The sequence below is a fragment of the Dermochelys coriacea genome, chromosome 5 (genome assembly GCF_009764565.3).
Source record: "Dermochelys coriacea isolate rDerCor1 chromosome 5, rDerCor1.pri.v4, whole genome shotgun sequence".
Classification (NCBI taxonomy): domain Eukaryota; kingdom Metazoa; phylum Chordata; order Testudines; family Dermochelyidae; genus Dermochelys; species Dermochelys coriacea.
Genome location: NC_050072.1, coordinates 56,723,567 through 57,011,924, shown reverse-complemented (window position 1 = coordinate 57,011,924; position 288,358 = coordinate 56,723,567). Strand labels below are relative to the sequence as shown.

General features: G+C 41.3%; 2 protein-coding genes and 3 long non-coding RNA genes across 8 annotated transcripts; 2 read left to right on the top strand and 3 right to left on the bottom strand.

Moving 5' to 3' along the window:
- Positions 1-105,689: 105,689 nt before the first annotated feature.
- On the top strand, positions 105,690-125,281 carry CCNH (cyclin H). Of its 3 annotated transcripts, XM_038402874.2 has the most exons (10): positions 105,694-105,937; positions 106,313-106,435; positions 109,586-109,659; positions 109,956-110,166; positions 111,130-111,293; positions 113,989-114,059; positions 116,474-116,585; positions 117,250-117,310; positions 121,931-122,007; positions 125,045-125,281. In XM_038402874.2, the coding sequence occupies exons 1-9, from the start codon at positions 105,821-105,823 to the stop codon at positions 121,982-121,984; spliced, it is 987 nt and encodes a 328-aa protein (XP_038258802.1). In that variant the 5' UTR covers positions 105,694-105,820; the 3' UTR covers positions 121,985-122,007; positions 125,045-125,281. The 3 variants fall into 3 exon arrangements, with proteins under 3 accessions (XP_038258803.1, XP_043371422.1, XP_038258802.1); XM_038402875.2 differs by lacking the exon at positions 121,931-122,007 and having other exon boundaries at positions 105,690-105,937; XM_043515487.1 differs by lacking the exon at positions 125,045-125,281 and having other exon boundaries at positions 105,690-105,937; positions 120,883-122,007.
- Positions 125,282-141,386: 16,105 nt separating this feature from the next.
- RASA1 (RAS p21 protein activator 1) lies at positions 141,387-267,919 on the bottom strand. 2 transcript variants are annotated; one of them, XM_038401509.2, is made up of 25 exons: positions 267,169-267,917; positions 233,284-233,436; positions 227,292-227,427; positions 224,115-224,185; positions 219,185-219,302; positions 213,606-213,637; positions 211,142-211,194; positions 210,024-210,174; positions 198,117-198,195; positions 197,069-197,189; positions 194,481-194,637; positions 192,521-192,608; positions 185,736-185,813; positions 179,551-179,708; positions 179,137-179,213; positions 163,448-163,620; positions 162,980-163,139; positions 162,620-162,762; positions 161,665-161,780; positions 160,236-160,322; positions 158,243-158,310; positions 155,093-155,181; positions 149,657-149,734; positions 148,466-148,600; positions 141,387-142,256 (listed from the first exon to the last, which is right to left on the bottom strand). In XM_038401509.2, the coding sequence occupies exons 1-25, from the start codon at positions 267,591-267,593 to the stop codon at positions 142,173-142,175; spliced, it is 3,030 nt and encodes a 1,009-aa protein (XP_038257437.1). In that variant the 5' UTR covers positions 267,594-267,917; the 3' UTR covers positions 141,387-142,172. The 2 variants fall into 2 exon arrangements, 1 of the variants encoding a protein (XP_038257437.1); XR_006281782.1 differs by lacking the exon at positions 141,387-142,256 and adding an exon at positions 154,245-154,430 and having other exon boundaries at positions 148,550-148,600; positions 267,169-267,919.
- LOC122460473 lies at positions 228,469-251,783 on the top strand. Its single transcript, XR_006281784.1, has 3 exons — positions 228,469-228,483; positions 238,781-238,791; positions 251,662-251,783. It is a non-coding gene; the product is annotated as an uncharacterized LOC122460473 (long non-coding RNA).
- On the bottom strand, positions 247,001-252,197 carry LOC122460474. The gene is made up of 2 exons (XR_006281785.1): positions 249,638-252,197; positions 247,001-247,710 (listed from the first exon to the last, which is right to left on the bottom strand). It is a non-coding gene; the product is annotated as an uncharacterized LOC122460474 (long non-coding RNA).
- On the bottom strand, positions 261,036-266,539 carry LOC122460472. Its single transcript, XR_006281783.1, has 2 exons — positions 261,558-266,539; positions 261,036-261,476 (listed from the first exon to the last, which is right to left on the bottom strand). It is a non-coding gene; the product is annotated as an uncharacterized LOC122460472 (long non-coding RNA).
- Positions 267,920-288,358: the final 20,439 nt, after the last annotated feature.

Here is a 288,358-nt window from a genome sequence, read left to right as displayed (position 1 = left end):
AGTCATTCTGCATGAGAGCAATAGTTGTAATGACTTTGGAGTTAAGCCATCTATTCAGAAATTGATTGAGAACTTATATAAATTGTTTTCCCCAACTTTTACCCCTCCATTCCTAGATAAACATCTTATTGTAACACACAGTTCTTAATATTATAGCACTGACATGTATAGGTCTCCATTTTTAATCACAGTGGATAGGTCTGTGTGCTAGCTTCAAAAAGTGTGAAATGGATCAGACCAAGTATTTATATAATAAAGTTAGGATCATTTCAAAGGGAAAGCATGTGTTCCTCTGAGCAAATTAAGATAGTCCCACTCTGGACTTTGAAGTTGGATCTTCAAAAATAAGTTCTGTTTTACAACACAGTGGGCACTCTGTGGTATAGTAATCACTGTCAACCTGTACATAAGTAAGGTTCAAACACAGGTGCAAAACATCTCTGGGAATGTATAAAAACCTCAAATATACTTTAAAAAACAGAGGTTTCGCAACAGTTAAGACAAAAGTTTTAGAACAACTTGGTAAACCACTGTGCACAAATAAATTTGTGCACTTGAATAAACATGCATTGCACCTCCCAAGTACCCAGTATTTTATTGTTCCACATTAACAAATTTATAAGTTTCACTCCTGGAATCCCAAATATTAGGCTACTTTACTCTTAATTTAGTTTGGAGGGTTTTAGGGCTGATCCAAAGCCTCTTGAACTACTTTAGTTAATTTAAAAAAAAATTGGGATCTGATCCTGTAAATGTACTGGGTCTATTCCCATGAATAAGTTATGCATGTGTGTTAGCAATGTAAGATCATGATTTTCCTCTTAGAAAGTTACAAACACTTGGATATTTCATCACCAAATTTGAACACAGTTAAACTTGTTTTTTCTTTGCAACTAAAAAAGCCCAACACAATTACAGTTAGATATACATTAACTGGAATATTACAGACAAATATAAATTATATTTTATGACAGAAATTAACAAATTAAATTGGAGTAAGACCGCGGGAACTCACCTGCATAAACGAAGATTCAGGCCTAAGTGAAAAAACTCTCCTCAAATTTCCTTTGGAATAGATACAGACGAATCTGGTCTTAAACATGCAGTTCCCCCTTTTTCCTTCCCCAGGTAGAAACAAGCAGTTTGGATGCCTGCAATACAATCTATTTTGGGGATAAAAATAATAAATAGAGTTGTTTCATTAAAAAAAAGGGGGCAAGGCATTTAAAAAATTTTTTCATTTAAAATTTTGAAATCTCACAGCTCTTGAGGTGGTTGAAAAAAAATGGGGCAAACTTTTTATGAAAACTGTCACAAAATTTCCTATTTTTTTCTAATTTCAAAATTCACTTTTTTAAAATTAGCTTTAGTGATTAACATTTGGGGGGTGGGGGTTTAGGCTTACACCTTTAATATTAAACAATTCAATCACCTTCCTAAGGGTTAGAAGCAGAGAAAAATAAGGTCTAATTTCATTCCTAATGGGACTATGAGTTACAGCAGAAATAAATCTGGATCATTATGTTTACTTTTCATTGCATGTCTTATATCTCAAGTTATGGAACACCTCCTGAAGAAAAATACATGAAATGCAACTTAGGGAAGGACAAACCTGTTTTAGTTATTCTGAACCAACTTCAACTTTTTCAGTTTGGAATTCACATTTAGAAAGTTGAATAGTATCAGATTCATGTTATCCATAAGAGAGTACTCAAGTTGTACAGCTAGGTGAGCTGAACAAAATATTTATCAAAAACATGAACACAAAAAATGCATCCTTTTGAATTCATGATGCTTCTATAAAAAAATGTAAAGTTTTGTGGGGAAAAAATTTCAGGCAAGCAAAGTTATTGTTGAACGTGAAAGTTATTGTTGAATTGTTACCATCTGGATACTTGCAGAAATCTTGTGGCAGCTTTTCAGGTACTATTGAGCTTATTTGGTTGTGACTGATCACATCATTACTGTCATGTGGCATGGCTCTGGTTGTCTGAACATGTGCTCAATAGGGATGGTAGAAGATATTTTGATTCTCTCTGATGGAAAGATCGCAGTTGAGTTGCTTATTGTGAGCTAGTCAGAAAAATCATCATTACTCTGCTCTTTTCCCTAGTCACAGTAATACATGCTAGAAAATATTAGTAATAGTATACCTGGGAAATGATTCAAGTTGGAGAAGCCAGAAGACTCCCACTGATATTAATTATTTACAGTTTGATAAAGGGAACACAGGCAGTCAAGCCAGAGGAATGTCGGAGACCTGAACTCAAGGCTATTTTGCATTTTTAAACCCCTCCAGTCTATATACCCAGAGCAATTGTTGCATTTTCCTCTAATTAATACTATTTGAAATTTTATATTTGTTTATCCTATAATAGCAGATTGTCATGTTGTACAGGCAGCCAGCCTCTAAAAATCAGTTCTGTTGTACCTGTGCCACTATAATAGGCTTAGGGGCTTGATTCTCATCCCATTCCTGCTGGTATGAATCAGGAGTAACTCTTCTGAAATTAAGGGAACTGGTGTAAAACCAGCTTAAATAAAAGGAGAATCTAGTTTCTGTGTTGCATGTAGAGTCATGTGAAGAAGTACATACCTTTTTAATGACTTTCTATGTAGCCATTCATACAAACAGGTGAATAAAAAGTTTTTAACATGAAATTTTACGGAATGGGTATCACATTTTCTTCTCTCTGGATGACTGGCATAGCAGATATTCAAACTGAGCTGGTTTGGTTGGCTGTGATTGGTCACATTATTCATATGGAATTGATCCTTGTTCCTTGACTGCCTCAGCTAGATTCTGTCTTGTCTTTCTGTGTGTTCACAAAGGGGTGGGATGGAGGAAGGAGAATAAGGTGTCTTCTTACTTTGATGGTCTGTGGAAAAGTCAAATTGCAGTCACTGTGTTCAAAGAGCACAGGGACTGCTCCCTAAGCACTTGCCAGGAATCCAAAGGGAGAGAGAGGAGAACAGGAAAGTAGTTGGTGCCCTTGTCTATCACCACTGGCCTCACACTTCCTAAACACCAACCAGCAGAGCTGGTAAGCTGCACTGAGGGAAACATGCTTAAAGAGATATTGCAGGGAGCTACAGGAGGCACAGGCAGTGTGATGCCTACAAAACACAATCTAGCTCATAGTGAGAAGGGTTATATAATCCACTGTAACTGGGTTTCTCTGAGGGAGATACTGTAGTTCATGGGCCCTCTGTGAAACAGACAGGAAAGTGATTTTCTGTGCTCTTTATTTGCTCTCTTTCTGAAAGCAGAAGTAGTATCAGATTTTTATTTTGAGGCCACATCTAGACTACGGGGACTGCAGCGACATAGCTATAGGGCAGATGCAGCCTCCAGCAATGGAAGGAATTTTTCTGTCACTGTAGGAACACCACCTCCCAAGCAATGGTAGCTAGGTTGACTGAAACATTCTTCCATTGATCTAGCTGCATCTATACTAGGGGTTAGGTCAGCATAGCTAAAGTGCTCGTGATGAAGTTTTTTCACCCCTGAACACTGTAGCGATGTCAAACTAAAATTTTGAGTGAAGACAAGGCCTGAGGCACAAGGCCTCCTGGTTCAGTATGTCTATGCACTGCCATTACTATGGGCAGCATGCAAACAGCATGAACTCATCTGACCCTATATATCAATGGTAAGCTCATTTTGAAGTGTCTTAATTTCTGCTCATTTCCCCCAAGAAAGGAATGGCAGAAATAAAAGGGGTTCAAAGATGGGCAACAAAAATGATTAGTGGCAGAAGGACAGATTGCTTAGTTTAGAGAGAAGATATGATACAGGGACATACAATAATGAATGGTATAGAGAAAGTAAATGAGAGCACTCCTATGTACTCTCTCATTACACAATAACGAGACATTGGGTGAAATTAAAAGACAAATTTAAGTGTGATAAAGGGAAATATAATTTTACACATTGCATAATTAGCTGGTGAGTTTATTGCCACAAAACATAATTAAAACCAAAAACTTAGTAGCTTCAAAGGCAGATGAGACAATTATAGGTATGGATCTTCTCAATATCCATATAAAGCTTTATAAGGGATATAAACCCTCAGGTTTCATGGCCTAAGCAAATAACTATCTCGTAAGGTTTGGAAGAAACTTCCTATGTGGAAGTAATTACATAATTGTCCATAATTGCATTCCTTGCACATTCCTTCAAAGCATCTGGTACTGACTACTATTCAAACACCACTCCATCATTCTTGGTAACATTGTAGGAGGCCCATGTCCACCTTCTTTTAAAAGGTTCTTGGGATGTAAATCATAGGCCAGTGGTCTGACCTTAACACAAGACTACCTTGCTCTACTGTCCAAGGGTCACCTTCCCACACAACCTTTTCCCAAGCAGCCCTTCCCTGGCTCCCTCTCTGCAGGGTGTAGCAACCTATATGGAACTTGGAGTGAAGAGTACAAGTTCCAGGAGGGAAGAGTTTAGAAAAGGCACCAGGAAGTCAGTCTGTAAGCACATGGCTAGAATACTAGTTTCAGCATTTTTGTAAATGATTCTCTTAATAAAGAGCCCATTTAGTTTTACAGGCATGGAGCCCTTTCATCTTATTATCCAGCATGAGGTATATGAAACATGGTGGCAGTAATCTATCTAGTGATACCCACAGCAAGGAAGAAAGTGTGACTAAATAGCAAACAAAGCAGCACCTTAATAATAATAATAATAATTAATAATTAATAAAAAGCAGGCAGGTAGTATAGCGGGATATGTTCCACAAGGAATGCTGGATTTCCAGACAAAAAACCTTGCACAAACATGGAACCAGTGGGAGGAAAAAAATCAATTCTCAATACGGAAATGATCATGAGGGATAAAGATGAAAATATGAAGTTAAAGCTTTTATACTATCTCATTGGGGGGTAAGGATGAGAAGTGAGTGAGACACTCTTGCCAGGAATAATGACCAATACCTTTATCAGCTGTTTGAGTATATTTGACAAGTACTGTGACCCCAAACAAAATGAGACTGTAGAGGGATACTGTTTTATTTTACTTGAAACAAAGAAGCAGAATAGGGAATAGATACCAACATCACAGAGCTGAGAATTCTGGCATTATATATAACTTTGGGGATATTAAAATTCTCTAATTCAGACCCGAGTGTTTGTGGGCCATATGAATCCATTGTATGGGGGAGATTGTTGAGAAAAACAGATCTAATCCTAAGGAAATGCCTCTAAATAGCAAGGACAGCTGAACTGTCCAGGAGAAGGATCAAAACAATGCCAGAGACTAGTGCAAAACAAGGGTACAGGCTCAAGCTAAAGGAACACAGGAAGCAGGACAGAGACAGATTGTAAATGCAGGCACACATGTGGAAGGCAACACGTAGGACAAAAAGAAAAAAAAATCCAGCTTATGGGAAACAATATAAGGCTGTGAAAAACAGAACCATTTTATATCCCAATGTCACTGCTACCCAGGAAGAAAAAAAGCAGAAGTACATGCAGTGACTGAGGATTTAACCTCTTCTTCATTGAAAGTCTCTATCCGCACTGTGATTTTAGCAGATCCAAAAATCTCAATATACACACATTGAAGAAGGCTGCCAGCCATTCAACTGCCATATTTGCAACTATGCTATTAGATCAATGACCAATTTAATTCCAGATGGACTGCAGAGCCACCAGCAATGTAATCCCAGTAATGCTGATAAATAGCTCTATTAGACTGGAGAAAGGTGACCAAGTGCTAGTGATGTACAATGAAACCATTCTGAGGCCAGAGGACACATGCAGGCTATTGATAAGAAACCCACAAAACAAGAGACATTAATGCTTGGAGTTTATAGCAGTTGACACAGCAGTACCATCCATTGCTAGGTATCAGGGCAACGCAAGCCATGGATTTGGTTGCAGTACACACCAGAATGCCTCAGCATGAGAGAGGAGGTAGAACAGTTACGGTCCAGCATTCTAACAGAATAGAAGGGCATTCTTCAAGGAGATGGATATCTGGAGGGCAAACTGAAGTTAGACATAGACCCCTACACACACACACACACACACACACACACACACACACACGTGCAGCCCAGGAGACTACTGAATGCAGAGTACTATTAGCCCTGGTGGAACCACTGAAGAAGGAACTGGGAAACCTGCAAAGAAGAGTTGTCACTACACCTATTGAAACTAGCACAGAGTAGATCAGCAGCCTATTGAGGTGAGAAACTTAGGCTCTGCATTGATCCAAAGCCACTTAACGGGGCATTGAAAAGTCGTCACTACCCATTACCAATGACTGAGGACAAACTGCCTGATTTATCCAGGGAAAAAGTGTTCACTGTTAATGATGTCAAGGATGAGTTCCAGCATATTCTGTTAGGGTAAACCATCAAGCTGTTGCCGGCACAGAGTGCCCGAGGCAAGCAACAGCTGGATTCGTTGCCCGGTGTGTGTCACCCAATAATCACAACGGGGTGGAGAAGTAGAAAAGTTTATTTGAAGCTTCAAGCGGTACAGGGAGACAACAATCTCAAATCCTGCACACCAGTGCAAGCAGTTACACCTATTTTTATACATTCATTCTTTAGCATACCTTTCCAATAGCAAGCTGCCCTGAGTATCCATATAGCCAATCCGGTATACCAGCCAGTTCCCCTTTTTCCTCTTATCATCTATTCCACCATATATGGAGTTGTTTGTTCAGCACTATCTAACGTTCCTGTCCTGCTTGGCCTAATCTTGCTTCAGCCAGTCTGTGCCTGCAATAAACTGTTGCAAACTCCTCAGCGTGACTGCTGTGAGTAGTTCTGGGCAGAAAAGGGAAGGGGGGGCCATCTGGGCCTACAGCGAGGGGGCTACATCGACATTCGTGGTCTTCCATCCTCTTGAGTTACCTAGTGGCCATGCCTGGTGTCCCCAACAAAGCTACCTGACCACCATTGCAACACTTTTTGGCTTGCACCACTGGGTACCAGTGCTTCTGGGCATCATCCTAGCCCTAGAGGTGTTCAGTGTAAACTGAATCAGGTATTAGAGGAACTCCCAGGCATCAAGACTGTAGATGATGACATTTTTATTGTAAAAAAGACAGAGGTCAGGGAAGAGGGAATCCAGGACTATGATACCAAACTATGACAACTCCGACAGGTGCTGGGAGTGGAATATTAGGCTGAATACAGAAAAGCCGAAGCTGGGGAGAGCTGCTGCCTTCTGAAGGACTCTGGCTGGATCCTGAGAAACTGAGAGCCATTAGAGAAATCCTCTAGGATTTCACAGACCACTAGGATGTGAAGGGAATTAAGTGATTTAAAGATATTGCTGGCTATCTTTCCAGATTCTGCGCACTCTCGGAAGCCTGTTATGGTTCTGTCAGCTACCTAACAGGAGACTGCTAACAGATGATAATGCAGTTTGGTCAGAGACCCAAGAGCACAAATTTGAAATAGTAACCCCCCCCACAAACCCATAAGCAAGGCACCAGTCCTAAAGTACTACAATCCTGCAGAGCAGCTAGAGCTACAGTGTGATGTGTTAGAAGGAAGCCTGTGAATAGCACTGATGCAAAGCCAGCAGCCCATAGCATTTATATAGCACAGTAGAGCCCTGACAGACTCAGAAAGGGGATAGACTCAGATAGAAAAAGATGCTACCAGCTGTGCTGTTTGGCATGGAACAATTCCATCAGTTTACCTTCAGGCATAGGATATTGGGTTGACCTCATATGGCAGTTCTTATGTTCTGATATGTCTGTAGAAAAGGAAATCGCTACCGACATGTTACAACATCTTCACATTTCTGATGGAGGCTCTAGGCTATTCAACAGACCATCAAACGGAGTTGGGTACTACAAGCAGTAAAACAACTCATAATCCAAGGCTGGCTAGATGGCAAGGAGCACACACCACTGGAAGTTACCCCTATTACCAAGTGAGGGATAAGTTCTGCGTGAAACACTAGATTTTGTTTATAGGGGACCAAGCGGTATTCCCAGCAGATCTAATAGCTGATATCCTGAGATGGATAAATGCTTCACACTTGTGCATACAGGCATGCCTGAGATGAACCAAAGAGTGTACCTACTGGCCAGCTGAGGAAGCCCATCCCGAGCTTCAGAGACTTCCCAGTTGAAATCCCAGACGAGCCCCGACATGTAACACCGACAGACCCCAGTCATCAGTGGGATCGAACCTGGAACCTCTGGAGCTTAAAGCATGAGCTAAAAGCCAACTGGCTGTTAGCTAAGGCTGTAGATCAGACTCATTTAACTCTTTGTCTAGAGAGGTGGTCTCGGTATCACTAGATAGGACAGAACAACACACCAGAAAGTGTGTGGGTTACACTCAGACAAAGGGACACAATAAACTGCAGCAGAATCCAAACAATTAGTGGGAAATGGGAATTTAAGCACCACATGTCTTCCCCTCAATACCCACAAAGCAGTAATGCAGAACTCACCATAATGGCAGCAAAGAGACAGATAATTAAGACAAAATAGACTGGAAGGAATTTTCTACCTGGCAATATTGGACCATTGCAATACACGCTCCCAGAACCTAGATAGTAGCCCAGCATAGAGACTGGTGGGTCAGAGAACCAAGATTCTGCTTCCCATGAGGGCTAGTCTACTGAAGCCCAATAAAGGAACAATGGACAGAGTGCAGAAGCAGTTGAGAGAACAGGAACCTAAGCAGGCAGCTTGCTACAACAAAGGAGCCTTAAGATTAGAGGCCACTACTCCCAAGGGAACAGGTCTGGGTCCAACCATCAAATAGCCACAAAAAGCAATGGCAAATGGCAACAGTCTAGGTTGCAGTGAGACACAGGTTTATGAGATAGCTACAGGCTCAGGACAGTGGGGGAAGATGAAACTGAAGAACTGTGGAGTAGTGACACCCACAGAGGGCCAAAGCCAGGACTTAGAAAGAGCCTCAGCCATCAGCTGGCCTGACATCGAAGAGTTGGAAGAAACAAGGTATATGAGCAAGACAGAGGACTGACAGGATGTTACTCAACAGACAACAGTTAACCCTAATCTTCTGATTCTGTGATGGGCTTTGCACTCGCAACCTCCACCTAACCCTCCCCCCACCTCAGATCAACAAATGTCTGCACCAAAGCCACAACAGTGCCAAGCAATTGTTAAAAGGAAAGATATACCAACCTGCATGGAACTTGGAAGAAGGAGCACAGGTTGCAGAAGGGAGTAGTTTGGAGAAAGAACCAGGAAGTCAGTCTGAGACTGCACATGGTTTGAATGCTATCACTATGAATAGCTCTTACTCAAGAGCAGAGTTAGTTTTACAGGCAGAGAGTCCTTTCATGTTGTTACCCAGCTCATGAAATATGAAACAAAGGAATTCACTGCTGATCACTCAGGAACATCCTCAGCAAGCTGCTATTCTCTACCAGCTTCTTCTCAGCAGAGAACTATCACCAGTCCTTCCTCAGTTAGCAGAGAGCCTCCCAGCAGACTGCTTCTACTGCCAGCTACCACTTTTACCAAGCATCAGGGCCTACCTTTTATCCTACTCCCTCCTTCCCAGCAGGCCTAGCTGTAGCCTATAGTCACCTGATCTGGGAGGAAAACCAAGCATAGGTAGGGGTTGGGCCTGAACTTTTCAATAAGGCCCAAGTCACCCCATTAAAACTCCTTTCCTGAAGACTGCTCTTGGTGAGTAAATTGGAGACTGTGTAAGAAAGAGAGCAAGGTACGAGGTGGGCAAATGCAGGGTGCACAAGGTAATGTATGAGCAAACCCTAAAAACTTGAATCCAACCCCACATATTTGGAATCTGAGTTAGATTCAAAACCTAGAAGATGCATCTGAATCTAGAGATCTGGATCAAAACACTTTCCAAATTTGCGGTGTTCAGATTTTAAATTTAGAGTCTTTTTCTAGTGCTGATAGCAAATAGCCTTTACAATACTGGACCAAAATCTATTCTCAGAATTGGACCTCAGTGATAATACATAGGTAGGAGACAGTTTAGTTCATGGTCTACTAGTTCAAAGCTGAAAATGTGCCCCTGTTAACAGATGCTGATGACAGGATTTTCAGTAGAAGAAAAGTCAATAGACCTTTGCTGTTATTTATAATTTAAGTGGTTTTCTGATTGTCTCTCAGACAACTTTAAAAATAGTGTTTGTAATTCTCTCTTATCTCACCCTTCCCCTAGATCTGTATAATTCAGGGCCTAAAGGACTGGGTTCCCACCATAATTCATTCAAATTCTTTTAACATCTTCCCAGTCCGGCAAAATGGTTAATGTTTTTCAGGCAACCATTGAAAAGTTTCTACAGAGAATTAGATACTATATTATTCATCTAACATATTAGTTTATTAACTTGAATGGAGACAGATGCCTATAATGCCTTCATGTTGACCCTGGCCAAATTGAGAACATTTTCCTTTGTGGCAACTTACAACTGATGAAAATTTCAAAGGCATTATATGGCTTGATCAAAAGCCCACTGAAGGCAACAGGAAGACAATCAATGACATCAGTGTGCTCTGGATCAGGCCCATATACAACATGGCAAACTTGTTACATAGAAATAGGCACACTGGGTATAATTTATCTTAATTTCATTAAAAGGAGATTTGCTTAAAAGGATTGGCTATTTTTCTCTCTATTTCAACAGGTAATTTATTTAATCATGAGTCTTGTAATAGTAAACAATAGTAATCTTTTGGAACATTTCCCTATATTAACTGAACTCTTCTGGATTTTTAAGAGCATGGGAACACTCAGTTATCGAATAAAAGCAACAAGATACAAAATAGATAAATGCTATGGGGCTAGCAAAAGCACAATAACATGGACTGAAATAAAATTTTAATAAACATGGGTGAAATGTACTGTAGCTTCTGGGCAGGAGGTTTTATTCTTATACTGTTAATCAGAAATTCTGAAATCCAGAAAAGCAATAGTATTCCTTTAAAGTCCATTACACAAGGTTTGAAATGGAATTTGTTTCATTTATTGCAATTGTAAATATACAGGGCCTGATTCTCTACTGCCCTGCATCCTGTGTAATATTTTCCAGTGTATAAAATATTAACAAATCAGAAGGACAGAGTTTTATATGTACTTTGCACAGCTGGAAATAATTGTATAAAATCCCAGAAGAATTAAGCTGACCATTTCTTAGACCTCTTTTCTTTCTCCTACTTTATCTCCCGTTCATTATTTTGGTGTTCATGATTATTGCAGCATGGACAGTATTATCTACCACATGGCTTGAACTTGTAAGGTGCTGAGCACCATTAATTCCCACTGCCCTTGATGGGAGCTGAGGGCATGCAGTACCTCACACAGGAGTGCTCAGCACTTTGAATATCTGAGACCCTACTGAACAATAGATAACGTTAGGTGTCTTCAATAAAGAGCTGGCAAATCATAAACTCTTAGGGTCAGATTCAAAAATTTTTTTACTCGGTTTTTAATCAGATAAATTCTCATTGACAAAAACTGAGTAAAGACCTCAAGACTTGGCCCACATAAATGAGAGGTGTAGCTCTCTCACAATGCAGAGATCACCAGCAGTATATATTCTTATGTTCTGTCCAGACTTATTGTAAAGATCTTAAGTAATGTCTCAAGACTACTCCACAGCCTAATGAATCTCACTATCAAAAATTTCTCCCCCTATATTTTCCCTTACATACTTTCATTCCATTCAAAAATACCACCCTAAACAATTTCCCGCTGTCCTTGGTGGTTTCATCCTTCTAACATCTGTCAGCTTCTCTCTAGCCAAGCTAGTCATACTTAGTTATTTTCGTCTTTACTCAGGCCTCGTCTACACTTTAATGCTTTGTTTGTCATAGCTATGTTGGTTAGAAGTTGTTTTTTTTTTAAAAAAAGTCACATTCTAACCAATGTAGCCATTCCAACAAAACCCATAGAGTAGATGCAGTTATACCAGCAAAAAAAGTTTTTATTTTTTTTTAGAAAGTGGTATAAGCTAAACCAGTGAAAGAACACTTGTGCCAGTATAAGCTGCATGTCCACTATGAGGGCTTGCCAGTATAGCTATACAGGTAGGGCTGTACTGGCAAGCCCTTTCTCGAGTAGGCAAGGCCTCTGAAATCAATCCCACGAGCAGCCTTCCAAGCAAGTTTGTTTCTTCCTTCCTCTCTCTCTCTGAAATTTTGTCCTACTTTTGCTCACAACTGAAAGCAATAGCATAGATGCACTTGCATTTCTCTGAGAGACCTTGGACAGCTACACAATGGAAGTAGTGTTTAGGATGGTGGAGCCGGCAACCAACCTATGGTACATCTGGTGCTCTCAGACAATAGAGCTATCTTTCTCATCTAGTTATTTATGCCACACACACACAGTCACCTTGGGAGTATGCTGTTAAATATATACTATTGCACAAGTTTCACCTGTTCACACCCAAAACCCTAACCTTTAGTCTCAGAGTAAATCTTTAATACAGAATGAGCAGAATTCACCAGTGAATCTGGTATGTCATCCAGAAATGGAGGAGAGCTTAAAAGTATATTTGTTTCACTCCAAATCTTCCTTCTCATTTATCCAGACACTATTAATGGGGAGAGGAAAAAGCAAAGGAAGAAGGGACATTACCGTGGAGAGAGGGGGAAAGTTTCCTTTCATACAGTGAAAGATGGAGGCTACATTAGTGAGCAGGATCCTGAGATTTAAGGGGAAGTAATGGCTTTTGAATAAAAAGTTAAATGTATGACTCCAGTAGGACAGGCCTTAGTGAGGGGAGAGCTCATTGGTCTTGCATGGTGAACAGGAAGAGCAGTTATTCGATGTCTAGGACACCTGCTACAAAAAGATAAAATGAAAAGAAAACACATTCTCCTTCCCATTCCTATACAAAGTGTGGGAAAATAAGATACAAATATTGGAAAGTGCAGTACAGGCCAATATAGAGACTTGATTTAACATATAATCTTTTGGTTTTCTGCTTGGATGATGCTATTAAAGGTCTTCATAATCAACAAATTTCACTTTTGCGAAGAAAAACAGGGAGCCTGAACACATCAGCAGTTTCTTAAGAAACTGCAACCGGCAAACAAATTAATGATTCATTAACTAGATGGTTCTGATATTTTCTAGGGGCTCTTTCTAAAGTTTGCCACCTTCTGCTTAGGAAAGCAGGACTGCAGTAGCGCTCATGATGAGAGTCTGTTTTGCATTTAACAGGATCAGACGTAGTTTGTTTATATCCCAAAGTTCTGGTATTATATTGGACATAACCTGCAGCAACACAGCAGGTGACAAACTTTGCACATCTTAATCCCACTTCATGCTCTTTGCTAATCTCTGGCTGGAGACTCTGTCAGATTTATCTGCTGAGATTTCCAGTGGCCCAGAGCAACTGTAAAACTTCATTTGAAAAAAACTCTTTTTGCCTTTTGCTACAAATTAGTTGCTTGGTTTTTTTTAAATATGTAAAATCTTCACTCTCTTCTTTGTAACTAGGCTCCTTCTCCCACAGCACTTCCAGTCAACAAGCGCACTGTCTGAAAACTAATAGGCTAAATAATAACCAAAGTGGCTGCAGCTTTCAGTTTATCATATGAATAGAAGCAGCATTGGTCAGAGTAGGCAGAGCCTCAAAAAGGGGGACAATGAGAATATCAGTTCACACACAGCATTATGTCAATGTGCTACAAGCCATGCAGAAACAGAATGTGAATAATTATATCTGCCTTGGCCAAAACAAGAGCTAGCAGGTAATGATGAGGATTACTCAAAGGTTCCCAGCCACAGCTGCAGGGGAAACGTAGAGGGGATACATAAACACCCATGTTTGCAAGGAAATGTTATTCCAGAGATGTGTCGATTTTAAAGCAGAAGGGCCTTTTATGATCATTTCTTCTTTGTGGTAGGCCATGTTTAGACATAGATGTAGCAGTTACATACAACTGCACAACCTCACCCTAAAATACACCATCATCTTCAGAGGGAAACACTCCTATGGCTACCTGAATAAAAATCCTTAGCACTCATAACATACTTCACATCTTCAGTGTGTTTTCAGAATATCAACAAAAGGCCAGATCATGGCTTCTCCTGTGCAGGGGAATAAGATGCTCAGTGAGCTGATGGGGGGAACATTCTGCCCACAGCTGCCCCCTCCTGTGTAGGTGGGTTGGGTTGGGACATGGTAAGAGCCATGGCTCTGCCCTCCAATGTGATGGACAGCGCAGCTGCACTGGTGTGCTGAGGGACATGTTGCACTGAGTACAGGGCTGACAAAGTGCATGTTCCCCTATAGCGGGGAGAATCAAGAAGACAGATTGTGACTCTCTCAGTCACAGTCTGCTTCCTGGGCTGGTTCTGGAGCACTGCAACAATGTGCTGCTCTATGCATAGCGCCTGTGGCAATGAAGAAAGCTTGTAAATAACCTGGAGCCACTATAAATTCCATACATACTCAGGAAAGAAGCACAATTTAATTTATAATGCAAAAGAGTTTGTAGACTGGGGAGCTGTTTTGATCTTAAACTGTTTTTCAGTAGTGTTTTGTCACCCATTGCCCCCCAGATAAACTACAACAATATTAACATTTAGACTTATAGACTTTATGGCCAGAAGGTACCATCATGATCTAGTTTGACCTCCTGCATATCGCAGGCCACAGAAGCTCAGCCACTCCTCTTGTAATAGGCCCACAAACTCTGAGTACTGAAGTCCTCAAATCTTGATTTAAAACTTCAAGTTACAGACAATCTGCCATTTACTCTAGTTCAAACCAGCAAGTAACCCATGTACCACACTGCAGAGGAAGGTGAAAAACCCCTAGGATCTCTGCCAAAGTGACGGGGGAAAATTCCTTCTCTATCCCAAATATGGCAATTAGTTAGACCCTGAGCTATGGCATGTTTAGAGTCTGTTTTCTTCATACATATATTTTTATTTGAATTAATCATAACTAAAAACATAAAGACATTTTGTGTTTACTGAATGTAAAATCATGTTAGTATAGTAACATTTTTTAATTTTTATAGTAAAAATTTTTAAAAACGGAAATAAAATAACTAAACTAAGTGAAATCGTAAGAGAAAAAACAAGGAGAGAAAAAGGTCCCAGGAAGGAAATGAAAATGGATTGCCTAATGTGAACAGCCTGTATTTCTTTATATATGGTTACAAGTTGACAGGTAGGCATGTGCAAAAGAAATAGGAAGGACCTTGTTATTTTGATTCAGGTCTTAAGTTGTCCTTCCCTTTGCAATGAAAATTTTGTGGCCAAAAATAAATACAGCCCCAGTTTTGCACCTTGTGTTATGGTTATATCCAGATGCCTGATGTACAGATGCAATTTAATGCTTAGACATCCCACATGGCATTAACCATTCCTTTAAAAATTAAAAATAATTGAGGGGACAAAATTGCACTTGCAAATTGTAAGTACATGTGATGAGGTGTTCACCCCACACTGGCAAGGAAGGGGGTTAAAAGCAGCCTTGGGATGCTATATAGGGGGCAGCCAATTGGAAAGAGGTTGCACAGAACAACCAATCAGAACCCAGCGGGCTCACATAAAAGGCAACTGCAGAGCAGAAAAGGGTCAGTTGTTGCTGGGAGTCCAAGGAGAGAAAACTGTGTTCCTAATGGGCTGCAGGGAGGTAATACATTGGTCAGAGCAGTAGCTGACAGGGAATGGGAGTGAAAGAGGGAGTTCATGGCTGGCTGCTGGGACTTGCTGGCTGGAGGCCCTAAGAGGAGGATAAAGAAAGTGCTCAAGTTGCAGGGAACTGGTCCAGGGAACTTAAGCAGCACTGGTGGAGAAGTTAAGGAGAGGCAGCAAGAGGCTGCTATCTACAGGGTCCCTGGACTGGGACCCAGATTAGTGGGTGGGCCCAGGTCCCCTCCCTCCCCCACCCATATGCACTTGCCACTGGGGAAGTGGCTGGACTGTAGGAAGGGGGAAAACACAGATGGTGGCACAGTCGAAGGGCTGAGTCATAAAGAGGATGCTGCAGGACTCGGACTGAGGTGGGTCTGCAGGTGGAGATACCAATGGGAAAAGCACCACCAGGAAAGGGTGCACTGGCTGAGAGAGCTAATGCCTGAGATGGCCATCAGCAGGAGGAGTGAAGCCCATCACAGTACAAAAAGGCAGGTCATGTTTTAAAAGTTTGGCCCTATATTTTTTGAATGGCACAAGTTTTGGCATATTTTGTGGATCTGAACACTAATCAGAAAAATGAGCTCAGAGTATTTAGGTTGCATATCTGACACTTTCTTCTTTGACTCTGGGACACCCCTCTATATTTCATGTCTCCTGGAAATGGGGTTCTTAAACCTTCACTCCCTTCCTATGCAGTCTATTCTGCTAGGTGGCCTCTTCCTGGACCCTTGAGAGGTTTTGTTACTTTCTTCAGTGAGCAGCTTTTCAAGGCCATGTGTATTCCTTAAATCTTAAGGAAAGTCTTCAGGGACATGGGGAGTTCATTCACACCGCCATTCTGCAGCATCTCTTGCAGGAAACAGTATAGCTTCTGGAATGACCTCACCTCCTTCTTGGACTGAGAGATAACTCATGATCCATCATTAGGGCTAAATATCACAGTGACGGTGTAGCTAGGGAAATACTGTCTCTTTGTTGGGATGATAGGATTCATGAGGTATGTCTTATCCTCAGAGCCAGTGAGGTTGTACTAGTAACACGAGCAAGACTTATTTGCTCTCTCTGCTGCAGGCTATTGGACAATTCCCCAGTAAGTTATCAAATGGACAATGGAGGGAGTCCCAGGGCTTATGGGAGAGAAAGCTGCTGTAGTCCAGAGAGGCAGTCCCTAAGAGGACCTAGGTATAAACAGTAATATTTGCACTTGTATTTGGATATTGAACAGATAGCCCTTAACAATAAAGCGTCTTCTGGAGGCAAATATAGCTTTGTATGAAGTAAGAGTTTAGTCAGCTGAAACATGCCTATGTATTTTACCTAAAACTATACCTGTGCAAGACATCATAAACCATATAAAACCATATACAACAATATGTTTGTCCACAGTTTTAGTATGAAAAACTCAAGCACCTGTTTTCAAGACTCCTTTTCAGCCACCTATGTTCTCTGAGGAGTTCTCATCTGATGTTAGGCCTCATTTGTCTGCAGGAGTCACCAAAGCAGAACTTTAGGATACCCCCTCTTTCCAACAGAATGCATCAGTATATCAGCAGAAATGTTTTCTACCCTCCTGATAAATTTAGGGCCAGATCCTTAGCTAGTGGAAGACAGTGTAGCTACATAGAAGTCATACCAGAAGAGGATGTGACCCAAGAGTTTGAAATGAAATGAGGTTCTTCAGCATTTCAGTAAAATACAATATACAGAGTAATCAAGTACATAAAAACTGAGTCTTTCCCTATAGTGTAAGAATACAGCTATCCTACTCCATATTGAAAATTATGATAACCATTCCTGCAGTCCCTAATCTGGCAAATCTCCACATGACTTCAATGAGCATTTTGAGTCACTAAGGATTGAGTAAGGATTTAGGGATGTGTCCCTAGAAGACTAGTAATAGGAATCATTTTCAAAACATGAAAGATTTGCTTCACTTCTAGTAAAGAAGTGAACTGATAAAGATTATAATAAGCAAGAGGTCAGCACTTTCAAAGTTGCAAGAGTGGGAAAGACTGAGATGACTTGAGATGACTGCTCTGTACATAAAGTTGTGCTCCCTTTAAACCTTAATTCAGAAATAAAAATGAAGTAGAAGAGGAGATGGGAAAATAGATTGAGAACATCAAGGTGGCCAAATAGCTTGATTTACTCAGACATCTCAGAATCTTTCATTAAGATTTACATTGTGATGCTGACCCAAGTGGCAAAGCAATTTTTTCATAGCAGAAGAAAGAAGCTAATGCTCTCTAGTTGGATCAGGTAACCTTTCTCTTGCTCACAGCAAGTAATGGAGTCTTCCTCATGCGGATAAGACTGACCAACTGACATATTCTTGTGTTGCTCTGGAGTGTTTTTTCCATTTAATAAATGTCTCTGCTTATTAAAGTAAACAAACATTTTTTCAATGCTCCTTAAGAGCAAAACAAGGACTAAAACACTAATTACAACAAAGTTTAAAAGCTGGGTTCATGATGAAATTAATGCTTTCAGTGTGAACTTCAAAGGCACCTAGAAAAGTGATAGCACAATATCTCAGTAGCTGAGCTCCTACTTAAAATATTTATTTTAAAACAAAAAATATTCAACAGTGGCTGATCCATGACATCAAACTACAGTTTCTAATTAGCGGCCTGAGAGAAACTGTCCCATACTCGTATATAGTTTGATTCTAAAGGTGTGAATGAACATGTGTGTGCATGCATTATAATGTGATCAGGATCAGTACTGTTGAAACTGGAATTTTTAATGAACACTGGATGCAGCAATGAATCATATTAACTAGAGTTTGGACTGTGGCAAACCTGGATCTTAAGAAATCCAAACTTTGGGCACAGGTGTGGGTTTACAAATTTTAACCTGAATCAAAATTTGAAATTGTCTTCTGTCTGTTGTGACAAAGCTCTGTCCTTGCCTCCGTGGGTCCCGCATTTCCTGGCGGATTTCGCTAACCTCAGAGGATCACTGTGACCCTCCACGTAATCCTTCTTTCTCTAGAGAAAAGGGTTACAGTCTACTGAGCCATTTTCATCATAAGCCAGTGAGGGAGGTGAGGAGAAGTTATCCTTCCTTGTACAGTCTTTGTTATCTCCCGGTCTCAGTGATTAAACGGGGCAAAGGTGGGAGGGGGAAGCCCGGGCCCACCCTCTACTCCAGGCTCCAGTCCAGGGACCCTAATAGTATCAGCTATGGTAGCTGACCTTTTAGAAACATGACATGTACAATTTCCTGGGCTACTTCCCCCACAGCAGCTCTCACTTCCTCAAGCTCCACTTCACCCTTACCTCAGAGCCTCCTTTCTTGTGCCTGATATTGTGTGTACTACTCAGCCTCTCCAACAGCGCAACTTCTTCCCACAGCTCCTGACATGCACCCCCACCTTACTAACTGGGAGGCTTTTAACTAGTTTCAGCCAGCCCCTGATTGGCTTTAGGTGTCCCAATCAACCTAGCGTTCTCCCTGCCTTCTGGAAAGTTTTTAATTGGCCTCAGGTGTCTTAATTGACCTGGAGCAGCTTCCATTTCACTTAACCTGGTACCAGGGATTTGTTTAGCCTGGAGCTAATTTATCTATCTCCCACTACTTTTCTATAGCCATCCGGACTTGCCCTGTCACACTGTATAATGGGTTGAACTGTCTCATCCATCTATCTAAATTAGGGTTTTATACTGCTATCTATCACCATTGTATCTTAATGCTTTCCATGTAAAATTGATAGCAATAGCAAAGTCCTGGTGGACTTGCTAGAGTCTCTGGCACTTCTCTCTCTTCAGGGTAAAAACTCTCCTTGGGGTAGGGTTTTTGGTTTTAACCTTTTTGGATTCTGTTACCTTCCTTTTTTGTTGTTGGTAGGGGCTTATTGGGTAGAAGGGGGTGCCATTCTAATCGTGGAAAGACCTTATCGAAGAGGAAGGTTTTGCAGCATTTCCTAAAGATGATCAGACTCTGTGTTTGCCTGATCCTTTGTCTCCAGCTTTAATACACTTTATCCACACCCCTGACTCCAAACTCTATGGAAATTGGAGATGCTCAAAATTCAGATCTGGATCCAGATCCAAGTTTTGTGACCCAGGCCCATCTTTAAAACTAATGATGCCACAACACCTTTGACATCGGAGCAATACACCATCAATGGAAATAACTGCACATCTGCTAAACATCTGGAGGGAAATTGGCTTCAGGATAGAGTATTATTGATCATTTTAAAAGGTTTATTTTAGGTATCAAACATCAAAATGAAATATTTTCTGTTTCCATTGAGTAACTGATTTCATCTTGAATGGATGAAACACAGACACAACAGATCAGTATCATACATCGTATAACTCAATGTGATTGTGATGTAATTAAGACCTGATCCTAAGGAAAGCTGTCCCTTCTTTCCAAGGTGCTGAGCACCATGTAAATCAATGGGAACTGAAAGCAGTCCGCACTTACTGATAATTTGGACCTCCCAAGATTGGGCTCTTCACAAGAAAATCTGCCTAACTAGGTTGTTTGCAGATACTACAGTGATTGGTACACTAAAAACACAGAGACAGATTAGATAGATAAGATAGGGCATTTAAATTTAAATTCAGTACTGACTATCAATGATCACTTCTCAGTAGGGACAATTCCTCTTACTGAAAACACCTTCTTTGGCATGTAGGACCTTTTTCTGTTTCAATGCTATGATAGTTCTATTTGCTCTTCTGATAAAAGCTTTCATTCCTTCCCTGGTTGTGATACTTGCAGAAAAAGTATGAAGTCCATTTCTGGATTTTAGTTGTTCCTTTCATGCCAGCTCACACCATAGAGAGATAAGGCAGGTAAGGTAATATCTTTTTTTGGACCAATTTCTGTTGGTAAGAGAGACAAGATTTTGAGCCACACTGAGCTCTTCAAGCTTGTCTCTCTCACTAACAGATGTTGGACCAATAAAAGATATCACCTCACCCACGTTTTCTCTCTAATATCCTGGGACTGCTACAACTACATTGCATACAGCTCACATTGTAGTCTGTCATGATGGGTGTTTCACAACTATCCTTGCTGCATTTGGTAAGTAGCAAATTCAGTCATTATCCCAGTGCAGATAAACCTTTTCCCCAAATTCATGGCTCAGCTACTCCTCTGGTGTAAATCTGTGCAACTCTACTGGCTTCAGTGCAGCTATTCCAATTTACACCAGCTGAGGAACTGGTAACATGATTCTGTCCAGTAGCATGATGCCCACCATATCTTCCTGAAGAACATCATTATTGTTATTATTCAAGCAGTGTTTTAGTTGATCAAATATTCCTCTTAATGGAGATAAAAGGGCATCTGCCATGGCATCCGGGTGAGGAGGTTTCACTTTATTACATTTATAGTAGTTGTGGGAAGATTAAAGCTTAGCAAACTAAAACAGTTTTTTGTTGGTTCCCTGCACATGCAGTCGCACCTATAACTGAAAGCTATTAAAATTCAACCAAACTTTCCACATTTCACCTAAGTTAATAGCAAAACCATACAAAAAAACAAAGTCATCAGTTTCTCAGCAAAATTATATTTTCTTCCATGTTCACTAGGAAGTGGGCCCATGTTTGTGAATCTTAGAGAATATGTTCTGAATTTTGAGTTTATAATGAACCATGCAACCTGGCATCTTTCACAGCACTTAGGGTTTCATTCCAGACATTTGCACTGCTCTGTCAAAATGTTTCTGTTTTATGATGATTTGCAATCTGAAAAGTATTTGTATTTTGGTGCCCAGGCAAATCATATTAAACCAATTGTCATGAACAGTGGTGCTTGTTTGTGAAAGAACTGTTGCATATTGTGGACAATTTGGACACAATGTGAGGAGGGCTAGATTTTATTACGTGGAGTTCAAGTGAATGCCTCAAGGATGAATGGCAACCTATATGAAATACTGAGGAGCTGAGAAAGAAATGGAAAAGAAAAATGTAATTAAAGGATACAATAAAAATAAAGATTAAAGTTCAAATATTGGAACCAAATACCTTTTTGAACTTTAAAATAATATATTTTAAATAGGGCTGTCAAGCAATTAAAAAAATTAACCGCAATTAATTGCATGATTTAATATTTAAATATTTTAAATATTTTGGATGTTTTCTACATTTTCAAATATTTTGATTTCAATTACAATACAGAATACAAAATATACAGTGCTCAGTTCATATTTATTTTTATTACAAATATTTGCACTGTAAAAAAGCAAAAGAAATAGTATTTTTCAATTCCCCTATTGCAAGTACCATAATACAATCTCTTTATCATGAAAGTTGAATTTACAAATGTAAAATTATGTAAAAAAACCCCTGTACTCAAAAACAAAACAATGTAAAACTTTAGAGCCTACAAGTCGATTCAGTCCTACTTCTTGTTCAGCCAATTTCTCAAACAAGTTTGAAAATGTACAAAAACATCCCAAAATATTTAATACATTTCAATTGGTATTCTATTGTTTAACAGTTTGATTAAAACTGCAGTTAATCATGATTAATTTTTTGAGTTAATCACATAAATTAACTGCGATTAATCAACAGCCCTAATTTTAAAATATATTAAAAAATCAGTTTCTCATTTGCCTAACTGCTAAAACTTCTGTTACAGATCTTGCATTTGTCCAACCGTCATACATGAACCATTCTAAGTGGCTGTGATGTCATTCTCCGTGGCAGAGGGAACACAGATAAAATTCTGTACTCGGAGTTTGGCAGATAAGTGAAATGAGAACTTCATTTTAAATATTTTTAGTGTAAGTGTTTTAGCATTGTTTTGGGATTGTTTTTCAAAATAGCCTAGGCCATGCATAAAAAATGTACACACAGTTGCTCACCTAATTTACATGCGATGACCAAAACCTACACACACCACTGTAATCAACTTGGAAAAAAAAACGCCTTATGAAGTATCATTTGAAAACTAATAATTCCCTGGTCAATAATATCATGGTGAAATGTATTTAGCACCATTACATGTAAAGCTATAAATTCCCCCGTATGATGTTTTAGCACATGTTCAAAATGAAGTAGCCCTGCCTAGGCAAAAGTTGTTAAACATACCTATCTTAAACAAAGGAAGGTGTGTTTACCTCAATTTATGTACGAGTACCAAACAGGGTCCTCAAAACAGCAGAGAGAAAAGACGAAAGGAAACAAAACAATTTGCATATTAGCAAACACAAGTGGAGGAAGAGAGCCTGGACCCTCCTTCACTACCAGACTGTGTCGCATTCTTACTGTTTTGAATAAAACCTTTACTTTGGAGGTAACCCACAGAAGAATGCACTTCAAAGGTTCACTGGACTATAAAAGAAAGGGGCAGAGAACCCCAAGTATCTCTTTCATCTAAGAAGACAAAGGCAGCAACACCTTTGGGCCTGTGGGAGAGATCTTGGCCAAGGAAAGGGTCAGTCACCACCATGCTGGAAGACTGGGTGAGAAAGGCTATCTTCAACAAAGCCGTCAACCAAAACTTGCTAGATTAAATTTTAGACTCTTAGATGTGTTTTTCACTTTTATTTGCTTGTAACCATTTCTAACTTCTCTTATAATTTAATTCATTTAAAATCCTACCTTCTTTTGTTTTATTTTATTTTTAATCTAAACTAATCCAGTGCTGTGTTTAAACTGAACTGTTTGGCGACTCCAGTTAAATTATCAAACTGTTGAATAGTAACTCTTTACAGAGGCATCAAACATTAATATCTGAACTGTCCAAGAGAGGGCTGAACATCCAGAACACATAGGCCCATAAAAGGCTATTAGCCAAAATAGTCAGGGATGCAACTCCATGCTCTGGGTGTCCCTAAGCCTCTGACTGCCAGATGCTAAGACTGAATGACAGGGGATGGATCATTGACAGTTACTCTATTCTCTTCATTCCCTTCAAAGCCTCTGGCATTGGTCACTATAAGAAGACAGGATGCTGGGCTAGACTGACCATTGGTCTGTCCCAGTATGGCTGTTCTTATGTTCTTGCGTTCTCAAGAACTTGAAAAAACAAATAATATATTATTGCAAATTACTAGTCAAATCAAAACCACAAGTAGCATTTATTTAGAAGCACAACAACCTAGATAAAAAAATGACAGCTTTTTTTTTTGAGTGGGGAAAGGAGGGATAAGTATATCATTGTTGTGTTTTCAGTGTATTTTTCATAATTACAGTGACACAAATGCTACCTCTAAGATAAAGACAATACCACTGTGCATGTCTAATTAAGACACTGTTCCTTTGTTTGTTATTATTATACATACCTGTGACATAATTTCATACAAGAATACACATGTGCTGAATTAATATCAAAATGACCCAGATGCACAAGACACACATGTATTTAGAAACTATTTGATTCTCTATGGGAAAAAATACATTAAAACTCTAAAAACTTGCTTGTTTATTTTCTAGATGTCATGATAGCTCATCATTTCTTCTGCTTTTCTCTGCAATTGCCTTGTTACTTAAGTTTAATTGAACGACCTTAAGAAATCTGATGGTTCTTTATTTATTTATAGCTTGTGCTCACGTTTATGCAAATAGGGAACAAATCCAGCACTATCCTTACAAAAAATAACAAAACAAAAAAACCCTCCACTGATGTGACTGAATCCAAAAAAGAGCAAGCACGGACCTTTTAAAACATTCTTTCCAGGGGGTAGGGTAGGAAAAATGAGGAACAATCACAAGCAAAACTTTGCAACACAATTGCCTTCAAAAAAGCAACAAATATTTCTCACAAAATAAATACTGTCCATCCCTGTCAGCCTTTTCAACCTCTTTTGTGTTCCAAGAAATTGCCAGTAATGAAAACAGAGCAGAGCCAATCAAATTGTTGTGTATACGACTGCACTGTGGGAGCTGGAAGCCCTGCATTTAAAATAAGTCTTATACATTATTCATGGACCATGTATGTTTATGTAAATTGCCAAAAGGCGGAAGTATATACTAAGGCAGAATCTGAGGGAAAATGGGGTTGTTATAAATATCCTGCTGCAACTGTTTCTTAACAGTTGATGGATATGCCCTTTTTACACCTTCTTTTTAAAACAAGATACGTCATATGTTACAGTCCATATGGAAATTGAATATAGTTTCAGCTTGTAGGATAGACATATTTTCAGCTTCTCTCTCCGAGGAAGTATGTAAATATTAAACAAAGCCCTACAATACATGGGTCAGTCAGTCACAGAAGAACCAGAGAGACATAGTAATGTTACTGTTAAGGGAGTTCTACAGCTATATCTGGAAGAGGCTAGATCTGCTGGAATAACAGCCTGAAAACATAATAAAATAAAGGAAGGGTGTGAAGCTTTCAGAGGAGAAGGGAAGTAACTCCTCACCCATTGGCAGGAAAACCCGTTGGCACTTGGAAGACTATTTGCCTCTTTCCATGCTACCAGGGATGTAAACCAACTTTGGCAGGAGGAACTTTGGGAGAGGTAAAATTCACTGTGCAGACACAGACAAGGGTTAAAAAAATCTGTTCAGTCAGGCATTGTGAGTGACAGGAGGAGGAGGAGAGCTCATGTAAATGAGCTCTCCACCTCCTGGTTGACTCTGCAGCCCTCTGCAGCTTATTGCTGTATATAGCACAATGACATTATTGTTTTTAAAAGGCTTCCATGTATACCACATAAAAATGTAGTGATTAGATCCCAGTGAGTTTCAAAATTGTTATATTATTTTAAATTTGTTATAAATATTATTTGGATTCATTCTTGTTTTCATTCTCCAAATTAAATACATGACCTGATTTTCAAAAAAAGTCAGAAGCTCAACTGACTGCATGAAAATGGGTGCACAGTTGCACATCTAATTTACATACATAAATTCCCATGACTGCTTTGTACTAACTGAAGATTTATTTTAAGTTCTGTGTGCTCATATCTAAGTAAAATGAGTTGCCATAGTGCATCTTGGAGATCACAAAAGCAGAGATCATGGTGGCCAAGTTATTGTCTGACAGGATAGGGTACAGTCTTCTGGCCTACCTCAGGTGGAAGAAAGATTTCTTCTGAGCTGTAGCTATTTGAGCATCCATTAGCAGCCGGGAATCCATGAGGACCCTGTGTCTTTAGATCATGGGGTTGCTACTGATGGTGTGGGCAGAGTTCACCAGCACCGGGACTTAATTCCAGTTTATATCTTATGTTACTAAAGCTCATGCTTCAGGGTTTCAGCCAGCCACCATCAGGGGGCAGGAAGGGATTCTTCCCTCTACCTCACTCCCAGTGTACTCTGAGAGTTTTTTTATCCCCTTCCTCTGAAGCATCAGGGATGGCCAGCGCTGGAGATATGACATTGGGCAGGGTGAGCTGGGCACTGAGGTGGCATTGAGCATTCTCTTTCTGGGTTACTTGGCTGGCTGGTTCTTGCACACATGCTAGGGGTCTAACTGATCATGATATGTGGAGTTGGGAAGGAATTTTCCCTCTGGTCAGATTGGCAGAGACCTTGGAGGGTTTTGTCCTTCCTCTGTAGCATGTGGGTGCAGGTCACTTGCCAGTATTAACTGAGTATATCTCATTTAATCATTTTCCTGCTGATGCAGGGACCTTGGAGACTGGTGCACCTCGGTTCCTCCTATTCCCTGCCTGTGACACATAATAGTCTAGTCTCCTGTGGTCTCATTTTGATTGTTGTTTAGTATGCTTATGCTGGTGGGTTGGTTGTGATATACAGAAGGTCAGACTAGATGAACTGGTGGTCCCTTCTGACCTTAAACTCTATGACTCATGGCAATGTGGAGACAGTTGAATTAAGTGGAGATTGCTAGTTCTTCAAAGAGGTTTCCTCTTTTCAGCAACACCAACTGTGTCTTTCTAGAGTTCAGCTTCAGCCAGCTGTCCTTTGTCCAGGTGCTGACCAATGTAGTCTTGGGTATTGTCTGGCATTTGGGACCATATCATCTCACAATTTCCCCCAACTGTTTCATGCAGATATTAAAAAGTCTGGGGGAGGGCACTGAGTCTTGCAAGATAAGTGTTCTGAAGGGAGCAGAACAAGAATATTTTGAGGTGAGGGGGAAGGACTGGAACCATCTCAGTGCTTTCCTGTTGACCCTTGCAGCAATTCTGAGGAGAGACAGTAGTATTCCATGGTCAGCTGCATAAAATACTAAATATAGATCCAGGAATGCAAGTATGAACTTCCTCCCGCTACCTACAATGAACAAGAGTTTAGCATTCATAGCACTATCTCATTCTATGACCTGGCCAGAAACCTGACTGGGAAGGGTCCACGACATTGGCTATGGTTAGTTGTGTTAGAAGATGTCTCATAGCTAATTTCTTACTTATCTGATTCAGGAGTGGGTGGCTGGACATTTGAAAGGTCCTGTAGGTCCAAAGCTGGTTTCTTGAGAATGGACCAGACTAAGGCTTGCTTTGTCAAAGATGGTGTTACTGCCTCTGTCAGCAGGGACCCATGGTGATCCCTGGGTATCTTTTAACAATTGCTTCACGACCGCTGAATCACAGATGGCCACACTAATATTTTTCAGTGCTTCTGGAGATTCTAGTTCTGCGCATGGGCCAAATTCTTTCAGCATCGGAAGTGTGTATTCTATCTTGGGCTCAGTGTATGGTTGCTGCTGCCTGGGTGTGTGTGAGTGTGACACAGTGCTAGTCCTTGGTCAATTCACACATCCAAGCAGGGGCTTCTCAAAACAATCAAACAAAACCCTAGGCAGAACATCAGCATGCTGCCCTCTCCTACTACACAACATGCACTTTGCACACATTAAGAGTTCCTTAAGATGGGTGCCAGGTTTGTAAAAATTTTGGTGGAGCTCAGAGTCAGGGGCTGAAGCCCCCAACAGAGGCGTAAGGGGAAGCACCCCCTATACTTAGGGGCCTGTTGGATGAATCATCCCCAAAGTAGGAGGTAGGAGAAAACTTTGAAAATAAGGACACAAGGGAAGTCTGGTCCACACTGAGTGGATCAAACTGTGATGCTAAAACTGGCTACAACCCTGTCCTGGGTGTATAAATTACCCCACCCTCCCCCAGGGTGTGGTATAAAGGTGTATGGAACCTAAGTGACTCCTTTAAAACATAACAGAAGATGCCCCGTGCAAACAGAAGTGATCTCTGTGGCTTCCTGACCCCACTTCCGCAAGGCCAAGTTTCCCTTTGGGGTGACAGAGAAGCAAATACAACAGCATCCTCCTCCATAAGCAGGCTTCCATGGAAGGACAACACTGGGGTCCCTCACCCTGAGGATCCAGCAGCCTTGCCCAGCCCTGCATTAAGAGCGCCATGTGCTGGGACTTGCAACATGGATCCATCTACACACCCCTGTGTTGGGCTGTGGCATCCTAGCACGTAGAGGGAGCTCTATCAGGCCAGGGGAAGGGTTCCCCAAAATGAGGGTGGGCGGACCCAGACAATACCTGGGTGGAACAATGGGGGAATAATATAGGACTGGAGCCTAGTAACAGGGTGGGGACAGAGCCCAGGGGAGACCAGGACATGGATGGGATGGGGTTCAGGATGCAGAGGTGGACAAATGGGGTGGAGGCTAGAAAAATGGGGCATATCATGGGACTGATAGGATGGGGGGATAGGAGACGAGGTGCTAATGAGGCAGGCTGCTAGAAAAGAGGTCCCATGGCATGACAGGCAGGACAAAGTGGGGCAAGATCCTGGGGGTAGGAGGATTAGGGAGGGAGAGGTGAAGTGGAATAAATGGGGGGCAGGATCCCAGATGGCAGATGGGCTAGGAAATGGGGGCAGATGGGTGACAGGAAGGCTAGGTGGGGGACAGGTGTAGAAGGACTAGGAGGGGTTAAGGTAGGAAATGGGGGTGAAGAGGGGCAGATGAACCAGAGCGAGGGACAAATGGGGAGCAGGGGTGCCACTTACCTGGTCACACTGGCACCAGGAGGCCCCTCATTCTCTGACTCGTTCAGTGCGAGGCCTCTGGGGGCTGGGCTGGGTTGTGAGCTCCTCCAAGAATGCCCCGCTGGACGCTCTAGCCACACAGTTCTGCCAAGGCCTCTGCACATGTGTTAATGAGGACACTCTGCTGACACACATTAAAAGTTTGGTAATGTGCTTTGATCTTGTCCTATTTCAAGGAGGACTAGATCAAAGATAATTAAGGAACTGTTAAGGAATTAGATAATTAAGGAACTGTTAAGGACAGTTAGTCCATGCTGTGGCAGGCTAGATCACACCCCAGCTTTCTGTGAATCTGCCTAACATGCCTATGCTTAGAGTGATCTCTGCATCCCAGCACACTGTCCCAGGTCTCAGCCCTTTGCAACTGAGGGGTCAGTGACTACAACTGGTAAGAGGTGCCTGCTATAAATAAAGGCAGCCTATCCTCATGTAGAGAAGGAGCTATGTTGATTTGAACATGGTGCTGTCATAGATAAATTGTGGGAGTTGCATCGAGTCTTCACTGACAGAGACAGCTAAGTGACAAAACAGTGTGGTACAGCTATGCTTCTGCAGGGTGTAGCTGAGCTTCTGCTACAATAAATGTGACCTGTAACCGGAGACTCCCATCTCCATGTGTTCCTGTGAGTGTGTTGGTTGCGCCTGAAATACATAAGGGACTCCCCAACATAAATGTTAAGTAAAATTGTGTTATGGGGCATGCAATGGGATTAAGATCAAAAAGAACACATGCTGCTGTGTGCACAAAGACACAAAGGCTTGAACTTCTGAATGGAAGCTCCACCCAGACAGCTAATTTGACTCACTGTGGGGTCTGAATTGAAGGATCATCAGTTGACTTCTGGAGAGAAAGGAAGAAGGTTAGTCATTGGGCTCCTGTGAGGAGAGGAAGCCCTGGTGGGCACTTATAAGCTTATGCTGTCCCTATTAAAGTAAGAGTAGAAAGGTTACTGAACTTTATTGTTTTGTGTTATGGATACACGAATTAAATAAAAATTTAGTGTTTCATCAAACCGAGTAGTTGGAGGTGTAGTCAGTTGGTGGGTTTTGAAGAGATCTACTAGTCTCTCAAAACAGATGTAAGAAAAGCAGCCAATCACTCAATATTTACAGGCAAGTGTTTTGAGAAGAAGAGTAAAGGAATAAAAAGGCTGTACTGGCAACTCAGTGACACCCATGTTGAATAAGATGTGTGCCCAGGAAGGAGCAGGTCAGGCACCTCAGTAAACAGAGACCCAGGGTCAGAGAAGGACCTGGGAGAGCTCTTTCTACTCCTTTCAGCTGTAGGATCTGAGAGGTAGATACCGATAGGGAAAAAGAAGTCTCAGCTGGGATTACTGCAAAGCTCTGGAGACATGGACTAAGACAGAATCCTGAGGGAGAGTAATGAAAACTGATTTAAGTTTCTTTGTTTTGAATCTTCGTGTCCTACGTTAATAAAGAAAAGTCCTGAGCAAAGGAACTGGTCTGGAACTGTGCAGTTATCTGGAGTATGATTTCACCTTCCTCAGCTGGTGGTTTGACCCATCAGCTTACAGTGAACTTTTCAGACAAATAACTTGACAAGTGCTCACATCATGAAGAACTGACTTCTGGAGTGGCGTGGAGGGAGCCTGGTGGTTCACAAAGTGATTCACAATCTGGAAAAATTCTTCGGAATGAGATTTAGCTTCTGCAGTGACAAAAGGGACAAAGATTTCTTTGCCTCTCTGATGGCCATGACACAGGATTTTAGGAAATCCTTTTGTTGGAGATTTCTTGTGTCTGATCATGTTTTCCATGCCTCCTGCTTCATGCAGCACAGGTCATCAGATACCCATGACAATCTGTGAGAGCAATGAGGGTAAAGGGTAAGTAGATGTATCAATGGCAGTGGCCAGTGTGTGATCACAGATTCTTAATAGATACTCTATCTCTGCAACGTCTTGAGGTCCGAGGATTAATGGAATATTGTAGTTACATTAGTTTGTTATGTTGACTCATAGATGAGGAGAATAGATTTGAAGGATTCTGTTTTCCAAGGGAAGCTCTTCTGCATTTGAGTCTCGTTGGAAGTAGAATGACTACTCAGTACCTGACTATACATTCAGGGAGCGTGGTATACGGAGTAGGCTGATGGGGACAAGTTGAACCAGCATTAGGCCTGCAGTGTCATCTTACTAGGTAATATAGTCATCATTATTAGGACCTTGATTTTTGTCACAGAGGTCACGATCATCACATAAATTGTGAATCTGAATAATGTCTATGAAATCCTGGAAATCGTTGTAAAAACACAGTTGATCTGCACCAGGTTTGGCCTATGCACCCCTCTGGAGATAGACTTATTATCAATAAAATGTTTTTACACTCTCTAAAAATTGTAAAATACTTTAGTAACTCGTGTGGTATATAACTGGATACACAGCATGATGTACTGTAAAGTTTTAATTAGCACTCACATAAGATCATAAGTGAGTAATGTGGCTGGCACAAATTGATACTGATAAAATTGTTATACCATTCCACACCATCACAAACTCTACATTTGCCAGGTTTTCAAACAACCCTAGGTTTAGAGGTGTTCAGAAATGGAGTTCTCATTTGGCCCATTTGAGAGTATGTCTTCACTGCAGAGCTAACCTGAGCTATCTGCACTCAAGTTAACTCCTCTCAAGTTAGCCTAGCTTGAGTGTGAATGCCAGTACTGTGATATAACACTGGATCTACACAGAGAGATTGAGTTAGCACTGACAAATGGTACTAACTCAAGTTGTAGCCTACACCAGTGGTTCTCAACTAGGGGTCTGGGGGCCCGTGGGCAGGTTTCAGGGTGTCAGCCCAACATGGTTGGCATTAGACTCGCTAGGGCCTTGGGCAGAAAACCAAAGCCCCTGTGCAGGACTGCAACCTGGGGCCCCAAGCCCGACCACCCAGGGCTGACGCTGAATCCAGAACAACTTAGCTTCGTGGTGCACCTTGTGGTGTGGGGCACCAGGCAATTGCCCTGCTTGCTACCCCTAATGCCAGCCCTGGCTTTTATATGCAGGAAAATAGGTGTGGCACAGCTTTTTTTTTATAGCATGTTGTTTTTATAGCATGTTGACGGGCTTCAGAAAGAAAAAGGTGGAGAACCCCTGGCCACATCACCCAACAGGCCAGCCAACTCAAGTTAAAAGCACCAACTTTAGTTAATGGTTTTTGTGTGTGCATGGGACTCGAGATAGGGACAACACATATACCTTGAGTTACTTCTATAGCGAAGATGAGCTCACAGAGAAAGGAGCCAGCCACCAAATTTGGAACTGGGGCTCAAACTCCAAACCCTTCAACAGAGCTGAGATATTTGGATCCAGACTTTGGTATGTGCCCAAAACTAGAGGATGTGCCCCAAATCACATTAAATAGTGATACAATATATAATATAATATACTTAAGATATAGACAATACATTTTAAAATGTATTTCTACTATACACTGAAGGTCTGATGACCTGATTAAAATGTATTTCTAAACATGTAAAAAAATGTTATAGAACATCTTCATTGTGATTACAATATATTTGCAGGATTTATTGATAACAGTTCTTCCACAAATGTTTATTACCTAAGCTCCATGTGTAAAAATGGAATAGTTGTGAAATGTCAGCAACTATTTTGCAAACTGTGCTTTTCATTGGCATGAAGCAATAGCTAATTTACATACAATACAGTTGAAAATGAAGTTCTGTGACACACAAGACTTCACACACATCAGGGATTCATGCTGCAAACTGCAGAAGCTCAAACAAATAAACACTGCCACTTATAGATCAAAGACAGTGTTGCAACTGTTATATATCCACTGTAATGTTCTAAAAACACTACCAGCTTTTAAAAACTCGGACTAGAAGAGGAAATTTCATGATCACCAGACAGTACTTTCTTAGATAAGCTAAAGGAACCTCCTTTAAGTTTATTACAGAGAAAAGGGTGTATGTTTAATCACATTACCAAATTTTTGTGAAAGTGAGAAATGTACTGCAAAAAGATGAAAGTCTTTTGGGACCTGATGACCTGTGTAAAAACATGTATATTGAATTTATTTTGTTATTTAAGCAATATTCATTAACACAGTAGCAACCTTTGACTGGAAAGAAAAGCTGGGAAGAAATTGTTTTCGTAGTTTAATATAGGTGTGCCTGAACATATGATTTCTGATGCTCTAAAAGTAGATGCCTTTACATGCAGTGCTGCTTATTCTAATGCATTCACTAAGAAAGTTGGCCAAGCATAAGGCTATACAGCATCACCAAATGCAAAATGAGGTAAAATTAATTCCACTTTCTAAAAGATAATACTAATGGCATAGAAGATGCAGCAATTGCTCTATGCTCTGTCGTGGGAATAATTTACAAAAATTCATACACTGGGGACATGAGTTTGAATTCCCCTAGGCACACTAACTAGGGATGTGACAAATCCACTTTTTCAATCACTAGATGTCAGATGTTAGCTATTATGTTCCACTGGATGCCAAATACAAAGCCAGATTTCCAGTGGAGTCATGATCTCATGTTATAATTAACTTGTAATAATGTGATGACCATAGCGATCATGAATTTTGCGTCTATCAATAAAGAAGGATGAAGGGACAGCAGTAATTTAAAAGAAAAAAAAAGTGATGCCCAGCTCTTGTCAGTTGCCAAACTCTCCGACCTTCCCCTCCATATAATAATTCCTCAGCTGCTAAATTACATTCCATTCAGGTTCTTATACCATGCCTATCACCATGACAAGTAAACACTCCTCCTCCTCTAATAATAAGTCCACCGTCCTGCCCTGGTTAAAGATGCCCTCCTGCATCAACTTCCTTCAATGGCCAATCTAGAATTGTAGAACACAGAGATGGAAAAGAACTATTAGGTAATCTAGTCCATTTCCCCATCAATGAATGGCTGTTTCCTACCCTATACAAAATTTCCTGAACCCCCAAATTTGATCAATACACATTTGCTTTCTGAATGGACAGTCAGTAAAACTTATAAGTTATATTTTTCCACGCCCAAAAAGCAATCATGTATTTTCAGTCAAAGAACTTTTATCTTAAAGGATAATAAATAAAATATTTTTAAAGAACAGATGTGAAGTTTGCACACAGACTGCAGAATGCGTGTATGCATGTGTGTATGGATGGCTGCTACAGCAGCAACTTTGAGAATAAAATGGCTGCTGTTTCTACACACAAGAAGAGCTCTTAAAGATTTAGCACCAAAAACAAAGGCATCAATTGTCATAACTATATATACTGCCTTTATAGCTGGTCAAATATTTTTGAAATTTTCTATTTCAAATTTTGACAAAAAAAAAGAGTTGAAATGTTCATGAAAAATATCCATAGCAATTACATCCCATTTTTCAACCCAGTCTAACCCCCTTTATTAACTGTAAAGAGTGGCCGTATATTGAAAGGATTATTATATTGCATATTCATATGAAATTGTGGGTGCACAAGGAGTGCATGCAACAGAATTGAGTGTTCCCTCTACCGTATGCCAAATTTTGAAATCGATGGGCAGGAAGAAGAGGACAGACAGCCAGTAAAAAAGGCCACAGGACTTGCTGGGCTTCTTCTGATACCATCTGAAAATTAGGTAAGGAGGAAGATTGGAAGGTGTACAGTAGGTCTGATACCCTTTCTTTTGAGTCCTGGTGCCTGCAAATTCAAATTCTGCATACTGTGTAGCAGTTTGCGTTCTGTCTATAGATTCCTAATGATCTGGTGCCATATATACAATTCAGAATAGCATAATTTCTGTCCAAAAGGGGACCAAATGCTTCACATCTTTCTTGTTTTATGGTGATTTCTTAAGTGGTGTAACAACAGAGATGGAACAGTCCCCAACAACTGCAGTATTGCCAACCCCAAGCTTTCAAAAGTCATGAGTCAGCCCGCTCCCACCCCCTACCACCACCACCACCACCATGAAATTGGCTTCAAAATAATGAAATTTTTAAAAAATACATTTGGGGGTTTTTTTAATTGCCTTTTTGGTTTCTGAGCTTTTAGGGCATGCTCTGTTCACATACTCAGGCTTTTCTCTGCAAATATGAGGGCCAGAAACTTAACTTCCCTTTTTTGTAGATATGGAAGATTAGATTCTTAGTTCTAGTATCTGAGGCTTTAAGAAAAATATTTCAAGCCTTGCGATAAAACTGCAAGAGTTGACAAGCTGACTGTTTTTAGGGTATTCCTCTGCAAATAAATGAGCCTTTTAAAGCATCCTACAGGTGACAACATTTGGGATCATCCTAATCTCCAGGATAAAGAGCAAAATAATTGGCTAGAAGATTGTCAGTCTAAAGAACCTAGAGATCCTGGCTAGATCTGCAGGTCTGTGTTTAAAGGTCTCTTGACATGGAAGCTAAAGCATGGTAGCACCTTGAATTGCCAAGGACACAGAAGTATCAGGGCTTGGAATGCTCTTCCAGAGTTGGGTTTCTCTGTTTTAAGGCTTGGTGGCTCAGAATCTGAAGGCACTGTGGTGTTGCAGTATGTCTTTGCATCTGCAGGTTGTGGGGGAGGAGGGAAAGAGTGTAACAATCCAAAGCATATTAAATTCAGGTGCAGCAAAAGGTCCTGCTAACAGCACCTCAATAACGGACTCTCTCTATGTGTGGCAGGAGATGAGTGCAGTGGGACTATTCCACTGAGCAAACCAAATACATGTACTAGCTGCTGGGGTATGTCCTGGGAAGAGCCCTACCACCATCTTGCCTCTTCTGGGAGAAAGATTGGACCTCTGTCACCCCCTCTTCAAATTGGAGACAAGATTACAGCATGGGAATGGAGGATCCAGTGTTACAGTAGGTGTAGGGTCCAGGATGCTTCAGTCAATCGAGTTCCATGAATGTTCATGGAAAGCAGAGAAAAGGGCAAATAATGACTAAACTGAGTTCATTTAAAACTTTTAGCATATATTGAGGGAAAATGTTTTGTAATATATTTTTCTACCATAAAGCAGTAGCATTGAAACCAGTCATTCAAAAAAACACATGTAGGGTAGTAGGCACTAGATTTTTTGTTACTTTTTCTTCCACAGAATTTCACTTGATTATGTTCAGTTTCACATTACACAAATCAGCATCTCCAATAAATTAAACTTTATTCTCATTGTCAACAAAATTTTCACTGCAAATACATGCCAACAAATGTAGATTTCTGCATGTCTTTAATGTGAAAGCCTTCTTTACTCACAAATCAGGCTAATTCTTTTCTATTTTTGTTCAGAGATTGGACTAAAAAGTTGGCATTTAAAAAAGATTGAGAGAAATAGGTCCTTTTTTGAATCCACAATTAAATGTGAAAAATTGGAATAGTTTTTAATTTCTTGAGTAAGATTTAACACACTTCTGATTTTAGTTGATCCCAACATATTTTGTAACTATCAGAGATATAAGCTGTTTCTGATTATTCCCCCCCCCCCCATACACAGCAGTTGGAATCTCTTCTGTGCCACAACAGCTCAGTTTTCTGCAGCAAGTACACTATAGAAATTCAATTCCTCTCTTAACAAAATCTTATCTTGCTGTTCTGTGCATGCACCAAAAAGCTTTGCAGGCAGGGCAGAAGATGGTGAGAATGTTCATAAGTCCTTCATCAGTTTAGAGATAAAGTGCTTTTCATGGCCAATAAAAAAAGGAGCACACAATTTACAAAATTCCAGTTAATGACAAACTCACTCAGGCACCAATTTACCAGTAACCCATACCCTTAACCTCAGACATCTTCCTGTTAGAAGAGAAACAAAACTCTGGTTTTGTAAAATAATATCACCTGGACAGCTGCGAAATAATGTAAATGTATACAATTGGTCAGAAAATATTGGTTCTGATTCTCATTTACACTAGGGCCCCTTTACACCACTTCAGCAGTGCAAAGAGGCCTTAAAAGCTAGTGTAAATGTAGTTTATGCCCAATTTAAGGTCAGTTTACACTGCCAGAGAGGTGTAAAGCTGTCTTAATGTCAACAAGAATTAGGCCCATTGTGTGCAGCATGATTCTGCAGAGAAGGGAGGACATGAAGATCATTTTATACACTTTTTAAATAAAAAGTTTACATTTGGGTTAAGAATAATCTCATATAACCCTCCCCAAAAGCCTCGGGTCCACTCTATGGTTAATGGTGTAAACACAGTGGATATGAGTAGATTATCTTCAGGAGGAAGACAAATGTTTTTTTCACCCCTACTCTAAAATGCTTAAAGTTGACACATCAAGCAACATAATGTGGTATACAGTATGTAGTAGAGGAGGGGACCAGAAGAATCTGACAGATCACTGTCTGAGACTTAGGTGACATTTTTATAAATTTCACAGCTGTTAAAGAAAAGCCAGATACAGTAAGGAGAAGAGTTATTTTCTCAGCAGATATTGCATGCCATCTTGTGCTGGTTGGTTTAAGAGGAAATCATAGTTTCTAGTGGAAATAGTTAGAATCAAAGAAGTCTAGAGAAAATTGTGCCAGTATTTAGCCTTAGATGGAGTTTACCACCAGCTTTGGGCTGCATTCCCAAGCAACCCGACTCCAAGAAGACCCGGTCCCGGCGCGCCGGGGGCCGCTACCGGCCTCACACCGTCCACAGGCTGTGCCTCGATCAGGTCTTCTTGGAGTCGGGTTGCTTGGGAATGCAGCCCAAAGCTGGTGGTAAACTCCATCTAAGGCTAAATACTGGCACGAGACCGATAGTCAACAAGTACCGTAAGGGAAAGTTGAAAAGAACTTTGAAGAGAGAGTTCAAGCCTTCTGATCGAGGCACAGCCTGTGGACGGTGTGAGGCCGGTAGCGGCCCCCGGCGCGCCGGGACCGGGTCTTCTTGGAGTCGGGTTGCTTGGGAATGCAGCCCAAAGCTGGTGGTAAACTCCATCTAAGGCTAAATACTGGCACGAGACCGATAGTCAACAAGTACCGTAAGGGAAAGTTGAAAAGAACTTTGAAGAGAGAAAATTGTGAAAGAAGTGACTGAATACTGACTCAGAGGTAAGGTTTAATGTAGGAACCTTAACTTTGAATATCCTTTGTTTTCTTGTGTGACAGGGTCAGCCAAATGGCAATAGGAGAGTAATAGAAGGCAGATATATTAGCCCCAGGCTAAATAGGTCCCTTTCCCTGGGTAAGGTTCCAGAACAATCAGGAACCTTCTGGAGACAATTAAGACAGGCTGATTAGAACACCTGCAGCCAATCAAGAAGCTGCTAGAATCAATTAAGGCAGGCTAATCAGGGCACCTGGGTTTTAAAAAGGAGCTCACTTCAGTTTGTGGTGTGCGTGTGAGGAGCTGGGAACAAGAGGCACTAGGAGCTGAGAGTGAGAACGTGGATTGTTTGAGGACTGAGGAGTACAAGCATTATCAGACACCAGGAGGAAGGTCCTATGGTGAGGATAAAGAAGGTGTTGGGAGGCGGCCATGGGGAAGTAGCCCAGGGAGTTGTAGATGTCGCACAGCTGTTCCAGGAGGCACTCTAGACAGCTGCATTCCACAGAGCCCTGGGCTGGAATCCGGAGTAGAGGGCGGGCCCAGGTTCCCCCCAAATCCTCCCAACCCCTGGTCAGAACAGCCAAGCTGAGGGCTGCCGTGAAGCTCCAAGACGAGCAAATCCGCCAATAAGCGCAAGAACCACCAAGATAGAGCAGGAACTTTGTCACACTTGTTTAAAACTGTAACCATCTTGCTAATTTTCTTTTCTTCAGACCTTAACTCTGTCTTGAACAAAGGTTTCTGTGTGGAAATTTTAACATGCCGAGGGAAGTGACTGAGAATGAGTGGCTAGTGCCACCCATCTATATATATGGGAGGGATAGTTCAGTGGTTTGAGCATTGGTCTGCTTAAACCCAGGGTTATGAGTTCAATCCTTGAGGGGGGCCATTTAGGGATCTGGGGCCAAAAAACAAATTGGTGATTGGTCCTGCTTTAGGAGGGATAGCTCAGTGGTTTGAGCATTGGCCTGCTAAACCCAGGGTTGTGAGTTCAATCCTTGAGGGGGCTATTTAGGGATCTAGGGCAAAAATTGGGGATTGGTCCTGCTTTTAGCAGGAGGTTAAACTAGATGACCTCCTGAGGTCCCTTCCAACCCTGATATTTTATGATTCTATGATATATAGTACATCACCTTTCTCTCTATTCAAAGGTAAAACCCACAAGCTGCTGCTTTTCTCCCTGCTGAGATGCAGACTGTATAATAAAGAACAGTTGTAGGACATACAATAAAATGAAAAGGAGTGAAATACCCATGGAAGTTCCAAGGTTGCATAGAGTTTTATATTGCATATTGGTATTAATCTCTGTATAGTAAAACTGTCTCATGGATTTTCAAGGGGAAAAATCTATATTTCAGATGCCATAATCTGTGCAATCTGCACATAAGAAAACTGGGTTCTTTTTTCAAATATCCATGAGCAGAAGAGATATTCCATCTTGGGGAGGGAGTGGAGCCACACCAACAAGGTGGAGTTCTGGCAGTGATTTGTGCCTAAAGTGCTTTCTTGCAGGAAAGGGGACTGCACATGAAGACCGATTCAGTGCCCTGAGTGTCCTATATGCCAGTCAGATGAGTAGTAATAGACACTATTTCTGAGGAGAAAATAGTCAACTCTGTAAGGCTCTGACCTTGCACCACTGAAGTCAATAAAAGTTTTGCCATTTAATTCAGTGTGAACAGAATCAGGGCCAAAATGCAAGCAGTGACTGAGTAGGGTGACCATATTTTCCAAAGAGAAAATGGAACACCCCCAGCTGCTCACCCGAGGGTACGCTGCCCCATGCTGTTGCCTGTTGGTGGAACACTGCACCCTCTCTTTCCCACGTTAGGCTGTTGTCTGGTCACTGGAACCCTGAGGGGACCCATATGCGGGAACGCTGCTTTCCCCTCCCCCCTGCCCTGCCTCAAGTGAACACTAAAAAAAGTTCATTCTGTCCCCCTAAAAAAAAATCAGTTTCCCTGTTTACCCAAATGATGACAACAGAATGATTTACTGTCACTTAGAGACTCCAACTAATTAGAGGGATATAAACAATTATTTTAACAGGGTTACTTTATTTTTCACTCTGTTTATTGCAATACCTTCTTAGAATCTTGAGAATATAATTTCTTTCACAGCTATGTCAATTATGTCTTCTTTCATTTGCAAGTGACATTTCTCTCTTTCTTATGGAATAAGTATTATCATGTGGTTAAGAGACTGGACTGGAGATATGGGTTTGATTTCTGGTCCTGCCATAGACTTCCTCTGTGACCATTGGCAAATAACTTAATTTCTGTGCCTCAGTTTCCCACTTGCAAAACAGAAAAATTTAATACTTTCCTTGCTCACAGCAGTATTGTGAGGATAAACCCATAAATACTTGGGGGATTCTCAGATATTGTAACTGGAGCCATATAAGTGCCTAGATAGAAAGTAACTGCAGGAGACCGAATGAATTGTCTGGCAATTTCCTTCTTGTCATTAGCATTGGTGGTGATGTCAACATATTTCTGAAAATTGTGCTTGTTGTTGTTGTTGTGCTCGGTGCTCATGAATCAGTAAATGGCACTCTGAGTAAGTTTCAGACCAATACCCACATAGTCTTAGAACCACACTGTTCTGCTAGAGAGGTTGTCTTGGATAAGAGGTAAAACTTAAGTCCTGACAGCCTATGGTCATTAATGATTTCATGACACTTTTCATGAGCATAATATAAGCCCTAGGATGCTATCCTGGCCCAACTGATATCAATGACAAAATTCTCATTGACTTCAGTAGGGCCTGTGTTCAGACTCCTACACAGGTAATTACACTCTTTCTCTCTAAACTCGTAGAGCAGTTTCTGTGGGGTATGGCCCTTTTCTTCACTTTCTGACCCAAACTCTTTGTGCAATGCACTGATAAACAGCTGCCATGTTTCATCCCTGACATTCTTAAGAATGAAAGGCATTATGTAAATATGTTGTTGTCATTATTAACATTAACTTGTGTTCCATCCATAACTGCTATACAGATAGCCAGTTTTCTATCTTTATAGCAGTTAAAAATATTGGATAGTCAATAAGGAAGTTAGCTGAAAAATAATATTTTGCATTGGATTAAATTCCCTGCTCCTGACATTAAGATTCCAAAGGACATAAGAACAGCCATGCTGGGTCAGACCAAAGGTCCATCCAGCCCAGTATCCTGTCTGCCGACAGTGGCCAATGCCGGGTGACCCAGAGGGAGTGAACCTAACAGGCAATGACTTTTCCTTATTCGCTTTTCCTTATTCACTTTCTCCACACCACTAGTGATTTTGTATACCTCTATCATTTCCCTCCTTAGTCAATTCTTTTCCAAGCTGAAAAGTTCTAGCCTCTTTAATCTCTCCTCATATGGGACCCGTTCCAAACCCCTAACCATTTTAGTTGCCCTTCTCTGAACCTTCAAATGCCAGTATCTCTTTTTTGAGATGAGCAGACCACATCTGTACGCAGTATTCAAGATGTGGGCATACCATGGATTTATATAAGTACACTAAGATACTCTCCATCCCTTTTTTTTAATGATTCCTAACATCCTGTTTGCTTTGTTGACTGCCTTTGCACACTGTGTGGACGTCTTCAGAGAACTATCCACGATGACTCCAAGATCTCTTTCCTGATTAGTTGTAGCTAAATTAGCCCCCATAATATTGTATGTATAAATGTGGTTATTTTTTCCTATGTGCATTATTTTACATTTATCCACATTACATTTCATTTGCCATTTTGTTGCCCAATCACTTAGTTTTGTGAAATCTTTTTGAAGTTCTTCACTGTCTGCTTTGGTCTTAACTATCTTGAGCAGTTTAGTATTGTCTGCAAACTTTGCTACCTCACTGTTTACCCCTTTCTCCAGATCATTTATGAATAAGTTGAATAGGATTGGTCCTAGAACTGACCTTTGGGGAACACCACTAGTTACCCCTCTCCATTCTGAAAATTTATCATTTATTCCTACCCTTTATTCCCTGTCTTTTAACCAGTTATCAGTCCATGAAAGGATCTTCCCTCTTATCCCATGACAACTTAATTTACTTAAGAGCCTTTTGTGAGGGACCTTGTCAGAGGCTTGTTGGAAATCTAAGTACACTATGTCCACTGGATCCCCCTTGTCCACATGTTTGTTGACCCCTTCAAAGAACTCTAATAGATTAGTAATACATGAGTTCCCCTTACAGAAACCATGTTGACTTTTGCCCAACAATTTATGTTCTTTTATGTGTTTGACAATTTTGTTCTTTACTATTGTTTCAACTAATTTACCTTGTACTGACGTTAGACTTACTGGTCTGTAATTGCTGGGATCACCTCTAGAGCCCTTTTTAAATATTGGCGTTACATTAGCTATCTTCCAGTCATTGGGTACAGAATCTGATTTAAAGGACAGGTTACAAACCATAGTTAATAGTTCTGCAATTTCACATTTGAGTTCTTTCAGAACTCTTGGGTGAATGCCATTTTCTGCAAGATCTTGCTATTTTAAAATAAGCTAAAATTCAGCCCTTAACTAACTGACAGTCAGTTTAATCAAAAATGTAGGGTGCAGTGACTTAGGGCCAAATCTTGGCTCATGGTTATGTGGGAGAGAGAGGTCTGTAATCTTAGTCTTCTACAAGCATAAGCTGCACTGGCCCAACAGGTCAGGCCTGGTATAGAATGTTTCTGTGACTGATTCTTGAAAACAGATGGCATGGAGATGCCTCCTGCCCACCTCCTCCCCCTAATGCTTCAACCAGTCTTCTGCAAAGCTATTCCTACTCTCTCCCCAAGAGGGGGTCACGGTCTTTGCTATAGCCCTAATGTGGTAGTAACCCCCATGGAGCTCCCTGAGGCACCATCAAACACGTTACCTCTTGTGGTGGTGACTGAGAGTTTCTCATATACTTACTTTCCCTCACTCCTAATCTGCCCCCCGAGATACACACACACACACTCTTGAATGACCTGGAGGAAATGTTTGTACCAATGGCCCCTAGCTCACAACTGGAGCTTTCCTCTAGGAGTGCAGTTTAAGAAGGGTGTAGCTCTTTTAGCAATTCCCATGGCTGATACCCAACTCCTGACCCCTTTAGAATTGGGGAGCCACTACTATGCTAATATCATCCCTAGAGGTCTGGAGAGGGTAAAATAACAGACTTTTGCCTTGTGAGCAGGACACAGGATTTTTCAAATCATGAAGAAGCCACCTCAGGATAGCTGCGGGCCTCAGAGCATGGCTGGGGCACACAGTTCAGGCTAGGTCCTTGAGAACAGAAGGGACAGGGCTGGAGATTAAGCTTCATGTATTAGTGCTTTTCTGATTTTAATTTATCCAGTTCCACAGTTCGGTAGAATTGCCAAACAAAATCATCAAATTATTATGAAAAGCAATGGCCCTGAGACTCAAAACAAGTGATGGGGTGAGTTTCTACCTGTAATTCCAATCCACAGAGCTGCAGGGCTATGAGCTAATCTGTACACCTGCTCCCTGGCTATGTGTGTTGGGGAAATTTCATCAATACCATACACTTCATATACATACAATTCAATTACTTGGGCTTTATGTGGGTGAAGTGAACTTCTCCTTTAACTCAAGTGGTTGAGGCCTATGCTCCTGAAGCAGGAGATCTGGTTCTACACAAATGGCTGGGGAATGTATTGTAGTGTAATGACCATGAAGTTCCTGGATGGCCATGAACTTCTTCCACTCTGATCATAGTTACCTGTCTCCCCATGGTCATGTGAGGCTTATATAATTAATCTTTAAAAAGCATTTTAATATCCTTTCATGAAAAAGAGCTGTATAAAGTACTTTGATTAATAAATATACCCCTCTTCTCTCCTATTTTAAAAAAGGATCTGTGATATAGATGAATATATTGAGCAGAGTGTTGAATCTGTTTCTGTGAATTTGCACTTTTAGCTCTTTAAGCAGTAGCCTATGTTGAATCTGTTGTTACATAGTAGTTACTGTGTTTCTTTTTCTTCTGTAAGGGACAGTGAGCCATCATGGCTCCCGCGTTATGTATAGATCTATGTTTCCAGTCAGGATTTTGTGCTATATCCACCATACACAGCAAATGGCAATGAGGAGTTCAAGAATCTTCTATGTATCACAGTAGCGAGCCAATCCATAACATTGCGTGCAACCCTGAAAGGTGGGAAAACGGGGAGGGGAATCTGATACAACTGAGAGTACTCTGAACTACTGACCTAACAGCAGGGAGGTGAAATGATAGGTTATACTAGAAAAATTGAAGCCTCTGATGGTGCCATGGAGGACTGTCCTGCAAGAGGCTGAAGCAGTATGTTGAAATAAATAAGATTCCCCTGGAAAAATATGTCGCAGCTTTACTGGGTGTGATGGAAGGAAAAACATACAGTTTAGTACGCAGTCTGATCATCCCAGAGAAGCCAGCAAGCAAAACCTATAAAGAGACAGTACAGATTGTTCAAGGACCCAAGCCTCTGATTATAGCAGAAAGGTTCAGGTTTCATTAAGCGGAATCAACGTGAAGGTTAATCCATTTCCTCCTTTGCAACAAATTTAAAAAGACTGTCAGAACACTGTACTTTAAAGAATTGGCTTAAAAGGCCCTGAGAGACAGATTTGTGTGTAGATTGACTAGCAAAAGTATACAGAAGAGACTCTTAACTAAGGAAAAATCTTACCTGTAAATGCACAGTAGAAATTGTAGTAGTGATGGAAACTGTGGCAAGGGATTCAATAGAATTGCATACCGGAGATAAAACAGAGGTAGGAATGCACAAACTATCCATGATCCAACACAAGAGCCAGTCCGTTCAACAAACACATGCTACTGATGTGGAAAGGGGTTCCATGTGGAAAAGGGTTCCTTTTGAGTACCAATTTAAATATGCATATTGTAGAAACTGGAATAAAAAAGGATATATCCAAGCAGTTTACTGTGCTAAGAGAAATAAGGAAGAGACCGAATGAGGGTATAGAAAAAGAAATATCATTGTACATTCTGTAGACAGAGGCAGTAGTGACATAGACTGCAAGAGTGGAGTAGCTAGGCTGGATATATATTTTAAAAGCAAAAATGACACATCAGCATTTTGGGTGACAACTTGAGTGATGGGAAAAATGCTCAGAATGAAATTAGATACAGGGTCCATGAGGTCCATTATCTCATGTTCAAAATATGAGAAAACATTTAAAAATACCAAACTGAGGCAGACACCAAAGTTACCAAAACATATATGGGAGAAAAGATAGTGACAATTGGAGTAATGCACATGAATGTGGAGTATAACAATAAGCAATGTTTATTAGATTTATTTGTTGTTGACTGGTTCTGTGGGGTCATGAATGGTTACAGAAGGTTCCACTGGAATGAAAAGCTGTAAAGATGCTGCAGTCACTTTCAGCAGACACCACTAAAACAGTTGACCAGCAGCTGGAAGGGATACTAAGTAAGGTATCCGCAAAAAGAAAAGGAGTACTTGTGGCACCTTAGAGACTAACAAATTTATTTGAGCATAAGCTTTCGTGAGCTACAGCTCACTCACGGAGGTCACAGGAACTCATACCACACATGAAGGCTAAAATAATCCTAGCCGAGAAGGCGCAGCCCAAGTTTCACAAAGTTGTATCTGTTCTTCATGGTATTCGCTCAAAAGTAGATTCTGAATTGGAACATCTGGAAAGAGACAGCATAATTTCAAAAGTGGCCTGAAGTGAGTGGGGCACTCCAGTTGTTCCAAATGTAAAAAGAAGTGGTGGAATAAGGGTGTGTGGAGATTTTAAGTCACTATAAACTCTGTACTGAAAGTTGAAAAATACCCCCTGCCTTGAATTGAAGACATTTTTGTTACACTGGATGGGGAACAATGATTCAGCACAATTGATTTGTCACAGGCCTACCTACAGATGGAAGCTGAGGAAGAGTCGAAGGCATACCTCTCAATCAACACATAAAAGGGTCTGTACCAGTACAACAGACTAGTGATTGGTATTGCTTCAGCTCCTGCTATTTGGCAATGGGCAATGGGCCATGTTTTGCGAGGTATCTTGAGAACACAGTGTTATTTGGATGACATTACTGTGATCAGTGGAAGTGAAGAACATCTGTAACCCTGAAAAGGGTATTAAAATGTCTAGAAAAATATGGGTTTCAAGCCAATTGCATAAAATGTAAATATTTCAAGGACTTGATAGCTTATTGTTGGCACATTATTGATGCATAAGGCCTATATAAATTTAGAAGATTAAAGCAGTCTTGGAAACTCCACTGCCAAAGGATGTGTCACAACTTGAAGATCATTTCTAGGATTTACTATATATTGCTATAGCTGATTTGTACCAAACCTAGCAACTTTCATTGCTCCGCAGAACTGTTTGCTGCAGACTGGTCAAAAGTGGGTATAGTCATGTGAGTGTAAAAAAACAAACAATCAGATAGTGTGCTTACACACTTTAACCCATCCTAGCCTATCAAGTTAGCATGTGATGGTTCCTCACATGCAATTGGAGTGGTTATATTGCACACCATGCCAGATGGGAGTGAGAGACCCATAGCATTTGCCTCCAGACTTCTCACCGCAGCAGAACATAACTATACACAAATAGACACGGAGGCTTTAGGTCTGGTGCTGGATGTGAAGAAATTCAACCAGTAAGTGTTTGGGAGGAAATTCATCCCTGTCACAGACCAGCAATCCTTCATCCAAGAAAGGGAATTTCTGTGAGGAATGCAGCATGTATGCAGTGCTAGACTCTCTTCTTAGCTGGCTAGATCTATGACATTGAATTAAAAAGAACAGAAGTATACGCAAATGTAGATGGACTGTCCTGAATGCCCATGCTAGTTGAAGGGCAACCTGTAATAGGGAAAGAATCTATCAAATTTGTTTCAGACTGAATGTTCCCAGGGACTTGTAGTTTGAGCAAGAAACCAAAAGGCATCCTGCACTAGCTCAGGTTTATGAAGCCACTCTGAAGGGCTGGAAATATACTGACAGCCCTTAACTGGCAACCGTTTATGCATGCAAAAGTGAGCTTACCATACATCAATGATGCGTTGTGGGAATTTGTGTTGTTATACCTAGTAAATTGTGCATAAGAGTACCATGTAGATCACCAAAGGATCAAAAAAATGAAGACACTTGCCAGAAGTTTTGTATGGTGGCCAGGCATTGACCAACAAATAGAGCAATTTGCTAAGGAATATTTGGGATGCCAAAGGTACCGCACATCCCTAAACCAGAGCCATTGCACCCTTGGGAATAGCCATCAGCTCCCTCGTAACATCTGCATATTAATTTTGCCGGACCATTTTTGACAGTGATATATCTAGTGGTGGTCGATGTCCAAAACTATGTTTGTTTGTTTGTTTGTTTGTTTGTTTGTTTTTTGCATGAAAATCATCATAGCTGCATAGACAATAGAAAACCTTTGAAGTTTGTTTGCAAAAACTGGAGTGTCAGAAAAAGTTGTGAAGGACAATGGTCCTCAGTTTATTCAGAAAAGTTTTGCTGGTTCATGAAGAAAAATGGTATTAGACATATCATCTTGGCACCGTATCACCCAACCACCTATGGCATGGTTGAAAGATTTGTACATACTTTTAAACAAGCCTTGCAATCCATGACAGATGAGAGGGTATCATTACAGCAGAAGCTGGCACCCTCTTGCTAGAATATCAAAATGTTGTACATGCCATGACAAATCAAACACCTGCAATGCTGTTTATGACCAAAATCTCAGGTCATACTTGGATTTATTAAAAGCTAGATCTATGTCTACAAGTCAGAAATTGTCAAATAAGTCAAGCTGCACCTCATGAGCTACAAGTGGGTCAAATGGTGTTGGTGCATGATTATTATGTTGGTACATGGCTTCCAGCAATTGTTGGCGTACAAATGGTTCCTTTGTCCTGAACAGTACAGGTGGCACACCCAGTATGTTTTGATGCTGCCACATTGACCAATTGCAAGATTCCGGGGTGACTTTGTGGCTGACAAAAGACACAAAATTCAGGGAGCCACCATCATAAACAAACAAGGGAAATACAACCTAGATGGAGCTATATAAGGTGGTTGCAAAACTAGTTGGAAAACTGTTCCCAGAGAGTAGCTATGAGTGGTTCACAGTCAAGCTGGAAGGGCATATCAAGTGGGGTCCTGCAGGAATCAGTTCTGGGTCCGGTTTTGATCAATATTTTTATCAATGATTTGATAATGTCATAGAGAGTACATTTATAAACATTGCAGATGACGCCAAGCTGGGAGGGGTTGCAAGAGCTTTGGAGGATAGGGTTAAAAAGTCAACATGATCTGGACAAACTGGAGAAATGGTCTGAAATAAATAGAATGAAATTCAATAAGGACAACTGCAAAGTACTTCATTTAGGAAGGAACAATCAGTCGCACACATAGAAAATGGGAAATGATTGCCTGAGAAGGAGTACTGCAGAAAGGGATCTGGGGGACATAGTAGATCACAAGCTAAATATGAGTCAGCAGTGTAACCCTGTTGCAAAAAAAGCAAACATCATTCTGGGATGTATTAGCAGGAGTGTTGTAAGCAAGACACAAGAAGTAATTCTTCCACTCTACTCTGTGCTGATTAGTGGAACTAATTACTCAACTGCAGTATTGTGTCCAGTTCTGGGCGCCACATTTCAGGAAGGATGTGGACAAATTGGAGAAAGTCCAGAGAAGAGCAACAAAAATGATTAAAGGTTTAGAAAACATGGACCTATGAGGGAAGACTGAAAAAATTGGGTTTATTTAGTCTGGAAAAGAGAAGACTGAGAGGGGACACGATAACAGTTTTCAAGTACATAAAAGGTTGTTACAAGGAAGAGGGAGAAAAATTGTTCTCCGTAACTTCTGAGGATAGGACAAGAAACATTGGACTTAAATTACAGCAAAGGCGGTTTAGGTTGGCCATTAAGAAAAACTTCCTGTCAGGGTGGTTAAGCACTGGAATAGATTGCCTAGAGAGGTTGTAGAATCTCCATCATTGGAGGTTTTTAAGAGTAGGTTAGACAAACACCTGAAAGGGATGGTATAGATAATACTTAGTCCTCCCATGAATGCAAGGGACTGGACTAGATGACTTCTCAAGTCCTATGAGTCTGTCAGTGCCCCAGCTTGAAACAACAAGCAATAACAATATACCAGAAAGCAACTGTGATGGACAAGCAGCATCATCTGACGGAACATCTAAGTCAGATATTGCTGTAGACACACCACTTTTTTAGGGAGATGTGCAAAATGTTGGCAGATGTGATCCAAAGGATAGAGGTAATATCTGAATGTCTTGAGCAGACTGTTGAATCTGTTTATGTGAATTTTCAGTTATAATTCTTTAAGCAGTTGCTTATGTTGAATCTGTTGTTATATAGTGATTACTGTGTTTCTCTGAATGCATCCGATGAAGTGAGCTGTAGCTCACAAAAGCTTATGCTCAAATAAATGTGTTAGTCTTTAAGGTGCCACAAGTACTCCTTTTCTTTTTGCAGATACAGACTAACACGGCTGGTACTCTGAAACCTCTCTTTCTTTTGTATCACAAGGGAGAGCTAGCCGTCATGGCTCCAATCTTTTGTGCATATCTGTGTGTCTAATCCTGGATTTGTATTATATCTCCTATACACAATAAGATCTTTTAAGTTATGGTTTACACTGACAAAAACAAATTATAACAGAACTCATAGGCTAAGAAGCACAGTTGCTTCAACTAAAGATACATATGGATAATGGAGCAGGTCAATTGTTCAGAGATTTTAGCTGGTCTGTATAGCAACGTGATGTAGAAACTGTAGTATAGAGGGACAGAATTCTTATTTCTTTAACTCTGTAAGAGCAAGGGAAGCTGCCTACCAGACATACATTTAGATACTTATTAGTGGGTGCTTTCAGTATGCAATGCACATAAGCTATATTGAATTTCAGTTACTACAGTAACAGCTCCTAATAGGTTGTTATGAACAGTAAATGGACATAGTTATGGATACAGAAGATGTCTCAGCACTCAACGACTACGTATTTTTGTGGCATAGTTTTACAATCACCCCTGAGATGACAGGGCACTGATGTTGCTCTTCTCTTAAACATTGCACGTGTCTGATGCCTATCCATCTAATCACCATAGTATCTGAGCACTTCAACTAATCTATCTTAACCAGTTTGCATTTAAATCAGATGGGGTCTTAATTTGAAGCACAGCTCACATTCTGCTCCATTCTCTGCTAATTCCTGCTTTTACAAATTTTATTTGGAGGATGTGAGGGAAATGGAAAATGAAGGAAAATAGTTTGGTTGCCATTTCTCCCAGCTATAGTATTTTCATAGTATGAGTGATAGAGGGTGAGCACTATATCTTGGGATATGAACTTTGAAATGTATGGCTATAAACTCACCACAAAGACAGCCAAACCTGAATGGCCCCCTTGGAGGGATTTCTTATCATAAGATGGGCTTGCAGCGGAGGGATATCTTGCAAGTGGTCAGGGAGAGACTAAAGCAGGCCAAACTTAAGACCTGCAGCTGCTGTGTGCCTGCATCTTCCATGAGAGTCAAAGGGAGCTGCAGGTCCTTGGGCCTCTCAGGATCAGGCTTTGAGTGTCCAGGTGGAGTAAGCTTAAGTGATCCAGAAACTATTTGTATTAGGTAACTGGATTTTGTCTGCATTGTCCAGATAATCAACATTCAGTGGAGCTCAATATGTAATAAACCTAAAGTATAGGCAAATGGATCCTTAAGATAACAGCCAAGTTCATTCAAGGAGTCTCGGGGAGCATATCAGGTATGAATCTAGCCCTGAATCTTTTCTGTTTTTGATTCTCCTTTCAAAAGTACTTATTATTTTAAAAGCAATATGGAGCAAAAATAAACTTTATAGGGGTTTTACATTTTAATTTATTGAAAATAATATGCTTGACGGCAGACCAAAAGCTGACAGAATCATATGAAATTGTTGTTCATCTTTCTTTAGAGAAAAGAACAACATTTATTATTCTGAGAATAAAAATATTTTCCACAGTCTGAGTTCTCTGTCATCATCATCATTTGCCTTTGACTGCTTTGCACTATTATCATGGTGGCCTTCTCTACTAGCATCAGGACCGCTATGCCACTGTCAATCTCTCTACAAAATATTCCTGCCACTTTTAGCCTTTGATGCAAGTACATGCATTTTTTTGTAAACAAAAATGAGGACCGGCTCTGAATCATAATTGAGATGAATCACTACTTGAAGCAATTAAGTTCTCTCATGTAAATAGTGGGTCAACATCCCTACAGCTTTTGGAGTGGTTTCAATATGCTATCTATCATTTGTTTTCCCCTTAGGGCCTCTTTTATAATCTCTCAAGTTATTTTCCTGCAACCTCATTGCATGGAGAGTTTGAAAAGTACCATGATATTTTTTTTTTTATAAATGATGCTTTGTAAACACAAAACTAAGAAACTATCTTATCAGAAGTGGTAACTCATCTAGAACTTACTGATCAGCTGTGAAGTTATTTCCTGAATGAACAGAAGTAACCTGCCTTTATTGGTCTGAATAGTTGTACATGCTTTTACTGGGAAATACTCTCATACAGAGGACCTATTAAAAACTTTTCCTGTCAACATGAACTCATAAATTGCATGTTTAGCAAAATCATACTGTGATCCCTTACTACAAGAAGAATTTGTCATACAATTTTTACAAAAACCAAAATATTTTGTGAAAAACAAGATCATACATACACAAGTCACAACATGTGAATTCTATGAACATCTTCCTAAACATTACAAAACATCTATTGTAGTCAAGCATGTCCATTTCAGCAACTGTATTCTTTACATTACTGGCTCAATTAGTGGGAAAGCCAAGTATAGTAACTAACTGGATATGGAAAAGTTCAACTTGTTTATCTAGAAGAAAACAAGGGGGAAGGGATAGCTCAGTGGTTTGAACTCTGGCCTGCTAAACTGAGGGTTGTGAGTTCAATCCTTGAGGGGGCCATTTAGGGATCTGGGGCAAAAAAAAATTGGGGATTAGTCCTGCTTTGAGCAGAGGGTTGGACTAGATGACCTCTTGAGGTCCCTTCCAACCCTGATATACTATGACTCACATTCTCCACACTGAATTAAACTGATAAGCTTTGAAATAGGAAATCCTCTCATGCTAAGAATATGGCAGGAAACATTTTCTTAAGATTTAACCTCCTCTTTACATACACATAAAGGAAAACCTGCTCAATACCTTGTATGTCTGTTGTGTGCATAGAAGCCAGAATTCATGCATGCAATGTATTTTCAAATTAGCAAACAAGATATGTTCAAAAAGTGCAGATCTCTACATACAGCACTTCAAGACTACTTCAGAACCTTCTTCAAATGGGCAGAAAGCAGAGTGAGAGTAGACAGAGCAATAGCCATTACAAAATGGGCCTGAGTGTCAAAGTAATGATGCAGATATACCGGTATATTAAAAAGGATCTTGAAAAATTGGCAAAAGTTCACCCAAGAGCTACAAGAATTATTTGAGGTTTGCAAAACTTGTTTTTGGCAAACTAGCAGGTGGTCTCTAAGATGTAGTCTGAGTAATCGGCAATTCTAGGGAAAGCAGGGCAATATACTTGGCATTGGCCTTTCAGCATATATGAGAACAAGTTAGAATTTTTCTCTTTAAAAAGAGTATTATTGATTTCATAGTAGAGAAAAGAAAATAAATTAACATCTCCAAAGTACATATAATACTATAATCATCCTGGACCCTACTTTTCCCTGATAACACTCCCCCCCCCCCAAATTCTCCAATAAAAAAACACAAAAAATCCATGTTTTTCTGCGGTTAGAATGAAACGCTGAACTTTAGTTTTGCTAGCCATAATATATATAGGTATCAATTAAACACAATGTTTTATTGATATATTTACAGTTTTTTAGGTGACAGCCTGAGTCCTGCCACCTGAGGCTGACAGTTTAAGTTCCACTGCCCAGGGCTGACAACCCAAGCCCAGCCTATTCTCCTGATTATCTGATCTGGCTGTGGTCCCAATTAGATCGGCTAATCGGGGTTCCACTGTATATTTTTTATTTTTTCACAAAATGTAAAAACTAAAGATTCTCTGTAAAAATGGCAGGTTTCAGAGTAGTAGCCGTGTTAGTCTGTATCCGTAAAAAGAAAAGGAGTACTTGTGGCACCTTATAGACTAACAAATTTATTAGAGCATAAGCTTTCGTGAGCTACACTTCATCGGATGCATACAGTGGAAAATATAGTGGGGAGATTTTATATACACAGAGAATATGAAACAATGGGTATTACCATACAGACTGTAACAAGAGTGATCAGGAAAGGTGAGCTATTACCAGCAGGAGAGCAGGGGTGGGGGAGGAGAAGATGAACCTTTTGTAGTGATAATCAAGGTGGGCCATTTCCAGCTGTTTATAAGAACAGTGGGAGGGGAAATAAACAAGGGAAAATAGTGTAATGACACATCCACTCCCAGTCTCTATTCAAGCCTAAGTTAATTGTATCCAGTTTTCAAATTAATTCCAATTCAGCAGTCTCTCATTGGAGCCTGTTTTTGAAGTTCTCCATCCCCTCTGATAGAGACAAACACCTACAAGGTCTCTATCAAGTATTCTTACAACTACAATACCCACCTGCTGAAGTGAAGAAACAGATTGACAGAGCCAGAAGAGTACCCAGAAGTCACCTACTACAGGACAGGCCCAACAAAGAAAATAACTGAACGCCACTAGCCATCACCTTCAGCTCCCAACTAAAACCTCTCCAACGCATCATCAAGGATCTACAACCTATCCTGAAGGAAGATCCATCACTCTCACAGATCTTGGGAGACAGGCCAGTCCTTGCTTACAGACAGCCCTCCAACCTGAAGCAAATACTCACCAGCAACCACACACCACACAACAAAAACACTAACCCAAGAACCTATCCTTGCAACAAAGCCTGTTACAACTGTGTCCACATATCTATTCAGGGGACACCATCATAGGGCCTAATCACATCAGCCAAACTATCAGAGGCTCGTTCACCTGCACTTCTACCAATGTGATATATGCCATCATTTGGCAGCAATGCCCCTTTGCCATGTACTTTGGCCAAACTGGACAGTCTCTACGTAAAGAATAAATGGACTAAACTGGACAGTCTCTATGTAAAAGAATAAATGGACACAAATCAGACGTCAAGAATTAGAACATTCAAAAACCAGTCGGGGAACACTTCAATCTCTTTGGTCACTCAATTACAGACCTAAAGTGGCAATTCTTCAACAAAAAAACTTCAAAAACAGACTCCAACGAGAGACTGCTGAATTGGAATTAATTTGCAAACTGGATACAATTAACTTAGGTTTGAATAAAGATTGAGAGATGTGTCATTACACAAAGTAAAACTATTTTCCCTTGTTTATTTCCCCTCCTACTGTTCTTGTAAACTTCTGGAAATAGCCCACCTTGATTATCACTACAAAAGGTCTCCGCCCCTCCTGTTGGTAATAGCTCACCTTTCCTGATCACTCTTGTTACAGTCTGTATGGTATGGTAACACCCATTGTTTCATGTTCTCTGTGTATATAAAATCTCCCCACTATATTTTCCACTGTATGGATCCGATGAAGTGAGCTGTAGCTCACGAAAGCTTATGCTCTAATAAATTTGTTAATCTCTAAGGTGCCACAATTACTCCTTTTCTGTAAAAATGCAAATTCCATGCTTTTCTGTAGCAACTGGATTTCTAGGATCCCTGATAACCATTAGTAACAATAGATCCCTTGATAACCATACAAGGCAATTACCCTATATTGGTAGCTATTTTCCAGCTTATCCTTTTCTGTAGGGATACTATGGAAGTTGAGAATGTCTGTTGGAAACCATTTGTGGTTTACTTAATGATAATTCCTCCTACTCATCTAGCTGCAGGAGATGTGAATTCCTCTACTATGAAATGTGCAGTTTGGGTAGAATCAGCCCTCAAAACCTGTAGGAAAACCCAGTGGCTTTTGAGGTGTCTGCAAAAGCCTAGACCATAGATTTACCAAGTCTGGTTCCCCTACACATTCAGTAGTGAATACAATGATTGAGACCTTTATAAAGAAATAATCTTATCCTGTGCTGCTTTAGTACAGATAGAGATTGTTACTAGCATATTATGACTATAATAATAAATGTCATAAATACTATATCAGGGGTTCTCAAACTGGGGGTAGGGACCCCTCAGGGGGTCAAGAGGTTACTACATGGGGGGTTGCGAGCTGTCAGCCTCCACCCCAAACCCCGCTTTGCCTCCGGCATTTATAATGGTGTTAAATATGTAAAAACATTTTTTTAATTTATAAGGCAGGGGGTTGCACACAGAGGCTTGCTATGTGAAAGGGATCACCAGTACAAAAGTTTGAGAACCACTGTACCATACATATTAATTTTGTATTATCTTATTTGCCTGAAATGTTTAATAACTCACATTTTCGGAAGCTCTATTCTTACGAAAGTCTGTATATCTTAACCAAACTAAGCTATAACATTGATACTGGAAATTTCATTTCCAGCCAATTCTTTATCATAGTTACTTCTTGTGCTCTACATGGTTTACTGGAGTTTCAAGTTAATAATTAGGTTTCAGTAAATAAAACCTCCTGTGTGTCCAAACATTAGTCCATTCTAACATATGCTACAGGCAGGAAAGGAAGGGAGATGGTTTTCTGCCAATAAAGGTGCAGTAAGAGAACCAGTTGGAAGAAGGGCTTTTCCAACCACCCAAGGAGCATTGATTTTGGCAAAGTTGGTGGCACAATGGACTGGACCAACCACAGTGCTGCTTTCAGAATACTGCAGTTTTCTGGGACCATGAAGTTGTTCAGGGCTGCTAGTCCGGGAATATTACTTGAGGACACGTGGCATCGGCATGAGGGGTTATTCATTGCTTAGAACAGTACTCACTCTTCAAGCATCTGGAGCAAGCCAGGCAGAGAAAATATCCAAGCCAAGAGATGTTTAAGAAAAGATAGGAGGAAGGAGAGAGTGGCCTGATCCCAATTAGTCTGAACCTGGGCGCTGAACCATGAAGCACCATCTGCGAGGAGTGACTGCATCTTTTTCTCTTTCTACCCATTTCCCCCCATTTATTCTCTACCTCTATATTCCTCTTTCCTTTCCTACTTCATAGGAGAAAAAGAAAGGAAAAAAGGGTAAGAGATTGAAGGTTGAAAGATGTGTTCCTTGTTTCCAGACAATAAGGTAGCAGTGAAAGACAGTTATTTTGTCACCTTTGCTTTCTGGCAAGAGGAGCCATAATGCAGTGCAGACAAAATCCTGACCTTCCATGAAGGAGCTGCTCAGAGGAGGAGGAGAAATGGAATGGTGCCAGCTGTCTCCTAAGTGCGAGGGAGAATTTCTGTCCTGCTGTTTCCACAGGGGCAGGAGGAGAAAGATACTTGGGAATGAGTCCCTATGTCCTCCTTCCCCCTAAAGCAACTGCACAGGACAGGGCAGGATTTGTCCCTTAGTAAGCAATTCTGTGTAGTATGGGATAGGCAGTATCACAAACACAGAATACATTATGACAGGTTTCAGAGTAGCAGCCGTGTTAGTCTGTATTCACAAAAAGAAAAGGAGTACTGAATGCATCCAATGAAGTAAGCTGTAGCTCACGAAAGCTTATGCTCAAATAAATTTGTTAGTCTCTAAGGTGCCACAAGTCCTCCTTTTCTTTTTATAGAATACAATAGTAATAGTGCATCTGAAGAAGTGGGTTTTTTACCCACGAAAGCTTATGCCCAAATAAATCTGTTAGTCTCTAAGGTGCCACCGGATTCCTCATTGTTTTTGTGAATTCAGACTAACATGGCTACCCCTCTGATATTAGTAATGTATTGCAGTTCTGAATCTTATTTTTGTTTAATAACTGATCTTTTCAGTCACTTACAAAAATTACCTTCATTCCCAAGCTGCAAGCTGATTCCATTTGAGTCAAAGGGGCACAGTTTTTTTCCAATATTATAAACTAAACAAACAGCAAGGAATCAGATTGCTGGACTGGCTGAACTTTTCCATCTAGTTTTGTGAAAAAAATCTCATTCCAGAAAGCGGAATGCCCATCAGACTTTCCCACTATCACAAGGGTGGAAAAGGTTTCCTAAACACACATGAACACTTTTTTACTGAAAGATATAAAACTTGCTATCATAGAATATCAGGGTTGGAAAGGACCTCAGGAGGTCATCTAGTCCAAACCCCTGCTCAAAGCAGGACCAATCCCCAATTTTTGCCCTGATCCCTAAATGGCCCCCTCAAGGATTGAACTCACAACTGTGGATTTAGCAGGCCAATGCTCAAATCACTGAGCTATTCCTCACCCCTTCATATTAAATTTAAAACTGCTTCTGGTGATGTCTCTGTCATGTTCTCTGTTTGGAGGAGATGATAAATGCTCTATCTTGCCTCTTGGATCACTTTGTCTTACCCACAAAGTAAAGACAATGACTCTCTAATAGGAAAAAGAAACTTCTTTGAGAGCTCTTATTAATATATAAAAGACTATTTTCCGTTTGTCAAATTTGTAAATGCTTTGAGCTACTCTGGCTTGCTGTAATTCTGTTGGTAGCAAAAGATTCAGAATCAGATATGTAGTATCCAATTCCTTTATCTGTGCTATTTAAACCAGAGGGGGAAAAGCATACATGAGCAGTGCAGAAGTAGTTCTGTCTGCTTTAAAAGGGTTATTGTTGCTAGGGAAACCACTACCTTGGTAATCCTTGTGTGAAGTGTGTCTATCTCACTTTCCACTATCATTGGCTCTTAGAGAGACAACACCACCGCAAGGCATAAGGACAGGGAAAAGGATGAAATTGGTATACTTGGCATTCAAATATAAAGGCTTTTTAAAATGCCATAACAAGAAGCACATATAATAATTTAATTTGCTGTATTTTTATTTCTAAGAGCAGGCAAGAGAGGGTTTATGATTTTCCCTAGGCTGCATTGAGAGGGGCAACAGAACTGTCAGAAATCAGTTCTTTAGTAACCAAAATCTGTACTGTATAGCATCCTTCCAATCATGTCTTAGATAATTATACAATTATCTACAGCTGGAAATTGGCCTCTATCAGAACTCTGGGATCCAAAACCCCTAAATCTGGGGAAGTTTGTATCCAGATCTGATCTTTGGAACAAGGCTTTTTTTCTATAATGATCTGAAACAGAACCCCAGATCTGTACACTGCACATTTTGGGAAATCTGGACCTGAACTTTGTGGCTCAGGCTCATTTACAGCTATGATATCAGTCTGTCTTATCTAAGCATGTATAAGATGCCAATCACTATGATCCTTCATTTGTCTATGACAATATGCCTAAAATTGGCATCTGAAGCATTCCAAAATCTAAATTGGAGGTGTCAAACATAACCTACAGACTGGAAGTGACCTACTAGAAGAGTTTATTTGCCTGCAGGACATATTGAGATTCTCCATAAGTTAAGCTTTCATTTAAAAAAGAATGTTTCAAGATCTCATGGTTGCAAAGAAAACTTTCCAAAAATTGAACTGAGAGTAAATTGATGCAGTGATTTCTTCCTGGTCCTGAAGACAGCTTCAATCAATTACAGAGGCGAGAATTCCTCTGACCCTTATTAATTTGCTTGGCATGTCAAATCTAAAACCCAGTAATAACACTTTACTGTCAACATTGCCTAATCAATTACAGATCATTTTAGTGGACAGCATAGGATAGAGGGTGAGAGAGACACCCCCAGTGAGATTGGAATTGGGAGTTGCTGCACGGCAAAAAGTGCAAACAGATAGCAAGGAAGAATTACAGGCGAGACATGGAAAGTGGAGAAGGAAGAGAAAGAAGGGATAGAAGTAGCTATGGTTCAAGGTGCGCATATATTCTCAATGGGTGATGCTGAACTTGTCAAGGAAGTACTGCAAAAATAACAAATAATAATAAGTAAATATTTAGTTACTACATGAAGACTAGGAGTACTTGTGGTACCTTAGAGACTAACAAATTTATTTGAGCATAAGCTTTCGTGAGCTACAGCTCACTTATGCTCAAATAAATTTGTTAGTCTCTGAGGTGCCACAAGTACTCCTTTTCTTTTTGCGGATACAGACTAACACGGGGGCTACTCTGAAACCTGTACATAAAGACTAAATTTACCCCTTGAGCCTTATGCAAACCTCCCACTGACATCCATGAGAGTTCTGCTGTGGATCAAGAGGAGTATGTGGTCTTAAATATACCCTGTCCCACTGACCAGAATTCACCCCTTTCTGCTGAATGAATTTGATGCCTTAATTTAAAAAACTAACTCATTCTAAACTTACTTAACTTTATCTTTCCTGATTTGTAAGAATGGTCAAGTCTTTTAAACCACATATTTAATATACTTTTCAAAGTTATATATTATTAAATGCAAAACACTGTTAATGCAATACTATGGCTGAGACTTTAAATATACAACAGGCAGAAAATTCAAAGTTAGATTCTGGCCCCTTTGCACTTATATAATAGTAATGTTAATGATCATGTCTTTATATTGTATATGCAAAGTAGATGAATTAGAATTGTGTTCACTTATTTCCTTTATAGGGTTTTCTATAACCACAGTTGGCTACATTTACATTGAGTAGTACCTTACCATACAAGTAATCCCATTGATTTCAGCTGATCAATTTGCAGAGTAGCTGTCACACAGAGGCCCATTGATGCCAGCTAGAAAATGCCTGCTCTGTGTCAACTCCTAACAGGCCTGACAAACTCACTACACTGAGTACACCACCTTCATGGCATTAATTCATAAATAGTGTCTTGCAAGGTATCAAATGAAAACTGGTGACACACTGATCATCATAAGCATTGTGAGATGTATATATGGATGGTATGCAATGAATTAAGTGTACCTATAAAAAATGTTTTGACCTATGTAACAAGGCAGAGTTGACAAACAGTTTTTCTGACGGACTATGCATATCTATTCACCTATCTCTGATCTAAATTAAGCCAAATACAATAGGAGCTCGATTTGCATTCTAAATCAACATGAGGCTATAGAATCATAGAATATCAGAGTTGGAAGGGACCTCAAGAGGTCATCTAGTCCAACCCCCTGCTCAAAGCATGACCAATCCCCAACTAAATCATACTAGCCAGAGCTTTGTCAAGCCTGACCTTAAAAACCTCAAAGGAAGGAGATTCTACTACCTCCCTAGGTAATGCATTCTAGTGCTTCACCACCCACCTAGTGAAAAAGTTTTCCCTAATATACAACCTAAACCTCCCCCACTACAACTTGAGACTATTACTCTTCGTTCTGTCAACTGCTACCACTGAGAACAGTCTAGATCCATCCTCTTTGGAACCCCCTTTCAGGTAGTTGAAAGCAGCTATCAAATCCCCCCTCATTCTTCTCTTCCACAGACTAAACAATCCCAGTTCCCTCAGCCTCTCCTCATAAGTCATGTGTTCCAGTCCCTAATCATTTTTGTTGCCCTCCGCTGGACGTTTTCCAATTTTTCCACATCCTTCTTATAGTGTGGGGCCCAAAACTGGACACAGTACTCCAGATGAGGTCTCACCAATGTTGAATAGAGGGGAACGATCACGTCCCTCAATCTGCTGGCAATGCCCCTACTTATACATCCCAAAATGCCATTGGCTTTCTTGGCAACAAGGGCACACTGTTGACTCATATCCAGCTTCTCGTCCACTGTAACCCCTAGGTCCTTTTCTGCAGAACTGCTGCCGAGCCATTCGGTCCCTAGTCTGTAGCGGTGCATGGGATTCTTCCATCCTAAGTGCAGGACTCTGCACTTGTCCTTGTTGAACCTCATCAGATTTCTTTTTGGCCCAATCCTCTAATTTGTCTAGGGCCCTCTGTATCCTATCTCTACCCTCCAGTGTATGTATCACTCATCCCAGATTAGTGTCATCTACAAACTTGCTGAGGGTGCAGTCCACACCATCCTCCAGATCATTAATGAAGATATTGAACAAAACCAGCGCCAGGACCAACCCTTGGGGCACTCTGCTTGATACTGGCTGCCAACTAGACATGGAGCCATTGATTACTACCCATTGAGCCCAACGATTTAGCCAGCTTTCTGTCCACCTTATAGTCCATTCATGCAGCCCATACTTTTTTAACTTGCTGGCAAGAATACTGTGGGAGACTGTATCAAAAGCTTTGCTAAAGTCAAGGAATAACACGTCCACTGCTTTCCCCTCATCCACAGGATCTATCTATCCCTTCTATCTCGTCATAGAAGGCAATTAGATTAGTCAGGCATGACTTGCCCTTGGTGAATCCATGCTGACTGTTCCTGATCACTTTCCTCTCCTTTAAGTGCTTCAGAATTGATTCTGTGAGGACCTGCTGCATGATTTTTCCAGGGACTGAGGTGAGGCTGATTGGCCTGTAGTTCCCCGGATCCTCCTTCTTCCCTTTTTTAAAGATGGACACTACATTAGCTTTTTTCCAGTCATCCGGGACCTCCCCCGATCTCCATGAGTTTTCAAAGATAATGGCCAATGGCTATGCAGTCACATCTGCCAACTCCTTTAGCACTCTCGGATGCAGTGCATCCAGCCCCATGGACTTGTGCTCGTCCAGCTTTTCTAAATAGTCCCGATAGAACCACTTCTTTCTCCACAGAGGGCTGGTCACCTCCTCCCCATGCTGTGCTGCCAAGTGCAGTAGTCTGGGAGCTAACCTTGTTCGTGAAGATAGAGGCCAAAAAAAGCATTTAGTATGTTAGCTTTTTCCACATCCTCTGTCACTAGATTGCCTCCCTCATTCAGTAAGGGGCCCACACTTGACTTGACTTTCTTCTTGTTGCTAATATACCTGAGGAAACCCTTCTTGTTACTTTTAACATCCCTTGCGAGCTGCAACTCCAATAGTGATTTGGTCTTCCTGATTTCACTCCTGCAAGCCTGAGCAATATTTTTATACTCGTCCCTGGTCATTTGTCCAATCTTCCACTTCTTGTAAGTTTCTTTTTTGTGTTTACAAAAAGAAAAGGAGTACTTGTGGCACCTTAGAGACTAACAAATTTATTAGAGCATAAGCTTTCGTGAGCTACAGCTCACTTCATCGGATGCATCAAATGCATCCGATGAAGTGAGCTGTAGCTCACGAAAGCTTATGCTCTAATAAATTTGTTAGTCTCTAAGGTGCCACAAGTACTCCTTTTCTTTTTGCGAATACAGACTAACACGGCTGCTACTCTGAAACCTGTTTTTTGTGTTTAATATCAGCAAGGATTTCACTGTTAAGCCAAGCTTGTCGCCTGCCATATTTACGATTCTTTCTACACAATGGGATGGTTTGTTCCTGCAACTTCAATAAGGATTCTTTAAAATACAGCCAGCTCTCCTGGACTCCTTTCCCCCTCATGTTATTCTCCCAGGGGATCCTGCCCATGAGTTCCCTGAGGGAGTCTAAGTCTGCTTTTCTGAAGTCCAGGATCTGTATTCTGTTGCTTTCCTTTCTTTCTTGTGTCAGGATCCTGAACTCGACCATCTTATGGTCACTACCTCCCAGGTTCCCATCCACTTTTGCTTCCCCTACTAATTCTTCCTGGTTTGTGAGCAGCAGGTCCAGAAGAATTCTGCCACTAATTGGTTCCTTCAGAGCTTGCACCAGGAAATTGTCCCCTATACTTTCCAAAAACTTCTTGAATGTTCTGTGTACCACCGTATTGCTCTCCCAGCAGATATCAGGGTGATTGAAGTCTCCCATGAGAACCAGGGCCTGCAATCTAGTAACTTCCATTAGTTACCAGAAGAAAGCCTCGTCCACCTCATCTCCCTGGACTGGTGGTCTCTAGCTGACTCTCACCATGACATCACCCTTGTTGCTCACACTTCTAAACTTAATCCAGAGACTCTCAGGTTTTCTGCAGTTTCATACTGGAGCGCTGAGCAGTCATACTGCTCTCTTACATACAATGCAACTTCCCCACCTTTTCTGCCCTGCCTGTCCTTCCTGAACAGTTTATATCCATCCATGACAGTACTCCAGTCATGTGAGTTATCCCACCAAGTCTCTGTTATTCCAATCACATCATAATTCCTTCACTGTGCCAGGACTTCCAGTTCTCCCTGCTTGTTTCCCAGGCTTCTTGCATTTGTGTATAGTCACTTAAGATAACTCACTGATCATCCCGCTTTCTCAGTATGAGGCAGGAGCCCTCCCCTCTTGCGCTCTCCTGCTTGTGTTTCCTCCCGGTATCCCACTTCCCCACTTACCTTAGGGCTTTGGTCTCCTTCCCCTGGTAAACCTAGTTTAAAGCCCTCCTCACTAGGTTAGCCAGCCTGCTTGCGAAGATGCTCTTCCCTCTCTTCATTAGGTGGAGCCTATCTCTGTCTAGCACTCCTCTTTCTTGGAACACCATCCCATGGTCAAAGAATCCAAAGCTTTCTCTCCAACACCACCTGCATAGCCATTTGTTGATTTCCACGATTCGATAGTCTCTACCCAGGCTTTTTCCTTCCAACTTGGAGCGAGTATACCAGGAAGGGAACCCTGCGGGGGGGGGGGGTATCCTGATTCTGGGGACAAAATAATTCATTTTGGGCAATATACAGAGAAGCAAAATGTCATTTCGGTTACCATTTACTGAGGGTTGGTCTACACTGGGAACTTACATCAGCATAGCTATGTCACTCAGGGGTATGAAAAATCCACAGCTGTGCTGCTGTAGCATTTCAAGTGCAGACAAGCCTTTAGGAAACCCCTTGAAGGACATGGGATATAAGGAAAACTTGAGTCCTGGTTTTGACTGAAAACTAGCAGCTCTGTCAAAGACTGAATCCTTACAAGAAAATCTATGTTATTAATTAGGAACGTTAATCGTTAACAAGTATAGACTTAGGATTGCATTGTATATGTTACCATTTATGTTTCTACCTATTATCTTTACTCACTATCTCTTAAATATTAACCTCTGATAATAAACTTATGATTGATTCATTATTAATATATTTCAGAGCTATAATGTTATATAGAATCTAATCCTGAGTTGTACTAGTCAAACTGTGTGTATACTGTTCCTTTGGGAATAGTGAACCTGGTAATTACTGAGAGTGTCCTGTGACAGGAACTGGTTGCTACAGGGGATACTTCAGAGGAGCTTAGGGACTGGGTACACCAAATCTTAACCCTGAAAGGGAAAGTAAGGGCTGTGAAAGTCCTAAGTAGATTGTTTGGGTGACTAACTGTAAGCACCTGCATGGGGGTTCTGAACCACTGATGCTGCCATGTCACCACAGGATGCTTAGGCTAGGCTCCCACCAGAGGACCTATGAACCTGGGCTCCACAGAAAGTACTGCCCGGGAGGACTTGAGTGGCAGCTCCTTGCAGCCCACCTAGTGGCTGGCACTGGTACTTAAACCAGGAAGCCATGATAAAAAGTTGTTTGAGCAAAAATACAGGCTACCTGCCTGTCTTCCTTCAGACCCTGTGTTCATGAGATCCCAGACTCCGGCTTCTGACCCTGTCTGCCTCCTGATGCCTGACTCTTGATTTGCCCTCTGGCCTGTCTCAGACTTTGACCCTCTGGTACCTGACTCTGCCTGACTCCCAGCTCTTGCTCTGACCACTAGGTCTGACCACCCACGACCCAGTCATGACAGTTTTCTCAGACCATCTTTCATGTGCCCCCACACCCCCAAAATCCATCCAATTCCTTCACAAATGGTGGAGGGGTCTGGCTGCCTTTCAACCAGGCCCTGCAGAATCAAGTAACCTGCCTGCAAGTGGAGAACCTCGCATTACAGACCCATACTATGCAGTGTGTGCTGGAAGCACAGAACCTACTCAAGCAAGTAACCCAGTTGCAGACTAAGATGGCCCAGCTCACTGCCGAAGCACAGACCCTATGCAAGCAATTCACATACTTATAGGGAGAAGTTGCGACATTATGTGCCCGAATGGACCATGTGTCACTGGAACCACCACACGCAGTGCCACTGCCTAAGTGATGGCAGGGAGGGATAGCTCAGTGGTTTGAGCATTGGCCTGCTAAACCCAGGGTTGTGAGTTCAATCCTTGAGGGGGCCATTTAGGGATCTGGGGCAAAATTGGGGATTGGTCCTGCTTTGAGCAAGGGAGTTGTCCCTAGATGACCTCCTGAGGTCCCTTCCAACCCTGATATTCTATGATTTGATGGGAATCATTGAAAATTCTGCCGTTTCCTGAACTAATGCAGGCTGCTCTTCCTGCTCCACCACCACACAGACCAGACTAAGGTGGGGCTAGTGGTCAACCTGCTCTCCAGCAAAGCACTTGATTGGGCTTCCCTCCTGTTGGAGCAGAATGTCCTAGTACTTCCTGACTAGGATGCCTTCCTACAAGTCTTCATGACCATCTTCAATGACCCACATCACATCTGGTCTGCAGAGGCTCCCCTCCAGAAGTTTCATCAGGGATAAGGGCTGGCCACCTCCTACACTCCCCAATTCCAACAGCTTGTAGTTGATGTTAAGTGGAATGAGGCAGCCCAAATTTACCTCATCATTAAGCCCCCCAGGGGAATTGGTAAAAGATGAGTTAGCCCACGTTGAAAACTTTAGGTACCTTCATTGACCTCTCCCTGTGCATTGACTCAGCTGCGTGAGCAGAAGGAGGAAAGAGCAGGTGGCCTGATACCCTCACATGCCAAAGCCTGTGGAACCAAGTTCCAAACCTGTGCGGGTCAAGCTATGCCCCCGATAGTTGACCCTGTATGAGAGAGAGCATCAACAACTGCTGAACCTCTGGTTTCTTTTACTGTGGGGGACCAGAACATGTCCTGGCCTCCTGCCCAGCTTGGAAGAACTTGGCAAAAGAGATCAGCCCAGGTCCAGTAGAGGGGTACAGCCTGGGCACCACCAGAGCTCCATCCCTCAGAACCACCACCACCCCCTCGCTCAAGTAGAACGTGACCTAGGAACCAGGATATCTCCCTACATTTCCAGTTGCTTCTGCAGTTGCAGGTCTTGGGGCAGGTGCAGCAGACCCTCCCGCCCAGCTAGCAAAGATAGACTCTGGGGCTTCTGCCAATTTTATGGATGTTAAGGCAATCAAAACCCTGCAGATTCCCCTCTGACCAAAACCTGCACCAGACCTGGCGGGTCACCCTGTCATCCAGACCAGTGACTTAGGAGGCTGTCTCCTTAGAGGAAGGGCACCCAAAAACAATCTGCTTTGATGTGATTCGCACCCCATTCTTCCTGAGAATTCTTGACATTCTTTCGTTTGAACAGTGCAATCTATTGTATCTCCTGGTGGCAGAGGAACATTAGTTTCTCCTCTGAATACTGTCAGAAAGCATACCTCCAATAAAGCAACGAAACCTAAGTGACCCAAGCCTAGGGTCGGAAGAGACCCTCAGAGGCAGGGCTGGCAGGGGCTAGGCATGTGGGAGCAGCTCCAGGCCAGAATCTTAGCTCCGTGATAAGTAACATGACTGCCTGGATGTGTTTGAGAAGAAGAATACAGACTCACTACCCCCCACAGAGTCTACAACTTCCCGATAGGCCTACAGCCCGTGATAAAGGTGCCACATAGACAGATATATTTTATGTCTGAATCAGAATTGAAGGTGATACATGAGTATATGCAGGAATACCTCACTAAGGGCTTCCTTCAGAAATCTGCCTCTCCAGATGGGGCACCAGTTGTCGTTGTGAAGAAAGACGGGTCATTATGCCTCTGCGAACCAAGTGACTATACATAACTGGTACCCCTTGCCACTCATTCTGGAACTGCTGGACAACCTGAGGACAGCCAGGAGATTCACAAAAGTGCAGTGCCCACCCCAACACGTCCCCCCCCATGAAGATCTAATTTAATGTTCATAAGACCTGGGGACAAATGGAAGACTGCTTGACACTTTGAATACTAGGTGGTGCCATTTGGCTTGACCGACAACTCCTGAAACTTTTCAACATTTCATAAATGATGTGTTCTGGGATATTCTTCAAAAAGATCTCACAAAACTAAGTGATTGCACAACAAAATGCCAAATGAAATTTCACGTGGATAAATGTAAAGTAATGCACATTGGAAAAAATAACCCCACCTATACATACAATATGATGGAGGCTAATTTAGCTACAACTAATCAGGAAAGAGATCTTGGAGTCATCATGGATAGCTCTTTGAAGACGTTCTTGCAGTGTGCAGCGGCAGTCAAAAAAGTGAACAGGAATCATTAAAAAAGGGATAGAGAATAAGATGGAGAATATCTTATTGCCCTTATATAAATCCATGGTACACCCACATCTTGAATACTACGTACAGATGTGGTCTCCTCATCTCAAAAAAGATATACTGGCATAAGAAAAGGTTCAGAGAAGGGCTAAAATGATTAGGGGTTTGGAATGGGTCCCATATGAGGAGAGATTAAAGAGGCTAGGACTTTTCAGCTTGGAAAAGAATTGACTAAGGAGGGATATTGTAGAGGTATATAAAATCATGAGAGGTGTGGAGAAAGTGAATAAGGAAAAGTTATTTACTTGTTCTCATAATATAAGAACTAGGGGCCACTAAATGAAATTAATGGGCAGTAGTTATAAAATAAATATAAAATAATACAATAAAAGGAAGTTCTTCTTCACACAGTCAACCTATGGTACTCCTTGCCCGAGGAGGTTGTGAAGGCTAGAACTATAACAGGGTTTAAAAGAGAACTAGATACATTCATGGAGGTTAAGTCCATTAATGGCTATTAGCAAGGATGGGTAAGGAATGATGTCCCTAGCCTCCGTTTTTCAGAGGCTGGAGATGGATGGCAGGAGAGAGATCACTTGATCATTATCTGTTTATCACTTCCTCTGTGGCACCTGGCATTGGCCACTGTCGGCAGATGGGCTGGATGGACCTTTGGTCTGACCCAGTATGGCCATTCTTATGTTCTTATGTTCTTATTCTGGATCAGTATATGGTTATCTTACTTGACAATATAATAGTATTTTCTGAGAACTTGGAGCAGCACTACTATCATGTCTGGTCCATCCTGGAGAGACTACAGAAGCATGGGTTGTATACCAAACTGGAAAAGTGCCATTTTGACTAGGCCACGATTGAATTTTGGGGGTAAATCATATCCCTGGAGAGAATCCAGATGGATCTGCAGAAGGTGGAAACCATATGTAACTGGACAACACACCAGACCCTCTGGGAACTTCAGCGCTTTGAGAATTTTTATAGGAGATTCATTGATGACTTCTCTCAATTAATAATCCCCCTGACTTCCCTCCTGTGCAAAGCCATGCAATTTGCTTTGTCACCTGAAGACCAACTCGCTTTTGACCAGCTAAAGGCTGCCTTCACCACAGCCCTGATCTTGGCACACCCTAACCCGACTCGTCCGTTTACAGTGGAACCAGATGCATCCAATGTGGCCCTAGGGGTGGTACGCTCACAGCGATAGGCTCTCACAAGCCCCAGTCAGTTTTGCACCCTTGTGCATTCTATTTCCAGAAGATTACCCTCTAAACTACAAAATATTAGATAAGGAGCTGCTCACCTTAAAAACTGCATTTGAAGAATGGCGTCACCACCTTGAGGGGCTCAGCACCCAGTACAGGTCTTTGCCAATCATAAGCATCTTGAATACCTCTGCAAGACCTAAGCATTGAACCAGAGGCAGCTAAGGTGGGCCTTGTTCTTTTCTTGGTTCGAGTCTACGATTACCTACCACCTGAGAAGGCGAAATGAGAAAGCCAATGCTCTATCTTGGAAGGGGAAATACTACTGAGGAAGTGAAAAACCAACTTCCAAGCCCTCCTGCCTCAAGTATGGTACCTTTGCCAATGCCACAATCAAGCAAGACCTGCTCTCTCTCATCCAGTCTGTCTCAAAGGACACTTGATCAAAGGACATTTGCTCAAGGGACACAGCCCCTGTCATTGAGGGGATAAGATGTACTGTTCCTTGTGGGATGGGAGAATGTACTTCGATGAGCACATGTATGTGCCCCAGGGTGCCCCCAATTGGAAGTGCTATGGGTGTGCCATGATGCTCCATTGGCAGGTCACTTTGGCAGCTGGGAGACCTCTCACATGGTTGCCCATTTTTTCTGGTGGTCCCACATGTGGGCTGAGGTCCAAGCATACATGGTCTCCTGCAAGTACTGTGCACATATCAGGATGCCCTGAACCAGACCACTTGGCACCTTAGCACCCCTGGAAACTCCGGCTAGGCCATGGTCCTCCATCAGCCTAGACTTTATCATGAAACTCCCATTGTCTGATGGCCACACAATAGTCTTGATGGTTGTAGACTGCCTGACCATGCAACCAGTTGCCCTCTCCAAGACTACTGTGCAACTCCTAATGCACAACATGGCTTGGCTCCATGAACTTCCAGACCACATAGCTTCTGACCAAGGCCCACAATTCACCTCTTGTTTTTGGCATGAAGCGTTCAAGCTACTGGATGTCCAGATGCCCACCTCCAGTGCATACCACTCCCAAACAGATGGACAGACAGAATGGGTGAACCAGCTACTGGAACAGTACTTGAGGTGTTTCATAAATTATCATCAGGACTACTGGTCCACAGTCCTGCCATGTGCAGAGTTCTCCTACAGTAATGCTGAACATGCCTCTATGGGTAAGAGCCCCTTCTTCACTAATTGCGGGTTCCACCCTCATTTCCACCTGGTGTTACCAGCAGCCTCCCTGAACCCACCCACTGACTGGGTTCAACAGATGTATCTGATTCAGAAGAACTCAACAACCACCTAGAAGGGGCAAAGAAGGCCTACAAGAGACTTGTAGACCATCGGTGACAAGAAGCTCTAGTATTTACAATAGGCCAGAAGGCATGGCTCACTGCCAAACAACTCCAGAACAAGTGACCCTCCCACATATTGGACCAGCGATTCTTGGGACCCTTTCTGATATGCTAGCAGATTAACCCAGTCATATTCAAACTCCAGATTCCCCCACCTCTCAACACACACCCAGTTTTCCATGTTTCCCTTCTGAAGCCCTACATGGAGAACCCCTTCCCTGACCACTGCCTCCACCAGTTGAAATCCAGGGCCAAAAGGAATATGAAGTTCATGCCATCCTCGATTCCCAGCTGCCTGTACAAGCCAGTGGACTGGGAAGGTTATAGTGGTGAGAAGTGGACTTGGGAGCCTGCCTCCCATATCCACGGCCCTGACCTGCTCAAAGAATTCCACAAGGCTCACCCAGGCAAGCCTAGATCAGCACCACACCAAAGTGGGGCTTAAAGGGGAGATGATTTAAGAATTTGCAGGGCTAGAAGTTCTGGACCACTGATGCCACCATATCACCACAGAAGGCTTCAGCTAGGAGGACTTTTGAGGCTGGAACCAACAGAAAGTACCACTCTGCAGGACCTGAGTGGCAGCTCCTCGCAGCCCACTGATCGCCTGACACATGTACTTAACCCAGGAAGCCATGACAGGGAGTTGTCTGAGCAACAACATAGACTGCCCACCTGCCTTGCTTCAGACCCTGCATGCATGAGATCCCGGACTCTGGCTTCTGACCCTGCCTGCCTTGTGACGCTTGACTCCTGCTTTGCCCTCTGGTCTTTCTCAGACTTTGACCCAACTCAGCCTGACTCCTGCTCTGACCATTAGGTGTGATTGCCCATGGTCGATTGTGATACTAACAGACTGGAGGTGTCAGCTCAGTTTAGCACTAGCAAGTCTCTCTCTCTCTCTCTCTCTCTCTCTGAGGCAGTGGGGTAACATGGAACTCACAGTCCTGGGCAACCCAAGAAAGTGTAACAGTCGATACTACTCAGAATAAACAAGGATGGCAGATTCTGGCTTTAACTGTTCATTCAGTGTGAGGACAATTAATTTTCAAATATGCCAAAATGGAATATGTGTCCCTAGGTCATGTACATTCATGGTACTTTTTTGTAAGTGGAGCAGAGTTAGGGCTATACATGCAACTTTAAAGGTAGGTTAAATTTGAAACTCAACAACTTCACATTCTCAATAGCATTAAGAGTGATATGAAGGCAAAAAAAAATTCACTTCAGTGCAGGATGTTATAGTAGATGCTCTCAAGGTTTTCTTTCCTCAGGCTCCAGATGTTCTTTCATCAGCAACTTTCATCAGCTCTTCCCTCTCCCTTCACCTTCAGACTAAATTGTTATCTGTATAAGCTACATGACAAGAGATAGAATCAGCATTAAAGGTTTGATCCTGTACCACCAAGTGACTGAGAATTATGCCCCTGACTTCAGTGGGAATAGGATCAGGCCCTTAGATACCAAGATCATAGGTAACTTCGAAATACCTAACACAGGTAAGATAGAAGCAATGGCATCTGCTTTGAGAAAGAATAAAAGGAATCTCTCCTGAGTTCACATACAGTTTTAGAATACATGTATCATTAACTTTGCTGCATATTGTCCCATCTTTCTACCAGGACAGTGACAAGATGGCTCTGTGTGTGTGTGTGTGTTATATCTTGTCTCTTTGCACTATTGTGTAACATTTTGACAGAATAAATGTGAAATAATACTAAACTATTATACAGCACTTTTCATCTACAGAGCTCACTACACCTTATAAAGGAACCTAATTGTCATTCTTCTCATTTTACAGATGGAAAAACTGAGGGGAAGTGAAGTGACCAAGGTCAAACAGTATTTCAGTGGCAGAGTCCAGATTTTCTGATTTTCAGTCCACTGGATCGTACTTCTGGAACCACTATTTTGTCTTTCTCAAGGATAGCAGTAATAAATCATTGAGTAATTATTTAAATCTAAACAATCAGGTTTCTTGTCATGTTGCATATTTGACAGTAATTTGAACAGGGGGTTGAATATTTAAGATGAGAAATTGAAGCACTTTCTTTTATTCAATGTATTCTGCTGCCAAGAAATGGAAACCACATGCCATCTTCCTTTATACCTATCTCTTTATCCTTTACAACCTCTTGAGCAAAAACAATCTTATTGTTACATACACATTACTGGGGGGAAAATTCCTGTTGAGAAATATGTTGAGGACATAACCATGGCCACAACAACAGCACCAGCAAGAGCATAGTTATATGAGAATCTTACTGTAACAAAGACATAAAAGTGTATAGAGCTGTTTTAAAGAATGGAAGGTTCTTGAAATCTAAGAATGGGGAAACTTTATCAACAGCAGTCAGAACCTCATCTGGCTCATATTGAAGGCAATGGGTGTTTTATTCTGAATCTGAATAATGGGCAATTCACTCTTTCCTAGTGTCTGTTAGGGTGGCATACTAGTAGAATACCAGTTGCAGTAAAGATTTTAATTTGAGCATAGGCACCGACTTTCCAAAGTGCTGGGGGTGCTTGACCTCCAGCTATGTCCCAAGCCCCGCCCCCACTCCACCCCTTCCTCCAAGGCCCCTCCTTCACCCCACCTCTTCCCACCCCTGCTTTACCCCCGCCCAGCCTCTTCCTGCTCCGTTCCAACCTCTCCCTCCAGCATGCTGCGTCGCACCCTCACTCCTCCCTGACCCTCCCAAAGCCTCCTGCATGCCATGGAACAGCTGATCACGGCAGGCAGGAGGCACGGGGAGAAAGGGGGAGGCGCTGATCAGTGGGGCCGCCAGCAGGCAGCAAACACGGGGGAGCAAAGGGGAGCTGATAGGGGAGCCACCAGTGGGTGCTCAGCACTCACCATTTTTTCCCCATGGGTGCTCCAACCCTGGATTTGAGAAAGAAACAAAGATGACAGTAATTGTTGAGTCCCACATTACAGGCTGTGTCTTCCACTCTGTTATGAGACACAAAGGATATGAAACTGGCACAAATTCCAGTCAGATATGGCCACTAAGTGTGAAAGTACTTTGTGTGTTGGAGGAGGAGTGGCACTACTATTTGTTTTCTCAGCAATCTCTTCCCCAGAGCAGTAGGAGCCCCTCACTTAAACACTATGCAGTTGAGTTCTGTGGATTTTGGTGAGATTAGCCAGCTCAAAGAAGAAGGAAAAAACATGCACTCTACACAGATTACAAATACATATTATTTGCCCTGTAGGTTGTTATCCATCAATAAGAGCTTCCTCTTCACCAGGCCATACTTCTCCCCCACCCGAATTTCAAATCCCTCTGCTTCCCAACCCAATCCACTTCATCCCTCACCTGCCATTCCTGAATAGATTCTTAGTCCTTATCCAGTTCTAAGTCTAAGTCCTACTGTCCTGCTATCCTCTGCCACAGGAAGGTGTAGGTGAAGCTTTGCCTTTCCAGAGTCATCCAACTATAGATACAAGTTCTATGCTGGTGGAAATGCCATTTGCCGATAGGAGCGTATCCATTTCCTATCATGTATTGCTTTCTGCTTCTCAGGTCCAAGTCCATGAACAGTTCCTTGGTTCCAGGATCAGAGGAGCATTTAGCCCAAAATATGTGAACATTATTTATACCTCAAGGTAACTTTCCTAGGAAATAGCTTAGCAAATCTCTTGTTCTCTGTCAGATAGTGAAATAACTCAGGTAGAACATTTTTAAAGGCCTAAACAGTTGGATAATTTTTATTACTTCACCAGTTTGCTCTGCTGTTTCAGTACTCACATAACTCTGGACAAATATTCCAGCATGTGATGCTTAATGGCAAAATAAAACATTTTCACTGTCTGCAAACTTTTACACTTGATTGGTTAGAGCAATTGATTAATAGCTTTTACAGCTAGCTATGAACATGAGATTATAATACTGGTAAAATTAATACTGCATTTATAATTCTCCTGCCTTTGGACAATAAGCCCAACAAGCCGTTTCTGCAGTTCATAATTAAGATGTTGTACTTTTCACTTTTAGATTTTAGTTTCAAGTTTCATTTTCAGTTGTTGTAATGTCTTTTTGATTCAGATAATAAGCAATTTTCTGATTGATAGAATTATTAAACAGATTGCACTGCTTTCCCTAAAAAAAATTAGAATAAGTTATTACTACTTCTTAACAACATCATGAATTGAAGTGATTTTGCCAATGTGTTAAAATGGTATTTCTAGATAAGCAAGACATGAGAGTGTGACCCTAGAATCCCTTTATGCCAACTGGCAAAGGACACACTGTTATGTAATAATAAATCCCAGCCGGTCTGATAAACTCACTACACCCAACACATAGTTGTCAGAATACTTATCCAAACCGTGGCTTGCAAGGTATTATATAAAAACTGGTGACATGATGGTCATGAATATCATTGTGTGATGTATGTATGGATTGTGTATAAAGAGTTAGTAGGGTGCTGGAAATGTGTTCTGAAAACATGTTCGGAAGCAGTTAACAAACAAGCCTGCCACTAGACAAAGGAATGTGGGTTTACTTGTCTGCATGGACCAAGCAGGTTTTCTGGCCTATAAAAGGGAAGAAAAGGGACTCCTTTGTTACCCACCACTTAGATGATGAAGAGAGCAACACCCTTTGATTCTGTGAACAATGGATCCTCCTGCCTGAGGAGTTAAAGATGCGGATAGTTTGATAGTAAGTGAGAAAGCTGCATAGGCAAAGACTGTAGCTTGCTAAAATTAAGTTTTAGCGTGTTATTTTTTATTTTGTTCGTAATCACATTGTCCCTTTTCCTCTTTTTTAGTATCACTTAAATCTATGTTCTTTAGTAAAACTCATTTTTAGTTTTACTATAAAACATCTCCGTGTTGTGTATTAAAATGTGGGTCCCTAACCTAACAGGCTGGTGTGTACACTGACTCTGGAGGAAGCAGACTTGGTAATTTTTGTAAGTGTCCAGTCAGAAGGACTGGACACTGTAGAGAGACATCTTTGGGGTACTCAGGAACTGGAGTTCACTGAATGTTTAGGGTGGCCACCTTTCTAATTTCTGAAAACCTGAAGCTAACTTTTCCCTCAAGGTCCTGCCCCCCCACTCATTCCTCTCTCTCTCTGCCCCTGTCACTCACTGCTCTCCCGCCTCAACTCCAATGTGAGCAGCCCCAAGGGACTGCAAAACCCATCTCCAGCAAGCTGCCTGGGAGTGCAGATCAGAAGAGCACTGCAGCTGCATGGGAGCAGCCAGGCAGCCCTGCTGGCGAGCTAGGATGCGGCCCTCCTGCACAGTAATCTCCCACCTCCCTCTGCGCTGCCTGCCCAGCAGCCCCCTTCCCTGCTCACTTGAGCCCTCCTTGCCCAGGAGCTGCCTGAGAGTGCAGCTGGGAGAAGCGCTGGTTGGCAGGGCAGCTCACATTCCTTCCCTCCAGGGGAATCTTCCAGGCCTGCTGGGAGCCCCTTAGCATTGTATATCAATGATGAGGTAGAATGTAAAGAAATAAGAAGCGATGCAATGGATAAGACAGAGTCCGTCTGGGCAAAAATTACATTGGGGAAGAAAACTAGTAAAGCCTCTCCTACGATAGTGCTTGGGGTGTGCTATAGACCTCCGGGATCTAATTTGGATATGGATAGAGCTCTTTTTAATGTCTTGAATCAAGTAAATACTAATGGAAACTGCGTGATCATGGGAGACTTTAACTTCCCAGATATAGACTGGAGGACCAGTGCTAGTAATAATAATAGGGCTCAGATTTTCCTAGATGCGATAGCTGATGGATTCCTTCATCAAGTAATTGCTGAACCAACTAGAGGGGATGCCATTTTAGATTTAATTTTGGTGAGTAGCGAGGACCTCATAGAAGAAATGGTTGTAGGGGACAATCTTGGCTCAAGTGATCATGAGCTAATTCAGTTCAAACTAAATGGAAGGATTAACAAAAATAAATCTGCAATTAGGGTTTTTGATTTCAAAAGGGCTGACTTTCAAAAATTAAGAAAATTAGTTAGGGAAGTGGATTGGACTGAAGAACTTATGGATCTAAAGGTAGAGGAGGCCTGGGATTACTTTAAATCAAAGCTGCAGAAGCTATCGGAAGCCTGTATCCCAAGAAAAGGGAAAAAATTCATAGGAAGGAGTTGTAGACCAAGCTGGATGAGCAAGCATCTTAGAGAGGTGATTAAGAAGAAGCAGAAAGCATACAGGGAGTGGAAGATGGGGGGGATCAGCAAGGAAAGCTACCTAATTGAGGTCAGAACATGTAGGGATAAAGTGAGACAGGCTAAAAGTCGAGTAGAGTTGGACCTTGCAAAGGGAATTAAAACCAATAGTAAAAGGTTCTATAGCCATATAAATAAGAAGAAAACTAAGAAAGAAGAAGTGGGGCCGCTTAACACTGAGGATGGAGTGGAGGTTAAAGATAATCTAGGCATGGCCCAATATCTAAACAAATACTTTGTCTCAGTCTTTAATAAGGCTAAAGAGGATCTTAGGGATAATGGTAGCATGACAAATGGGAATGAGGATATGGAGGTAGATATTACCATATCTGAGGTAGAAGCGAAACTGAAACAGCTTAATGGGACTAAATCGGGGGGCCCAGATAATCTTCATCCAAGAATATTAAAGGAATTGGCACCTGAAATTGCAAGCCCATTAGCAAGAATTTTTAATGAATCTGTAAACTTAGGAGTAGTACCGAATGATTGGAGAATTGCTAATATAGTTCCTATTTTTAAGAAAGGAAAAAAAAGTGATCCGGGTAACGACAGGCCAGTTAGTTTGACATCTGTAGTATGCAAGGTCCTGGAAAAAATTTTGAAGGAGAAATTAGTTAAGGACATTGAAGTCAATGGTAAATTGGACAAAATACAACATGGTTTTACAAAAGGTAGATCGTGCCAAACCAACCTAATCTCCTTTTTTGAAAAAGTAACAGATTTTTTAGATAAAGGAAATGCAGTGGATCTAATTTACCTAGATTTCAGTAAGGCATTTGATACGGTGCCACATGGGGAATTATTAATTAAATTGGAGAAGATGGGGATCAATATGAACATCAAGGGGTGGATAAGGAATTGGTTAAAGGGGAGACTGCAACGGGTCCTACTGAAAGGCGAACTGTCAGGTTGGAGGGAGGTTACCAGTGGAGTTCCTCAGGGATCGGTTGTGGGACCAATCTTATTTAATCTTTTTATTACTGACCTTGGCACAAAAAGTGGGAGTGTGCTAATAAAGTTTGCAGATGATACAAAGCTGGGAGGTATTGCCAATTCGGAGAAGGATCGGGGTATTATTCAGGAGGATCTGGATGACCTTGTAAACTGGAGTAATAGTAATAGGATGAAATTTAATAGTGAGAAGTGTAAGGTTATGCATTTAGGGATTAATAACAAGAATTTTAGTTATAAGTTGGGGACGCATCAATTAGAAGTAACGGAATAGGAGAAGGACCTTGGAGTATTGGTTGATCATAGGATGACTATGAGCTGCCAATGTGATATGGCTGTGAAAAAAGCTAATGCGGTTTTGGGATGCATCAGGAGAGGCATTTCCAGTAGGGATAAGGAGGTTTTAGTACCGTTATACAAGGCACTGGTGAGACCTCACCTAGAATACTGTGTGCAGTTCTGGTCTCCCATGTTTAAAAAGGATGAATTCAAACTGGAGCAGGTACAGAGAAGGGCTACTAGGATGATCCGAGGAATGGAAAACTTGTCTTATGAAAGGAGACTTAAGGAGCTTGGCTTGTTTAGCCTAACTAAAAGAAGGTTGAGGGGAGATATGATTGCTCTCTATAAATATATCAGAGGGATAAATACAGGAGAGGGAGAGGAATTATTTCAGCTCAGCACCAATGTGGACACAAGAACAAATGGGTATAAACTGGCCACCAGGAAGTTTAGACTTGAAATCAGACGAAGGTTTTTAACCATCAGAGGAGTGAAGTTTTGGAATAGCCTTCCAAGGGAAGCAGTGGGGGCAAAAGATCTATCTGGTTTTAAGATTCTACTTGATAAGTTTATGGAGGAGATGGTGTGATGGGATAATGGGATTTTGGTAAGTAATTGATCTTTAAATATTCAGGGCAAATAGGCCTAATCCCCTGAGATGGGGTATTAGATGGATGGGATCTAGTTACCCAGGAAAGAATTTTCTGCAGTATGTGGCTGGTGAATCTTGCCCATATGCTCAGGGTTTAGCTGATTGCCATATTTGGGGTCGGGAAGGAATGTTCTTCCAGGGCAGATTGGAGAGGCCCTGGAGGTTTTTCATCTTCCTCTGTAGCATGGGGCATGGGTGACTTGAGGGAGGCTTCTCTGCTCCTTGAAGTCTTTAAACCATGATTTAAGGACTTCAATAGCTCAGACATGGGTGAGGTTTTTCATAGAAGTGGGTGGGTGAGATTCTGTGGCCTGCGTTGTGCAGGAGGTCGGACTAGATGATCAGAATGGTCCCTTCTGACCTTAGTATCTATGAATCTATGAATCTACTCTGCTCACCATGGGCCACCACACTCTGTCCTCTGCTGGAGTCCTGCAAACCCTGCTCCTCAAAGGGGCCATCCAAGCCTTTGCATGCGTGCTGCCGTGGGAGCCACCTCTTCAGGGCTGGGCAACAGGCTGTCACTTCCCCCTCTGCCAGCAGTTACCGGACTTTTGGTGTCTGGTCAGTACATCTGCCAGGGCACATGACAACCCTATGAAAGTTACCCACAAGCAAGGCTTACACTGGCAAAGTCTCAAGGATCTTGCGGGTGAGTCAGACAAACTGGCATGGCAGGGAGCTAACACACAGCTTAAGCTCCAGCAAAACTCTCTCTTGATGAGGCAGAGGGGTTAACACAGTGGCTTATGGTTCTGGGTGCCCTGAGAGAGCAACACAGAGAGGTATTGTCATTTGAGCACATGTCTGCGGAAAAGGATTTTTTGGTTCTATACCTGGCTCTGCCACAGACTTCCTCTGGAACCTTGGGCAAATCACTTATGATCAAACTCAAAACGTTGGACTTTAAATCTCAATGCCTCCACTTCAGATACCCAAAAAAGTACCTTGAGCTTACAAGTGCTGACTATCCATAGCATCAGCTGAAGTCAGTATGAACTGTGGTTACTCAGCAGCTCTGAAAAATCGTACTCCATGTTTTTGAAGTTGGGCACTCAAAAGGTGAGGCACCCAAAGTCATTGAACGCTTTTGAAAAATCTGGGTCTTCACTCTTTGCCTGTTCAGCCTTTCAGAAATGGGAACATTAATACTTGAAAAATGTATTGAGGTGTAAAGTGCTTTGAAAACTTCAGATGGAAATAGAAATGCAAATAATTATTGTTGTATCCAGTTAGCAAAACAGTACTGAAGTGAGATAAGGCCTTTATTTTGTGGCAACATGCTTTTTCATTTAGTGACAATATGCTCTTTCAGTGATTGATTGGCTATTTATGCGTGCAATTCCCATGACTATGTACGATATCACAGTGATTCCATGAATTAATTAGGCAAACAAATATGCACCCATTTTGGAATCTATGCTTCTGAAAATCAGATCATATTTTGTTATAGCATTTGATTTCAAAATAAAGAAATGTAATGCCTTTTGGCACAGAGAAGTGATAGTTTCAGTGCATGGCTACTGAAACCTGTTCTCCATTTGGTTTAGAAAGAGTAGACACTATCCATATTTCTGGCTATCAGAAACCACCTTAAGTCCTGACCCTGAAAATATTTACACACATGCTTAACCATAAGCACCCAATTATCCCATTGACTTCAAGCATTTGTGCAAGTGTTTGCAATGTACTAAGCACATATATAAATGCATTTGCAGGATTGAGGCCTTAGTTATTAAAAGTGAAATTCACCAAAGTGCAGAGAGCCCACACAATATCCTCCTCATATGCTAACCACCACACACACAACTCAATAAACTTTTGGTTAGCAGAGGTGATAGGCAGGTGGTGAATTTGAACCTGAATGCTGTTTGGGTAGCTTCTTGAGTGCCACGGTTGGGATGCATAAATCAGATAAGTATTATTGTTCTACAAAAGTTTAGCACATGCTTATTGAAAACTTTGGTCAGTCAGAAATGTGTTTCAGGAAGATCATTTCAAATAGTTTCAAGTTTTTCATTTCAACTGCAGCTAAGGGTCATGCAACCATAACAGGAGTTGAATGTGTAAACATGCACAGTAAGTATTCCATTCTCTTTGACAATAGTTAGGACTCAGCTAAAGTACTGTGCTGAGTTTTGGGTTCCATCTTTAAAAAATAATATAAAGATATTAACGAACAGCAATAATTTGGGAGAGCAACAAAAGTGCGAGGTTTGGAAAATAAGATCTATGAGGAAAAGTTCTGAGAACTAGGCACGCTTTGTCCAGAGGAAGCAGATAAAATGGAGACATAATTGACTGCAAATATGCAAAGATATCAATTAGCCCAGCAGTTCCCAAACTGTTGTTTGCAACCCTAAATGAGCCTGCTATCAGCAGATGTGGTTGAAGTGATTCCTAATGTGTGGAGGATGCCATTTTGCTCCACACAGTATGACTTGGTATATACAGTGCAGTGAAGTCACAGTGCATGGAGGACACCATTTTGCTCTACAGAATGGCATCCTCCACACAACAGGGCCTCACAAGTCACACTATGCAGAGAACACCATTTTATAGAGCTAAATAGCATCCTCCATGTGGTGTGACCTTGCATGTGCAGAATAAAAATAACAGACAAGCTGCAGCTAGGAAAATGTTAAATATTGGGGAAAACTATAAATATATGAATGGGTGGGCAGTGGAACTAGCTTCCAAGACAAGTGGTTAAATCAGCTTCTTGGTAAGACTATACATCAATATATAGAATATGATTTAACAATAATGGAATCAATCCTGACATGATGCAGGAGTACAGACTAGATGACCCACTTAACGATCCTTTCTTCTCAGATGATTTGATGAAAACTCACTGAGATTGATTACATTTGGTGTAACATAAATGATCCCTTGCTTTGTTCTTATTTTCTGCTAACTCTATTGCTGTTTGATGTTTATGAATTATATGATTTTACACCTACCATAGATAAAAACTAAACAGCAGTATTTATATGAAGTGAGAATTTCTTTTGACATCAGCACATCTAATGATAGTTTAAGAAGTATTAATCGGAGACTGATAGTGGAGCTCACTACAACAAAAATAAAACTGTCAAAACACCTGATCCAGTCATGTGCTGAATGTCTCTGACACCAATGGGAAGTGAAGTTTCACTGAAAAAACATGGACTGTGGAAGTCCACTGAAGAAAGCTGATGAGAGCACTCAGTTCCTCACAGAATCAGGCTCCCCCCCATGACATGGGATGTTTTTTGAATAAAAAAATAAATCTGCCTCAATTCAAACCTGGACAGTAACAGAATCAGCCACCCCTGGAGCATCCCCTGATGACCAAAATTCACTCTACAGCACCCTGCCTCTGTTCTGCCTTCTTCAGGGCCCCTTAAGGACTTTGCTAAAGGCTTTCTTATGGCTAATAATACTCTCCTTGGAATCTGCATTTATTAACATAAACAATGCCAGCCATCCCCAAATAAAGCCCCCCTCCCTTAGACTTTAGAGCCCAAGCTGCAACTTCAAAGTGCTGTGTACCCAGCTATTTTTAGGGCACTAGCATGAGCCCCGCTAGTCACAGTGTGTCAACCTGGGCTGGGATGCTCACTTCTGCAGGTTCCAAAATGCTGTGTAGATATACCTTTAAAAGACCCAGTGCACCCTCTGACATGGATTTAGAGAAGTTTCCTATTACTTAATTCCATGAAATCCAGAAAAAAAGTCACTTCACAAACTATTTTTTAAAACACATGCTCTGCTAATCTGTCATATGCCTAAAAACAAACATTAATGTTCCATTGGTAACAAGCATACATTAAAACACAATTCACTTATTAAAGAGTCTGTATTTTTTGCCTTTTCTTGTCTTTTGTTTTCTTTTCTGCTCTTCTTCCATTTGCTTTCACTAGACCAGATTCTTTTCCTTTACTCATATAAAATAGAACTTTATTTGGTAAGAAGTCCCTCTGAACTCTTGACTACTCAGGGAGTATGTTGCTACCTAATACAAAAAAGAGTATCAGAATCTGGCCCTGTAATCTATTTCTCTTCTTGTATATAGCACTTTCTGTTTTTAGTCTATTCTTTCCCCAGATCTCCCCTTTTTTTAACTCTCTTTCAAAAATTAGTATTTTAAATAGGCTAGAGTTGTGTTACTTTCCCAGGTGTGTTCTATCATCTTTTTTGGTGTGTACATTACTCCTGGGGGCATTCTGCGCCAAAAAATTAAAAAATCTGCACACAATCTTTTTTAATTCTGCAAATGTTATGTGTCAAAATAACACTACATATTCATACCAGTTTCAATTATTTTTGTAATTTATTTCAAAATACCTGTCAGCAAGTATGTCTATAACAATACAGGCACACACAAAAATTCCCCCCGGAGTAGAAAGTTAAAGAAACCCCTATGACAACCCAGTTCCTGTTCCTCTGCCCCATTTCCCCACCCTGAGCCCAGTTGGGGCACCAGACACCCACAATCCCTCCCCCCAGGGCCCACCTGCAGGCCCCACACCAGCCAATACACCTGAACATCTTTCTCTCCAGGGCCCAACCATACCTTCCCCTATGCCCAGACACCCATCCCCCTCCCCACCAGAACCCAGGGATCCAGAGGGAGAAACAGCCTGATGCTCGGTCCCAGGCTTGCACAGTTTCCTATGCACAGCTGTCTCCTTTCCTCAGGGCATTCTGGGAACTGCAACTGCCAGGACTCTCTAACTCCCTCTCCCTCCCCCCAGTAGTGTCCTCTATGTACAAGCTGGGCTCTGTTGAGTCCAGTGACCCCTAGTGGTGGCTAGTAGCACTGAAGCTCATTTCTGTGGGGAAAAGGAAACTGTTTGTGCACGTTAATTTCCGCAGAATTCTGCATTGTGCAGTGATGCAGAATTCCCCCAGGAGTAGTACATAGCACTAGCTGTGTGTAGTTACTCAGGGCTTGCTGCTACATAACTGCCATTTGGACCGTTGTTTAGTTTGTTCAGACTGTTGCTGTCTTAATTGGTTCAGGGTTATTACATGTTTTGATTGACCACTTACCTGCATGTTTTGTGTCAATTTCCTTGTGTGTTAGGATTGCTGTTCTGGGGTGCATCAGAGCATAACTTTATGGTGATAAGTGCTTCTGCAGACCATGCTGCCTACTCATTCTTTGGCTGTTGAGTGGTGATACTTTATTTGGAATTTTTGGAACTAAGTGCAGATCCTGCAACTGTCTGATGCTGCAAGGCTACCCTTGTTGCAGAACTGCTTAGGCCATGATGGTAATGATATTTATGATGGACTCCCAGAGCCCAAATTCTCCTTTGATGTGGCTGTGCAGCACCTCAACTGGACTGTTCCATTAAAGAGGAAAACGTTTTTTGAAGCTCGCCAGCAGCACAATGAAACCATATCTGAGTTTCCGTGTTATTTGTGGTGGTCGGCCCAGGACTGTGAATTTGGGAATGTTATCATGATTGTGCTCAGGCATATTTTTTTGATTGGTGTTAGGGTTTAGAAATTCAGGCCTGTCTGTAAAGGCCTATACTTTAAGAATTTAGGTATATGTTTATTATTTAGCTAGTTATAGAGGTATAAAAGAAAGAATCAAAATCACTGTCTGCCTGTGTAAGGGCTTTCTCTCACTGTGACAGTCTGAGGCCCTGTTCTTAAATAAGGCCTTTGCCTAAGCAGTGGGAGCAGCCATAAACTGGAAAGTACGGTCACGTCCTCACACATTTCAAAGCAGCCGTATCGAAATAATCTGGGGCTGTTAGGAAGATGATCCAATCTATCATCTCCAGATAAAGGAAAGAGCCTAGAAGATGTAAAAGGAAATTTAGTTTGATAGTTTTCTGTTTGGTAAGAACTCATTTATCAATAGATAAAGTTGGGAAACCCTTATGTCTTTATAGACATAGTTGTGAAATCCTCACTTCTGTATTGTTTTGTCATTATAGTTCCCACTTTGCTATTGTTAATTTTCATATTTCATATTTCATATTCATATTGGTTCAGTGATTGTTTCTGTCTGCTGTATAATTAATTTTGCTGGGTGTAAACTAATGAAGGTGGTGGGATATAATTGGTTAGCTAATCATGTTACAATATGTTAGGATTGGTTAGGTAAATTTCAGTAAAATGATTGGTTAAGGTATAGCTGAGAATATTACTATATAAATTAGGGGAAAACAGGAAGTAAGTTGGGATTCGAAAATAAGGAAAAAAGAACTTGGATTTAAACTTGCTGGAAGTTCACCCCAATAAACATCAAATTGTTTGCACCTTTGGACTTTGGGAATTGTTGCTCTCTGTTCATGCAAGAAGGAACAGGGAAGTGGGAGAGTGAAGGAATAAGCTCTCTAACAATTGGTATAACCAATGACCGCCTGGGTGGAGGGTAACTGGCTGAAAATCTAGAACTCAAACCTTTTATGCCACAATTGCTAAGAGTGAGGCATTTGAGAGGGCTCAGCTATCTCAGATTGCTGCTACCTTTGTGTCTACACTTAAGCCATCAGCTGGTCATCCTGCTTCCATCACCCAGAATTGTACGACAATGCACAGCCTCGGCAATGAAAGTTTCCATCTTATCACCATTTCTGCTTTAGCTAATACGGGTCACTTGGCCAATTTCCCTGCCTGCCTGGCTAGAACTGCTATGTGCAGGGTCTGTGGGAAGGAAGGACACTTTAAGTTAATGTGCCATGATACACTGATTCACAATGATGAGAGGTCTGATGTGCATGCTGTAAATGAGACCGCCTTTACCAAGGACCCTGATGTTTCCTTTATAGGGCTGTCAAGCAATTAAAAAAATTAATGGCAATTAAAAAATTAGTCACAATTAATCGTGCAATTAATCACACTATTAAACAATAATAGAATACAATTTATTTAAATATTTTTGGATTTTTCTATATTTTCAAATATATTGATCTCAATTACAACAAAGAATATGAAGTGTACAGTGCTCACTTTATATTTATTTTTGATTACAAGTATTTGCACTGTAAAAAAAACAAAAGAAATAGTATTTTTCAATTCACCAATACAAATACTGTAGTGTAATCTCTTTATCATGAAAGTTGAACTTACAAATGTAGAATTATGTACAAAAAACCCTGCATTCAAAAAATAAAACAATGTAAAATTTTAGACCCTGCAAGTCCACTCAGTCCTACTTCTTGTTCAGCCAATTGCTCAGTAAAAAAAAGTTTGTTTACATTTGCAGAAGATGATGGGCCAACTTCTTGCTTACAATGTTACCTGAAAGTGAGAACAGGCATTCTCATGTCACTGTTGTAGCCAGCATCACAAGATATTTACATATCAGATGCACTAAAGATTAATATATCCCTTCATGCTTCAACCACCATTCCACAAGACATGCATCCATGCTGATGACGGGTTCCGCTTGATAACAATCCAAAGCAATGTGGACCAATGCATGTTCATTTTCATTATCTGAGTCAGATGCCACGAGCAGAAGGTTGATTTTCTCTTTTGGTGGTTCGGGTTCTGTAGTTTCTGCATCGAAGTGTTGCTCTTTTAACACTTCTGAAAGCATGCTCCCTCTCAGTTTTTGGAAGGCACTTCAGGTTCTTAAACCTTGGGTCGAGTGCTGTAGCTATCTTTAGAAATCTCACATTGGTACCTTCTTTCCATTTTGTCAAATCTGCAGTGAAAGTGTTCTTAAAATAAATAATATATGCTGGATCATCGTCCAAGACTGCTATAACATGAATGTGGGTAAAACAGAGCAGGGGACATATAGTTCTCCCACAAGGAGTTCAATCACAAATATAATTAATGCATTTTTTTAAAATGTCATCAGCATGGAAGCATGTCCTCTGGAATGGTGGCCAAAGCATGAAGGTGCATACGAATGTTTAGCATACATGGCTCGCAACAACCTTCCAAGCCAGCTACAAAAGTGCCAGGCAAATGCCTGTTCTCACTTTCTGGTGACATTGTAAATAAGAGGAGGGAAGCATTATCTCCTGTAAATGTAAACACACTTGTTTGTCTTAGTGATTGGCTGAAGAAGTAGGACTGGGTGGACTTGTAGGCTCTAAAGTTTTACATTGTTTTATTTTTGAGTGCAGTTGTTATGCTTTTAAGAAGCACACGGGATCTTTTTCAAGGAAAAAGGCAATACGCTGCATTTATTGAGAATACGGCAGTTAGCTTATACTTTTCAGTTACACACACACACACCAGGCACACAGTCCTGCCAATGTTTATAGTTACCAGTCCAGAGTCTGGATCAATCTAGTAGCCAGTCAGCTTGGTCGCAGAGGGGAGCCAGGCTCTGTCAGTCGCAATCCGATGCTCCTGGAGTTGTGGCAAGACAAATCCAAAGCCCCATGGCAAAGCACCCTGTTCTTATAGTCCTTTCTCTTTATTAAAGTCTATGGATTTTTGCTGTGGATTTTGTTATGACTGGTTACTTCTTAATTGGTGTTATCTTTTGATGTTAACACTCCAAAGCACCTCGGAGAGGGTTATCCTGTCCTGGTTTCGATTTAATCAATTATCTTGTCTTTAGGGGTGCCAGCCTCTACCTCAGGGTCGTTAATCTGCCCTTCCTCATTTATGGATGCGTGTTGATGGTTTTCTGGTGGTTAAGTTTCTTTACTTCTCCTTCCTTGACCATCTGACTTTAACAATGGCCTTCACACCTTATCTTTTCCTGATGCATGCATTCTTCATTCACACAAACAGTCTTTTACAGAGACCTTCAAAGGTATACAGCAGTTTTTATGTTGAGCAAGAAAGGCATTGTAAATTAAACCTACTAAATTTTGTAATTAAAACAGTTCACATTGTGGTCCGGGCCTTCAACATTCTTCTAATCTCATTAACATAGACACAATATGAGATCCTGTCTCTTACTAACTAAATCTTAAAACAGAGAAATGTATATTTAACCAAAGTGCCTAATTTGTAATACATATAGGAAAACATAGTAGACATTATAACTTATCCTAAAACAAAAGGGTGACCATAATCCGTCATAAGGATTGTTCTGGTCTGTCCCTGCCTTAACATCAGTACAGACACTGGCAGTCTGTCAGATGTGTTTCTACCAATGTCCCAGAGGGTCATTCCTTTCTGCTATTCAAAAAGAGTGGATGGCAGGATGATCAAATCATACATTAATTCTTATAGTACAAATATAAAATCCTGCTCCCACACAGTTATGTAACAAAAAAAAAATCTACATTTGTAAATTTCACTTTCACGACAAAGAGACTGAACTACAGTATTAGTATGAGGTGAATTAAAAATACTATTTCTTTTGTTTATTTTCATTTTTACAGTGCAAATATTTGTAATAAAAATAATACATGCTTTGATTTCAGTTACAACACAGAATACAATATATATGGAAATGTAGAAAAACATCCAAAATATTTAATAAATTTCAGTTGGTATTCCATTGTTTAAAAGTGTGATTACATCTGCAATTTTTTAATAGCAATTAATTTTTTTGAGTTAACTGCAATTAATTGACAGCTCTATTCCTTTAGTATGATCTTTTCATGCTGCAAGAGATTGGATCTGATATCCTGCATTTTAGAAATTAATGGTACACCGCTGAAGTTCATGGTGGATACAGTGCTCAAGTTAGCGTTTTCCCATTTGGGTTAGTTCATAAACTGCACATTTGTCTGACTACAGTGGTTAAAGAAGTTTGGAATTTGTATGCTTTGTAGACAGTGAGTGAAGCTGTATGCTCTGTGGTCTATATAGGCCTAGCCTTGACTGCAAAGTTTTACATTGTTAAAGGCACTGCTGTGAATGCTGTTCCATTATTGTCCAACAATCTGTTCTAACATCTTGGTATTGTCCATGAAGTCCCACAGAACACCTCAGATGTGGTTATGTTGGCTAGAATAGAAGAGGATACCAAGATTTGTTCAGCGACACCAAGATTTATTTGTAAAAAGAAAAGGAGTACTTGTGGGAGTACTTGTGGCACCTTAGAGACTAACAAATTTATTAGAGCATAAGCTTTCGTGAGCTACAGCTCACTTCATCGGATGCATACAGTGGAAAATATAGTGGGGAGATTTTATATACACAGTGAACATGAAACAATGGGTGTTACCATACAGACTGTAACAAGAGTAATCAGGAAAGGTGAGCTATTACCAGCAGGGGAGCGGGGGGAGGAAGGGGGGAGGACCTTTCGTTGTGAAAATCAAGGTAGGCCATTTCCAGCAGTTTACAAGAACAGTAGGAGGGGAAATAAACAAGGGGAAATAGTTTTACTTTGTGTAATGACACATTCACTCCCAGTCTTTATTCAAGCCTAAATTAATTGTATCCAGTTTGCAAATTAATTCCAATTCAGCAGTCTCTCATTGGAGTCTGTTTTTGAAGTTTTTTTGTTGACATCTGATTTGTGTCCATTTATTCTTTCCATTTATTCTTTTACGTAGAGACTGTCCAGTTTGGTTCTCTTGCTGGTAATAGCTCACCTTTCCTGATCACTCTTGTTACAGTCTGTATGGTAACACCCATTGTTTCATGTTCTCTGTGTATATAAAATCTCCCCACTATATTTTCCACTGTATGCATCCGATGAAGTGAGCTGTATCTCATGAAAGCTTATGCTCTAATAAATTTGTTAGTCGCTAAGGTGCCACAAGTACTCCTTTTCTTTTTACAGATACAGACTAACATGGCTGCTACTCTGAAACCTGTCAACATTTATTTAACTGTGACAATGGTCTGTCCACCAGATATTCATACTCTCTGCAGTAGGATTCAAATTGCAAACACCTTGTACCGCCTGCACGTCATGTACCTCCTGCACTTGTGGACAAGATCTGAGCAGAACCGCAGCACATGAAAGATAATTGTATCATTCAGGAGGGGGAGGGGCCAGCGGATTGGAGCTCATCCACAGTGATTGTATACAAGAAGAATGGGGACATTCGACTGTGCACAGATTTTAGGGCACTTAAATACGTGAAATGCGAGCGGTTTCAGTTGCCTACTTTCAAAGAGGTGAGATGCCAGATACGTGGATCCTGGATTTTATCTGTGTTGGATTACTGGTCCGATTATTTGCAAATACCTGTGGCTAAAAGTTTGCAGTTGTTACTGACTTTCAGCATGCTGTATGGGAGACACTGCTATCAACGACTCCCTTTTGGTTTAGTTTCTGCTCCTGATATATCTCAGCAACTTGATAATATCCAGAGTACATGTTATTATTTGGATGACATTCTCATCTTTGCTAAAATGTTTCCTGAGCATAATGCTATTCTGGATCAGGTGCTAACACGACTATCCAACAAGCTGGCATAAAGTTGAATGTGGCCAAGTGCAGTTTTTTAAAAGATGCTGTAGAGTTTCTAGGGCATTCTCTGTTGATGGATTAAATGTAACCAACCCCTGAATAGCTACAAGACGTTGCTTCGCTACCATTACCCACTGACCATAGGAGTTCACATTTGTTCCTTTGTCTAGCTCAATACATAGGTGGCTGTGCTTTTCCCCATTTTAGTACCCTTGCCAAACCACTGTGAGATGTAACCCAGGGCCAGGGACAATTGGTTTGGACTAAAGAGGTAAAGCAGGGTTTTGAAACCCTACATCAAGCCCTTTCTCCAACGCAATCTCATGCTTACTTTGATCCAAGAAAGCCCATGGTGATTCAGACTGCAGCATGCAATTGAGGCCTAGGTGCAATTCTGCTCCAAGAGGGATGACCAGTTATATTTGCATCCCGTACTATCACCCTGATGGAAGCAAAATATTCAGAGATTGAGCTAGAATTCTTGGCAACAGTTTTTACTATTGTATGCTTCAAAATCTACTTAGTGGGAAGAAATTTTATATTGGAAACTGATCATTTGCATATTTTGGGCCTCCATCGTAAAGCCATTGACCTGCTGAATGTAAGGCTGCAGCGGTGGATTATTCAGTTGCAGCAGTATGACTTTAATTTGGTACATATCAAAGGTAAACATAATTTACTTGCCAATGTTCTTTTGAGTAATTCGACTGGTTGGTGATCTCATATGCAGAAATGGCAGAGTACACCATATGTTCTTAACGGAAACATAGGCCAATTGACTTAGGGTGGACCGCTGACACCCTCTTCAAGATCCTGACATGTGCAAGGTGATCTGTGCTGTACAAGTGGAACAAATGGACCCAGTCCTTAAGAGAACTTTGTCTACATTCCAAAAACTCATTCCAAGCTCATGGCAAAACGATGTGCTACTTCACATATCTTATGTAGAGGAACCCTGGTGATCATCCCAGCAGTGTTGCAACAAATAGTCCTGAATGTGGGTCATGAAGCAGTTATGATGATGAAGGAACTTCTCACAGATATGCTTGGTGGTGAGGGCTGCATTCAGACATTAAGCATCATGTGAAGACATGCTAAGATTGCTGTTAACCCTGCAACATTAACTACATTGGTAAGGATGGTATAGGCCAGCTATACCTTGCAGCTAATTAGCAGGATCTTGGACCCTTATCTGGTATCTATCAGCCAGGGGTTAGAAGGGAAAGACAGTGTACCTCCCTATCCCGGGATGCAAATGGATAAAGAAGAGAGAAGAATAAAGTAAACAGATAACAGCTTTTATTTAAACAGATAACTAAATAAGAAACAACAGTGAGATGTGGTTTGACAGTCTGGGTTTAAAATACCCCAGATACTGCACCATTTCTAGGTGTTGATAGGCAATAGATGGTAGGACACCGTTGTCACAGGCAACTGATGGACCCTAGGTCTCAACCGCTTCTTAGCGGGAGATCAACAGGATCTGCTGATGCTGAAGAGAGTCCTAGCTCTACAATCACCCGAGGGTGAGTGATCAACAGGACCTCTATATCTTTTTCTGAAAATGATGTGGAATTCAGAGATTGGTAAACACAGTCACAGTTCTTAATGCTGATGTCTTCCTTTACTTTGCAGGTGATTGTTGCCTTAAAGGGGGGAAAAGGTAACTCTTAGAATAAATCAGATGTGGTAGAGGGAAAGAAAGTGGATACCCCTTCTTCTCAGAGTGCAGATACGACCCACTCTGGTATCTAATCACCCAGGGAACCAATACCTCAGGTATGATTTGGTGTATAATGAAGAGGAAACAGGTAAGTAAGGTGAAAGAGATGTGTATTAGGGATAAGAATACAATTAATAGAGAAGGGGGAAAACCACAAACACAAACCAGTATTACAACCAGTAACAATAGTGACAGTGACTTCCAATGAGGCATAAAGCCCAGACTCAGATAAATTCCTCCCTTGGCCAAGTATTGTATAACAGAGATTGATTTCTTCCTACTTAATCTAGGTGCTGAATTGTGTGCACTGGTGGTGCTCAGGACCTCAACTATCGGGCTAGTGGAAAGCCGTCAAGGAGGAACTCTGAGGAGTCCAACGGATGGATGGTGATCTCCGTGGAAGAGAAGCCCTCCAGAGATGGAACAGCAGGATAAGGTAAGTGTTGAAGGTCTTCTCCGGTGTCTTCGGGATAGGTGTCATTCTCGTTGATATGGTTGGAACCACGATGAGACCCATACCACACCGCGCACAGGCTGCCGCTCAGATGGAAAGCCCCGCATCCACACAGAGGTCAGTCTTTTATAGATGTTAAGGCGGGAAAAATGGGACTGTTCCAGATAGCAATGCCAAGCAAGTCTGAGGTGATAGAACCTTCAGGGATTTGGGTGGGAAAACAGATGGAATGTCCGGAGCTCAAAGGTGGGAAAATCCAGTCCTGACAGTTGGGGCTAGCTTAGAGTCAGTGCCCCGAGGTAAACAAAGATGGAGTTCCGAAGTCACATAGCACAGACTCCATTTTGTATTTCTTATTTCAATTATCCCGACATGATGATCTTTTGATCTTCTGGTTCACATCGCCGCGCAAACATAACAGTACCATGGCTGCCCCTAGGACGGACAGCAACTAGGCAGCAGGTGCTTAGAGTTTATATAGTGTGACAGAGTTCCTCCTCGGCCTCGGTGGGTACTGCGCTTATTGGCGGATTTGTTCACCTCAGAGATTCACGACAGTCCTCAGTATGGCCACTTTTGCTAACCTCATCACTGGCCAGCATGGGGAAAGGAGGAGAGCAGTCCTTGCAGTCTCTGCTGGCCCATCTAGTGGCTCGGGGACAGGCCAGAGATCTTCCCCTCTGGTGGGACCCACAGTCCAGGTCAACTCCTCTTATATCCAATAGGGAGTTGGAAGGATGGGGGGAAACCGGGCCCGCACTCTACTCTGGGTGCCAACCCAGGGCCCTGTGGATCGCAGCTGTCTACAGGGTTTCCTGTAACTGCTGCATGATAGCTACAACTCCCTGGGCTACTTCTCCATGGCCTCCTACCAACACCTTCTTTATGCTCACTGCAGGACCTTCCTCCTGATGTCTGATGACTCTTGTACTCCTTAGTCCTCCAACAGTAAACCTACTCACTCTCAGCTTCTTGCACGCCTTTTGCTCCCAGCTCCTCGCACACACCTCACTAACTGAAGTGAGGTCCTTTTTAAACCAGGTGCCCTGATTAGACTGCCTGTCCTAATTGATTCTAGCAGCTTCTTAATTGGCTCCAGGTGTTCTAATTAAACTGCCTGCCATAATTGGTTCCAGCAACTTCCTGATTGTTCTGGAACAGTCCATTATCTTACACAGGAAAAGGGATCGGCTTAATCTGGGGCTAATGTATTTACCTTCTATCACTCTCCTGTAGCCATCTGGCCTGATCCTGTCCTAATAGGCACAAACGTCCCAAGGTTCTGAGGTAGAACTGGCAGCTCCCCTGCTAAAACCTGTTTGAACCAGTTCTGTGACCATTAGCTGCTTTTCTCATCAAAATTCCAAAAAGGCACAAAAACTTCAACAAGGAGTTAAACAAAGATAGAGTCGAGCTGTTGTTTGTTTTGAATTTCAGACTCCATATCTAACACATGGTCAAATACCTTAACCAAATGTAAAGGTATAAAGTATAATTTATTTTCAAGCACAAAACAATTTATAATCTCTATTTAATATACACAAACATGTTACATTTTCCCTCACTGATAGTCCTGAGGAAATTCTGAAGATACTATCGATACACAGACACATAGAGGTGGAAAGTGCAATAACAAAAAAGCAATTTAAATAACCTTAAGATCATACAAATCTGTGTCATTTAACAAAGTGCAATATAACTGTACAATACAACGATTAGTACAAGGCAAGTAAAGTGCAAACCTTAGCAACTGAGCTTTGTTAAATCAAAAGGCATAACAGCTTTCTTTTTAAGAGAGCAACAGGAATATATGGTCAAACCGACGAGGTAGAAGATTATTAATGTTTGAATGATCAGTACCACTATGATGGGGTAAAACATTATTTTTCATGCTTGCCTAATATCCCCTGAATTGGTACTGAAAATATTCTCCCACCAATGCGAAAGATGAGTTTCTTCCTCCACTCGTTTTAGTACTCATTTTGTTGCTGCTACAGAGTGACGCACTCTTAGTAAAGTGCTCATTCTCTGTACCTGCAGTCATTGCATATAATATACCAAATCCTTATGGTGCATTAGGTGCTTTAAGGCATTAGATCTGCCCCTTTATGCACTGGTTCAGTATGTTGGTATTCTCCATAACGAGTAATAAAAGTTTCTAATTGCACATCATGTAATGTAATGTCAACGTCACATCCTTGGATAGAAAATATTGCACAAAGACACAGATTGAAACTAGAATTATGTACAATTTCATGGAACATGTTGACAATAAAGCACTTACATAAACTATGCACACATATGCATATGCACACATACGTCTTTCTACTTGAACTACCAATGAGTTGTTAAACAGTGAGGAATGGTGCAGTTGATAATGACACTTTCCATATTGAGGGTTAAGACACACATGGGTCTCTTCCCATACCCATGTGGTACAAGTGAAACCCAATCCCTTCTGTTCTGTGTATGCTTACATATTGAGGGTAAAATATTGTTTTCTCTTAACATGAACCCTGGATTCCATTGGTATGAGCAGCAATTCATTAACATACATGCCCAAAGGGATTATCGGATAGATTTTTTCCTTAATTGCATTCTTCGGAGTTAGCACATAAGCAACTATGGTCTTGTTAAGGTGGAGATATGTGAAGTTTACAAGCTTCCACCATTGCTAGTGATCTTTTTCAAAATTACTTACATTAGCCCACATAATTAATTTTAATTCTATAGGTAAGACACCATTAAGACCATCTCTCACAATAGACTTAGCTATGTCCAATAGCTACAGTGGGCCTATACACAGGCTAAAGCCTCAGACATATTGGACTGGAGAATATCTAATGCTCCAATTACTAAAAGTGACCCAGTTCTTGGACCTCAAGCCAGTGAGATAGGATTTTAATTAAGTCAAATTAGGTAGTACCTAACTCAGTAAGGGCAGAAGAGAGAGGACCTGACAAAAATGCCACATCATGGCCCAATTCCCCAATACGTCCTGATGCTAAAAATTGTTGGTCCATGGTATTAACTACACCCAGTCCTGTTCCAACTCCCCCTAGTACGTTTGCTACCAGGTCTTGTTTAGCTCTGCTATGAGAAGGCACAGACATTTCTCCTTTACCCAAGCCTCCCAACTCATGAGCAGTGGAGTTACAAAGCTAGTACATTGCCAATGGAGAGGAATCAGACAATTGAATTTGCATGATGACCTTTTTGAGTGAAAATTGGGGCTCTATCGTGATGTTTCTAGAGACATACCATTTCACTACAAAAGGACACATGTAACTTACATGAGGTTCTGGAGCTATAAGTACCTTGAAGGTTGTTAATCAAAGGGATTCTTTACTGTCCGTGTTCTAGACTGAGTGCTCTTAACCTTAACCGTAACTACACCATAATAGGTGGTGTTAAAACTCTGAACCTGTTTTTTGTAAAAGACAAAACTTTGATTTAGCAGCAATCTTTGGAATCTCTGAATATTTGATTTTACACTTTCTACAATTTAAAGTGACCCATTGGTAATTATTGTCAGGTGAATATAGTTGAACCTTGACTGAAGTAATATTTGGGTTGTCATTGCAAAGGAGAATGGAAATGTTCCCTAATCCTGGGACAGCAATGGAAAGTGCCTTTGCTACAAGCCAAATACATTTGAGGGAGTCCCAATCATGCAGATCTTGGGAGCATCCAAAAAAAGCTTGCTGATCAAAATCCACCCACATCGTCCCATCAGCTTTTTGATGAAGCGGATTTGGCCAGACTCTTCAATGATGGGGTTATGCACCTTTTTATCACTGAGGTAAAATTCTGTTAGTGACTTGTTACCCTGTTCTTCCTTAAGGGACGGATCTCAATAACCTTCTAATGTGTATGGATATATATACACATTACATCTGTTAGCACATTTTCAGGCAATTCTCACCTGTCCGGAACTAAAGGTATCTTGGTACCTGAGATGGACTCCTTTGGTACCTCCTCTGTCTCAGGCTTAACATACTCATAGCTATCATGTGTGTAATTAACCTCTGGGAACACTGGCTGTACCCATTGGTGTGCCATGTACTGATCAGACAAGCAAAACCAATGATCCTTTTCCAAAATTTGTAGGATGTTAACGCTGCTAAAAGTCTGCAGAGAAACTATATACAAGGTAAGTATCAAGTCAACCCTCATATTTTGTTCTGTAGGAGAGAGAAGACATATGCACGTAAGCTTTGAATTATGGTGGCTTGTTGTCATTATTGGTCAGTGATTATTGATGGCCTTCATCTCTTCCCTTCCAGAGTTTTAACTGGGAAGAGTGAAACCTTATATTTATTTTCCTCTTTTCAGTGTTAATTTGCACTTGATAAACAGTGGGACGTGCTTGGACTGGCCCACCTAAGAGACAGAGGATAATAATGGAAGATAAAAAAAATAATGGAAGAGCACCCTATCCCCTATTGTTCCATTCTGTGAATGACAACTTGTCATTCAACCTTTTGTTCACCTTATGAACAGCACTCTTTAAATTTACCACAACCTGCTGCTGAACCTCACTGATGTATTTAGGAGGCTTTTTAGGTACAAGTCCGTGTTCACTCTGGGTGCATACTCATCCCGAGGTACCCCTCCTTGCAGCCACCATTACTCTTGGGTATGCATGGGTCAAAAGGTGAGTGCCTCGTGTGGTGTGTAGCCGTTGGCACTTACTGTAGAGTGTATGGCCATGAGAACTAAGGGCAACTTGGTATTCCAATTTTTGCCCAAAATCTCAATAACCTTTCAGAGAGCATTTTTAAGTGTCCGATTACTCCGCTCTACAAGTCCAGATGATTGGGGGTGTCCAGTCACATTAAATTTCTGCTGGATACTGTAAAGGTTCAGATACTGAGGCACCTCCTGCTGGTCATTCTTGGGAATTAGCTCGATTTCCAGCCCAGAGCACCCTCAGCAGACTAGTGATCCATCTTACCACTGGCCCCTGTGTCCATCCCATACCCAGTGCCCTTGCCTTGGGTGCTGCCCCCTGGCAGTACTCCCAGTCCCTGGGTCTCCCCACCCCAGGGAACCCTCACCTGCTATCCCACATCGCCTCAGTCATGGCTACTGCCAGTCACCGTCTAGCCCCAGCACCCTGGGGCGGACTGCAGTGTAAAAGCCAATCATCACAGGCAACAAGGGGTTTGGACTGGCTGCCTTTACCCACCCTCAGACTGCTCCTCTGCAACCCCAATACCTATATGGGCCTGGGACCAGGCCCTGCAGCCTGGGGAGTTTTTGGCCTAGGGCTTCCCAGCTCCTGAGGCCTTTCCCCAGCCCTGCCTTACTCTAGGTCCCTGGATGAGTTCCCCTGCAGCCAGGCCTGTCTCTCTCTCTCTCTCTAACCAGAGAGAGACTCTGCCTAAGCTTCTGGCTCCCAGCCTTTACAAGGGCCAGCTGGGCCCTGATTGGGGTATGCCCCAGCTGTGGCTACTTCCCCAATCAGCTCCGCTTCTAGTCCACAGCCCTCCCCAATGGCTGGCTTTTCAGCCCTTCAGGGCAAGAGCGGGTGACCATCCCGCTGCAAATACCAAGTGCCAGACACATTTGCCTCATTAGGTCTCCAGTGAAGTGGGAGCCTTAATCTGAGTCAATAATTTGTGGAAAAAGAAAAGGAGTACTTGTGGCACCTTAGAGATTAACAAATTTATTTGAGCATAAGCTTTCGTGAGCTACAGCTCACTTCATCGGATGCATTTGGTGGAAAAAATTTGGTTTTTCCACCAAATGCATCTGATGAAGTGAGCTGTAGCTCACGAAAACTTATGCTCAAATAAATTTGTTAGTCTCTAAGGTGCCACAAGTACAAGTTTTCTTTTTGTGAATACAGACTAACACGGCTGCTACTCTGAAATCAATAATTTGTGGGTGCCAAATCAACTAAAGGCTTGTTCCAACAGGACCTTGGTGGTGGTATGAGCTGTGCAGTTCTTGGTCAGGTATGTCTCAATCCACTTAGTGAATGGCTCCACTAAGACCAGACAGGTTTTACCTCAACTTGTCCTCGGAAAAGGCCCTATAAAATCTTGCACATGCTCCCAGTGTCCACTGATGGGTTGATGATGGATGGGTCCTTTGCGAATCGGATGATCTGGATTGCAAGAGGCACATCTTAGGCAATTATTTATCCATCCTTCAATATCCTTATTGATGGATTGCCACCATCCCACTGTAAGAAGTCTCTTTACAGTTTTCTCCAGTCCATAGTATCCCTGTGCATGTGCTAGCTGCATAAGCTCTTGACGCAAGCACACTAACACTAGAGTGGATGGTCTTGACTGCTCAGTCTCTCAGCAAAAATGAGGCCCAATTTGTTTTGGAATCAGAGTCAGTGCATATGGTGAGATCCTTGGCAGAGTCAGCTGTTCTTAATGCTGCTATCACTGCTACCACCTCTGCAGCTTATGCAGAATGGTAACGCACTGTCCCTTGCACTATCTGTCCTGTAGACCCTTGCTTTGCCGCATATCCAGTGACAGGATGTCCATCAAGATAGTAACTGGACCCATCCATGACCCAGATGTCTCTGTTGTGTGTCCTGGCATCTTCATGTCTCTAGGAACAATGGGGTCTTATATGCGAGAGCTGTGGTACCTGGAATAGGACATTCATGTCTATTGCCTTGTATCACTAAAGCGTAAGGTGCAGCATTGAGGTGGGTCACCTTCTGTACCTCAATGTCCCCGTTCAACAGGGATATTGTCCAGCCATCTAGCTGTGGATTGCTCACTCTTCCTACATTGGCTTTTCCAGTCAGGACATACTGTACAGGAGTATGGATAGTTTTAAGCACAATGGGAGCCATTCCTATTATGTACTCCCAATATAAAATTGTCCACACAAGAGTCAACACTTCTTTCTCACAACTGGAGAGCTTGCTCTCTACCCCAGATAGCACATGAGAGCCATATGCAACAGGCTTTAAGGTTGTAACTGCTTGTTGCAGGAGCACCACACTAATAGGTGTTCCCTAGTTGTAGATGGGAAGACTTGTCTGGCTGTGGGGAAGCTAGAGCAGGTGCCTGCATCAATGCCTGCTTCAACTTAAGCATTGCCTCCTGTTCTTTCTCTCCTCACCTCCACGGTCGGTCCTAGTGGAGGATGAGGTATAGGGGTCTGGCAATTTCTGATTAGTTAGAAATAAAATCATGCGAAAACCCCACGAGTCCCAAGAAAGACCTGAAGGTGCTAATGTCCGTTGGTGCTGGGAGTTTGCATATGAGATGCACTCTCGCTGCATCAGGCTTCCTTCCTGCATTACCAACTTTCACTCATAAATATGTGACAATATGGAATACTAACTGAGCCTTCTGGGAATTTATTACGAAGCCTGTTGACATAAGTTTTCCCAATACCTCCTCCAGAGCCAGAAGATTTTCTTCCCTAGATATGGTGGCTATGAGCACATCGTCAACATAGCTGACAATGTTGGACTTGTAAGTGAGTCCCTTCCACAAAGCGGCTACCACTTTGTGGCAAATGGATGGTGCATTATGATACCCTTGAACAACTCAGGTAAATGTGAGCTGCTAGTTTTGGTAAGTGAATGAAAACTTATAAAAATAATTGGGATGCAAGGGAATAGAAAAGAAAGCATTATAAATGTCTACCACCAAGATAGTAACTTGACCCATCCATGACCCAGATGTCTCTGTTGTGTGCCTTGGCATCTTCATAGCACATCTCCAGGAGGAATGGGGTCTTATATGCAGGAGCTGTGGAACGTGGAATAGGGCATTCATTTGGCAGAGAACCATTTGGTACCTGCTGTTATGAGGGCCATAATCTCCAGGTATTGTGTCACTACTGGTGTTAAACGGGGTGTCATCTTATATAAGGCTCTGTAATCTACTCTGAGCCTCCAGGTCCGATGATATTCCTTTAGGACAGGCCAGATCGGCACAGCAAATTAAAACTCCTTGGTTCAATACAGCATCAATAGTGTCCTTAATTCCTTCCTTCACCTCCAGAGGGTACTTGTGTTTCTCCTTGGGCTTGGGATCAGGACTGATTACCTTGATTGCTGCGTCTATTTTGCCACAGCTAAGTTTTTTCTGTGCAAAAACTACTTTGTTTCTCATAGCCACTGCCATCACATCATCTGTCCACTCCAGAAAAGTGAGTGTCTCAGGCGCCTCAACCTATGAGACCCTGAAATTACCACACCATCATTGTCCAGTTCAGCATATTTACAAAGTACTTGATTAGGGATATTGACTGTGATGTTAAACTTTTGGAGCACATCCACTCCCAGAATCCCACAACCGTCAAGGGCTTGTATGCTCCATGAGGCCCTGATGGACAAAGGACCTAACATACTCACAATGTCTTTGGTAAAAGGCACAACACTGGTTCTACCATTATAACTTTCCAAAGTCTTTATGTTCTTAAACGGCAGCTGTTTTGCCTGTGGGACATCTTTTGAACAGATCAGGCTCATGGAGGTCCCTGTATCCATGAGAACCTGATGGCAAAACTTCCCAAACTCCCCTTCCATTGGTCTCCCCCACCTATCATTGCTAATTGGAGCCACATAGTCTGGGGGCTGAGGAGCTGGGCCTCTTCACAGAGAGTTTGGGGGTTTTGGAGACCAATGATGATTCTGATCTCCTTTGTTGCCCTGTTGTTGCAGCTGCTTCTTCTCGTGCTTGGAGAGGTGTCTGTAGAGCTCCCTAATGGAAGGCCATCAATATCTTCTTTAGCCTCATATTTGAGAAGCTTCCTCCAGATAACCCCTCTGAAAGCCTTCAGTTCGTCCAAGGTGCCCTGGAACATAAGATGAGATGGTTTCTGCGGTGCACTGGTCTCCTTCATGCTGCTCCTTGGTTGCTGCTTCTTGTCTCTGTAGTTGCGCTTCCAGCTGGACTCTTGCTGCTGTGATGGTTCCTGCAGTGAACTGGTCTCCTTCATGCTGCTCCTTGGTTGCTGCTTCTTCTCTCTGTAGCTGCTGTTCCAGCTGGACCTTTGCTGCTGTGATGCAGAGTTGAAAGCAGCTACCGTTTTCCTGATAGCACCTCCAGCATCAGTGCTTCAGTAAGCATCTCTGCACAAGTCATAAGCTTCCCTAGCCCATGTCTCCAGTTCTTTTAACCCTACAAGCCTCGGATTTACACCCATGGCAAGTCATATCTCCGGTGACGACCCTTGTACAAACAACTCACAAAAGTCTGGTGCATTGTATTGTACAATGCTATTATTGCCAATGGGCGCCAATACTGCTAGCCAGTAGAGCAGTCGTTTCCTGGCCAAATATGTCTCGGGCCTCTCAGAGGGCTCCTACCTCTCAGAGTAGGCTCGTCCCACAGGATTGTCATAGGGAAAGAAGAACTTAACAATTCCCTAATAAATATCCACAAGTTCACTAATCTCTCCCATAGGTAATCCATTAGACAGGGCATTGAATTCCTCTGCCGCCATACATGCTTTTACTAGCATTGAAGTATCCTCTTTACTAAGGTTGGGCATTCAGCTTACTCTTGCAAGCCAGTTTAACACATTTTCCCTTGTTATAGGTCCCAGTTGTTTCCCTGGCACACGGTCTTGCTCGTGCGATAAGACCTTAATTTCGTAACGTGTATCAGATGGCCGATGGGTCACACGGCATGAATGATGCCTTTTGATAATTTTAGCTGCTGCTGTAAGCACTGCACTCTTTTCTGGCAGGCCGTATGATTGCCTGCCCCCACATCTTGCATTTTTCTCACCTCTTTGAGGAGCTGGCGAACAGTTGCCTATGATTCCTCAAGGCATTTAGATAGCACCAAGTTTTCTACCCGCTGCCACTACCCAACCCGATCGGCTGGCCTGACCGACCTCGGCACTGAGACCTTTTGACAGGGCTACTCCCTTCGGACCAAGCACTGCTCATGATGGTCCCCCCTAATGGGCATAAATGTAATCCCAATTCCAAAACAGGGGGCACCCACTTACAGGGCCCCAAGGAACCATAGCCCCTCCTAGGTCTCTGGCTCCTCGATTGCACCAGGTACGAAAGGTGGTGACATTCTTCCACCCCAAAAGCTCTGCAGTCATTTTCGGAGCTGGAACCCACCAGCTGTCCGGCCAGCACCTACCCACCAACTCTGCGTTAACCACAAAAGGACCCTCCCTTAGTACAAAGAAGGACGGAGTCAAACCACAGTCTCAGAACAAATGCAAACACAAATCAAAGCTAGGACCCAACAGACTAACCCTGAAGGGTCCTGCCACGGTTGCCACTGATGTTAACCCTGCAATGTTAACTATGTTGGTAAGGATGGTACAGGCCAGCTATACCTTGCAGCTAATTAGTAGGATCTTGGACACTTATCCGGTATCTATCACTGGGGGGTTAGAAGAGAAAGACAGTGTACCTCCCTATCTCGTGATGCAAATAGATAAAGAAGAGAGAAGAATAGAGTAAACAGATTACAGCTTTTATTTAAACAGTTAACTTAATAAGAAACAACAGTGAGATGTGGTTTGACAGTTTAGGTTTAAATCCCAAACCCAACCAAATAGGTACGCTGGCAATAAACAAATAAACCTAAAACAAAAATATCCCAGATACTGCACCATTTCTCGGTGTTGGTAGGCAGTAGATGGTACGACACCGTTGTCACAGGCAACTGATGGACTCTGGGTCTCAACCGCTTCTTAGCGGGAGATCAACAGGATCTGCTGATGCTGAAGAGAGTCCTGGCTCTGCGATCACCCGAGGGTGAGCGATCAACAGGACCTCTATACCTTTCTCTGAAATGATGCGGAATTCAGAGATTGGTAAACACAGACACAATTCTTAATGCTGACGTCTTCCTTTACTTTACAGGTGATCATTTTCTGATCTTTTGGTCCACGTCACCATGCAAACACACCAGTACTGTGGCTGCCTCTAAGACGGACAGCAACTAGGCAGCAGGCACTCAGAGTTTATATAGGCACAAGCCTGCCAAGGTTCTGAGGTAGAACTGGCAGCTCCCCTGCTGGAACCTGTTTGAACCAGTTCTGTGCTGACTGTTAGCTGCCTTTCTTGCCAAAGTTCCAAAAGGGCACGAAAACTTCAACAAGAAGCTAAACAAAAATGGAGCCGAGCTGCTGTTTGGCAGGCACACCATTTTGTATTTCATACTCCATAGCTAATGCATGGTCAAATATCTTAAACAAATGTAAAGGCATAAAGTATAACTTATTTTAAAGCACAAAACAACTTATAATCTCTATTTAACAGACATTAATATAATATTAAATGCACAATGCATAGAACTACAGCTCCTTTGGATCCTTTGAAACCAGTAGTCATAGACAGACCATGGTAGAGAATTGCCGTGGATATTACTGGCCCTGCAACTGCACTGCATAGACTATTTCTTACCTTTACCCCTTTGTATTCAAAATTTCACAAGGTACCTCAAAGGAGCTCGTTTCTTGCCTAACCACTTTATTTGTGATATTTGGCCTACTAAGGAGCCTTGTATCAGATCATGCAACACCTTTTCTATTAAGAGAATGTAAAGGCTTTCTCATGCATATTGGTGCAGTACTTTATAAATCTCCTGTGTACCATCCTCAAGGAAATGGGATAGTGGAGAGAATGCATGGAGTGTGTAGCTCACATACTGGAGGAATGTTGAGATACAAGGAGTCCGCAGTATACACCTCCCCTTTATCCGTCATTTCACATATCTGTCACTCACCAATAGGGAAGCGTGTTCTGATTCATATTGGTCCCGATCCGCATATCCGTCACTTCACCTTTTGTGTGGCTTTTCTATGGGTGCTTCCCCTGGCATTCAGGTGGCGCTGGAAGGGAGGAGGAGGAGCAGGGATGGGGTGTGCTCAGAGGAGAGGGCGGAACTGGGCAGGAAGAGGTGAGGCAGGGATGGTGGTGGATAGGAAGAGGTGGGGCGGGCCATTATTTCTTATGGGGAAAAATTCCCCAATATCTGTTGTTTTGATATCCATCACCCTTTTCAGAAAAGCAACCCAGATGTATACCAGGGACCCCCTGTATACCCTTCCCTATTGCACTGAGTTATGGCTAAGGCTCCGTCTTTGTGATGGAGGTCACGGAAGTCACAGATTCCATGACTTTCCGTGATCTCGGTGACTTCTGTAGCGGTGGGTGCGCCTGGCCTGGGGGCCACCTGAGCAGATTGGGTAGCCCCTGGGTCAAGTGCACCAGCTGTTGCTGGAGCAGTCTCGGGTTCCCTGCCCCCCAGCAACAGGAGTTTGGGGGGGTGTTCACAGTTGGAGGTTGGGGTGCAGGGTGGTGCTGTAACGGGCATAAGAGAGGTGGTGAAATAAAAGGGAGAAAGGGGGAACAGTAGAGATACCCTCAGTTACAGTAGATAAGTCTTTTTCACAAGCACCCAGGGCCTGTCACCCGTGAAGTGTCTATCTAATCCACTCCCACCTATGTATGTATGTATGCAGGGAAAGAAGAGGAGAGAAACAAAGTTCTTAGAAAACACAACCAGTTTATCTAGGAATAGCAACAAAGATAGAAAAAAAGGGGAAAACTATTAACCATAAACAGATAACAAATGGTTGTGGTTGCCCCTATGGGTATTAACTCCGGGCCCCAAATACCCCTCTCATGGTAACAAAGTAAAATAAAGGAAACCAAAATACCCCAGTACTCTATTCTGTCAGAGGCTTCTGAGCAGATGATTTAAAAATTCCGTTTCTTTTGTAGCTGGCGTTCGGAGGGTCCTGGACCTCAAATCACCTGACGACTGATTTCAGATCAAGGCAAGAGGAACACAGGATCGGACTGGATCCGGAACCAGGTAAGTTGGTGACTCTGGATATGTAGGATACCGTACAGATAAGTTTGATAAGATGGTATACTCCCTCCTTCACAGTGCTGGTCTCTTGGTCTGTTGCCACACAAAGGAACCGCACTCGACTGCCTCCCAGGTGGACAGCGACAGATAACAGTTGTGGAGCTCCCCGGAAAGGCGACAGCAACTCTCCTCCCTCAGCTCCTAGCTCTACATGTTACCTCCACCTGCAGGTACCGCTCCCACAGCTCCCACAGCCACAGTTCCCTGCCAATGGGAGCTGCAGAACCGGGGCTTGGGGCAGAGCAGAGGCAGCACATAGATCTAGGAGCTGGGGTCGCCACTTCCCAGGAGCTGGTTAGGGAGCCTGCCCCAGCCCCACCAACCCCCGCCCCCTCACCCAACATCCCTCAGCACACCCCGGGCCATGACTTCCCCCCGTGCCTCCCAAGGCACCCCCCAGGCCGCCCTCCTGAGCCTCCCCCCAAAGTTTTAGTCAGGGATGAAAAGTTTTTTTATCTCACCTTTATGACACTTTGTGGCAAGCACTGGGCTGGGGAGCAGTGGTTGTAATTTAGAGAGAGAGAACACTACCCAAGAAGTGTCTCTAAGGGTATGTCTACATGGCAGTTACACACCCATGACTGGTCCATGTCAACTGACTTGTGTTCACGGGCTGCAGCAATGTAAAACTAGCATAGACATTCAAGAACAGGCTGGAGCCTGGGCTCTGGGATCCTCCCCATTTGTGAAGTCCCAGAGCTCAGGCTTTACCCTGAGCCTGAATGTCTACACCACAATTTTACAGGCAGGCCCCCCATGAGCCTGAGTTAGCTGGAATGGGCCAGCCGCAGGTGTTCAACTGCAGTATAGACATATGTACCCACAGGGTTAGGAGCTGAATGCAACAGATTAACAGGGATTTGAGGCTCAAACATTTACACACTTTTCTCTGTGACTTGGTTGCAGATGAGAAAACACTGGTTTATTATTAGCAACCATTACTTGTGTGTTGTGTTGTGGTACTAGCTATAGCTCGTGGAAATTTTCTGACAAAATAGGTTTTGGTCAAAAATGCTGATTTGACTAAGTGGAAAAGTTTAGTGGGGATATGGTGATTCTGTTTAAACTTTTCTGCCAGTTCACCTGCCCACCTCTTAGGGCCCCAGCAGCCAGCCGGCTGTTACCAAAGGTCTTTGGGCTGCACAACTTCCTATCTGGCAAGTAGCTGAGAAGCCAGAACTCTTAGGATTTCCAGGCTCCCCAGCAGCCAGCCAGGAGGGCTGCTGCAGGGCTGCAGCTGTGTGGGAAGAATTTTACTGGAATATGTCATTTTCTGGAAACTAATTTTTTCTGGAACTCCCTTTATTCAAACACTTTAAAAATACAAAAAAAAAAAAAATTGCCAGAAATTATTTCTATTTTCTGCCCTGCTCCGGTAGTACCCAGAGGCTGCAATCAGAATCTTTGTGCTAGGTGCTGTACAGACAGGAATACTGTCTAAGGGCCATAAAAGAGCAATTTATGCAATCAGAGCTCTTAGCATGGATGCCTGAACGTGGGGTCTCTAGACTGGGAGAGGGTGCCACACCCACACCCAGAGCGGCTCTGACTGCAGGGCCTTATAAAGGCTTGGCTACACTTACATTTTATAGCACTTTAACTTGCTGGCTCAGGGGTGTGAAAAATCACGCCCCTGAGCACAGCAAGTCAGAGCGCTTTAAAGCGCTAGTGTGGACAGGCTCCCAGCGCTGGCAGCCGCGCTCAGAGCTAATCCCCTAGTGGAGGTGGATTGCTCGCGCGCGACCACACGCGCACTTCAAACCAGATTGTGTTTGCCTTTACCGCTAAACTGTAGAGACTACAACTCCCAGCATGCTGTGTTCGCTCACTGCCGGCTGGGAGGGGCCGCTTGCCTCCGGCTAGAGCACGGAACGCTGGGAACTACCACTAGCTATGTCGCTGCGCCTCCCGGGAATTGTAGTTTTCCTGGGGCCGCAGTGCAAGCTGGGACTGCAGAGTTTGGTGGGAGAAGACTTCAGCCAACCACAGTACACGCTGGGATCCGTCGGATTTGTCTTAGGCGCTAGGGGCGGGGCTTGGCTTGAGAGAGTTTCCTTGGAGCGTCTGGCGGGGTTGGTGGCGTGCGCGCTCCCGGGGAGGTGGGCCCGCGCTCCGGGCTCCGGTTGGCGAGCGGTGGTCGGCTGGCCGCGGCCGGGATGTACCACAGCAGCACGCAGAGGCGGCACTGGACCTTCCGCAGTGAGGAGGACCTGGGCCGCTGCCGAGCCGACGCCAACCGCCAGTTCCGCTGCAAAGCGGTGGCCTGCGGAAAGGTACCGCCCGGCCCCGCCGCGTCCCTGCACAGCCAGAGCCAGCAGCCGGGCTCGGGATGGGGGCGTCGTCGTCCGGGGGCGGAGGGGTCGGTCCCGGGGGACACTCTCTAGCAGGGGAGCCGGGCGCGGGGCTGCAGCTGTCGGCGAGTCCCGGGTGCTCGGCGCGGCTCCCCCCTAGGCTGCCGGCAACCGCCGCGCCAAGCAGCGGGTATGGGCGAGGCCCGGGAGCGTCCCCTGGATCCCGCCGCCCCTGCTGCGGCGGCCCCGGCAGCCTCTGCTGCTGCTGCGGGCCGCGCACGGAAGAGGGCGGTGGGCGGCGCCCGAAGCAGCGGCAGGGTCCCGGGCCGCGGTGAAGTCGCCCGTGTTCTCCCGCAGGCCCGGCAGAGCGACTCGCTGCTTCTGGAGCCCCGGGAGGAGTTGACAGTCTGTAAATATTATGAGAAGAAACTGCTGGATTTCTGCGCCGTGTTCAAACCTGCCATGCCCAGATCCGTGCTGGTGAGTTGGGTCCAATTGATCGGTCTGCCGAAGAGAAACGTAGGGACGCAGCCTTTCCTTTGCAAACCGCCCCTCTCTTGAGAGACCCACATCTCCAGCACCGTGGGCAGGGGCACTTGCCCCATCGTTCCACAGGTTCGGTTTGTGGGGAATAAAAGGACTTGATCCTTGCAGCCACCAAAGGAGGAGGAGGCGGAGTGCCCATGGGGCCCTTGACACTTCCCTCATTGGATTTTTTTTTAGGTGTGTGTATTGCAAGATTTGTTTTTGTTTTTGTTTTTTCTGTTTCAACTCTGGGAGGGTTTTTTCCTTGTTGAGGGTCTGACTTGATTGGCATCATGGATACAGGTATTAGAAGGACTAATTCAGAATCAGTGCACACTTTTGTTCTTGTATGGGGTGTTTTTTTTGCTTTTTTATTGGGAGTTGGCTCGGGCCAGAAGAGTCTTTGGCAGGTTTTTAATCTGCTTTTGCTCAGGTTGACTATCTCCTGGGGAAAAAGTGCTCTTACTAGTAGAGAAGTAAAGTTACACCTTCCTGAACCAGTTTTAGCGAATCTAGCTCTAGGGCACCTGTTATGTTCTTAAATTATTGCATATAAAGAGTTAGGTTTCCTCCTACAAAACCAAAACTTGATGATGGAAATGAATTCAAGACTGAAAGAAAAAATTCTAAATCTGAATTTCTGTCTAATTCTGGGCTTGACACACTTTATTATGTCACACACTTGTGCTAAATGGGACAAAGGTAAACCCCTGTAGGGTTTATTCTAGAAACATAGTAGCGGGTATTTTTTTTTTTTTTTTAAAGCATATTCTCTCTGACATCCACAGCACTGCTTCTCAAACTATGGTTTGAAGCTTTTCATGATTCATAGATGAAATATTCTGAGTCTAAACACTGAGGGATAGAGGTTTTAGGGCAGGGGTGGGCAAACTTTTTGGCCCCAGGGCCAAATCGGGTACAGAATTTGTATGGAGGGCAGGCTGGGGGAGGCGTGGCCTGGCCCCTGCCCCCTATCCAGCCCCACCAGAACCTCCACCCCCATCCAACTCCCCGCTCCCCACCCCGACTGCCCCCCCGGGACTCCTGCATCTTATCCAAACACCCCTGCTCTCTGCCCCCTGACTGTCCCCCTCCCCAGGGGGGTGGGGGGAGCGTTTCAAACTACTTCGATTTACGCGAATAGCATAGCTGAAGTTGTGTATCTTAGTTCGACTTACCTGGCCGTCCTCACGGCAGCGAGTCGACCCTGGCTCCCCCGTCGACTCTGCTTACTCCACCCCGATAGGTCGATCACTATCCAGTAGGTAGTGAAGATGTCGCGTTAGTTTAGAATTAATGACGTTGTGTTTTCTAGAATGACTGCTGTCCACCTGCCTGAATTTGGAGAAATCTGAACTCTTACAAATGAACATTTTAGCTAAGCATCTAAAGAAAAAACTGAATAGCAATAGAAACATGATGGAGTAAATAGGAAAAAAAAATACTGGATTGCATGTCGATGTGTTTTATCAAGATGCTGATGTGAAATGATGGAAAGGACTAATGGTCCAATGGTTAAGGCAGTATCTTGAACTTCGGGAGATCTGGGTTCCGTTCACTGTTGTTCCACAGACTTCCTTTGTGACCCTGGGCAAGTCACTCAGGTCTAGATCCGCAAAGAGATTTAGGCACTTAAGTCCAAAATTAGAGGCTTCTGACATTCACAAAACTCCTGTTCAGCTGCTGCCTAATTCTTTAGGTGTCTAATTATCCAAGATGCCAAAGTTTCTGTTGGTGTACATGTGCAGAACTGTTGTGATGCACTGATCAGCTTTCCACCTTAAGCTTGCTCCCAGTTCTGATGAGATTCTTAAACTAGATGTTTCTCTGGTTACTAGGTTTACCTGTTTGGCCCAGTTTTCTCAGAGGAGGCCTAATCTGCACAAAAGAGCAAAAGTCAAGACTTTTAGGGGTGGGTGAGTGTATGTATGTATGTCCTAATAGCCAAGTGGTTATAGCACTCCCCCAGGATGTTGGAAATTTGCCTGATTTGTAGTAGGACCTTGAACCCAGGTCTTCTGCATTCCAGGTGAGTGTCCTAACCACTAAGCTTTTAGGTCTTCTGGGATAAGCTTCTCTTAACTCCTCCTGTAGAAGTTGTTCCACTATGTATAAATGACATATATTTTTTTAGACTAGGGACTTGAACCCAGCTCTCCCACATCATGGGGGAGTGTCCTGATCACCAGTTTCATGTTTTTTTCCTTCTCTGGTCCAAGTAATATTTATTTATACAAAGTGGAACAGCTTCAACAGGAGAGCTTACTCCATTCTAGCAAATAGTCTGGTGATTAGGGCACTTACTTGTGAGGTGGAAGACCTGGGTTCAAATCCCTGTTCAAAACAGACATTCCATGAGGTTATTGATTACAATGGATGGGGGCCCACTGTATGTGAAAAGAAAAGGAGTACTTGTGGCACCTTAGAGACTAACAAATTTATTTGAGCATAAGCTTTCTTGAGCTACAGCTCACTTCGTGAGGTTCTCTTGTGAGAGAGTGTTTACCTGGCTTAGGAGCCTAAATCCAGGGGAGGATTCATGGCTGTAAATCTTGAGCTGAGATAGGTGCCCCCTTCAGTCTAGAGTTGGATGCCTATGTCCCTTTGAGAGGTGGGACTTAGCTTCTGCCCTTTGCCTCAGTATTTTCCACTGACTAGCTTAGATCACTCAGCTTGCAAGGATTCGTTTCTTTGGTGCCTAACTCTCCCATGCATTTTATGGGGAGCCTAGGCACCTTATTCAGGGCTGAGGATTCCACAGTCCAATAGATCCATGCCCTTAGGTCCTTTTGTGGATCTAACTCTCTGTGCCTCAGTTCCATGTGTACTTACACACGCTATTTATTTATTTTTGTGTGGGCAGGGTGCAAGCTGTAACAATACCTTGCAGGGTTATTCAAGATAAATATGTTAAAAGTGGCGAGGTGCTGATTTTATGATGAATGGGGATGGGGGCAGATGAGTAACTTAGATAGACTTGCCCCTATGGAGTGTTGAAATGTGCCTTGTGTCTTTTTAAATGTGTACATTCTGTGTGTTGAACATTACCTATGTGCAGTTTGTGCTGTTTTGCTCAAATGGGCCTTACTGACTCTTTATATTTAGGGAACAGCGACAATGTACTTCAAACGTTTTTACCTCAATAACTCAGTGATGGAGTATCACCCTCGAATAATAATGTGAGTAATTGGGACGCTTGGAATTTTACTTTTAATGTTTGTCAATATTGTCATATCAAGTAACTTAGGAAAGCTCGAGGACATTAGAGTCAGGACTTCTACCTTTTTTATATAAAACAAGAATCTGAATAATGAATTTTCATCACTTTCCTTTTGGGAATAGGTTATTGTATTCGTCAAAACGCTTCTTGTTTTCAAAAAGGGAAAATAAAGACTCTAAACCAGAATGTCTGTATAATAAGAGCATGATGCATGCTACAGAACTAAATTATGTTTTATTATGTTTATTTTCCAAGGTTAACATGTGCGTTCTTGGCATGTAAAGTAGATGAATTTAATGTGTCCAGTGCACAGTTTGTTGGTAACCTTCGAGAGAACCCTCCAGGTCAGGAGAAGGCTCTTGAACAGATCTTGGAATATGAATTACTACTTATTCAGCAGCTGAACTTCCATCTTATAGTGCACAACCCTTATAGACCATTTGAGGGATTTTTAATTGATTTGAAGGTAATACTTTTAATTACTGTCTTTCTCTTCGCTGTACTACTAAAAATTTGGTACCAAGTTAGGTACTTAGCAATATTTTAAAGAATATTAATTTCATTTTATAATACTTTGAAATATTAACAAATATGGTATGTGGGGATTGCTTGGGGCCCCATTTTGTAGTGGATCAAATTTGTGGAGGTTATATGGCTGCTAGTATATTTGGAGAAAAACCTGGTCAAATGTGAGACTTTTGAATTGAAGGACCACAGCATTACTGTCCATTTTTTTTTTTAAAAAATAAGCTAGAACAGCGATTCTCAAACTGTGGATCATGACCCCATTTTAAAGGCGTCGCCAATGCTGGCATTAGACTTGCTGGGGCCCGGAGCCGAAGCCCCACTGCCCAGTGTCGGGTCCGAAGCCCAAGGGCTTCAGCCCTGAGTAGCAGGGCTCATGTTACAGGCCCTCCTGCCTGGGGCAGCGGGCTCGGGCAGGCTCAGGTCTTTTGTTGTCAAAGGGGGTCATGGTGCAGTGAAGTTTGAGAACCTCTGAGTCAAAATATGCTAGAATGGGGCAGGAGGGTAAGCTCTGTATGATGCTTCTGGTTAACAGATCAGTCTTCATATTACAATATTCAGTATACAATAACTTAGCATGTGTAGGGAAAATCTCATGGGTCATACACCAAACTTGCATTCATCTTTTATCATGCTCTAATGTAAAATGTATCCTAGAAAGTCTTGGATTTATACTATAATAAGTGGAACACATCTGAATTGAAACATCTCTGCTTAATATGTGGTCACTAAACATTTCAGGGTAGCTTTTAGAATAAGATACTCTCAGACTTTTTTTCAAAATTGTCCTTTTAATTCATATGTCAAACTTTCATACAGAAGAATAGGAACAATTTTACATGAAGATCATGTATCAATTAGATTAAAATACAGCAGAAGTAATGCCTAAATATTTATTTTCTAGACTCGTTATCCAATGCTGGAGAATCCTGAGGTCTTGAGGAAAACAGCTGATGACTTTCTCAATCGAGTAGCTCTGACAGATGCCTACCTTCTATTTACACCTTCACAAATAGCTCTCACTGCCATCTTATCTAGTGCTTCCAGGGCAGGAATTAATATGGAAAGGTAGATTTTTGCACAGGTCTTGCTTAAATGACTGATTTTGCCATTTGGATTAATTTGTTTGTTCAAGGTGCTAGATATCTTTATACAGATACAGATATCGGTATACCTAATGTATTTGACTCATAGGGAATGGATAGTCTCTGAAACGAGGCACTTATCTGGCTGTTTCAATGGTGAAGTATCACTATTTTTTTTTTTTTATTTTGTTGGAAAAAGGATGTTCCACTAGATAAGAAATAGGTGTTTGGTTTTTAATATTCTCCTGAACCTTTGCTACCTCCAACTGATCTCATCTGGCCCAGTTAAAGCACTACAGACTTTCAGCCTGATCCTGAAGGGTTTGAGCATTGAGTCTCATTGGCTTTGGTGAGAACCAAAGGTTCTCTTAGCCAGCAGTAGCTAAAACTTACAAGAGCTCTAACCATTGCGTCTGGCTAGTATTTCTGCTCTATGTACATGAAAACAGACTAGAGAAAAGTGGCTATGGGTATGTCTACACTGCAATAAAACAGCTGTAGTTGGCTTTGTCAGTTGCATGGCTACAAAATTGCTGTCTAGGTGGTTGGTCTAGAGCCTGGACTCTGGGACTGAAACTTTAGAGCCCTGTGAGCTAGAGTCAGCTGATGTGGGCCAGCTGTGGGTATTTTATTGCAGTGTAGACATACCTTAAGTCCTTTAAAATCTTTAAAGTACTGGCATTGTTTTGCTGATCAATTTTCAATTAAATTGACAGTGGCAGTCCAATTGGCAGAATGCCCCATTGTTGATTTCCATGGTGTGTGTCAACTGAGTGTTAAAAGGGGGAGGTTCCAAACATTACATATAAATTTAAAGATTCAGCAAGTTTTGAAACTTCAGGGGGTAAACTTTAATGGGGGAAAAGGGGGAAATTAAAACATCTCTTAAACCAGGTACTTACAGATATTCTAAAAAAATTGGCTACACTGGATACTTGTACTAATAGTGTGGCAATTTTCTGTCTTATGCATCACAGTGCCCTTGAGTATGGGGTTATGTCATAGCCTCATACCTTGAATGTGACTACATTACTGTAATAGCTGTAGGTCAGGACCACTGTAGCTTAGAGTGCAGAATGACTTTCACTATAACCCTATCTTTGATCACTAATAATTTCCAAAAAATTCACTCTTTGGACTGCCCATGTTTGAATGTTGTCTTAAAGTGAATCTCTTGTTTTAAGTTTGAACAAAAAGCAGTTTGAGTAAGAGGAGGATGATTTGGGAGGGGACAAGTAATGTAATCATAGGTACTTTTTTTTTTAATACAAACTGATGTGTTTCCTCAGGAAGCGCAAAAATGTTTGAATGTTTCCATTTGATAAGCATGATGTATCCCAGTTTCATGGCCAACAGTAATATTGTGCAAGGCTAGGAGGTCCTGAATTCTATTGCAATGCTTCTTCCATTGCCTGGCCTTGATTCTCTGCATGTCACCAGATCACTGTTGCGGTAGAACTATAACTTACCCTCTACACCAGTGTTTAATTAGAAGATTGCTTCAAATCTCAATTTAGTTCTACTACCTGTAGAATGGGGTTATAATGCCTACCCACCATTCCTGAAGATGCGGTCTTATGTAATTGTAAAATATTATAGTCCAATAGCACTGGAACTGCTGTAAGTCTTCCCTCTCTACACTAGATTGCTTCCTGCTTCATTTGGTAAATTTCCAAAATATAGTTTTTATCTGAATTTTAAGCTAATTCAGACTGTTTAAATTCACCTTGTGAGCCCTGTGTTTACATACTATTTATTTACAAGTGCTCTAACTTCTGTCCAGAGACTGTTTTAAGAGAAACAAATTGTAGGTTAGAAACTAAATAACAAAGAGTAATGTCCGGAGTATTGATAATATGAATGGTATTCATGTGGATTGCAGTTTCAGTGCAACTGATCTATCCCTTTACTTTCATGTATTCTAGAGCCTGTCTCTATTTTTGCAGTGTTTTGTGGGACATTGGAGCAAGATAGAGGGTACTAAAGCATAAACTGTCATTTGCTCTGGGACAAAAATGTTGCTCTAAAGTGAGAAAAGAGGGTCATAGTTCATGTGGTGGTCATTCTGAGCTATTTTATATCTTGCCAAACATAAGTGGATTAAGTTTCAGACTCCTACATTAACACTGGAACAATATTATTTGCTATCTGCCAATAATACCATTGTGATTGGCACAGTAGAAATGTGTCTATATAAACACTACACTTCAAGAATGGATAGCTAGATAAGCTGAATGTTTCTCTTTGTGATCAGCAATGAAATAGTGACTTTAAAAAACAAACAAATCATCAACATAGGCTTGTGTCAGTACCCCAATGAGATGAAAGGACATCCTCAGAGCTACTTGTCTACAGATTTGGGAAGATTTAGTTTACTTATGAGTTTATTTTACAACATTAAAGGTCATGATTGATTTATTTTTTTTATTAGCAGTTCAGTTTTTAAACCCATCTGCTTGTCTCTTAATGGTGTTAGATTTAGCTATTTATGCAAGGGGAAAAAAATATTTTACTATAGAAAACAAATTTGTTCAGTCATGTTGCAAACATCATAAAGCTCCAACAGTCAGAACTTGACACTTTGTCATTTACATTAATAACAATGGTGTAGCTATGAAGAATGTGTTGAATTAATCATTTATTGTAATAACTCTAGAATTCCATATTTCTTTTTTTAGCTATTTATCAGAATGTCTTCTGTTGAAAGAAAACAGAACATCTCTGTCCCAGTTACTAGATGGAATGAAATGTAAGTAAACTTTGTGCTGAGAGGTATGCATTTTTTCCCCAAACTAAATATTTAAGAGGTAGCTTTGGAGCAGGTTTGTTTACTATGTACAAGCTTATGTAGCTGTGTTTCTTCAGACACACACTACCCCAGACACACACTATACCAATCTTCCTCACTTCAAAATGGTTGCAAACTTAATAGAAAAAAGGGTCATAAAATGAACTAGTTAGCAGCTTAAAAAAAAAAATTGAAACCTAGTTTTCTATACAAAAATATGCAATTAAAATAAGAGTCTGATACACTGAGCCTCAATATTTTTATCTGTAACAAGGTATGGGGATTGACCACTCTTGAGAAGAGAGAGCATTACTTTTGATATCTGCTGCTGTTGCTACTTCTGAATTTGGGTGAAATATTTTCTTAGTTGCTGTTAACTTAGAAGAAATGCAAGCAATTTGCTTTTACCCACTTTTCAAGTTTGCAGAAACCTGCAGATTACTGCTTGTGCCACTAGAGGGTACATTTTTTAAGTTGAATAACTTTTAAAAGTTTAATAGTGACCTGTAAATGTTGAGTCTTTTAAAAGACTCTCCTTGTTTCCTTTTATTAAATGCTTTGATATATAAAGAAGGCTTGAAACGGGGGTTAAGCATTTTTTGTTTCTTTGACTTAGAAACATCAATGTCAAGTCCAGTTTTGCTAGAGAACGCATTGCGTGCCTTGATGCATATTGTTAGCTGTCACACCTTAATAGAAAGGGGGTGGGTGGGGGGTATGTGTGTTTGAATCCTTAACAAAGACTTTTTTTTCTCGAAAATGTTAGTCATTGAAATTAAGTGTTAAAAACAATCAACATCTCAGTGATTTAAAAAGTCCTTCACCTTTCAGTTGCTGAACTTTCAATTTCTTGGCCCTTGTGAGACTTATTTCACAAGTGTCTTCCAGGCTAGATATTTCTAATGTAAAAAAATGTGAACGAACCTTTGTCCCTCCCCTTTTGTGTGTGTACGCACTCCAGTCATCATATAGTTTCATGGAAAACTTGCCTTTAGGCTAGGACACGCACAAAATAAGTAAATAAATTGTATTTAAAAAAAGCAAACATACCAGTGGTACAGAAATCTGATAATGGTAAAAATAAGTCCTGTTCTTTCTCTTATGCTTGCTGAAAGATGATCAATTTAGTGCATTTTAACAGGATTGAGACTGATCTTTTTTTTTAAGACTTGATGCACAATGTGGAAAGCAAAAAGTATCAACATTTCCTGACACTTTCTAGTACAGTCATGCTCTCTCTGCATTATCACTTAGCCTTGAGGAAATCCAGAGTCATGATGTCACCTATTTTCAATGTAGTTCTTTGCTCTGAGCTTACACTGTATCTTGACACTACTTAGAATAAATCCTCTGACGTAAAGTGACAGTTAAGACTCTTACATGTGTAATCTTGGGCTCTCTAAAATTTAAGAGTATTTTGTGGTTTTTCTAAGATGAGATTTTGTTTATGAAGCCATTTGAAAGAGGTCTTCCTTTTTTATTTTTTTTTTCAAGTACCTAATATTTTCTTTGACAAATAAAAGGACTTTATCTGGTAAGCGTTCGATCTAATTAAAATGGTCTGTAGTGCGGTGCATGTACTATTGCAGCTTCTTGATATCTGTTGAAAAGCTAGCTTTGATACCTTCATTAGATTATGAAGGCAAGAGGAGATGGTCCTATTGAAGGGGCCTTCAAATTGTGCCACCAAATTCTTTATAAACTGTTCTGATTTGACTAGATCTTTCCAAAATAGAACTGTGGTTTGAATCATTATCTTAAGCTTAGTACACTGAAGAGTCTACTCCAGGGATCTCAAACTCAAATCACCATGAGGACTAGTACATTGGCCCGAGGGCCACATCACTGACACCTTTTCATACAAAGATACAAAAGCCCCGCCCCTTCCAACCCCTTCCCCAAAGTCCCCTTCCCAAATCCCCGCTCCTGCCCCGCCTCTTCTCCGCCTCCTCCCCTGAGCGCACAGCTCCCTGCTCCCTCCTGGAAAGTGCTAAGCACTGACACACAGCTGTTTGGCAGCAGGAAGCACCTGGAGATAGGAAGAGGAGCAGGGATGTGGTGTGCTGGGCAGGGTGTGTGTAACCTTGGTAATCAGGAAATAACTCCCAGGGGAGCTTGGCAGGCCGCAGCAAATAACTTTGCAGGTCGTGTGTTTGAGACCCCCTGGTCTAGTCTATTGGATTAAATCAGGACTGTGAGGCAGGGGCTCTTGACTAGTCTATTGGACTAAATCAGGACTGTGAGGCAGGGGTTCTTGAATTCTAATCATGGCTATGCCACTGACTCTTGAGAGAATTCTCACAACATTCTTGTAAGTTAATTAACTTATTGCAACTAATTCATTACTTTGAAAAGTTGTGGTATTACCTCTATAGGCATGAAAAATCTCATAAAGAAGTATGAACCACCACGGCCTGAAGAGGTTGCCACTCTAAAGCAGAAGTTAGAGAAATGTCACAGCTCAGAACTTGCTCTTAATGCAAACTTGTAAGTAGAAATTTGGAGCATTAAGGAGTTTTGACTTTTCTGCTTTCCTACACTGCCTGTTGGAACTGTCACTTTCTGCAGTGATGTATGCTTTTAAAAAATGTTAATTTTCCTTGCACTGTATAATATATTCAGATGAAAATGAAAATCGGTTTAATATTATTAGACTGAATATTGTACTTGTTTGTAAAATAAAATGTTTAATGTGAAAAACAATATCACTAACAGTTGCTAAAGTAGGGGCTTGGACTCCAGGGTTCATTCTCTGCTCTGGCCACTGACTTACCATGGGACCTGAAGCAAATTACCTCTGTGCCGTTTAACCCATCTAAAAAATGGTTATTAACGCTTGTGTAATAGGGTGTAGTTAACAATCTGTTTATCAAGGGCTTAGAAATCCTTTTAATCAAATTTGTGTAAAATATACACCTCTTTCTTGAAAGTCTTTTTGTGCAGATTGTAAAACTACACTATTCCATGTAAGATCTAAGGCTTTATTTTTAGGTAGTGAAGTGACAAACTTTAACTGCATTTTTGTATTCAAGAAATATGTGTAACAGAGATCCAACTTAAAAATGCCAAGGGTAAGGAAGAAAAAACTACTATTGGAGTTGAACTTTTTCTCAAATGTTTAAACATCTTGCATTTTTCTTTGGGGAGTTAGAAAGAAGAGGAAGGGCTATGAAGATGATGAGTATATTACAAAGAAATCTAAAATGGATGAGGTTAGTAGACATGTTGCAGAAGCACTGTTCATATTTTCTCTAATCAATAACAAGAATGGTAAAGTTTGTTAATACTGTTAAAACATGTTCTGGAAATTTTCAGGTAGTGAACATTTCACAAACCAAGCAGTTCAAAAATGGCTATTTAGTGTCTGGATGATTTACAGTAACAGTAAAAACATGCCTCCTAATTTCTTATACATTCTAGCTTATTTCCATCACAACTTATAGGAAGGATGTGTGGCCAGGATGAATCTCTGTGACCTAAGTTAAAGTGGTAGTCAGTCTGAGAGGGGCTTGACATGGCTTTGTTGGCCAAACGGAGCTGGTGTACTGCTCTTCAACATCTCTCTCCCTTCAGTGGAATGTTACCCCTTGTTTTTGTTACTCCGTACCCTGAGGAGTTTGCCCACCCCTGGTCTAACTTTTTTTGGCCCTTTGGGCCACATCGGGGTTGCGAAATGATATGGAGGGCCGGGTAAGGAAGGCTGTGCCTCCCCCAAACAGCCTGGTCCCCGCCCCCATCTGCTCCCTCCCATTTCCTGCCCCAACTGCCCCCCTCAAACTCCAGACCCATCCAGCCCCACCTGCTCCTTGTCCCCTGACCGCTAACCCCATATCCAACCCCCCCTGCTCCCTGTCTCCTGACTGCCCTCTGGGACCTCCTGCCCCTTATCCTACCCCCTACCCGCCACTCGGAGCAGCGGGACTGGCTTATTGGAAAGTCTGGGAGGTGGCGGACGCAAGCTGTGCTGCCCGTGCAGTGGCGTGGCTGTGGGGGAGGGATGACAGCGGGGGAGGGGTGGGAGCTAGCCTCTTTGACTGGGAGCTCGGGGGCCAGACAGGATGGTCCTGCAGGCCAGATGTGGCCTGCAGGTCGTAGTTTGCCCATCTGAGTTAGACCAAGGTCTGGCATAAATTCTGGTTTGGTAAAATTTTAATTTTATTTCTTCACACTTGTGGCTGCTTCTATTCTTTGGATGTCTGTCTCATAAATTTAACTGAACAATGCAATAGGAAGAACTACTTTGTTCGTATATACAGTTTGAATAGGGTGGAGTAGTTTAATAAACAGCTTCACTGTTCTAATTGCATTAATTTGTGACAAGCCAAGTACTGTCTTTTAGCTCTTAGGAAATCGGCTAATTTTCAGACCAAATGGTATCTGGAAACGAGCTTCTGAAAATTAGAATGAAGCAGTGGGGAAGCAGACTGAGATTGGAATGACTTCTCCTAGAAGCTGTACCAAACTTTTTTTTCCGGTCAATAGTGCTGACATTTTCTAGTTGTCTCCTCTTCCCAAGATGGGAGCTAACGAATTCAGTCCAGAAAGTGGGTAGCAAAGTGTTGAATGAATGAAGTTCTAGTGGCTTGGAGTGCAGAAGGAAAACAAGGCCATATTAAAGGCTAGCTTGTACTATCCTCATCTTGCAATTTTTTTTATAAATTTGGAGTGAGGTAGGGATTTGGGTTTGTTATGGTAGCACTAAGGGACTGCCATATGGGAAAGTAATAGCAGAATGGAGGTAATTGTTTGTTACAAGTGGGAGTTGTGGCTTCGTAGAATATATTCAGGGTAAGACCTTGGGAGGATGTAAGCCCTGTTGGCCGCTTTGGATAATGCTGCTACATGCTAACAGATGGGGAAATCACTGCTCTTACTGGATTCTTGTAAGATTAAAGGTCAGAAGGTGGTGTGTACTCTGCTTCCACAGCAGTGAAAGGTTTAATTGGCTAGATTAAGTGGAATTTAAGAAGTCTGTCATGGTTGAGAATTTAAAGCCTGTTGGGTAATGTTGACAGACAAGGTTGTGTCCTATAACTAAAATTCAGGGCCCTCTGGCTATGTCTGCACGTGAACTGCTGTAGGAGTTCAAATGTAGACGCTTGCTACAGTGATGGGAGAGGGTTCTCCCATTGCTGTAGTTAATCCCCCTCCCTGAAAAATTCTTCCATTGACCTAGTGCTGTCTATGCCAGGAGTTGTGTGGATTTATGGGTCTTAGATTGTTTTGTTTTTGTGTTGTGTTTTTACACTCCTGAGCGCTGTAGCTGGCTCTAACTAAATTTTTAGTGAAAACCTGGCCTCTGTTTCACATAGTTATTGACTTATAATGGAAGTTAAGGTGTCTTACCATATTTCATAAACTTGAGCGGTCACTGGTTGTGTGTTAATTTGAGAATTGCTGAAATTAGCCCATGATTTTCAAAAGTGAATGATATTTAGTGACTTAGCAAGACACGTTAGAGGGGCCTGGCTCTTGCTGAGCACCCACCCCGTTTAAGGCAAGCTGTCTCTAGTGGGGCTTCCAAAATTGCTACACACCTGATGATCTTGACCTTAATTTTCTAACAATATTCTTATACTAAAAACTGCAAACATTTGTATCTTTTTAAAAGGAGCCATTCCATAATGTTACACTTGTTCAAAACTTGTTTTATTGAACAAAGGCTCTTGGTAAAATTAAGCTTTGATGTCTTGTCTGTTTTTCATATGTGAAATTTTCTTGAAGAAAAGATGAGACAAATAGCTAAAAATCTACAGCACTCTTGCTCTGTACCTCAGTTTAAAATCACATCTTCAAGAAAACGGAGGCAATTACTAGCGGAGGGAAATCACATTGGTTCTTTTTTCTGAACCATTTAAACTTATTGCTATGCTGTAACTAGCACCTGATGGTAGACCTTTAAATAAGAGATCTGCGTCATGATTTCAGAAATCACGTGCTTTTCTACTGCAGTGGGTCAGTACTTTTTTTTTTTTTTTAAATTATAATGTACTGTAGAATACTGATAGCCACCAAGCCTTTAGGTCTATGGAGGTGGTGCTTTGAGTTATTGTCCACATTGATTCCACTACTGGTGTGCATGTGCCTCAGGCATGTGGACAGATTTTATTTATTTTTTGGCCAGCAGTGTCTGTTGGGGCAATGCCTCCATGCTGGATGACCCACTTCTAAAAAGGCAAAGAGGTGCTAGCAAGTTCTTTCAGATGGATTTTAATATCTTTACATGCACCAGTTCCTGAATCGCTGGTAGCAGTTGCAGTGCATGAAAGATCCAGTCAGCAGGGACCCCAAAAATAACTTGCAAGAGATGTTTTTGAAAAAAATTAGATTTGAGAAGAAAAATTACTTGTGTATGTACTTGTGCATTGTAAATTACTAGGTGCCTCTGTCAGAATAATTGGGATGCGGTGTTGTAATTTATTGGGAAAACCCTCTCACAAGGATGAAGCAAAGTCCATTGTATCTGAGGGAATATTGGTAGCTTGTACATCATTGCAGGTGCCATTATATGTTGGACACTGCAGGCCATTCAGTGGCGTCTTCAATTGCTATGAACAGGGATTCATGATTACAGTCTCTAGGAATCCTTAAGGAAGTCCAGACAATTGAGGATCTCCTATATGAAAGTTGTGACCTCTTTTTAATGCAAGAACTGATGAAGCCCTGCACTCTGAAAGATTCAAGAGCCACTCTCCATTCCTTAGTTTACAAGCCAGTCTTTAGGAAAAGCAGGCTAGGTGACAATACTACTCCAGACAAAAGACACGTTGTTGTTCGTCCACAGAGATCATAGGAGCTGCAGAGAAAGAAGCAGAGGTTCAAATGCAGAAAACCCTCTGCTGCCTCCTCATCTACTGCACAGCCTCAAGGCATCAAGTTTGACTTGCTGACTGCCATACAGAGTTTCTGGAGGATCAGTCCCTTCCTTCAGTTTTTGAGCCCTAGAATCTCAATTCCACTAGTGCTGGGTCTTGGAGATAAGTGTGGGGTGGTGTTCCATTCAGTTTTTCCAGTTCCTTCCAACCCTCCACTTTTTTGCATCCCTCTTCAGGGACCCTTCATGAGATTCTGCTAAAGCAAGAAGTGTACTCTTCTAAATCTCAGAGCAATGGAAGAAGTATCCTTGGAGTTCAGAAGGAAGATGTCTTACTCCCACTTTTTTTTCTTATCCTGAAGAAGTAGGACTAGTATCTAATTAATTCTAGATTTGAGCTGTCTCCACAAGTTCATCCACTGTTTCAAATTCAGGATGGCAACTCCAGGCCTCTCTAATCCATTCATTAGATCCAAAATTGGTTTGTAGCTCTTGACTTACAAAATGTAGATTTTCATGTATCAATTCACTTGCCATACAAAGGCCTCATAGTCCAAGCAGGAACATCTCACTACCAGTAGCATCCTGCCCTTTGGTCTCTCAGTAGCACAAAGGATATTCAAGGGCTTGGGAGTCATGGCAGCTCACCTGAGGCAGCAAGGGATCCAGGTATAGCCTTATCCTGATGACTAGCTAATTCTAGGATGATCACTGCAACAGGTGAACAATTGTCTTTTCATCTCTCTGGGACTCAGAATCAACGAAGTGTAAGCATGGTTGCCAACCCAAAGAATAGATTGCACAGGGCCTGTGTTAGATTACAGATCAGCAAGAGCTTACTGCAAGAGAGGATCCAGAGCATAGTGGACCTCACCCACCATTTGTAGGCTCACCTACAGCCATCTTTGAATGTGCCACAGACTCTTGGGTCATGTGGCTTCCTGCACTTGTTATGCAGAATACCAAACTTCATTTATGTTCCTTGCAAGCCTGTTTGAAATCTATATCTACCCAACAGACATTGCCAAGGCATGAGGATGCAGCTTCCCTGAGAAGAACTCTCCATTGTTAAGTTGGTGGAAGGACCCTTTTCAGGTATGCAAAGGAATACTGTTTTTCTCCACTTCTGCCTAGAAAGGTGTTGGCAACAGATGCCTCCATGTTAGGATGAGGAGGTCACCTAGAGCACCTACAAACCAAGGTTTCTGAAATCCCAGAGAGACTCCCCTTCATAAGTATTCTAGAGCTCATAGCTATTCATCTGTTCAGCATTTCTTCTTATGTAACAAACTAACAATCCAGGTGATGTAGACATGCATCAGTGTTTTGTCAACAGACTCGGAGCAAGAAGCTACTGCACTGATTATCAGGGCTAGAGCTCTCTGTCCAGGCTTGCAGAATGTCTGACCTAACAGACCACCACCTCAGCAAGTAATTAGCATACTAGCATGAATGGACTAATTTTATTCTGCAGAATATCTTCTGTAGGTAGTAGATACCAGTCAGGAGACCTGTTTACTATAAATCAGAACAAATGCCAAACATTTGGTTCGGTGTGGGGATGGGAGGGGGTTTGAGCCCAAACTCCCTGTCATATGCTTTCCTTATCTCATGGACTCTAGGGATAATACTGAGTCCAAACAGAACAGTAATCATGTTTTTACCCCAGTTTGGTCCAGGCAGTTCTGGTATGTGCCATAAACCAATCATCTTAGTCCCCATAACATTACCTGTCTCACCTGATGTGATCTGAGAATGGAGGTTGCATCCTCCATCTGATAACATGCATGCCGGCTTCACTACCCTGAAGCAAGCTGTTTAGCTGAAGTTTAAACTATATTGATGCAGAGCAGAAAAGTCTATGCAGCCCAATGGAGGATGAGCCTGGGCAGACCAACACTACCTGTCTCCCAAAATAGAAGATACTGGGCTTCTATCCCTAAAGCAGTCACGGGTGTCTGTCAGCTCCATAAAGCTATGTTCAGCGGTACTCTTTGCATGCCTTCTTATTCAGGGTTATACCATTTCCCTATTAGATCAGGTCAGACTAGATAAACAGTGATCTCTTATGGTATTACTAAGGCATCTAAATTTCTCAGGGGCCACATTCATGTTTTTTACCTGCAGTGTAAGTTCTTCTTTCTTCCTAGCACCTTAATATAATTTCAGCTGGGTTAATAGGAACTCCTTTTGAGCCCTTAGCAATTTGCCCTATACTGTCTATGAAAACAGCCTTTTTAGAAGCTATAACATTAGCTCACATGGCTAGTCCACCATATGTGGTGCTCTAGAAAGACACTGATCCTCAGGCCTTAGCAAAAAAACTCAATTTCACTTAAATTCGATGCTTCATCTGCCACTTTTTTCCACACTGCTCCAACCACAAAGAAGCTAAACTGTACATCCTTGACATAATGTCTTTTTCATATTACCTTGACAGAACAAAACCTTTAGGGGCTCCTTGTAGCATTTACAGATAGGTGAAAGGTCAGGCAATATCCACCCAAAAGACTGACTAAATGGGCATTTAATTGTATTGCATCATGCTCCGAGTTAGCTAGATTAGATCCATCCATGCAACTTAAACCCTGTTCCACCTGGGTTCAAGAATCTTCTGCAGCTTTTCTGAGAGAGTATAACAATTTTTCAAAACTTGCAGAGCCACTACAAGGGGATCGGTGTATGCTTTCACCCAGTGTTACTTGAGGACTCAATATCTGATGCCTCTTTTACCAGAGCCATCCTTCAATCGTTATTTAATTAGGATTTCTAGCACTCACCTCCTGACCGAGGTTGCTGCTTGCTAGTCACTATAAGTGGAATACATGCGGACAATAACCCACAGAAAGAATGGTTACGTACATTTACAGTAATTCTTAAAGGTGTTGTCCACAAGGATTCTACAGCCTGCCTGCCTTCTCTGATTCTACAGTCCTAGATGGAGTCCTGGTCAAGTTGAATTCTGAATTGGCAAAGGAAGAGAGGGAAAGTTGAGTCCACTCTGCCTTTTATGTCCTTAGTGAGAGAGAGGATATCCAGGGTACAGGCACAGTCGCAGTGGACATTGTTGGCCAAAATAATCTGATCTCAGGAGTATGCATACCACATGTGGACAACACCACCAAAAAAACCCCAGAATTACTGTGGGGCAAGTATCCATTCTTCCTTTGCTATGCTTCTAGCTGTAGTACTGTTCACATACTGTGTTGTACAAAATATGAATACTAACAAAAGTAGCCTCTGTTGGGTGTGTAAAACTAGTCTCAACAGTGTAGTTCTACACGGTGACAACTGCGTTGCACCTTCTTCTGAGGTTGTGGGCATAGTTCAGTATCTTAAAAGGATATCAATTACTGTTTGTTTTTTAACCCCCTTTGTGTTAAAAGTACATTTCCACTTTTAGTTAATCTAGACCATCTAGTCATTGCTTTATTTATATTTAGACATTAAATTACTATTCCGTGTGCTTTGTGAGGTATCACATAACTACTACTGTAGTATTTGATGTCTTTATAGTAGAGCATATACAGTAAAAGCTTTGGTATCCAGCATGTTGGGGGAATGGGAGGTGCCAGGAAGTAAAAAAAAATTCCAATTAAGAGGGAGGGAGTTTGGGGGCAGGGGATTAGGGTGCTGGATCTTGGTGATGAGATGTCCCCACTGCTCCTAGATAGAGCTGGCTCCGCAGCTCCCATTGTCCAGGAACCTCACTACTGGGAGCTGTGGGGGCGATGCCTGTGGGTGGAGGCAGCGCACAAAGCAGCCTAGCTATGCATCTGCCTAGGAGCAGTAGGGACTTCTCACCGGGAGCTGCCCAAGGTGAATGCTGCACAGATCCAGCACCCCGCACGCCCTCCTGCACCCAAACTGCCTCCCAGAGCCTGTGCCCTGAACCTGTCATGGCCATTCCTCCACCTAGGAGCAGTATAAGGACGTGTCATCACTTCCGGGGTGTCACATGAAGCCAGTATGGAGCCTGCCAGCCCATAAATTGGACTTTCAGTGATCAGAAATACAGGTTTATAGAGCTTTCCAGTTGGTAAAGTGCTAGATAACACTGCTTTTACTGTACTGTGTATGCTTGTAATAAAGATATTCATTCAACTTGATTCTCTCTTCCCAATCATTTTAGGAAGAATGGACTGATGATGATCTTGTAGATTCACTATTTTAAAGGAAGAGCCTTTAAAGGATTTTAAAGGAAGATGGCACCTAGCAGAACTTCAGGAACTACTTGTCGTCTATCTACTGCATCATGTTGGAGTCTCATTTGTAAAAACTTTCTCCAGCTAACAACTTGTGGCAGGTTCCTAGTTTGTCATGGGATACAGATGAACTGCCTCTTTATAATAAATTGATTTGTATTTTATTTAAATGTGACTAGTCACATCAACATGATTTTATATATATTTACTACTTTTTGAAAGAGAAAGCATTCTAGAATCAGACATGCACTTTCCTGAAGAGATTTTTGTGCCTGACTCTTAATCTTGCTTGAACTTCTAATGCATTAACGATTGATGAGAAGTGGGTGGTAGAGTATATGCCATGTCTTCTTCTGATTGGCAGCATTCCCTGTCAGTTTTTCAGGATCACTAGGAAATCAAGCGCACCTCATAATGTGCAAGAAACACTTATAAAGTGTGGGCCAATGTCATTAGACACCTACAGGTGCAGGTGGTCAGAAATTCTTACAGGTCAGAATACTGAATTTGTAAGCTAAACATTTCAGAGATACTTCAAAGCTTCCCTGGAACTCTGCCTGGCAGGCTGCAGGGGAGCCTGGGCTTCAACCCACTTTGCCTAGTGGGCTGCTGTAGCACAAAACTCCATAGCTCCCCTGCAGGTCCACTGAGTTTACTGAGAGAGCCTAAAAACACTAGCTCATCCAGTTCCTGAGCAAGGAACCCTTAAAATAGGGGCTCTGTTGCCTTTCAGAGAACTTAGGAATTTGGTTTTGCTCCACATTAGAACAAACCCAAAACTCTGGAAGAGCAGTACCTTTCTTTGCATACTTAAAGATAGTTTACTATTCTGTAATATCACTATTGATGCACCATACCTTTTGTTGAAGAGCAGCAGCACTAAGTGGCCTTTAAGGGTTAAGATACTTACCAACTCATATGCACCATGAAACCCATTTTAAAAAGAGCCCATGGTGAAATTTGGCAATAGAAAATAGAACATCATGAAATAACTTTTTGAAGGGGGAAACCTTACCCTCCCTTTCGGTTATAGAGCATATAGCTTAGGCTTTTAACTGAAGTCAGGACAGATATTTGTGAGTACACCAGTACTACAGCACAAACCCTGAGCATAGACAAGGTAACCTAATTTTTTTTTTTTAAACACCTATGGCATGCTCTTCAGGATACTTAGAACTGTCAGCCTCTCTACCTCTACATGTGCTATCTGGCACTGGGTGCTCTTAAGGTCACAACACCTTACCTTGCTTTCAGGTAGAGGTAAGCTGTACTGGTCCAAATAGAAGAGCTTTATCCACAAGATTCCTTTGTGGTGGATGAAGCCAAGCTGTAGTGCTTTGAAATATGTAGGGAGGCTAAAGTATCACTGACACATGTAGCAGGCCAGACTATGTTCAATTGGCTTTGATAAGTGAGGGCAGCCACTAGCCTATTTTAGTGAAGTCAGATTGGCACAGCTACAGGGCACACTATACTTTAGACTTCCTTTGTCCCTCTCAAGTGCACCCCTCAGATGACAGGCATAGCTTTCTTCACCTCATGGGAGAGGAAAGAGGTGAAAGTCATGCCATTCAGCATCTCTGGGTGCCTGTATCCTAAATGTATCTGGCAGCTGTAAGACCTTTTCCTCCTATGACCAGCAGCTGATTAGTGACTTTAATATCTTCTTAAACAAAGCATTCATTCACTCAAAATACATAACTATCAGACAAGGATTAAAGCAAAGACACATATACACACATTTCCCCTTACCTAATCCTTTCTGGCAAGCTTTAAGTATCCTTCAGCTCCGTTACCTCCATCTCTGGGCTAGGAAAAAGATATTGCTCTCTTGTATTCACTCTCTCCTGTGTGTTGGGCTTCCTAGGGCAGTTGCCAACAATCCATTCAACCACAGGGCACTATTTTAGATTTTAATAGTGTCTGACCCTAGATTCAGCTCTGGGGAAACAGAAACCCCAATAATGGTGATTTCTACTATCCTCATATTCACTGGGTACATGTCACCTCAGGACAGGATGCAGAGATAAAATTTCTAGACAACATTAAGGACTACTTTGGACCATCTAGTCCTGGAACCCACAAGGGAGAGGTAATTCTTGATTTAGTCCTAAGTGGAGCATAGGATTTGCTCTCAGAGGTGAATATAGCTGAACTGCTCAGGAATAGAGCTCATAATGTAATTAAGTTTAACATCCTTGTATGGGGGGAGAAATACCAAAGAAAACCCAGCACTGTAGTCTTTAACTTCAAAAAGGGGAACTATACAAAAATGAAGCAGCTAGTTAAACAAATTAAAAGAAACAGCCACGAGAGTGAAATGCCTTCAGGCTTCATGGAAAATTTTAAAAACACCATCATAGATGCTCAACCTATATGTATACCCCTAATAATAATAAAACAGGTCAGAGAACCAAAAAACCACCACCTAAGGCTAAATAACAGAGAAAAAGGGGCACTTAGAAAAAATACTTTAAAAACTCAAATCGTACTAAGGAAAATAGAAAGGAGCATAAACTTTGACAAGTCAAGTGGAAAGCTATAATTAGGCAGGCCAAAAAAGAACTTTAATAGCAACTAGTGAGACACAAAAATTAACTTTAAAAAAAAAAAAAGTACATCAGAATCAGGAAACCTGTCTAACAATCCTTGTGGCCACTGGACGATTGAGGTGCTAAAGGAGCACTTAAGGAAGACATAGGCTTTTGTGGAGCAGCTAAATGAATTCTTTGTATTGGTCAACACTGCACTGAATGTGAGGGAGATTCCCACACCTAAGCCATTCTTATTAGGTGACAAATCTGAGGAACTGTCACAGACTGAGGTTTCAGTAGCTGAGGTATTGGAACAAACTGATATATTAAAGAGTAATAAGTCACCAGACTGTATTTACCCAAGAGTTCAGCAGGAACTTCAGTATCAAATTGAAGACCTACTAACTTGTATGTAACCTATCCCTTAAATCAGCCTCTGTACCATATGACTGGAGGATAGCTAATGTAATGCCTATTTTTAAAAAGGGCTTCAAAGTTGATCTTGGCAATTATAGGCCAGTAATCCTAACTTCAGTACCAGGCAAACTGGTTGAAGCTATAAGAACAGAGTAATCAGAGACATAGATGAACATGAGATGTTGGGGAGAGTCAATATGGGTTTTGTAAAGGGAAATCATGCCTCACTAGTCTATTAGAATTCTTTGAGGGGTCTAATAAGCATGTGGACAAGTGTGATCCAGTGAACATAGTAGACTTGGACTTTAATTAGTACCCAAACCAAATGTTCTAAAGCAAAGTAGGCAGACATGGGATAAGAGATGATCTTCTCATAAATTAGTAACTGGTTAAGATAGGAAACACAGGATAGGAATAAATGGCCAGGTTTCACAGTGAGAGACAAATAGCAGGGCCCTCAAGGCTCTGAACTGTACAGTGCTGTTCCAACATATTCATCAATGAGCTGAAAAAGGAGTAAACAAGGCAAAGTCTTCAGATGATTCAAAAATCACTCAAGATAGTTAAGACCAAAGCTGACTGCAAAGAGTTACATAGGGATCTCACAACTGGGGAACAAAATGGCAGACAAAATTCAGTGTTGATAAATGTAAAGTAATGAACATTAGAAAACATAATCCTAACTATCAATACAAAATCATGGGTCTAAATTAGCTGTTACTACTCAAGAAAGCTCTTGAAGTTGCTGTGGATAATACTCTGAAAACATCTGCACAATGCTAATGAGACAGAAAATATCATAATGCCTCTATATCAGGGGTGGGCGATAATTTTCGCAGGGGGGACACTCCACAAATTTGGTAAGTCGTCATGGGCCGCACATTTCTATTATATTAAAGGAGGGGGTGCGGGAGGTAGTTTGGTGCAGGAGGGGGGCTCCGGGCTGGGGCAGGAATTGGGGTGCAGGGTCTGGGAGGGAGTTTGGGTGCAGGAGGGAGTTCTGACCTGGGTAGGAGTAGGAGGTGTGAGGTGCAGGCTTTGGCCAGGAGGCATTTACCACAGGTGGCTACAGGCTGGCAGGACAGCGGGGCACTCAGGCAGGCTGTCTACATGCCGTGGCCCCGTGCCCCACTCCTGGAAGTGGCCAGCTGCTGGCATCGTGGCACATCTCTGCACACCCCTTGTGGGGAGGGGAGCAGCAGGTCTCCATGCACTAGCATCACCCCTATAGCTCCCATTGGCTCAGTTTCCGGCCAATGGGAGCTGTGAGGATGGTGCTGGGGGCAGCAAGCAGAGCTGCCCCCACCCCCACCAGGGGCACACAGAGACATGCCACCAGCAGCCGGCCACTTCTGGCAGCAGCATGGGGCCACGGCAGGCAAGCAGCCTACCTGAGTGCCCCGCTGTGCCATGGGACTTTAAGCAGCCTGGAGATCGCAAGGGGGCAACCCAAGAGCCAAGAGGGCCAGACAGAAATGTTAGATGGCCCGGATCTGACCCACTGGCCATATTTTGCCCACCCTTGCTCTATATAAATCCATGGTACACCCACACCTTGAGTACTGTGTGCAGTTCTGGTTGCTTCATGTCAAAAGGGGTACATTAGAATTGGAAAAAGTACAAAGAAGGGCAATAAAAAAAAAGATTAGAACAGCTTCCATATGAGGAGAGATTAAAAAGACTGGGACTGTTCATCTTAGAAAAGAGATGACTGAGGGGGATATGATAGAAATCTATAAAATCATGAATGGTGTGAAGAAAGTGAATAAGGAAGTGTTGTTTCCTCTTTTGCATAACACGAGAATCACCCAAAGCAGTTAGTAGGCAGGAGGTTTAAAACAAATATCAGGAAGTTCTTCACACAACACATGGTCCACCTGTGGAACTCACTGCAGAGATATTGTGAAGGGCAAAAGTATAACTGGGTTCAAAAAGAATTAGATAAGTTCCTGGAGATAGGTCCATCAATGACTATTAGCCAAGACTGTCAGGGACACAACCCTGGTGTTCTTGGTGTCCCTAAACCTCTGATTGCTAGCTGTGATTAGGTAACAGGGGATCTATCACTTGATAAACTGTCCTGTTGTGTTCATTTCCTCTGAAGCATTTGGCACTGGACACTGTCAGAAGACAGGGTACTGAGCTAGATGAACCATCAGTCTGTCTCAGTACGGCCATTATGTTCAAACAGGTAAACTGAGATGCACCTGATTAATAAAAACACAACTCCCTCATTCTCTGCACAAATAAAAAGGCTCTATTAAGCCCAGCTGCAACACACGGCAATCTTTTTGCAGTTGGAGTTGTAGGTTCTTATGGAAGATGACTTCCAAAATAGGCCACTAGCTACCTGTGAAGACACCAATTCCATGTCTATGGATTTCCACCCTATCAGAAACTAGACTGTTACCCAGCTTTTTCCCCTTTATATTCTTCACTAACTCCTCCCTCAACTATCCATCTGTCTCTTTCTACCATTGTTACCTCAAAACTCTAACAGATAAGACAGACTAAAGTGTGGACACAGATAAATATCTCTATCACTTTTTAAAACGCACGTAGTAAGTAAAAACAACCCAGTGTAAAGATAGATTTATTAGGTTTTATTAAAATTAAACAAATTAACAAAGGCAACAGAAAAATAGTTCAGAGGTTTGACCCAAAAGGGCATAAAGCCAGGCTCTCTTCTACCCTTAGTAAGCTCTAGGAACTCTTTTACTTGAAGGAGATGACTTTCACTGGCTCCTCGGACGGAAAGGCAGACAGCTTGTGACTGCAGACTACTGCAGCAGTTGCTGGATTCCGGATCTGTAACTACCTTAGATGGGATGACAGGAGGGACATGGACTGAAGCTGGATCAGGATACCCTGCGATGGTCTTCAGGTAGGTATCTCATGAAGAGTCTTGCCTCTTGAAGTGCGCACAGAAGAACTAGGCATGGGCTGCCTCTGTAGTGGACAGCCCCTGGTGCTGAACACACTGGCATTAAATATACTTGGGCACGTGACCTTTTCCTGCACTTTTCTTCCCGTTGTTGGGAGAAAAGGCATCAGAGACTCAACCAAAAGGACCCACAAAATGGAGTCCAACCAACAACTTGATCATGACCATTGACCCATAATTTCACAAAACAGTACATAAATCAGAACAATATATACATTCTAATAAACACCACATTTCCCCGCCTTGATGGTAAGAGGAGATACACCCTCTTTGCCGTCACAACCCAACCACTCTTGATTTCATACATGATGACATTTATACCAACTTAAATGGAACAATGAATTTGTTGGACTTCACTCGTTTCTTAATCCAGACAGTTAAACATACCAGATATATAATAATGACCATTTGAACAATCAGAATCACTACAACAGAGTGCAATAATATATGTCATACTTCATTATAATCAACAGACTCTCCAAATTTTTCCCACCGGTGATTTGATGCAGTATCACTGAATTTTTTTAAGAACTCATTTGATTTGGTTTGAAGCATGATGAAACAGATAACCTTGTAAGCATGACCTCTTTTCCTTCCCTTTGAATTTGTCTTAAGTGGTATTTCATTTCTGGATGGTGCATAAGACGTTTTAAGGCTGATATATTCACTCCTAAGTGAATTGGTTCAAGATGTTCATATAGGATGTAATATAGCATGTAATGTGTCTGTACGGTTTGCATAGTCATAGGCGCTGACTCTGTGGGTGCTCCAGGGCTGGAGCATCCACAGGGAAAAATTATCAGGTGCTCTGCACCTACTAGCAGCTAAGCTCCCACCCCCTCCCCCTCCTTGCCTCCTTCTTCTGCCCCCATGAGTGTGCCACATCCCCGCTCTATTCCACCTCCCTCCCCGCGCTTTCCACCTGCCACCTAAGAGCTCTTTGGCAGAGCTTAGGACTTTCTGGGAGGGGGAGGAGCAGGAGAAGAGGCAGGACAGGGGTGGGGAAGGGGGTGGAATGGGGGCTGGGCCAGTGTGAGAAAAGGTAGGGTGGGGCAGGGACGTTAGGGAAGGGATGGAATAGGGGAGGGGTGAGGGCAGAGGAGGGGAGACCAAGCACCCACTGAGCAGAGGGGAAATCAGCACCTATGTGCATGGTTATTTTGTTTAGAGTGAAATTCACATCACATCCCACTATGGAAAATATTGAACATAGGACAGATGTTTATGAATGGGTTGTGGGGAATGTTGTGGTAAACAGTAACAACTGTTACTGACTGCACCAACTGCAAATACAAATACAATTGTCTTCCACAAATGCCATAGTGGAATGATTAAAATCAGACAGATTCATTTTATAATGGCATTTACCCTTCTTCGAATTAAGACATACATGAGAAAGCTCGATGATTTCTGAGCTACATTTATATCCCAGCCCCTTTTCCTCAATGCATGATTGCAGGTTAACAGTGTGGTATTCACTATCCTTCTGATGGACCCATTCGCTGAGTGGCTCGCATTTTTCCATAAGACATGTCGTACCTCTACAGGAAAGAATCCATTTAGGTCATCTCCAGTTATAGCCTTTGCAACATTCAGTATCCATTCTTGGGCTTGCACACATGTGAGTGCCATTGAGAGATTGGACTGCAAGACATCTAATGCTCCCACTATTTCTCCTGCAATTGCATCCACTGTGGAAGTGCATTGGCAATGTTAAATACCAGCACACTCATTCAATTTAGAGAGGTAGTAAGGGGATTAGACAAAGATGCAATTTCATGTCCCAAAGCCCCTATCTTACTTGCCAGGACCTGGTCATTGATGGTGTTAAGGATGCCTAGTCCGGTCCCCACCCCTCCTAGAATCTTGGCTAGGGTCTCTTATTCCTTTCAGAAGGAGTGTTTTGGGGTATTACTCCATGTAGCCATGCATCCCATCCTGCTGTCAAGGGTGCAGTGTTTTACTTTTTTCCATGAATACACCAGGTTTATCATCAACAGCCTTTTTACGTCAAGCTTAACAATCACAGGACCGATGGGTTTTTCATATGGTTTAGGAATCACAAGGACCTCAGCACTCTTTCTAACCCCAAACTATTTGCACACCAGACATGCATATCACTCAATTTTACATACACTCTCACATTTCCAATACATTTAACAAGAAAACTTGTGTTCTTTTGGTGAGCACAGAACACATTCGTAGCACTGCTATCATAAGTAGAGCATGATTTAGTACAGTTAAAACATTTCATATTTATCTGATAGTGGGAGGATGGGGTATATAGATGTGCTTTGACGCATCTCTTATAAAGGTGTTGGATTCCCATGGAGAGCTTTACCCTTAGCTTCCCAGGTTTTGTTTGAGAGGGAATATCAGTTTGGATATGAGAACTTTTGGAAACTTCCCATAATTCTGGTGTTTTAGAACATTCTTCCAGAAAAGTGTCACCGAATAACCACAAGCATTTACCAGTAACTTTCCTTATGAATTTAATCTGTCCCTCTTCATCAATAATGGGATCATGTGTTTTATTGTTTCTCTCAGTAAATGCTACTAATGTTTTATTGCTGGTTTCTTCTTTCCAAACAGATAGAAATAACTCTCTTCCACATACACAGAAATGGAGTCCCTCAACACAGGATTAGGCAACTCAAAATCTATTCCCCGAATTGGTTCATCCTCTCGGATCGATTCTGGGTTTTGTTTTGTTCTTAGCTAGGTCCCCCACAAATGAGGCCCCTGATCGGAGTCGATAACCTCTGAAAGGCTGAATCGTTTGCTCTAATAATGTATGTCTGGTGGTTACAGCTGTTATTCTTAGCCGCTAGGCTTCCACCCACTTAGAGAATAGATCCACTATGACTAAGCAGTAGTAGTTTCCCTGTCCGGAGCTTGGCAAAGGACCAATGTTGTGTATTTGTAGATGGTGCCATTGTCCCCTGATAGGCTGGTGTAATAGCAGACCCTTCACAGTTCTATGATCTGGATTGTTCTTGGCGCACGTTAGGCGGTTCCAAATGTGCTGTTTTTCTATCCTTAGTCACCTCTGGCCACCATCCGAATATCAGGATCCTTTTAACAGTCTTCCCGACCCCAAAATGTCCCTGTTGATGGGCTAGTATGATCAGTTCCTTTTTCAGGCATTTGGGGATGACAATAACTGGGATGTTGTCCTTGGCATCATTCTTACTGGCCATGATGACTTTGCTCTGATGCTTAAAAATTTGTATCCCCTGACGTGCTGCTTTCTGAGTAAGTTCATCATTTCTTCATCCTATTTCTTTAGCTCTATTATGTCCAATTGGCTTTATACTTTGGCGGGTTGTAACTTGTAAATGATGTCCTTTGATTTCTCCCACACAGTCTCAGAACGCATAAGGGCAGCTTGTTTTGCTAGGATATCTACTTTTTTATTCAGCATGGAGATTTCATGGAGATTTTCCTGTGTGTTCTTACTTTAAACAAGTAGGTCTGTCCTGTCCTGGCTTCAGCCAACGTCCATACATGCACAAGATATTTAGCATGTGCAACCGGCTTGTTATCAGTTGAGGTCAAGTCTCTAGGTATCCAGACTGTCATCCAATTGAGAAAGGCTCTAATGACCCAATCCGAGTCAGAACATATGATGTCAGATTTCAAATATGCTGCATCCAGTGCCACTACTATTGCCATGATTTCTGCTGCTTGCACAGAATGAAAGATGACTGTACCCTGCAACACTCTTCCAGTTGTTGCTTGGAGAATGGCATATTGCGTACAAGGCTTGTCCTGTTGATGATGATTACTCCCGACAACAACCCATATATCTTGGCCCCCCTCCTTAGCTTTTTCAAAGGAGACCTCCAGCTGGAAAGGGGATTTGATGGTTTCTACCTCCTCCTGCAGCAGTGGGCATTCATGCTCTTCACCCTGTGTGAGCAGAGCAAATGGTTCTGTCGATAGGGTCCACCTGCACCTTGTCCACCTGCATCTCTCTCTTGAGGAGGCTTGTCAGGATTCCTTCCCCACTCTGAACTCTAGGGTACAGATGTAGGGACCCGCATGAAAGACCCCCCTAAGCTTATTCTTACCAGCTTAGGTTAAAAACTTCCCCAAGGTACAAACTTTGCCTTGTCCTTGAACAGTATACTGCCACCACCAAGCTTTTTAAACAAAGAACGGAAAGAGACCACTTGCAGATGTCTTTCCCCAAAATATCCCCCAAAATAAACCCTATACCCCCTTTCCTGGAGAAGACTTGATAATAATCCTCACCAATTTGTACAGGTGAACACAGACCCAAACCCTTGGATCTTAAGAACAATGAAAAATCAATCGGGTTCTTAAAAGAAGAATTTTAATTTAAAGAAAAGGTAAAAGAAACACCTCTCTAAAATCAGGATGGAAAATACTTTACAGGGTATTCAGATTCAAAACACAGAAGATCCCCCTCTGAGCAAAATCTTAAAGTTATAGAAAACAGGAATAAACCTCCCTCTTAACACAGGGAAAATTCACATAAAACAAAAGATAAACTAATCCGCCTTGCCTGATTTACCTATACTGGTTGCAATATTGGAGACTTGGATTAGGATGGGTTAGAAAAGATGGATTTCTGTCTGGCCTCTCTCAGTCCCAAGAGAGAACAAACACATAAACAAAGAGCACAAACAAAAGTCCCCCCCTCCCCCCCCAAGATTTGAAAGTATCCTGTCCCCTTATTGGTCCTTTGCGTCAGGTGCCAGCCAGGTTAGCTGAGCTTCTTAAGCCTTTACAGGTAACAGGATGTTGCCTCTGGCCAGGAAGGATTTTATAGCACTGTATACAGAAAGGTGGTTACCCTTCCCTTTATATTTATGACAAGGCTCAATGTCCATTCGGCTAGGTGACACCCTGCCTTCATTAACTTTTCTATACAAGACATAATGTATGGGTGTATGTGTTGTCCGTAACACCACTGGGGACATCCCGATAAGATATTCCCAATGTTTCAGGGATCAGATGAGAGCCAAAACCTCTCTTGCAGGGCGAGTACCTCTTTTCAATCTCAGACAGATGTTTCGATCTGTAGGCTAATGGCTTAAGACTTGCACCACGCTGTTGCAGCAAGACAGCACTTAGCCCTTGTCCCGTAGTGAAGAGTTGCAGTTGAAATGGCTCATTAGGATGGGGGTATGCAAGCACAGGGTCTTGTACAAGAGCTTGTTTAAGTTTACAGACAGCTTCTTGTTCTTGGTCTCCCCAGATCCAATCCTGTTCTTTTCTGAGCAGGGCATAGAAGGGTTGTGCAATCTCCGTGTACCCACATATAAAGTCTCTTGAGAATCCTGTAAGGCCTAAAAAGGACCTCAATGCAGTGATATCATTCGGAGCCAGCAACTTGCAGATAAGCTCTATTCTAATTGTGTCTGGTCAGTGACCATGTATTCCTAGTTCTATTCCCAGATAACTCACTTGCTGTTTTAAACAACTGTGCCTTCTGTGGACTGATGAAAAATCCAGTTTCTTGAATAACCTTCAACACCTCATCTAAGATTTTTAGATTTTCTTCTCTTGATTTCATGGCTACAAGAATGTCATCCACATAACTGAAGACCTTGTCTTTACAGCTCAGGTGTTTCCACATTCTTGTCACATATCTGTGACATAGCGAGGGTGCAACATGGTATCCTTGTGAATGTTACCTGCTGATTGTCATATGTGAATGCGAATTTGTACCACTCATCACGATGCAGGAGTATCAAGAAGGTGGCATTGGTCAAGTCAATCACGAAAAACCATTGTGCACCTGCGACTATTGCTTACATGATATCTGGGAATTTAGCTACGATGGGTGTTAATCTAGGTGTTAGTAGATTACAGAGCCTGGAATCATGTATCAGTCTCTATGTGACCTTGTCAGATTTTAACACCGGCCATATTGGAGCATTATAGACACTGGCCGTTTCGACAAGGACTCCTTGTTCTTTTAACGAGTCAATGGTACTCCGGATCCCCTCCTGGGCCTCTTGCAAATATTTGTACTGTCTCTGTGGCCTCAGATCTTGGCCCTCTACAATGACTTCTGTTTGGATCGTACCACAGTCCAACTTGTTCTTAGCAAAGATGTGGGGATATTTGCTGGTGACCTGAGCTGTATCTTCTCCCAGAAAGGCATCCCAATCTCGGTTGGAGCTTTCAAAGCATCCACACAGTGCGAGGCAGACACTGTAAATCCTTCTTTCCCATTCTGGCCCTAAATTAACATCTGATTTGGGAGGTCCACAATCATAGTCAATTTTTTCAGAATATCTACCTCCGGGATGCCATGCCAATCTAGCCTCTGCATCCCAAAGGTTGCCCCCCGTTATCAATGTCCCTATTAAACACAGGATGTGTTTTGAGAAGGGAACTATGCTTTGTCTGCCATTATAGCCTTCTAGCACCCTGACCTCTTAGATGGGAAGCTTTTTGATTAGTGGAGCTGCCTTAGTACAGACTATCGACATTGTGGCACCAGGGTCCAGCAGCATTGTTTGCTGTATTTTACCAAACTCCCCTACCAGGCAGATGTCTGCAACTGATCTCCCCCATTTGTCGTTATTAATAGGTGCCACATATGAAGGGGGAGGGAGAATTTGGCACCCTCGTAAGTTTTGCAGCTCTCCTTGTCTTGGAGGGGTCACTGCATTTGCTGTTGAATTGTCTCCCTTGTACTTAGACAACCTCCTCAACAGCTCCTCTGGGGGAAGGAGATTGATTTGATCTCAGGTTTTGTATTTTAAGAGCCTTTTCCACAGGACTGATCTAAATCCCTTCATTTCCGCTGCAGCAGCTCAACTGTAATTGGAGTCTCAAGCCTTGGCTGAATCATTATTCCCTTTTCCATTGAACTCATTGACCTTACTGTCAGCACCTTTGATTGCAGCAACTTTTTTCTTGTTCTCAGAGCCAGGGTGAGCCTCACATTGTAATTCATAATCTTCCAGAGCTTGGCTTTTTAATTCTTTGAGGCTAGTTACCCTGGGGTTAGCTGGCCCCATAGTTATTCTCAATGCTGGTAGTACACCTTGCACAAATCTCCCTGAACTCAGGGATGTCACACATTGCCACTCCATGTATGACTGGTCACATACCAGTAAGCCAATATAACCAATGCTTTCTAGAGAGAAATTTCTCTGGCCTTTCATTTAATTTCTGTCTGTCAGAGTACATTTTACCCAAGAGATTCTCATGAGGATAATATAGTTTGGTTACCACTATGAAGATCTATCAATTCATCTATATTAGCCATCTGGACTTCGCTTGGCAGAGCCTCAACATCTTCCCCGTTCATGCACTTTTTTATCAGGACGACAGTGTCCTCTTTGCTGATACCGCCTATTCTGCTAATTTTCGCGAGCCAGTCTAGGGCATTTTCCTTAGTAAGGGGGCCCATGTTCTTACCCATTGCCCTCGCCCGTTCTGGTCCTAGTGCACAAATTTCATAGCATGTTTCATGGGGTTTGCTGGGCCCATAATGTACCACTGTGGTGGTAATTGCTGCAATTGGAGGATACTTCCTCCCCTCCTCCTCTACCTGAGATCTCATGACCTCTTCGGGGCAGATGGTGGAGTATAGCTGTCACTGTAATCTGGAAGTGCTATTTCCCTTTTGCACTATACCCATCTGAATCTGATTTCCTTGACTCATAACCCCTTAAGGGATCAGTATGGATGGCACTTATAACCCCTTGTGATCTTTTCAGTTTCTCTTTTAACTTGTGTATTCTATGATCACACAGAGTATGATTCCTAGTATCCTCGTTGGCTTTTGTGACCTCCGTCATCAGCTCCCTTACTGCAGCCTTGGAATCTTCTAATTTCTTTGTCAGTATGTAACTTTCTTTTTCTTTACTAAATTTCCATTTCGTTCTCTGATTTGTTCTTCTAATTGGTTTATCTGCAGTGTTTGATGTAATGTTAGAGCAGATATGGTGTTATGCTGCATAGTGAGCTTTTCTAATTCAGCTTCTTTGCTGTTTACTTGTCCTTGAGCTTTGGAAGCAGACTCCTGGTAGAGGTTTACCTGTGCGTCTAGCTCTTTCGCTACCATTACTAGGCTCTTTTCTTAGTTTTCTTATTAAGGGAGGGCTTAGAGATCACAAATCTCTCCCATGTTTTACACAATTTACCCAATGCACTTCCCTCTGAAAATAAGTTCTCTTCCTCTGAGTTCTGATTTTTCCCCAAATAAGTTGACACAAAATTCAAGGGAGTTTTTATTAATCTGCTTTGTCCATCTGGTCGATCCAAAAACCTTTACTGCCATCTTACACTGTCAGCTAATATCCTACCCACCAAAATGTTCAGTCTATCACAGAGAGACCAGAGCCTCTCTAGTTTTCAGATAGCTCTCGATTTCCGAGTCTATCCGCACCCACCAGGCCGGGATGGCCGGAGCCCCTTTCCCAGCCACCGGGCTTGCAAAGCCAGCACATGTCTTGCACTCACTGGGCTTTCACAGCTGGAGTGCTGATAATATAGAGCTTAGTGTCAGCAGTGGATCGTTGTGCCCATCAGGCTTCCTTGGAACTAGAACTGGCAGCACTCACCAAGCCACAGAGGCTGGAGTCTGCCAATCTCGCTTGGTCGGTTGAGCCAGGGCTTTACTGTGCTCCCCCAACCTTTTGGCCAGAGCGGGTACACAGAGCCGCTTCTCTACAGCTCAGGCAGCGCACCTGTCAGCACCTCCCACAAAGCGTGTGTTGGAGAGTCATCAGCCAATTGCTCAGACAAAATTTTTTTACAAGTGCAGGAGATAATGCTGCCTGCTTCTTGTTTACAATGTCACTTGAAAGTGAGAACAGGTGTTCACATGGCACTATTGTAGCTTGCGTTGCAAGATATTTATGTGCCAGGTGCGCTAAAGATTCATATGTCCCTTTGTGCTTCAACCACCATTCCACAAGATACACGTCCATGCTGATGATGGGTCCTGCTTGACAATGATCCAAGGCAATGCAGACCAACGTATGTTCATTTTCATTATCCGAGTCAGATGTCACCAGCAGAAGGTTGATTTTCTCTTTTGGTGGTTTGGGTTCTGTAGTTTCTGCATCAAAGTGTTGCTCTTTTAAGACTTCTGAAAGCATGCTCCACACCTCGTCCCTCTCAGATTTTGGAAGCCACTTCAGATTCTTAAATCTTGCGTCAAGTGCTGTAGCTATCTTTAGAAATCTCACATTGGTTCCTTCTTTGCCTTTTGTCAAATCTGCTGTGAAAGTGTTTTTAAAATGAACAACATGCTGGGTCATCATCTGAGACTTCTATAACATGAAATATATGGAAGAATGTAGGTAAAATACAGAGCAGGAGACAGTGAACTGCTTGGGGGACAGTTGTGTCACAAATGTAGTTAACATATTTTTTAGCAAGTCATCAGCATGGAAGCATGTCCTCTGGAACAGTAGCTGAAGCATGAAGGGGCATGTGAACATTCAGCATATCTGGAATGTAAATACCTTGCAATTCCGGGTACAAAAGAGCCATGGGAACACTTGTTCTCACTTTCAGGTGACATTGTAAATAAGAAGCAGGCAGCATTATCTCCCATAAATGTAAATAAACTTTTTTGTCTTCATGATTGGTTGAAAAAGAAGTAGGACTTATTGGACTTGTAAGCTCTAAAGTTTTTGAGTGCAGTTATGTAACAAAAAAAAATCTACATTTGTAAGTTGCACTTTCATGACAAAGAGATTGCATTACAGTACTTGTATGAGGTGAACTGCAAAATACTATTTCTTTTATCATTTTTACAGTGCAAGTATTTGTAATAAAAAATAATATAAAGGGAGCACTGTACATTTTATATTCTGTGTTGTAATTTAAATCAATATATTTGAAAATGTAGAAAAACACCCCAAAATACTTAATAAATTTTGTCTGGTATTCTATTGTATGATTAAAACTGATTAATCGTGATTAAGTGTTTAATCACGATTAATTCGAGTTAATCGCATGAGTTAACTGAGATTGACAGCCTAATAAAAAAAACAATTGTAAGGAAAAACACTGAAACTGAGTTGTTCATCAAAAGTCCCACATATCCTTTTGTGGCCGGATATCAGAGGAGAGTATGAAACAACAACTGTTATTTACTGTTATTTTGAGGTCCCCTACTAAAAAATAGGCAAGATGAGTTTGAAATGTTCACTCTGAAGATTTGATTTGCATGTGAGTAGACTACAAAGAACAAGATCACAAAACTTAAACTTCAAAAATTCAACAAATTTATCCAGTTTTCATAGATATTCTAACTACAAATTGATTTTATTTTAAAAACTAATTTTTGAAACACTTAAAAGTATTTTCAAATAGTTATGGAAATTATGTCTGACTTACATTACACAACACAACACACCAACCACACTATACTTTATAAAATGGTTTAATGAATGCATGCATGTCTGATACAATGATCAATAAATTTATTGAGTTCAAATTATTTACTGTTGTAAACATTTTACAAAAGCATTGTGATTTATCTGGATATACAATCCTTGATGGAAGAATTATTCAAACAGACAGAATCAGTGGTACATTAAAAAATAAAGCTGACGAGACCCATTCTGCATATTCTCTTTCAACATAATTCCAGCAAGAGAAACAGTATGGTATAAAAAGTGTACAGCAAAAGATTGTTCCTACGATAATGTCAAATTCTTGAAACTGTAAATACAAATTGAAGTGGTCGAACAGTCAAAGTCATAATTGTAACCAATCAAATTACAGTAAGAAATGTTTTCAATCCAGTTATACTTAGCTGTCAAAACAAGGTGTTTCGTTCCTTGTCAGTTGACTATAAATTCTTTTCAGACAGACAGCAAAACTTTGGCAACATGTTGAAAATAACTTTTAAAGTTCCAGACACAGTCACAGCATTTTCTTTGTGGAAGGTGATCTGTACACCAAGGCTCAGAGGTTGTGAAAATTGGTTCCACGTGGAAAAAAGTGCAAACATCCTGCACAGATAGCTTAAAAATCTGCTGGTAGAAACATTCACCAACAGAATCTCCGTTTTCTTTTTGCATAGTTCACACATCACTGGGAATGTGAAAAAGGTGTGCTATTTTTGGCAAGAGCAAGAAGGAAGTGATATTGATGTGAGCTGCCATGTTGGGCATGCTGGATCCATGCAGAAGTCTAGGTAGAAGGCTGCTACCTGATGTTATTAGACACTGAATACTGATTTTGTTTTTGCTGAAGCAGTTCTGTAATAGCTAGAAGCTTCTTTAGGACATGCTGTAGAAAGAAAGTCAGTAATAGTAATATTATGCACAAATAATAAGGAAAATATCACATCAGGAAACCAAATTTTCTTGATACGTTTTCTAATTCTCTATGTAAACTTCTTTGTGAGACTTGCTTTTATACATCCATGTGCACGGCTTTCTCTTACACAGTTTAAAGTAAAATGAAATAACTGATCTGACTCATTGGTCTTTAAAGCAATGCTCTGATCTGAAAAGTGACTGTAGAAATAACATATGATGTAGAGAGAGAAATACACCAACAGTCTAAATTTAAAATGTTTAATTTTTTTTAAAAATTACAAACTTAAGCTGAGATATAAAAGTCAAGTTGAGTTCTCTCCTTCTCAAACATCAGTGAAAAGGGTTATTTATGCCAAGACGAGTTCTTAGTTACTTCACAGATAAGAACAGAATTTGGGCAGGCAACTGAAACAAGTCTATTGACAATGCACATAAAGGAAAGAATACAGTTTACTATTTTGGGGGTTGGCTCCACAGGGCTAACAGAAGTAAAGACTGAATTTAGTTACTAAAATAACCAGATGCCACTGGAGCAGTTATGCAGAAAAGATGCCATTTTTACATATTCACTTTTCAGGATAGAATTTTAGGTTACTATGGCAGAAAGTGGTCTGTAGCACTTAAATGAAAGGTACTTAACTGCCTCACACTGTGGTTCTCAACTGCCAGGTCTTTTCCTTTCCCACTACAAATAGGGGTTCAGAAAATTTTCCTTAAAGGAACTAAACTTCACTTACAGGAATACAAACATATCAAAAAAGCTACGATAGCACATCCACAACCCTCAAATACTTCAGATTCTTTCCAAAAAGGTGTTTTAGTTTATTTTATGCTGCTTAAAGTAGTGTTCAAGAACAGGTGTCAAATGGACAACCCTGTCCCCTTGTCTATAGCCACACACACACACACACACACACACACCATTTTAATGAAAGCTTCCACTATCCTGCCTTACTAGTTTGACCCTTGTCTTTTCCTTCTTTGTCAAGACTTTCACTGATTATTGTAATAATTATTAGCCAAAGCATATACACTATATACACACCCACACACCATATTAATAGCTATTATGAGCATGGCATTAATATAATGTGTGTGTGTTGGGTAGTCATATTAAATTGTACTGCTTATTCTTGCTCACTTGTGCTAAGGCATATATCCCACAATGCCCTGGGCAAGTATAGCTCAGCACTTGGCTTAGGAAAATACAAAAATGTCAAAAAATAGATGGATGATGAACATTATGTGAAACAAAGGTACAATGAGGTACAAGGAAATAATGTAAAATGTATGAATAGTTTGTATTAAGGAGCATCTTTATGCCCCTTAACATTTGGAATTTAATATTTCAAACAAAAGATGGGAAGTACAGGAAGGCACCAAAGACAATGCTGGCACAAGCTGGCTAGTTAAACTTTAAGTGACATGAACAGTGCTCTGCAACTCTCAAACAGCCATACTATAAAAGATGGCTGGTTTAAGGTAGGCATTTGGGAAGCATATCTTGTGTGTAAGGTGAACTGAACACACTACGGGAATTCACTTTCTGAGAAGGATTAGTGATGTATTACTTTCTTTCCTATACCATATTTAGGGCCCTACCAAATTCACCGTCCATTGTGTCAATTTCACGGTCACAGGATTTAAAAAATAATAAAATTTTATTATTTTAGCTATTTAAATCTCAAATTTAATGGTGGTGTAATTGTAGGGGTCCTGACCCAATAAGGAGTTGGGGGGAGGGAGATTGCAACACAAGGTTATTGTGTGTGCGTGGGGGGTTGCGGTACTGCTACCCTTACTTCTGCACTGCGCTGGCAGTGGCGCTGTCTTCAGAGTTGGGCAGCTAGAGAGCAGCGGCTGATGGCTAGGAGCCCTGCTCTGAAGGCAGAGCTGCAGCCAGCAGCAGTGCAGAAGGCTGGCTGGCATGGTGTGGTATTGCCACCCTTACTTCTCCTCTGCTGCCTTCAGAGCTGGATCCTTGGTCAGCAGCTGCCACTCTCCGGCCACCCAGCTCTGAAGGCAGTACAGAAGTAAGGGCCGCCCCCTTAAAATAAACCTTGTGACCCCCCCTGCAACTCCCTTTTGGGTCAGGACCCCAATTTGAGAAACACTGGTCTCTCCTGAGAAATCTGTATAGTACAGGGTAAAAGCACACAAAAGACCAGCTTTCATGGTGGGAGATCAGATTTCATGGTCCATGACACATTTTCACAGCTGTGTATTTGGTAGGGCCCTAACCAAATTGCTTTGTCTTTTGATGATACATTTGGCTGAGGTTTGGTCTATTGAACATTCTGAACACCAAACTGCAAGTATAGTTAATTAGCTGGTGTGATGTTATCTGATTAGAGAATGACCATGCAAATCATTGTTGCTACCACAATTATATAATTGCAACAAATCTTATACAAAGTGTAACGCATGGCCAGAAAGGATTAAACATCCTGAAAGATAAATGACCCAGAGCTAACCTTTAGAGATATGTTAGAAAAGTATGCAAATGATAATTAGGGCCATTCAATGTTAGATAGGCTAGAACTTCGAAATGCAAACCTGTATTGTTAGAGAGTTAGAGATGATACTAATTGTATATGTTTACTTATATCTTGTTAGATGTTAGCCATGTAAACAGACAGTTCCTGTCTGTCACCATAGCTTTGCTCAGAGATCAAAAGAGAATATTAACATTTAGATAAACCTTGGGTAAAATAATGTCATTGTCTACATGTCTCTCTAAAATTTGTGACAAACTGCCCAACGGATAAATTGCCTTATGTTAATCCGTGTCGCTAATTATCCGTGATGCTTAGGAAACAGGTCTACTTCAAAGTCTCCATGATTGCCTATTGTTCGCCTAAGGACTCCGAGCTGTCGAGAGAAGGCCTGAAACTGTATAAAAACCCCTTGGGTCCTGATCCTTTTATCTCAGATCAGCTTGATGCTTCATGCAGGGAAGCTTAAGTCATAAAACTGAGATCTCCAGTCATATAATCATAGAATATTAGCGTTGGAAGAGACCTCAGGAGGTCAATTAGTTCAATCCCCTGCTCAGAGCAGGACAAACACCAACTAAATCATCCCAGCCAAGGCTTTGTCAAGCCAGGCCTTAAAAACCTCTAAGGATAGAGATTCCACCACCTCCTTAGGTAACCCATTCCAGTGCATCACCACTCTCCTAGTGAAATAGTGTTTCTTAATATCCAACCTAGACCTTCCCCACTGCAACTTGAGACCATTGCTTCTTGTTCTGTCAGTGAGTCCTATCTGGATCACCCTGAATATGGCCATTGGACTAATTCTGAAAGAACTCTTTGCAACTACAAAACTCACCATCTCTACTATGAATCTGATCTCAGAACTGTACTCATATCTTTATGGAAATTGATCTTTTAACCAATAATCTCTCTTTTTTAATACATGTTAGTTTAGTTAATAAGAACTGGCTGTAAGGGTGTATTTGTGTAAGATCTGAAGTATTCATTAACCTGAGAGGTAATGTGTCCAATCCTTTGGCATTGGTAGAACTTTCTTATATGATAAATAAGATTTTCAGTAATCCTCATCATATTTAACTTGGTGTTTGGGTGGAGGCCTAAGGCTGGGTTGCTTTAAGGAAACTGTGTTGTTGGCTTCTGGGTAACCAGTAAGGTATTACAGAAGCTGTTTTGTGCTGGTTTGGTAAATCTAAGTATTGAACTATCCACCAGCTTTGGGGATTGTCTGCCCCATTCTTTGCAGCTTTGTAACTTCAGTGTCACTCTCCCTGGGACCCCGGTCACAGCTGGCTATACATGTTAGTCAATATAATGGATTGATGGACTTTTCTCATAGGCCACTGAAATTTGGTTTTAACCAGGACTGGATTTGAACTGGTGGCATGGAAGTGAAGTATTTTCCAGTTGTCTTTCACAAACAGCTTATATAGGACATGAGAAGGCAGTACTTGGACTAATTAAATTATGCTTGTCTGTACACTCCACTATAGCAGCCAGCAATACTTGTTTCATACGGTGTAGTAACTAGAATTGCCTAGAGTTTTATAGGGAACTCCTATAAAAAAAAGACTGATCTTTGCAGTTAGTAATCCAAAGACGAATACTGCTTATCAGTGGAAATTTGAAATTGCTCAGGGCAATGAAAGTTAAAATGAATATTATATTATAATTATATTATTATTAGGGCCGTCAAGTGATTAAAAAAATTAATCGCGATTAATCACACTATTAAACAATAACAGAATACCATTTAAATATTTTTGGATGTTTTCTACATTTTCAAATATATTGATTTCAGTTACAACACAGAATACAAAGCATACAATGCTCACTTTATATTTATTTTTATTACAAGTATTTGCACTGGAAAAAAACAAAAGGAATTGTATTCTTCAATTCACCTAATACAGGTACTGTAGTGCAATCTCTTTATCATGAAAGTTGAAATGTATGAAATGCTTACAAATGTAGAATTATGTACAAAAAAACCCTGCATTCAAAAATAAAACAATGTAAAATTTTAGAGCCTTCAAATCCACTCAGTCCTACTTCTTGTTCAGCCAATTGCTCAGACAAACAAGTTTGTTCACATTTGCAGGAGATAATGCTGCCCGCTTCTTGTTTACAATGTCACCTGAAAGTGAGAACAGGCGTTCTCGTGGCACTGTTGTAGCTGGCATCGCAAGATATTCATGTGCTAGATGCACTAAAGATTCATATGTCCCTTCATGCTTCAACCACCATTCCATTGGACATTTGTCCATGCTGATGACGGGTTCTGCTCGATAACAATCCAAAGCAGTGCGGACCGACACATGTTCATTTTTATTATCTGAGTCAGATGCCACGAGCAGAAGGTCGATTTTCTTTTTTGATAGTTTGAGTTCTGTAGTTTCTGCACTGGAGTGTTGTTCTTTTAAGAATTCTTAAAGCATGCTCCACACCTTGTCCCTCTCAGATTTTGGAAGGCACTTCAGATTCTTAAACTTTGGGTCAAGTGCTGTAGTTATCTCTAGAAATCTCACATTGGTACCTTCTTTATGTTTTGTGAAATTGTTCTTAAAATGAACAACATGTGCTGGGTCATCATCTGAGACTGCTATAACTTGAAATATATGGCAGAATGTGTCTAAAAATAGAGCAGGGGACATACAATTCTCCCCCAAAGAATTCAGTCACAAATTTAATTAACGCATAATTTTTTTTTAATGAGTTTCATCAGCATGGAAGCATGTCCTCTGGAATAGTGGCCGAAGCATGAAGGTGCATATCTGGCACGTAAATACCTACAGAAGTGCCATGCAAATGCTTGTTCTCACTTTCTGGTGACATTGTAAATAAGAAGAGGGCAGCATTATCTCCTGTAAATGTGAACAAACTTGTTTGTCTTAGCGATTGGATGAACAAGAAGTAGGACTGAGTGGACTTGTAGGCTCTGAAGTTTTACATTGTTTTGTTTTTGAGTGCAGCTACGTAAGAAAAAAAATCTACATTTGTAAGTTGCACTTTCATGACAAAGATTGCACTACAGTACTTGTATGAGGTGAACTGCAAAATACTATTTCTTTCATCATTTTTACAGTGCAAAACATCCAAAATATTTAATAAATGTCAATTAGTATTCTATTTTTAACTGTGTGATTAAAACTGTGATTAACAGCCCTAATTATTATAATTTATATTATATAATAAAGTTTAAGCAGAACAATTATTGAATGCCCAGAGAGTATTCTTACTGGAAAAGAAAAGCTTGCAACTTTTGCTTTCAAAGTTAATACAAACCAAGAAACTGAAATGAAATAGTGGTTGAAAAGATAACATAAAACATTCACTTTTCTAAATAGCGAAAAACATATACCATACTAGTAGCCCACAGAACCTATCAGAGAGGGAAAACTGGTTTCTGGTAAGCAGGCCTGTTCTAGGCACTTAAAGGCTTTTTGGTTTTGCTACAGAGCACTTCTAGCCATTTTGAGTGAGAAACTTATGAACAGAATAATATTTTCCTTTAGAGCTACCTCATCCTCATAACATTATACTGATGAAGTAACCTATCTGAAGCTATTTATCTTAACTCCTTAGTACAGAAGTATCAAATAAGTATTAAATTTGCATCAATGCTTAGTGTAAAAAATGTCAACTATCTGAGATCGGGGTTTTCTGCTATAACAACTCTTACCTGCATTACGCCTCGCTCATTACTGAGTGTCCGAAGCTCATCTGAATGTGCCACACAAATCTCATGTAAGGCTGCTAGATCACGAGACAAGTCAGTTCTAGAGTGTTCTGTAGTGTCTGGAAGTTCAGGTACATTCTTTAACAAGAATTATAAAAGTGTGTTTAGAATTCAAAAATATTCATAAAATAGCAAATGAAGTTCCATGACACTTCTCTCCACTAATCAACTGTATTGTGTAACACATTACTTTCAATACTGCAGGCAGTTACATCATAACAGTCATCATATTATTCTCAATCAGCCAAGCCTTCTACTCGTGCTCTGATACCAATTATTCGCTCCCACTCCCCACCATTATTATTATTTAGCTTTTGAAAAGATATTTGAATGTATTTAGAGCCTACTCCTATATTGCAACCCCTGTACTTAACTGGAATGGCCACTCCAGTGTTGCTGATCACTAATGCATCAATTTCTCTTTCAGTTGAAAGGAAAATGATCTGGTGTTGCAATCTATGCTACCTCTCTGAATTGGCTAACAAGGGATTCTCTGGGTGGCATTTTCATCCTCTGTACCTCTTCCCTGAAGCTAGAGATGGTGAATCAATTTATTTAATTTTCTACATTTGAAGACAGCAACAGCAAAAATGGGAGAGCATAAATTAACGGGCATGTTAATGAATATAGTAATGGACCAGATATACAGTAATCAGATACCATTAAAATAATAATCAGTGATTCAAATGTATATGTACATAGTAAAATTATTTATTGACAATCAAGAGGTTCCAAGTCTTTAGACATATACAGTAACCTAGTATTTAAAAACAACTATTTGCCCTTAATTGTAATGTGACTTACTACACAGCAACCTGAGTATCCCTTGTAAACAGCAATTTCTATTGACTATGTATCAAAAAACTAGTAAGAAGCATCTTCCAAAGTTACTTATTTAGGCTCCGATTCATGACACCATCCCTATTCAGCATGGTCTCTGAATATTGAGACTTTAAAGGTAAGTTTTAAGTTAACAATATACCCTCTAACCAGGGCATTTGAGACAATACTTAGAAGTTGCTGGATTTCAGAGGTATTTAATGAGAACCTTTAAGATTTGTTACTACATTATTCTTTGATAGGTATAAATCTATACAACTTCTAGCACAGATTGTAAATTTTTAACACTCTTACCCCAAGTTCATCTAAAAACATGATCATGCGATGTTTGTTACTCTTGATAAATGGATTTACCCCCTCCATGTAGGGCTCCTAAAATTTAAAAAGTATCATTAGAATAAATAGATACCAATTTAATCATACATACCTACTTGCAATAAATAGTCAATAGTTTGTGGAGCCTATGACTTTGCATATAATTTCAGGATGGGTTGGGTTCACTTTCTATTTGTGCCTTAAATTCTCTAGTTGCTACTCCAGTTTGAACAACATTAAATAATTTTAATTTGCTATTGCAGTTTTTGCACTCCAGATGTATTCATATAGAGTGCCTGTAGGTATATGCTGGCTGTGCTATATGTTTGGAATTATTCAGTTTTGAAACATGTTCCAGGCAATACCCACAATACACAACAGCAATAAGTAATGTTTCATATCTGGGGACTAAATATCTTGTTTTTTTCCTTTTAATAATGGTTAAATTTCAAATTACTTTTTCGTGTTAAAACAAGGGTGTATTAAAAAGGTCAAAATAGCTTGATATCATTCTTCAATTGTTACGGTCCACAGATCTATTACAATGGTATTTCAGACCGTTTGCAGTTTGGGAACTGAATCAGAACGGTCAGTTGCTCACAACAGAAGACTGTCTCATCCCTTGAATCATAGAATATCAGGGTTGGAAGGGACCTCAGGGGGTCATCTAGTCCAACCTCCTGCTCAAAGCAGGACCAATCCCCAGTTTTTGCCCCAGATCCCTAAATGACCCCCTCACCCTGGGTTTAGCAGGCCAATGCTCAAACTACTGAGCTATCCCTCCCCACAAGATTCCTTCACTATTTTTGGCACCCCCAGCAACTCAGCCAGACCTCTCTGCTGCAGAGCTTTCCTGAGAGAAATTCCAAACTTTATTGTAAAGTGACTAATGATTTAGCTCAATAATATGTCTAATTCTCAGCTGTTGCATTTGCCTTTGGAGAGACTGACCCCTCAGTGGCATTTTCAGTGGCTGGTGCCTCTAGGGAGTGAGCTAGACCAGAAAAGCCAAAGGCAACAAAGAAAGTTTTGTATTTTCTGCTTCATCCCCTTCTCGAGTGTCTTACTTGAGAGCTAAGATGGCTATGTCCAATTTACTCCACCCTTCAGTCCAGTCTAGATAGGGTCACTTAGTCTCCTCCCCTGGGCAGAAAAGGAGCTAGGTATGTTAGTGAGGCTGACTCTGCTGAGCAAGATGCAGGAGCAGCCTCAGCAAGCCAGGCCTCATGCTCCTTGGAAAGATACAATAGAGGGATTGGGATTTTCTGTCACACCTAAAAGATAAGTAAACTATTCAGCTGTTGCTGCCAACTGCCACTGCAAGTTGCCCATACCCTAACTATTGGGCTATTGTTTCCAGCTGCTGCTGTGGGTCACCATGCCCTTAGGTCCATGATATTTTTCCCAGCTTCTACAGCAGGTTACTATGCCTCAACTAGCTTTACTTTCTCCTCCAGCAGCTACCTGTGCAATGACAAGAGAGACAGAAAAACAATCAGACAATTAGGAGGCTCTTGGCCGGCCACTTTTTTCTTTCTATACCCCTGGCCTCCATTTTATAAAGACAGAAAGTTCCTCAGTGCATACCTGTCCAAATTCAACTTGGTATCACTATTAAAGGTGAAAGTGACTATTTTCCCTGGTAATCAGGGACTCAGTGTTTCTCAGAGGACAGGCTTTTTACGTGAGAGAGTGTCTCCTTCACAGGCAGGCATCAATTCAGCCCCTTCTTTGGGCATGAAAATAAGTGGCCTCAAAACCAAACAGAGAAAACAAAAACAAAACAAACAAGCAAAAGAAACTTCATTTGATACACTAAGTTCCTCCCAAGCTTTCAGGAACAATGATAACATGGATGGACAATACTGTAAGCATGGTCCCACTCAGACTTAAAAATTTCATAGACTAACAGCTTCAACCTGAAAAAGACAGTGGAATACCAATCTACCTCAAGTAGATATGTGGGATTCTGGTCTCTGAAGTCAGACCATAAGGCAAATCAGTTCCTAGCTCTCTTAATGATACAATGGAAACTTTATGGAAAGCTGAGGATATTTAGCATCACTGGAAAAGTTGATTTACAATCCTGGCTCTTGCCAAAGCTATAGAAATGAATACTGGTCATATAACAAGTTGAAGCAGTCCTGAAGTAAAACGAGAGACAATATCACTCCACAAGTGGTAGTTAGAGTAAGTGTGCTGAGGAGAAGACAGTAGCTGCTCTCAGTTGCTAGGCCCCCAGCTGGACTTTCCATTTGGGAGCAAAATGGCTACCTATAACTTTGGTCAAAATGAGCTCACTGGACATTGTTAAGAAGTGGGTACATTATGGAGTTCTGCAAGAATCACAAGATGATTTTTGTCCCATTCCCAATCTCAAGCAACCTAGGGAAATGCCACAACATTCCTATCCATCATCCATGTCAGATCAAAGCTAAGAAACTGGTTCCACATTCTATTCCTGGCCTGAGACAATAAGGAACAAACAACAGGGCTCTTTCTGAAACATCTGAATAAGTTCCCACAGGAGGTTTATTGTCACTTCCCTTTTTAGTATCCCACATAAAATTCTTCCATTTTATATAGGGATGGCAGCTTCCCCCTCCCACCCCAGAATCAGTGTCTCTTGCAGGATCATAGTTGTACTAATAGCGGCTTAACGGAAAAAGAAAATTCACTTTCATCTCACCATGGGCATTTTTTCTGATCAGGAGTCTGTACAGAGAGAGCTGAAAGACACTCTGATTCAATTTCTGGAGTATTTTGAATTCATGATAAAGACAGACAGATGGTGCCAGGGAAGTCAATCGCAGACCTAAGATGAGGATGAATTTTAGCAGGCATAAGGATAGAAGAAGAAGAAGAACTACTGAAACTGGCCATAAAGGAAAAGTCACAGAAACAAAAATTAAATTTTTATTGGAACCTGGTGTATGAGAAACGTATCCAGTAAGACCTGTTATCCCCTCCAAATCTTACCCGATCACATCTGCTGGCAGACAGCCACTTCCAATTATATATTCTCCACTCCCACTCAACTGATTGCAGAGAATCAAATTTAGTTGAACGTTAGAGAGCCACACAAAGCGATCCTCAGATGCCAACTGGAGATAATAAAGGGGCTCATTCAAGTCTCAATTAAGACCAGGGAATAGATACCAGAGAGAGTGCACAGCATCCATCAGCTGGAACACAATGATTTACTGAGGTCTTAGAGCACTGCTCCTTTCATGCATAACAGATTTGTTCTGACTGTGACAGTCAACATGTCATAAACAAACCAGGAAGAACAGGATCACAGGCCTACCCCAGAAATGGAAATAAATTTATCCTCTCCTGGGCAGAAGAAAGTTGCTTATCTCTACGTGCACTGCCCATCAAAGGGGAGATGAACCAAAGCTTACATGGCAGAAGTTGGATTGAGCGAAGTGGAACCTGTATCCAGAAGCACCCTCACTCATAAATCAATTTGGTGGGCTGGCGATTGACCTCTTTGCACCTGAAAACACTTGTAAAGTACACTGTGCCCTCTCCACGTGTCAGGACCTTGGATGCAAGATGGTGAATGACCTCTTTCGTAAAGCTGGGCAAGGTATCTGCCATATGATTTCCAATGTTTTCTACTGCTCCACAGTATCATACCGAAGATAGGAAGGAGAAAACAGAAGTGATGTTCTTTATGCCTTTCTGATTGAAGAGGCTATGACCCTCAGACACTAGAAGGTCCAGTGCTATCTCATAAGGGTCTGTAATTGCAAAACCAATTATCCACCCAGCTCCAGACAGATTCAGAATGGATACCTGGATGAAGCACATATCACTCCCACTGACCTTAAAAAAAAAAGGTCAACAAATAGAACGTATTCTATTCTACTGGCTGATGCAAAGTCTGCAGTTTAGCTACTGTGTTAAACAAGTAAAACATGGCCTTTAGTTCCTCCAGAAGGGCCTTGATGTGGGTATAAAAGTATCCAAGCAAAAAGGTCAAGTCGCTGTATTATAAGGCAATCAGCATGCTCAAGAAAAGGAAGGGGGTTTTATTGTGTGTAACAAATTCCAAAATTAAATGCTTCCTTAGGACAACAATCCAACAAGGTCACAGAGCATGACGTTAGAGACCTCATTCTCATTACAGAACTGTCTAGACTTTAACTCTGCAGGAGGTATCATACTTCCTATCCATTAACATTAAACCTCCGATAGCTACTATCTCCAATCAGACAATTCAGTATTGTGCACGATATCAGCACTGAATCTGTGGACAGTGAAGGCATGTCTCCTGGGTTGAGATCTGCTAGGCAGCTACGTAGCCATCAATACATACATTCACCCATGTTCTACTTAATGGTCAATCCAATCTTTTAGCCAATGCCATTTATTGGAAGAAGTCTTCTCCGGACCTAGTGTCCAGGAGGAGATAGACAATATATAATATAACCTATTTTGGATGTCCATATTTAAAAGATGATCCCACTTCCCAATCTTGAAGCACACTACTGTGAAAATCCCATTGTAATGGATCTGTAGACTGTAGCATAATGAAGTATAGGAAAATTTCTGTTCTCACCTGAAAAATTCCTTTCTTTTAGTAAGTAAAGTCCAAAGATCCAGTCTACCCTGGAGATAATTTGGCATCCAGAGCAAACACAGAAATTACCATACGAAGATGTAGGTTTGTTTTCATTAGGGAAAATTTCTCACATTCTGTAGCAGAAGCTGTCATGCCTTTTCCTCAAACTATAGTTTACACAATCTGTAATTTAGGAAAGCAGAGCTAAATTATCCTAGCTCTGGAAATTGTCTCCAGTGAAGGGAACTTCAGCAGGAAGAGCACTCCTCTGCTGCCAGTGATTGACAAGATTGCTCCTGCCCCACAGCCAGAAGCAGGAGGAAGGACAATTGTAATGGATCTGTAGACCTTAGCACAATTAAGAAAGGAAATGCTCACAGAACAGAAACCAAAAGAACCAACCAAAAGATGAATATAAGAGGCTTACATGAAACACTCCACTACTCACAAGACTTAAGATCGGAACATATCAAGAGGCAGACTTGCAGTTTCTCTCCCTAAATTTAGTTATGATTTGTAGTGAGCACTTCTGGCATACACTCTGCAAGCAAAGCTTTTTGAAAAAATCAGCACCTCCAGAAAGAGGGAAATTGATTTGCTTCTGAAATCATCTCAATGGAAGCATTTGCTTGCTTTTGGGAACAAAGATTTTGTATATCTGAAATATTTTATAACTGGGGTTAAACTTTCATACCATGTGGACCAAACTAACTTAAACATTAGAATACACCTCACTAAATGGATATTAGATTTTATGGATCATTGATTTTAGAACTTGTTTGACCTATGCTATATATGGCAAAGATTTCACATTCTTTAATTATAGTTTAACTATTCATAGTCACCTTAGCTCCAAACTCAACCAGATTTGCTAAGTTCTGCACAGACTTGGCGACCAGCGTCAGTGTTCTTGCAGCAGTGGAAGAAGGAGAATCTGAGAGAAACACATATCACAGCTGATTTCAATTGAAACGACAATTAAAATCTTGTACAGTTGGTCACGTCAAAATATTCATTTTCTATCCAATACTCAAAGAGTGATCCTGGTATTACAACCAAAATAAAGTGGTTGCAAACAGAACTGCATGGGAAGGGGGGCATGAAAGGAAATCAATATGGTATTTTCAAACCAGACTTTCTACAGCAGTGGATAGTTTTTTCTATCTGTGGGGGGAAAATCCCATCATCCTTGGATACACTCCACACACGCTCAAATGAAAAAGTAATGGTTTCTGAAAAGGCTGCTAGAGATGGAGATTTAGCCTTTGTGTGTTAAGTAAAAACCAAAAAACGTCTATAAAAATTGGAAGTTTTCTTTACAGCAGGATAGTGCTTCATCATCAGATTAATGAATGTTTTTCAGTTCAAGAATATACCTAAAGAGATTGACGACACTGGAGCTCTTTATTTTATATCCACATGCAAGTGATCCTGCAGTGTCATGTAACTCTGGCTACTAATTTATATTTTAAATCAAAAATTACTAACCATGCCCATTTCCTTTCAATGGAAAAAGGAACACAAGCTAGACATCCTATACCAACTTAAGTTTTATCTGTAAATCTGTACAGTAAACATATGCACGTTAATCAAAAGGCAAGAATTCATGTGCTGAAGATATATCTCAAGCAGCTAGGATTTCTTTTCGTCCATCCCATTGCCAGAAATGGGACACAGTGAAAATGTTAGTACTAGGAGATGGTTATTAGCAGAGAGCCGGCTCTGCTATCATTAAAGTTGAGTATCACTTTGTTTAAATGGGACTATTCTAAAGGCTATTTTACATGACAATACTTATTCAGATTGTCATGTAATCTGTAGTACACCCTGGGGGTGCTGCAAAGTGTTAGTGATTCAGATTTGGGGTCACCTTAGCCAGGGATTCCTGATATACTGCTCCCTAAAAAACCACTATTTTAAAATAAAATTCTTGTAGCTTTCTACAGACACCTGGGGCTCAAATATGGCTCTAATTATCTCACAGCTGATTTCAGTCAGTTGGCCTTTTTCTCAGCTAGTGCACAGTACTCATTGCCCCCCTTCTGAAAGGCAAAACTGAATTACTAACCTGACAGTTTGGCAAGTTAGATTGGGATGGAAAAAATGCCAAGCCAAACAGATTGAAATGTGAATGTTCAACAAAACTAGGGTGCTATTAAAGCAAGTGAGTTTCCAGGCAGTGTGTTGTCACAGTAATGAGGTCGCTCAAGGAGACGTGCTGTAGTCCCTGAACCTGAGCTGCACCTATGCACTAAGTTAGAGCCTACATTTGGCAGTTTTCAGGAAAGTATCTTGTGCACATTACTTACTCTCTGCCTACATTGTGTTTTTTGAAGTTTTGCCCCAAGACCAACATTTCTAGTTTTTAAATTGCTCTAAAATCCATATGCTGAGTCTCATTTTACTTCAGAAATACTGTCAAAAAATTAGCATTGGTTAAATAAGGGAAGATGAAAGACAGTTAGCATAACATAATCATGTTTCCAGAACAATGGAACTCAGTGTGATAAAAAGAAAGCAAGTCACTAGATCATTTGGTCAAGAGTTCCCCGATATTCAGTCATCCTAATACAACTGTTCATAACATTCATTCTTTTGTTGTTGTTGTTGCAGAGTGAAGGGATGGAGTGGAAGGAGAATTTACAGTAGTGAAGGGGAATGAGGGGTGTATGTCAGAGCAGTGCACATGGAGGTTGAAAGGAGGGTTTAGGAGTGGGGAGAATACAGGAAGAGGGGTTTGGGGCTGCAGTAAGGGGAAGGGGGATTGAGATAAATAGGAAGGGTGATAGGAGAGGTGAGTAAGGAGAGGGAAGTTGGGAGGGAAGGCATGTGCTGGGAGTGGTTTAGGAGTGGAAGGCTATGAGTCCTTCTCCCTGACATCCACATCTGAACCAGGATCCCTGGTTCCCTGACTCACTGGCAGGAACGAACACCTCTCCCTGCACCTTCTTCCTATGGGTGAGCCAGGAATGGGGGCCCTTGCCAACTTGCATGTTCTGTTCTAAAGTGTTCTGTAGCATTTGTAAGAGTGTAGAGTTCTAGTATGTGTGTTGTTGGTGGACTGAGGCTTCACTCAAATAGGGCTGAATTAAATTGCATCCTGGGGGTAGCATGTATCCCAAACTTTGTATTTCCTTGCTTTTAGGGGTTAAGTTTAGTCACTCTCCACATTGTGGAAGGGAATGAGGTACCACTGGACAATTTTATGTTTCTCGGCATTTAATTATGAAACAAAATTAAAATACTATTTGAAGGCAAAACAAAAGTTTAAGTAATTTGTGATTGTTACTAGACCAGCAGTTCTCAAACTGTGGGTCGAGACCCCAAAGTGGGTCGTGACTCCGTTTTAATGGGGTCACCAGGGCTGTCTTAGATTTGCTGGGGCCTTGGTCTGAGCCCCACCACCCAGGGCCCAAGCCCCACCGCCTGGGGCCAAAGCCGAAGACCGAGGGCTTCAGGTTACAGGCCCCTTACCTGGTGCTGAAGCTCTTGGGCTTTGGCCTCCCCACCCAGAGCACTGGGGCTTGGGCTTTGGCCCCCCCACCCGGAGCAGCAGAGCTCAGGCTTTGGTCCCCCCTCCTGGGGTCATGCAGTAATTTTTGTTGTCAGAAAGGAGTCGCAGTGCAATGAAGTTTTAGGCCCCCTCTACTAGACCAATCATGTTCAGATTAGCAGGGCATATTTTACAGGCTCTTAAAACGAGACTGTGGTTAAGCCAGAAACATAGGCTTTATCTATTTCTTCTGCTGATGCCTGAATATTAGAAAATTTAACCATGAGAATGATAACAAAAAGACCAATCAAGCCAATTAAAATATTTTTTGGGCAAACAGTGTTCAAAGCCATGCAGCAACATGAAATATTAAAGATATAATTCAGCAAGAATGGCCAGTAGTCTGGCCTGGAAGATATAGTGAGCACAGTGACATATTAAGGTAACTCATTTCAAATATTGTACCAATAACACGTATTCAAAGTCTGAAGTGCATAGTCACCTGAGATGATATTGAACATCCTTGGGTTCAGGATGGCAGGACAAATCAGTCGGAGAAAAACGAAGCCACTGAAAGGGGAGAAAAGTGTTTTATTCGATAATTTAGTTTTTGTATTTAGCGTAAAACTGTATATTCATTTAAGGTGGTGTGGAAATAGTAATCTTTTTAAAACAGTTTAACTAGTCATCTTAGATGCTGTGAATATGTTTGTTAATTAAAAATATCTTGCTATTATCACACCTGCAGTGAAGACTGATCTCACTCTTAAGCTGGGCCAGATCTATATGCTTGTGCACGGGTTTCTGAGCTCCCGATGCTTGTTTTGGGGAAAGCACATGACTAAGGCAGACAGCACCTTCCAAAGCACAACATGGCCTTTAGCCATGAAAGCCTGGCTTTCCCATCCAAAGCTGAATATTTCAGCTCAGTATTGGTCAGTTCAGCATCCAAGTAAATCAGTATTGACACTGAGTGTTCTGGAACATTGTTATTGGTGCATCCAGTCTTTCTTGTGGCCATCACTGCTTCAACCACCAAACTTTCGTTTGGAGCATAGAAGAAATGCTGTGTTGCTACCTCTACAATATCAGATGACTCCTTACATTAAGTTGATTCTCCCTTGTCCACTTTGCAGCCCAAGATCTTAGGTCCAAGGTCAAACAATTGAGGAAAAACTGTGTTGCTAATCAAAACCACTAAGTCCATAGACATTCCTCCAAAGGCATTCCTTAGTCCCTCTACTATCGGGTCCCTAGTGATGAAGCCTATCTAAATAACATTTCTTTTTTTTTTTCCCCCCTCCAGTTTTGGTTCTAGTTTTTCAACTACTATGAATGTTTCTGCTATTATCCATACCAATTTGTTTTTCTAAATTACAAGGAAGCAACTGAGCTCCTCTGAAACATAATGAACTGGCAAATCTGACAAGTGCTGCATTTCCTAGGACAGTTCTCTTTGCAGCAATGTGGAAAAGGAATCCTTTTCCTAATGTCTCCCTTCAGCCCTACATTTCTCTGCCTTAAATCCCAGAGTTCCATAAAGAACAAAGCAGTAGAAAAGAGTCAAAGTAAAAAGAAAAGAGTCAAAGTTCCCAGTCAAAAGTATTAAAATGGATCTGAGAACAGAGAATAACTTCCCTTAGCTTTGAGTCAGCACTTAACCATGCAAATGGTTGAGATTTTTGACCTCTGCAGACAACTGAGATTTACATTTCTGTAGCCACCTGTCTAGCAAAGGAAGATTTTCCCAACCTACAGAGAACTGCAAACAGCTGCTTTCATATATTTTAATCAGAAGAGGATCAGTAATAATTTTCTTTCACAGTCTAAAGCAGAGCTTTCCCCTTAAGTCTGCTATCTTGATCAGTTACCCCAAAGCACATTAAAGGTGATATTGTGTTAGTGCACAGGCCAAGACATTAAAACATCTGTGCAAAACTATTGCTGTGCCTGTTTTAACCCTTGGAGACAGTTTATACATCCTGATAAACAATCATTTGTCTGGCAGTTTAGAAAATGCCTTGTAAAATGTAAGCAATAACAAAACTATAGTGAATCTGTGTGTTTGATTAAGAAACTCTCTTTTGTATTTTACAATCTTAAGTGGACCAGTCTTAAATAGACTGCACTGCATTACTACATAGCCTACTGAGAGGTAATAAGTTAATTTTCTGATATCCACAAACATTATCACAATGCAGTTATATTGTTTCAAAGGCATATCAGTCTCATGTCTCTTTTCATACCCAACTATAGGATATTATCCTCTTTAAATATGTGAAAAGGAAAGTAACACAACAATTTGAATTTACTTGCATTATTTGGAAGTTTTAAAATCCAATATTCAATGTCATGCATTACAGATGCTGAAATTACTAGGCATTGCAAGCTAAACTAACTAGTGTACTAACAATGTGTGTCACTTCCTCAATACAAGACCTTTTTTTTCCTGAACTTTTATAACATGCAAACAAATGAAATGACAAGCAGCTTACCTAACAACCCTGGTTCTCATTGTGGTATTGGTTGGCCACTTGTGTTGGACAGACTTCTGCAAACACCCATAAATGTATCTCAGTGTCCTGTCAAAATAGTAGAGTTAATAGCCTTGACACATTAAGCAATTTTAAAATATTTATTGCCATAAATAAATGTGCACTTACAAATACCGTAGAAAGCCTTTCACCAACATAAGATTACATCTGTGTATACTTTGTACAGGTAGTTTGTCAGCATTTGTATCACTGCTTTCAAGCAGGGCTTCATTTTGTCAAAGAACAAATGGGATTGATTAAAGACTAATGTTTTTAATTCTTATTCGTTTGTGTTTCATCCATTAAAAATTAATTATATGAAAGGTTTAATTTGGTGAATGGAACTTCCATTTAAATTCAATGGGACCTACAGATGTGCTTAAAAGTAATCACATCAGGATGTTAGCCTTCTCCCAAGAAGAACACCTGAGAACAAAGTGGAGTCTTCCAGGCAAATACTTCCAGTCTGTTACATACATATTGGAGAATTACAGTTCCTTGGAGGAGACACAGCACAACATGGCAGCTGAAACTATCACTAACACACACAAAACATTTCAGTGGTATCTGACCACGGATAAATACAGGACCCTGCTTATGATTTATTAATTGTTAGTGATGCAGTGAACTAATAAACTGATTAAAGAAGATAAAACGCACAAAATGCTGACAACTTTAGATAAGTTGATTTACAATTAAACCATGGAGTAAGTGCAGGGTTTTAAATTTGAAGTAGAACTTGTGTTATGACTATCTCTAGTTTAAATTAGTGGTCTCAAAAGGCTAAAACTATACCTCTTATTTAAACTTTCAGCACTGGTGATCAATACAGATGTTTTCATAGTAAAAGTGTCATCTCACCACATGCACATAGTTTTAGTGATGCCATAATGTCCCTTTTTTCAGCAGGAAGAGGTGGGGAAAAGGTTGTGTTCAATTCAGCCACTTTATAATTGGTCTCTAGTTTCTAGTCCCCCCATAGCAGCCTGAGAATCCCTGCCTCCATGATGGGAACACAGAATTTTGCCACTTTTATCCCTCCTTACCCCAACCAGTTTTTCCCTTACTAGTTATAATGGTACTCTTCCTCCAATAAGGAAGGTAGAAAAGTTACCACCGTTTAATAGCTAATTCATGCACGAGCTGGCAAGAGGCACTTGTGCAGCAAATAGAATTCAACCCTTAGCATACACTGTTTTGCTTTTCCCTGTCATGCAGAGGCAATTTGGTATGTGCTCAGACACAGCCCCAAAAACTGAGGAAATTAATCTTACAATAGATGAGCAGAGGGCATGCTGCTACATCAATTTTTGTAAGAAACAAAGATAGTTATGCAAAATGAAATTTCTGATCGAATCTGAACAGCTATTTATACAAAGCACTAACTTACGGAGGCAATATTTCTGCAGCCATGAATATTTTCTCCACCAATTCAGAAAGTATGCTCAGCAGATGAGTTAAGTTAGTGTTCACATCTTCATTTTTTTCTAACTTTGAAGGATTTAGCTACAAAAAAGAAAAATCAGCATGTTAAGTGAAGTTTCTTTTCTAAAATACCAACAGATTTAGGCACCTACAAGATTAATTAAATATTAAAGATTTGAGGCAAAAATTTGATTTGATTTGTGGTAAAGCCTTGTGCTGCCGTACATAAGCCTCAGGGCTGTGGAGCCTCTTGGGACTTATGCTTCAATGCTGGCAGGCAAACAAAAACGTGGAGGGGCAACACTCTTGAGTTCAAACAGTGTGCACAATGCTAAGTATAAAAACATTCAATATCCATTTTTTTAAACTCAAAATTTATTTTAATTCATTGGAGATTGGTTCACTGATCCTTTATACTTTATACTTAAGTCTTGGGTGAAAAGAGGAAACTAGTAGGGTAGGTTTAAATAAACTTGCATTGATAAGCAAAAAAAATCAGTAATTAATTCAATGAAGTTTTAAATAAAAAATTACTTCAAAAACTGACTCCAATCACTCCTTGAATTGACCAGAAATTCTCAAAATCAGGACAGAGATGAGCTATCCCTTTAGAATAATCTATAATGAAAGAACAATTGCTCCAATTTTTAAAAAAATCCTTAAAATTTACATTAAAAAGCAGAGCTGTGCACATTTTTCAAATACATTTTTAGGAAGAGTACCAAATATAGAAAGCACTTTCATGAGAAGTTCTATTTCTAATTCCTGGGATTTCTGATGTAATCAGAATTTAGTTTCAGAAAGGTTAAAGCTAGTAATTTAGACAAAATATGGAACATCTGAACAACCCCTACTCAATAATCTTTTCTTCAACAATGCCAAGTGTTTCAGAACATAATTAGATATATCCAAGTTCTCACCTCACAAGACTGCTTGCTTTCCATTATCTTTAAAATAGAGTCTTTCAGCGCATGATGAACAAAACTTGTTGCTGTAGCTTTCATATACTGTTCCATAAGAGTGCTTGCCAGCGTGGTAGCACGAAATAAGGTTGTAGCTTCATCTGAAGAAATAATATTTTACCATTATGAAATAAATATGTAACTTCATTTCATTTTAAAGGATGAATGGAGGGGGAAGAAAAAAATTGCCACATGCAAGTGTTATGTACACCTAATAGTTGGATTTATTCACAAAGTGGGAAAAGTAGGTGCTAGACTATAATTTTCTCTCCGACATTTTAGTAAATGAAATTTAGAATTAACATATTTGTACTGTACCTTCCATGCTTATTTCCCTGTCATTTAGTGTTCGTAAGAGCAATGACTCAAGCTTTTCATGAAGAAAAATCTTCAGTAAAATGCCAGCCAATAGTGTTCGGTCCTGTCCACATACATGTGATAAGGCATAGACTACATGCAGCTCCTTCTGTAGTATAAGCTAAAAAGAAAAATTAAACCTTGTAACATTAAGAATTCTAGTATACCACAGCTTCAGACAAACTGACAAGAGGAGCCTATTCCCGCGAAGATATCACTATATATTGCTTGGTGAGTAGTGCATTAACAATTTCATAAAGGGTGTATAATTAAGATCAGCCTCGAAATACAAAACACATTAGCCTTTGTACACTGTTAAACTGCCAGGCTGGACAATTACTTTAATTTAATGGGTTCTATTTTAAATGTTTTAATTTTGCATGTTAAATAACTTTCAAGGAAAATTAAACTGTCAAAGTAACTTAATACCTCTTTAAACTCACTGTACTCGTCTTCTGGCATGATTTTCTCCATAGAATAGCGTGCTCGGACACGCAGAGATCCTGGTTCAATACCCTTTAACGGTATGTGGGAACTCAGCTGAAACCATTCATCTGTTGCATGTCCTTTCTGTAACCGGTTTAACTGACAACGCATGAACACTTAAAGAAAAACATTGTTCAGAATAAGTTACTTGCAGCAAGGATGGCATTAGTATTAAATATAAAATATTAATTTACTGCAAGTGCACTTATCTCATTCACTGCATTTTACTGTTATTAGTTAATGAATGAAACAGAAGTTAGAATGTCATACTTCTACTCTGGTAAATTACACCTTTAATAAACCCCTGCAGATTGGAGTCTAAGTAAGAGTAATACTTAGAATCTGTTACCTGTTCAAACCACTATACAGGCATTAACAAATTCATGCTCATCATCCATATAAAAGGGGGAGAAAGGAAGGAGAAGTGAATTGCTCAAAGTTACACAGTGAATCAGTGAGAGTTAGAATTAAAACTCTAGACATCTTGATTCTCATCCTGTGCTCATTCCTCCACATTGTTCATTCTAACATTGCTTTACTTAGCTGTTAAGCAGGACAAACTTTCTCCCCCCCTCTCTAAAACAAAATCAGCATAACACAATGGATGTCACACATCTAATTTTTATTATTTTTAGGATTAAATTAAACATTCACTTAAAACCAGACTGAGATGCTAAAGTTAGAAAATTATCTTTTTTTTAATAAAAGAAATAAGACACTTCACACTAAGTGTTTCTCTTCAGGTAATCATTGTGGTCCCTAGTTTCTATGATTTCACCCAGATTATTTATATTGTATCATAGTAATATCTGGTAATCCTAATCAAGGATCAGAGTCCCACCATGCCAAGTACTATAAACAGTGAAGACAAAGGGGTCCCTTCCCACATGTATCTGACAGCCTAGGTGAATTTCAAAAGTCAGTCCAAGAATGGTAAAATCATTAAAAGGTGAAAGAATGAGTCTTTGTACAGTGCCTAGCATAACAGCCTTGGTCCATGACTGGGGCTTTTAGGCACTATCTTAATATGAATAATAAATTATACCATCACCTAAGAAGTCATGCAAGGAACATAACTAATCAATAGAACTAAAACAGAGCAATGACCTTTACCAGTCCATCCACTGCCAGTCACACCCCACAGCAACTAACTCCTTGACCTGGCAGCTTGGTAGAAAGATGCAGCACCTTTCCTACTGGCTGATTACTTCAAGAATGAGTGCTGGCTGTTCTGAAAAGGCAATTCCTCACTGACAGGCCTCAAGAGACACTAGGTGAAGGTAACATCCTATATAAATACTCCTGTGAAGTTTTAAGAGGCATAGCCCAAGTTTCAAGTCATTTTGTTTGTCAGATTGCCTGGACCTGCCAGGCAGTGTCTGTTTCTTTTTCTCTCTCATTATGAGATGTCTATTTTTCCACGGTAAACACCTTGGGAAACAAGCTTGTCATCTTACTTCTCTGCCAAACATAATGCATACAGATGGTGCTATGTAACGTAAGTAATAATAATAATAATAATAATAATAATAATAATCATGTGCCATCAATTTGCCTAATTTTTGGAGCACTATGTCAAGGTAACAGGACAGAATACTATCACCTCCACTGTGCATCCTTTGGGACCTTCCAGTGGCAATGCTAGTACTCATTGGCCTTGATATGGGTTGATATGGGATAATCCAACTCAGGCAGGTAATGGGTGAGATGCTTCATCTTCTAGTTGACTAGTTGCCTACTGCAAGCGTGAATGGGTTATCTCTTTGGGCTAGGTAAGCACAATCCTCTACTTACATGAATCTTGGATTTTCAAGAATATTTTCCCCCAAAATGCAGAGTCTAAATTTTAATGCCTTCACACGTCATTTGGTTCAATATTCATTTTTTTTGTTTTGCTGATGCACAAATGTTATTATTGTCAGGTGAGGTGCACAGGTACATTACCTTACTTGATAGGAACAGTGAGTAATAAGGCTTTATTCTGAAGTTTCTCTCTTTTTTTTTTAATTGTGATAGCATTTCCAAGCTAGAACATCTCCCCAGCTCAAACTTTAAATACTACAGCCCTGATGCTTATACTTAAAATCCAAGTGAAAGACATGACCAGAGGGACTGCAGAGCAGTTGCTGTCTATCACACAATATGTGTTAATTAGCCTTAAAGGAAAATAAATGCATCCTACTTAGCAACAATTGCTAAGAATGGTGTGATTTGTAGAGACCATACTGGATCACTGTACTGAACAACAGGCTACTGTTAGTGAAAAGGAAATGTATTCCTTTCCAGTCTATCCTTTTACGATGAAACACTAACAATTGATTTTTCTATACATAAAAATAGTGTATGCCATCTTCATCCCAGTGAAAACACAAGATGACAGTTATTTTAAAGGATTTGTGTATCTAGCTCTCTAAATAGTTCATCTCCTACTGAGCTTATTCCTGACCTGAAGTTTTTAATCTTTCGATGATAATCCTTACCAAAAGCAATTATGACAGAGCATTGTAGCTTTCAGTGGGGAACAAGCAGAAGATGAAGTTTAGCAACACATTTTATTAGTTTAGATTTTTCAAGGATCAGTACAGAACTCTTTTTTTTTTAAGCCAGCCATATTATGTTTACATGCTACATATAGATTTTAAACACAAATTGGTGTCAGAAAAATACAGAAAATATGTATTGACTAAAAAGAATGGTTCCCCAATCAAATGTTTTGCAAAATTATTTATGAATACATTATAGGCTCTTTAAAAGAGAACATAACTATGAAATTGTGTGTAATGAATATTCATAATGTGCAATCTCCAAAAACAAAACAAATACTAAAACACTATCCTGAAACAACACTAACCTTTTGACACATACTGTTGTGCCCTATGGCAGGAGAATTAAAACATTGAAAAAACTGTATCAGTTTCTTAGCCTTGTAACTTCCAACAGTTCAAGATAAGGGGCCAGATCTTGGCCCCTCAGTCTGATTTTCACTGCTGGAAAAACAGTCTTAACTGGTTGACTAGGGATTTTTTTAGTACAAAGAAAAACACAAATGGAATAGAACCAGCAGTACATAACTCACACTTTAGCATAGGGAGCATTTTAGTGGAATGACTGGGGAAAAGTGAGGTGATAGGAGCACCGCTGTCCTCCAGTGATGCCTAGACTCCAAAATTGCTGCCTGGCAGTTTGGCACAAAGTCTGTGAGAGAGACTGAAAGCTTCTTTGGGAAAATATATTTATACTGCACATAGTAAGTGCTTAATAAGGGGAAATTATTTAGTGGTAATGTGAGGTAAGACAGTCTCTTATTCCCCATCCTAAATAAAAGCACTAGTATGCTATAAGAGTCCATCTACTAGGAAGCAAGAAAAACTGTCAATCATCCTGTCCTTCGTAAGGAGAGGTTCTACTCACCTCTCTGAGATTAGATACTTCCTCCTTGCCCTAAAAAAGAGGGAAGAGAAGACTACAGAAAACCAAATTATCTTTAAATAAGTTTCACATGTTGAAAGTCATACCTTCAACAGTTCGCCTAGCAGTCAGGGATATGGTCTGGGTAAAGAATACCCTGTCAGTTACTGATAAGACTATCATCCTTGTCTGTGAGAAGAGATATACACAGGGAAAAGGGCAATATAGAAAATTATCTCTACCAGGGGAGAGAAAAGGGAAGGTGGCTTACAGATGATTTGAGTTATGGGACAGAATTCACTGGAATTAGAATTTTTTTTGTCTCAATTTTTTTTTTTGCTTTTATTTCTCTCAAATAGCTGCTCCTTATTATGGAGGACAGGAACCTGTTACTTTTCTCACTGTTCCAATACCATATCCATGCTCTAAAAGCCAGCATGGAAATGCCACCTTACCTGTTGGGTGGGCCTCAAAGGAGACATCCCAAAGATACCTCCAGATGGTGAATCATAGCATTTGCAACTCAGGTAATCTACTATTGCTCAGGTCCAAAGAAGAACCTTGGAAATCAACTCAAAGGGGGGGGGGGGGGCTTATGATTTCCTGAGACTCTCAGAGAAGCATTCACCTAGTTGTCACAGAAATCAGGAGCAAAGCCACAGACTCAGTAGGAAGTGAAGACTTTTAATTAAGGGTACCACCTAAAGGATAATAGGGTGATATTTAATATCCATCATGGATTTGACAAGAACAAATCATGCCAAACCAACCTAATTTCCGTCTTTGACAGGGTCACTGGCCTAGTGGATAGGGGGAAGCAAAGAAATTATATATCTTGAATTTAATAAGGCTTTTGACACAGTCCCACATGATACTCTCAAAAGCAAATTAGGGAAAAGTGGTTTAGATGAAATTAGTATAAGGTGAGTGCACAACTGCTTGAAAGACCATATTCAAAAAGTAGCTATTGTGACAGGGTCAGGCCAGCTGGCTAAGGAAGAGTGATAGAAGGGAGATATATTAGCCCCAGGTTAGTAGGTCCCTTTTCCCTGGGTAAGGTGACAGGGAAGGTTCCAGAACAATCAGGAACTTTCTGGAAACAATTAAGGCAGACAGGCTGATTAGAACACCTGCAGCCAATCAAGAAGCTGCTAGAATCAATTAAGGCAGGCTAATCAGGGCACCTGGGTTTAAAAAGGAGCTCACTTCAGTTTGTGATGTGTGTAAGAGAAGCTGGGCGCAAGAAACAGAGTGAGAAGGCGTACTATTGGAAGACTGAGAAGTACAAGCGTTATCAATCAGGAGGAAGGTCCTGTGGTGAGAATAAAGAAGGTGTTGGGAGGAGGCAATGGGGAAGTAGCTCAGGGAGTTGTAGCTGTCACACAGCTACAATCCACAGGGCCCTGGGCTGGCACCCGAAGTAGAGGACAGGCCCGGGTTCCCCCCCATTCCCCACAACTCCCTACTTGATACTGGAGGAGTTGACCTGGACTGTGGGTTCACGAAAATGGCCAAACTGAGGGCTGCTGTGAATCTCCGAGGCGAGCAAATCCGCCAATAAGTGCAAAATCCACCAAGGTAGAGAAGGAACTTTGTCACACTATCAATATTTCACTGTCAAACGTGGAGGACATAATTAGTGGAGTCTAACAGGAATTTGTCCTAGGTCCAATACTAACCAATATTTTCATTAATTACTTGGATAATAGAGTGGAGAATACACTTATAAAATTTGCGGATAACACTTAGGTAGGAAGGGTTGCAAGCACTCTAGAAGACAGGATTAGAATTCAAAATGACCTTGATAAATTGGACAATTGGTCTGAAAACAATAAGATTCAATAGAAGAAAATCAATAAAGGCAAGTGCAAAATACTACACTTAGGAAGAAAAAGTTAAATGCACAAATGCAAAATGGGAATATATGACTAGGAAGAAGTAACTGCCAAAAAGGGCCTGGAGGTTACAGTGGATCACAAACTTCTAACAATATGATATAGTTGCGAAAAAAACTAATATACTGGGATATATTAACAGGTGTGTCGTGAGAGACAGGAAATAACTGTTCCATTCTACTCAGCACTGGTTAGGCCTCAGCTGGTGTACTATGTCCACTTTGGGGCCCACACACTTTAAGATAAGGACAAACTCAAGAGAGTCCAGAGGAGAACAACAAAAATGATAAAAGGTTTAGAAAACCTAACCTATGAGGAAAGGTTAATACAATTGGGCAAGTTTAGTCTTGAGAAAAGAAGATGAAGGTTGATGTGATAAAAGCCTTCAAATACATTAAGGGCTGATATAAAGAGGATGGCGATCTTTGTCCTCCATGCCCTCTGAAGGTAGGACAAAAAGTAACAGGCTTAATCTGCAGCAAGGGAGATTTAGGTAAGCTATTAGGAAAAACATTCTAACTATAGGGCAGTTTAGCACTGGAATACCAAAGGAGGTTGTGAAACCCCCTCTACTGAAGGTTTTTAAGAACAGATTAGACAAACATCTATCTGGGATGGTCTAAATTTACTTGGTCCTGTCTCAGCACACTGGGATGGACTAGATGACCTCTCAAGGTCCCTTCCAGACCTACATTTCTATAAGCCTATTTATCTTAGCCTCTAACTACCTTGTCAGACTCCTCTCCTGGTTCACTGCCTCCCAAACAGCTTCACTTAAGAGAACAGCCTTCCAGAAGAGTCTTTTTTAAGCTGATGGAAAAGGGAGATAGTAAGCTTCCAAACCCAAGAAGCTAGAAGTTCTATAGATCACAGCCTCAGTGGGTTAGTTAACTTAGAAGAATTCTCCCACTGATGGTGGCTCATCTGATGACTCATACAAATCCACAGTTTCATTCTAAGAGAGACAGCTATCCAACTGTTGGGCCTTTGAGGTAAGTCATGCATCTTAAATCAATGTGTATTTAAAGAAGGAGTAGTGGATAGAGAATAGAGATGGAGTGGAATTAGGGGATTGTGGGATCATCTCTTATATTCATCTGAAGTGTCCAAATGGCAACAACGTAATTTTCTATAGAAGTTTCCAAATGGGATACATCTTGGGGGAGCTCAAAGGTGGGTTAAAGAGCCTGTAAAGGTATTCAAAGGGGGAGGGACCAGGACTGAAGGAGATACTAGTGTTTGCTGCACAAAAGAAAACTTGTGCTGCAGAAAGCAAACCTGCTCCGAGAGCTAAGTGTACAGGCTATGGGGAGGGTAAGTCTGAACATGCTGGAACAGGAATGTACTCAGTGCAGTTCTTGGGAGGAGTCTAGGCTAACCCCCCAAAGGAATATGTCAGGCAGTAAAGGCAACATGAACAGCACACATAGACAGCAAGTGAGGGAAGCAGACAGCGAACGAATAGCAAGGAGGTGGGAGCAAGGGGGATGAGCTATGTTATAGACAGGCACAAGCTATGCCTGCAAAGTGGCAGACTGAACAGCAGGAACCACACTAAAGGCTGAGAAGTAACTCTGAGCCTGGAGAACTGGAAACCTGAAAAGCATTTTATTCTCCTGAATCAAAACAGAAACTTACCTGTTTTGTTATGGTTGTTCTTTGAGATTTGTTGCATTTGTCCATTCTACTTCAGGTGCGTGCACATGAAGTGCACCAGAGCCAAAGTGCCTGCTTGGGGGGGGGGCGGGGTGAGCGGCACATACGCCCTCCGTGTTCTCTTGCTGCTAGCAAAAGGTACAAAGGGATGGAGCTGCCTCAACCCTCTTCAATACCTTCGTGCTGGAATCCAGTGAAGAAACGAAGGAGGGTGGGTTATGGAATGGACATGTGTAACGCCAGGTAAGTATCCATTTTTTTCCCCTTCAAATGATTGCAAATGTCCATTCCATTTCAGGTGACTTGCAAGCAGTTCAAGATGGAGGAAGATTTCAGAATCTAACTGAACAAGGATTGCAATGCAACTCTCCCAAATCTAGCATTATCTCAAAGCTTGAGAGAGAGCATAAGCAGCCATGATAGTATGAACAGATGACCAAATTGCAGCCCTACAAATGTCACTGATGAGTACCTGACCCAAGAAAGCAGCTGTCACAGCTTGTACTCTTGTAGAATGTGCTAAAAACTCTCTCTGGTGTAGAAGCCGCAGCCATTTCATAACAGCAGAATATAGGGAGAGATCCAGGAGAGGAGACAGGTTGTTCCTTCATTCTATCAGAAAAGGAGATGAATAATTGAGAGGATACACAAAGCTGTTTAGTCATGTCCAAATAAAAAGCTAATGCCCAGCAGGTGTCTAAAATATGAAGTCTCTTTACGAGAGGGAGGCTTTGGAAAAAAAGTTGGAAGTATACAGTCTGATTTAGGTGAAAATCAGTCACCTCTTCAGTAAGAAATGTAAGCTCTGGATGTAAACAGGCTATCTTTATAGAATATGGTGAGTCTACAGCTCTGTCACTCTCCTGGTGGTGGAAACTCCAGACACTCTACTTACATCGAGAGATGAGAAAGCAAACAAGTAGCCAGAGTTTCAAAAAGCGGGGTGTACGTTAGAGCTCACAAAACCAAATTTAGATCCCTAAAAGTTGCGGGGTCTGTTAAATGTGGGACGAGTCTGACTAACCCCTTCAAAAATCAAAAAGATTTTGGGGTTGGGGGAAAAAAAGATCTTCCTCTCCAGTGGAGGATGGAATGCAGAAATGGCTGCCAAGGGAACTTTCAGAGACCTTTCACTTTTATTCATCCAGAATATATAGATTTTGTTTGGAAGTCTGCAAAGGAGGAGTATATTTCTGCTTGGACCATACAGAGAATCTTCTCCACTTCATCAAGTATGTATAGCTGATGAATGGCTTTCTGCTATTTAAAGGAATGTTTTGAACCTCCAGGGAATATTCTGTTTCCTGAGGAGTTAACCATTAGGCATCCAAGCTGTGACATGGAGGCTAAGAGGATTGGGATGCATCATCTTGCTGTAGTTCTGTGATATTATGTCCAGAACATAAGGCAAAGGTATGGGATTCAGAATGGAGGGATTCTGAAGGTCTGAAAACCAGTACTGCCAAAGCTAGGCTGGTGCTATCAGAATTAGAATGGTGTGATCCTGCCTGAGCTTGCACAAAACACTTACAACTAGAGGAATGGGGTTGGGAGAGAGAAGCATATAGAACTTTTCACTTCCAGGACAGGAGAAAGGCATCCAATACGTACCCAGGGCTGTGAACTGCCCTGGATCAGCTCACACTTCCTGCTCCTTTTTAGCGAAGGGTTCTAGTTCTGGCATTCCCTAAGTCTGAAAAATGCACTTTGCTATGTACGTTCTGAATGACCATTTGTGATCTCTACTGACATAATATTTCAGACAGTTCTGAACTTCTCTGAGGTGAGATGTTTTGAGTGTGATCACATTCTTGATGCAGAAACTCCAAATGTCCACTGTATGCTTACAAAGAGGGTCTGATCTGGCAGCTCTCTACTTGTTCAAGTAGGACATAGCAGCAGTGTTGTCCATGAGTACTTGCACGGCACATCCTTTGATGGGCAGAAGGAATACTTGACACACTGGGTGGATTGCTCAGAGCTCCCCAAACACTGATGTGGAGAGAGTTTCTGATCCAACCAAAGCCCTTGAGTCCGGAAGTCTCCCAGGTAAGCTCCCCATCCGAAAGGGGACACCTGTGACCAAAGCTGAGAGAGGGAAGGGCTGGGGTGAAAGAAACCCCTCTGTACACATGGATCCATCCAGAAATCTAGGGAGGACAAGACACCTGCAGGCACATGAACTGGCATGTCAAGCAGGTGATGTGAGAGACAGTAAACAGACTTCAACAACCTCTGCATGATTAAGGTGAAGTCTGGAATGCTGAGTCACATACATGCAAGCTGCCACCTGTTCCAGAAGTCTCAGGGCTTGTTGACAAAATGCAGCAATGCACACTAGGGGGGTGAGATTTCTGAAGTGCATTAACATGTTGCACACTAATTGGTCCAAGAAGACCCCCTCCCCAGCCCCTGGGATACATTAAAAGTTCCCTAGTACACTTTAAACAGCACTATGTTAAAGCACTATAGGGAACTTTTAGTGAGTATCAGCAAGATCTACATGGACCCATTAGTGCATAACATTAGTGTGCTTTAGAAATCACACACCCCACACATGTATTGTGCATGGCCATACCATGTAGACAAGCCTGCAGAAAGTTCCTTACCATTGTATGAGCATGCACCTTGAGATATTAGCACAAGTCCAAAATTTCCTGAAACCTAGCTTGAGCTAAATATATCCTTGCTCTGATGGAGCTGAGAATCACTCCTATGAATTCAAGCTCTGCATACAGAGAAGAGCTGACTTGTCCTTATTGATCAACAAGCCCATTGAACGAAAGAGGGACTGGATCTTCTTGATGATTATCTCCACTTAATGTATGGATCAACCCTGCAACTACAAGTCATCTAGATGAGGATGCCTCTCTCCCTGAGATGGGCCGTAACCACTTCCATGCACCTTGCGAAGACTTGAGGAGCTGCAGACAAGCTGAAGGGAAGGAGTGTAAATTGATACATTTGCCATAACAAACCTTACAGATGTCCTGTGACCTTGGTAAATGGCCACATGGAAGTAAGCATCCTTTAAGTTGAGGGCAGCATACCAGTCATTTGGATCTAGGGCCCAAATGATAGATGCTAGGGTAACCATCCTTACCTTCCTTCCTCCTGTGACACTGACACACTGGGCAGCCCAGTTCTTCCACTGATTATAGTCTTTGCTATTTGTACTTCTTCCTAAGTGATACCAGCACATTCAATACCCTCTGTCAGTGTGTTCTCCAGTTCTTCCTTGGCCTTCCTCACTCTCTCTTTCCACCCTCAGGTACCCAATTCAATGCTTGCTTTGCATGTCTCCCTTTTTCCATATGGTGTACATGTCCCAACCATCTGAGCCTTCTTTCTTTGACAATATTTTCTAACATGTTCTGCTCTGTCAGCTCCCTTATTCTTATTTATTTTATCTCTCCATGAAATGTGTAGTATCTTCCTCAGCAATCTGTGATGGGCAGCCTCCAATCACCTTTTGTTATCCACTGTCATAAGCCAAGTCTCTGCTCCATACAGTGTTCAAAGCTACGCTTTAGTTTGGCCTGGAGACCTCTGCTTGACCAGATGTCCAACAAGGTTTTTGCTGCTTCCTGATCTACCTCTGATGTAAAGGCAATCATTCCATTCCACATGATACTTAGTAAAACAATGTCATTGGCAAAGTCAGCATCACGTGACTCATCCTTTATGGCCTCTAACTCTAAAAGAAACTGAACTTCTTGAATGAGAACAGTCTTGTCAGAATGGTCCCTGAAAAGGGATTGGGAGGAGAAGTGGGAACAAAGGCTAGATGTATATTCCAGTTCCACGGTGCTTAGTGTCCACTGATCTGTTGTTCAGTGAGCCAAAGTACCTAGAAATTGGAAAAATTTGCTGCCAAAGGGAGGAGAAATCACTGAACAGTATAGTTGCCTCGACTAAAGAGTTAAATGGACTTCTTAGATGCAGCTGGTTTAGAGGTAGCCAAAACTGAAGGGAGAAGGAGAAGGTGATCTCATCCTTTGAGATTTGTGGCATCTTTTAGATTGTTCTGATGCCTTGTGGTTAGAACAGATACCTCTGCTGGAATTGAGGCCAGAACTGCTTTCTCTTAGGGACTGGGGAATAAATACCTAAGGTTCTCAGGGATGACCCAGAGTCTTTAAGAGAATGCAGAGCATCATCTGTATTCCTTGAAATAAGTTTGGCCCTGTGACGGGTACATCTTCAATAGTTCATTGAACTTCCGTCGGTATACTGGATGATTCCAGTCAAGAAGCATGTCGCCCAGTGACCGTAGTCACCATCACACATTGTGTCCCAGTTAAAAAAAACACTAACAAACCAAGATAGCTTCTAAACTGTAAGCAGGAAGATGAATAACCCCTCTTCTCAAATAAAGAGGAGTTTTTGCATCTTTAAGAATAGACTTAGATCAGCCTTGCCTTGCCTCCTCATTCACAACCACCACTAGCAAAAATCCCAGGGTTGGGAGTGAATACAAATATTCATGTTTTTGTAAAGGTACTTGGTAAATTTTGTCCATTCCTTTGTCTGTAGGTGGCAAGAAGTAAGGTGTTTACCATCTAATGGTTTCCAAGAGGGCTTCATCTGTGGGAAGTACCACTCTAGTTCAAATAACTTATCTGGATTATCTTGCACCAGTTTCACTTGTATACCCAGAAAGCTAATTACTCTTTCCATAAGCTCTTTGTATGTTTTGTAATCATCAGGAAACAGGAATGATAATTCAGAGACCGTGGCCTCACCTGGAGAAGAAGAGGAAGTGTTTAACAATGGCATCACAGTGTCTGCCCAATCTGAAGTTTGCTGGACCTCTCTATAAGATGGAGATAAAGCTACTGTAGGTAAAGTTCCTCAACCTGCACAGTACCAGGATCGATACCAAATAAAATCTGCCCTCTCAGTGGAAACTTAAAGATACTGGGTTTAGGAGACGATCTAGAGTCTGGAGGGATACCCCATGAAAGCATTCCAAAGAGGCCATTGCCAGACCTGATATGAACTCAATTCTAAGGTACCCTCTGTCTCTGAGTGAGTACTGGTACCATGACCTCAATTATACAAGGAAGAATGTGAAGCAACTTAAGACTTTCTGTAATGAGACCTTGATTTATAGAACCCCACCTCAGACTTGGAGGAAGAGCAACTGTACTTTGAAGACCAAGGAGGTGCAATACCAGGCAGAGGACTTGGTTCTGGATCAATGGGACGTAGACAGTACTGAAGAAAGCATCGGAGGCCTTCCTACATGATACCATACATCAGCCTTGAAGGACTGCCAAGCTTTTGGTCACAGCTGGTACTAAGAATTACAGAACATAAGACAGTGCTGAGACTGTTAGTGCTTAGAAGGCTATAGACACCAGGGCTTTTGAAGGAGGGACTAGTGCCAAAACCTCAACATCTTGCATACGGGATGAGTCTGGGACTGAGACACAAAAGAGGTCCCTGGCCATAGAGTACATAAGAACAGCCATACTGGGTAGACCTTTGGTCATCTTGCCCAGTATCCTGTCTTCTGACAGTGGCCAATGCCAGGTGCTTCAGAGAGAATGAATGGAACAAACAATCATTGAATGATCCAACCCGTTATCCATTCCTAGCATCTGGCAATCAGAGGCTAGGATAACCCAGAGCATGAGGTTGCACTCCTGACTATCTTGGCTAATAGCCATTGATGGATCTATCCTCCATGAACTTATTTAATACTTTTTTGAACCCCAATATTGTTTTGGCCTTCACACCATCACTTCAGCATTGTTGGTACCAAGAAAGTAGGAGGCACAGATGTATGCATCAGACAAAGTCAATGCTGCAGGTGATCCCAGCAAGGCAGTCGGTCTCAACAGCACTGAAGACGGTGCCAGAGTCAATGTCTTTACATCGCTAGTTGAAGTACAGAGTATGCGGGAGCCCCTAGCCAGAGCATGTACTCAAACCTTGATACCTGCCTACGTTCCGCAAGACACAACTGGAGACTTAGACTTAGTGGATGAAGAGAGCTTTTTGTGGCTAGAAGAACGGTAAGAATCTGACTTCTTCTGCCATTTATGTGGTACCTGAGAAGGAGAATGGGGCCTCATCTCCGATTTTCTCTAATGAGGAAACACTTGTAAGGCTGGACAGAAATAGAGTCTGAAACCCCACACATACTGAGAGACTGGGTTCCGAGGAGCAGTGCAGTGTAGCTTTCGTAAAGGAGATGCTAAAGTCATACCTCTCAACTTTTTAGTCCTGGATTTAAATTTCCTGTAGATAGGCCACTTTTGTGTCACACGTCCATCTCCCAAACACTTTGGATAGTAGGAGTGGGGATTGCTGATTGGCATAGCATTATTACAGAACCAGAACAGTGGGACTTAGGCATGCCCCATTACCGAACTTTGAAACAAAAACAAGTACTACTAACAATAAGTACACAAAAATGAACTATGTACAGCAAGTAGTGAAGGAAACACTTCTTTTTTAGAGAGACCGGGAAGAAAATGTGATAAGCCACACAAGCTCCGACTATTGACTACAAGTGGTGAGAAGGAACTGAGGGATAGTGGGTGGTTCAGTCCCTTTATTCCTTCAGCTAGCAACACAAATGTCGGGAGGGTGCTTTTGCTGCCTCAACAGATAAGTTCTCTGGCTTCAGTGCACTGGGCATACACACAATGAAATGGAATGGACATGTGTAATAATTCAAAGAAGAACTAACCCTTAGATTATAAACTCCTTGGGGCAAGCCCTTGAGGACGGTACAATCCGATGCATTCTATATTGCTATTAACTTACTGGAGAAGAAACAAAAAGGCAAATGATGAGCAGGCTGTGTGGACATCAAGGGGAAAGGAATGTGCTAGGATAGAGAGCTGCTATAGCAGAAAAAGGGGCCGCTAGGCCTGAGGGAACCACGTCCAACTCTCAAAGTGGCAGCTGAGATTGCTGTAGCATGTGAGCCCAAGAATGGGACAAAGAGGGGCCCTGAATAGGGAAACACAGGAGACAAGGCAGGCTTAGTTGGATCAATAGGGTACTGAGGCTTTGTTAGAAACCAAAGAATTTTCACTTTTCCTGTTACCTTTTCCTTCATCCCCTCCTATTCCCTCCTAATCCAGCTAGAAACAGCAAAGAACCGGAGAGACCTAAGCAAATTCCATATTGCCAGTCTTGGGAGAGATCCAAAAGATCAAGAAAGTTAGCTTAGGTGGAGTCTTGCCTTTTATAGAACAGGATAAGATTCACAGCCTATTTCCTCCTGCTTGATGAGAGGTAGTATCATAATATAGTGTAATAGCTAGTCTAGGATACATCTAATGAGAGACATTGGACAAAAGATCATTTTGAACTAAGTTATTGACCATTTTATTGCAGTTATGAGAACATATACTATTTCTAAAGTTTGAATATGTCAATAAGGTACTTCTAAGGAATGAATACACTAATAATATACAGTAATTGCAAAAATGCAATGCAGAAATCTATCTTCTGTTGTGTGACTATTGTTTTGGCGTGGATAAAATCAATTTAAAAAACTAAAAAATTGATTTTAATTGGATTTATGTACATTAAATGCGAGGGTATTTTTTAAAATAAACCTGTTTAAAATTGTATTTGAAATTCACAATTTGTGTGTTAAGGCCTAAAATAATTATAATCTATTAAAATCATTTAAATTAAACACAAAAAATAATAATAAGCAGCATATATTTGTTGCCAGGTTTTAAAGGAAGTCAAACCACTGAACTGGTGGTAGTCACTGGCTAAGCTCCTGGAACCAGAGTTTGTTGAAGGGCTAAACCAACTTTTGACAACAGTAGCCTCTTCTGCAGGCGCAGAAAGAATTTTTTTTTTCCATTTCATATTCAATTTATTCAGCTAATGTCTAGGTAAATCAAAGTTAAGAAACCAATTTGGAGTTGAAAAAAGCAAGAAAGCTTATTTTCCTCTCCCAACATATGAATAGGTATGAGAGGATGAGATCTATTAGCTCTAAAATCTTGACGAACATGGTGACCACACAATCAATTCAAGTCGCTTACTACAGATATTTCCTTTGCTTAATAAATCACTTTAAATGCAAAATGTTATGATAAATTTTATGAGAAAAATTTTTTTCTTCTGTATCCAGCACTTAAGGTAGTTTTAATTTTTAAAAATTAAATTGTTTTTGAGCATTTTTAAATCAAATCTGAATTTCCATCCCACTAGAGCTTGACACAAATTACAAATAATAATAATAAAAAATCTAGTAAATAAGAAATGCACTTTTCACCATTTTCTATCATCATTAAAAAAGGAAAAAATAACTTACATTTATTCAGATTCTTAAAACTGCTTAAATAAGAGTGTATACATATGGCATATTCACCAAGTTGGCAAAAAAAAAAAGCATCAAACTTAGTGTATTATATTTAGTTGCAATTCAACATATTTTAATAGCTAACAACCAATCTTTCTTCAGGAAAATACAAAGTACCAAAGCAAAACATGATTAACATTAATGATTTAAATTGAGGTTTCCTGCTTGCTGATTTAAATCATCAATTTTAATAATGATTTAAATCAAAATATAAATCAAACCACCCTGGACAAGAGTGATAAAAGTGTTGCAAAGGGAAAACAACTTTGTTCTCTGTTCATATAATGTATATATATATATCTCTCTTTTACAGCAATAAGACTTACGTATATCTGGATCTTTACTTTTCTTTGTTTTGTTACTAAGAGTTATCTCAAATCTGTTGATATCAGGTGAAAGATCACTAGAGAAAAAATTAGAAAATCTTGATTAATACTGTACTCCTTTGGTGTTTTAATTAAACTAAAAAGTTCAATTACACATTTTCTATTCTTTTCTATTGTTTAGTTCCAACATCCGCTTTATTAGCCATACACTTGCTGTTATATTACAACAAAAATATCTAGGATGCAACGGGCAAAAACGTGTGGCCGAAAGAAGATTATGTATATGCAACCATCTAGTCAATTTTTAATAAGATAGAAATCAAAATTCAATTAATCATCATCAACACACTACCTATAAAGTATTAAGAAATATCAAGTTTTTAAATATTATAATTCAAAAAGAGCAGGACTTACTCAAAGACAAATTCCTCTGACCATACAGGGTTCTGCCCTTCCCTGACATGCGTTTTTGCTACCTGGACACTGTTCAGGTAGATGTTACAATACGGATTAGTAAAGTGTTTTACTGGGAGAGTATGAGCTTCTTCAACATGTAAAATAAGGCTGCTGACCTGAAGAAAATATACAAGATTTAATCTTAACATAGAAGAAGGTGAATTTTTTCAGCTCTAAAAAGCTTTCGTTTTAACATACAAGTGCCAGACACACTAAAATTTGCTGATCAAACCAAGACAATTACTTAAATAAAGGAAAAACAAAGAATAGGAAATAGTCAGGGAATAATAGCAAAACATTGTCAAAAGACAATAAAACAATAGCTTGTTAGAGTAGTAGGTGGGGATAAATTTTAAAAAGAATCATTCTCAACCATTCAGATCACTTTGATTTTTTTTTTCTTTTTCTCCCAATACATCATCTATTTTTTGTCCTTTATGGCCATAATATTTATTAGGCATTAGACTTGCTTGTGCTGACTGCTACACCTGCATAGAGTCCTACTGAAGTCAACAGGATTCCAGATAGGCACTGGATTTTGCGCTAGCAGATCCAAATGTAGAATCCACATCTTAGATTATAAATCCCTTGGAGCAGGGGCTATGGACAGCACCCAATGCTACTGGGATCTAAGACCTGGTTCCATCAGAATACAAACAACTCGTAATTTCTTTCTTGAAACAAGTTTTATTTAAATACAAACTTTCTCCATTTTCCAAAGGGAGCAGTTCTATCTGCACTACAAATACTCAAATTATAGCGCCTTTTGATGGTCATACTATCTTTAAATTGTGCTCTCAGGGGACATTAGAAAATTTACCAATATATGTGAAGTTTGAACTCCTCTCAGAGAACTTAGTTTGCATTCAGAACTATTTACAGTACTAATAAGCACCCTTTGCTTTAAGCTTCATACTCGGAATCTATGGCCCAATCCAACTCCCATTGGTATCAGTGGGAATCAGATCAGATATTTATGGAGTATACATAGCAAACACCATAGTAGATCAGGACTGTGATCCATCTAAGTGCAGTATCCCATCTGTAACAATAGCCGCTTCAGAAGGAGGTACAATAAACCTGGAAAAAAACGGTTACTTACCCTTTTTGTAACTGTTGTTCTTCGAGATGTGCTGCTCATATCTATTCCAATTAGGTATGCACGCGTGCTGAATGCACGGCTGACAGAAACTTTTCCTTAGCAGCTACCTGTTGGGCCAGCTGTGGAGCCCCTTGGAGTGGTGCCGATACGGCGCTTTATATACGTTCCTGCTGGCCCGCCCCCGCCCCCGCCCCCCCCTTCAGTTCCTTCTTGCCAGCAACTCCTTCAGAGGGAAGGGGGGGGGAATGGAATAGATATGAGCAACATATCTCGAAGAACAACAGTTACAAAAAGGGTGAGTAAGCATTTTTTCTTCTTCGAGTGCTTGCTCATATCAATTCCAGTTAGGTGACTTCCAAGCCTTACCTCGGCGGTAAGGGGTTGGAGTCAAGGTATAGCTGACCAAAGTACCACTCTGCCGAAGGCTGCATCGTCCTGAGATTCATGGACAATGGCATAGTGCAACGTGAAGGTGTGCACTGAAGACCACACGGCAGATTTCCTGGAGAGGTACATGGGCCAGGAAGGCTGTTGACAAGGCCTGCACCCTCATGGCGTGAGCTGTGACGGCAAGCGGAGGAACCTTTGCCAAGTCAGAACAAGCACGGATACACACCGTGATCCAGGAGGAGGTCCGCTGGGAAGAGACTGGCAAATCTTTCATCTGCTCTGCTAAGGCAATGAACCACTGGGTTGTTTTGCGTAACGGCTTTGCGCGGTCAATATAAAAAGCGAGCGCCCTCCTGACATCCAGCGAACGCAGTTGCTGTTCGTGGGGACTGTTGTGTGGTTTTGGGTAGAAACCTGGCAGGAAGATGTCCTGGCTAACATGGAAGTGGGACACTACTTTGGGAAGGAAAGCCAGATGAAGCCTAAGTTGCACTTTGTCCTTATGGAAGATAGTGTATGGAGGCTCAGACATGAGGGCCTGCAGTTCAGACATGCTTCATGCCAAGATGATGGCCACCAGAAAAGCGGCCTTCCAAGAGAGGTAGAGAAGCAAACAACAAGCTAGTGGCTTGAAGGAAGGGCCCATGTGGTGGGAGAGGACTAGGTTGAGGTCCCAGGCTCGAATAGGGGGCTTCATCAGGGATGCATCTTTTCCAGACCTTTCAGGAAACGACGCACGATAGGGTGAGTGAACACCGAGCACCCGGAAACACCTGGGTTAAATGCCGAGATGGCTGTGAGGTGGACCTTGATGGAACCGAATGCCAGATGCTGGTCCTTCAGGTACAGAAGATAATCTAGGATACAAGGGATGGGAACCTGGAGTGGAAGCACCTGCCTTTGGGCACACCAGCTAGATAACTTCTTCCATTTTGCCCAGTATGTGGCTCTAGTAGATGGCTTGCAGTTCTCCAGAAGCACCTGTCTCACCAGATCCGAGCAGGCGAGCGCTGCCTGGTTCAGTCACGGATCCTCCAGGCCACGAGGTGGAGCGACTGAAGGTCTGGGTGAAGGAGATGACTATGGTTTTGTGAAATGAGCTCAGGAATGAGAGGTAGCTATACCGGTGACCGGACCGAAAGGTCCGCAAAGGTGGGGTACCAGCACTGGCGAGGCCAAGCTGGGGCCACCAGTATGACTTCTGCTTTGTACCTGTGGACCTTGAGAAGTACCTTATGGATAAGCGGGAACGATGGGAAGGCGTACAGCAGATGACTGGACCATGGAATCATGAACGGATCTGCGATCGAGCCTGGGCTATGGCCCCTGAAGGAGCAGAAGGTTGAGCACTTCCTGTTGGCCCAAGTGACGAACAGATGAATTCAGGGAAACCCCGGAGTGAATGATGTCCGGATAAATTGACCACTTGTGCGTGAGGAAACGTCTGCCTCAAACTGTCTGCCAGCACGTTCTGAACTCCTGGCAGGTACGAAGCCTGGAGAAGGATGAAGTGGGATAGACAAAATTTCCACAGCAGGAGGGCTTCCTGACAGAGAGGAGACAATCAGGCTCCACTTGTCTGTTTATATAAAACATGGCCCTGGTATTGTCCATCAGTACTGCTACACAGTGGCCCTGCAAGGCAGAGAGAAACGCTTGACAGGCGAGGCGGACTGCCCTGAGTTTTTTGATGTTGATATGCAGAGCCAGTTCCTCTACCTGCCACAAGCCCTGAGTCGTCAGGCTCCCGAGATGCGCTCCCCAGCCCAACGCATCCGCGTCCGTTACCAGAGTCAAAGTGGATTGGAGAGGGTGGAAAGGAACCCCAGCGTCTACCACGCGGGGATCTAACCACCAATGTAGTAAATCAAGGGTGTGCCTCGGGATGGTCAGCACCATGTCAGACTGTCGTGTACACAGACACAAGCCACGCTTGCCGAGGTCTGAGTCATACCTGACATGTTGAACCACTTAAGTGCAGGACACCATATGGCCCAGCAGCCTGAGACACTGCCTCACCATGGTGGTGGGAAAGCTGAAAAGGTTACTGATTAACTGCAAGAGGGCCAGGTGCTGTATCTCTGGCAGGAAGACTTTCGCTTGATTCGCATTCTGAACTGCCCCAATGAACTCTACTCTTTGAGTCGGGGTGAGGACGGATTTGCTGATGTTGAGAATGATACCTAAGCGATCGAATGCGTCTCTGACCATTTGCACTTGTGACTCCACCTGCTGGCGGGAGCGGCCGCAATGGAGCCAGTTGTCCAGGTAAGGGTACACATGCATGTGGTGGCGGCGAAGAAAGGCTGTCACCACTGCCATGCACTTGCTGAAGATGAGAAGAGCTGTGCACAGCCTGAATGGGAGGGCCATGAACTGATAATATACCTTGTTCACCGAGGGAGCAGTGTACGGGACAGGCCACTGGGGAGACTCTGCCTTTGCCTGTTTCTTATGGGCAGCCAGTGAGTGAGAGCAGTGCAGAACGCTTCTGGGGCCCAGGAGACCGCCAGCCCCAGGGCAGGCATGCAGAGTCCTTTTTCGGTACCACGGTTGGCACCGCCGGAGGAGCGCTCCGCAGCTAGGCGCTAGGGGCTGGGTTCTGCTGCAGACAGAGGGCTTACTCCATATGGAGTTGTTTTAATCAAATGTTCCTCTTTCCTAATGCGAGGCTCGAAGGCCTTGCAGATCTTGCACTTGTCCAACTGATGGGCTTCTTCCGGACACTGGAGGCAGGATTCGTGGGGGTTTTCCGTGGGCATAGGCTTGGCACAGGAGCTACAGGTTTTAAGGCCTGGGACGGCATGCTCCGGAGCACCTTGTGGCATGCGTTGGAGGGGAATTCCTCCCAACTGCTAAAGACTACAATTAACAACTAAGAGAGAACGATTAACTAACAATGGGTAATTATATACAAAGGTAAGCAGAAGAGCTAGGGATTAGTGGGACACTTGCCAGCAAGAGACCACTGTTCCAACAACCATCACTGGCAGTAAGAAGGAACTGAAGGGAGGGTCGGGCCGGCAGGGTCATAAATAGAGCGCCATGTTGGTGCCACTCCAGGGGGCTCCACAGCCTGCACGACGGGTAACTGCTAGGGAAAAGTTTCCAACAGCCGTGCATGCAGCGTGCGTGCACACCTAACTGGAATTGATATGAGAAAGCAGTCGAAGAAGAACAATTATGGAATAACAGGCCCATAGGAAAATTTCTTCTTAATTTCAGAGGATGGCTTAAGCCAAGGAACAGGTATTCAATGAATGCAACTACGCTCTTGACTTCATTGATATCTTGTAGCAGTGAATTCCACATATTCATTATTTGTGGTATAAACTGTATTTCTTTTTCAGTTCTAAATTAATTGTCTCAATTTCATCAATTTTTTCATTTTCTCAGATTGTGAGCGATGCTAACTGGCAGAGAGAAATGGTAAATGGATGTTCCTGATCTATGATTTCTATACTTTTCGTTTTGTATACTTTTATCATGCCCCCCTCCACTTACTTGTCTCCTCTCTAAACAGTCCCATTTTTGTCCACATACTTTATATGGAAGTTTTTTTTCTCTAAACATTCTAAACACACCTCTCTTGGACTCTCCTTCCCCCGTTTATTTCTGATGTACTATTTATCTTTTTTGAAATAGGGTAACCAGAACTAAACACAGTATTCTAGGTAAGTACCACTAATGTGCAAAATAGCATACTATTTTTAGGGAGGTTTTTGTCTATTCCTCATGCATCCTAACATTTTCATTGCTTTTTTTGTTGCAACTGAATAATGTTGGCCATGCCTTTTTCAGTTACAGTTAATTTAGAATTCACGACGTGTAGTTCAAATTATTCCTTCTAATGTGTATTACTTTGCATTTGACAGCACTGAATTTTATTTGCTATAATGTTGTCCATTTACCTAGCTTAATTAGGTCCTGAAAAGTACCTCAATCTTCTTTGTACACAATACACAATTTTGTGTTGCCTGAAAATGTTGCCACCTCACTGCTCACCTCCTTTTTTTCCCTACCCCCCCCCCATAATTATAATATTCACCACCACCATTCTCAATACGGAACCTTGTGGCACCTGACTGCCAACCTTCAGTTGTCAAGAAAATTTACATGCCTATTCTTTGTTCTCCATCTCTGAGTCAATTTCTTGCCCATGACCGTACTCTCATCCAATGAATGAAATGAATTAAGATGAAAAAAGGCTATTTTGACTCATTATGTACTTGTCTCAAAGCTCAAGAGAACAGAAGTATTAGTAGCACATGACAGATGGCTGCCTTCTAGACTTAATATTTAAAAGCAAATGGCAAACACAAGGAGTAAAATTTTCATAAGTACCTACAAGTCACTTTTGAAAATGGGACTTAGGCACTTCTGAAAATTTTACCCAGCTTTATCTGGTGATCAGACCTTAGCGCTGAGCAACAAACCTGAAGCCTGCCCATAAAGTGTTTTATTCTATCATATATGGAAGCTTCAACCAATTCTTGAAGAATAAATTATTACGGCAGGTTTAACAAAATATTGCATCACATACACACACATACATACACATATATAATTCACAGTTTACAAAAGGTCTCAAAGTAAAACACAGATTGACCAATATAGTTTTAGAAAAACTACAATAGCTAAGCAATTTCACCTGACGTAGCCGTTTATTAGATGTCCCAGGACTGGTTTTCCGTAAATTGCAAAATGTCTGCAGAGCTTTCATCCAGTCCTATAAAAGACACAAGATTTCAAACCAAATGAAGTCTGATCATTCTTCTCAAAGAATGGTCGATACAAGTCTGACAAATTGTCTAACTATTCAAATATTTAATTTAGTTAATTTCTTGTTTTCATATATATTATATTTTAAAAGTTATATGTAGTATTCCAAAATTGCTTACTTTGGAATGAAAGCTACGTTTATATCCTTCATTATCTGAATGGCATAAAGCATTTTCAAATCAGGAGGATTTTCTCTTTTAGATATACCAAGCATTAATAATAGATACATAGTGTGACCTTTACCAATTTTCCACTCTAATCATACTGTATTAAATTACACACCGTATTTAGAATGAAGCAAAACATGATTGCTTCTGAATAAATAAAACTCATATGCCAAGTATAGTGCTCTAATTCTGACCCTCCCCCCCAGTGTTTCAGTTTTGCAGACTCATTTCTAGCTGTAAATACTGCAAACACAAAAAGAAGTTGATTGAAGAAAAAGAGTGAAGGAGACATCCGCAGCCTCCTGTTCATCTGCCTCTGGCTGCTCAACCATAAAAGTTGCCCTAAAGAGGCAAACAGCAATTCCCTTTGCAGAAGGATATCTATGGGAGGTATAAAGCCACCACAGCTGGCTCTACACCACATGTTCCTGGTCTCTCTCAGAATGGAGTGCTAGAGAGGGCATTCGTCATCAGCCTAATAGCCCTTTAGGATACGCCTAGGGATAAAAGTGCCATGGCTGGCTTGGGTCAGCTGGCTCAGGCTGTGGGGCTAAAAATTGCTGTGTAGACATTTGGGCTTGGGCTGGAGCCCAAGCTCGGGGACACTCCTCCCTCATAAGGTCCCAGAGTCTGGACCCAAATATCTACACAGCAATTTTTCAGCCCCTGAACATGAATTTCACGAGCTCGGGCCAGCCATGGGGTTTTTTTTAAATCCCTGTGTAGACATACCCTGCAAGGGGCAAGAGTTGGAGAAGCCCTCAGACTGCTCTAACTTGTGCTGGGGACTAGTTTGGTTCCCTGACAGTCCAAGGATTGCAAGTGAAAAGTGTGCTGGCCTTTGTGTTCCATGTCCTCAATCTGTAATGAACTCTGTTCCAGTGCAGCTAGGGATTTAACCTTTAGACTAGCAATCAATCTGCATAATTAGATATCGCAAGTAGATATTTGTTAGCAACATCTCAGTGCTATACAATGCTGCCATTAAAAAGGTTGGTTCAATTTTTTACCCTTTGATTATTTTTCATATGTTTAAAATATCAACACATAATATGGGCAGAAGTAATTGTCATAATACTCATTTTAAAGTACACTGCAGCTGTTCGCAAGTAAACAAGTTTGCTAATCAATTTTTTTTCTTGTAAAAACATTCCATAATGCAAAAAACTTTCAGACAACAGCTCCATAGGAAGATGTAATAACTTTCTCATTGTGGGTAGGGTTAACCGCAGCTGCTGAAATACCTTAAATTATTATATACATTTCTGTGGGGGTAAAGAGGGCATATAATTTACCTTTACTTTTCTAGATCCATTAAATACAGCACTTCAGTCCTTTCCCAGTCATAGGAGAACCTCTCCAACTTCAATGCCAGAACATACATTCTACTCATCATGGCAATGGCCATTGTGGTCAAGATTGGAGATGGAAATTTGCATATGGCTAGAATTCATTTTATTCACAAAGCATCTTTCTAAAGATTAATATTCTTAATTTTATATCATATCCACATATATATAAATAAGAGAACTTTGGAAATTGCTGAAAAGAAAAATTAATTTCTTAGTCCTACAAGTAAACGCCCTTTTCCAGGGTAAATTACAGATGTTAAAATCACAAACATTGCAGCTGAATAAAGTGGGATGGGAAAGAGGTAATGGAGTACCACCATAAAATGTTATGGTTTTACTTGTTTGCTTAGCAGGTTCTTCTAAGGTCAGCATACTTTTAAAATAATTTCTTTTCATCTTTAGCCCAAATACCTTCATGTCTTAGTACTTCAAGAAAATTATGAGCAAAAGCAATAAAATATTAAAAAGTTAATTATATGTCACTGTTATAGTAGACTTGTTAGTACAATTATAATTAAGGTGATAAAAATTTACATTATAGTCCAATTTTTACATGTTCACGGTTTTAAAAAAAATCATATTTTGAGATACATTTATTTCTTGAGGAAAACTGATCATCTTGCTTACTCAGGACTATATTGCATACAAAATAATAAATTAAGATCCCCCCAACTCCAGCTAAAGCAAGCCATTTTTTGTTTGCTGTTGTGTTTTCTTTCTGAGCCAGGCTAAAAGAAGTCATGGCTCCGATGTAGCTTTGGACACAGAAACATTGTGTAATAGTATATGTGCCTTAAAATGGTAAAACACATTATTTTGTTTCCTTTTCTTTCCCTTCACAGTTACCTGCTGCTACAGTCAAGGCCACATTTGTATACTGTATATTTGTACATGTATATAAGCTCCAATTCAGCAAAGCACTTCAGAACATGTTCAAGTGCTTTGCTGAACTGGGCTATAGTAGCTATTTTTAATTGAAAGTGTATTTATAAATTGATGTTGCTAACGCTGTGCTAAGTGAGTGGAGGGGAAGCATGATTGGGAGGTAAGAGGAAATGCTATGGGACACGAGTCTAGGAGAGGGTGAATAGAAATGGGATATGGACCCGTGAGAGACAAACTATCGGGACACATGAAGAGCCATGCTCCCCAATCTTGACATATGGAAGCTCTGTGAGACTGGGGATTGAGGGAGGAATAGAAGAAAGAGGAAAACAGGTGAGGCAGAGAAGAAGGAAGGAAGGAATGAAGATGCAAGAGACTGTGGTCAGGGAAGTTCTGGATGAATGAAGGAATAGGAAAGGAACAGGGAAATGGAGTTGTAGTCTTGTATAAAACTTTAAATGCTTACAGTTTTCTATATGCAAAACTTTAAATTGTCCAGTGTAGAGAAAAGCCTCTTCCCTCTCTTCCACCATCCACTACACCCCTATCTCTCATGCAGATATACCTCTCCTCCTATGAACATGCTCAATTCTGCCAGAGACTCTACTTTGGCATATCTTATAAGCTCTGCCACAGCAGAGCTCCGCTCTTATCTTACAGACCTTACGTGTCAACTTGACTTAAACTTTTGTTACTCATTTAAAAAAAGTCAACAGGTAAACTCAAACAAAAGTTTTAGTTAAAAGAGTTAAAGTTACAAATGTATTCATGAAGTTCAACTAACCCCCCCCCCCGCCCAACTGCCTTATTTAAAAAAATTGCATTTTAAAAAAAATGTCTGAAAATGAACTAAGGGATTGCATCTGCTCCCTAATGACATATTGTCCTTCCTCACTCACTCACATCTCACTCACCAAACTTTAACTCTGGCCCCTAAAGTTTGTAAAAACTACAGCTAGGTCAAGTAAACTACTAGATTATAAAATGCCATTTCCAATATAGTATAACATTAACATATAATAATACAACATTACCCACTACAATAACTGACATGTCAGTTGCCACACAAAACAGTTAAAAACAAACATCTCACTGTCAATATTTTTTTTACAATGACAAATAAGTACATTCACACTTACATTACATACAATGCAATGTGCATGTGTATATACACTTATTTCCAAATTGTAAATGTATATAGAGATTGCAAGTTTTAATACACACACAGCAAGTATGGAAATGTGTACTTAAGGCCTCATTAAATGCACACTGAAGTCAACAGTAGGAAGTCCAGTGAGTTCAACAGGCATTGTATCAGATCTTTAGCCTGCAAAATAGCAATGCATTAGTTGCTCCTTGGCTGAAGGGTGAATGTTCAGTCTAGAGGGTTCTAAATATGACATTTACTAATCAGATTGATGGATACCAGACAGCTTAACCCAACAGTGCCTGTCAGGACTGGGATTTTTCCTCTCTTCTATCTTTTTCTCTTTACTTCTTTAAACACCTTTGGTAGTTAAATGCAATAACTAGCTATATTAATTATAGCAACATTAAAGTAGCATCCAACCTTCCAGCTATATTTTATTTATATACATATACACACACAAAAGTGGAAATGATAAATTTAAGATAAAAGAGCAACTCTGATCTCTTGCATGTATGCCTTACACTACTGTATTTAATTACATTATGATACTATTTCTCATTTTTTCTACAAGTTTAGATATGTACACGTAGCATGATGTAGTACTGTGCATGTAAGAAAAGGGAATAAAAATCTTTCCAGGAAGTATATAGTGAAACTTCAGCTGAAACACAGTAAAAAGAGTGAAATATTATAGGTTCACATATATAGATTTTAATTTGAACTCTTGAAAATTATTATCACTAGCAGTTTTATTTACAGCAAGTCATACTACTGATATTTAATACTATTAGGTACTCAACATTTTGAGAAAGTTTACAGTTTATTGAAAATGTCAGGTGCTCTTGGTAAGTCAAATATATTAAGTTTCAGTTTGATTGTGTGCAACTATAGAATTCTAACCCATTTTCAAGTGACATCAGAGAAAGAATTTTATGATGTTTTAAAGAAAGTATCTAATCCACTGAATGAATGTTCCTAGATATACTATACATGTGGTGACAAAATATTTAAAGTTAATAAAAACTTGTCTAAAATACAACATAAAACTGAACTTTTTACATTAGAAAAAGAAGCATCTCTTGCAACCTTGTCTTTTGGTGAAAAGCACTGAAGGAGACAGGGATAGAAAGTTGAAGTTTGCCAAGATAGCTATACTCATTTAATAGAAATACATCTGAGGCTTATGAGGAAGATTGGATTTGATCTAGTCAAGCCAGGTCTTTGAGAACAGTACTTGTAGTTCACGAAGCTTATGCTCAAATAAATTTGTTAGTCTCTAAGGTGCCAAAAGTACTCCTTTTCTTTTTGCGAATACAGACCAACACAGCTGCTACTCTGAAACATAAACTTCTAGAATAATTTACTTAGGTTTATAGTAAAAGTAGACTACGTTATATGTATACTGGAATTGAGGCAGGCTCCACAGAAGCCCTTACCTTGTGTGTGCATCTTGTTTTTACAATTTATTTCATGGTCCCTTTAATTTCTGGAATACACATAGTAGTAGATAATACAACATGATGTAATGTCATCAACAACATGATGTAATGTTCATCGGAGGTTGTAGAAAATGCTGTTTGACAATATTACCTTTGAGACAAATTATCTTTGACAAAATTATCTTTGAGAAACAGTATGTGGTATTACAATTAAAGGCTATGTGCCAAATTCTGCTCGTTACTCTAGTGCAAATTCATGGAAATCAATGGGATTGTACCACTGTAGCAGAAGGATTTGGTCTTCACACAGTATACACACATAAATGGGCAGAATAATGTTTCTATGTGTAAACTTAATTTTGATATTTCCTGACTTGAGGGCTTAACTGTACAACATGAATGCTCTCAATAGTTTTACTGACAGAAGTATAATTTCATGGCTCTGATAATACATCTATTGCATCAGGAGTTATCAAATAATTGCATTGGCTCAAAGGGCTATCTAACCTAAAATATGCCCTCCACACTGGATTTTATTTTGACAACCATAAGAACAGTTGGTCAGCCAGTCCAGCATGAGTATCATATGATACTACCCTACAGTAGAGAAGCTTATGCACAAGGAAGCTTATTTTGAAGCACATTTAATGAAAGTCTATATAAAATAGATTTTAAGGTCATTCCATACTTGGTCAAAATTTAGTGTTAGGGGTTTTTTGCCTTTTTAGACTTGTTAGCATTATTGTAGGATATGAATATGGAAAAATATTTTAAAATGGTGCAAGAATAATAATAAATAAAAACAAAGTTAACTGCCACAGCGCTATAAGGAAGAGTACACACAATAAGGTTTTGAATCACACTAAATTAAAGAAAGTAAACAGAAAAACTGTCTAAAGTACATCACTGCTGGCAGCAGTAATTAATTCTGTTGCGGCGTTGATTTTACTTTTTCAAGGGTGACAAGGGGGTGAGGAGTGAAAGATCTATATTTTGGAGACTGAGATAAGAGTCCCCCTTTACCTTCCCTAAGCCTCACTTGTCACCTCTTTCCTCTCCCTTTGGCGCATTAATTCCTGGCTCCCAGGCATTATCCCTGAAAGGCCAAGAGAGGAGACAATGGCTCTGTCTTACTGCTACTACCTCTTTCTGTTATCTCTGAGACAACCCGCAGCACTGGGGAATCAGAGAAAACACACACCTGGCATTACAGGGATAGCAGTACTCCACGAGAACTAGAAGGAACCCCCCCACACACACACATACAAGAAGGGCTGGGGTGGGGAGAAGAGGGCCAGCACTCAAGTCCTTTCCCACCAAGTGAAGCTGCTTTTCTGAACTCAAGGGAAAGGACGCGAGAATGAAGTTGCTAACCCCAAGGCAGAGACGGGGTGAAGATTCTGATCCTGCAATAAGAACCATGCAGGTAGACCCCTGTGCCCACAAAATTCTCAATGTGGAATCCAGGCCTTACAGGTTTCTGTAAGGAAACTATTGACCCATGGGTTTGAAAAGTTACTACAATGGATAGGGCTTCAAAAAGCTTTATATACTGGTCACTGTCTAAATGTAGCATACTTGTTTCCTACCACAAACCTTAATTCAAAACACTCATAGCTTATTTAAAAATTTGCATTGTTTTATATGCCAAAGCCTCTTACCTGTGCTTGTTCTGGAGTTTCTCCTGCGAAGTAAAAGATGTAATGCTCTTCACTAAAGTGCTGAACTACTATCTGAAAACAGTTTGGCCTTAAAAAAAAAAAAATCAAACAAACAAGTATTTTAGTAACAAAGAGTAACATCTTCACACTACTGACTAACTGCTTTGCTTGCTGATCTCTAGCAAAATACCATTTTTTTTGGAAAATCTGAGCCAACACAGTTCAGTTGTTTGAATATAAACAGCATTAAAAACAAAATAGATTTTTCTTAAAAAAATTTCAATTTTTTTGGACAGCTGTAGCATTGCAGTGTGTGGGAATAGGAAGCTTTTCACAGAGATAGAAGAAAAATACCTTTTGAGCATTCAAGTGAAAACATGTTTTGATTTCACTGAGTTATGAGTCTTTAAAAAAAATCATACTTCATCTGCATGCAGTATAACTAATATGTTTTAAAACATTTAAGGAACCTTTAGGACAAAGACGGACTGCACTGCACATGCAGGTAGGGATGACTTTGCTATATAGCACAAAATGTGGTGATGTCATCTCGTAAGGTAAAAGAAGATGTGAAACTGTCCCCATGGACATTTCAATGCTGCATGAGATATGGTGCAATGTTGGTGCCTAGTCAAGTAGTTCCACATTATGGAACTTCTTTTCTCTTTCAAAAATCTTAGGAAGTTATGTTAAGCAAGAAAAAGCTAGGTTGCATGTACAGCCTTTACTCTGATGCTACAGTACATGCACATCAATTCAATACAATTTACGTATATGACCACACACATTCTCAATTATAGTATCATACAACTTTTTTGACAGCTTTAAATACACCTGAACAAACTTCTTTATTCTTGTATACTTACACTATCTTCTTTGTCACAATGGTCCAGTTTTTCTCTGATAGCAAATAACTGGCTATTAAAAGTCTATTTAAAGAATGTGTTTAATAATTTAGGCAAAATGGTAACCTGACCCCTACTCTGCCCTCTACCCCACCTCATGTGTGGTCACATAGCTGCTACTCCATTTGTGGCTGAAGTGCCAGGGTTCCAGGTTGCAAAAAAATCCCTTATTTTAATGGATTATGTTATGGTTATGTATTTTTTCTTATTTGGTGTAAGCAACAAATTATAACACAAAATGGTTTTTGAACGCATTTTTAATAACTGATCAACAAAAAAGTTGCTAAGAATCATTTCTTGCTATTTACAAATTCAATTTAAAAATCCCACCCACAATTCTTAACTTTTTTACTACTGATCACCACTATGATCACCACGACCTCCTGTGAGTAGCAGCCTCTGAACACAAATAGTTCACTAGGCCTTTACTAGGTATCTGACTCAATACTGCATGTGTTCTCTGCATCATGTACTTGGTATATTAAAACAAAAGCAAAGCTGATGTTATTCTTATCTCTTCCTAGTGGTTATCTTTCCCAAAAATGGTTTATATCAATTTTTGTTTATGAATTAGCTTCCATTCTGCTTTAATATTGGTTTAGTATCAAAAGAGCTTTTCTACTTGAAAATTAAAACTCAATGGACTAGTTTTTAACTATCTTAATTTTCAGCTGATGTCTGAACAAAAGAGGGCTCATTTCATTGCAATTTCAACAACGTTTGGTCTCTATCCAAAATTTTATAATATGACAGATGTTATTCAATTACCATTTTAATGAATGCAGTGTGCTCCATTTTTGATGGGTGGAATACACAGTGTGCTCAATGTTGAGTTAATATTAATCTAAAAGCCTGAGTGGTTATCCTGCCTATTACTTCACACAAGAAACTTCTGATACTTTAAGAGTTCTAAAATTTCCAACATGTTTAATTTATTGCCCTGTTGAAAGAGAAATATATGGAAATAAATGAAGTTATATATCTATAACAACTATAAAACTAATATTTAAACAGTGTACAACTGCAGACATGGGAACTAAAAGCTACTAACTTACCTGCCAAACAGACTGTCATGAACTCCATAGACAGAACACACACTGAGATCTATTAAACCTTTGGGCTTTGTGGCTCGCTTTTCACTTTCAAAATAAATAAGCTGGGCATCATTCCCCTCTAAAATAAAGTACAAATTCTTCCATCGCTTTCCTTTGCCTGGATCAAAAACAAACAAAAGCAGTTTGAAGTCCTGTTAACATATGGTAATCTTTTGCAGAATTTTTCCTAAGTCTTAATGAACACAACAGTTAAAAATTGAAGAGGACAAAAAAGTTGCTTTGCCAGATTTCAAAACAGAACAATAAGCAGTTTAAACATTTAGTACAAACTTTTCTTGGAAATGAAGTTAGTATATTTATCTTAGTACAGGAAAAGCTCTGTTATTTGGCATGTTGGGGGAATGGGGAGTGCTGGTTAGTCAAAAATCTGGTTAACTAAGAATTATACTTACCAATGGAGGGAGGGAGTTTGGGTGTGGGAAGGGGCTCAGCATTGGGGTGCGGGAGGGGGTGCAGGACACAGGCTCTGGAAGGGAGTTTGGGTTTGGGAGGGGACTCAGGGCAGGGGGTTTGGGCATTGGAGGAATTTCAGGGTGCTGGATCTGGGTGGTGCTCACCTCTGGCAGCTTCCCGCAAGCGGTGACATATGCCTGCTGTTCATAGGCAGGGGTGCAGCTAGGCGGCTCTGCGTGCTGCCTCCGCCTGCAGGCACTGCCCCCACAGCTCCCATTGGCCAAGGTTCCAGTGCTCAGGGTGGGGTAGGGGCAGGGCACGAAGCCCCTGTGGCTGTTCCTCCGCCTAGGAGCAGCAGGGCTGTGTTGCCACTTCCGGGGAGCCATGCAGAGACAGGTAGGGAGCCTGCTGGCCCCACACCAACCAGATTTTTAAATTGCCCGGTGAGTGGTGCTGACCAGAGCCACCAGGGTCCCTTTTTGGCCGGGTGTTCCAGTCGAAAACCGGACACCTGGAAATTCTATTGAAGATTTGTATTGGGAGATATCAGAAATGTCAGTTTTAGAGCTTTCCAATTGGTAAAGTGCCAGATAACACAGATTTTACAGTTACAGATACAGACTGTATCTAAAAAGGCTCAAATTTGCACAATAGTAAATCTAAATCTCCACTTTTGGTCTCAATCATGTAATCAGATATGTTCAAATTGACCCCTATGCAGTTTCAGAGACTTCAATGGGACTCAGCAAAACCATAAGGGCTCCTTGCTTAAAGTCCCATACATGTCAATCAATGGACAAAGAGGTCCATGTTTCAAGATACGATTAGATCTGAATAGTTTGCAAACTAAGGCACTGTCCCTGCAAACAATTCAATTTAATGCACTGCTTTGATTGAAAATACATAATAAAGATAAATAAAAAAGTACTGGACTCTGGACACACTACAACCATTCAGAAACTGGGTATTATATTACGTAGCTTGCTCCATGAAGTGCTGTTTGCAGCAAAGGTCTCTGAAAAGCTGCATTATTTTCTTGAGAAAATAGACACTGCACCTCTAATTTGTCCTTCACCAAGGCACAAAAGACAGCACATGTGGGGATGTGATGGGACTGTAGAGGCCCCCCACCGGGGAACCAAGGCTTAACAAGCAGCTGAACCAAGGCTTAACAAGCAGCTCTTGGCTCACAAGGCCCCACGCAGCCGCACCTGCTAGCATGCTTGCAATGGAGGCAGAGTTCAAAACGGAAGGGTCCAACTCAGTCAGGGCAAACAGTGCAAGGGAACAGTCCTACACTGATAACTCCTGCAAAGGCTGCAGGATCCCCACACCACCTGGACCAGACCCTGCTGCAGGCCCCCATGAAGAACAGGAACGGAGAGTTGCAATTGAAGGAGAAGCACCTCTGGACTACTGTCAGTGAGAACTCCCCCAGGAGTTCATAAGCCGACCCGGTTTGTGATTTTTGAGGGGGCTGAGAACATAATAGCAAATGAGCAAGGAGCAAGATTGGTGGTGTCTGCCCTCTAGGCCGCAAAGCCAACTGGCCAGTCATAGGGAACCGGGTTTGAACCCGGTGGAGCAGGGAGGGCTTGGGTTCCCCTACCACAGGCTGGGCGGATCGGCCATGGATTCTTGCCACTTAGCGACACTGCTGGGCTCAGACGTCGAACCCCACAATAGGAATAGACACCCCATATGACACACAGCTCTTAAAGTCTGGATATCTCTGGTACCTAGCACAGAACTGATTAAAATTTGAAACAGCAGCAGCAAAAAAGACCGAATAAATAGGTTTTCTAACTAATAATTGACTATTTACAAAGCAGGAAGAGAGATAATTAGCTAACTATGCACAAGAAACTGAGAAAAAACTCTGTATTCCTATTTATCCATCCAGGGATCACAACAGCCCTTTTGGCCACAGCATCACACTCAGAGCTCACGTTCAGCTGATTATCCACTGTGACCCCCAAATCTTTTTTCAGATTCCCTGACTTCCCAGCATAAAGTTCCCTATGCTGTACATACAGTCTGCTTTCTTCAAGTAATTTTGAACAAGTTATCAAAATATAAGAATGTAATTTAATTTTCAGGAGACTGCTTTATATTTAGAAATAAAATGTTCTTACTTTTTTTCAGAAGATACCCTTTTTTGACAATATTTTTATAAAAAGCATCCTTTGTTTTTCGACGAATTGTATTATAGATTTCTTTTCCATCCACTGTATCATTAAGCACTTGTTCTTGATGCTGGTAAAGAAAAATAATAGCCATCAGTATTTTTCAGTTCAGAAATATCAAATTGATTATAATGCTGCAAATGGAAATATTCTTACCGATTTTTTTATTTTCAATATCTCTTGTAATCTTAAGCTCTTTAATAAAAGGACTGATCAGTTTTCATGATGTCATTTTTAACATTCCCTCTAACTTTTCCTACATTTATATCACATCACATTTGGATAGTTTGGAATAGTTTATATGGTCAGACAATTATTCTGAAAGATGGAAAATAAAAATTGACCTGCTTCTACTTGCTAAGAAACACAAATGGAGTATGTCTGTCTCATTATCTATGTATAGAGAAATAGGAAATAACTAAACTGTGTATCATTCTTTCTATACAGAGAGTGTTTTCTCAAAGTTTACATTAGATAACCTTTTAAAACTTTTTCACTACTGCACGTATTTTATTAAGGACACTGTCTCAATACTTCATGGAGAAATCTAAAGAAGCCTAGCAGTGAAAAAACAGGGTGCACAGGTCAAAATTAAAAAGCCTCAACAGGTCTGGGTGAGGAAGATTGCACAGTTCTTCTCCACAATACATCTGCTTCAAAATACAGCCATTTTGACCCTCACTCTCATTAACGCTCATTCACAGAAAATAAGGAAACTTAAATGCGGGGAGTAAATGAAAGCAGATGTGAGACTAGGATAGTGGAGAAAAAAGCCAGAACAGCTAAGCCAAAAATCATGTTAAATATATTGGACAGTATATAACCTAAGAGAAAATATTAGTTTGTATCTTTACTCTGATATTATTGTTGTCTCTGCCATTTATAATAGAGTGTCTAACTAAATTATAAATTAGTTGATATCAGTTAGGCCAAGTACTGTCTTCACTCTAAAAACCCCAAACTCTTTAGAAATATTGTGTGGCACTAAATATCTCACCTGCATTGGGACAGGGTCTTTAAGGTAATATCCTTCAACAATTTGTTCTTTTCTGTAGTGCTCAATGATGTCAGCAATACTGTTCAGATAAAAAATTATAAACTTTGAATAAGTTTATAAGTCTTTTTTCCAACATAAAATTCACACATTAAATTTCTCACATAAATCTTTAATAAAATCACATGTTAAGAAAGGTGATCTCACTTTTATCAGCCAGAATACAGGAGTCAGTAATCACATTTTTGAGTTCTGCTAATAAAAATCCTAAATCCTAGTTTAGAATCCTAAACTAATCTTACAGAGTTTAAAACTGTTGCTCAAAAGGCTAGATGATGAGACATAGAAAACTCAAAGATCAAGTAAGGGCAAATACATTCCCAGCTATTCAGCCAGGCTGAAAATTGTTATTTTATTAACAATAATTTTCTGAGGGCATGGCTACACTTGCAGATGTAGAGCGCTTTGAGTTAAACCAGCCTTCATAGAGCGCAGTAGGGAAAGCGCTGCAGTCTGTCCACATTGACAGCTTCAAGAGCACTGGCGTGGCCACATCTGCGGCGTGGCCACATCTGCGGCACTGGGAGCAGTGCATTATGGGCAGCTATCCCAGCATGCAAGTGATTGCAACGTGCTTTTCAAACGGGGGTGGGGTGGAGTGGGGTGTGTTGTGTGTATGTGGGGGGAGAGAGAGTAGGTTTTTGGGGAGCTGAGAGCATGTCAGCATGCTGTCTTGCAAGTTCAGAAGCCACAGCAGACCCCCGCCCCTCTCTCGCACACACAGCATTCCACAGTAATGGTTACTTTGTCTCGGAGCAGATAAGCATGCTGGATGTCAGAAATGGAGCTTTCAAACGGCATATCCGCATTCCTACAGTGATTCAAAAAATTCAAAACAAGAGTGGCCACTAGACTTAAGAGGTTATGGGACGTTTCCGGAGGCCGATCAGAGCGCAGTAATACAACAACTTGTCCACACTGGCATCGTGGGTGCTCCAGCGGGGGTGCAGCAAATGTTATTCCACTCACTGAGGTGGAGTACCAGCAGCGCTGCAGCCATGCAGTCAGAGCACTATGTGCCTTGCCAGTGTGGACAGGTAGTGAGCTAGTGCACCCGGGGCTCCTTTACTGAGCTGTAACTTGCAAGTGTAGCCAAGCCCTAAGTCTCATCATCACTAGGGAAGGGGAAGGGGAGACACTTCAATGTGCAATGCAATTTCTTTCTAGGGGGTGGGAATGGGAAATAGAAAACGTTCGTAACACAGATTATACAGCTCATACTTGAAGTCACTGAGAAATCATGTTAAATTAAATACTCATCAGCAGAACTCCTCTACAGGGAAGTTTGCATTCTAATTACCAGAAGGAATCAGGTTGAAATTGTATTTTGAAGAATCTAGGATGGGGAGGTGGTGATAGATGAAAATTAAAATTCAACGTATTTCTTTGACTTTCTTTTACTTATTTATGCATAGTTCTTATTGAAATATCCTTGATTTAAGTTAGAGTGCAATGACATGAACGATTTGTAGGGATTCTTAGCACACCCTATTATACAGAATATCAACCTGAAAATAAAAACAGTTAAATAATTAAATCGGAAATACATTAGCAAACATATTTTTAATACATATTGTTAGTTGGAAGTATATGAAAATACATTCATCAGGGCATATGTGATGGAATCTTTGGCCAAAGTTACATTTGCCAATGTAAATTGTGCATAAGGCTCTCAGATGAATGGACTAGGTAGAAGAATCTAAACAGAATATGCGTAAGGTTTCATAAGCTAGTTTGTGCATTGCTCATTTCAGAGTCATTAAGTGTCTTCATTTGGTATTGTGTGTTTTATATTTCAAGAATTAATGGAACGCATTGTGTGTACTTGATGCTTAAGGGTATTTCCCACAAAATTGCTTAGTGTGGATTACGTTTTCATTCTAAAGGTCATCTTATGGGACCTTTCTGGTACTATTACTAACTTTTTAACTATTACTAACCCCTGTAGCCCTCTGCCAGTTTGCACCTAGAGGTCCCTGTGTCACACCCGACTTATTAAAAATGTCATAATGTTCACTTTTTATTAAGATGAAATATAGCGAAAATATTTTCTGCACTCCAGAAATGACATTTTACCACCATATGATAAGATCATTATGCACTACTCTGTGTTGAGCTGCAGTAATCAGCATTTCTTGTCATGAAAGCAACAATGAATAAAGCAGTCTTGCAAAATTCTACTCACCCACTCACCCAGATTCAGTAAATGACAGGACACTAATATTTTTTTCTTATTGTTGTAAAAGTTGTCAAGTAGATTTTGTGCTAAGGCTGATTCATATTAGAATTCACATTAGAATTTTGCAAGCTGGAGTGTTATGTGAAAAGAAACTGACACTTACTGTAACTGTGATTCTTCAAGATGGGATGCAGACATGTATTCCACGTAGGTGTGTGTGGGCCAAGCACACCAGAGCTGGAAACTTTTGCCAAGCAGTAACCATAGAGGGACAGCAACTCACGCCTCGTGGCTGCGTCCCCTCCACTTACTATATGAGTCAGTGGCACCCCAACCCATCTCAGTTCCTTCTCATTGAAAGCCCAGGAGGAGATTCTGATGCAGAGGGGACAGAGGGTGGGTCATGGAATACATGTCTGCATCACATCTCAAAGAACCACAATTACAGCAAGTAAGTGTTTCTTCTTCTTCAAGTAGATGCAGACCTGTATTCCACTTAGGTAACTCATAAGCAGTATCCCATCCAGGAGGAGCTGGGCTCGGAGTCTACTGAAATAGGGATTGCAGGACTGCCCTTCCAAGCCTGCATTTGCTCTGGAAGATGCGGAATAGCATAGTGGTCCATAAACGTATGTATGGACAACCAAACTGCTGCCCTGTAAATGTCTAGTTTGGAAATGTCACTGAGGAACACTATCTACATTGCTTGCACTCTCGCAGAGTGAGCCTGTACTCACCGAGGAGGTGTAGCTCAAGCTATTTCATGCGCTGTCTAAAGCAAACACTCATCAGCAACTACACACCACACAACAAAAACACCAACCCAAGAAGCAAACTCTGCAACAAAGCCTGATGCCAATTCTGTCCATATATCTATTCAAGGGACACCATCATAGGACCTAATCACATCAGCCACACCATCAGGGGCTCGTTCACCTGCACATCTACCAATGTGATACATGCCATCATGTGCCAGCAATGCCGCTCTGCCATGTACATTGGCCAAACCAGACAGTCTCTATGATAAATGGACACAAAAGATAAATGGACACAAATCTGACATCAGGAATTATAACATTCAAAAACCAGTAGGAGAACACTTCAATCTCCATGGTCACTCAATAACAGACTTAAAAATGGCAATTCTTCAACAAAAAAGATTCAAAAACAGACTCCAACGTGAAACTGCAGAATTGGAATTAATTTGCAAACTGTACACCATCAAAATAGGCCTGAATAAAGACTGGGAGTGGTTGGGTCATTACAAAACCTAAGCCTAATTTCTCCCATACTAATTTCCCCTACTGTTACTCACACCTGCTTGTCAACTGTTTGAAATTGGCCACTCTCATTACCACTACAAAAGTTTTTTCTCCTCCCTTGGTATCCTACTGTTAATTGAATTGTCTCGTTAGACTGACCTCACACTTGATAAGGCAACTCCCATCTTTTCATGTATTTATCCCTGCTCCTGTATTTTCCACTCCATGCATCTGATGAAGTGGGTTCTAGCCCACGAAAGCTTATGCCCAAATAAATTTGTTAGTCTCTAAGGTGCCACAAGGACTCCTCATTGTTTTTGTTGATACAGGATGTTATCCATCTAGAGATGGCCTGTGCAGAGATTGCTTGCCCCTTCATGCAGTCCACATATGACATGAATAGGCTAGGTGAAGCATGAAATGATTTAGTCCTGTCTAGATAAAAGGTTAGACATCGCCAGACATCCAGAATATGGAGGCACCGTTCTTCCAGGGAAGAGTGCGGCTTTGGGAAAAACACACGTAAAACGCCTGATTCAGATGAAACAGAGACCACCTTGGATAAAAACTTTGGGTGTGGTTGCAGCATTACTTTGTCCTTGGAGGACTGAGTATAAGGCAGCTCAGCCATCAGGGCCTGCAACTCACACACCTTTCTTGCAGATTTGATAGTTAACAGGAATGCGGTTTTCTAAGACAGGAGGGGCAGCAGACAGGCTGCAAGGGTCTTGAACGGAGGGCCATTAGAGCAATCAAAACCATGTTTAGGTTCCACAGGGGAACCGGTTCTCAGACTGGTGGATGTAAATGGAGAAGCACTTTCAGAAATCTCATCACCATAACATTGGAAAAACTGATTTCCTTTGAATAGGGAGATGAAATGCTGATACCGCTGCCAAATGCATTCAGAGAACTGAGCACAAGGCCTGATTTCTGAAGATGTAACAGGTATTCCAAGATATCCTGGATGGAAGCCCCTGTTGGCCAAGGACCACACTGAGAACTATTCCATTTTGCTAAGTAGGCTGTCCTAGTGGAGGACTTCTTACTGTTGAGTAGGACTTGTTGAACAGCCTCCAAGCACAACTCTTCCTCTTCATGCAGCAGCCATGCCATAAGGTGCTGATTACAGGATGGCGGGTGTGGCCATGATTCTGAATGAGCAGGTCAGGATGGAGAGAAAGTGGTATGGGAGGTTGAACCAGCAGAGCAAGGAGATCTGAGAATCAGCACTGCCTCGGCCATGCTGGAGCAATGAGAATGAGCCTGGCCCGATCCACCTTGAGCTTGAGGATGACCTGAGGAATGACCAGAATAGAGGGGAAGATGTACAGAAGGGTAAACTGCCAGCTGCAGTGGAAGGTGTTGGAGAGGGAGCCCAAGCTGAGGCCCCTTCGAGAGAAGAATAGGTGACACTTTCTGTTTTCCCTCATTGCAAACAGGTCAATCGCGGGGATACCCCGTGTTGCAAAGACAACCTGGAGGACACTTGCCTTCAGGGACCACTCGGATGAAAACCCTGCTGAGATGGTATGCAAGACGATTTTGTGTCTTCAGAAAGCGGAAAGTACCAGAGTGATGTCTTTTTCGATGCAGAATTGCCACAGGTTGATCGCCTCTAGGCAGAGTAACCTGGAATGCCCTCCCTCTTGTTGGTACACATAGTATATTGCAGTGGTATTGTCAGTGAGTATGTGAACCACTGAGTGTCTGATACAGTCCTGGAAGGCATGACATGCATTGTGGATGCCTCAAAGTTCCAGCACACTGATATGGAGTGAGGCTTCCTGGTCCAACCACAGGCCCTGCAACCTCAACTAGTCCAATAGGACAGCCAATAGAGTGACCATGTGGAATCTGATGTACTTGATTAATTTGTTGAGGTTGAGAATGAAAACATTTAGGCAACTGGTTCTCAAGTTTAGACATGGATGACCAATTGAGGAAATCGTACTTGGACAGCAAAGCTTGTTGACTCGCGATACTCATCTGTAGGGACAATGAGGTATAGATCTTCCTGACCAGAGGAGAGTCTCTGTCCTTGGGGGTAGACTTGAACCTACACTGCCATTATCCCTGGGAATTCAGGGCTGGATAGGAATAGAACCCTTCAAATCTCTGCTTTGGGAACAAAGTAGCACTTTTCCATGTGCTTAGCCACTGGTGGTACTGAGGCTGGTGTACTCAACAGGGCTCTTGCTGGCTTGAGGAGCACATCATTGACAGGGAGGGCCACTCTCTCAGGGATGGGGGGCTGTAGAATATCCACCAGTTTGTGTGGCAGCCAGTTCTCCCTTTGGCTACATCTCCCCTGGAGCGAGCTCCAGTTTTGGATCAGCTAAGACCCTTGTCCTCATCAACGGACGATGCCGTGCTGCTTGGTTCATCCTCTCCTTCTATTCCGAGGACTTTAAAGTGTACCAAAACCTTTTATGCTACGTAGCCACATCCCCAGAAATCCAAGCAGAATTTCTCCAGGAGGGGCTGCCAAAGGCGCGAGCCTTGCAATGTCCTTGACCAGCAGCAAGGATGGGACACAAAGGCAGAGCAGGTCTGCTGCAGCCAGGTACGTTGACACAGCAGATACAGTCAGTACTGGTTTTGCCCTCGTCAGTACCGGAATCAATGGATGCCTGGAAGCAGGAACTGGAGTCAATGGTATGGGGTTTCTGTCCTTCCCACTCAGTACTGGAGAAGGGTCAGATCCGTGCCATCCTAAACACCGAAACCAGCCCTAAGCCAGTCCCCACTTTTCCTGGAGGAGGCAGAGGAGTCACCCTGCAACCTAGAGAGGTCCTTGATTGATTTTATGAGATCTCTTCCTCAGTGCCCACAATAGAGAATGGCTCCTTTGCCTTTTTGGACAAGTGCCTGCCCCAGAACAAGAGCCAGCAGTGCTCTCCAAGCCAGAGGATGATCTTCAGCCCAAGGAAGGCCTCAGTATCAGTATCAGGTCAGACCGCATGGCCTGTTCAAGCAGCTGCTACTTGAGGCGAAGGTTCCATGCCACCCGAGTCTGCTTCTTGAATGATCTACAGGTCAAGCGCTTTTTAAGGTGGGCCTCACCGAGACAAAGCAAGCACCACATGTGGTGGTCGCTGTTGGGGATCGCCCCTACACAGGAAGTACAATGTTTAAACCCCAGTGAGGGCATCACTGGGGAACACTATCAACTAACTATATACAATAAACTAGGCTAAAACTAAATGCAAGGTTGTGAAACTACCACCACATAGAGCTCCGACTCCAACCAGGGAAGTGAGCAGGAACGGGGGAGTGGGGGGGGAGGGAGAAGAGAGAGATCAGGGTGGCACCACCTCATATGAATAGGGAGAGGGCACAGCCACAAGTGCCACCCCTCTACAGATAATGCCAGGCAAAAGGCTCTGGAGCTCCAGTGTACCAGGTGCGTATACATCTAAGTGGAATACATGTCTGCATCTACTCAAAGAAGAACTTGTTTTATTTCCTAATGCTACTCAACACTGTCATTAAGAGACCATCATACAAAGACTCTATTCTATCTACATAAATGTAGAGATTCTTTTACAGGTAACACAAACTCGACTCACTCAGACCAACATATATTTACCATATCATTAAAGCAGAAAAATACAATGGAATGAGCAACCAAGACACTGCCAATTTATGAACGTACATGTCTGAAGAGATCAGGATACAGGAATCTGAGTTTACAGGTGGTCTAAGTTACTTAATGAGCAAAAACAAACTAAATGTGACTGGGAAACAGATTATGAACCATCACATACTACAAGACATTGATCAGGTCTGGGAGACAGAATGAACACTAATCTCTCCAACAGCAGTTAGTAAAGCAAACGTACTGCTGAAACTTAAATGTACCAGAAAAAGTACAAATCAGGAGAGATAATAAAATTAAATCAGTAAGTGACTGGTAAAACCTTACCAGATGAGGAGTACTACACAAAAATTTGAACACTGTACTATAAGAAATTGAAGAATTTGAAAAGGTTTATAAGAGAGTGTATAAAGGATTCTGGAGTCACAGCTGCATGGAGAGGTAAAGAAGGTTTTTATTCATTACAAAAATATCTAAAAATTATTACCAAGATACATAAAGTACTGAGTGACACAGAAAGGGAACGCCAAAAGTTTGTTCACAGAGGGTTATTCGGGAGGGTGAAGGTGCATAAGAAGTCCTTCCCTCTTCCCACACATTTTTTTAAAAAAAGAACAAACATGAAGAAAAATTATGCTGTCTTTTTTGAGCAACAGAAATTTGAAAAGTAATTGGGGGATATTACAAATACATTTTGAATGTTGAACACATTCCCTCTCCAGTAATCCCAGAATTTCTATTCTGCAAGATATTTTATGATGCACTGACATGACTGGAACAATTCATCTATAGAAGCAAGAAAAGTACTTCGGCAACAGTCAATATTTTATACTTGTGGGATACAAAGTAAGATTACAAAGAAAGACATATGCGCTTTCTTTAACTCCACAGGCAGATTCTGCTCCTTTGTTATTATGCAGCAGGAGTAACTTTGTCACCCCAGAACATATTCAGATACCTGAGAGTGGAGAGCTGAAAGCAGCATGGCAGGCTATTTTAGTGGGCCTGAAGTGAAAATTTATGTATAAATGAAAGGAGAACATTCTTGATGTGCTCCACTACTTTAGTGTAAGTTCTACTGCTCAAAAGATGACTGAAATATTCAAGTAAAGATTGCTGTACTTTCACCAACCTCACTATCAATTCAATATTTATTAAAATGAATTTAGGCAGTTTTGGTTCTCATCAGTAAGTTTCCCTTTTTCAGCTCAAGTAGCTTGATACATTATATTCTGAGCCAGAGCAGAGCCAGAAGCATGTAGCACCTCTGGAAGCAGCACCTGAATATAAGGAGTGGAGGAAAAAAAGCAATGATGTCCCCCCTCCTCACTAGTCAGCGGGTATCCTGAGCAAAGGTGGGGAAAGCATAGTTTCCCACTCCATCCACTCATAAGTGAAAGATGGACACTCATCAGAAGATAGCAAAGCTTCTCTGCCGCTATGATGTCTTCATCTCACCTACAAAGACTGTAGAAGTTGTTGAGGCTGCATGTGCTCTCCTCCTGGTGGCACTTGGAGCTATCACTAGAAAAGAAATCAAGCCATTTCCTCCTCAAGATCCTAACAGGAAGGCGAATTTGATCTCTCCTCCAGTGGGTGAAAAATTGGGCTGAGGAAGATACAACTGAGGTTTTCGTATAGCAGCAGATCAAACATTTGCTGAAAGACCAGAGGAAACCCCAACTGAGGTAACCCTGGCAGATGCTACAGGTTCTGCAGCGTAACAGAAGAGAGAGTCCAGCAGACAGACAACTCCTTACCCCCCTCTCAGCCTGGCTGCTTCTGCAATATGCAACACACACATATTTGACTTTATTTTTGGAGAGGGGAAGGGGTGAAGATGTAGAGAGAGATTGTTTTTTCCCCTGCCTCAGAGTACTACATTCCTGAGACGCACATAGATATTCTTTTTCAATCCACCACCCAGATCACCTCTGGGTTGCTGCTGGAGTTTGAAACAGCACCAGACTGTTGTTTAGACAAGTTCTGGTGCTTCCAGTCCCAGCTCTTGATGTCAAAAATGAAAATCTCATTTTGGTTTTCCTGGCTATATTACAACTATTTTTTTTTTTAAATGACCAAGTTTAGTCATTAACTCACCATAACCCTGACTTTGCAATGCATTAAGGCATAATACAGATCACCTTTAAAATGGATCTTTTTTGCATACACTTGACAGACATTGCAAACCAACCAATATAAAACGTTAAAGATCAAACTGCCTTACAGTTGTAGAACTGAGGGCTATTTTTGAAAGATATATTGAAGTACTAACAACAAATCAAATACTTCAGTGAAAAGAAGAGCCCCAGATGACCTTTAACATATCACAACAGTAAATAAATTCTAAAACATTAGACCTCTTAAAAATATTTGCATTTAAGTGAAAGTAGTGATTGTGAAAGGGTTCTCAGATCCGGGAGCGATGTATCCAGGATTTGCACAAATCTTTCAATTTCTTCCTATACAACATATTTAAAACGCAACCCTTCCTCTCTGTCCTAAGAGCTAAAACATTCATTCATGCATTGATCATCTCATATTACATCATGCACCCACTGTTCCACCAACTATGTCAGGCGCAATGCCCCATTTGTTGTCTTTTAATTCACAGAAAGGAGCGTAAGGTGGATCCAGTTGTGGGAGTTCAGAGCTTTCTGATTTAGTGATAAAGTATTGCCAAAAAACCAACTATGTAAGTTATCTGAAATTGCATAAACCCAGTGTGAGTAATTACGTTTTCAATTAATTAATTACTTCTGCTCCTCTCTTGGCAAAGATTTTAGCTGGAAGATTCAAGTGTCATACCCCTAACAAACCAGAAAACTACAGAATGGGCAAAAGAGACTTTACCTTCACAAAAGGCTGAAATTGCAGCTAGCTGAATTTTCAATGAGGATGTCTGGAAGCCAGACTGATTATTGTAGAAGGTACTCAAGCATCTTGTTTGTGGGATTTGCAAAAGGATCCAATTGTTTAGCCTCACACCATCTTCCACTTGAAGTCATATGATCGTCCATTGAACTTCTCAGCTAGGAGAACTTGATACTTTCTCAGACACACCAGCTACTGGATCTCTACCCACTCAGAAGACAAGCTGGAAGCGAGAGAAATGCTAGGTTGGGATGGAGAAGAATGCCCTGGTTCTGGGTGATCAGGTCTGACAAATTCCCAAATTAATGAGATAAGCAGTGACCATCTCCACTGGAAGAGGGAGCTAAACTTGTTGCTGCTAAAGGGGTGCTGAAACTCAAAAAACACTACATTCTTGAGTTTAATAGGACCTTGGAAATAAGATGTATTGAGAATAGATATATATCAGCAGCTTCCCACTGTGAAGGATGAATGCATTTAATTTTGTCATTTCCATTCTTTTAGTACAGATTAGTATCACTTTCCTGTTCATGCCAGTGACAAAACAGATCCATCCTGAGTTTCTTTACTCCAGGGAGAGTGATTAGTACTTTCTGACCCAGACATCAATCATGTGTCCAATATAAGAAATCCAGTGATTTTTAAAAAATTTTAATCATGAGGCTATATTCTCTCTCATGTAAATATCCCCTTCCACTTTAACCATTCACACATTGCCTTTATATACCACTGTTAATTATTTCAGAAGTAATATGTTAGTTTTATTTTCCTTTGTTCCATCTTGTATGTCAACACAGCATCCTCTTAACTTATAATAAGTCATAGAATCATAGAAATGTAGGGCTGGAAGAGATCTTGAGAGGTCATCTAGTCCAGCCCCCCTGCACTGAGGCAGGACCAAGTATACCTAAACCATCCCTGAAAGGCGTTTGTCCTGTCTGTTCCTAAAAACCTCTAATGACCAGGATTCCACAATTTCTCTTGGAAGCCTATTCCCATACTTAACTACCCTTATAGTTAAACTGTTTTTCCTAACATCTAACCTAAATCTACTTTGATGTGGATAAAACCAACTTCTTCTTGCCCTATCTTCAGTGGACATACAGACCAACCGATCACCATCCTCAATACAACAGCCCTTAACATATTTGAAGACTTATCACGTCCCCCACGCAGTTGTCTTTTCTCAAGACTAAACATGCCCAGTATTGTTTTTTTTGTTTTTTTCCCTCATAGGTCAGGTTTTATAAAACCTTGTAGCTCCCCCCCGGGCTCTCTCCAGTTTATCCACAGCTTTCTTAAAATGCGCTACCCAAAACTGGAACAATACACAGCTGAGGCCTCCCAAGTGTCAAGTAAAGTGAAAAAATTACCACCTGTGTCTTACATACAACACTCCTGTTAATACATCCCAGATTATTAGCCTTTTTTTTTTTTTGCAACTGCATCACATTGTTGTCTCATATTCAATTTGTGATCCCCCAGATTATTTTCCGCAGAACTACTGCCTAGCCAGTTATTCCCCATTTTGTATTTGTGGATTTGTCTCTCTCTTCTTAAGTGTAGTATTTAGCATTTGTCTTTATTGAATTCCATCTTGTTAATTTCAGATCAATTCTCCATTTTGTCACGATAATTTTGAAGTCATATATGATCCACAATTTCTAATCAAGAGAAACCAGTTTATGGAAGAAAATGTCAGATACTTTAAAAATAAACACCAACTAATTATGCTTTGTTTAGGATTAAGAAAATGTTTAAAACTTCAGTCTTTTTATGTAGCCACTAACCAGGTTAGATAAATTATTAATATTAACGTAAGCATTTTTTTAAAATCAGATTTATCTATACACCAGTAAATGATAAATATTGACAGATTACACTTTGTTTTTCTATATATGTTTAAAAAAAAAGTATAACTGTTTGTAGCTTACCTGTTATAATATCTTCCTCCCATCATAAACTGATTGTTTGGAGTAGGGCATATTTTGAAACGTTGAATATTTTCACTGGTCCGAAAATAAAGTGAATAATCACCAGGCGTATTATCAGAGGGCCTCACAAGAAAACTGCACACCTGACCAACTGAAACAATATTAGGATTATTAATAAGGTGCCAATCACTATTAGTTTTCCTTCACAGTACCATCAAAGGACATTTTTCAAATTTTACTGGATACAAATATGAATCGGAATTTGGAATAAATATGTGTATATTTAGCTTGAAATCCAGACACTTGCTAATTTATTTCCCCCCTTTTAAGCCCTCAAAGTAGCCTGTAGCCAACTTCACATATAGATTCATAGATTTCAAGGCTAGAAGGGACCGCTGTGATCATCTACTAGTTTGCCCTCCTGTTTAACACAAGCCATAGAACTTCCCCAAAATAATTCCTAGACCATATCTTTTAGAAAAACAGCCAATCTTGATTTAAAAATTGTCAATGATGAAGACACTCCACTGAGAAGAGAAAAACCATTCTGACAACATCATGATATAGGTTCCAACAATTAAAAATAGTTTTGATCTAATAAAATATTCAGATGGTAAATACTACTTTGGAGTTTATTTCACCATTTTTAACTTTCTGCTTTACCTAGGTTAGAAAGCCTGATGTTTTAAGTCCTGAAGAAACATTTTCCTCCAACAGAAAAACAAAATTTACACTATTTATGACACTACAGTACCTTCCATATACTCTTATTCAGATAACTAAGTTATAGGTTTTATTGATAGCAAATATTTAAAGTATTTATTACTCAGTAAGTATAGTGATTAGCTATTAAAAATGGAAGTTATGTGATCCACTGTCTTTGATAGTCTTTAATACTAATTCTTTTAAAAAATAATATTAATTATAATATTTAGCTCTTATAACGTATTATTTGCATTGTGGTAATGAAAGTCAGGATCTGGAGCTCACTGTGCTAGGTCCTATTCAGACACAAAGACAGAACCCTGCTCCAAAGATTTTACAATCTAATTTATATATAGCATTATTCTGTGTGCTCGTTCCCTTATGCCTTAACCCTAGTAATGAAAGACAAATACCTGTCATCAGCAAATTGTAAGCCTCTTGTTTGGAGATCTTCCCATGGAACCATCTTAACAAAGATGAAGAGAACAAATAAAAAAAACAAGATCAGCAGCAGTCTCTTTTTGGTTCTGTTGGCCTTCAAGGCTCTGGCTTCTATGAATTAATCTTTAATTAAAGACCTAGTAGGTGGAGTAAATCAATTGAACATAACTCATAAAATCATGTTACACAATGATCCAGTTCTCTGACAAAATATTTAAATATCTAAAATTAATTGTGAATAAAATTAAACATTTGAATTAGCGGTCAAAGTACAAAAGTTTTAGATATATAAGCTGTCATGTACAAAGTGAATATACTAGATAATTTTTCTGGTAATTATTTGAAACTGATCTATGACAATTTAAACCAATTATGAATGTAAATGACCTTTACTCTTGTCATTACTCTTCAATGAGGGGTAAAATATCCAGACAAAGTAGCTGGAGTTGTGCTGTGAATTTCCACAGGAGCTGGGGAAAGGAATTCTCAACCCAAATTGCAGAAGGGAAGAAAGGCAGCAGAGCAGCGCCACAGTCGCTACATCAATCTTGCAGCTAAAGTAGCCTGTTCAGCCCTGTGTGTGGTGGAGCCATGCCATGACAAATCCAGAGGCTTCAGTCCAGCCTCAAATAACTTATACTTGTAGCTCTGCAGGGTGCCCTTATGTAACAAATGTAAAGTCCATTTATTCATGTCTGAATACTGGTGATGTCATAGCAGAATTTTTGGAAAAATTCTCGATCCATCTCTAACTTCACATGCTCAGCAGCTGATCTCCCAATGATTTGCCACATACCATCTGCCCATCTTCTTGATGGTCACCCCTACTACAATGACCACCCTTACATGATAACTTTCAGGCAATGTAGTATACCCCCACCTTTCCATACACACGGCATTTCCAGTACCATATAGGGAGGGAAACAGGATTTATCTTCTTGCCTGGACAAAGACCTACATTTCTAATGTACAAATAAGCAAGTGATTTTCTTTTTTAAACACCTCAACAAACCTTTCCATCAAAGGACATGTTCAATTTTTATTTTCCTTTCCAGGTCACCTTTAAAGGACAAAGAGTCCTGTGGCACCTTATAGACTAACAGACGTCCATTAGTCTATAAAGTGCCATAGGACTCTTTACCGCTTTCATAGATCCAGACTAACATAGCTACCCCTCTGATATTTTAAAGGACAGTCTCCTGATGCTTGAACACTTGAAGGACTGTCCAGAGGACCCTCTGAGCAGCAAGATCATTAGACATGTGGTCTGCAAATGGTGAGGCTTGAAGCAACTTCCAGGAATGGTGCAGGGGATAATCTCAATAAATGAAGATGATGCAGTTAATGAGGCTGTTACACCAAACTGGGTGGAAGAACTGCCAGTAGAGTTCCGTGGGCTGCAATCCCACAGTAGCAATTCTCTCTCCCCACCCAACATACCTGGAAGTGCCTTCGATCATCAGCCTTTCAGAGATTGTGAATCTGGTGATACTGGAGGCAGGAGACAGCAACAATGGTGACAAAAGATCCTAAAGCCAATCAAGTGAATAAGTAGCAGGAAATTCAGCTGAAATACTTAGTTGCCACTCATCTTTTTTCATTGCAAGTGATTCTACAAATGACAGATGCTACTTTCTGGTCACCAAATTCTGTATGTTATGATTCCTTGATTTTCATGCTTCTTAAAAAAAATACATATTGATGACTTAACATTTTAGGATTTTCAGATATAACTGTTAATAGATGAAGCAATTTCAATGAGAAACTTGAGTGCTACAATGTTAAAATCTCATCATTATGGGAGGTTAATAGAGGAGGAGATCACAAATACCAATATGTTGGTGATTAAAGAACCAGATCAGTGAATTCAGAAATTTAATTCTTCTAGTGATGGTAATATTCTCTCTCCAAAACTAAAAGATTTTGGAGTTAGACTGGTTTTACAAGAAGTCAGCTCTAGTACATCAATTTCTATATTCAAACAAAGAAAAGGAGTACTTGTGGCACCTTAGAGACTAACAAATTTATTTGAGCATAAGCTTTCGTGAGCTATAGCTGTAAGTTGCTAAGGTGCCACAAGTACTCCTTTTCTTTTTGCAAATACAGACTAACACGGCTGCTACTCTGAAACCTGTATTCAAACAGTTACCTATGTTGCATATTCTGGGTGAAATTCACCGATATCCACAGGGCTCATACAAGACTTATCCATCACGAAAACCTATTGACACTATGCATAAGTAGCACAAAAGACCAATGTAGAAGCCCGCTAGACAAAGGAGAGTATCAACCTTAGCTATTAGTAGAGGGAAAACATGAGGCCAGAAAGAACAGTTAGATTCACCTTTTCAAAGGCAGATAACTTCATAGCTGAAATTTACAAATAGTTTATTCCACAATATTTGTTTTTCTTTAAGAACAAACAAAAACCCTTACATTTTGCCTTCATGTGGGTCTTCTTCACGTCCCTAATGAGAAAATTAACACAGTAAGTGCGTGATGCAACAGTTCAAGTAATCAGTGATATGCAGTCTATTTTCTAAGTTTTTAGCTTTTCTGTAGAAGCCAATAATGCTAAAAAATAATTTATATTCAAGAAATTATACTAGAAACTAAAGGGCTTATTATATAATTCTATGAAAGAAGCTTACTATTTGATGCATCCCTATCCTATTTGGGTAGGGAAAACATATTCCAAAAGCACACTTTTAAAAAAAAAAAATTGAGGGCTACGTTTCTTACAATTATCGAACGATTTTTTTTCGTGCTTCTTTCCCAAACCCCTGTTTACATGAAGGAAATTCGCCCCCCCTGTAACTACACTGATCAAGTTACACTGGCACAAACCCCTTATGTAGATGAGCTATATATTAGAATTAAGTGGGGTTTACACCAGTGCAGCTTACACAGATATGTATTAAGCTACACTGATATAAACCCCCTATGTCCCAATGTGGTGAATCAATATTAATGGCTTCCAGAACTCAAAATTAGTGGTAGCTTTGGTACAAGCAAACATGACTTCATCACATTTATTATGTGCAAATAATAAAGTATAAATCAGCAATGTATACATATAGATACATACACGTGTTGCTTTAGAACAGAGGTGGGCAAACGTTTTGGCCCGAGGGCCACATCTGAGAATAGAAACTGTATGGTGGGCCATAAATGCTCAGAAAATCGGGATTGGGGTGCAGGAGGGGGTGAGGGCTTTGGGGTGGGGCCAAAAATGAGGCGTTCACGGTGTGGGAGGGGACTCCAGGCTGGGGCAGGGGAAGGGTTCAAGCTCCGCCTGGGGGTGCGGGCTCTGGGGATCAGGGGTTTGGGGTGCAGGACGGTGCTCCGGGCTGGGATCAAGAGGTTCAGAAGGCAGGAGGGAGATCATGGCTGGGACAGGGGGTTGGGGCATGGGGAGAGGGGCAGGGGTGCAGGCTCCGGGCGGCACTTACCTCAAGTGGCTCCTGGAAGCAGCAGCATGTCCCTTCTCCAGCTCCTACATGGAGGCATGGCCAGGTGGCTCTGCACGCTGTCCCGTCTGCAGGCACCGCCCCTGCAGCTCCCATTGGAGCACCGGAGGGGGCCATGCCGTGGCTTCCAGGAGCCGCATGGAGCGGCCCCGGACACTGCGCCCCAGCAGGAGAGCCCAAGCAGGGCAAGCCTTAGACCCTGCTTCCCAGAGGGAGCTCAAGGGTCGTCTTAAAATGTCTGGCAGGCCGTAGTTTGCCCACCCCTGCTTTAGAAGGACTGGTTTCACAAAGCTGAAAAAAAATTATGAGCCAAATCAGCTCGGAGAGAGAATATTAACAGAAAATGTGAAGGATAATTAGGAATCATTTAGAAACATTTTACTAGCTGCCCAAAAAGCCACAATCGAGACAGAAGGCAGCAAATGGGTTAAAAAACAACAACCTGGCTTAGAGGGGAAAGTGCAATGAAAAACAATATATAACAGATGGAAGCATGGAGAAGTTGACTATAATAAATAAAAAACCGGAAGCTAGCATTTGTAGAAAACTGATAAAGGAAGCGAAGGGACATAAGGAGAAATGTATGACCAGCAGAGTTAGGGACAATAATGAGGTTTTTTTTAGTATATTGGGAACAAAAAGCATCCTAACAATGGTATTGGTCCATCACTAGGTGCAAATAGTAGAATGGTAAATAATGCAGAAAAGGCAGAAGTGTTCAATACATATTTCTGTCCCTTATCTGGGGGAAAAGGGATGATACAGTCATGAGAGGAGATGATCATGATGATATGAAGAAACAATTCCAACAGTAACTCAGGAGGCTGTTAAACAGTAGCTACTACTACTACATTTTATAATCAGCAAGTCCAGGTAACTTGCATCCAAGAGTTTCAGAAGAGCTGCCCAAGGAGCTCACTGGATTGCTAATGTTGATTTTCGATAAGCCTTAGAACACGAGGGAAGTTCTAGAAGACTGGAATAAAGCTGATGTTGTGCCAATATTTAAGAAGGACAAACTCAGGCAATTATATAGTAGACCTGTCAGCCTAACATTCATTATAGTACAGATTATGGAGCAGCTGATAATAAGTATCAAAGAAGAGTGATATAATAAATGGCAATCAACATAGGTGTATGGAAAATAAATCCTGTCAAGTGAACTTGATATCTTCTTTTGATGAGATTTCAAATTTGGTTGATAAAGTTAATATATTTAGACTTCTGCAAGACATTTGAGTTGGTACTGCATAACATTTTGATTAAGAAACTAGAACATCACAAAAACAAACAAGGCATACATTGAATGGATTAAAAATTGACTGATTGATTTCAAACTATAATTTTAGATTGGAGAATCATCAAGCAGGTATGTTTCTAGCTGGGTGCCATAGTGATTAGTTCTTGGTCCTATGCTATTTAACTTTTTTATATTAATCAATGGCCTGAAAAAAAACAAAATCATTACTGATTAAATTTGCGGATGACAGACTGGGAGAGTGGTAAACAATGAAGAGTACAGTTCACTGATACAGAATGATCGGCTCACTTAAGCAGGGTACAAGCAAACAATATTAATTTTAATATATCTAAATGTAAAATCTACATCCACATAGAATGTAGACCACACATACAATGGAAGACTATCCTGGAAAGCAGTGTCTTTGAAAAAAACTTGGAGGTCATGCTGACGAATTCACTGAACATGAGTTCCCGGTGCAATCCTGTGGTCAAAATGGCTAATGTGATCTTTGGATGGGGACTATCAAGTAAGAGTAGACACATTCTGTTACCTCTAGTGTTTGCTCTGGTGAGACCTCTAGTGGAACACTGTGTCCAGTTCTGATAGCCACATCTCAAAAAAAATGTTGAAAAACCGGAGAGGGTTCAGTAAAGAGCCACAAGACTGATTCGAGGATTGGAAAACATGCCTTACAGTGAAACACTCAAGGAGCGCAATCTATTTAGTTTATCAGCAATAAGGTTAAGGGGTAATTTGATCAGTCTAAGTATCTTCAGGGAGGACAGAAATTTGATAGTAGAGGGCTCTTCAATCTAGCAGATATTTGTTTAATAAGATTTAATGGCTAGAAGTTGAAGCTAGCCAAATTCAGGCTGGAAATAAGATGCATATTTTTAATAGTGATGGTAATCCTAACCAGTGAAAGAGTTTACCAAGGACAATGGTGGATTCACCATCACTGACAATTTTTAAAACAATTTTTAGTGGATTTTTTTCTGAAAGATATATTCTAGTTCAAACAGGAATTATTTCAGAGAGATTCCATGACCTGTGTTATGCAGGAGGTCAGACTAGATTATCACAGTCATGCCTTCTGGTTTTAATCTGTGCCTCTTAATGCAGACTGGGCATAGGATTTGAAACAGACAGCTAAAAACTATATATATTAATATAGTAGGTACAGTAGATAATTATACTGTGCATAGTGCATCCACCCTGAGAGAGTAAGAAACATTGCAGGATGGGCTAACATATTGCCAACTGTCAGAGTCCTCAAATTAGATGATGTGCTCCACCAGTTAGCTACATAGCATCATTAAACTGCGACAAGTTGTCCAATCTTTTGCACTATGTTATAAATAGCTTCTCCTCAGACAATGCTGTACAAGGGAATTCAATTGTCCTTCTCAATTAGACTGGCTGTGTGTTGATTTAATGCTTGTGAATGGTGTGGACTGACAGTTCTGAGGACTGAATTAAATCTACTGTACTTATTCATGAAAAATATAGCAGCAAGAGCAGTACACAGTTCACACCATACTGATACTATGCATCAAACATGACCTGTTTATGTTACTTCCAAAAGTAAGAGATTAGTTCAGTGCCCATGCTTATTTATTCTTTACACACTATAGTGGGCTAGCTGGCACCAATTCTTGGGTGATGGCAGTTTTGGTGAAGCAGAGACTTGTCCACTCAAAAATGAACTAGAGAGTAACAAAATCCCTTCATATGGGACCAAAAAGAAAATTGAAATGGTAATTTTCAATTATTACTGTGATAAGGTGGATTGATCTTGTACCCTACAAACAAAAGGCCAGAGCCCAGATTCTCCAGTACTGTCCATTCACTTTGCGTTCTCAGATAGCAAGCAGCTACCTGCTAGTGTACAGCTGGCAGAGGCAGTGACGCTTCCCCCCAGTCCCAGCGAAGAGACATGCAAAGTAGTGGTGGCTTGAAGAACCAAGCCAAGGGTGGTCCACAGGAAAGCTCCATCAAACCAATTCTCCCCTGACATAAGGTGTCTCAGGGTCACTTGACTGCCCTAATTAATGCTGGGGCCAGCATGGCTGATGATGAATCAGGGAGCTTTAACAAACAACTTGATATGCCCTCTTGTCCCATCCCCTGTTCTGAATGGAACTCTCATGAGGGGGAGCCTTTGTACATATAAACAATCAATTTGGATACTTCACTAGAAAAATGGAAGGTATTGTGGTGCTTCAGGAAGCACCACAAAATAGTTGCAACGAATGGCAGGGTCTCTTCTATTGTAGGAACAGCTTTGGTTTAGAGCAGCGATTTTCAAACTGTGGGTGGAATGGAAGGCACTGGGTCGCAACGGCTCTGCTCAGCACCACCAACTGGGCCATTAAAAGTCCTATCGGCGGTGCTGCCCAGGCTAGTCCCTATCTGTTCTGACACGGTGCTGTACCCCGGAAGTGGCCAGCAGCAAGTCCGACTCCTAGGCAGGGGGGCCCTGGGACTCCGCGCGCTGCCCATGCCCCGAGCACCAGCTCTGCACTCCCACTGGCCAGGAACCAGCCAATCGGAGCTGGGGGGTGGGGGCGACGCCTGCGGGCAACAGCTACGCAGAGCCGCTTGCGCGCCTCCACCTAGGAAGCCTGTCTCTGCACCCCAGCTGCACCGCTGACCAGGAGCCGCCAGAGGTAAGCCCATTCTCCAACCTGCACCCCAATCCCTTACCTCAGCCTGAGCCCCACCCCCAAACACGGAGCTCCTTCTTGCACCCCAAACACCTCATCCCCAGCCCCACCCAGAGCCTGCACCCCCAGCCCACACCCTCGCCTGCACCCTACCCTCTGCCCCAACCCAGAGCCCCCTCCCACACACTGAATCCTCATTCCTGGCCCCACCCCACACCCCAACTCTCTGCCCCAGTCCTGAGCCCCTCCCACACTCCAAACCCCTCATCCCCTGCTCCACTGGGTCGGGAACATCAACAATTTTCTTCAACTAGGTCACCAGAAAAAAAGTTTGAAAACCACTGGTTTAGAGAACTGCCTATGAGCAAAGTCACAATGCCATTCATCTGTAAAAAAATTAGAATAAACTTAGTTGCCAAGAACTGGTTTGGCCTTCATTATTTTCAATTTCAGAAATTAGGCTTGAGGAGTTACTATATATGTTGATAAATGGGAGATTGATTATTACATTTGAAAAGAAAACTGAAAATACACCACAGTATGAAGCTTGGCAGTTAGATTAGATATTGTGGCTCTTGTGTATTAATATTTAAAGAATCTTAAGGTTTAGAACTGATTTGAGTATACAACACTTACCACTTCTTCCACCAGGTCTTCTACAATAAGGCCTTGTTCATCTGTCCGTAGATTTGTAACCCACATCCAACCATCTTCCAATTCATTATGGACAATAAACATGTCTCCTTTAAGGAAACTGAAAAAAGCTACAGTAAGACTATTAAACTAGGACTGCAATCAAGGTGCAATATTTTTGGTGAGGATAATAAATTGAACATAACTCAACCAAAGTAAAATTTTCAAAACTTTAAAGATGGCAGAAGCATAAAAAACACTATTTGCTATCCCAAGAGCGTACCACAAGTCAATCTGTTTACACATCATGAAATAAGCACCTGTTAGATATTGACACATTAGATTTATTTGGATTCCTAATACTTGTTAATTTCTAGAGACACTTTTAACGTTCTACTGAATTATGCAAACACTAGCACCATATTACACTCAATGTTAAAGAGACAATATCCAATCAAATCAAATCCCAAATAAAAATAAGAAAAATCAAGAACATACATAAGTGTGTGTATATACATATATATACATATATATACACACACACACACATATATCTATCAGTATTATATTTATAAAAGAAAATAGTGATTTTACCTAATTTAACAACATTGTAACCCTATGTATGAAGGGAGAGGTTTCTGGGACCCTTACATGAAAGCAGGCCTTTTAGTCACTATAAATGCAGGTGTTAAAGCCCTACAAAATGGTGCAGAATACTGTAATTAGCACTGGATCACGATGGTAGATGGACCTTGTCAGGAATATAATATGGGTTAGAGCATGTTTGAAAGCTTGTCTTTACTACAGTTAATTCAAGTTATAACTCAAGAACTGCCCTAACTCACCTTATCTCTCCAACATCCTGGGAACAAAATGGCTACAACACTGCAAACAACAATGGAAGATGACAAATTTTGAAATCTGAAATTGAAACTCCACAACATAAAACAAAAGGAAGCAAATCTTAAACCAACATCTACTTCCTGAGAAAATGCCAACAAAACAAAACATTATCCCCAAAGTGCTCTATAACCCTCTGACCACTACATACAATTCCAAGTATGACGAAGAGCTCTGCAGGAGGACTTCAAAAACACTAAGGAACCATCTCCCGCAACTCTCATACTCCAGAAGGGACCACCTCAAACATGAAATCATCACATACTCCCACGCATTGAAAAGAAAAAAAAGCAGGAAACCTACCTGGAGATCATGCAAGAAGCCACCAAAAAAAAAAAAAAAAAAAAAAATCTATCAAAGAAACCTAAAGATAGCCTCCAAAAGAAAAAAAAAGAAGTGGAATGAAGAACAACTACTCTACAATCCACCGACCACCACTTCTGGAAGAAGCCACAACACCAGGACCCATCATGTGAACTTCTACCCCACTACTCCATGATACCAAACTAACATGTACAGAACTAGAAGAATTCTTTTGCCAACTCCACTTCAAAAACTTCTTTCACGCCACCACCCACAGCTACCTCACTCCCACCAACAGTCATAAGATAAAGAATTATCTGACTTGACTCCCCTCCTCACACTTGATCATTGCATTGATTGCTTCAGGAGGAAAAAAAATACTGTAAAATCCTTAAACATATCTATCACAATCTCCCCACTGACAAGAGAATAGCTATTACAATTCCTGAAATCCAACCACAAGAAGCTAGTGATCAAACCAGCAGACAAAGGGGGGCCCATCGTAGTTCTCAACTGTAATGACTACATTAACAAGGCCAACTGAAAACTCTCCAACACCACCTACTATAAAGAACTCAAAAAAGACCTCAACACATTTCACCCAGGAATTAAAAGATATCAAATCCTTCTCCAAACAACAAGGGAAACTGTACAACTTTATCTCAAACCCATCCCAGGGACCTTCTACATGCTTTCCAAGATACACGAACAAGGGAACCCAGGCAGATCCATCGTATCTGGCCATGGCACTCTTACTGAAGGAATATCGGGAATCAGAAACCAGAATCAAATCACTAACCACAAAAAGGGCCAGCTTCCTCCAGCATAGAATGGACTTCCTCCAGAAACTCAGCAATATTAACAACCTCCCTCAGACTAGTATCCTTGCCACCTCCCTGTACACCAATAACCCTCAGAATGACTGCATCACTGCCTGCCTCAAACATCTACAAGACAATGGACATCACACAGATACCCACCCCAAACACATCACTAAACTCATCCATTTCCTCCTCACCTGTAACAATTTTATATTAAAAAAGAAACACTTTGTCCAAATTTTGGGAACAGCCAGGGGTACTAGGATGGCTCCCCAACATGCCAACCTCTTCATGAGCCACCTCGAGGAAAAATTTTTCAACTAATGCACCATTAAACCAATGATATATCTGAGATACATTGGTGATAATTTCATCCTCTGGACAAATGACCTACACATCCTCACAGTTCAACAACCACCATCCATCCACCAAACTCTCTCTAGAACACTCCCACATCAGCATCAATTTCCTGCCCACCACTGTCAGCTTCAACAATGGAACTATACAGACAACATATACCAAAAACCCATGGATCACCACACTACCTTCACAGATCCAGTAATCACCCAAACATACCAAGAATTCAGTTATCTACAATCAGACACTCAGATACCACAGAATAGACTCCAAGGAGAAAGTCCAGGATTCACACCTTAACACACTTAAAACTTCCTTCACCGAAAAAGGACACTAGGTCAGGGAAGTGAATCACATCTAAAATACCTGCTTCAATATGGGAGGAAAAACCTCAGATCACATAATCCTACTTGTCACCTACTACCCCACAGAGGGCATCATTAAACTGTTACAACCTGTACTCAATGGGGATTACATCCTGAAAGAAATCTTACCTGAACCCCCTCTTCTGGCCTTCAAACTACCCCCCACAACCTTGCCAAGCTCATCATCAGAGGCAAGCTCCCCACAGACCAGGACCCACTAACCCAAAGCAGCACCAGACCCTTCCAGAGCAAAAGATGCAAAACCTGAAGGCATATCTTCATTGCTAGGATGATCAATACCCCACACAACATACCTTTTAAGATCCAGGAGACCTACAGATGCCTAGCACAACATGTGGTGCACCTAATCTAGTGCACCAAACGATCCAATAACAATTATCTGGCTGAAACAAGACAATCACTATTCTCTAATGAACTCACACAGAAAAATTATAGAAGACAAACGCACCATATCACCCATGGACAAACTCTTTTCACAAAACAATCACTTGCTATCTGAACTTTCAGTCCCAATCCTCAAAGGAAACCTACAAAACACCTTCAAAAAACAAGCTTGCGAGCTTAAATGTATAACTTTCCTAGGCTCTAAAAGTCTTAAAAAAGACATTGGATTTATGGATTACTACAACAATCTGTAACCCAGTGACACCCTCTTCCAGCGCTCTTAAAAAAAAAAAAAAAAAAAAAAAAACACATTGACAAGGGGCATGGCTCCCAGCGCTGGTGCACTGTCTACACTGGCACTTTACTGCGCTGAAACTTGCTACACTCAGGGGGGTGTTTTTTCACACCCCTAAGTGAGAAAGTTGCAGTGCTGTAAAGTGCCAGTGTAGACAAGCCCGCAGTAAATGAGTCTCAATTCTGCAGTGAAGACATAGCCAAGGCAATGTCGCCTATGCCGAGTCCTGGAGTACAGGCTCTTGCCTCTGAAGTTTCTCCTCAGCATGCCTTTCTAAAGGAAGAGTCTTAGCATTTCTATAGGTCTTATCACCCAAAAGTTTCCCATGTAAATTGGATATGCATGACAAGGTCACTAGTGGACTTCATGGAATTTTCTATTATTCCTCCTTACCTGGTCGAGGAAGTTCTACTTTCTGAAACCTGTTTCTAGATACAATTATAGGTTTCCTCCTCTATCAAAATCTAGTTGTGATAAGAAAGCTCTCTCAAAAAGACAATTCTCATAAGGTGCTCTAAGGTGGCCAGACTGGATTAATATGACCTGCACTGGAAACTCATTCCACTGATGAACCCACTCAAATTTTAACTCCAGCTCTCATACACTTTATTCTGATATTCATGAAACCTTTCTCCAGATATCATAAACAGACAGCAACAGCCAGAGTCTCAATGCAGTACGCATGGTAAGTCACACTCCCAAACGACAACCCGAGAGTGTCTCTACCAGTGATTACCACCAAACATCAGGGTCCATTTAGTGGCTACTTCAGCCTTTCAACAGCCTGTTCAAAGTTAGGCTACGTCTACACTAGAGACTTTACAACGGCACAGCTGTAAGGTTTTCTGTGTAGCCGTTCTATGCTGATGGGAGAGAGATCTCCAATCAGCATAATCAAACCATACCCAATGAGCAGTGATAGCTATGTCAGCGGGAGAGCATCTCCCACAATCATAGCGCTGTCCACACTGGCGCTTCTGTCTACCTGTCAATGTAACATCTGTCTGTCAGGGGGGTGTTTTTCCACACCCTGACCCACAACAGTCCTAGTGTAGACATAGCCTTATTCATCACTGATTTCACTACCACCACCATCCTCATCCCCCCATACAGATTAATTTTCTTGCTCACTTTTATATTTAAAAAAAAAAAGTGCATACACACATCTCTTTGGGTGAAGACCAAGCCTAGAGAAATTAAACTTGTAAATTGAAAGTTTCAGAGAATTACAGTGAGACTGACAACAGAGAACTAAAAAAAACTAATCGCTCCCCTTATAATTAACATGTTTATTTGGTAAACATTAATACACATGAACTCAAAACAGAATGCTGCTACTTCTACAACTGATAAATAAGCTCTTAAGAAATCTGATTTTGACATCTAGGAATGGGAAGACAGATGTAAATGAAAATGATCTGCATTCATTAGTACTGAAAAATGCTTTAGAATTTCTTAACTGCTTCTGATCCTTTAATAAGACATACCTTATTTCATCTGTGTCTGGCACTTTAGTGTATGGCAGAATGGCTCGAACTCTCCTTCTGTCTTCCACTGGCTACAATTTAGGAGGGGAAAAATGTTTAATTCTTGCTCTCCCCCAAACAGAATTTCCCCCCGACATTTTTGCTAGTTTGAGGTGCAGAACTCGCAATACTCAGTAAATACCCCTAACATTTAAGTTATAATAGCTCAAGACTGATCAGGGTTAGACATGGGTGATGTACATCATTAGCTCAGGAGATTTCCAATTTTATTCTAGCACTGGAATGTCCCAAAATGCTGTATATTAGAATTGGGACATTTTAATTAGTACAAATTGCATTTATCCCAGAAAAGAGATAAGTTTGAATTACATCCTTTGCATATATCCTCTGCTTATAGCAGGGTGGGCTCTCCACCTAAGTTGTGCCTTTTAGAGCGATTTTTATTCAGACCAAGATTTTCCAAACAGACTAGTGATTTTGAGTGCCCTACTTCTGAGACACTGCAAAGGACCCCAATTTTCAGAGAGATCAATTCTTTATCTGTAGACTGGATACTCTGAAATGTTGCCATTCTATTTAATCCAATATTTCATATTAAGATAGTGTGACAGGGTCGGGCCAGATGGCTACAGGAGAGTGATCCTACAGGGATCCGGGAATTGGGCGGGAAAAGCTCGCCCACTGCTAAAGGATCCACCCCCAGCCTAAGAGGCGAATCCACAGGACCTGGACACCAAATGATTATGAGGGACAGCTAATGAAACAACAGGGACAGGAGTGTGGTCAAAGGGTCAAACGAAGGGAACCGGACGGGGACACCGAGCAGAGAACCCCGGACAGCGCCCACTGCTCCTCAAAGGTGTCAAGGGAGTCAGAGGACGCCGCCCAGAGGAACTCTGCCCGGATACATGAACGGACCGAGGATCGGAAATAGGCCCCACACTCACAGGAGACTCCATCGGCCAACCTCCTCACTATGGTTTTATAGATGGCTATTTTAGCTAGGGCCAGGAGGAGGCTGACCAGGAGATCCCGTGACTTTATGGGGCCACAGACAGGGAGTGTATAAATAAGAAGGTGAGGGGAAAAGTGCAACCAAAGACGTAATAAAATATTGTGAGGAACCGGAATAGGGGTTGCAGCCTGGCACACTCCAAATATATGTGTGCCAGGGTTTCCCTCACATCGCAAAAGGGGCAGGTGTCTCAGATAGGGGTGAACCGCGCCAAGTACACGCCCGTGCTCACGGCTCCATGAAGGAGCCGCCAACTGATATCCCCGGCGGGCCTCGGGACCAAGGTGGAATATAGGCTGGCCCACCGGGGTTCCTCACCCTCCAGAGGTGGCAGGAGGTCCCACCATTTTGTATTGGAGAGGGACGCAAGGGTGAGGACTTGAAGGGTGTGGAGCACGAGCGTGTATAGATGTTTCCTTGGAGCAGTCTGGAAGCAGACTGCCTGCAGCTCATGCAGCCGGCTCATGGTGAAGGGGTGAGGGGATCGGCTGGGTCCACGGGGCAGGGGCCCAATGAATAGGTCCGGCGGGCCTGAGGTGGAGGGTGGGCGGGTGGGGCGTGCCCTCGTGCAGGACCCCGGTCGAGGTAACCTGAGCAGAAGGTGGCAAAGCGGCCCTCACCTCCTGAAATATGCGCTGGGAATACGAGGTCTGGAGAGCCCCATGCACTGAGTGTGAGCGTCAGGGGATCCAGCAGTCTCCCGGTCACAGTCCAGGAGGTCATCCGACTCTTGGACTTCTGCCAGGACCAACCTCTGGCGCACGGAGGTGGGACTCCGCCACCTGCACGCGGAGCTGGGGTTGTGTTGTAGAAGGGGCTCCGTGAGGAGATCTTCCCCCTGGTGGCCACCACAGACCTGCGTCGTTGAAAGCAGTTTTTCCAGGTCGGAGGAGGTCTGGTAGAAGACCGGCAGCCCGGAAAGGTGTCGCAGAAGACTGCTCAGATGGAAATAAAGGAGCTGCCGGTTGTATCGGAGTTACAGGAGAGTGATAGAAGGCAGATATATTAGCCCCAGGTTAAGTAGGTTCCTTTTCCCTGGGTAAGGTAACAGGGAAGGTTCCAGAACAATCAGGAACTTTCTGGAAACAATTAAGGCAGACAGGCTGAATAGAACACCTGCAGCCAGTCAAGAAGCTGCTAGAATCAATTAAGGCAGGCTAAACAGGGCACCTGGGTTTAAAAAGGGGCTCACTTCAGTTTGTGGTGTGCATGCAAGGAGCTGGGAGCAAGAGGTGCAAGAAGCGAGAGTGAGAAGGCATAGTTACTGGAAGATGAGAAGTACAAGCATTATCAGCATCAGGAGGAAAGTCCTGTGTAAGAATAAGAAGATGTTGGGAGGAGGCCCTGGGGAAAATAGCCCGGGAGCTGTAGCTGTACGCAGCTGTTACAGGAGCACTGTAGACAGCTGCAATCCACATGGCTCCGGGCTGAACCCGGAGTAGAGGGTGGGCCGGGTTCCCCCATCCCTCACACCTCCCTACTTGATCCAGAGGTAGTTGAACTGGACTGTGGGTTCCACTAGAGGGCAAAGTCTCTGGCCTGTTCCCAGATCCACTAGGTAGATCAGCAAAGACTGTGGGGATTGTTCTTCTTCCTTTCCCCACGCTGGCCAGTGATGAGGTTATCTGAGTGAACGGCAGATTTGAGCCACGAAAGTGGCCAAACTGAGGGCTGCCATAAACCTCTGAGGCGAGAAAATCTGACAATAAGTGCAGGAGCCACCAAGGCAGAAGAGGAACTCTGTCACAAAAGTTACATTCTAATGGTGCTTCTTACCTCTTTCTACTTCTTGAATCGTCTTACCTCCATAAACTGTATGTTTTCTTATAATTTCTTCTGGATCTATATTGGGTTTCATACCATAGTCATCACTATAGTGTTTGGATATCTACACAATACGTGAATACCTAAAGGTTTTTGTTGTATTTTTAAATTACAATATAAGATATGTAATATTTGGCATTTGCACCAGCAAAAATGCATCTATATAATGTATAAACCCTTATATATTTTGCTGTGAAGGGGAAAAGTGATCATAAAACTAGAAGAAACTTGCTACATTTTTCTTTTCACTCTATAAAATAATATCAGATCAAACAATGTTTTATTAAAAAGAAAATAATAAAGAAAAAACATGTTACTGTTAGGAAGTTATTACTTGCCTCAGGAGGTGCTACAGGGAAAAGCAATTTTTCCCCCTTAAGCAAACAAGACACATGACTGTAATAACCTATTAGGTCTGAAAGTGAAGAAAATCGTCGTCCACCAATGTAATAATCTCCACACATGGCAATAATCCTGTTAGGAAAGAAACACTAAAGGTAATACAAAAAAAAAAAAGATATTTCTCTCTATAAATGTGCATAGATAACTTATAGAAGCTACAGTACTGATTTTTCAGAGTATTTGCTTTTGAAAGCAAACTATTTTCAAAGCATATACCTAACAAAATGCATTCCTTCACACTAAATATATATATGCCTTGACAAAATAACTTCTAAGCAGGAGCGACAGAGCAGGGGCATAATAGTTTACAAATACTTGAAGTTTGGGGGGAAAAAAAGATGACTTGTTTAGGGTCAAAACAGGGAGGTAATAAGCTAGGAATAAAGGGATGAAACAGGAAAATTTAAGATGAACATCAAGAATTTTCTGACTATGAAAAATATTAAGTTACTAAGCAAAGAGGAAAGCTCCTTTACTCTTAACATTTAAAACTAAGAGAGATAAAAATACTGTCCTAGAATGTGTGTTTTAAAGAGCAAGACTAAATCATAGAGCTGGATCAGATGAGCTAATAAATGCTTTTCCTATAAAATGAAAACTCAGAATTGCAACTAGGTTTCCAACAAAGTCTAATTTTGACAAACGTGTCAAAATATTTCATTAACATGAAAGAGCTTTAACTGTTGATCATACACCTGCAGAGCACTGAATACCTAATTTTTAATGATTTAGGCCTGGTCTATACTTGAAAGTTTTTGCGCTGATGTCTACACTGACAAGCCACTTTTTGCGCCAAAACTCCTCAGTTGCAGCACTGTAATAGAACCACCCCAACGAGAGTCATAAGACTTTTTGCACTGAGGCTTTAATGCTGTAGTGCCAGTGTAAATGCCTTGATTGCTTTTATCACTGTAATTGACCTCAGGAGGTGTCCCACAATGCCTTGAGTGCCTCTCAGCTCAGTGTTTTGGTGCTCATGCACCCTTCCCCTTTCAAAGCTGCATTCTGACAGCTGTGGCATGCTATGCTGCCCAGCTGTGGGACACAAAGCAAATCATTAATGTGGAATGCTCGGCCTCCAATAATATGAACAGAGACAGGCGGGGGGGGGGGGGTGTGTGTGTGTGTGTGTGTGTGTGTGTGTGTGTGTGTGTGTGTGTGTGTGTGTGTGTGTGTGTGTGTGTGTGTGTGTGTGTGTGTGTGTGTGTGTGTGTGTGTGTGTGTGTGTGTGAGAGAGAGAGAGAGAGAGAGAGAGAGAGAGAGAGAGAGAGAGAGAGAGATTCTGTGCTGTGCAGAGCCAGGGAGGTTAGGGTCTCCTCATCTCAGGACTGGTTGCTTCCTGCAGGTGTCTAAATTTATGAGATAACATGGGACACACTTACTCTCCCCCAACACACACTGTCTGTCTTCTCCCCCTCTCCTTCCCACATGCTCGCTGTCACACACTCTCCCCACGCACACTTTAGCTGAAAAGCAGCTGGCAATGGGATTGAGAAACCTGCATCATGTGATGCTGTACCTGCCCTATGAACCATTACCAACCCTTCCCAAAGCACCCTGTGGCCAGTTGCATAGTAGGATAGCTACCACAGTGCACTGTTTTCTTTGTCATTGCAAGAGCTGCTAGTGCGGATGTGTTCCAGCAACATAAGGCGCTACAGTGGACACGCAACAGCGTGTTTTAATTTTTATTTTTTATTTTAATTAAACTTTTAATAAAATAAATATAAATAAAAATAAAATAAAAATAAACTTTTAAAACACTAATAAAAGTGGTATAACTTTTGGCACAAAAACTTGCAAGTGTAGACATACCCTTAGATTATTAGATTTACTGTGAATGTCAAGTATTCTTTAAAACTTGTCAAAATATGAACAATTTTTTCCTCTTGCTTAACTTTTGATTTATTTGGAAACATAACAGATGCGATGACAAAAATAAATGTACAGAAATGAACAGAAATGTTTTAAGTTGAGAAAAATAAACCAGTAAAAATATAGGAGACAGTAAAATTCTGATATGATTGTTTATTTTAATATTTATTTATATTTGTTTATTTTAATATTTATAATATTTGAATAAGTACAATAAATAACTCATATTACCTAAAAGTTAATTAAAAATTCGCTATGCCAAAGTTTTAACTTAATCCTCTAAATAACGTGACAGATTAAGAGTGAAGGCAAAAGCTTTCTTTTCCTGTGCTGTATTTATCTACTTAAATTTGTGTCCTATTTTTAAGTACCATGCACACTTAGATTCCTATACTAGGGAAAGTTAAGAGTGACAACCTTAACTCTGAATTCTGAACTTCCTGTATCTGTGGATTTAAATAAAACAATGATATTTTAAAACATTTCCCTTATACTTAATTTTAAATGGTCAAATGCACACAGAAAGATTTAATCAAAGCCAAGCAAGCGCAATATCGATAAAATCACACATCCCAAAAAATTGACTGATTGCATAATTGCTGGTATCAATGACAGCTGAAGTTTCCAGCTATACAAAAGTCAGATATCAGTACTGAAAAAACATATTGATTATTCTTAGTCAGTACTATTTGTATGATAATGTGGTTATAAAATCAGACTGATCAAATCTTTTTTTTAAGTTATCAACATGATGACTGAACAACTCCTCTAGTTACAACGCCCTAACAAGAAAGGGTAAGTTACTGTAATATCCAGTGTGTAATTGGAAAGTAATAGGATCCAAAGTTTTTTTTTTATAAAAAAGTAACTGACTTTTTGGGGTTACACCTGCTCCTATTTTAGAAGTTTAGTGTAACTAGAGGAAGATTCAAAGTTGACACCAATTGGGGACACACAAATAAAGGAGGAGAAAGTTTACTGCAACTCACAGAAGAATGTGGCACACGGATAAAAGAAAGGTCTAGGATATTTCTTCTGATCTTACTTTATAAAAAAAACATTTATAATACAAGAATATTATTGCCCAATGCAATTGTGCAACTGGGCTGTTAAGTCAATGCAGAAAAAACATGAGTAATTCAATTTAACAAAAAAAGGGGGCTGCTGATACGAAGCAATATTGATTTGACATCTGAAAAGTTTATTTAAATTTTTCACTTTCTACTTTTAAGTTGAAACTGAAATTAAAAGAATGGAAATGCCTTAAAGATCTATTTACAAAATTAGTTATTGGAATCTGAGAAGATAATATTTCAACACTTGAAGACCAAGAACTACTTGTCATGCTCATTCTTTTTTTCAAAGCTAATGATCATTCCAGAAATCAAGTGAACAATTTGGCTCTGGAGAAGTTTGTTTCTGTTTTTAGGTTAAACCTGCCCTCACGAACCCACACTGATTCTTGACTCTGCTGCTTTTCCGGTCCTTAACTTCTACCATTTTCTTTGCCTGTGGTCTTGCACTTCAGATACAGGTTTATTGGGAAATTGTCCTGCTTAAAGTTTTTTTTTATATTAGTTTATATACCTATTAAACTGTTCCTTGAACAACGGATCAAAACAAGTCTTTTGACAACATCTATGTCTATCAAACTTTGGCTTTTGATAGAGTTGACCTTTCAACAAACATAAAATGTTAAACTCCAAGTAAAGAAGGATTGCCCAGTCTCTGTAAGGCTGCAACAGCCAAAGATTGAACTTTGTGATGATGGTGGGCCTCAATCCATCACTATGCTGGCCTGAAGGAATTACCAGAACAGAGGACTGTAGAATTATGATCCCAGTCTTACACACCAGGAAGAGAAAGTTCTCCAAATCCCCACAATACACTCTTGAGGCAGACAGATTTCTGGAGTTTAGCATTGCCAATGGTTAGTGTCTTGACTGATAGACCTTGCTTCAGTTCTCTTGGTCAACGACAGGACCAAAAGTTTAATTTAATTAGTTAAATGCCTCAAAAAGTCCTCTACTGCAAAGAGCTTGATCACACTGGCAACAGACAAATTCATTAATTATGGGAACCACAGCTTCCTCACGTATTCAGAGGCTATAAGGATTAACGGTCCTCAACACACAGAAATCTTCTGGAGAACTCTTCTCACCATGGCCCAGGGAGTGGATTAGAGGAGTGATGAATGGGAAAGATGTACTATAGATTAAAGATCCCATAGATTGCTTGTTCATCTGTTCTGCTTAACAGCTTCCATGAACCTGAAGAACATCTGAAACCTGTCCTTCCTGAAGGCCATTAGATCCACCTGTGGTCTGCTTTAGGATTGACAGACTAGAATACTCCCAATCAGTTACTACTTTCTAGAGTTCAGCTGTGTCCTGTTCAAACAGACTGCTGGGGAATTGCTTTCCCATTAGCTGTTAGACTGAAGAGATTCAGCTTCCAAGATATCAGCAGTTCTATTTTGTGGAGCTTGAACAACGTTATTGGCACACTATATGTTGGCCAACATACAAGTTTACACACAGTAAGTCTCATTCATACGAACCAGAACAAATAAGCTCCTTAAAACTGTAATCCTAGCCATAACTTGGGACAGTGGTCAAAGGACTACTAATATCAAGTGCAATACATTCCAACATGCATTGAATGTTATTTTCAGCAAACCCAGAAACCAATAGATACAACAGATTCCTTACTTTTTTCCCCTCTCAATTTTTCTCTTAAAACAAAAGATAATATTAATTTGCATTGGTACACTAAGAATATTAAATAATATGTAATATTAACTGCAATGACGGTCAGAGAACACATTTAGAACAATTCATTTTAAGTTACTCTGATTAATAAAGAAGAGACCTGCTGTCATAAATATAAAGGGAAGGGTAACCACCTTTCTGTATACTGTGCTATAAAATCCCTCCTGGCCAGAGGCAAAGTCCTTTTACCTGTAAAGGGTTAAGAAGCTCAGGTAACCTGGTTTGGCACCTGACCCAAATGACCAATGAGGGGACAAGATACTTTCAAATCTGGAGTGGGGGGGGGGAAGGCTTTTATCTGTCTGTGTGATACCTTAGCCGCGAACAGAACAAGGATGCAAGCCCTCCAACGCCTCTAAAGTTAGTAAGTAATCTAGCTAGAAAATGCGTTAGGTTTTCTTTGTTTTGGCTTGTGAAATTCGCTGTGCTGGAGGAAATGTATATTCCTGTTTTTGTGTCTTTTTGTAATTTAAGGTTTTGCCTAGAGGGATTCTCTATGTTTTGAATCTGACTGCCTGTAAGATTATCTTCCATTCTGATCTTACCAGAGTTGTTCTCTTATCTTTTTTTGTTCTTCTAATAAAGTTCTGTTTTTTAATAATTTGACTGGGTTTTTTGGGGATCTTAAAAATCCAAGGCTGGTCTGTGCTCATCTTGTTTATTCTCAAGCTTCCCCAGGAAAGGGGGTGTAAGAGCATGGGGGGATATTTTGGGGAAATAGAAACTCCAAGTGGTCCTTTCCCTGATTGATTGTTAAAACACTTGGTGGTGGCAGCGTTTACCTAACCCAAGGGCAAAGACTTTGTGCCTTGGGGAAGTTTTAACCTAAGCTGGTAGAAATAAGCTTAGGGGGTCTTTCATGCGGGTCCCCACATCTGTACCCTAGAGTTCAGAGTGGGGGAAGGAACCCTGACACCTGCCTAATGCTGCCTATAAGCCTATTCGCTACAATTCAAGGTGTAAATTGTTTGATAGTAAGTTTTTCCATTTTGCAGCTCCGTTTATTTCCTGATGCTTCTGTGTTCTGCTCTGGGTGATGAAAAAGTTGATCAATGTAAAAAGTATTTTAAAGCACTATACTTATTTTAAAACAATTAATGGAATGCAACCAAATGAACAGCAAAATACAGTCATGACAGGTACATATATTCAAAACCACCTTAACTGCTAGTTAAGATTGATTGTAATGCAAACATTTAGGTTTGTTTGTATGTGCTACAAGGACTTCTATACCTATATATACAGTAGCTATCACATTTTTAGATATAACAAAGGTACTCACCTAAAATGATTGACAACATTTGTTTTGCTAAGAAATGAAAGCACAAATGACCCTGGCCTCCGATCACTCTCTCGAATAAGGTAACTACCAGGTTTTCCGGCTTGCCGAAGACGTTCTTCTGCAATTGTTCTGTCAAGTTTTCCATGATACCACCTGAAAGAGAGTGTGAAATAAACAGTTGACTATAAAATAAAACTATCAATTTCAAAGTGTGATCACAAGAAGAACATCAGGGGTATTGAAAGAGCTTTACTATAACACATTAAACACAAAAAGAAAAGGAGTACTTGTGGCACCTTATGAAAGCTTATGCTCAAATAAATGTTAGTCTCTAAGGTACCACAAGTTCTCCTTTTCTTTTTACGGATACAGTCTAACACGGCTGCTACTCTGAAACCTTACATTAAACATAAAACAACTGAACTCTGACATATCCAACTCCGATGGAAGTTTTCAGTTAAAATCATTGTTTATGAAGGCCTTTATTTCTGTCTATCACTACTGAACTTTAACATTGGTTACTAGCTTAGCTCTTTTTAAAATGGTGATTTAATGAATCAATCTGTGTTTAAATGGATTGTTTTTCAGAACTGTCTTTTCAATCTTTTCAATGGTTTAATTCATTGATTTGCCCAAATCCATGCCATCTCAGACCTCATTGAAAGTTTCCTCTTAAAATTGCTCCAATTTAGTTCAAAATTAGAAAGAGACATAAGATCCAAAGCAGGAGGGAGAAAGGGGGAAAAAAGGTATCCAAAATCTGACATTTTGATTCAGGTCCCTCTTTTCTATAATTGTTGAAATCCAAGGAAGGATTCTATCCTCAGCCAAAGACTTTGTGTAACAGTGAGGACACCTCTCCCTTAGGGCCGTGATTTTGGTGTTTTGCCACTAAGAGGAGCAGTACAGAATATAATCCTCAGTGTATCCTATTTCTGAAAATGTGAGTCAACAAGCTTTTTCATTCCTTCCAGATAAAGGTTACCTACAAAGAAAATAAAGGGATTGTGCCCCTTTTGGGCTTTATGTTTTAAAAAAAAAATCAGGCCTTTTAAAAAAAATCTGCCATATTTTAACATTAATTAGAATTGTAGGTGTCCCAGAAGACTATGATGGCTGAAAAATTAGTGAACTGATCAGCACAAGGGTGAAATGGGAAGGGATTCTAGAGTGTTTAAGACTATTTTTGTTAATTCCTATTTAATATCAATGGCAATCATTTTGGAAAATGGAAGCTTTTGTTCCAAATATTCCTTCTCCTTCAATTAATACACATTCTATGACACACCCAGAAAGGTCCGCCAACAAAACCGGGGAAGACCAGAAGTGAAACTCCTGATACTCCTAAAGTAAGTGACAAGCAGGCAGAAAAAAATTAATTAAATCAATCACTTCAGGCTTGTCACAAGGTAAGCTGGCGCTGTAAAATCACTGGGGCACAGATGTACTCATGCCAAACCTAGCCCACCTCCCCAGACAGAAAAAATAAGTAGGGTCACATGACAAAGATCAGGTGACTAAGAGCCTGGCATGCCGGGAGGTAGAAAGGCATAGTATGGTTTACTAACAAGGGGGAGCCAAGTGGAGAAGAATTCCAGATGGGGTGGAGGGTGTAAAAAAGCAAAGAGGGACTCAGTGAAAGGGGCCCTGGGAAACAGTACTCCATAAAAACGTAGGAAGGCAACCAGGAAAGCTAGTAGTATAGGATGAAGCACTGAGGAGAAGCAGGGCAGGTTGCGGTTACAGGGAGCAGAAAACCCAAGTAGGGTTCCCAGGGACAGAAAAAGATAGGAAAGGTTTCCCTCCACAGTGCCACCCTGTGCAGTATATAGCAGGAAGACAGATCTAATTAGAGCTCAGGAGGACTGGCAGCTACCCTGAAAAGGAAGGGCTGGAAATGAGATGAAGATAAGGGAAGAGAACAGATCCCTTAAAGAAAGGGCTGTGCTTGGTGAGACTGAGGCTATGTCTACACTACGTTGCTACACTATGTCGCTACAGCCATGCTGCTAAAAAGGCATGCAGCGTAGATACCTACACCCACAACAAGCAGCATTTGCTTTGTCGGCAGAAGAGCGCTCCTGCCGACAAAGCGCTGTTCACAGCAGTGCTTGTTGTCGACAAAACTTCTGTGTTTCGGGGGGGGGGGGTTAACACCACTAAAAGAGAAAAGTTTTGTCATTCAGTTGCCAGTGTAGACAAAGCCTTAGTCTCAAGACACTTATGTTTATATTTGAACTTCTTGCCCCAAAAGGGGTGGAATTTGTAAGTTGACCAGAAGGGTAAGTCACCTCAGCAACTGAATTGTCCTGAAGACCAAGAGAATTACTGGAAGACTATGGAAGGAAACTTAGGCACCAGGCAAAATGCCTTCTTAGTAATTTTTTTAAATTAAAATTTAGGTTCAACAGAAATTGAACCTCACTCAGGAAAACATCCTACTTTACCTGGTTGAGTCATTTATTTTAGCCCTGTACAAAGAAGATAACCTATCCATTATTCGTTGGCTTATGTCTTGTAGACACCATGAAGGCACATACTTAAAAGAGATGGTAGGTGGACAAGTATAGAAAGTGATGTTGTAAACCATAAAGATGACTATATAAAGCAGGGGTGGGCAAACTGTGGCCCACGGGCTGCGTCCAACCCATCAGACGTTTTAATCTGGCCCTCGAGTTCCCACCAGAGAGTGGGGTCAGGGCTTGTCCCGCCCCACACGGCTCCCAGAAACAGCAGCATGTCCCCTCTCCGGCTCCTACACATAAGGGCAACCCGGGGGAATAACGGCCAATGGGAGCTGCAGGGGCGATGCCTGAGGATGAGGCAGTGCGTAGAGCCTCCTGGACACATCTCCAAGTAGGAGCTGGAAGGGGGACATCCACTGATTCCGGGAGCTGCTTGAGGTAAGCGCCGTTCGGAGCCTGCACCCCTGGCCCTCTCCCATGCCCCAACCCCCTGCCCCAGCCCTGATCCCCCTCCTGTCCTCTGAACCCCTCGGTCCCAGCTGGAGCACCCTCCTACAGCCCAAACCTCTCATCCTTGACCCCACTCCAGAGCCTGCACCCCCAGCCAGAGCGCTCACCCCGCACCACTACCCCCTGCCCCAGCCCTGATCCCCCTCCTGCACCTCAAACACTCATCCCCAGCCCCACCCCAGAGCTCTCACCCACAGCCACAGCCCTTACCCCCTCTCACACCTAACCCCAATTTCATGAGCATTGGGCCCACCATACTATTTTCATAACCAGATGTGGCCCTCGGGCCAGAAAGTTTGCCCACCCCTTATATAAAGTAACTGAAGTGAACAAATAGGTTGTCAGTGCTGTCACAGTGGAAAAGAGGGAAACACACTAAGTAAGAAGATTGGATGAGTAGGGAGGGGCAGAGCTGTACATTGCAATGGAAGTTTTAAATTATAAAAGGAGATTTCCCCTAACAATCCTTTATAAAAGAGACTTGCTGACTTATGAAAAAAATGAAATCCTTTAACAACAATGTTGTTTCTATATCATTTCTGTTTGGGACAATTTTTAGAAACTGCACAAAAGAACTCAGTTAGGAATCATGGGCTCTACTGACAATTGTGAATGAAAGACTTACCTAAGCTATTTCACACCTATATCTCGGTTTATTAGTCTGTAGAATGCATACAATTCCTATTTATTACACCTCAAAATAACCATTGAGATAAATATTTGTAAAACCCTGATATCTTTAAATGAAATGTGCTGTACAAGTGCAAAGTTTTATTTCTCTTTCCTCATTTATTAGTTAAATTTGGCAGAGAGCAGAATCATTAAGAGTTTATCTACTCCAGTTTATTCCCCACTTGAAATAATACTCCTGACATAATTAACTTTTCTAATAAATGGCTCTACTAATAAAGAAGAAAATAAAATAGCAGCTTCTTCTAAAATAACAGATCAGGTTTTCATGCATCATCAATCTTCTATTTTACAAAACATATTTGTAAATATAATTTATAAAACATACTTAAGAATCTCAAGTTTTGAACAAAATGGAAAGATTTTGTCCTCCATAGTAGGCATACCACTCCTTTTGGTATATTCTAGATTACTTCCTCCGACTATGACCAGGATATACTTGTTCTCTCCCACATAACTATATTTTATTACGTTTATTACCAGGTGAGTGTAAGTGACTCAAACAAATACTTTATCACAATTTACCTCAGAACAAAAAATATGGTGCATTTAATTTAATTTCTTATGCCAGCAGTTAAATTCAATCAAAGCTACAAGAACACATCTTTTCTGTATTTGAGTTACTATCAGCTAACACATAAGCTTGTATTTTTCAGGTTAGTATGTATTCTTGCATTAAAAATTATTGTTCCTGAATATCTATGAAAATATGCTCTGACATCTGTTTTATTTAACTAAAAACTGATAGTATAACAACAGAGTCCATGGCAATAGTATATCAGTATTCAGTAATGATGGCAGAAAACAGTTCAAGTGAATATCCTCAGGAAACCACTGCAGATAGCACACATCTTTAGAAAACAGGATACACACTGAAGCAGACACACTGAAGATATCATTACAGTAAGCAAAATGCTTTTCAGGAAATAGCTGCATTCTTTTTCCAGAGAAAGTACAATTTTAACACTAGATAGCACTTCCCCATTCAGAGAGGAAGAATATGCAGAAGAATTATATCAAAGTTTTTCATAAATCAGACTTAAATTTTAAATATCAACCTCCTCTTGTCTTTCAACGTGCATCTTAGGTGAAGAAATATACTAGTACATGGTGCATTGTATTGTCCCTCCAAACTAGTCAGTATTATAAAACAGTAAGAGGTAATTGAGTTACAGGTGTTACGTATCATGTTCAAAATCTTTTTAAGCACATCAAATGAACAGTTAGGGGAATGCTCGATGTACCTTTAACAAAGACTATTGCAATTTTCATTATTATAGACTTTTTTTTCCATTGAAAAAGGTACTCGCAAGAATCAGCTCAGTCTTGGCTATTCAAAATGATGACCAATCCAAAACCATGTCACTTATAAAAGTAAAGAGGAAAACTCACACCTCTGATAAGAACTATAAAATGGATACAGATTCTGTGGAGGGAGCATCAAAAGGCAAAAAATAAATTTATCTGGATTTTTACAAACTATTAAAGACCATCCATCTGATTCTCTAGGCACCCTTTACAAGCTTTCAAAAATGCACTATAAAAACCTGTCAGTTCTCCAAAATCAACTAAGCACAGTGTAATAAAAATATAATAGAAATTAATGAGCATTCCCATAAAATTCCCAGAATCCACACTGACACAATCTAACATCATTTACTCATAGGCAACACAGAAAAGGCTTACAACACACCCTGCAGATTAACATGCTCAGACTGTTCTGGAGCAAGCAAATTCCAAAGGCCTAGGAGCCTTAACCAAGAACATCCAGAGAGACTTGAACACTGCTAACTTGAACTCTGCTAACCTCAGCTATGGTAGTATGTCACAAGGGGGGGGGGGGGTCTCTCAGCTAGGTAGATCCCAGTCATTTAAAACCTTATAGACCAAAATCAGCATCTTTAATACCACTAGGCAGCCAAAGCAGATTATACAATATGGGTTTAATACACTCATAAAAAGAAACGGTTTAACTAGTCCCCCGACTCTGCATCACCTGCAGTTTTTGAATAAATTTAAGACGTAGCCCTACATAGAGTACAGTGCAGAAATCTAATCTTACTGAGGCAAACAGATGGATAACCACTGCAAGAGTCACTTCTAAAAGAAACATGTCTGTAGGTGAAAAAAGGCTTATCTGATTGTAGCTATTACCTAATTTCTGTGCTTGTAAAAAAACAAGGTCATTTCAATCCTACTCTGTTTTATATCAATTTCCACTGATTTTCATAGTGGGAGAGGAGATGCTGCTGCTCCTATGATTAATTTATTTCATGTAGTACTATACATGCTAGTTTGTTTATGATACTACAGTTGGATGTGCAATTCTCCACTCCTTCCATGTCATGTTTTAATTCAAGAGAACATACTAACATAGGAATTGCCATACTGAATCACAACAATGGTCTATCTGGCCAGTATCAGACGCTTTGCAGACAGGTGCAAGAAACCCTGCAACAGAAAGTTATGGAATAACATGTCCACAGGGATAAAATTACTTACCAACTCCCATTATTTAGACTGTTCCTTAAACTCTTTTATGCCTGAAGATTTATGCAACTTTTTTAAAAATACTTATTATTGTAACTTACTATCCACATTGTATCAATCCATTTTGTTAATTCTGACAACCTTAGTCTCACATGCATCAGAGTTCCCGAGGCTAATTATGTGTTGTGGGAGAAAATATTTCCATTTATCAGTTTTAAATTTGCTCCCTATTAATTTAGCTTCATTTAATCTCCCTCACACTTAACACAGAAGCTGAATACAGCTTCAGCAAATATTCAGTCGATGTATGTGCAAGTTTATATATTTACAGAAGAAATATGAGGTTGTGGTTAAGGTTTTGTGTGTTGCACTATATGGGAGATAAATGCACTACACTCAACTAGAAGGAAGTTCTTTGTGACCAAGTGGAGTTTGTCACTGTCTGTGGAAGCTTGATGTGTGGTTATTAGGGTACAGCTGAGTAGTGTCCCATACTTCATATTTCTTTGCTTTTTAGCATTTCCTTTGAGGGTGCAAAGCTTAACCAACTTTAATACTTTTTATACAACATCGTTGTTTATGGAATATCCATAACCAACAAAATAGGGGTTTTAATGCAGCAAGTATATAGTATATGAGGGCTTCAGGGGGCATAGAAAAGATTTTATCGGGATATGGTAGAAATGGAGAGGTTTGAGGTGTATGGAAGTGGAAACAGCGGAGGGAAAGCAAAAAGGCCCAATGGATCCATCTCCACCTATCTACTCTAGCAAAACAGACCTGGTGCAGAGGAAGCTTGTCAACTTGCTGTCTACTGGACCAGTCAGCAATCTTCAGAGCAGAGGAGCCTCTGTTGAAGCTGCAAAGGATGGTGGAGAGATCACAGCACTAGAGCTTGTAACTTCTATACCAAGGTACCCTGGACATTGCTCCCTGTCAGAGGTTTACAACATAGTGTGTTTCCTCTCAGTTTCATACCCACAATTTCTCAGGGCATCCCATAACTTCAGTCCCATTAGAAGAAAAACAGAGCCAAGAGGGGAAGCCTCGCTTTCACATGACGAACAGGGATCTCAAGTATACCAAGTTTCGGCTGAATCATGATCCCTGTTTCAGGGAGAGCGAGAATCCCCCCATTAAAATATTAGTTAGACTTACTTGTTCCCATTAGTCTTGGTGTTCCACTGATTCTCTCAAACTTCCTGTTTCTGATAAATAATTTTTATGTCTTTGGCTATTTGCTTTTCAAATTTCATTTTAGTCCTTTTAATTTCTCTCTTACATATTGCCTGACATTTTATGCTTTTTTTAAATTGGATTTCAGGACCGGGATTTCCATTTTCTATAGGATATTTGTTTGGATAAAAGGCAAGTTTTCTGAGGTTATTTGATACATTCTGTTTACATCTTGCTTTTCAGCTTCCTTTGTTTAGAGACATGCATCCCGTCTGAAAATTATCATAGTCTCCTTAGGTAGTCTCCATGCCAAATCTAAGGAATGTCGTTTCTTTATTTCTGACTTAAAGAACTTTTTACTAGCTCTCTTTTTTAAATTTAGATTTAAAATATTTTAAATATTCTTTTCAGTCAACATCTTAAACTATTTTTCTATTTATAACCTATTATTAGTTTGGACAATTAAAATTGAGTTATTCTCATGCTCTAGAACAATATAGTAGTGTTTATATTTAAACTTCCCACTAGGGTATTTGTATCCCATAAAAAGCTGTCTCACTGAAAAAACATGAACTCTTCTGTGAATTTTAAAATGTTTGTTTTTAACCAAACCTGAATTTTGAACCTAAACTGGGTCTTTAAACATCTGTGCTCACCTTATGTTTCTAATATATATTAGAAGGTATCACGTAGTATAACCAAATGATTTCCTAAAAGTTCTGCACTATACTTGTATGTAAACATGGACTCTAAGTAAATTTCACTCCAGTTTAGCTTTGTTTGACAAATTCATTGACTTGCTCTAGCACGTCAGCTCACTTGAAATAGTCAGTCACGTGACTATTAGTTCCTGGCCTACTCCTGCATATTTTCATTCTTCCAAAGCATGTAGCACAGGTGTTGGCAAACTTTTTGGGCCGAGGGCCACATCTGGGTGGGGAAATGCTATGCAGGGCCGGGGCAGGGGGTTGGGATGCTGGAGGGAGTGAGGGATGCAGGAACGGACTCAGGGCAAGGGATTGGGGCAGAGGAGGGGTCCAGGGTGCATGAGGGGACTCAGGGAAAGGGGTTGGAGTGCAGGAGAGGACTCAGGGCAGGAGTGAAGATTGCAGGAGGGAGCTCAGGGCAGGGGGTTGGGGTGCAGGGTATGACAGGGGGCTCAGGGCAGGGAGTTGGGGGGCTGGAGGGGTTCAGACTCTGGCCCGGCACCACTTATCTAAAGCGGTTCCGTGGTGGCAGCAGCGCGCACCGGAGCCAGAGCAGGCGTGGCCCCAGGGGAGGGGGAGGGCGCACAGAGCTCCATGCGCTGCCCTTGCCACACCTTCAGGTACCTCCTCCGAAGCTCCCATTGGTCCCGGTTCCCCATTCCCAGCCAATGGGAGCTGCGGGGGGGGGGGGTGCCTGGAGGCAAGGGCAACGCACGAAGGGACATGGTGCAGGCCACTTCTGAAGGCGGCGCGGGGCCTGCAGGATCACAGGGTGGGAATCCCACGGGCTGGATCCAAAGCCCTGAGGGGCCAGATACAGCCCGTGGACCATAGTTTGCACACTCCTGATATAGCATCTCCTTCCAGGAGAAATCATGAAAACTTATTCCCACTTATAGACACAAAATATAGAAGACAATGAAGCAAGAGACATTAAACTAACATGCAAACAAGAACAAAATCAATACAACCTAACTTTTCTCTCTTATCCCAGGGTATATGGAATAAAAGATTACCACACAAATTTTAATAAAAAAATCACTTCTTCAGATGCATCTGAAGAAGTGATTTTTTAAATCCACGAAAGCTTATACCTAAATAAATCTGTTGGTCTTTAAGGTGCCACCAGATTCCTTGTTGTTTTTGTGGATACAGACTAACACAGCTACCCCTCTGATATTTAAAATTTGTATTTTATTTCTTTAGGACAGCATGATCCAGTAGTTTAAACACAGAAGAACACTCTCCATTTACTGGCATTCCTCCAATATATTAGCTCTCCCAATCCACAACATATCAGCTGTGAGCCATTGTACTACTTAAAGCATTTGAGGGTGTCTGTATATGAACTATGGATCTGAACATTTCAAACCAGATTAATAAAAATCTTCACCCTTCTTACCATCCTCAATGAAAGACTCAAAAGGATGGGAAGGAGAAGTCAGTGCTCATTCAAAAGACAATATATTTGAGGAACTTGTTACTGCAGGGGGAAAGAACCTACATTTCTCCCTCACTGCTTTATTTTTTGCAGAAGACTGACAAGCAGTAATAATCCCCAGGGAGGCAGCTGTAGAGCGTTAAAGAAAGAGGAACACTAAAGAGGAATTTAAGGACTCTCCCACTCCTGAAAGAGCCTGGGGTCAGCAGCCAAGAGTGTCTGGCAGCTTTAGAATATAGTTGGTGTTGTCTGCCTTTAATCTCAGACACCTAAACAGGAGACCTGGAAACCCTATTCAGAGGTTTGAGCTCCTACATATAGTAACTATCCGTGAAAATGGTAGCTGCCTATTCTTAAGGATGCCCAACACTTTTCATTATAAGACTCTTTCAGTTACTTAAAATTTTGCCAAACGTTACCAATTTAGGCTGAAATTTTCCAGGCTGGTTGTCTGCCTCAGGTTGATTTTTATATATAAATTTATTTTATTATATTTTAGAGTTTCAGCAAAAATAGTTTAGCCATTTTGAAGAATGAGATTAGGAAAAATATTTTCTGTCTATTACTCCTGGGGGAATTCTGCACCAAAAAAACCTAAAAATTCTACACACAGTATTTTAAAATTCTGCAAATTTTATCAAAATAACACAATGTAATCAAACTTCCATTATTTTAGGAATTTAGTTCAAAATACCTGTCAACAAATATGTCTGTAACAATACAAATGACAAAAAAGAATTCAGGAAATGTTTTTTGATAAACAGAGCCTTTACTAGGCATATTAATTCAGAACTTTGAGTAATAATTCATTTAAACTACAATACAGAAACATATTTCCAGCACCACTCAGAAGCAATGCAAAGTCTTAGAGAAGTCAGAGATAACGGAGGAGCTGAGGGAGAGGGAAGTAATTGCTGGGAAGAAGCCTGAGAGTGAACCTGGAGGGTTGTTGGGTGTGGATGGGAGAAGTACAAAACAGATTTTTGTTTTTTTTTTTTGGGGGGGGGGATTGTTATGGAGTTGGGGAGCCTCCCCCATGCGGACTCTGGCTAAACCCTAGCCTCTCCCATTAGTCAGGCCCACCTGCCTCTGTTCCATCCCCATGTGTTCCTGCACCCCACTCTCATTCAGCCTCAACTCATTGTTGTCACCCCATTAGTTTCTGTGACCCAGTCTGTCCCGCTCCACTAGTCCTTCTGAACCCCAGTCTGTGACTTCCCCAGCAACCCCATGTTCCCAGCTCTATCTGCCCCCACCCCATATCCTATGCCTCCTCACCTGGCCCCATGGGCAGGGCACTATGAGGAAGGCAGTCCCTGCTCCAGCCTATGACCCAGCTGCTCTTCTGGTGCCACATCAGCCCCTGCTGGGCAAAAAGTGTCATTGCAGTGTGACCCCCTCTCACAGCTGCCCTTTGCTTGCCTGTCACAATCAATTACTCTGCGTGGGGGGGATGGGGCAGGGTGTGGGGGAAGAGAACCTGCAGGAGACATTAAATCTGAATTTATGCAGTGGCACAGAAATTTCCCTCGAAGTAGTGTATGTTAAAATAATTCCTATAACTATTTCATTGAGAAGCTCTAGCACTTCCTGTGACAGATATGGCAATCCATGTAATATCCTTGGAAGACTTTATTGTAGGGGTGGCCAACCTGAGCCGGTGAAGGAGTCAGAATTTACCAATGTACATTACCAAGATCTACAGTAATAAGTCAGCAGCCACCTATCAGCTCACCCCCACCCCACTCCCAGCGCCGCCGATCCACGCCTCCCCCTCTCTCCCCGGATCTCCCCATCAGCTGTTTCGTGGTGTGCAGGAGGCTGTGGGGAGAAGGGGAGGAGTGAGAGCACAGCAGGCTCAGGAGAGTGGGCAGGAAGGGGTGGGGTGGGGGCAGGGCCTGTGGCAGAGCCATGGGTTGAGCAGTGAGCATCCCACCCAGCACATTGGAAAGTTGGCACCTGTAGCTCCAGCCCTGGAGTCAGTGCCTCTACAAGGAGCTACATATTAACTTCTGAAGAGTCGCATGTGGCTCCAGAGCCACAAGTTGGCCACCCCTGCTTTACTGTATTAATTTTCTATATTATTGTAGGTCAGGATTGTATGTATCATCTCCAGTGGAAGATGTGACATATCTGAGACCTGGAAATTCAAAAGACTATACTGAAAGTGTGTCATACAACTACGGACTTTTGGGACAATTAAAGTATGTTTATACTAATATAAGACCAGAGCTTGTGAGACTCAAGCTCACAGACCTAGTGTTTGTAAACATAAGCTTGAATGGTCACACTGAATATTAACCCTAGATTTAGAATTTCTGGACCAGAATCTTACACCGGCACTCAGGCATCTACACTGCACTACAAAGACCCAAATCAAACCAGCCTCTCTCAAGCTTCCTTGCACCCTTCCCAGCTGTAACGTCTCTAGACATTTGTTTGTGGTGAACTGTAAGAAAACTTGTTCATCCTGCAGCACTTTACAGGAAGTTGTCATAGCCCAACAATACATCCTTCTGAGCTGTCTTTTGGGTCTGCATACTCCTGGGAACTGGAGCCAGCAACATAGAGGAGTCACCATTTGTAGAACTTGTCCTGTTTGGGCTTTTACTTCTGTTTCAAAAAAGAGACAGAGCATCCATGAGACACCAGAGGGATATTTGGCAACATTTTAAGATCTACTAAAGGCATCTGTTCGAGGAAGACAACAACACGGATGTGGCAGACTTGAACTGGCTGATGCTGCTCCAAACTCTCAGTATAGCTGCTAATTCTCCCATGTAGACCAGCACTTCTGGAGCAGGGCCACAAGCACGAACTGGTGGGATCACATCATCATGTAGCCCTGGGATGACCAGCAATGCGCTCCAGAACATTCTCATGAAGAAAGCTACACTTCTGGAGCTCTGTGGGCAGCTTAATCTGACCCTCCAGCATCATAACCACACGAGGGCAGCTGTGTTGGTCCAGAAGCAGGTTGCTACGATCATCTGGAAGCTAGCAACTTCAGACTGCTACAGGTCCATTGCTAACCCGTGTGGTGTTGGAAAGTGAACCGTGGGGAAAATGGTGGTGGTGGTTTCTGGGGCAATCAGGTATGTGATTTACCCAAAGGTGGAGTGCATAAACAATATCCCCAAAGTAATTACTGGGTTTAAGAGAATGGGGTTTCCAAACTGTGGAAGGGCCACTGATGGGACTTATCTGCCCAGAGTTTGCCCTCTTCATGGAGCATGAATACATAAACCACAAAGAGTACTATTCCATTGTTATGCAGGCCTTTGTGGACCACAAACGCAGATTTATGGAGACCAACATTGACTGAACTGGAAAAGTTCACATCGCCAATGTTTTCCACCTATCAGGAGCCTACTCTCACAGACAACCTGGGACACTATTTCCACCATATGACATTGTCCTAGAGTAACTGTCCCCACTATTCTTCTTGTTTTATGAAACCATATCCTAATCTCAGAGGCCCTGGCAAAGGAAGATTTAATTACATTCGGGAGGTGGAAAATGGTAGTTAAAAGAGCATTTGGCAAACTGAAATCCTGCTGGCACTGTTCACTGAACTGTTTGGATTCCAGTGTCATCAATGCTGTCCACATTATTGTGGTTTGCTGTGCTCTTCACAATCTTTGTGAATCCAAAGGTGAGTCATTTGTCTCCGAATGCACCTATAACAGTAAGTTTCAGAGTAGCAGCCGTGTTAGTCTGTATTCTCAAAAAGAAAAGGAGTACTTGTGGCACCTTAGAGACTAACAAATTTATTAGAGCATAAGCTTTCGTGAGCTACAGCTCACTTCATCGGATGCCGGGACCACTGAACTGGTACACTCAGCCAGAAAGTACACCTCTCACAGCTGGAAAAGGATGCACCCTGGCAACAGAAATCAGGGATGCTTTGTGCACCACAGGATGGACTTGTATGAACCAATGGAAGAAGAATAGTATATTTACAGATGGATTTGTACAGCAAATGAAGTACTCACAGTACGCTATGAACGGGGGTGGGCTAGAGACTGTCATTGTAATTGTGGATGAGATGACTGCTTACACAATAGGGGAATGGAGTTTCATGTGACGTGAATTGTGGATTTTCATTATGGACTGATTTGAACACATGCATTGAGAAAATGTGTTTGGCTAGAACTTCCAAGTTGTGTTTTATCATTTCTTTATCTTTACTCTTTGAAAAACACATTATATGATGCAATGCAGTGATGGTAGTAAACTTTTTAAATAAAATAAAAGCCTTTATTTGTGAACATACCCTTATTATGAAAAACAATATTCAAAACATTGTTTGGCAAGCCAGCTGCCATCGCGATGCCAAAACTCCAGTTATAAACCAACACCAAAACCAGTAATAAAGTGCATAACAAACACTGAACAGTGCAAAACAGAGAAACCAATGCAAGCAAACAAATTCTCTACTTTTGCATGTCTGCTGGCCCCTATTCTCTTTCCCTTTCTAGCACATTTAGCACACGGTGCCACCGCAGGGGGTACATTTGCCCTGTCCAGTTAGCATTCAGTCCCAGTTGCACAGGCCACCCAACTGTGGTATTGTCCAATGTATTCTTGGTCTGCAGGACACGGTACCATGGAGAGGACTCAGGACATGGTGTCAGTGGAGCAGGAGCCTGAAATCCTGTGGCCATTAGCGTAAATAGTCTCTCAAACAGGTCTTTCTGCTGTGCTCCATCTTTGTCCCTTAGGCAACATTCCTGCTCCAGAAACTGTGTTGCAAGTCTCTTCTTGTGCTCTGCTGCCTGTCTATGCTTTTCCACTTGCCATGAATCTTTTTCCCTTTGATACTGCACCTGTTTGTTGCCTCTGTCAAGGATGTCCACCATAAGCTCACCACTGAGCACTTAGTCTGTGATAGTTCAAGATCTGAAGGTCCTGGTGCAGTGTGCCTGAGCTGCTGAGGTGAAGAGGCCTGAAAGCAGATAAAAAGTATATATTGTCCCTTTCCTTCAAAAAAGGTTCAATGCATCCTCAGAGAAAAGTGCCCGTGCAATCTCAAGACTACAGTTTTACTTTGAAGAATTCAGTCTCAATACAGTCATAGAGGAATACTTCACCTCATCGCAGAATCTTCAGACACACAAATGAGGGCTTTTCTACACTTAAAACGCTACAGCAGCACAGTTGTGCTGCTGCAGCAGAGCCACTGTAGTGCTTCAGCACAGACACTACCTCCACCGGGAGGAGAGATTCTCCCATCAGCATAGGTAATCCACCTCCCCAAGAGGCATTAGCTAGCAATTCTTCCATTAACCTAGTGCTGTCTACATTGGGACTTAGGTCGGCTTAACAATAATGCTCAGGGATGTGGATTTTTCATATCTGACTCATGCAGTTCAACTGACCTAATTTTCTAGTATACATCAGGCATAAGTTAAGCACAGTCAAGAGTGCACACACATTGGTAATTTGAAATTTACAAAATGCTTTATGTTTAAAAATTGAAAACCATTGTAACGGGTGAGAGAAGAGACGTGTGCCGCGGTGAACCACCTACGGTATGTCAATCTTTTCAGCATTCCATATTCTGGAGAACATAATCCTGGGTGTTCCTGAATGGTAAATGGACATTCTATTCCAAGCTATTGGTGGCAAGCTAGCAGTCTTTGCCACACAGGTTTTCAAATGTCTAGGGTCTGAGCAACAACCCTGCAGGTGTTGTGGGCTGGGGTCCTACAGAGGAGGGCCCAGAAAATATAACCTACTTCAAGATGTGACTATATCTGAAGTTCCTACTGTGGGAAAAGTTTGCACGCAGAATTTGGTCAAAATTCATGATAGAATCAACAGGATAGTGTGTTAACATCTACATGAATTCTTCCTACAGCTTACTCTGACTACATCTACCTACTGACTACATGTAAACACATGATAATGCAGACTGCCAAAGAACATAGTCAGTCCCTCCTCCTCAGACATATTTCTGGACTGTATACAATCACCTGCCTTATTTCTAACATTGATTGCCTCCTCCCCCACCACTCCAGTACAGTTTACTGTTTACAAGCAGCTAGTAACACTGAGCATGGCCTATTTCTCCGGTTTGGCATACTACAAGGGGAGGCAACATATAGTCCTTACTTTTAACACCCCAGCACACCTTTGTAAGAATGTGCAAGCATCTACCAAAAATTAAACATTATATGCTTGTTTAGTTATTTCCACTTCCCAATCTCTATTTTGAATTCCACGTTGGGGGAGGGGAGGCGACACCAAAGTACTGGCATGCATTCCACCATTAGCAGATACACACTGCTACAATAAAAATGGGATTTGGTCATAAACCGGAAATCTCTCCCTTTCGTATATTAACAACATGGACCCAGAACACTTACCAGGCTCCAGGGCTATTTCTGTCTCTTGTTTCTTCTGCCAGGTCCATGGCAGGCTGCTCTTCCGGGGGTCAAACAGCTCCTCTAAGAATATGCTGCAGCTGCTCTGGCAGCAAAGCCTCCTTAGGATCGGTGAGAGCACCAGAGTCACTTTGCTAGTGTGATCTCGTGCCTGCTGACTCCCCTCCAATCCTATACTAGATTTGGGTGTCAGAAGATAGCCATCCTAGCTGACTAGGCTATTGTGAACCACTGGGGGCTCAGTGCTTGTCACAGTACCCAGCTCCAAGTCAAAGTCTTTGTAAAAGAGGAAGGATAACAGGGAGTTCCCAGAGGTGTGGATCACCTGGCTTTCCAGTAGTCGCTTTTCAGATGCTTATTATGTTCCCTGCACTGGTCACCGGTCCATTCAATCCCCAACACTATCAACTTGTCTGCTATTTCTTGGTACAAATGATTTCTGATACTCTTACTGAATTTGAACTTCTTGTCACACTAGAGACTTACCAGAATGGACCATGGTCCCGTGACTTGGTAGCAGCGATTTTGGTAAAGGACTTCTTGTTGGTGGCCATAGTTAACACAAAATAGTAAAATTTTACTCTGAGCTTGCAGCTCAAATAGAAGGTTAAATGTCAAGCAGCCGCACTTGAATCAGGAAGTTGCTTGTTGTTTCCTGGGAGTCAACTGACTAGTCTTGAGATGGAAAGGATAGATACGCTGGCCCATGGGATTGTGGGATAGCACTGGCAGACTGTCACGACACTAGTCTGGGGACCTGGGCCCCAGCTGTGTCCACATTGCAAACGATGTATGGTGGACCTGAATGATTGGAGTCCCATAGGGACTTGGGATCGGATCCACTCCTCTTGCCAGGTCCTATGACCTGAGTCCAGCGGGCTTACTGACTTGAGTCAGATAGATTTCTGCATAGATGGAAGCAGGGTTTGGGCTTGAGACTGAGTTTCAGCCCAAGCTCACATTTCAATGTAGACACACCCTAAGCGTCACACACCAGGAAATCCACTTAGGGAGCTGTTAATGCAAATTCCCCAACTCTTGTTATGCAAAACCCCAGCCTTTTGAAGCTACGCCCTGAGAAGAGAGTTATTGTCTGCTGATTTCTTATTACACCAATGCCAAGATCTAAGGCCTGAGCTGTACAGAGAAATTTCTCATCTGCCCAGGTTTTGTTCTGGTTCTAGATTTAAGAAAGATGAACTTGTAATCTTGAAATCCATGGACAGGAGCGAGTGAGCCACTGTTAGGAAGCAGAAAGCTAAAGTGCGTGCCCTTGGTGGGCCACCCCAGGGCAAATACTTGACACCTCCATGCTTTGGAGCAAGGGCTTGAAATTTTTCAGGGAGGGTTGCTTTATGCCAGGGATGTCCTTTTCCTGTTCTGTGCAAAAAACACCCAAATTTGGCTCTAAAACCCCCCCTGCAGTTTGCATGTGATTAGTAGAGACTTATTAAAGTTCTGCAGGGAAGAGTCTGACAGCATTGGGAACGCTCCATCCCAGGGATGCAGGGGCTGAGTGGGACTTTCCCTGCAATTATTGCTATGGGCCACTGTACCAGTAGAGCTGAGAGAAGGAAGAATGAAAGCACAGGACAGACAATTCTCCCCTAGCTCGTGCCCAAGCAGTGTGGAGGAAGGGGGCGGAGGGGAGGGGAATACATTGGGTGACCAAGCAGTGAAGAGAACGCTACTGGGATTTGGAACTGGTCAGGGGATGGAGGGGACTTGGTGGAGTTGTGAAAATAATCCATTAATGTTTGCCTGTTACTCAGATACAATTATGATGACCTCCATAGAAAAGTTTGAGGAAATTAATAATTCTGTTTTCAGAGCAAGTTTCCAATGGTGTGCATAAAGCAAGCACGGGTCCATTCAGTCAATGAGCACTATCCATCCCGTGAATGAGGGAGGGGTCTTGTGGAAAAAAAAACAACAGTATGTGATCATGTAATTCAAGAATGTATCATAATTAAGGCTCCATGTTTGTCACAGATTCCATGATTTTCCATGACCTCTGTGACTTCTGCAGTGGCTGGTGCACCTGGCCCAGGGGCCACCTGAGTAGCTTGGGCAGCCCCTGGGTCAGGTCCACCGGTCGCTGCTGGAGCAGTCTCGGGTCTATTCCTGAGGGCATTATGTGCCAAAAAAAAAATAAAATTCTGTGCACAATATTTTAAAATTCTGCAAATTTTATTTGTGAAATAAATGTGTAGGCTCCAGCATAGCATTGTGGAGCACAGGCCACTAGCTGCACAGAGGTGGGAGATCACTCTCCAGCTTCCCCCTAGGACACTGACTCAGTGGTGAGGCTGCACCCAACCCTGACACAGTGCTAGGACCAGGCCTGCCTCAGAAATACCCCAGGGCCCTGCCCCTCCATGCAGGTGCACCAGGTGTGAGCTGGCAGGCTCAGCAAGGCAGGATCTAAGTTTGGAGAGGCTGAGTGTGGGGGGATCCAGAGATGAGTTAAGAAGGTTCCATGTGGGGCAATCTGGGTGCGGGCGCCTCAGTGGGGGATCTGAATGCACAGGGACTTGTTGGGAGGTTTTGAGTGCAATAGCAATGGGGCTCTGCAGGGGGGTCCAGGGGAAGGTGGTTGGGGCTCAGCATGGGGGGGGATAGAGCTCAGAAGCGGGGTCTGGGTGTGGGAAGCTCAGTGGAGGGTCAAGATGCTGGGGGTGTGGGACTCAGTGGGGTGGACATCCAGATGCAACTGGTTGGGGCTTGGTGGGGTGGGAATCCAGGTGAGCATGGCTCGTCGGGGTGGTCCAGGTGCAGAGGGAGTGGGACTCATTGGGAGGTTCTGAGTGCAGGGGGGGTAAGGCTCGCCAGGAGAGTCTGGGTAGGGAGGGGTTCCAGGTTGGGATGCAGGGCGATGCTTACTTTGGGAGAGGGCTCCACGGAAGGGCGACAGCAACTCCCCTCCCGCAGCTCCTACCTCCATGTGCTGCCTCTTCCTGCAGGCACCGTCCCCACAGCTCCAATTGGCTGCGGTTCTCAGCCAGAGTGGCAGAACCGGGGTTTGGGGTGGAGTGGAGGCAGCACGTGGAGCTAGGGTCGCTGCTTCCCAGGCCCCTGCCCCACCAACACCCTTCCCCTAGCACCGGCGGAGCCCCCCAGGGCCACACCTACCTCCCTAGTACCATCGCCGCCCCCCACCCCAAACACCACCCCCAAGTTTTAGTCAGGGGTATATAGTAAATGTCATGGACAGGTCACAGGCCATGAATTTTTGTCCATGACTTATTAAAAATACCCGTGACTAAAGTGTAGCGTTAATCATAATGCATACAAAGTGCTTGACTTTGCAACCTTTAAACACATTTTTTATACTTGTAATCTTCTAGACAGGTTATCTAAATGGTTACTTTGTGAAAGATGAGTAGTCACAGTCTAAAAGGGCAACCTGAACTGGCAATAACAGCTGCCCAGTTTGAACCTGAGTACAGGAACTCCTCACTTAACATTGTAGTTATGTTCCTGAAAAATGCGACTTTAAGCGAAACGATGTTAAGCGAATCCAATTTCCCCATTAGACTTAATGTAAATGAGGGGGTTAGGTTCCAGGGAAATTTTTTTCACCTGACAAGAGACTATATATACACACACACAGTATAAATTTTAAACAAACAATTTAATACTGGTACACAGTGATGATGATTGTGAAGCTTGGTTGAGGTGGAGGAGTCAGAGGGTGGGATATTTCCCAGGGAATGTCTTACTGCTAAACGATGAACTAGCAATTGGCTGAGCCCTCAAGAGTTAACTCTCTCACTCTACAAGGCAGCAGGAAAGGAGGGAGGGCAGATAGAGACACACACCCGCTACTCTGACACCCTGTGTGTGTTTGAGAAAAAGAGATGCACGTTTCCCCTTTAAGTATGAAGAGTGGGGTCAGAAGTACACTACCTTATTAATTAGATCAGCAAGCTGAGACCAGACCACAGCTGCAGCTGCGGCCTAAAGTAGCAGCTCCCTCCCTCTGTGTGTGTCCCCTGCTCTATGGAAGATGGAGTAAGCGGGGTGCAGGAGCGGGGGGGGACACCCTGACATTAGCCCCCCTCTTCTTCCCCTCCTCCCCCCCCACAGCAAGCGGGAGTCTCGGGGAGCAGCTCCAAGGCAGGGGGCAGGAGCAGCACACGTCAGTGGCGGGAGGGACAGCTAAATTGCCAGCAATTGATAGCCTTCTGAGCAGCTGCTGCACAGGGAACTTAGGGAAGCAGGCAGCTGATGGTGGGGCGTGTCTGCCGGTCCACCCTGGTTCCAACCACCCACCAGCTAGCTGCAATGGGCTGTGCTTCCTGCAAGCAGTGGACAAAGCAGGCGGCTGCCAAACAACATTAGACAGGAGCATTGCACAACTGTAAACGAGCATGTTCCCTAATTGATCAGCAACGAAACAACGTTAACCGGGACGACTTTAAGTGAGAAGTTCCTGTAACTGCCTGTGTCCCCATCCTGAAAGGCTGAAGTAGGCATATCAAAAGATGAAAAAGTGCCAAATGAGTCCTGGATATGTGATTATATTTCCTACGAATATTATGCAAACATTACTTTTGTTCAGAAATTTGAACCTTTTAAGTAGAGAATTAGGACCTATCCACAGAGACTTTCTGCATGGCAACTCATGGTGTGACTCATGAGCCACAGACCTAGCAACCTTTAGTTTTCAAATATTTTTTAAAAACAGGTTGGGGTCTACAAGAACAAATTTAAGATCACTGATTGGACTTTTGAGAACAAAAACAACATCTTAGCCAAGAATTCCTATAGAGTCAAGGCCAATACCATAGAAGAAAAGGAAACTTTCCCTCATCAATTCAGCAGCTAACAGAGGCAATTAACACCTGACCAACATCAGAAAAAGTACAAGTTTCTACCCAGATGATCTAGCTGTGCAATTCCTTATTCTCAAAAACTGACCTGAAGGTATTAGGATATCTACTGTTCTCGGGGCCTAACCACGGAAAGAAGTTGTACCACTTTAACTATATCAATATAGTTAAAGCTGCATAACCTTCCCTAGTGCAGATGCAGTTATACAGCTCTAATGGTGCTTTATACCAATATTGCTATCCCATACATAACATTATAACTTATTCCTCTTCCTGTAAGTGCATAGCTACACTATAGAGTTTACAGCAGCATAACTGCATTTCTAATGTAGCAGCTCTAAGCCAAGAGGAGAGATTTATTCACCCCCTGAATGACAAGCTGTAGTGTAAACAAGCTCTAAGTCACTTTTATATAGATATAAAACTGCATCCAAATTAGAGAGTTGTGCCACTATAACTTTTTCAGTTTAAAAAAAAAATACAATAGAACTTCAGACTTATGAACAACCTCCATTCCTGAGGTGTTTGTAATTCTGAAATGTTCATAACTGAACAAAACATTATGGTTGTTCTTTCAAAAGTTTACAACTGAATATTGATTTAATACAGTTTTGAAACTTTACTATGCAGAAGAAAAATGGTGCTTTTAACCACCTTAATTTAAAAGGAACAAACACAGAAACTCCCTTACCTTGGAAAATTTAAAAAAAATTTTTTTTTGACCTTTATTTGTTTAGTAGTTTATTTTCAACACAGTACTGAACTGCATTTGCGCTTTGGGGGGTGGGGGGAGGGTGTCTCTGCTGATGCCTGATTGCATATTTCCAGTTCCAAATGAGGTGTGTGGTTGACCAGTTAGTTCATAACTCTGGTGTTTGCAACTCTGAGGTTCTACTGTAGATTACAAAACAAAACAAACCCAACCCAACCCACACATAGCCCTAACTGTATGTAGACTAGGTCTCAAAAAGCTGCTGAAACTACCAAGGAGCAAAAGGTAAGATAAGAGTAACAACTCTAAGCCCTTCCTTGGAATCTGTTGAAAGGAATTTGACTTCTTAGCCACTGATGGACCTGTGGCTAGATGCATTTTCCACAGGAAGTGTAACCATACCCAAAGGAGGAAACTACACTACAAGAGTTTAAGGGCTTGTCTATACCAGCAAGTTTTGTCGATGAAACTGATGTCAACAAAGAAAAATCGACAAAAGCAAATTCGTCAAAGCGTGTCTACATTTGCTCCCTCTATCAACTGATCGTGTCCACATTCGGGGCACCCTTGTCGACAGCAAGAGCAATGGACTGTAGGTATATATCCCACAGTACCTGGCGATACCATCCGTCGCTAGGTGTTGTGGGAATGCGGAAATGGAGTGCGGCGCATGCTGGGATGTACAAAATGTACCGTCTTGTACCGCTTTGTGTCCCACACCTCCAAAGGTCTCTGGCTTTTTTTCGCGTTGTTTTTCCAGCTGTCATTCTTTTGGGTGCACACCAGCATCTGCAGTGAGAGAGGATGGATCCTGCACTCTCTCTCCTATGCACTGCTAGCTGTCATGAGGACACCGCGCATGGCAGCAAAATTACTCGCAAAGTTAGCAGAGGATGAATCACAGGCACCCGAGTGCAATATGGATGGCAGCAACTTATCAGTGCTTTGTGCATTCACAAAGCAACTACGTATGGTAGAGCATCACTTTCGGGCTAGGGAAAAAAACTCTCATTGGTGGGATTGCATTGTCATGCGGGTGTGGGATGACGACCAGTGGGTACAGAACTTTAGGATGCGTAAAACAACCTTCATGGAGCTATGTGCTGAGCTGGCCCACGACCTGTGGCACAAGAACACCAGATTGAGAGACACCCTTCCAGTAGAGGCTAGACCTTACAGAGGATAATATTCCTGTGGTCATAGCCACGTGCTGCACTCTGCATAATCTGTGTGAATCTAGGACTGAAATGTTTGCTCAGGTGTAGAGCACTGAGGCAGAGTGCTTGGCTGCACAGTTTGAACAGCCAGATGCTAGGGCTGTTAGAGGATCCCAGAGGGCTGCTATTAACATCAGAGAGGCTTTGAGGAACCACTTTGACAATGAGTGGCAGTAACACATCTGCTTTGGAGTTGCTTCCCTGTTACATCTATGTACAATTTTGGGGCCCAAGATCCGTGCAACACAATGCTTTCGAAGCCTGTACCCCAGAGTGAATTGATTGCTATACGCTTTTGTAGAACACAGAATAAAAACGCTGTAGCATTAAAATACCTTAGCCTTTATTTATTGTTAAAAAGGGTAAAACCTCACAACTGTGCGTAGCTCCAACTATCATTGTGAAAGCTTGAGAGGGGGTGGAGTGATGGGGAAAACTCAGGAGTGTTGTAGAGTGAAAAGGAATGTGTGGGCATAGAGGGTGGTGGGGTTGGGAAAGAATTGTGCATCTCCTGCAGAAGCGCTCGAACTCGTATCTGCTTAGTCTGCACTTGTATCAGTCTTGCAGACTTGAGCATCTCTGTCTAATCCTCCATAACTTTTATAATCTGCTCTGTTGCTTGCCTAGCAAAAGCTGCACTCTCTTTTCTCTCCTGCCTTTCGGCTTCCCAGCACTCTTTCCGTGTCCTGGTCTGTCTCTCATCGCGCTGCAGCACCTCGCGGAACATCTCCTCTTTGCCGCGCCTAGGATTTTTTCTTATATGTCGCAGCCGGTCCGCAGGGGTGCGTGATGTGTTCTTCAAGGTCTGTGCTGAAAAGAAGAGGGATTGTTACATTCCAACAAATGATTGAAACATTTTAGTAAAAAGGGCATTTTGCTAGTATAAATCACTTTCTCTCTGAAACTCTAGGCAGGCACACAGCTCCGCGAGCACCCCAATAATGGTGAGTTTTGGGAGTGGGGGGGAAGGTGGTTGTGCGTATGGACAAAAAGGTCTCAGATTGCAAGGGAACTTTGCAGGGAACTCATAAAAATTATCCCACAATTTTTCACAGGCAGCCAACCTGATGGCTGACATCTTGCTGATGAGGGTGATTAGGAAAAGCAGGGTTCAGCTTCTGAATGCTTGCGGCTTTCACCCCGGTCTATATGCAGCTCAGCTATGTGCCGCTTTGGTCCCAGCTCTAGTGATTGCTAAATGGCATGGTACAGTTTCCTACAATGGGGGACCTAACAAGTCTGCAACCCCTTGGAATCTGCAGCAGAAGATTAACAAGTACCTCTTGGAAACTTTCCAGAGCCTCCCAGGGAATTTAAGGGTGGAAGGTTTGAAAAGGTACAAGCCCTGGCATTAGAAACCCTTTCTGCAGGCAGGAAGCAACAAGCAGCAGGGAGCAGAGGATACAGGCAAACTAGGCAGCATGGTACCACACGAACGCAGGACGTTTGCAGAGTTTTGAAGGGTGGGATGCAGCGCTGTAACAAAAGTCGCTCCATAACGATGCATCCAATGAAGTGAGCAGTAGCTCACGAAAGCTTATGCTCAAATAAATTTGTTAGTCTCTAAAGTGCCACAAGTACTCCTTTTCTTTTTGCGAATACAGACTAACACAGCTGCTACTCTGAAATCTCTCTGGAGGATTCCCTGTAGGTCTCGATGTCCATCAACACCCTGCTTGGCCATGCAGATTAGCTACACACCACCTGCCTTCCACTTTTCGATTCCCTACACAAGCCACAGCAACTTACCTGGAGTCTCATCTGCTTCCTGCTGCCCGTTGAGCACTTCTAGAGTTGAGAAAAGTTCCTGGCTGCATGCCCCACCAGGTGACCCCACTGGGAGCACCACAGCCTCTTCTAGCTTGACTTCTTCATCCACAATTTCAGCCTCAGGGTTACCCCCACTTTCATCAGCCTGCAAAGTATCCAACGGGGCAATCGGCGATTGAGGTGGGGTCACCACCGAGGACAGCATTCAGCTCCTTATAGAAGCAGCAGGTCTTAGGTGCACCACCGGAGCGATTATTCACCTCGCACCTTACGGTACGCCTACCTCAGCTCCTTTATCTTCGCTCTGCACTGCTGTGTGTCCCGATCGTAGCCCTTTTCACACAAGCCTCGAGAAATTTGCCCATGTGTCCCGATTCCTACGGGTCACTCGCAGCTGTGACTGAACAGACTCCTTTTCCCATATACTGATCAGATCCAATAACTCAGCAGTGGTCCAAGCGGAAGCGCGTTTGGGCAATAGCCAGCCATGCTCATGTGGGAAGCTCCTCTGGGAAGCCAGTAAACAGGAAATGAGATTTAAAAGTCCCGGGGCTTGCAAGGGGGAGGGTCGGGTTGGCTGCAAGGCAACGGAGTTCAAACCACTGACCAGAGTGGCAGCAGGGGAATTGTGGGATACTTTCTGGAGGCCAATAAAAATTTTAAAAAAAGCTGTGGTGTCTACACTGGCTGTTTGTCAACAATAAAGGGAGGGGAAAAGACAAGTCTCTTGCAGGGGTGTATGGTTTTTTTCGCCAAAACTAGGGGTTTTTCCTCCCAAAAAAGTGACCTTGTAGTGTGTACGCTATCGCTGTTTTGTCGCCAAAAGCCAGTTTTTGGTGACAAAACTTCTAGTGTAGACAAGCCCTAAGAAACTCCCAAATTGGAAGCAGCAATTGAAGTTATCCTTTAGGAATGTACCTTTCTGTAGAGTTGTTTTTCTAAATATCCTACAATGGAAGGGATTAAAAATGTATATAGAACACATGAGATTGTATAAAAATTGAGACAAGTGCTCATGCTTTGGAGCATAAAGCCAATTACTAACTAATAGGTCCAAGAAAGAGAACCTGGTGGAAAAATGTGTCCTTTTTTCACTGGGAGGAGGCGAGGTAAAGAAAAAAGGCATGATACATTGGGCTTCTCACCTATAGCCAACAGATTCCATTCTCTGGCAAATTTATTCAGCTGTGACTTATGCGTTATATATGAATGATCTTCACAAATATGTATTTAAAAAAAACTTCAGAACACAATTAAATTCTCCATTTACTGTTTAGATTAAGTGACACTCTTCTAGTGTTAAATAAATGTTTGCTCTTTAACCAAAAACCTGCACATTGTTCTTTGAACTTTTCCCATCCTCAAATGCTGCTCTATTTTTGTTTTTAGATTTGAAGCTTCCATTTTTACATTTTGTACCTCATCCTTTAATATGTAAAACTACAATTTTTTTATTTAACTTTCTATCTTTTTCACTTTTTTTTTTTTAAAACAGCTAGACAAGATAATATATTCTTCATGTTCAAGACTAAGACCACATTTCTGTTGTAGTAAAGCAAATGAGGACTTAACGGCTTTGTGGAAAGCAGTGGACATGATATATCTTGACTTTAGCAAAGCTTTTGATGCGGTGTCCCATAGTATTCTTGCCAGCAAGTTAAAGTTTGGATTGGATGAATGGACTATAAGGTGGATAGAAAGCTGGCTAGATTGTCGGGGTCAAGGGGTGGGTAGTGATCAACAGCATGATGTCTAGTTGGCAGTTGGTATCAAGCGCAGTACCCCAGGGGTCGGTCTTCAGGCCGATTATGTTCAACATCTTTATTAATGATCTGGCTGATGGGATGGATTGCACCCTCAGCAAGTTCGCAGATGATATTAAGCTGGAGGGAGAGGTAGATATGCTGGAGCATAGGGATAAGGTCCAGAGTGACCTAGACAAATTAAAGGATTGTGCCAAAAGAAATCTGATGAGGTTCAACAAGGACAAGTGCAGAGTTCTGCACTTAGGACGGAAGAATCCCAGGCACCGCTATAGGCTGGGGACCGACTGTCTAAAGTAGCAGTTCTGTAGAAAAGGACCTGGGGATTACAGTGGATGAGAAGCTGGATATGAGTCAGCAATGTGCCCTTGTTGTCAAGGCGGCTAATGGCGTATTGGGCTGCATTAGTAGGAGCACTGCCAGCAGATCAAGGGAAGTGATTATTCCCCTCTATTCGGCACTGGTGATGCCACATCTGGAGTACTGTGTCCAGTTTAGGGCCCCTCATTATGGAAAGGATGTGAACAAATTGGAGAGTCCAGCGGAGGGCAATGAAAACGATCAGGGGGCCGGGCACATGACTTACAAGGAGAGGCTGAAGGAACTGGGCTTGTTTAGTCTGCAGAAGAGAAGAGTGGGGGGGGGGGGGATTTGATAGCAGCCTTCAACTACCTGAAGGGGGGTTCCAAAGAGGATGGAGTTTGGCTGTTCTCAGTGGTGGCAGATGACAGAATAAGGAGCAATAGTCTCAAGTTGCAGTGGGGGAGGTCTAGGTTGGATATTAGGAAATGCTATTTCACTAGGAGGGTGGTAAAGCGTTGGAATGGGTTACCTCGGGAGGTGGTGGAATCTCTATCCTTACAGGTTTTTAAGGCCTGGCTTGACAAAGCCCTGGCTGGGATGATTTAGTTGGTGTTGGTCCTGCTTTGAGCAGGGGGTTGGACTCTAAAACCTCCTGAGGTCTCTCTCTTCAACCCTAATCTTCTATGATTCTAAAGAATATCTTCACAAACATTCTACTTTGTAATTAGTTATAAATCATTAAACCTGGCCGTATTCATGCTGCTCCAGTTAATCTACCCAGATTGACAATTTTAGAAAATTATGAATAACTAAGTTACTATACAAAAGAATGTTCTTCACACACACGTAATCTTAAAAAACTTGAGCACATAGATGTACAATTTTACAAATATAAAATTTTCTTCTCGTTCCATTATACTGCAGGATCAGATTTTGATAAGACAAAATACATTACCCAAGAAGAACAGAAAGGTACAATGAAAAATTTGTAAATATTTTTATCTGTTTACCACATTAATTTCCTAAAGAGAGGAAAAAAACTTCACACATTAAAAAGAGACAAATTATATCATTTATTGTTTTTTTATTTCTATTGCTATACAGAAAAACCAATGTATGACATTAAGACTATTTCCTGGGTCTTGCATTGACTTCTCCGGCATACATAAATTTAACTACCAAGAAGGTGATTTTATGTCCTAGAATTTTTAAACGTATGGATGCCAGCAATTCTTCTACTGTAGAATTGCATACACATTCTCTCTCCAGTGCAGTATTTTTTTCCTCACCCTTGTTGCTGAAACAGACGGAAGTTCTATAGAATTTTGTAGATGTTACTTATTACACTCATTTGATAAAACCTACACTTCACACTAACATCAGATATAATGTTTCACTTCCACTTTTTTTTGTTTAATATTCTCCAACACACTACATTCTCATGTTTTAGCGGTTTTCTTCACTATCTTTTATTATTTAATATTTTGTCTCAACAGGTAACAAAAAATATCAGTATATCAGCTTGCGATATGTTTTGAACATGAATTTATGACAAGCAATTTTACTCTATGAAGCTGCTGGCTCTCTCTTCAAATTCAACACAAGCATCTTCTAATAATTGCTATTCAAAAAATGTACCATATAAAAGTGAAAATTTCTTTGGGAAATACTGGAACTTCTGCTACTGCCACCTTTAAATCAACACTGTAAAACTTAGAAGAATGACTGCTATACTAGTAAAAAGAAAAATTTATTTTCGCAAATGTATTTTGCGAATTCAGACTAACACGGCTGCTACTCTGAAACCTGCTATACTAGTGTAAAACTGACCAAGTTCTCATAAATTAAACAGACTAGACAGCATTCCTTCAGACTAGACAGCATTCCTTCAAAACTTTTAGAAATGCTTCTTTTCAAGGGAAATGGGGGACAGGAGGAGGTGGAGGCAGCAACTACAGAAGCAGCTTCAACAGGGTCAGGGAAGTGAGGAAAGCACTTCTTTTTTCAAACATCTCATCCCCATTACCCAGCAATAAAAAACAGAGTATGTATTTACTATTACCAGTTCTGCAGCAGAACAGGGAAAGATACAACACTCAGGTCAGTTTCACGCTTGCTGTTCAAAGAGTTTATGAAGACATAAATTGACCCAATTTCTTAGGAATTTCACTCAGGCTACATCTAGACTACAGCACTTACAGCAGCACCAATTTCGTTGAGCCACTTCAGCACTTGTGGTGGAGATGCATGAGAGGCAGTAGCTTGTTGGCGGGAGAAGCTTCCCTGACACAGTACTGTCTACACTGGCACTTAGGATGGTGTAATTTATGTCGCTCAAGGCTGTTTTACTCACACCCCGAGCAATGTAAGTTATATCAAAGTAACCTGTAGCATAGACAAGGTCTCAGCTTTTTGGAGTAAGAGAATTTGGGGGTAAAAATAAATAGAAAATCCTTCTTTTCCCCTCCCTCTTTTTCCAATGTCCAGGAAAGTAGAGGTAAGAGAGAAACATTCCCCCTTTTTCCCCCAATAGCTGGTATTGGGTAAAGGAAGCTCCAACTTTATTAGGTGCTAGCTAACCAAGAGCAACACACCTTCTCTCAGAAGAGTACATTTAAGGCATCCTAGTAAGAAGTGCAGAGCTTTTCCATGCTTCACTTCCCTACCCCATCTTCCTTTGCATTGGTTTCCACGTGACTAGTACACTTATAAAGACCCGTATGTCTACACTGCTGCTGGGAGCGAGCTTCTGAGCGCAGACAGTGATGTGGATTTTGCAGCTGGGATGGCACCTCAGGATTTCAAGCCCTCCTGATGCCCTTGGACTGAGCTTGGGTGGAGAGCCTGAGTCTCCACCAGAGCTGCAATGTCTACACTGCAATTTTTAGTGCTCTGACTCCAATTCTGCTAGCATGAGTCTGTTTACCTGTGCTGTATGGCTTGCTCCTAGATGCAGTATAGACATACACACAGATGTAATTATGCAGAGTGTTTGGTCTGCAGCACCTTTATTACTGGTGACAATATACAAACGAGGAAGAATAGATTTGACTTTTAGATTCCAGGTTTAGTTTTCCTGACTAGGAGTTGGAAGATGTATCTTTATACTGGTAACATGAGAAAAAGTTATCTGGAAATTATAAATATATGAAGCCAAACAATGGTTGCATAGAAAGATATTATTCAAAGTAGAATCTCACTGTAAGGTTCAATAGCCTTCAAGGCTAGCAAAGAAGGTTGTATATCAGCAGTTCCCCAAACAAGGTCTGTCACATCTTTTCCAGTAATGCTTGGATACCAGGTTGCTAACTCCACCCGTTTAATTCAGCCCTCAACCAGGATGCTTGCAGAAGGAAACCACTACTAGTGGCTATTGTTACATAAAATATACTGCCTCCTACTCCAGACCCAAGAATAACCATCACCAAGACCATCACTAGTAGTAACAAGAAGCACCCCCAACCTTTGATACATATGTAAAATATTTTATTATTAAAAGAATGAAAAGGTTACATTTACTGAACATGAACAAACCACAACATGCTCCCCCTATAAAATGGATGAATTAACTAGTGGGAAGCGGGAAAGGGTGGAGTTTGCAGTGTCTTTAAACTAGAGGAATATTAGAATAACTTTGCTTTTAAAATTTAAATTGTGATCATGTTTTAAACAGTTAACATTTAACTTAGGTCTAAAGGAACAGTAATTAAACCTGTAATTTAGACCTCTTATTAGACCTGCTTTATTGTTTCAAACTGATGTAGAATATTGATCCTTATTTTGTTTCTTATAAGTTACACTTTGAGAGATCAACTAATATTGAAGACATAATTTACTCAGAGTCTTATAATATACTGCTAAAGAAGAAACAACCCTTAGGAGCACATATTAAATCCTAGTCTCATAAGTGGTCAAGTCATATAATTTATTGTTATCATAAATACAAAGGCACTTTTGTTTGCACTCTATAAAAATGGGTGGTGATGGTGCTGGGAAGGGGATAAAACTAAAAGGATACAAAGTACTGTCAACTTCCACACCTAAAGTTACTAGAACTATGGAAATGGGTAAGTTTTCCTCAGTCTGTTTACTTTGTGTAAATTCTGTGTCACTGTTTTTTCCTGTACAATCACGTGATTTCCCATTTGTTTGGGTCTTTCACATCAAGAGGAGAAAAAATATTAAAATACAGAAAAGGGATTCTAAAGTAAAAATAAAACCAAACAAGTAGACAGAGGCAGGTATAGTTAGTTCCCTGAAACAACTTCTGAAATTAACTAAATTTCCAATTGGTGGTCTAATTTCATAAGGAATTTAAAAATTTATATAAGGAATATAAAAATGAGATTATACAATATTTGAAGAGCACATTAAAGAATTTCTAGACATTAAAAGGAAAACACCCAGCTATACAATTGAGCCTTGATCCAGCACAGTCTTATGCATGTGCTTAACTTTAATCATGTGAGTAGGCCCACTTACTAATGCAAGTAAAGTTCAGTACATATATAGGTGTTTGCAAGATTGGAGCCTTCTTAGTCTTTGAAAAGGATATGTCTATAAAGTTACTGCTTTGCTGTACATTAGAGAGCATGTTAGAATTAGTACATTGCTGTCATGCCTGCAAATTTATCTTGTGCTGCGAAAGAATTGTAGAAATCGGTTACATTTAATAAAGCGTTGGCAGTCACAATGAAATTTTAGATTAGTGATTATTCATAGCTCTAAATAGCCACCCAATCACCTAACACAATCATTCCAAAAACAATAGGCACTTTCAAGATATCTGCCTATGCTGCCATTTGAGAAATATGTTTACAGCCGAAGAGAAGCAGTATTGTCTAACAGACAGGGCAATGAACTGGGAGTCAGAAGTCTGGGTTCTCCATCTACCAGTAACTTACCGTGTGACCTTGATTGGACAAGTCATTTCACCTCTCTGTGCCTTCATTTCCCTTCTCACCCTTTGTCTGTTCAATTTAGATTTTTTAAAAAATCTCTTTGTGGCCAGGACTGTCTCTTACTATGTGTTTTTACAGTTCTTAGAATAAATGAGGCCCTGATCTTCAGGAACTGTTACAATACATCAATAAATCAATCATTGGAAAGACTGATAAGGTTAAAAAACATGTTTTATATTAAACTCTATACCCTCATTCTTGTACAATGGCTACGCCTTATGCCATTATCATCCTGAACCCCGGAAAAAGAAATTAGAATTCATGGGGATCTTTAACTGTCTCTGATATCTGAGACATTACAGGATGCAAAAGATGTTTTTCTCCTATACTGGTACTAAACAAGAACCTTCACGGAAGTATATGATCGTCTATTTTATTTACTTTATTTAAAAAACTCATTTAGTTCCTGTCAGCCAGAAGTACAGAAGGCTAGGATAAGGTATATTTTATAGCTATGCAAATTTCATTTAATATTTATATACACAAAACAAGAGGCAGCTTTTGCATCTTTTCAGCAGTGAAATGGGTAAATGATTGTGGGGGAGTAGGAAATAGAGGAAGCTTCTGAATGCCCTAAATTCACATGCACAGAAGGAGGCAAGAAGAATTTCAAGTTAAACTCAAGAATGATAAATGTTGTAGAAAGCGCAAATGAACACAACACTTTCATCTGACAAACTGTCAAGACTACCTTAGCAAACTCTTGGATAAACATTACCAGCAATAATCTGAATATTTTTCATTGTAAATCGATTACTACTTTTACACCTTATAGCTCTAATTTATCCAAAATATAAAAATTCACCTTAACTTAGTTAATGCTTGATTCCTAAATACCAACCTAAAACATGTCAAACGATTTTGTTTCTGGGACAATAAATAGACACTTCAATGTAACTGTCTGTCCTAATATAAACCTTGAAATTGCTTTATGTAAACATTTAGACACCTTACAAGTGGGTTATTAGTACCTCCCGATTTCTTGCATTTAGAGTCATCACTAATTGTACACACAAACACTACACACTAATGATATGCATTCAAGAATTAGATAACACAATACATATAAACCAACAATTTTCCTGGATAACAGGTGTAAAATTTCCCTTAATACTATCAACACTACAGGAATCCTTTTTGAGCTAATGGAAAAACAAGCACAGTGAAATCTTACTGTAAACACCGACTATTGCTGTTACTCAATTCCCAAAACTTTTCAAATAATCCAATTAAACACAAAAGCCTTTAAAGTCAGCTGAAAGTCATGCTATTACATTCATTGTTTATGAAAAATAAATACCAATACTTCAAAATACTAAGACATTTAATTATATCAACTTTAAAAAGGTACAATCTATAAATTTGTGCATGGAGTTCCACGCAGCATGCATATGAAATGTTTTCTTATGTTTCAGGAAGACTAAAGATGGCTCAATTTTCCTACCAAAAATCATAAAATGGTTACACTGTATATATCTATATTCTCACAATGACTATTTTGGACTACTACATTTTGGAAGAGCCTGAAAATGGATAACGTGCACCCAAAAAAATTGACAAAGCTTCCTAAGGGCTACCTTAATAATGATCTGAGCTTTCCATTCCTTTTGTGGCACTATTTACCATTTGTGAAGATTCACAGTACTGCAATTAGTATTGAAAACCCTAAAAGACTAAATCAAATATCTAGTTGAGTGTTTGCCATACTGTTTTTTCTAGCCCCCTGGAGAATTTCTTTGTTCATTTTAAACATGAGACTCTAAAACCCACAGATTTCATACCCTTATGGTTCTATGCTACTTGAACAAAATGGAAACAGCAAGGCACACAACTGACCGTCAAAACGTATACGTACACACACTGAGCAGTAATATGTAACTTAGCGGGGGTGGGGGGGGGGGGTGAGACAAGACTCAGGCTGGCATCCAACTCTACTTGGGGAGCACAGGAGCATTTCAGATTTTCCAATGCTCTGGGTGTCTCTAAACCTTAGACTGTCGGATGCCAGGCCTGGACGATAGGGCACGGAGCACCACAAGTGACCTGTTCCGTTCATTCCCTCTGAACCACCTGGCGTTGGCTGTTGTCAGAAGACAGGACACTGGGCGAGGTGGACCGTTAGCCTGACCCAGTATGGCCGTTCTTATGTGCGTCCATGGAAGTGAGCCGCTGTCCAGGCTGAGGATCCACCCGGATCCATCTGGAAACACCGATTCCAGCAGCCCTCAGTGCCAACACTTCAGCCCTTTCCATGCGAGCAACCGACTGAGCCGATTTAATCAGGATCCCGGGGGCGGGTGCAAAACTTTCAGGGCCTGGCCGGAGTTTGACACACACTTTCCACTGGGAAGGGCGGGGGGAGGGTGGGGAGCTAGAGTCGCCGCAGAGCCGGCTCCCGTCCCCCTCGGAGGGGCAGCAAGCGGGGCGGCCAGGAGCGGAGGGGGGCAGTTACTCACTGGTTAGTCGGGGGCGCGGTGAGCGGGATGGCCACCTCCTCCTCTTCGTACTCCGGCCCGTCCAGCGAGTCTCCTTCGTCCACGGTGCCCAGCCCCCCTACCAGCGGCAGCGGCGGGGGCGGCAGCGGCGGGAAGCCCTCAGCGGCCGGCCCTCCAGCGGGGCCCGGTTCCGGCGGGATAAGCGCCCCCCTGGGCATCTCCTGCTCCAGCCCGGCGGCCATCGCGCCGCCTGCCGCCGCCGGAGGGGCAGGCCCCGAGCCCATGGCCAGGAGTCCCAGCGCCGGGCACAAAGGGGGACCGGCGCCCAGGCTGCCCGCGCCGGAGCCCTGCGGCCCCTTGGCCCGGCACAGGGTAGGGTAGCGCCCCGGCTCCCCGGCGGCGCTCGCCGAGCCGCCCTCCTCGCCTCCAGCCTCGGCCGCCATCATGGTGAGCCTCGCCCCCTCCGCACGCCGGGCAGGAGGCGAGCGAGGGGCCGAGACCCCCCGCCCCGCCCCCCCCCCCCCCCCGAACGGGGAGCGGAGCCGGGACGGAGACGAGCGAACTTCCCCGGCGGCGGCTGCGAACAATACCCGGCTGGGCGAGGGCTGGATTCAGGGCAGCGCGGCAGGGCCACGGGGCGGCTGCCTCATCCCCTTGCGGCCGGGAGGGGAGCGGCTCCCGCGGAGAGTCACCCCGCCCGCAGCAAGCGCAGCTTCGGAATAGGCACGGGCCGGTCTGGGTGGGGAAAGCAAGGAGACGGGCGAGCGGCTCCCTTCACACTGCGCATGCGCACCAGGGCCGGCCGAGCGCGTGCACGAGGGGCGCGCCCCTGTGGTTCCTGCCGGCTGCGAGTCACGGGGCAAGGTAAAAGCTGGATTCGCCTGGAGCCTTGCAGGGACCGCGCGTGGGGGCAAACGAAGAGCTGGCGCTATCTGAAGCATAATGATTTTGGGGCCCCGGCCTGCACCATCAGACTAGAGGACACATCGAGCCTCAGTGGTTTGAGCATTGGCCTGCTAAACCCAGGGTTGCAAGTTCAATCCTTGAGGGGGGCCATTTAGGGATCTCAAGCAAAAATTGGGGATTGGTCCTGCTTTGAGCAAGTCCTCCTGAGGTCCCTTCCAACCCTGATATTCTAGAGTCTACTGCACCCCAAATTCTGCCCCTGGCCCATCATGACCATTTTGCTCCCAAACCACAAAGTTTTACTGCCTAAATAAAGAACATAGGGAGCCAGACCTTTTGAATCTCACTAGTGCGGCTCTGATTCACACCAGTGCAACAACAGCAACCCTAAAAAACAGTTCTAGGGCTTGGGCCCTGTTGGATTAACTTGCCAGATGTGTGCTTTTGCAGCGCTGTTGCACCAACATACACTGGGATCTGGATTAGTCTAATGAACTAAGAAAAGCTGCAAATACAACCTGTAAAACTGGGCAGCCAAACCTTCACCAAATATAACAGGATCCTGGAATCCAGACAGAGTTTTCTTGTGCACCTTTTTTTTATTAGGCTGTGTTAGAGTACAGATTGTGTTTGGTTTTGGTTTGGTTTTTGTGGAATACTAAAAACAACCCACTTGTTTTCTATTTTGATGGTACCGTTTCCAAGTTTGTGGCCTAAATTTGGCTGGATCTGACAGGATTTAGATCCAGGTTCTTGCAGTGGTGTTACTTTGGGATCCAGCTTTTTTTGTGCACTAGAACCAGCAGGGCATGAATCCTTATTCCACTTTTTTCCTAATACCTCTTAAGAAAGGGAGCAGCACTGCACTTTCCCTTTCTATGCTGTCATGTCCATTCCTGTGCCTCTGAACCATGTTCAGCAGAGCAGGGCTTGGAGTGCTGATCAGAAGTACTTAAAGACTAAAGAACCAGCCTGGTGGCAAAGATCCTACTATATAAAACTGTTGTTGCTTATATAGGATGGTGATTCAGAATCATACACCCACACTGAAGAAATGTGCCATTGGAATTGCAGGCCTACACAATAACAACAATCTGTGTGTTCCCTTGAGAAATCTACACTTGTTAATTCACCTTTTCTTTTCTTCAAAATGCCAAAAGTATGCAGATGATAATGTCACAGTAACAATAAAACATACTGTATATTTGTTTGGCTATTATGACATAAACAGTACATGTTTTAAGAGTTGCATGAACAACTCATTTTATTATGAACAATTTATTCCCGTATACCTTGTGATAAGATCCACCATACTAACATTGGCTGTCCTGCACTTTTCTTAGCAGGGGACTAAGATACTACCCCTTGCCCCTACTCTTGGGGCACCAAGGGCCCCACTAATGGCCCAGGAAGGTGGTAGAGAAGGGAAGCAGGCTGGGTTTGTTCCTCACTCTAAGCCCCAGCCCCTCTTCCCCCTTGGGTGGGGTGCCTTCAGTCCTTAGATGGTGGGGAAGGGTCTTCCTGATTTTTTCACTTCACACCACACCTCCTCTCTAACTGCCTAAAGTGTGTGTGTGTGGGGGGGGGGGGGGGGGGGGTTAAATTAGGTCCCTGACAGGGCCTAAATTGACTACAGGTGCTCCAATTAACCTGTCACCACCCTCCCTAGTCTACAGGGAACCACGCCTTAATTAGCCTAGTGTTTATATATTTCCTCTGGACCACTCTCCCACTGCTCTCTGGCCTTCTTGTATCACAGCCTTTATGCAAATGTATCCTTTTCTATTATTATGGTTCTGGCCCTCAAGCATTTATGCCTATTCTTAACATCATGCCTATTTGTTGTTCCATTGACTTCAATGGGACTAGTCATATGCATTAAGTCAAACATATATGTAAGTACTTGCATGAACAGGACCTGTGTGGCTAACATTGCCAGACAAAATTACCTTTTGACTTTCAAAATTAAAATAGCTGACAAATAATAACACTTTTGTCTCTTTGTCTCTACTTTTTTCTCTAGGCTGTTACGACTCTGTACATTCTCTTATTTGTTTATACTTGTATGTCTCAAATGTTCTCATAAGGCATTTAAATGTTCAGGTTTTCAGAACTTTGCCCTCCCCAGAAGTATTAAGTGAATTTTTCCTGAGGCCAGCAAAACAAATATCTGTTCATACTCCTACTTCCACAGTTTTGCAGCCCACATCTTTTTAGCTGCTGAACTTAAGTTTAATACCTTGCCTTCTATATGCAAAATTCTGCTCGTAGTTATATTACTAAAATCAATGGAGTTACTCTGGATTCGTGCTAGCATCAGTGAAAACAGAATTTGTCCTGAGTTTAACACATGTACACACTGCTGCTGTTCTCTTTCAAAATTTGAAGACTCGGTGGAAATATTTTACACATCTGATTTCCACAGACACATGTTTCATTAATAAACATGTATTTCAAATATTCTTGAGTTGACTGTCTGTCAGCTTCTGTTTACTGTTGTTTATTTTTCCTCACAGATTTTCAAATCAAGTGATTTTAACACACTGTTGCCTTTGTAGGAGTGATAAACACATTCATGCAACATAAATATTTACAGGATTCCTTTCTTTGAGACAATGGTTTCTAATACTATATAAGGTCAGAGTTGCACCTGCTGGTGTACAAGGTCTGCAATGGCAGCTGATCTGACAATTCACCCCAGCGGAGAACAGAGGGCAGCCCTCCTTCATGGGTTTTGTGAGAGGAAGACACTTACGTAATCTGGCCAGGGCTTCACAAGAGATGAGACGTTGCCCATGAGATTTGTTAAATACGTGCATCTCACAACTGCCAATTCTGCCCTCTCCAGGCCAGACCTATATGTTTGATAGGTTGTGTTAACTATCCCAGCTCCTTTGGCAAAGCAAGGATTGAAGTTGGCTTGCATCACTGTGCTGCTGTTCCAGGTGGACTTTCCACCGATTGTATCTTTGGTTCCATTACACAAACTTTCACAGGAACAGACAGAGGTACTATTTGTATTAATGTATTTGGACCAAAAAAGAGGTAGAACCATATATGCTTGATGCCTGCCTGATGTTTACAAACAATGCTTTTTTACTCAATACCCTGGACAAAATTATGTTAGGACCATTCAGCACTGCTCCTAGTGGTGTCATGGATGGTAAAAATTAGCTTAGTTGATGAGTAAGTTAGACCTGCCCTGTGGGAACCTGTGGAATAATACATATAGGAGTTTTTCCAGTAATGGCTAGTGGGTCCAATGTACTCTAATCTTGGTCATACTGAAATTTCACATCACGAATAAAGTGGAAATTTTCTATTATTCCAGTTTCAATATATTTTAGCTATATCTAGTCATTTCTGACATGTTTTAGATGTATTTGGTCAATCTATGGGGAGGAGCAAGACATTTTTTATATTGAACATGAATATGTATTCCATATAAAATATATTTGGCACACTTATTAATGCTCCCATTACTAGCCTCCATTATGAATCTTTTTTAATCGTGTAAACATGATTAAAAAGTAAACATTCCCATTTGGTAACTGGCAGTTCTACTCCCTTTAACAGACTCAGAACTCCTGTCCTGTAGCAGAGCCTAGAATACCCCTACATTCCCAATGATATTGTTCACTGTCAGGCTTCTCTCAGTCCCTAGAGTTTCAACACCCAGAAAGAGCAGCAACAAGAGAGTTTTCAGTGAGTATTCCTTTGGTATTCAGACTGTAGCCAAGTAAGGAAAGAGAAAAACACTTTCCTAATGCATGGACTTCACAATTTTGCTAGTCTAAACAAGAAATGTGAGACTATAAACCTCTTTTTTATGGACTTGCATTGTACATAGCAAATTCTTCTACCCCAAGGACATACTGAAATCACCTTTTGACGCACCATTTTGGCTTGACAATTCTCTGAGTCTGAAATCTCTAGGCTAGTTATTCAAGATGGAGGGTTCAAAACTCTTCCCGTCTTACAAACCTTCCTTATTTGACTTCACAGGAGTTAGGATTTAACCCAATGTATCTATTTTTTCCCACTTACATGGAACTATCATTTATGACTTTTCTGAAACTTCCTTGACTTTGGTTGACATTCTTCCTTCTACACCCATTATTTGGTCATCACAGATTTTTGTTCAAAGCTTACTTGGCTAAAGCTTCCTTGAGAACTGTCTTTGCTAGGTGTAGAATTCCTGTGACTTAGTTAAACCATGTTCATATCTTAACAATGTAATCAAACCTGACTTAGAAAGAGGAATTATTTGCCTCTAAGCTTATTTGTATCTTCTTCATTTTAATGTAAAATATTTATAGCAATGTACATGTCATTACATTTAATCACTCCCCACATTACCATTCAACTTTTAAAACACTGAATATTTGTAGGATGTTTTTTGTTCTGTTACAGTCCTATTTTAATCCATTTACTGTCCTCCAGAGACTCAAAATGATTGTTGGCACATGACTGTCAATGCAAATTGTAGGATGTCTGAATAGTCAACTCAGGTAGTGTAAAAATACTGAAAAACCAGGATTACTTGTGGCACCTTAGAGACTAACAAATTTATTAGAGCATAAGCTTTCATGGGCTACAGCCTACTTCTATATCAGAAAATGAATTCTTCATGGGAAGCTATTTTAAGCTACAATATTTTGTTCTTTAAGGATTTTAAATCTGTAATGTAAATACAACAAAGTAGACAGTAATTCTTACTATATCCAGACTAAGTGCAATTTATCTGTAAAGGATTACACAGTTGAAAATAGAACAGGAGTACTTGTGGCACCTTAGAGACTAACAAATTTATTAGAGCATAAGCTTTCGTGGGCTACAGCCCACTTCTGTATGCAGCATAACAGAGTGCAAAAAGATATAGCCATAGTGTGATAAAATACCACAATGTCTGAATAAAGTAAGTGCAATAAGTGACTTTCTGTGTATTCTAGTTACTGTAGCCACATCAATGAGCTAAACGGCTTTGAATACCACCAGTAGAAAAGTACTCTATATCTTCTGTATGTTACTCAGAAAACACACAACCAAGTAATGACCACACTACAGCTTTTTCCACTTCAGATGATTGCAGTTTGCAAAAGCCTCTAGGGTAGGTTTAGGCACCTACCTTTTGTAAATTTTAAGTGTGATGTAGATGAAGGGAGCTAAACAACAGAGGAGAGAAAAGTTTCATGCAGGTGATATTCTATTATCTCAGTGCACAGGAGGTGACCGGAGAATGCTTCTTTTCAAATAGAAAAGGAGTACTAGTGGCACCTTAGAGACTAACAAATTTATTTGAGCATAAGCTTTCGTGAGCTACAGCTCATTTCATCAGAGCTGTAGGTCACAAAAGCTTATGCTCAAATAAATTTGTTAGTCTCTAAGGTGCCACAAGTACTCCTTTTCTTTTTGCGAATACAGACTAACACGGCTGCTACTCTGAAATCTTTTCAAATAATGTTGCATGGCAGCTGTGACTGTCCCTAATGAAAAGGAGTACTTGTGGCACCTTAGAGACTAATAAATTTATTTGAGCATAAGCTTTCATGAGCTACAGCTCACTTCATCGGATGCATTCAGTGGAAAATACAATGGGGAGATTTATATATATAGAAAAAATGAAACAATGGGTGTTACCATACACACTGTAACGAGAAAAGAAAAGGAATACTTGTGGCACCTTACAGACTAACAAATTTATTTGAGCATAAGCTTTTGTGAGCTACAGCTCCGATGAAGTGCAACTTTTCAGTCTGCAATCGAGTGACCAAAGAGATTGAAGTGTTCTCCAACTGTTTTTTGAATGTTATAATTCTTGACATCTGATTTGTGTCCATATATTCTTTTACGTAGAGACTGTCCAGTTTTACCAATGAATATGGCAGAGGGGCATTGCTGGCACATGATGGCATATATCACATTGGTAGATGTGCAGGTGAACAGTTGCAATTCTTCAACAAAAAAACTTCAAAAACAGACTCCAACGAGAGACTGCTGAATTGGAATTAATTTGCAAACTGGATACAATTAATATAGGCTTGAATAGAGACTGGGAATGGATGGGTCATTACACAAAGTAAAACTATTTCCCCTTGTTTATTTCCCCACCCCCCACTGTTCCTCAGACGTTCTTGTCAACTGCTGGAAATGGCCCACCTTGATTATCACTACAAAAGGTTCCCCCCCCCCCCGCACTCTCCTGCTGGTAATAGCTCATCTTAAGTGATCACTCTCATTACAGTGTGTATGGTAACAACCATTGTTTTATGTTCTCTATGTATATAAATCTCGGCACTGTATTTTCCACTCAATGCATCTGATGAAGTGAGCTGTAGCTCACGAAAGCTTATGCTCAAATAAATTTGTTAGTCTCTAAGGTGCCACAAGTACTCCTTTTCTTTTGTGAATACAGACTAACACAGCTGCTACTCTGAAACCTGTCCCTAATGAGTGTTTTACTTGAAATAGAGCAGAAACTGGAAAGGCTTAAATGGGCAAGATACCAAGAAAACAGACTAACCAGGCAGATGGTGTATTTTTCCCAGAGAAAAATCTTTTATGAAAGAGTCATAGCAGCAAACTGAAAACAAAGGCACATTTATGAACATTTATTTTATTTACTTTTAAAAAGAAAATTGCCCTTTTGTTTCATCCTCACACAATTGTTCAAATACCCGTATTTTTACTCATGATCCTATCTGATGGGTTGATTAAGGATCTTTGGTCCGTAAGAGGTCTGTTTTTCGTTACGCACCACAAGTGTTTTTCTCTCATTACCTACTCATGCTTCCATTAAAGTCAATGTCAAAACTCCCATTGACTTCAGTGGTGGATGATCAAACCTTAGAGGAATACCGAGTGAGACTTATTCCGAAGTCCTTTAATTTGCCTTCTTTTTAATCCTATTCTAGGGAGTTTTAGGATATGTCTGGCTGGCAGACTTCATCCTAGGATCATTACATCTGTTTAGAGATAAGAAAGACCTCTCTGTTCATAAAGTTCATCCCTTGCAAGAGCGGAATAGATGCACCAGATATGGAGACCACAATAGGTCCACTTGCACTGAAATATTCCATTTATGAACATTTTGCACATTTTTGTTATTTGTTTTGAGCCATACTGTCCAAGCTTTAAGAAACTGGTTTTGCATTCATCTGCAAATGGCTACTGTCATCCACTTTTCTTTGAAAACATTAATTGTAAGATATTACAGCTAAACATTTTTTTTTAACTTTCTGCATTTGACAGCACTTTATCTATAATCATTTCCCTGTACAGTCAATTGTGGGCTGCTCCTATAAAGATTTGCAATTGTGAATGACATTAGACTAGTGGTTCTCAACCTGCAGCTTGTGGGCCGCTTGAAGCCCAAAGAGCACACAGCTGCTACCCACGTGACATCCTCAGGGCCATACAGGTAGTATCAGATGCAGTCCACAGTGGTAAATAGATTGAGAACCACTACATTAGAACTATGCATAGTCCCATTGATTTGAGTGGTACTACGCATGGGCATAAATCTGTGCAATTAAATAGCTGGTCAGTTTGGCTGAGGTTTTTAAAGGTAATTAAGTGTTGCAATGTTGAGTGCAGCAACACTTAAAGACCTTTAAAAATCTGGGCCTTTTCATTTAGGTTTGCATGGTGCTTCTCTAGCAGGAAGGAGAGAAACAAATAAACCCCAAACCCAGAAAATATTTTTGTACTTAACACAACATCCCTTGGGGTAAATAGAGGCTTGTAGTTAGAATCACAAAGGATCATTTTCTTCTTAGTTTGAAAAACTGACTTTCAATTATTTCAATGTGTGGCAATTTTTTATAATATTTAATCTGAAGCTGTTAACCAAATAGTTTTAGTTAAGCTATTAAAATGAAAGAAAATGATATATCAATTTTAAGATCCTATCTTCATAAAAAATAGAATAGTAGTTGTTAACTGTAATGACTCTTGAAATCTTGGTTCTTCTAAAGCGGTGGTGGGCAATCCACTGGCAGGCCGTGAGACAGTTTGTTTACATTGACCGTCCACAGGCACGGCCGCCCGCAACTCCCAGTGTCTGGGAATGGCGAACCGCAGCCACTGGGAGCTGCGGGCAGCCGTGCCTGCAGATGGTCTCACGGCCCACCTGTGGATTACCCTGACAGGCTGCGTGCGGCCCGCAAGCCTCAGGTTGCCCACCACTGTTCTAAAGGGACCAAGTAAATCTTTTGATTAAATTTCTGGCACACACAACTGTCAAGTGTGCATGTAGGTAAAACTATACATAGATTCTCTAAAAATCAATGTCATAATAACTCATATTCAGATGGAGTTATATTCAAAATTGATCATGGCAACTGGTATTCATGGTCAATGGAACAGCACAAGAGTTTATAACAAAGAATAATATCTATATGTTGGTCTTCCTGAGGAATATTTGTTTAGTAGAGATAGTTTAAAAACAAAAAACAAGTAAATTTTGTTGTGGGAATTATTTGAAAATTTGTATTGGTTTTAACATTTTGAAATTGCAATTCCATTTTTCAATGACTGAAAATTTTTGCTCTATGGCCTGCTTGAAAATTGGAAATTTTTTATGAAAATCTTCATAAAAAGTTTTTGGGTTTTTCCAACAGAAAAATTAATTTTTTGAAGAAAATTTTCATTGAAAATGCAAAATTAAGAAAATTTCATCTAGTTCTGTTGTTCAGATATTAGAAGTTAAGTATAGTTTCATGCAACAGACCTCATGAACCAAATTTATTTCTTGTGTAAATGGGCCTAACTTTGTTGATGTCAGGGCTGAATTTAGGCCTTTAAGAAATCTTTAAACATGACCAGCCCAGTTGTGACAGCAAAATTTTCATGGGCACCCACTGAATGCACAAAAACTATATGTGCATGTTGTCAGAATTCAGGGCTGCAGCAGAGCCAGTCAGGGGTGCTGGAACAATTTTTATAAGGAGGGTGCTGCTGATGGAAACCATGGAAACTGTGTATGTGGCATTTGTTATTAGTACTTCAAGCCAAGGGGTGTGGCAGCACCTCCAGCAGCCCTAGTTCCAGCACCACTGGAGCCAATCTCCAGGCAATCTAATGAGCACAGCCAGCCTGCAGTAGGCTGCCTGATTGGCTTTGCTGCCTGTTTGGTTTGAAGAGTTAGCAGACCAGCTCTTAAGCCTAGCAGCTGCAGCAGCAGTAGTTGCTTTGTGGCTGTTCTAAGCATGTACCCCTATGACTGTTATAGTGCCTTTTCCTAGTTGTGCCCCTGTCTTTGACCCAGCTTTGCCTTGCCCCCACCTTGTCTCGCTTTAGGTAACCTGGTTCTTACCCTTGTCTGTTAGTCCTGACCTCTGACTTTGACTCTGACTCTCATCTCTAGCATGTGGCCTCCAACTCCTGATGCCAACTCTGACTCTTGGCTATTGATTCCTGCACTGACCATTAGGCATGACTGCCCACATCCTGGTAATGGGACATTAGTAACTGGGCATTTGGGTTTGGAAAATGGGCACCTGTGTCTAAATTCATGTTTGCATATCCAGTTAACCATTTAGCAAGATTAACTGTTTCCATATAGGTATATATATTTTTTTGTACATGCAACTGATTTCTTTGACTATTACAGGGGCTCTCAAACTGAAGGTCAGGACCCCTCAGCGGTGAGGTTATTACATGGGGGGGAGGGATCGCAAGCTGTCAGCCTCCACCCCAAACCCTGCTTTGCCTCCAGCATTTATAATGGTGTTCAATATATAAAAAAGTGTTTTTAATTTATAAGGGGGGGTTGCACACAGAGGCTTGCTATGTCACCAGTACGAAAGTCTTAGAACCACTAGACTAGATGATCACAGTGGTCCCTTAGGGCCTTAAAATCTATGGATATAAATTTCCTTATTTCTGTTATATTTTCTATTTATAACTATTTCTGGTTTCAACTACTGTTTGATTTTGGGAGGAACAAGCCTTTGTCTTTGCCTGAAGGATTTCCCTATATGCGAATTGTGTTGCTATTGCTAGGTATGAAATCACTTCCATTGTTGTATTTGATGACAGTAAGGTCAGGAACATGGACTCCAGTGATCCAGATGTCTGTTTACATAAGGACAATTTTGGAGTTTAGCAAATTGTGGAACAAATTCTAACAAGAAGTACTATAATGAAACCAACCCTCATCCCACCCATCCACCCACTCATTTATCTCTTAGAAACAGATTGTTGAACAAATGGCAATAGTGAAATTGATGCTGAAGATATTTAGTTTAAAAGGTGCAGAAGTCTGCTATATATGCTTCTCACTGATTAGGAGATAGCATCTGATGTATGGCGTCTGGTAGACATAGAAAATTCATTTAACAGCAGTTTGCTGTATCACATTTAAAAACAAAGTTAATTATATTTGACGTTTAAATTATAACTTACTTCCAAGCACAGTTTATATTTAAGACTTTTGACATATTGCCAAGATGTGCCTGTGGTACAGTTATTTTGCTGCATTCCGCTTGCATATGTTGCCACTGCAACATAGTGACTTTAATGTCATTTGCAATTTATTAATTCCCACTAAATCAACAGTTTTGCAGTATGACTATATATCCCTATGAAAAGTGGAATTGGGGGACATACATCACTCATAGCATGACAGTTTTAATACAAATGTTGAAAACTAAGGCTTTAATCCTCAAAATTGTTCCATGTGGAGAGATAGTTCCATCTGCTTGGAACTCTGGGGGGATGAAGGGGCTCAAATGATTTGGGTAGGAGATGGCTCATAACAAGCAAAATAAAGGGAAAGTTTAAGTCACTTACGTATTAAAAACACTTTAAATCTAAGAAGCTGAAGGTCTGTTCAAGGCAAAAGATTTGGGGTCAAATGAGTGACTTTCAGTAGGCTCACAAGGTGGAGGAGGGGCTCCAGGGCTCTCTTTCGCCTTCTATCTTGTATAGAAATTAGGCCTAAAAACAGGCTACATTTATGGAGCACATGGGTTATGTGATAGTGTGTGTGTATTTATATACACATCTTATGCACCATTAAGGCAGAGAAGGAGTTAACAGTGACACAAGGAGAGGAAGAAGCAGGAGGGCTAGGTTCAGTTCAGCTGCTACCATAAATAGCTTGCTTCCCCTTAGAACTAAGCTCCTAGCCTCAGATTCAAAACATAGAGAATCCCTCTAGGCAAAAACCTTAAGTTACAAAAAGACACAAAAACAGGAATATACATTCCATTCAGCACAACTTATTTTATCAGCCATTTAAACAAAACAGAATCTAACGCATAGCTAACTAGATTGCTTATTAACTCTTTACAGGAGTTCTGACCTGCATTCCTGCTCTGGTCCCAGCAAAAGCAACACACAGACAGAGGGAACCCTTTGTTTCCCCCCCGCCTCCAGCTTTGAAAGTATCTTGTCTCTTCATTGGTCATTTTGATCAGGTGCCAGCGAGCTTATCTTAGCTTCTTGACCCTTTACAGGTGAAAGGGTTTTTCCTCTGGCCAGGAGGGATTTAAAGGTGTTTACCCTTCCCTTTATATTTATGACAGGCTGGCAGGCCAACTCTTAAACCAGCAGAAGCTCACTGTCTGCTACATGCTCATGCCCACCGCTATGTCTGCTCCTGTGTTACCTTGTTCTATTGTTCCTGTCTTGTACCTAACCTTGCCTCTGTCTTCCTCCGCTTCAAACCCTTCATTGTCTGCTACCTGGCAAGCTCCAGTTCCTGACCTCCAGCTTGATCCTTGGCTCAACCTTCTGACTCCCAACTCCAGCTCTGATTCTAGTCCTTGGTTCCTGATGCCTGCTCTGACCACTAGGATAGATTGCCCTAGTCATAATCAGCTGATAGGCTGGTACTGCTGTTTCTAGCTTCCTGTAAGGGATGGAGAGGGTCTGAGGTCATGTCACCATCCACCTCTGCAGATACCAACAGTGCTGTCCCCTCACCCTATCAAAGGGCTGTGACATACCTGCTGTCCCTCTAAGTTCCTTCAGGGACAGGCTATGTGCTGCCAGGCCACCCATATCAACAGTTTTACCTTACAGGAACAATTTAGTGCTTGAAGTTAAAGCAGAAGCAAGCTGTGGTGTTTTAAAAGGTAAAGTTGGAGAAACATGTTTGTACATCACATGCAATAAAGGGCATTAGCCTTTCCTAAAGAACATTTTCACCAGGTGGAAATAACTTGGTTCAATTATAATATAAATGCTGATATAACTATAGTCTCACTTTCTAATTTCCCAGATTTAAAAGCCACCCTAGACAAGTAGAATACTCCCTATAATTCTAATGAACAGAGTCTAAAGTATCAGTTCCAAGAACCCATTCCCTACAATATTCCAAGGCAATGGAACAGGGAGTCCACTATTTCTAGTTCAAACATAATCCAGTCATCAGAGCTCTTCCCATTGTATATAGAAACTTCCTGCACAATAACTCATAATGGAGCACTCTCCTCTGTTTCATAGGACTACAGATAAAGAAGAGGACGATATTCAATTCTTTTCCGCAGGCCTCTATTTCCGCAGGCCTCCTATTGGAGACAGGAAAAACATTTACACTGACCATTAAAAACACAGTACAATACATGTTTATAATTATGTCTATTACAGAAGGATAATGAGATTCCCCATAACTTTGAATTCTGCGGCTCAGATTATTAAATGAGCATGAATGAAAGCAGTCTTTATGTCAGCATACAGTGTTTCTCAGTTCTAGGGTCTGAAGTATCAAAAGCTAATATAAGAGGAGCATGCTTAACATCAACTTTTGGAAAGCTGCTGGAAGTTATTTACTAAGAGACAAAATAACTGTATACAAGTACACATTTTCTCCGTCACTGCCTAAAACAGTTCAGTCAAATATGCTGCACGCATATACATATTTACATATACATTTGTGATGTTCCCCTCTGGCAGACCTCTGCTAGGTCACTCCAATGCTCGACTCTGGGAGCCAGCCTCACTCTGCTCTGCTGTAAGAACCCCCACTCCTGGGATGTTCACGCACAGCCTCTGGCATGTAAGCTGCTCCCAGCTACTGCTGCTTGGATTGTGCAACCAAATGACACTAGCCAATATCTCTGGTCCCAGACACAACCCTAGGAACCTCCCTCTTGCAGTGTCCAGTTATGCCCGCTGGACACTGCAAGCTTATAAGTTTGTCAATTTAACAAAGAAATTGATATGCACCCAGCTTGTTATCCCAAGGGGAGTCCTGACACGCTTCAAACCAAACACACTGCTTCAGGTAGAACAAACAAATTTATTAATTACAGAGATATATTTTAAGCGATTATAAGTCAAAGCATAACAAGTCATATTTGGTCAACTGAAATAAAAGCAAAACACGTTCTAAGCTGATCTTAACACTTTCAATGCCCTTACAAACTTCTCACCACAGGCTGGCTGGTTGCTCTTCAGCCAGGCTCTCCCCTTTGATCAACGCTTCAGTCATTTGGTGTGGTGTCTGTAGATGTGGATGGAAGAGAGAGTGAGAGCATGGTAAATGTCTCTCCATTTTATCCTGTTCTTTCTTCCCTCTTGGCTTTGTCCCCCCCCTCAGGGTCAGGTGAGCATTACCTAGTTATTGTCAAGACTATAGTTATATCAGCAGTCTGAAACTGATAAAAGGAATGGGGGTGACTCACTCAAGAGTCCAACAGATCCTTTGTTTTGGCCTAGGCCAGTGTCCTTTGTTCCTTTGAGGCTGGGCTGGGTTTGTCCTAAACACGCCCTGATGAGGTGTGAACTTTCTCATATCAGATCAGATAATACCTATTCAGAAAGCAGATAAGGGACACATTTTGTTCTCAGCTGTGTTTGTATAATTCCATCTATTTTTAAAGGATGTGAGAGCAGATTTAAGCAAATTTGTGAATGCTGAATAACTTAACTTTCAAGTGACTTTGTCACATTTATACTCTTCTCCCTTAGATGGATTCCTGTCATTACAAGAGCTGTCTGGAGAAATATCGACAGAACCATATTCTGTTCTTTGTCATCATTTTCAGAACAAAATGCTTTGACTTTTTGTTTTGAAATGACTTTTCATTTTGAATGTTTTTATTTTCAACTATATTAAAATCAAAATGAAATATTTCACTCAAATTGAAACAAATGTTTTTTTTTAATTTTCTTTTGCAGAGAATTTCAGAATTTGGGGTTTCATTCCTATTTGGAATGGAGTCAGATTTTGTAATCTCAGAATCCTTCATGAAATAGAATTTCTGTCCTCTGCTGAGCTCTAGTCAATTTAAACAAATGTGGAATAATGTTCCTGGCTTTAATAAGCTAGTCATACAATTATGCATGCAAATGTGTTCTAACTTCTGTGTAGAAATTGGGTAAATTCGTACATAAGTGACCAGATTTCTGCACACATGTCCAATTGCCTTACATTTCCATAGAAACAAAAAGAACAGAAGATTGAGGCAGAGGATTGGAACAGCCCAGACTATTGTGTATGCTAAAATACAAGCAAATGCTCCAATCTGTGTCTCAAAGGTTCAAGTTAATATGAGCATCTCCTATCACGATCTTCACTTCATACACTGTAAAATTAGATTTCTTGCTTCTTGTAAAAGGCTAGCACCTGTGTGGATTTAAGAAATAGTCACCAAAGTTGCATATACTAACATATGCATGCAAATATTGTCTTTCATACACTTCTGAATGAGTGACTATGGTAGCAGTGGCAGAAAGGAGTAGGGATCTCCTTTTCTTTATTTATAGGCTTTTCTATAGCTCTTTGCACCATAAAATCTGATCCCCTTACATGAATTAATGCATACCCCTTTAAGGTAGGAAAGTATTGTAGCATCATTTTACAGATGGAGACCTGTCTGAGGAACAAAGAGCTTTTGAAGTAAATGGGAGTCTTTCAAATCCCATTGAAGTAAATGGAAGTCTTTCCATTAACTTCAATGGAGTTTGGATCAGGCCTTAAGTGACATGCCAAAGGTAATACAGTAAATCTGTGCTGGAGTTAGGAACATAATCCAGATCTCTAAAGTCTCAGTCTCTTATCTACAGGACTGTCTCATGTCTGAGAACTTCTGAGCCTTTTTCTGCTTTTTCTTTTGGATATTGTCAAGACAAACTGCAAGAGGAATTAAAAACCATATCCATCGGAGCGTAATCTAAGGTAATATATAAACCATTTACATATAACTAGATAGAGCAGATGCAACAAGTTCACTTACGTAGCTTATGTATAGAGATGATGCTTGCTTATGTTTATATAGAAAAGTATTGAAAAATAAGAAGGCTCAAAAATCTATTTTCTAAAAATGGCTTGACACTAGTCACGTGAGGCAAGGTAAAATATGAGTAAAGTGAAGTGAGAAAATTCAGATACTTGTTGGAGATAAGTTAGGACATAACCTCAGGTCATGTTGTAAATATGTTTTGGTCCTAACTGGTTTTTACAAGTGTTCTAGATAAAATGTTATTGTTTTGGAAAACACCAATTATAGTTATTGGTATGGTATTTACACGGGTGCTAATTATGATGTTTAATGATAATTTAGTAATTTTATTTAATTATGATAAAATCCATTATGATGGATTTAATGCTAATTAATTAAGGGAGGGTTATTATAATTGATTATAAACAGGTTTTAAATAGGTGTGCCCATCCACCATCAACATACTGTTAGAGAAAGGATTATACCCATTCTCCTCATTTAGGGACTGATCTTGCCTGAATGCATCAATTCATCTTGGACTATGAGTATCAATGCAGTGTGTAATTATATATTGCAAAGCCTCTTTACTTAACTAACTATTTTGCATTAAATAACATTTTTAATTTTATCACTCATTGTGTCATTCACAGTCTTCTCCTAAATTAAATTCTGTAACACCTCTGGAGGCTCAAATGTTAAAGAATTCAGTTTGGTTTTATCCCTTATTTTTAAATTGCTAACTGAGAACACATAAATCAAAAGTTACACTCAGAAAGTGAATCTTATATACTTTTGTTCCTCTTTTCAGTTGTTATGGTTTGTTGGGTTGTCTGGAGATCTTGTTCACATATAGAAACTTTACTAAAGGTATACATTGAGATGATCATTGAAAAATGTAGTTAAATACAAGATACTTTATTATCCATTGAGGAAAGAGTTTTTGACTTCTTGCTGTGAGGAAAGAGAATGGACAATATGGAGGGCCACATAAAAACAGAGAAATAAATGTTACATAAGAGAATGAGTGATATAGCTGCAATCTCCAGTTGTCAAATTAAAAGTAACTCAGTCAGTGATATACAAATGAAGAGCATAACAACTTGTATGGAAAACCTCATACCAGCAATATTGAAACAGGACACAAAGTCCTATGCAGTATATATTTAAAGGGGATATTAGATTATTAAAAAATAGTAAGAGTGAGAGGAATTATACTTCCCTAATAGCACTCTCAGATATATGAGACAGGGAGAGGAACTCAAGGGACACAGAGTTTGAAAGGGATTGCTTTTAAGGGAGATCAAATCCTTTGTCTTCCTAGCCCTGAACTGCACTATGCAGTTGAGGAGGAAGGAATTAATGACAGTTCCTCAGGTGTTTCTTGCAATGGAAATCAATGGCACAATACTGATCTCAGGAATAGTTAAAGTAATCTTTGTAAATAAAAGTATTCAGCATTTTGGGATTCCCAATTATCTGAGAAACAACTGGATAAGATAAGCATTAGTAACACAACAGGTGGTGAGAACAATGGGGAGGAGTAAGTAGAGGCAGGCATGAAATCTTAAAAAACTTTATTACAGCAGTTTTTAACCTTTTTTCATTTGCAGTCACCTAAGAAATTTCAAATGGAGGTGAGGGCCTCTTTGGAAATCTTAGACATAGTCTGCGGACCCCCAGGGATCCGTAGACCACAGGTTGAAAACCATTGCTTTATTAAAATATAAAATTATCTTAATTGGACAAAATACTGTAAAATCAGTTCATCTTTTGAGGGATGAAAAATCAACCCTATGTCTTCAAAACAAAATATTTCAAGTTTAACCATTGTGAATGGATGTTGAAATTACCCATATTTTGTAATTGCTGTAAATATACATTGCAGGGGAACATGATGATGTACGTTCAGTAATGCTGCTTCAGTTTGGGATCTGAACATCACAGAGAAAGGAGAAGGAACATTCTACAGCTGTTTTTCTTTAGTCCCTGTCTATATTACAGATATAATAGGGTACAATCTGGTTCCCCCATATCTAAGCCAATGGGACTACTTATGTGCTTAAAGCTAAGCATTTACCTCAGTGCTTTTCTTAGGTGAAGAACAGAGCGCTCAAGATTCTGCAGGATAAAAAAATGAAGACAGTCTATCCCAGACACTGATGTTTTATATACTCACAAATGGGACTCTTTGTGCTGTGAATTTCCGAGTCATGCACATCCAGCAAAATTCCACCAATACACCGTATATTCCTGTATATCCCTAACATGCAAGCAAAATATAGCAGGGATGACATACCTGCTAGGACAAAACACAAGTTAGATCTATACATTATATTCAAAAAATGTGAAATGAGTGTACTTTGGGAAGGACTTACTTGTCAGAAATGTATAAAAATCTTTCTGGTGGCCTGATCTAGCAGAGCTGATTTGTTAACTCATTTGGCAGAATCCTCTCCTGGGATGTCCACATATGATTTTAAAACAACCTGTCATTTGGATTATTGCCCAAACTGACTCCTTTCTCTGTGAATGCTCTTAAGTCAATAATGCAGTAGTTGATAAAGATTCAGGGCCAAAATAACATTACACATAGTGTTCATTCACCAGTTACCATACCATTGACCAAACACATTTTTTTTCACTAACAATTTCACTAATTTTGTGTTCTATTGTATGCGCATCCTTCATCAAAATTCTTTTGTGGCTAAGTAACTTACAGGAATGACCATCCATTCTATGTATTTCTGGCATGTGGACTTGCACTTAACACCCTGTTTTAAGCTTTGCAGTTTTGACTGTGTCCCTTTAACTGATTCATTTGCTTATACTGTGTGTGCTTTTGATACCACAAGATCAAGATTACTGTCATTACTTACTGGAGAGGTTGCCCAAAGGACTGTGAACTGTACAAACAGGTTGGATTGGTTGAGAATGCATCCATTTTGAAATGTCTCTTTTGGTAGTTGACCAAACAAAGCAGTGGTTTTTTTTTTTTTTTTTACAGTGGCTTTCTTGACTCTCTTGGTATTCCCCAGACTTGGTTTGGTCTGCCTTGTGGATCTGTAAAGATGATCTGTAAAGGAAAAAAAAAGTTTGTGTTTCTTCTTGCTTCTCTATAAGTCATTGTGATAAATGAAGGGGTGGGGTGGGATGTAGTTCCTTTTTATGAACAGCCAGCCAGTTAGCTACAAAATCCCTGTTAGTAGCTGTTCTCTACTTACTTTACCTGTAAAGGGTTAAAAAAGTCCATCGGTAAAATGAAGAGAGTGGACACCTGACCAAAAGAGCCAATGGGAGGGCTAGAACTTTTTAAAACTGGGAAAAAACTTTCCCTTTGTCTGTTGTTGTTCTCCAGAGAAAGGGGACAGAGCAGAGACAGGGCTGTAGCTATGCTGTAAAAGCTGTGGGCCAGGTATGAAAATTACCAGATCATACCTAGAAACTACTTATTTGAAAGATATGTAAGTAGATAAGGAAATGTCTAGGAAAACACAATTAGCTTGATTTATTGTATTTCTTTATGGCTGACTGAATCTCCGTGACTTTCATAAGATCCAGATACTAAGTCATGCAAGATATTCTGTCTTAACACTGTCTTAACACTGCTGTGCTGGCATCTAGCTCTGACAAAATGTCTCTTTCTGGAATAGAGGCATATCATAAATCAAGAAATAAGAACATGTCAGAACAATTATTACAGAAATATTAATATTGATGTTACTAAAATGACTTTCTAACCAATAAAGTCACAATTCAAAAAGAAAATAATGCAATCTGAGATAAAACCAGTGGTGCTATTATAAAATATGCAGTGTTCCTTAATGCTAACACTAATTATCTGTGTCACCTTGTGAATCAATACAAATCAGTCTAATTTTACAATATGTCATACAGCCTAAATCATGATTATATAATTCCTCTTTTCCCTGGCTCACAGAGAGCTGGTAGACAGTGAGGTTATGGCAAGGGATTCTGGTGGTGAGTGCATTAGTAGTGTTTGTACAACAGGTGTTTAACTGTCAGTCAGTACACAGGATGGAGGGTACTCTGGGGATGAATCAGGGTTGTGTAATGAAGGAAGCTGTTGTCTGTAGGATGCCTGTTTCATTTGTTGTAGATGATGGAAGGTGTGTAGTGAATGTGGTAGGGGACTAAAGGAAAAGAAAGGACAGTTTCATAGTTAGAGAAGCTGATTGCAGTCTTGGGGAACTGGATTCTACCCTGCCTCTGACACAGAGTTCCTATGTGATACTGGACAAGTCACTTCAACAACACTTTTCACAGGTGGCCACTAATTGTGGGTGCCTTGTTTTCTCTGGGCCTGACTTGAGACCCTGAGGTCTGATTTGCAGAAGTGCTGAAGTACTTACATCTGTAAGTGAAGTCAATGGGAGCTGTGCTTTGAACATATGGAGTACTATCTAATGCTAAGTCCTATGTAAAAGCAGGTGCTAGGCATCTCGGATTGGGCACTCAAAAATCTCACCATGCCTCAGTTCCCCATTTGAAAAATGGGTATAATACCACCCCCTCACCTCAGAGGGTTGTTTGAAAATAAATCAATTAATGTTCATGAGACACTCAGATATTGCAGTAATTAGAAAAGCCCAGAGGAAATTAATAATTCTATCTTCAGAGTAGAGTTTGAATGGTGTGCAGTAAATACAGCATGAAGCCACACATTTAACAATGAGAATAAAACAAAATATAAAATACTGCTCATTCAGTGAACATTGTCCTTCTGTGCACTGAATGAGATAAGGGTCTGGAAAAAATAGTTTGTGATCATATAATTAAAAACTACATCATAACACATACACCCAAGGTAGTTGAATTCAGGTTGCACAGGTAATATTAAGTCTGGTATTACCTGGTTTTTGAGTGCTTGACTTTGCAACTTTAACAATGTACTCTTAATGTGGGTTTTGGTGTGTAATATACAGTAAAGAATGGCAGTCCTGGGTCCGCTTTTGGAATCTTCCTCTGCCTACAGTAGCAAATCATGTTCTACAACTCTGGTGGATAAACCTTTAATTAACAGATCCAGAGCATTGGGTTTCTTTATCACATGCATTCATTGGAAGGGTATGTATGCATTGAACTTAACTCTGATTTCTTTTTGCAAAGAGTCA

Coding starts and splice junctions, on each gene's coding strand:
- CCNH (XM_038402874.2), top strand. CDS start 105,821: ATGTACCACAGCAGCACGCAGAGGCGGCACTGGACCTTCCGCAGTGAG. Junction 114,060..116,473: donor GTTACTAGATGGAATGAAAT/GTAAGTAAACTT, acceptor TTACCTCTATAG/GCATGAAAAATCTCATAAAG. Junction 117,311..121,930: donor AGAAATCTAAAATGGATGAG/GTTAGTAGACAT, acceptor TCTACCCAACAG/ACATTGCCAAGGCATGAGGA.
- RASA1 (XM_038401509.2), bottom strand. CDS start 267,593: ATGATGGCGGCCGAGGCTGGAGGCGAGGAGGGCGGCTCGGCGAGCGCC. Junction 219,303..224,114: donor CCAGACACAGATGAAATAAG/GTATGTCTTATT, acceptor AGCTTTTTTCAG/TTTCCTTAAAGGAGACATGT. Junction 210,175..211,141: donor TTACAATTTGCTGATGACAG/GTATTTGTCTTT, acceptor ATATTGTTTCAG/TTGGTCAGGTGTGCAGTTTT.